Raw genomic sequence first — 274,627 nt, 5'->3', positions numbered from 1 at the left:
AGGCCTGGTCAACCCTAACTGCCCTCCCCTGCTGGCCTGATCCCTCTGCTCTCCCATGCTGGCTATCTTGTGGCAGCCATCTTGTATCCACATTGGGTCAGCCATCTTTGACCACATGGGAGCAGCCATCTTGTGTGTTGGAGTGATGATCCATTTGCATATTACTCTTTTATTATATAAGATAGAGGCCTGCTGCACTGGTGGGGGCCAGCTGGTTTGCCCTGAAGGGTGTCCTGGATAAGGGTGGGGGTTCCCTTGAGATGTGGGGTGGCCTGGGCAAGGGGCCTATGGTGGTTTTCAGGCCAGCTATGCCCCCCCCCCCCAGCCACCCAAGTGTAGGCCCTGGTATCTGGGATTTATTTATCTTCTATAATTGAAACTTTGTAGCCTTAGCAGAGGCCTGGGCTGGCCAGGGTATGCAAGAAGCTTGGCTTCCTCCATTGCTGGGGAAACCCAAGCCTCCTGTTCACTCCATGGCCACAGCCATCTTGGTTGGGTTAATTTGCATACTCGCTCCTGATTGGCTGATGGGCATGGCTTGTGGGCGTGGCAGAGGTACAGTCAATTTGCGTATTATTCTTTTATTAGATAGGATGACCCAAGACTCTGTGAGGGTGTGTCTACAAAGATTAGGTTGGGTCTCAAAGGGGCCTCCATGAGTAGCACCCCTCTTTTTTTCTAAGGCTCCGACAGTTGAGAGTAAACGAAGGATTGATATGGGGAACAAAATATCCTATTTTTAATGAGAGAGGCTAAGTCCCCTAGCCTGTATTCCTACCAGTCAGTGCATGGTGTATTTGTTGTTGTTTTTACACAGACTGTCAACTCTGAAGCCTCTCTCCTCTATTAAGCTCTAGGTTGCTCATAGCCAGGCTGCATCCCTACATCCTTCGTCATTCAATCTCATAGAAAAGAGGTGACTCTTCTGGTAACTGTTAAAACCTCCAGTTTCTCCCTGGTTCATTGTTTCTGAGTGTAACCCCATCCCTGAACTGATCACAGTGACGGGCAGAATGAGACGTGCTGATTGAGACAATCAGACCCATGCTTGGAGTATCCATGCCTGGAGTGTGTGTGTGGGAAGGGGGCTGTGGGGGGAAGAAGGGAGATGGGCTATGGAGGAGTGCAATTCCTAAAGTGGGGAATCCAGGAACCTCCTTCAAGAGAAGAGGGGAAATGGAAGTGCAGAGCGAACCAGCTAAGGCCCTCCCTCCAAGAGAGGCGTGAGGGCCCCAGCCCTGAAGAGTCAGATGACAAGCAAGCTGAGCCCAGGAGCATGAAAAGGAGTGAACCGGGTACAGGAGGGCGGAAGGCATTCTGGGAAAAGCAAACAGCCTGTGGAAGGCTCTGGAGACTGACACCCCAGTGCATGCTGGGACTGCGGCGTTCCCGCACACCTGGAGCGCGTGACACGGACCGGGCGAGAGAGGGCGCTGAGCGGCTGGGCGGAGAGCAGACAGGATTGCCAGCTCTGAGGGTGGGAATGGAGTCGATATTCCCGAGGCAGGTTAGCAGGCTTGAGACAAACAGATCTGGGCCTGGGTTCACATCCCAACTCCCTCAGTGGTTATGGGCAACCTCTCTGAACTTCAGAGTCCTTTTTTTTTTTTTTTTACTGCCTAAAAACTATAAAATAAAACTATTAATAGCGCTCTCAGAGTTGTTGGAGAATTAAGTGACAGTGTGTATGGCCTCTGACACACATGGTCTGGGTAAAAAGTGGTGGTTATTGCTGTCATTGCCTCTCTCGGGACTGGCATCCCTGCCCGCAGAGACCCACAATCCCCCGGCAGCATCAGTAAATCTATGGACTGAAGGACTAGCCACCCTGAGTGTCCGTCTCACCCCCGGACATAGCTTCTTAGCCCCCACCCGTCCCATGGTGCCCTCCCCAGTCTCAAGGGGCTCGGAGCTGCCAAGAAGCACCCAAAGCTCAGGTGTCGAGGGGCTGGGGCCCCAGGCTGCGGGGCCTCCGGAGATGACTGTCCCATCGGTGTGATCTGGCCAGCAGGTCCTGGAATGACACAGCCACCGGGCTGATCCGGCTGGAGGGGCCAGAGGAGGTGCGGGAGGCACGGCTGCCTGAGGGAGGTTTCGGGGAGGCTGGGCTGGGGGAGACTTCCAAAGCCTTGCTGGCCTCTGCCTGGAAGACTCACTCCTTCAGCACAAACTAGAGCCTAACGTAGCCCCCTCTCGGGGCTGTGGACGTGAAAAGCTGAAGGGTCTGGGTGCTGGCTGGAGGAAGGCCCGTGAGGGAGGAGCAGAGGGAAAGGCACGAACACCATCCAGGAGGAACCTAACTCCTGGCGTGGGCAGAGCAGCGGCCGGTCTGGGTGAGAAAGCGGGGCCCGTGGTGGATGCCCGGGTGCTGTTCGCTGGGGAAGCTCAGTGAAGACTCTGTGGAAAACACAAGCTTCACCCGCACGGAGGCTGGGAAGGCGGCGGAGGGGAGACTTCCAGTGTGTACTTTGCACTCCACTGTGTCGTTTGAAATTTGTATGTCGCAATTTTATACTTTAGAAGTACACGCTTTTGAAAATATTCTTTAAAAGATTAGTTCTGGCTGCAATGTGCAGAACAAGTTGGCGGGGGGGTGAGTCTGAAGCAGGGAGACCAGGCCCGGGATCCTGCAGGCGATGAAGTCCTGACCCAGGTGAGAGGCGGTGGGGACGCGGCGAAGGAACAGCCGGTAGCGGCAGACTCCGGAGCTGGGGAGCAGGGAGACCAGTTCTCGCTGCCATACGATCTCGCTCATATGCGGCATCTACATCAACAGACAAAATACAAACAGACTCATAGATACAGAAAACAGGCTGGCAGCTGTCAGAGGGGAGGGCTGGTGGGAAAGGTGAAGGGATTAAGATAATAAAAACCCTCACAGACACAGACAACAGTATGGTGATTACAGAGAGAGTGGGGTGGGGGGGATGGAGGGAGAATGGGAAGACGGGACAAATGGTGATGGAAGAAGGCTTGACTTTGGGTGGTGAACACACGATGATGCACAGATGATGTGCTATAGAACTATACACCTGAAACTTACCCATTTTATTAACCAATATCACCCCAATGAGTTCAACAGAAACATTTTAATGCTGCAGCGCTGTGTGGGCGGTGGCAGCTTTGCTGAGACAGCACGTGTGCGGGCAGAAGAGGCAGAGGGACAGCGTGAGCCCTCCTGTCCGTGTGGCCCAGGCGCCCGGGATGCCGCGTGGGGCTGTCCCGCTGGTAACACGCGGGACGGACACTGGGGAGAGGCCGTTGGAGAAATGAGTGGGAAATACCAGCGTGTAAACCATTACAGCCAGAGGACAAAGGACGCCTGTCCTCGGGGAGAATGCGGCAAGGGAGGGGGAGAGAGGCCCGGGATGGACACGGCATCAGGTGGAGGAAAAGCGCTGCCAAAGGCGTCGGAGAGGAGCAGCCAGAGGAAAAGGAAGAACGCCAAGAGGCTGGGGTGCCTCGGAGAAAGGCCAGTTTGGAGAGGGCGTGAGTAACCGTGTCAGCACTTCTGAGACGGCAAGGAAGACGAAGATTCAAAAGCGGCCCTGGCATGGCCATCAAGATCTCGGGTTCCTGCTGGAACCGGTTTGGCTCAGTGGATAGAGCCTCGGCCTGCAGACTAAAGAGTCCGGGGTTCGATTCCAGTCAAGGGCATGTACCTTGGTTGTACCTTGGTTGTGGATACATCCCTTGTGGGGGGTGTGCAGAAGGCAGCTGATCGATGTTTCTAGCTCTCTATGCCTCTCCCTTCCTCTCTTAAAAAAAAAAAAAAGATCTCGGGTTTCCTGGGCGGCGTCTCTCAGAATGATCCAGGCGGGCGGGCCAGACAGTGGGGCCTCCACCCTGCCGGCGCTGTGTCTGAGCTGACCCCGCCCTTTGCTTTCTGGTCCCGATTGTGCAGGACCGAGACTGTCACTACCGTGCACTCTCTCCGCCTGGCCGGGGTCATTCTGAGTCCTGGAAAGTGTCCTCACATGGAGAGGACTACAAACCAGCGGTACAGCAAGGAGACTGCCCCGGACATACTGGGAAAGACACCGGTCCTGGCGCCACCGTCCCCTCCTTTGCCCCGAAGCGAGACACAGCTTTCCCCGCGGTAACGTGCAGGGTCAGAGGGGCTTGTCTTGAACGAGCCCTTTCCACCTTCATATTCCACCGGCCAATAAACCACATGAAAAGACAGACTCCTGCCTAGCTCTTCCTGAGCAGGGAGGATTGAAAACTTCGGCTTTCTGAGGCAAAAAGCTTCCTGGCCATGGGCAAGAGAGCAGAGGCCTCGGGGAGACCCCCTCACTGGCACCCAGGTGCAGGGCCTGAGTCCTCAGGCTCCAAACACAATGAAGGACGGACCGCTCACCGAATCATGCCCACCTGCCGGGAAAGCCCTCCTTTGGTGCCACTGTACAGTGACAGCCAGCAGAGACCGGTGACTGAGCCCAGCTCTAAATCCCCACATAGGGGCTGTGTGACCTGGGGCAAGTGATTTAGCCTTTCTATGGACAGCCTTTCTCTGCCATAAAATAGGGCTGGTAACAGTATCAGATTTACATGATGATTACACGAGTTAATATTTATAAAGCACATAGAACAGCACCTGGCACATAAGGACCATCACACACATGGTTGTTAATCAAATAACAACACACACACACACACACACACACACACACACACACACACACAGGCTGATTCGCTGCGTGGCTGCTCTGTCCTCCAGGTCACGAACCTCATCTTCCGCACACAGCTCTTGGGGGGCCCAGGCACTCTTCCTGCCAGCAAAACGGAGGAACCGTTCCACCTTAGGTCTTTCTGTCGTGTAGGGCAGTGTTTCCCAACCTTCTCTCATGATGAGAATCACCTGGTGGAGTTGTTAAAACACAGATTCCTGAATCCCAACTAAGAAGTGCTAAACTAGAATTTTTGAGAACATATAGGTAAAATTGCATACCTAACTTAGTGCTCTGTATATAAAATCTGTCTTAGAGCACTAGTTAAGTATGCAATTTTACCTATATGTTCTCAAAAATTCTAGTTTAGCACTTCTTAGTTGGGATTCAGGAATCTGTGTTTTAACAACTCCACCAGGTGATTCTCATCATGAGAGAAGGTTGGGAAACACTGGTGTAGGGAACCAGGAGCACGTAGGAAAGCTGTCACCGAACAGCAAGAAGGTTTTTCTTGTCCTTGGTTGTCACTGGGTGGTATGGCCAGTAAGGACCCGCCCCTGCAGGATGAGGGTGGGTTTACGTCAGACCCACCCAACCTAGATAGTGAGCAGAGGCCAGACCAGAGTATGATTTGGCCAAGGGATGAACGACGGACACTGCAGGTCTCTGCTAGATGACAAGCACCTCCCTGCGCTCTGGGGATATAATCCCCAAGCCCAGGAGCCCACAGCCTAGAGGCGGAGGCAGTCCCACTCTGCACGGAGGGGATCATGCCCTGGGGAGCACAGAGGAGCTGCCCACTCAGCCAGGCCACGGGGCAAGAGGCACACAGGTGGGAGGGAAGGTTGTCATGGAGCTTCCCCAACAAGGAGTCGAACCTTGAAGGGTTAGGAAAGCCTTATCAGGGGAGAAGGGGAGAAGGAATTTCCAAGCACGGAGCGCCGCACCATCAGAGGCACAGAGACACAAGCGGTGCGCAGTGCCTGAGCGTGAAGAAGAGGGAGAGGGATGGGGAAGAGCCAGGGACGGGTGGTGAGATGGAGGCTGCAGAGGCCAGCAGGCCCCGGATCGGGACAGACTGACGCTGAGATCTAGGTGGCACTGGCATGCATTCGATGGTTGAAACGCTGGGGGAAAGTAGGAAATAGGGGAAAGATCAGGCAGAAGACAAACCAGGAAGAGCCGGAAAATGCATTTGTTGCCAGAGAGGCAGAGGGCTCGGGTGAACGGAAGGAAAGAACCATCTTTAAAAGAAGACAAAGTGGCTGTCCCCGTGAACAGACAGGGCAGGACAAGGCCTCAGAAGACCTGTGTTTTGTGATTGATGGTGGCCGTGCGGCTTCAGGGAGGGTGAAGGGCCAGGATTGCCTGGGATTCAGTGAACGAGAGCTGAAGTTGACGAGGTGATAGTAGGCTAGTCTCCCAAAACGTCTGTATTGTGCAATAAAGCCTGTATCCACATACTTAACGTATGCTCTCCAGAACCTCTGCTCAGAAATTTTTACTGAAGGAATAATTAGGAATATGTACAAAGACTCATTAACAAAGGTTGTATGTAATGTTAAGTATAGGAAATGATTGGACATAACCCTATGGTTATGGCTTAACATGGCTGAGTAAGTTACAATGCATCCACACAATGGAAACTTTACTGTAATCATTAAAAATCATGTCGTAAAAGAAAGTGTCAGGTTACAAAACAGAACATCCAGAATGCTCTCAAGGTCGAAATAAGTGCCTATTATCTATGATTAGAAATAAGATTGGGAGGAGATAAACCAAATGTGAGCATCGGTGGTTACCTCTAGAAGTATGATTATGGGTGTTTGAAACATGTTGGATTATTTTTACTTCCCAAATTTTCTACAATATTACTTTGGAATAAGGGGGGGGGGGGGGGGGGAGGAGAAAGAAAGAAAAACCACGTTAAAAGCTTGCCAGTAATGAAAAGAGAAAGGAATGAACTTTAAGGGAAACATGGTAGGCTCCTACAGGTTGAGGAAGGTTTGAGCTTGTTCATGGCTGAAGGGAAACCCAGAGGAGAGAGTGAAGCTGGGAGAAAGGAGTAAATGAGGGAGCCAGGCCTGGAAAGGGGCCCTGAGGATGACGGCCCTCCCACCAGGGAGAGGCGGGAGGGCGCAGAGGACCCAAAGGCAGTGGGAAAGAGGACTGACCAGGATGCATGATCACCTGCCACCCCCTGTGTGTGGAGCAGGGAGAAGATTAAGGGGATGCAGGAGAGTGGAAGAGGTTACAACAGCTGCTGTGGGGAATTAGGAAGTCAATTAGCAATAAATGAAGGGATTGTAGAGGGGCCCTGAGGGAGGGCCCACCTGCCACTGGGGACGAGGACTTGATCCGCTGCCAGTTAATTTATTAGCCACAGCCAAAGAGGAAATGTGTGGCCTGAACCCACCCAATGAACGTCTAAGTAATAACCAGAAAATGAGGCCCAGAGTAACACAATCACTAAGGACTATCCTGATGTACTGATTCAAGTCCTGCTTGTCTCTTGTAGTTTGGCCTCGGACAATTGTACATCGTCACTGTAAACATTACTTTTAAAAAATCAATAAAGGAGATGAGCAATGGTAGTAAAATGAAAAGGGGTTTGGGGAAATGGCATTTTATCAGCCAAAATGAAGGAGTGTTAAAACATCACTAATAATAGCTGGCTATGTATTTTGGGCCAACATACATAGCCAGCTATTTCCTGGGCCACTGGTACTGATGCCTGCAGAAGTCTTCCTAGTGTCTGATAATAAACCTCTCTTCACTTTGGCCTTTCCAAGTAGGTGATCACAAGGTATTCCTGTCTCATAAATAAACAGATCAGACTTTCCTATGCGACCAGTATAATCATTATAATTCACCTTAAAGGGTTAATTAAAAACAATTAACCTTGACTGGTGTGATCACTTCATAAGCTATATAAATGTCTAATCACTATCTTATACACTTGAAACTAATAATATTGTATGTCAACTGTAACTGAAAAATTAATTAATTTTTTAAAGAATTAACATTGTTAAAATATCCATACTACCCAAAGCAATCTACAAATTCAATGCAATCCCTATCAGAATTCCAATGGCATTTTTCACAGAAATAGAACAAACAGTTCTAAAATGTGTATGGAACCACAAAAGTCCCCAAATAGACAAAGAGAACTTGAGAAAGAAAAACAAAGATATTACCATTCCTGATTTTAAACTATATGAAAGCTATTGTAATCAAAATACATGCTATTCACATGAAAGACACATAGAGCAGTGGAAAAGAATAGAGAGCCCAGAAATAAGTCCTCACGTATATGGCCAATTAATCTACAACAAAGGAGCCAAGAATATACAATGCAGGGAGAATGTCTCTTCAATAAATGGTGTTAGAAGAGACTTGGCTTGGGGTGGTGAACACACAATGATGTCTTATAGAATTGTACCCCTGAAACCAATGTCACCACAATAAATTCAATAAATATTAAAATAAATAAGTAGTGTTGGGAAAACTGGGCAGCCACATGCAAAAGAATGAAACTAGACCACTATTTTACATCATACACAAGAATAAACTCAAAATGGATAAAAGACTTACATGTAAGTTGAAAAACAATAAAAATCCTAGAAGAAAACATAGGCAGTAAGCTCCTTGATATCTGTCCTGGTGTTTAATTTTTAAAAACCAATTTCAAAAGCAAATGCAAAAAAACAAAAACAAAAACAAAAAACAAGAATAAGCAAGTGGGACTGTATCAAATTAAAAAAGCCTCTGTACAGCAAAGGAATCTGTCAACAAAATGAAAAGGCAGCATTCTGAATGGGAGAAACTATTGGATTCTGAATTGTACATTAACTTCTTGTCAGACTCACATATCTGATAAGAAGTTAATATCCAAAATATATGAAGAATTCAAACAACTCAACAGCAAAAAAAATCTGATTAAAAAATTGACAGAGTATCTTAATAAGCATTTTCCCAAAGCAGACACACAGATGGCCAACAGGCATATGAGACAATGTGCAACATCACTAATTGTCAGGGAAAAACAAGTCAAAACCACAATGAGATATCACTTCACATCTGTTAGAATGGCTATTATCAGAAAGACAGACAATAATAAGTGTGGGAGAGGATGTGGGAAAAGGGGAACCCTTATATGCATACTATTAGTGGGAATGGTGCAGCCACTATGGAAAGCAGCATAGTTCCCTCAAGAAAATTAAAGATAGAACTACCATCTAATCCAACTATTCCACTTCTGGGTACTTATCCTAATAAAATAAAAACACTAATTTGAAAAGAAATATGCAGCCCTATGTTCATTGCAGCATTATTTACAACTAGAGGCCCAGTGCACAAAAATTGCACATGAGTGGGGTCCCTATGCCTGACCGGCAATCAGGACCGATTGGGGCCAGGCTGATCGAGGCCAGGCTAATCAGGGCCAGGCTGGAGAGGAGGCCATGGTCGCTGGGCAGAGTGCGGAAGGAACAGATGCCAGATGCCAACACCACCATCGTCAATGGGCAGGCAGCAGGTGGTGGGCCAATCGGGGTCTGCCAGCCAGGGGGAGGAACTGTGGGAGGTTGGCCAGTGGGGGGAAGGGGAGGTGATGGGAGGAAGGGACAACAGGAAGTTGGCTGGCCAGAGGAAGTTGGCTTTTGGAGCGCACTGACCACCAGGGGCCAGCTTCTGCATTGAGTGCCTGCCCCCTGGAGGTCAGTGTGAAGCATAGTGACTGGTCCTTCTGGTCATTCTGGTTGTTCCAGTCTCTTAGGCTTTTATATAGATAGATAGCCAAAATTAAATGTCCATCGATGGATGGATGGAGATACATGTATGTTGTATATATATTATATGTATTACTAGAGGCCTGGTGCATGAAATTCGTGCACAGGGTGGTCGCCTTAGCCCAACCTGCACCCTCTCCAATCCGGGACCCCTCAGACATCCCTCTCACAATCTGGGACTTTTGGCTGCTAACTGCTTAACAGCCTGCCTGCCTGATTGCCCCTAACTGCCCCCCTTGCCATCCTGATCACCCCTAACCGCTTCTGCCTGCCAGCCTGATCACCCCTAACTGCCCCTTGCTGGCCTGGTTGTCCCCAACTGCCCCCCCCCCCTGCTGGCCTGGTTGCCCCTCAATGCCCCCCCTGATGGCCTGGTTGCCCTACATAGCTTGCTATTTAATTATCCCTCACTAACCCCCCTGCCAGCCTTGTCACCCCACAAAGCCTGCTGATTGGTCATTACTATGAGGGCATCCTGACCAATTCGCATATTACCTTTTTACTAATATAGACTAGGAGCCCAGCACGCTATTCAAAATTGCATGGTGCTACCCACCCTCGAGTTGCCAGTCCAGCCCTGCCTCACTCCCCAGGCCCCGCAGCAGCCGTGGCCACTGCTGATCAGGCCTGCCCCCAACACAGACGTGGGGAACCCCCTGCCGCCCCACCCCTGATGCTGCATGTGCAACCCCCTCCTTTCCGGCTGACCCATTACAGTGTCCCAGTTAATTACCATATTTCTCTATTATATATATAGATATGTCATATATAATATACTAGAGGCCCAGTGCATGAAAATTCGTGCACTGGAGGGGGTGTCCCTCAGCCCAGCCTGCCCTCAGGGGTGGGAGGCAGCCTGGCAATCAGGGGAAGGCGACGCCCTATCACACCTCTGCTGCTGCCACTGCTGGCAGCACAAGCCTTGGCCGGCCCTGGTTACCTGAACCTCTGGCAGCCCTGGGCAGATGGGCAGCCGCCATCCAAGGCTTGCCTGTGCCTTAGGTGGGCCCTGGGTGGTTGGAAGGGCTGAAGGGACTGGGGGATTCCAGAGGCAGACATGCAGAGTGCCCAGGCTCTCCTGGGGGTGGGCCCGGCCTTGCTGTGCACCTGCTGCCCTGGCAGGGCTGAGGGGACTGGGCACCACCATCTCGTGGCAGTGGGTGCAACCATCTTTGAGGGCAGGTAGTCGATTAGCATATCCCTTCTTTATTAGATAGGATATGGAGATAGATTTACAATAAAAGAGAAACATGCAAATTGACCATACCTCCATGACACCCACCAACCAATCAGGAGTGAGTATGCAAATTAACCCAACAAAGATGGTGAGTTAATTGGCATGTGCAGGCACCTGCTATGAGGGGTGACTTGGAGTCAAGAGTGAAGACAGAAGGCGGGGGCCAGAGTGAAGGCCTGCGTCCTGGGTGCTGCAAGAAAACCTGTGCTGGCAGCCAGGGGGAAGAAGGCCTATTGCATGAATCTTCGTGCAACGGGCCTCTAGTACATACATCATACTCACACATGGAATACTACTCAACCATAAAAATGGAGACCTTGCCATTTGTAAGAACATGGATGAGCCTTGAAAGCATTATGCTAAGTGAAATAAGTCAGACAAAGACAAATCCCATATATATTTACTTACATGTGGAACATAAAAAACAAAAGAATAAAACAAAGTCCATAGGTACAGAAAACAGATTGGTGTTATCAGATGGTAGAGCAGTTGGGGGTTAATGAAATGAGTAAAGGGGGTCATCTCTATGGTAACAGATGGTAACTAGCTAAATATATTGTGGTGATCACTTTGTAATGTATACGAAGATTGAATTGTTATGTTGCACACCTAAAACTAATATCATGTTATATGCAATTTTACCTCAATTTTAAAAAGTAAAAAATGATAACCCCGGTGTGGTTCAGTGGGTTGCAAATTTGATTCCTGGTTGGAGCACATTTGGAAGACAACTGATCAGTCTCTTTCTCTCTCTTTCTCTCTCTTCCCTCCTCTCTTCTTCCTCTTTTTAAAATCAATAAAAATATATCTTTTTGAAGTAAAAAATAGTTAAAATGGCAAATTTTATGTTGTATATAAAGCACATTTAAAGTTTCTTTACAGTATGAGATCACAGGTTCTTTGTTTTCTTCTTTACACTTTGATTTTCTACATTTTCTTCAGTGAACTTTGGGAAAATTTGTAGACTGTTACCTCCACTGAAATGGCAATGAAAGGGATATAATAGGTCATCGAGCACCAATTTTTAAATGTTAATAATGATTTTCTCCAGAGTAAAAATGGACTTCATCTTAATACTATGCATTGAAAATAGTTAAAAGTAGGCTGAATACACCCATCAGAATGGCTATAATAAATGAACAAACGACAAGTGCTAGCGAGGATGTGGAGAAAAAGGAACCCTCCTGCACTGCTGGTGGGAAGGCAGACTGATGCAGCCACTGTGGAGAACAGTATGGAGTTTTCTCAAAAAATTAAAAATGAAACTGCCTTGTTACCCAGCAATTCCATTTCTAGGAATATATCTGAAGTAACCAAAAGCACTAATTCAAAGGAATATGTGCACCCTATGCTCACAGCAGCATCATTTACAATAGCCAAGAACAGGACACAGCCCAACTGCCCTGATGGGTGAGTGGATAAAAAAAGCTGTGGTACATTTACACAAGGAAATAGTATCCAGCCGTAAAAAAAAAAAAAAAAAAAAAAAAAAAAAAAGAAGAAGAAGAAGGAAATCTTACCTTTTGCAACAGCATTGATGTACCTAGAGAGTATTATTCTAAGTGAAATAAGCAAGTCAGAGAAAGATAATTACCATATGATCTCACTGACAGGTAGAATCTAATGAATAAAATAGAAACAGTCTCATAGATACAGAGAACAGACAGCTGTCAGAGGAGAGGGGATTTGGGTGAAAAAAAGTAAAGAGATTAAGCAAAAAGAAATTTATACATAGGGTGTCCCCCAAATGCATAAACACTTTAAATAATTATAAAGGCGCTATTTATTAATATATATATTTCATTATAAAAGTGTAGTAAAAATCAGCTGGTAGAGTGTATATACATTTTTTGGGAAACGCTATATATAAAACATACACACAGACAACAGTTTGGTGATAGCCAGAGGGATTGATGGGGAGGTTGGAGGAGGAGGAGGAGGCAAAAGGGGAGAGAAATGCGGACAGAAAGAGACTTTACTTGGGTGACGGGCACAAAACGCAGTGTTCAGATGATTTTTGTTGAATTATACACTTGAAACCTGGATAGTTTTATAAACCAATGTCACCCCAATAAACTACTTTTTTAAAGAAGTAATCTGAATAGCAGAGAAGCAACATTGATTCTTTTTATCAATGATTTGGAATAGCTTTTTTTAAAAAAAAGATGATAATTTACTGTACCAGCAATAATCTTTAACTTACCAATACATACTGAATATATGATCCAGCTTCCCAATCAATTCAACAAACAGTAGTTGAACATTCAGAAGGTGTTGAATCTGAGCCAAGGTTCTCAGAAAATCCTAAAGGTAATGGAGTGATCGTAACTCACTGAAGGTTTTCTCACCTTTTCCATAATCACTTCCACCCAGGGGGTAGCCATTGTTACTATTTTGAAGTATATGCTTCCAATCACTTTTCTTTTTTTCTATTTTTAATATATTTTATTGATTTTTTACAGAGAGAAAGGGAGAGGGATAGAGAGCTAGAAACATCGATGAGAGAGATACATCGACCAGTTGCCTCCTGCACACCCCCCCACTGGGGATGTGCCCACAACCAATGTACATGCCCTTGACCAGAATCGAACCTGGGAACTTTCAGTCCGCAGGCCAACGCTCTATCCACTGAGCCAAATTGGTTTTGGCTTCCAATCACTTTTCAATGCATACCATATAGAAACATTCTTTGTACAAATAGTCACAAAAATCACTTCTTAAATTCCACACTGTGTTACTGACATCTTTCCATGTTAGTACATAAAAAGCTTTCTTTTGTTTGAATAGTTACAAAGTATTTCAAAGTAAAGTTACTTTATTGTTTATTATCTATTTAGCCATTTCCTTATTGATGCGCATTTAAATTTCCTACAATTCTTTGAACAATTACAAAAATAACACACTAAAGACCCTTGAATGTTTATCCTTGTAAGCTCCTATAACTATTTCTGAAGGACAAATACCTAAAAGTAAAATTACTGGATCATGTTCATACATGTTCAGTTTATGCTACTTAATCATCCTATATAATAAAAGCTTAATATGCAAATCTACCGAAGGGCAGAATGACTGGCAGAATGACCAGTCGCTATGATGCGCATGGACCACCAGGGGGCAGATGCTCAACACAGGAACTGGCCCCTGACTGCAGGCCCCAGGCCAGTCAAGGTGGGTTCCAGCAGAGGGCACCTGTCCACCCCACAGGTTGCCCCTACAGACGGAGGCGACCAGTAGCAGAAGCAGCAGGAGGCGGGGCCAGTGAGCAGGCAGTACCAGGCTGGCTGAGGCTGGTGCCAGAAAGGCCCCCCAATCACCCCACAGATCATCCCTGATCCCCAGCCAGGCCTAGGGACCCTACCCGTGCACAATTTTCATGCACCGGCCTCTAGTATTTTATAGTCCATTTAAGCCACCTTAAATCTTTCCTGGAACAAGGTATGAACACATAGGTGGGGATTTGACTTTCAAAGGACACAACTGAAAGAGGGAACTTTGCCTCTTTCCAGGAATGTTTGATGAAGGCAGAGCAGAGTGAGGGGTTTTATTTTTTGTGTCTTTCCCTCTCCTTTTTTACCTTTCTTATTTAGGTAGTAGAAATCCATTTTTGGACAACTGTCCGTGGCTTATACCAACAAATAAAAGGAAAACATTCTAACTGATAAAGCTGCCCACCAGCAGAACAGGGATGCCTGAGAGTCACTGGAATTGTGCTAGCTGAGATGAAATGGCCTACAGGCAAAAAGGCTTACAGATCCTGGAGTCAGGATGCCTGGATTTCAATCCTGGTTCTGATATAATACTTAGCCGAGCTATCTTGGGCAGGTTACTTAGCCTTTTTTTGTTCTTCAGTTTCTTTATCAGTAAAATAGGAATAATAACAGTACCTACCTCAGAGAGTTGTTATGTATCACTGTTCTCTCCATGTTTAAAAATGTCTTTCAAAGGAAACAAGGAGGAAATGAGCTTTCTAAGATTATATACCTTGTAGCTGTCCACAAGAGTTTGCTGCCACCAATCTAACATCAACGAAAGCCCCAAACCAGGGGTGCGGAAAGAAGAGAAACTTTATTCAAGAGGACAGTTTGCAAACTAGGGAGACTCAGGCTCTGGTGGAAACTAAATGTTCACTTCCCAGAGACAAAAGTAAGGCCAATTTTGTTTTTAATTTATTGATTTTTTGTTTTTTTTTTGTTTTTGTTTTTTAGAGAGAGAGAGAGAGAGAGAGAGAGAGAGAGAGAGAGAGAGAGAGAGAAACATTTGTTGTTCCATTTATTTACATATTCACTAGAGGCCAGGTGCACGAAATTCATGCATCAAGTAGGGTCCCTAGGCCTGGCTGGTGATCAGGGCTGATTGGAGCCTTCTAGCTACCAGCCATGGCCTCCCTTCCCTGGCTGCTCGCTGCCGGCCAGGGCCTTCCTTCGTTCTGCACCACCCCCTGGTGGTCAACACATGTCATATCGAGCAATCGGATTCCTGGTTGAACTCCCGTGGGGACAATTTGCATATCAGGCACATATATATATATATATATATATATATATATATATATGTGTGTGTGTGTGTGTGTGTGTGTGTGTGTGTGTGTGTGTGTGTGTGCCTGATATGCAAATATATATATAGACTAGAGGCCCAGTGCATGAATTCATGCATGGGTGGTGTACCTCTGTGTGGCCTGCACTGAAACCTATAGTCAATGTCGCCTGCAGCTCCTACCTGCCGCTTCCACTCATCCCAGTCCCATTGTGCTCGCCCTGGGCTTGAGTCCAATCGGTCCTGATCAGGAGAGCCTCACGCTGCTATAGTATAGCAGTGCTTGCTAGCCATGAGCCCTGCACATGGCGCCCTCCCAAGGGGAGTGGCCTGCGGGATCGGGCTGAAACCTGCTCTCTGACATCCCCTAAGGGGTCCTGGATTGCAAGAGGGTGCAGGCCAGGCTGAGAGACCCACCAGTGCACAATCAGGCTGGGGAGGGACTACAAGAGGGCTCCAGGTTGTGTCTGGCCCATCTCACTCAGTACCAATCAGCTGGGCCCCAGCAGCAAGCTAACCTATCAGTTGAAGCATCTGCCTCTTGCTGGTCAGTGCACATCATAGTAACTGGTCGACCAGTTGACTGTCTGCCCCCTCATGGTCAGTGCACATCATAGGGAGCAGTTGAGTGTCCTTAGCATATCATTAGCATATTGCACTGTGATTGGTTGTTCAGCTGTTCTACCGCTCGGTCTATTTACATATTACCCTTTTATTATATAGGATGGTTGCTTCTTGTATGTGCCCTGACCAGAGATGGAACCTAAAACTTATTGGGATGATGCTCTAACCCAGTGGTCGGCAAACTGCGGCTCTCAAACCACATGCAGCTCTTTGGCCCCTTGAGTGTTCTAACGCCACTGCTTCAAAGCAAACTCGCCCACGCCGAAAACCGACTTCTGCGCATGGGTCACGAAATTTCAATCGCACTGTACGTGCACACCCACACATGGTATTTTGTGGAAGAGCCACACTCAAGGGGCCAAAGAGCCGCATGTGGCTCATGAGCTGTGGTTTGCTGACCACTGCTGTGACAAACTGAGCAACTCAGCCAACACAGGAAGCCTATTTTTTAAAAGTTCCCACCCAGATTCCAGATTGGTCCACTTTTGTGCAAATGAGGAATCCAAGTTTGCACCGTCTAATAATTAGTCAAAATATCACTGAACTGATTGGCTTCCCGCATCCTGATTGGTTGTTAAGGAGCCACTCTTGCTGCCTGGAAATGGGAGAGGGCGGGTGCTCAGGGCCTAGCACACAGCAAGTGATCACTTACCTTTGTTTTTTTGTTGAACAGCATCCTGGACACAAGCAGGGCTTGGGCTAGGGTTAGGGCAAAGAGGATATTAGTGTCCAGTCCAAAAGCAAAGGGCAGGGAGCACAAAAACTCAGTATTCAAAACAATATCAATGCACTATTTTAAAAAGAAAAAATCCATGATAAAGAAAATACTTAAATTTTAAATAAAGATGGAATTTGCCCCTGCAGTGTGCAGCCCTGCCTCGCCCATGTCATCCTAGTCCTAGCCCTGCTTAGAATAAAGTTTTGTTTACAAAAGGAGGAGACAAACCACAGCCATAGTTTGATTGTTTAAAATGTTGCATTAAAACATGACTTACTTTGATTTCTGAACTTCCTGATGGCCCCTTACAGTTTGTGCCCAAGGTGAGGGCCTCACTCTCCTCACACTAGCCCTGTCCTGAGCGAGACAAGACTGTCCCAGTTCTGCACCAGTGCAACCTGTCCCTGACTGTCCGGGCTTCCTAACCGGGGTCCACGGCTCTCCCATGGAGTCTGTAGGTGAGTTCTGGGGAATCCATGAATCTCCTTAGATTACAGACAAAATTCTGAGCTCACAATTCTTTTCCTGGGGAAATAAATGGTCCTTAGTTTTCACAGAGTCTCAAAAGGAGCCCAACAAGGTAAAGAACCTCTGTCAGAGAATGAGGCAGGAAGTTTGCTTTCAATGCACACCCAGCCTAGGCCCAATTTCCCTGTGTCCTCGTCCCACTTTACTATTGCTCCCACATAAAATGTGCCTCCTTAAGAAAAAGGCTAATAGCCCTGGCCGATGTGGCGCAGTTGGTTGGAGCATGGTCCCCTACTCTGAAAGGTTGAGGGTTCAATTCCTAGCCAGGGCACATACCCCAGTTGGGGTTCGAACAGAGCACCTGATACCCATACGGATGGATGGTCTCTCCCACATCGATGTTTCTTTCTAGCTCTCTCCCTCTCCCTTTCTCTTTCTCTAAAATCAATAAAAACATATCAATGGGTAAGGATTTAAAAAAAAAGGAAAGAAAGAAGCTAATGTAGTCATTCTGATTGAAGTGCAAATGACTTAAGACACAATGCCCAGGGCACTGCTTATTCACGGTAGTGCAATGTCAAGAGTCTCTTAAGGCGGTCATTAATGCCATAGAACAGGCCATAGGAGCCATCTCCTGGCCCTTCACCAAGTCCTTCTGAGAGACTTCCTGAATCTCACCTGGCAACAGCCCCAAGGCAAGTGGTAGAGCATAAGTCGAGGCAGTACCAGCTGAAATGACCGCGGCTCTCTTTCTCACCCCAGGCTTCTCCTGCAGGGCCTCCCAGAGGCTGAGACCCTAAACTGGGGAACCAGAAAGGAAGAGGCGGGGCTCCCAGGAGGGCGGGGCCCGCGCCGGGAGCAGGCTGGCCCGCCCCATTGAAAATTGATAAGTGGCTCCCCGGTTCGCGCTACCAATGTCACTGCCATCGCCTTGGCAAATATTTACCTTGGAATCCGAGTGACTGAAACTATTTGGTTGGAGCCAGCTGCGTCGCGTGTCTGCCCCTGACACATTAGCTAAAGGAGTGATTTAGGAAAATAATACGGTGGGTGGGGTGCCTGCCCGCCGAGCTGTTTGCTTTCCTCTGGCTCCTGCGAAGCAAGGGGGGCCTCCGCCAGCCCGGAGCGGGGACTGGGAACAGCTGGGAGGCGGCCAGGCTGCGAGGGAGAGGGTCTGAGTTTGCTTGGGGCGGACAGTTTTACATAAATCAGAGATGTGGACATGCACCTCTTCCTTAAAGTGATGCTCTCAGTGATGCTCTCAGAGCATTTGGCCCTAGGGAATGCACTGAGAGGGGCTTTGTCACATCTTTGTGACAAAGAGCTTATCCCAAATGAGGCGCTGGCTTCTTTAGGATCAGACATCTCTCAGGAAGGCTGCTGCTCTGCGCGGCCCGCCCGTCCTGGCCTGTGGGTGAGCCATCCTTAAAGCTCATTGCTAAGAAAGTTAAAATACAGATTCCTGAATCCCAACTAAGAAGTGCTAAACTAGAATTTTTGGGAACATATAGGTAAAATTGACTAAACAATCAGGTCAGTTCAAATTTTTAGATTAAGACAGAGCACTAAGGGAGAAACCAAGACGGCGGCATAGGTAACTGCCTAACTGCAGCCTCACACAACAATTTCAAAAAATACAACTAAAATATAAAGTGGACATTATCCAGAACTACCGGAAAGTTGGCTGACTGGAAATTCTACAACGAGAAGGAAAGAGAAAACCAGAAGGAAAATCAGAGGAGCTGTAAAAGCCTAAGGTACTGAGACATGGTGCACACATGGAGAGTACAGAGCCGGAGAGGAGTGGGAGGCTGAGAGCCTGGCTGGTGTTCCCTAGTGGGAAGGAGATAAAAGCTCCGGATTGTGCTGAGCCCCAATTCCAACAGCACTGAACCCCAGTTCTGAGCAAGACCCTTGGGCCCCAGGCTCATACAGAGGAAATCTGGGCTATAAGGCAGAAGCTCAGGGGAGCAGTGAAAGGCAGAGCCCCAGAGTTGCACACATTTCGCACAGAGGACAGACTGTTGATTGAGCTGCTGGATTGCCCTAGCAGGAAGGAGACATAAGCTCTGGACTGCTCTTTTTTTTTTTTTTTTTAATATATTTTATTGATTTTTACAAAGAGGAAGAGAGAGGGAAAGAGAGCTAGAAACATCGATGAGAGAGAATCATCAATCAGCTGCCTATTGCATACCCCCTATTGGGGATGTGCCTGCAACCAAGGTATATGCCCTTGACCAGAATCGAACCCAGGACCTTTCAGTCCACAGGTCGACGCTCTATCCACTGAGCCAAACCAGTTTCAGCTCTGGACTGCTCTTAACCCCACTTCCAACTGCACTGAACCCCAGTTGCGGGCTCGTTGGGGGAGAGACTAGACTGTCTGGTAGCGGGCGAAACTCTAGGGCACCTTTCTCTCAGAGGTGCTTACAGCGAGTACCAAAGGACACTGGGGAACACTGAGACTCAGGAACCTCATAGGGTGGGGCTAACCGGAAGCCAAGGCTGTAGGCTCCACCCTGAAACTCGGCCTATCCAAGCTGAGCACAGAGGCTCTTGCAGTTTTCCAAGTCTAGTGGAATAAGGCTGTCTCCTGGCATAGATACAGCTGATCCTCCCACCCTACCAACTCAGGGAAGCAGTGAAAATGCCGAGACAAGGAAACAGATCATAAATGAAAGAAATGGAGGACAAAAAGTGACTGGATATAGAGTTCAAAACCATGCTTATAAGGTTTTTCAAGAATCTCCTAGAAAAGACCGATAAAGTAAACAAGATCTATGAAGATATGAAAAGGGATCAACTAGAAATAATAAAGGATCAACTAGAAATAAAGAATATATTCTCTGAAATAAAAAATATTATACAAAGTCCTAAAAACAGAATGGAAGATTACAAGAATCAAGTTAAAGATTTGGAACACAAAGAGCCAGAGGACACTCCTCCACAGAACCAAGAAGACAAGAGAATCCAGAAAGTTGAAGATAGTGTAAGAATCCTCTGGGACAACTTCAAGCGAACCAACATCAGAATTATGGGCATCCCAGAAGATGACAGAGAGCAAGATACCGAAAACATACTGAAAGAAATAGTGACAGAAAACTTCCCCCACCTGGGGAAAGAAATAGACTTACAAGTCCAGGAAGCATACAGAACCCCAAACAAAAGGAATCCAAAGAGGACCACACCAAGACACATCATAATTAAAAATCCAAGAGCAAAAGACAAAGAGAGAATATTAAAAGCAGCAAGAGAAAAGCAGGTAGCTACCTATAAAGAAGCACCCATACTATTGTCAGCTGATTTCTCAACAGAAACCATGCAGGCCAGACAGGAATGGCAAGAAATATTCAAGATGATGAATAACAAGAACATACAGCCAAAAATACTCTACCCAGCAAAGCTATCACTCAGAATCGAAGGCCAGTTAAAGAGCTTCACTAATAAAAAAATTTAAAAAAAGCTAAAGGAGTTCATCACCGCCAAACCAGAATTATATGAATTGCTGAAGGGGGTTCTTTAGGAAGAGGAAGAAAATAAAGATAAAAAAATTATGAACAACAAATATGTAACTATCAACAAGTGAATCTAAAAACAAAAGGAATTAAAAAACCTGATGAACAATATTAACTGTTGAATATAATAGAATCTGAGATACGGAAGGGGAGTGGACTGACAATTCTCGGGGAATAGAGGGGGGGTGTGTGGGAAGAGACTGAACATAAACTGTGCACCTATGGATGAGGACAGTCGGGGGTGGGAAAAGGGGAGAGGGTGGGGTGGGAACCTGGTGGAGGGGAAAAATGAGGAACTTTTGTAATAATATGAACAATAAAGATTTATTTTTAAAAAAAAACAGAGCACTAAGTTAAGTATACAATTTTACCTATAAGTATACAATTTTACCTATATGTTCCCAAAAATTCTAGTTTAGCACTTCTTAGCTGAAATTCAGGAATCTGTATTTTAACAACTCCACCAGCTGATTCTCATCATGAGAGAAGTTTGGGAAACACTGCCCTAAGGGAGCCTTTTTGCTTGATCCCTGTTATCACATATGGTGCTGGGAGATACTACTTTTGAGGAAAGCAAAACTAAAAGTAAATATAGCTAAAATAAGCCTCTAGTGAAGAACTCAAAGGGAAAAGGGGGAGTCAATATTTAATCTTTTTGTCAGATGTAAAGAGAATAAAAGGTATATGCAGGTGTGGACTCAAGTGACAGAGTCTTCAACTCCCAACATTCAGAAATGAAGACTCAGAGACCTTAGAGCACGTGATACCCGTACGGAAGGTGCCCACTTTCTTCAATCCTCTATCTAACCAGTGGTCAGCAAACTCATTAGTCAACAGAGCCAAATACCAAATATCAACAGTACAACGACTGAAATTTCTTTTGAGAGTCAAATTTTTTAAACTTAAACTTCTAACACCACTTCTTCAAAATAGACTCACCCAGGCCATGGTATTTTGTGGAAGAGCCACACTCAAGGGGCTGCAGGTGGCTCGGGAGCCACGGTTTGCCAACCACGGCTCTAAGCACTCTTAAACTAGAGTCTGTGACTAAAGACGTGACTTTTAAAAAATGATTTAATTGAGAGAGAGAGAGAGAGAGAGAGAGAGAGAGAGAGAGAGAGAGAGAAATATTGATTTGTTGTTCCAATTATTTATGCTTTCATTGCTTGGTTCTTGTATGTGTCCTGACTGGGGATAGAACCCGAAAACTATTGGGATGAGCTCTAACCAACTGAGCTACCCGGCCGGGGCCTAACGACATGGCTTTTTAAAAGAGGTCCATCCCATTAAACAGTCATTTGAGGACAACGTATTGTTGTTCCTTGAACTAATCATTGTTTCTGTAGGTCAGATTTTGTGTGAACAGGAGCCATGTGATAGGAAATCAGAGTTACCAAAATATAACTTCCAGCTTCCAAGTGCCTTAGCCTAGAAGCCTTCCAATGGTCTCAGCCCCTGCCTCACCTCTCCCACGCACATCCTCTCAAACATTCAGCGGCTGCCCTGGGCCCTGAGAGACCACCTCGCTCTAGGCTAGACTCCAGGCAGCCCTGGATCTGTCCCAGCCTCACGGGAAACTCAAGTGTGGGAGCCAGGAGAGCTTGGGGTCCTGTTACATCCCCACCTCTGAATACCTGCGGGGACTTCCCTTTGTGGGCCCTCATGCCTTCATCTGTAAAAAGAGGGTATTGGGGCAAATGGCTCACTGGCCCTTATAACTGGAATATTCTTGCCAGCTGCACCTGTAGCCTCCTCTCTGTCTTCCCTTCATGTGCCACAGGCTCCAGCCACAGTACATGCCCTGCACATCCCTATCTCTGTCTTTATCAGGAAGTCTTCTCCTTCCCCAGATGACCAAAACCTTTGCTTAAAGATTCAAATATAACGCCACTCCCTCAGGAAGCTCCCTCCGTTTCCTTGGTAGGGAGTCATTTATTTCACCAAGGAGCTACGTAACAGATCATCTCTCCCTCCTTTTGAGCACAGAGCCATATTCGGATTATTTCTACACCTTTGAGGTCCAGGTCATCTCTGTATCCTTCCCAATGCCAGGCCAAAAAAAAAGGGGGTGGGGGGTGGGGGTGGGGGTGGGGAATGGGGCATGGCATTTAATTAAAGAGAGCAGCAGGTCATAAGTAGAAATTAAACGTTAGCTGGTATTAACTGTTGGCGAATAGTGAATACCTATTAAATATATGTTTGTTACATGAGTGAATTAATTAAATAAATTACAAACCAAACAACCTATTACAATATTCCAACTTCTGTTAGGCTGGATTTCTAGCTATAAAATAAAAGAACATACATTCCCAGGAAACTGAGGCAATGTTTGGGGTCAAAATTTCCAGTTGTATGTGTGTAGACATGTTTAAAATTTAAAAAGCCATGGGAGCCCTAGCCAGTTTGGGTCCCAGGTCCCTTCCCGGTCAAGGGCACATGCCCAGTTTGCAGGGGGCATGTAGGAGGCAGCCAATCAATGAATCTCTCATCCTTGATGTTTCAATCTCTCGCTCCCTTTCCCTTCCTCTTTGGAATTAATAAAAATATTTATTTATTTTAAAAAATAAAATAGAGAGCCATGGGAACCTTAAAGTTTTGAATGAGTAGTCCATATCAGATTTTAATCTCAGTAACCTGAAGTTCTCTATTCTTTCTGTTGGAATAAATACACTCACATATTGAGTACTTTTTAATTTTTTCATTTCATTTATTGATCTGAGAGAGAGGAAAGGAGACAGAGGAAAGGAGAGAGAGGAAAGGGGAAAGAGAGAGAGAGAGAGAGAGAGAGAGAGAGAGAGAGAGAGAGAGAGAGAGAGAGATTTGTTGTTCTTCTTATTTATGCATTCCTTGGTTGCTTCTTGTATGTGCCCTGACTGGAGAGCAAACCCACAACCTTAGTGTATCGGGATGACATTCTAACCAACTGAGCTACCTGGCCAGGTCCTTGAGTACTTTTTAAAAAATTAAACTCTAAGATAGAAAAACATGACTTTTATTAATTTACCTAAACATTATATATAAATACATTTCAAATTCAGTGGTCAAATACTACAGTGAGCTCCTCAAGTATTGTACTAAATAAATGTCTACAGGTACAATATAACCTGATAAGAACAGGGCCGTTACAACAAATCAGCGGAGGCGATAGCTGCTGCTGCATGCGGTGGGGTGATCGGCAGCTGTGGAGAGAAAGGGTCTGTCTGGGGAAAAAGCACTTGACCATGAATGCAACTCAGCACCAAATCCTCACCTTGGCTAATGAGAGGTCACAACATCCAGACCAGGGGCCCAGGAATGGAGAAATGTTTCAAACACCGGCTTGCTTGCCTTCTTCCCTTCCTCCCGCCCTTCTTCCCTTCCTCCTCATCCAAAAGCAATGCAAAGTCATGTAAAATGGAAACCTTGCAGATACAACACATACAGTCAAAGCTCCCAATTCCATCCCACTTTACTCCAAGCAATCATTGTTAGCATTTTGGTGCATGTTCCTCCAAATTTCCCCTGCGTATACTAGCATTGTGTCATCACCATGGATTTCTCCCAGAATGGGGTCATTCATTCCACTCGGAGACTTGCCTTGCTACATGTCCAATTCCTAGTATTCCGATATATGGATGTGCCCATGACCCTGCATAAGGGTTTTTACTGATATTTCACAGTTTTAGACAATGCTCTGGAGAATATCCTGTACATGCATCCTTTTGCTCATGACACCGATTCCAGGCAGGGCCAAGCCCATCTCAAAAGCTGCAGAGGAGGAACTGAAGTTCAGCCTTTTTTTTTTTTTTTTTTTTTTAAGTAATAAAAGAGTCAGTCAACAGAGCAGTTTCAAGGCAGATTAGATAAAAGCACACTTGCCCTGGCCAGGAGGCCCAGTTGGTTGGAGTGTCATCCTGTACACAGAAAGATGGAAGGTGGTAGGTTTGATCCCTGGTCAGGGCTCATACCCAGGTGTTGGGTTTGACCCCAATCAGGGCACATTAGGGAGGCAACCAATCAATGTTTCTTTCTCACAATGTCCCCCCCCTCTCTCTCCCTGCCTCTCGTTAAAATCAATAAAATTTAACACACACACACACACACACACACACACACACACACACACACACACTCACACACACTTGGGAGCAGGAGTCATACCACACCCTAATTCCAGGGAAGTTCCCAGGAGGCTCTCTGCCCTCCTCCTCAGCAGCCATCCCCAGACCAGGAATATCTTTGGAAGCTGAGCCATTCCTGAGTTCCCTCTGCAGCACCTTGCAAAATGCAGATCTGGAAAGCATTATCGTGTCTCTATGGGATGACAGGTAAGGGGGTTCAAGGAAGGCACCATTAAACCTTTTAGCGGAAGGGGGTGCATTTACAAAGTCTTGGTGTCATCAAGGGAAAGAGAGTGGGTTTGTCTGATCACTTCTCGCCCTCGGGCAGCCTCCCTCCGTGCTGTGGTGCAGGGCCCTGAGCCTGCCAGCTCTCTGGGAGCCTCGGGCATTCCCTCCGCCCGGGCTGGGGAAGTGCCTCTGACAAGTCTCTTCTACGTGGGGGCTTTGCCTCGTCCCTGCTGTTTCTGCTCCCTGGCCTCCACGCTCATCGGGCTCTGCTGTGAGAGAAGAGCCGCTGCTTCCTCCTGGCTGGGAACCAGCTGTGAGTGCCGGTGGTGAGATGGCCCCTCACCCAGATAAACCAATTCTGAGCTGGGATTTTTGTGGCCTGAGTCAGCAGATTTCCTCTTTCTTTTGGTCAATGAGGATATAAAATTACAGAACCATCCAACTTGAACTTCTCCAAATCCCTCCGCTCCCTCATTGATGAGGACACAGAGGCCAGATTGTTCCCTCCAGATCACTGCCTGTCTTTTCACAGTAAGTCAGCTTGTGAACACCGAGGAGCCATCACTAGTAGAACTCGTCTGGTAAAGGGTCCTCAATGTGAATGCTTCAGAGAGATTTCTCAACATAGGAATAAAAGTTATAATATTTAAAAATTACTATATTATAAATAGTATATAATCTATCTATATAAAAGCCTAAGTGACCATTATGACCGAACAACCAGGACAATTGCAACGACTAGAACGACCAGTTGACCATTCGCTAGGACAACCACCAGGGAGCAGACGCTCAATGTAGGAGCTGTCCCCTGGTGGTCAGTGTGCTCCCACAGCCAACCTCCCATGGCCTGCCCTCCGCTCCCACCCCCACCCCCACCAGATGGCCCCCATCAGCTCCTAGTGCTAAACCATTTATAGACGACCTGCTTCTGGTTGGGGTTTCATACCAGCAGAGCAGCTCCCTCACTGCAATCAATGGAAAGTCAGCCCCCAACACAAGGGTTTGTATTGCTCCTGTCCTCTCCCTTCCCCAGGTGGCAGCACTGCAGAAGGGGAAGGAAGAGGGGAGAGGTGGGGAGCCTTGCAGTGGTAGGCAGCATTGGTGTCTAGTGTCTGTTTCTTCCGCACCCAGCCTGGCGACCATTGTCTCCTCTCCCAATCCCACCGGGGCCTTTGGGTTCTGGGCTGGGATGGGGAACAGGGGGTGGTGGCAGCGGACGCAGTCCCTTTCCCAGAGGGGCTGAGGGCGGGCTCTGGCCTTGGAGCCTGCAGCCACCCTTCTGCGGTCCCATTCCATACCCTCCACCCCACCCCCCAATCACCCACCCATGCACAAAATTGTGCACTGGGCTTCTAGTATAATGATAATATCCCAGATACTGTTTTAAATGCTCTAGATCCTGCTACTATCTGCTACCTTTTATCACTTTCTTTCTTCTTCTTTTTTTTTTTTTAAATCTTTATTGTCCATATTATTACAGTTGTTCCTCCTATTTTCTCCCATAGCTCCCCTCCACCTGGTTTTCACCCCACCCAATGCCCTTACCCGTACCCCCCCCTCTGGGCACTTCCAGTCTCTTCTGGTGTATGATTTTTGTCCAGTCTCTTCCCGCATCCTCCATGTCCCTTTCCCCCTGAGGATTGTCAGTCCACTCCCTTTCTATGCCCCTGATTCTATTATATTCACCAGATTTTTCTATTCATCAGATTTTTTATTTACTTGATTTTTAGATTCACTTGTTGATAGATATGTATTTGTTGTTCATAATTTTTGTCTTTACCTTTTTCTTCTTCCTCTTCTTAATACCTTTCAGCATTTCATATAATACTGGTTTAGCAGTGATGCACTCCCTTAGCTTTTTCTTGTCTATGGAGCTCTTTATCTGACCTTCAATTCTGAATGATAGCTTTGCTGGGTAGAGTAATCTTGGTTGTAGGTTCTTGCTATTCATCACTTTGAATATTTCTTGCCACTTCCATCTGGCCTACATAGTTTCTGTTCAGAAATCAGCTGACAGTTGTATGGGTGCTCCATTGTAGGTAACTATTTTTATCTTGCTGCTTTTAATATTCTCTCTTTGCTGTTGCTCTTGGCATTTTAATTACGATGTGTCTTGGTATGGTTCTCTTTGGATTCCTTTTGTTTGGGGTTCTGTGCACTTCCTGGACTTGTAAGTCTATTTCTTTCACCAGGTGGGGAAGTTTTTTGTCATTATTTCTTCAAATAGGTTTTCAGTATCTTGCTCTCTCTCTTCTTCTGGCAACTCCATAATTCTGATGTTGGTACACTTGAAGTTGTCCCAGAGGCTCCTTACACTATCTTCATATTTTTGGATTCTTTTTTTCTTTTTGCTTTTCCAGTTGGGTGTTTTTTTCTTCTTTGTATTTCAAATCTTTGACTTAATTCTTGCGACCCTCTAGTCTGCTTTTAGGTCTCTGTATAATAGTTTTTATTTCAGTCAGTGTATGCTTAATTTCTAGTTGGTCCTTTTTCATATCCTTGAGCGTCTCACTAAATTTATTGGCCTTTTCTAAAAAATTCTTGAAAAACCTTATAATCATTATTTTGAACTCTATGTTCAGTCTTTTGCTTTCCTCCATTTCTGTCATTTGTGACCTGTTTCTTTGTCTCCGCATTTTGGCTGCTTTTGAGTTGATAGAGTGGCTTTTTGTGCTAGGTGTCCTATAGGGCCCAGTAGCTCAGCCTTCTCAGTTACCTGAAGTGAACACTATTGGTGCACCCCTTTGTGGGCTGCGTACACAGTCTTGTTGTAGTTAAGCCTTGATGGCTGTTGGTATCACTGAGGGGAATTGATCTCCAGGCCAATTGGCTGTGAGGATCAGCTGTGTCTACGATGGGAGAACTTCTGTGCTGGAGACACCCTTATAAGGCAAGGCTTGCTTCAATGGAGCTTTGATGCTCACTCAGTCTGCCTCCTGAGTGTGTCCCTTATGGATCTGAGAAGTTGTAATCTGGATGGTCCCACTCTGACCCCTGGGTACACTGGCTCTTGGATCTCCAAGGAGGTGCTAATTTAGCCTCCGCCTGAGGCCATCCAGCAGGAGGTATGGATAGATCTGCAGATTCCTCTTCTTTGAGTTTTGGAGGTGCCCAGAGGCCCAGCTGTGAAGCAATGCAAGCTGCTGTGGAGCCTTGGGCCTTCTTTTGGATGTTCTGGGTCTCTCTGACTCAACTACAGTTTGATAGGTAAGTTTAGATTTCAAAGGACCAGGCCATTCATATGCAAAAGCCTCTGCACACAGCTTGGATGGGGCAGAGTCTCAGGGCAGAGCAAATAGCAATGGCTTCCCATCAGCCCTGCCCTAAGAGGCCCCTGGGTCTCAGTGTCTTTTGGTAATCGCTGCAAGCATCTCAGAGAAAGCCTCCCTCAAGGTCCACCCGATGCCAGACAGTCCAGTTTCTCCCTGTGAGCCTTGGTCCCCAGGGTCTCGCCCAGAACTGGTATTCAGAGCAATTGGTAGCTTGTATCTCCCTGGGGTTTGAAAAAGCCAGCTGCGTACTCAGTTGCCAGCCCTCTCTGCACATGCGCCTCCTTCCCTCTGCCTTCTGCAGCTCCTGTGAGTCTCAATGTGCTTTTCTCTTTCCTTCTAGTTGTACAATTTCCATTCAGCCAGACTTCCTGTGGCTCTGGATGATGTCCATTTTGTCTTTTAGTTGTAGTTTTGAAGTAATTGTGCGAGGCAGCAAGTTCAGGTATTTACCTATGCTGCCATCTTGGTTTCTCCCCCTTTTTTCTCTTTCTTGCTCTGTCTTCTCTTGAACTGATTTTTTTTTCTTTTCCTAATTTCATGGCCTTCTAATTATATAGAAAATATATTTACTATGTTGATTATTTCAGGGATTAAACTAACTAGTTTAGCATATAAGCTTAACATAAAGTCTGAAGTTAATCTTTGCCTTGCTCCTAAATAATCAAGGACCAGGGACAATTATAATTCCAGTATAAACACAGCATTAACTCTAGTCTATTTCCATTCCAAAATGTAGACATTGTTACTGTATATCATTCTATAATCACTGTAAGCTGAGATATGTCCTCATGTTTACCAATATGTTTATAAACATTCCTTCTTGCATCACAGGCTTTCCATTTTTTATTCTGCTAAAGTACATTTGTTAGGGTTTCCTTCAGAGAATGTCTCCAGGTGATACCTTCTCTCAGGTTATTGAGGGTGAGGGGCTGTTTTTATTTTTTTTCTCTGTCTTGTTTGCCTGGATTAGTCTTTCTAGAATCCCTTTTCTTGAAATGCAGCTTCATTGAATATGGATCTCCATATTGATAGCTGTTTTCTCTCAGCACGTTGAAGAAATAAATACACTATATTCTCTTCCTTTGTTGCTCTTATGAACTATCAGTCTAATTGCCCATTTTTAGTGATTTCCCTTTTCTCTCTGGTTAATCTAAAATTCTCTCTCCTTCATACGTTTGTATTCTGCTGTTTCACTATTATGTGTCGAGGGGAGAATTTCTTTTCATATATGCTGTTTGAGATTCGCTGGGTTTCCTGGATCCAAGAAATACTGGCCCTTTTATATTCTCCTTATTATATCCTTCTGGAACTCTGTCTGTTGAACTTTCACACTCGAGTCTCTTTGTAACATGTCCCTCTTTTTATCTCACTCGAATATATGAGAATAATAGCTTCAAATCCAATTTTCTAATTTTTTCTTCAGCTATGTCTAGTTTATTTTTAATGCAATTAGGTTTTCTATACAACTTTATTGATGAATAATTAACATACAACAAATTGCATGTATTCAGAGTGTATGCTTTGATAAAGTTTGACATGTGCATCCACTCATAAAACCATCGCCGCCACCACCACGATAATAAGCCAATCCTTCCCCGCAAAGGTTCCCTCATGACCCTTTGCAATGCTTTCCTCCAGTCTTTCCCTACCACCGTCTCTCATCAAGCAACCATTACAAATTAATTTGCATTTTCTAGAATTTTATACATAAGGAATTATACAGTACCAGAAGCCCGATGCATGAAGATTCGTGCTAGAATGGGCTTTCCTTTCCCTGGATGCCAGCACCACCTTTCCACTCCAGCCCAGCCCCTTTCCGCTCAGGGAGCCACCTCTTTCCACTCCAGCCCCACCTTCCCACGCTGCTCAGAGGCCCTGAGAGACCAGGGGTGGGGCAGAAAGCCTGTGTCATTGCCATGGTGACGACGCAAGTGTCCCATCACTCAGAGCCTGTGTATGCAAATTAACTTCCATCTTTGTTGGGTTAATTTGCAGACCACTCCTGATTGGTTGGTGGCATAGCGGAGGTACAGTCAATTTACATGTTTGTCTATTATTAGGTAAAATAAGGGTTTGCTTTTTTTTGGCAGGGGTCTGATTTCTTTCAACAAAATTATTCTGAGTTCATCTATTTTGTTAGGTCTATCAATAATTCATTTTTTTTATTGCTGAATAGTACACCTTTGTATGGGTATAGCACAGTTTGCTTATTGTGTCACTTGTTGGACATTTCCATGTCTTGGCTATTACAAATAAAGTTGCTATGAACATTCATGTATATCTTGTTATAGACATGTGTTTTTATTTTTCTTGGGTAAATATTTAAAAGTGGAATAGCTGAATTATAATATTAGGTGTATGTTTAATTTTTTTAAAAGATATTGCCCAAGGGTTTTCCAAAGTGGTTGTATCATTTCACATTTCCACCAGTAGTGACTGAGATTTCCAGTTGCTCTATCTCCTTCTCAGCATGTAGTATTATAAGGCTTCTTATGTATGGCCATTCTAGTAGAAATGTAGCTGCATTACATTGTGGTTTTAATTTGCATTTCTCTAATGACTAATGACTCTGAGCATCTTTTCATGGTCGGCCTGTTTTCCCTGGAATCCAACATGTAGAAATTCTTTGAAATCTGAATTAAAGTTAAATTCCTCCAGACAAATTTGCATTTGTTTCTGTCAGATGCCTGCTGTGCTACCAATCTGAGACCATAGTTAGATTGTAATTTTAGCTAAAAATTCCCTATTTACCTTAAAATTAATTCTGACAGAAAACACATGTGAGGACCAACCTGCTTATAATTCTCAAGGGAGATTTCTCAGCACCAAAGTGAAAGCAGGCATTTCTTATTGTCCCCCGCTTTCTCATTCGCCTGGCCCCTGGGGGGGAGCAGGGTGGGCTTCCTATCAGACTCCTCACCTTGGTCAGCCTCGGCTTTATCCTGACTCCATGCTCTGCTTCATACACCCTCAGGGAGGAAGGACTCTCTGGAGTTTGATAAAAAGCCTCTGGTTGGTAGCTGGCACTTGTTTCCTGACCAGATTTCCTACTTTCACTACTGGTTTTGAAATCAACAATTCCTTACTTTGGACTTATTTACAAGAACCTAAAAATATTTTACCCAGAATTTTAGTTGCATCAACCTAGAGCAGTGATTTCCAACCGTTTTCATCTCATGGCACACAGAACCTAATGACTAAAACTCTGTAGCACACGAAAAAAATACTTTTTTTTTTTTCTTTTTTTTGCCGATCTGACAAAAAAATAGGTATCATTTTTATTCATCCTCACCAAACAGCTATTATCATGTTGGCTGTTTTCATTTTTTTTATTTGACAATCTAAGAGAAAAGAGGTCAGTTACCCTGACTAAATAGTCAGGTGTTGCGTGTTTTAAAAATTATTGCGGCGCACCAGTTGAAAATCGCTGACCTAAAGGGTGTACAGAAATAGAAGTTTCAGCCTTGTTGTTTCAAATTGGGTGCTCGCTGATGAATTTCAGAGTCACTGGTGAACAATCATGGCATAATAACATATATGCTGAACACCTGTCTGGTTCAGGCACTTAGTATGTATAATGTCTGATCCTCACAATAACCCTACAAGTAGGTATTATTCTTTTCATTTAACAGATAAAGCAACTAGAATTCACTTGTCCTAAGTCACAGAAGTAGTCAGCAAAGGAATTTGAACTTTCTCTTTGCAATCAATTCTGACCTCCTTTTCAAGCTAAAGCATCTTTTTTCTTAATATTGAGACTACACAGAGGCTTCTATATTTAACACCAGATTTTAAGGGGTAAGACTTTCCACTTTAATGTCCCAGCATATAGGCTCCCATCATCTCAACCCACATCCCTGACATGATTCTCCATCTGATTTAAATGCTCTGTAGTGAAGCCGTCCCCCAGAAACTGACTTCAGGATGGTGGTGGTCAGCACTCTCAGACATCCCTGTCTCCCTACTATTTCCAAAGCGCCAGCTCGTCTTTTTTTGTGTGTGTGTGTGAGACACAAACCCAATGAATTCCTTCGCCTGAATTCTCTCCTGGACTCTGATGCTCCTAATGAGACTTTCTCACAACGGCAGCCCGGCGCTGCCGTTTCTCTTCATTTTGGGGGTTGGTGGCTTTTGTCCTTAGCAGCTGTGGCCTTTTGCTTTATCTGGGTTTGCAATCAGGAAGCTGTGATACTTCCTGAGACTGTTCGGGGGTACAATTTACACAACACAAACCGAGTTCACTTTCTTCACGTCGGAGTTGCTCCGGCTCCCGGGAGGGCTGGGGTGCTCGGTCCAGCTCCCCGCAGGTTGGATCCAGCAGTTGGTGAGCACAAACCTGTGGTTTGCAGCTCATGGTGCTTCCTGAGCAACATGCGTGGAGCATTTGGAAAGAAGGCGATGATCAGGATTGGCGTCTAGAAAACCGTTAAGAAGGAGGAAGTTTACCAACTCAGTGGGAGTAAATCTCCAAACCACCTTCGGAGGCTAACACGCACACGGTTCCTCCCGGCCTGGGCTGTGGAAGAAAACCAGCCTACCCCCGAGGCAGGGGGAAGGTGGAGGAGAATCTTCATTTTTAGACACTCAGATCCTTTGGCAAAAAAAAAAAAAAAAAGTTAAAAAAAAATCAGGAATGGCACTGAGTTTGTGTGCTGGGGAGTCGTGTGTGTGTGTGTGTGTGTGTGTGTGTGTGTGTGTGTGTTTTAAATATATTTTGTTGATTTTTTACAGAGAGGAAGGGAAAGGGATAGAGAGTTAGAAGCATCGATGGGAGAGAAACATTCGTCAGCTGCCTCCTGCACACCTCCCACTGGGGATGTGAACGCAACCAAGGTACATGCCCTTGACCGGAATCGAACCCGGGACCTTTCAGTTCGCAAGTCATCACTCTATCCACTGAGCCAAACCGGTTTCGGCGAGTCTTGTTTCTTTGTATTGTTTTGGTGCGAGGACTTGGACGGGGAAGGAGAGGGACACGTCCACCAGCCGGCGTCTGTGTGAGCAGATCTGGCAAATGGAAATGGTCAGCACAGCCGTGGCCTGAGCTTTGGGACCGAGTCTGAATTAGAGGCGTTCGGCGTGGCCGGTCTCCACACCCAAGGACGGTCCAGCGTGAATGTTCCCTCGCTGCCTGCCTGGCCACCAGGAAATAACAGAAACAATGCTTGTGGTGGCCACAGCTCCTGTCCTCGGGCAGGGTCCCTTGCTGAGCCACCCAGTCCCTGTTCAGCGAGCGAGGAGGATTGGCATGCATGCCCACCAGCCGGGGGGTGGGCTCAGAGACCTAGGAGTGAGACCGCCTGACTCATTAGCACCATCGTGCCTGCAGAAGACCTGGATTCAAAGCGTGGCTCCCCCTCTTAGTCCCTGTGTGATCCTGGGCAATTACCTCTCTGGGTTTTAGGTTTCTCATCTATAATCCAGACATAATGACAAAGTACCTAGTAGGAATTTTGAGTTGGGAAAATACGGGGGGCGGGACTTGACACATTCTAGGAGTTTAAGAAATGAATGTTCTCTTCCTCTGTCCCCTGGGTCACAGAGCCTAAATTACCATGGAATGGAACAAAAGTATCTGGCTCTCCCCGAGGCCCGCAGAGACGTAGTCAAACCACACTCCAATGGAGATGTGCTAAACAAGGTACTTAAGGAAGTGACCACATGGGGGAATAAAAGAGGCATTTATCATGGCAACCAAAACAGAAAAACCCACAAGGACACAATGAAAACTGAAACCACAATAATATCTAAATGGAGAAGTAATAATCGCAGTCTATATTTAAGTGTACGGGAAGGGACATGCCTGCCGTGGAGATCATGCGTATTATTTCAAAATTTGTGGAGAGAACTGGAACTGATTTTTAAAAAAATATTTTTTATGGGCTTCAGGGAGGAAGGGAGAGGGAGAGAGAGATAGAAACATCCATGATGAGAGAGAATCATTGATCTGTTGCCGCCCACACACCCCCAACTGGGGATCAAGCCTACAACCTAGGCATGTGCCCTGACTCGGAATCGAACCTCGACCTCCTGGTTCATAAGGCCAGTGCTCAACCACTGAGCCACACCAGCTGGGCTGATTTTTTTTTTTTTCTTAATCACAAAATATGTTAGGTCTTTCTAGTATTATGCAAAAAGTATGCAAATAAGAAGTAATAAAGAGTGATGCTGAAGGGAATGAGTTAGGGCAGTATAGGGTAATGTCAGTGGTATTAATGAAATTCTAGTTTTTAAGCTTGGGCTGGGATCATGGTTGTTTCATTTTATTATTATACTCACATCTTACAATTTCATTACATATATTATTCTTTACAGAACAAATGTTACATAGTAAAAAAAATTTTAAGAAAATTGCTTTGTGAGTTCCACAGCAATATGCAAATTGACCCTAATGGCAGAATGACCAGAATGACTGCTCGACCAGTCACTAGGAGGCACCCTGACCACCTCTTGGTCCCCTTTCCCAATGGCAAACATGGTACTGGGGGTGGGTGGTGGGAGTTGTGGGTGGCATCAGGCCAAGGCCCCCACCCCACCAGTCACCCCACACACAGAGAGCAACCTATGTATGGCAGGGGTGGGGCTGGCAGGAATGGCCAGCCTCTCTGTTCCTCCCCCCAGCCAGCAGGTTTCTGTCACCCGATGGTGAACGGGGAACTGGGGGTGGGAGGTGGCGGGGGTGGAGGGGCGGGGCCGGAGGGGGCAGCCGGGGAAGATGGCCCTGATCGCAGGCCAGGCCTAGGGACCACACCCGCCCACGAATTTCATGGGCCAGCCCTCTCGTGAGACAATAATGATGAAAATATTAACAATGGTAGGACTATTTATTGAGTGCCCACTCTGACATAGGTGGAATAACTTTGCTCCCTTTTTGTTGCTGCAGATTTGTCTTACAAACCATGCTTAATGAGTAAGGTGGGGTGAAGGAAATCAGACTTTTCAGAGAGGCAATGATCACAGCGAAACTGAAAGCACAAGCTAAGGAGAGGCCGCTCACACCTTTGCTCGGGGACAGGAAGAGCTTGAGGACTTCCAGATTTTATCTGACACAAGTAAGGAGTAAAAGCTCACTGCTCTGCTCCACGGGACTGCAGAGAGACAGCCACACTGGCCAGTGCAGAAATGCCTGCCCGTTCTCCTTCTCCGAAACTGACCACCGACCACGTAGGCATAGTCCGGCGCAGGGTCCCCGGCGAGAATGTGGAGAGCGTGCCGCGCGACGGAATGCCGACAGCAGGTGCTTCCTGGCCTGGACACACGGCACTGACATCCTCAGGTTTAACCTTCCTGGGTCCCCACGCTTAGGCTAAACCCTGAGGGATAGTCTGTCATGGCCTCTTGCTATTCTGACGTTCCCAATGTTGAAAGTAGACTTAGGTAAGATGAAAACATTACTGAGTAGGTAAGTAGATAGATGTGTTTTCTAACATACTTCCCCCAAGAAATCCTATTGCTCTGAACGTAAATGAAATTATAAACAGTTTGAAGTCAAGGTTATTCAAAAAAGAATTACTTTATGCCAGGTGCTGCTATAGGCCCTGAGGATGCAGTAGTAAATAAAGCAGACAAGATCTCTTCCTGAAGAATCTAATATCCAATGGGGAGCCACATAATAAACAAGAAAATAAACCACAAATCATCTGAAAAAAAAATACAGAAAAGAAAGCAACTTGTGGCCACACTCTGACACAGCCCAGCCGTTGGTGAAGCCCTTTTCTGGACCATCTGGCCTTGGCCTCTCCCTGCGGGACCCTAGAATCTTCGGGAAGGAGCCCCAGGGGGCGTCCCTGTTCACAGCAGGAGAACTGGGAGAGGAAATGAGAAGGAAGTCTCCTGGCCGCGTTAGTAAGTGAGCGCACACCTGGTGAGGGGGCTGGGGTGCTGGCGCCATGACCTAGGCTAAGACTGCTCCCTGGGAACGGGATCATCCTGATTCTAGGGACCTTCAGGAAATAAACAGAATTCCCAGAGGCTGCGGGAATGTCAGGCGGAGGCTAGAAAATCCTGGGGGAAGCCCTGATCGTGGCTCTACTCTCCTGGAGTTTGCGAGATCATGTCCACGCGGGGTGTTCCCAGGGCCCAGCCGGGGTTTGGACAGTTACAGACTTCAGATGGTCAGAGCTGGAAAGTCCCTGGAAGAGCATCAGTCTGCCCTTCTCTCCTCATGAAAAGGGAAACGGGCCCGGAGAGGGAGTAAGCCAAGTTTAAAAGCCAGTTAGGCTGCTGAAAAGACTGGCGAGATGTTCACCAGTCCCATTTTTTTTCTTGCTTGACACAAAGGAAAATTGCATTGCCAAGACTCCTTTGCAGTTAGACAGAGATCACCTGCTGGTGTTCTGGCCAATGAAATGTGAATAGAAGTGATCTATCAATTGCCCAGCCTGCCTTTGTTGTTTTTTTAAACAAGTCTTTAAAATACATATTTGTATTGATTGCAGATAAAAAAGGGAGAAGGAGAGAGATATATAAAAACATCCTGTAAGCCATGCCTTGACCGGGGAATAGAACTGTGACCTCCTAGTTCATAGGTTGATGTTCCACCACTGAGCCACACCATCCAGGCTGCCCAGCCTGTCTTTATAAAAGTCCAATCTGATCCTCTATACACTATCTATCTTCATTCATTCGCCTGCTGAATGCAGATAATCCAGCAGAGGACTCCAAGAAATCTGTGGAAGATGGCAGCCCCATAACATACAAGGAGCTGAGATCTCTCAATCACTTGTGAAGGCAGCAACCTGAGCATACCCAAACCAACTGTGACATCAACAACAAATAAACGGCATTGTCTAAGCACTGAGATTTTGAAGTTATTTCTTACAGCAACTAGTGCTCTTTATTTATTTTTTAAAATATATATTGATATATCTTTTTTATTTCAGAAAGAAAGGTAGAGGGAAAGAGATATATAGAAAAATCAATGATGAGACAGAATCATTGATCAGCTGCCTCCAGCACAACCTGGGCATGCAGGGACCCTTCAGTTCACAGGCCAACACTCTATCCACTGAGCCAAACCATACCTGGAACATCCCAGTTTTGGGCCAACAGTGATCAAGTGAAAAAGAAATCTCCATGTGGACAGTAGGGCATTACTGATGCATAAGTTTGTGGGTGCCCTGGGATCAGCTAAACCTCTGGCACTATTGCTTGGACTGCAATGTGTCTCCCAGTCAGTACTACCCACTATTTCATGGGTCTGATAACAGCATATGTGTTCAGCTGTCTGTCACCCAGAGAACTCTATCTTTTATTTATAATTTTGTATTTATTGATTGATTTTTTTAAAGAGAGAGCTTGTTGTTCCATTTATTTATGCATTTATGGGTTGCTTCTTCTATGTGCCCTGACCAGGGATGGAACCTGCAACCTTGGCATATCAGGACAATACTCTAACCAAATAAGCTACCCAGCCAGGGCCAGAGAACTCTATCTTGATCAGTCCTTCTACATATCTAATAATGACCTGAGGCTTGACTTGTGGATCATCAAATAAAAGTTAAGTTTTCGTGTTATATGACTTGGCTATAATCTGATTTTTTAAATGTAATAATCTTTATGTGATAGAAACATAAAACCACAGTCCATTGACCAAACTTATAAACACCCACTGACTGAACTGCTTATTCCTGTCCTCTCAGAATCACAGATGAGAGATAGATTTCCAGAAGGACCAGCCAGTCACAAGCTTCCAGCCTTGGGCAACAGAGGAAATGGAGTGTTCTAGATCTCTTTTCCACAACTTCCTAATGTTAGCTCTCTTCTGAGTGACAGGACACACTGGCAATGTGCCTCTACAGTTGTCAGTTTAGATGGCAAACTCTTAGAACGAAAGGAAGGACTTAAAATCAGAGAACCTTTGGATTGGAATACATCTGATTGCATCCATATTAAAAAAAAATTATTTTATATATTTTTATCAGCGCCTAAACACATGATGTAACCAATAACCATGCAAAAGTAAGTCAGAAAGCTGGCGTGCCAAAATGTGAATCTGTGGTGGTACTCCCTTGGCTGAGTTAAGAGCATGTTACGTTAGAGTCCCCTGAACTGTAGTTCCAGAACAAGGAAAGAGGAAGTGGAGTTTGTGTGAAAGCTCTGGGAAGGTATTTCCAAGAAATGATGTGTGGACAGGTGTAGCAAAAGGTAACGAAAGGATGGTTCCTGGCTCTCCCCAAAAGTCACAGGAGACATCCAGTCAGCCTTCCTTACCCCATAAACTCCTGAGGAATTGCCAATGCAGCAAAACCTTACACAGGCATGCCCATCAGTTCTACTTCTCAGAAAGGGCAACCTAGGAAATTGTCTAATTCACATTAAAAGACAGAATTGAAACTATGCTTCCTAATTTGCCAAAAATAAAAAATTCTCAATGAAGTTTGTAAAACCAGAATCAAGAAGCAAATCTAACTTCCTGCTTTTGTTTCTCCTCTTCAGTTACAACAGATTCAGGCTTTAAAAAAAAAAAAGAAGAAGAAGAAAAAAAACTTGCAAATTAGGATCCTTCCTCGAATACCAGAAAATGAACTGGCTGAGTAAAGTAGTATCTTACTCTTTTGCCAAAGTAATTGAATACTTTTCTCTCCTGTGTATGTGACCAGGTACTTGACCACACACACACACACACACACACACACACACAATCAAATTAAAGTGTTGATTGGAAATTATATTTAAGTCATGTCTGAAAGACTTTATAAAAGTAAACAATATTCAGTTGATGCTATTTACAAAGATACTCACCTAAAACATAAGGACATAGAAAGATTTAAAATAAAAGGATAGAAAGAATACCATGTAAAAAAACAAAGGAAAGTTGGAATAACCATATTATCATCAGCAATTAGAAAACATACATTATTTTCAAGCACACATTCTCAAATAAAAATTGAGCATAGAGAAAGCTACAAAATAAATCTCAAAAAAAATAGAAAAGGATTAATATCATGCAGGTTATATTCTTCAATAAAAGTATAATTAAATTATAATTCATTAATAAAAATTACCTGCCTGGCCAATGATGCTCAGTAGTTGAGCGTCAACCTATGAACCAAGAGGTCATAGTTCAATTCTTGGTCAGGGCACAGGCCCGGGTTGCAAGTAGAGGAGGCAGCCGTTCAACGATTCTCTCTCATCATTGATGTTTCTCTCTCCCCGTTTCCCTTCCTCTCTGAAATCAATAAAAATCTATCAAAAAATAATAAATTATTAAAAATGATTAAAAATTTTAAATGCATTTCTTAATAATGCATCTTTCAAGTAAGAAATCTTATTAGACAAGATATAGAAATAAATGATGGTGTAAACATACTGCAAAAACTAATAAAATGGAGACCTCTGGCAAAATTAATCAAGAAAAAAGTAATGGCACAAGTAAACAATATCACAATAAACTATTAAACATAACTAGAGGAACAGTAGAGATTGTAAAAAAGTACATATATATATATATTTCAGGAAGGAAGGAATAAGGAAAGAGAGAAGCATCAATGATGAGAGAGAATCATTGATCAGCTGCCTCCTGCATGCCCTCCACTGGGAATCAAGCCTGAACCGGGGCATGAGCCCTGACTGGAAATCAGACCATGATCTCCTGGTTCATAGGTCAGCACTCAACCACTGAGCCAGTTGGCCAGGCAGTAGAGATTTTTAAAATCAGAATACTATAGTTTTTATTCTACTTTATACTGTTTTCATACTAATTTTTAAATACCATGGCAATTAATTTGAAAACTAGTAAGAAAAAGAACATTTTATAAAATATATAATCTATTATAGCTGGTTTATAAAGAAAGTAAAAACTTAAATATCCTTATATCATGAAAGCTTAAAATGTACCATCCCCTTTGACTTCTTTTATTTAAAAAAAAAAAAAAAAAAATGAGGCCCCAAATGAGTTTTATCAAACAACAAAGAACATATAATCCTGAGAGCCCACAAATTGTTCCAGAAACAGAAAAAAAAAGACAAAGTCTTGCCCGATTTATTTTAAAATGAGTTAAACCTTGATATCAAAACCACATGTGGACAGTATAAGCGCCCTGGCCTGATAGCTCAATTGGTTAGGGCAGTATCCCAATACTTCAAGGTCGCGGGTTCAATTCCCCGTCAGGGTACATACAAGAATCAACCGATGAATAAATAAGTGGAAAAACAAATCTCTCTCTCAATCTCCCTTTCTCTCTCTAATAAAATCAATTAAAAAAGAAAGATTATAAACCAATTTCATTAATAAGCATAAACATAAAAACCTTAAGTAAAGCTCAGCAAACCAAATCAGCAATGTAGTTTTTCAAAATGACCACGTTGGACCTGTTAACCTGAATAATGCAAAAATAATTTAACATTAGAAAATATATAAATGTCTCTCAGCCTCATGGCTCAGTGGTTGAACATCGACCTATGAACCAGGAAGTCACTGGTTCAATTCCCAGTCATGGCATATGCCCAGGGTTGCAGGCTGGTTCCCCAGGTTGGGGTGCAGGAGACAGCCGATCAATGATTCCCTCTCATCATTGATGTTTCTCTTTCTCTCTCCCTCTCCCTTCCTCTCTAAAATCAATAAAAATATATTTTAAAGAGAGAAAATCTATAAATGTCATTCACCATGTTTACAAACTAAGGAATCCTATATAATAAAAGGGTAATATGCAAATTGACCCTAATGGCAGAACAACCACTTGACCAGTCACTCAGAGGTGCACTGACTACCTCTTGGTCTCTTTTCCCAGCCGGCAGGCTCCCATAGACCAATGGTGAATGGGAAACTGGAGGTGGGGTCAGAGGATATGGGCGGTGCTGGTTGCCCCACACACAGAGGGCAACTGGCGGCGGGAGCAAGGCTGGCAAGCAGGCGGAAATGGCTGACCTCTTGATCCCTCCCCCTGGTCAGCAGGTTCTGATCACCAGATGGCAAATGGGTAACTGGGGCAGGTGGCAGCGGAGGGGGGAGTTAAGGGGGTGAGGGGACCAGGACTTGCTGCTGGCAGCCAGGGAAGATGGTCCTGATCGCAGGCCAGGCCTAGGGACCACACCCATGCACAGATTTCATGCACCAAGCCTCTAGTAAAAGTCATAAGATTTAGAAACTAAATAACACTTTCTCAACAGATTCCCAAAAGTCATACAATAAAATTAAAACCCATGCACACAAACATAAATTTTTACCAAATAGAAACAGAAATTGTTAACCTTATTTTTTAAGGTATATACCATAATCACACAAAACTGTGAAAAATTAAAAGCATTTCCCTGGAAGTTAGGAATAAGACAAGGATGCCTACTTTCTCCCCTCACTACAGTCACGGCTAATACAGTGAGTGAAGAAGAGTGCATTGAAACAACAAAACAAAGCTTTAATTATTTGCATCTTTTATGATTACCTTACATAAAAAAATCTAAAACAATCTGCAACAAACAAAAATAAGGTGCAACAAAGTTGCAGGATACAAATGAACATATAAAAAATGATAACTTTGTTCCCACACAACAGCAACAAACAGAAATAGGAGAGCAATGAACAAAAAACACACACACAAGAAAAAAGGAAATTATTTCAAAATTATAAAATGTTACTGAAAGACATAAAAGGAGACCTAAATCATTGAACAAATACCATGGTTTTGGATGAGAAGAATCAATGTCAAAATGATTCCAATTCTCCCAGTTAAATAATAAATGTAGTACAAATAAAAATTCCAACAGAGTTTTCCACAAGCCAGAGTAAAGGCCAGATGTAGCCACGATTCTGCTGAAGAGGTTGAAAGAAGTCAGAGGGAAACCTTCCCTACTAGCTACTAAGGTTTTATTATAAGTTTAATGAAGACACTATGGCATTTCCATAGAGATAGACTAAATGACCAGTGGAAAAGATCAAGAAGCCCACAGACAGAATCATACAGAAGCTTGATATATGACAGAGCATTACAGACTCAGAGGAAAAGATGTAATTTGCAATAAATAATGTTGGAGTAATTGTTATCCATGTGGAAAAAAATGTCTTAATTAGATCCTATTTCACAGCATATTCACAAAAGTGGATTAAAAGCTAATATTATAAGCAAGCATTTTAACATTTCTAGAAAAAATGTAGGGGGTTAGCTTATGACCACCAATTAAGAAAGTTTTCTTTTTTAAGATATAAAAAGCATAAAGGAAAAGATTCATATATTTGACTATAATAACACAAAAGCAAAATTTAAAAATTCTCTCTTTAACCAAAGTGAAAAGGCAAACTACATTCTAGGAGATGTATCAACACACCTAACCAACAAAACAGTAAGCACTTCTAATATATTTTTAAAAATAAGTTGATAAAAAGCAAGCAACCAAACTAAAAAATGGATAAAGTACACAAATAGGCAATTCACAGAAAAGGAAACCTGTCAGGCTAATAAACTTATGAAAAGATAGTCAACCTCACTAGCAACCAGAAAATGCAAATTACAAATAATATTTCATATCCATCTGATTGGCAAACATTTTAAAAGTCTGTCAATACCGAGTGTTGCTTAGAGGTGGAGCAACAGGAATTCTCCTGCACTATTGATAGGAATATAAATTGATATAATTCTTTTGGAGAACACTGGTAATACCCAGCATTTCCAGGAATATATCCTAGCAACATTATTTTTCAAGGAGACAAGTACAAGATTGCTCACTTCAGAATTATTTGTGATAGGGAAAATTGGAAATAACCAAAACTCTTCCAACAGAATATATAATCACCAAGTATTCATGCAGCGCAGTTCTACATGCAGCAGTTAAAATAATTAAGCAAAACTTCATGTACCAACATGGAAAAACCTCAGAAACAAAATGATGAGTGAGGGGAAAAGCAAGAAGCAGAAGTATATATACTATGTGATAACACTTGTATTAAGTTAAAAATATGCTAAATAGTATTACATATTATTTATGGTGATATGTGTAAGGAAAGGCATAAAAATATTCATGTCAATAACATGTACTAATTTTGGAATAGAGGATGCCTCTGCAGAAAGAGGAGAGGAAATGGCCTTAGGGAAGAACATTTTCCAGAAGGTAGTCAACCATGCCTGTAATATTTTATTTCAAAAATAAAATCAGAAGAAATCTGGTAGAATGATGGTTATTATAATTATGCTCTGTAATTTCCCATATGCTTGAAATGTTTTATTAAAAAGTGAATAAAGTTTAAGGTAAAACTTCAGAAAAGACTTTATGCTGATGGCTGATAAAATTCCTGAGAAATGTTCAGATTTCAATACATTTTAACCATAAAAATTGTCTAAATTCTCGTTGTGAAATATAAATACATGTTTCAATTTTGAGTGTGTGTCCATATTATAAATAAGAGAGCCATCAAGACGTAAGTTGTAAATACCCTGATCATAGGGTAAAAATATAAAATGTGCATAGACACACAGGTGGGTAAAAATTGGAAAGGACATAAAGAAGAAAATATATGAACTTAAGCTAGAAGGGCTTGGGGTAAAATTTCTTCTTCTTTTTTTTTATTTTTGAAGTTTGCCTCAGTGAATGAACTAAATACATCTTGTACTTCCTAACAAGTATTTGCTGTAGAAATGATATAGCAGCAGAGATTTAAACAAATACCAGTAGAGCTCTAGAAATGCACAGTAAACAGTAAACAAGTCCTTTTGGGCGGCCCACTGAATGTATGTCTTTCTGTTAATCCAGTTAAACAAACAGGCACAATAACAAAAACGACTTGGGCCAAATCACTATTGCCACCCAACTTTCCAGGGCAATTGCAGTCCAGAACCGGCCCCGGGAGATGCCTTGCTGTGCCTTTAACTGAGGCGGGGCTTTTAAAACTCAGTTGTTCCATTCATGTCTCAAATCAATCAGATGAAATTCACCTTTTAACGTGGCCTGAATCCTGATAGCTCCGCACACTTGATAGGTAATTTAATCATCTCTGGTGTAGATGAACGCAAACTCAAATTAACTACTGAAAGGGCTGGTACTCTCTGAGATAGCTGTGCTTTTCCACTTTTATGCAGGAGCTGAGCTTCACCAACTGGCTGGCTGGAGGTGTTATTAAAAATTTAGTGAAAGAAACAAAGGTGTGCTCTGCTGTTCTCCTGTTACCCTTTCTACTGTTACTCCAGCAGACAAAAGACATAGGGCCTGCCTCATGAATAATGTGACATGGAATATTCACAATCTATTTTTAATGGAGTCAAGTAATAACATTAAGGGAGATATTTGCAACCTTCAAATTTCACACAGTACCAGGCACAGTAATTTGTTTTGATTCTGCACTGGGGATATCAAGATATTCCCCCCCCCCCAAAAAAAAGGCACACTGTTAACATAAAAATTAAAACTTCTCATGGATAGCATAAACTGGGATTATGAAAATGGACCAAAAGTTTTCAACGTCATAAGGGAAGAACAGGACAGGACAGACAACTAGATGTCAGTCATTTCTACTTACCCCTCCGTGCAACTTCTTTAGTTTTCAAACCAGGTTGGAAATTCTCAACCAGTGTACCTGGTGAATTCTGTGGGAAGGAAGTTTTTGATATTTATTTACTGAGAACTTTGCTTCTCGGGACACTAGGAGGAGGTTCCTGGATGCTGCAACTGTTAGCCCATAGGTTCTGGAAAATTATCTTAAACGTGCATGATAGAGCAAACAAGTTTAAATTTTGAATGAGAATAAACTGACATGGAGGACTGAGATTTTGGAGAAAAGAGAAAAGCAGCATCAAAAGTCCCCGTACCCACCAACTCAGTCCTGTGTGTTGTTTGTTTCCTGCAATTTCTCTTCCTTTTCTAATGAACAGAGCCCTCCAGGAGCAAGCAGTTTACTTTGTCTGCTTATTATTCACTTAACACCTCGGCAAATACTTATTAAATATGTGTTTTTTAAATTGATTTCAGAGAGAGGAAGGGAGACAGAAACATCAATGATGAGAGAGAATCATTGATCGGGTGTCTCCTGCACACTACCTACTGGGGATGGAGCCCACAATCTGGGCATGTGTCCTGACCAGGAATCAAGGAACTATGACCTCCTAGTTCATGGGTCAACATTCACCCACTCAGCCACACTGGCTGGACAGCAAATATTTATTGATCTCCTACTGTGTGCCAGGAGCTGTTCTGGAAGATTCAGCAGTGACTAAGTACCAAATAAAGCTCCACAAGATACTGTGCTCACCTCTGTATCCCAGCACCGAGAACAGTGCCAGGCACATAGTACGTGTTCAATCAATCTGTGTGAAGTTGATTTTAACAGAAATGGACAATCTGCTGGTAGTCACCATGAGTCATGTATACCTTGGCTGGAGATGTGTTTTTTTTAAAAAGTTGGGATTTAGGCCAGCACCTTATTCTGGTTTAAGGAATTGATTTGTGCAAGAAATTCCTGTAGGTGGATAGAGCCAGAAATAACCCAGATAGCAATTTCCCTGCCCCTTATGCATCTTTAGATTTGTAACTTACCTTAGGCAAAGTAGCTAACCAGTCTCAGACACTATCTGTTTAGTCTCCACAGAATCAAAGTAGTCAGGGTTATATTGGGATGATACAACCATATCTACATTTTATAGTCATGGAAACTGGTATCAGGGAGGTCACAGGATTTGCCCAAGTCACATGGTGTGTTGGTGACAGCTGCGATTAAGAATCAATCTCTAGACCTCAGGCTTGTGATTTCTTTATTCATCTCACAGCCCTCTGTCCTTTCTTCGGAAACTCTCAGAAAAAAGAGCCTGTGTACGTGCTCGACTGTCAGAGACCCTGCAAGGCAGGTCAGAGCCTAGTATTGTGCGACTGGTTTTTCTATTTAGAAGTGAGACCCTAGGAGGCATAGAAGAAAAGGAAAAAAAGCATCGGAAAACCAGAGCAACTGAATTCCACTCGATTCTGGATGGTGGCTGCCTTACTTCAGTGCCAGCTCCCCTACAGACTACACCAAAGGACTTCCACAAACTCCCTGCCTGAATTAAAAAAAGCAATATGTAAGAGTCTTAATACTTTATTAACTTAAAACATCACTCTAATAAATATGTGTTAACAAACATAACGCACTTCAGAAGATCTAAAAACAAACAACAACAACAACAAAAAACATTTATAAGCCTCACCAAAGGAAAATACCATTTTCTCTCTCTATGGTGCACAGGGAAGGGCTGACGGTTGAAGACAGAACCTTCACTCCCCCATGCCTGCTAGCTTAGACATCTTTAAAAAAAAAAAAAAAAAAATCAGCTTAACAGTAAAAAAGTGAGTGTACACACAGGTCTTTGAAGTATCTGTCCATTATATTTGTTTACAGTTGATAAGATCCGAAGGGGTCAGAAGGGAAGGCTCAAGACTCTGCGTTGTCCTCTCGGAATTCCTTGGGAGGAAAAGAACAGACCCAGCCACTCGGAGGTGTGACTGTCAGCCCAGGGCCATGACCTTAGTCTGGTTCCCCAGCATCCAGCATCAGGCCTGGCACCATGGTAACCGGTGGCCAACAAACATTTGCTGGGTAAATGGATGGTATCTTGTCCTAAGGCGCTGCTCTGTGCTTTCCCCTCCTCCTCCTCCGACGAAGCCCGCACAGACCTCTAATCTCTCCTCATCGCCGAGTCCACTTTTCTTGAACTCTTTCTTGGGGCGGGCTGTACGGTGTATCTTGTCACGTCAAAAGTTTGAAGCGACTTCCCCAAATCAGTTTCCGGAACGGTCTTCAAGGGGGAGGCAGGATTCCTCCAAGGCGTACAGGCAGCACCTCACAGAAGGGGGTCACCGGACCCCCCAAAAGGAACTCCCTCTTCATTCCGCATTCACCACCACCGCCACATCAACGTGTGTCTACCTGGTACATAGCGACTCCTCCTCTTCCACAGTGTCCGGGTGGGGCGGGAGGAGGAGAGAGGAGAGCTGAAGGGCCTTCCTGTCAATGGAGCAGGACTGAGGGTCCTGAGACACAAGTCTTCACAGTTAGAGGGGCCGTTCCCTGTGTCCGAGGCACCGTGAGCAATCGGATCCGGCTCCCGGGTGAACCTTGAAAAGGTAGCATCCCCTCTGGAAGGGAGGTGAAGGGGTCACCCGGTGGGATCTGCAGCCTCTGCTGGCGAGCGGGCAGGCCGCCCTCCTAGTGTTGTGGAATTGCCCGTGGCCCGCCAGGGCGCTCATTTGAGCCCGTGCTGCGTCTCCCGGTGCCGCCTGAGGTCCACCTTCCTCTGGAAGCCCTTCCCACACAAGTCACAGCCGAAGGGCTTGAAGCCTGTGTGCTTGCGGCTGTGGGTGATGAGGTTGGAGCTCTGGCTGAAGGCCTTGCCGCACACCTGGCACTTGTGGGGCTTCTCACCTGCAGGAACGGAGGGGGGAGGGGAGGAAGTGTGAGTCTGTGATGCAGCCCGAGGGGACTCTCTGTGACCCACATGGCTCTTGCCGGCAGCTGGCAGCCCCCGGCCTAAGCAGGCCTTCCCGTGAAGTGGAGGGTGATGTGTGGAGTCAGGGGGGCGCCAGGTGAAAGGGAGACTGCCTGATGGGGGTTCCCAGCCAAGGGCCTCAAACCGTTTCCTGCCGAACGGAAACAGCCGAGGCCACGTGCCCTCCCCACGCTCGCAGCTGAAGCCAGCCCGGGAGGACTCCCGTGACTACAGAAGCAGAGCCAGAGCTCTCCCACAGCAGATGGTCAGCAGGAGGGGTGGGAGGAGGGTGGGGGCGGCTCTGCCAACCATGTGACTGTTCTAATTCAGAGGAAGTTTTCAAATCTGAGTTTCCAAGCAGGTGTTGGTTTGCACGGACCAGGGAGCCTGTCTTCTTTCCTGCTCTTGGAGGACAATAGACGGCGTCTGAAGCATGGGGATTTCTTGTTTTTTTAAAAATCCACATTTGGGCCACAAAATATTTCTTTCTTTTTTATTTCAGAGAGGAAGAGAGATATAGAAACTTCAGTGACGAGAGAGAATCATTGATTGGCTGCCTCCTGCACGCCCCACACAGGGGACTGAGCCCACAGCCCAGGCATGCGCTCTTGACTGGAATCGAACCTGGGACCCTTTGGTCCGCAGGCCAGTGCTTTATCCACTTAGCTAAACCACAAAGTATTTCTTAAGGTAGCTGATCCTTTTCTATCTTGATTTTACTTTCTTTTTACGAGGTTAATCAGAGGACTTTTTATATACTAGCAACTCTTCAACATAAGATTAATAAATAACATTGAAAAAGTTTTGTGTTTCCCCCCAATTCATGAGCTGGTTTAACATTCCCAAATGTTAAACCAGCTCATGGATTTCCAAATAGTCTCAGCATGGCACAGGGCTGGACCCTGGAAAAAAATGCAAAATAGATAACGTTTGTTTTTGAAAAACCCTCAGTCCCTCTTGCCGCACCTCTTTCTGTCTTCCTGCTTCAGATTTCCTTGATAAGGAACCACCCATCAAAATGCATCCTATCCCTTTAGGGTCAAACAAATCTGAGAAACGAATTCTAGCTATAATGTAAATGTTTGATAAGGGCTTAATGTTTCATTCAGTCAAGACCTTGGTCGCATTTTGATAAGCGTCTTGAATACCTCTCTCACCAGGAGTGGGTTACATGGAAATTTCAGGTAAGAGGGCATGATTAAAATAGGCTGTCTTTCTGGGTGTTCTGATGGGGTCATCTGCAATGTTCAAACATATTTGTAAACATAAATGAAGTGTTTGGAACACACTGCAGTTTGTTTTGAATCAGTATTCAGATTCTGCGACAAATTAGTCAGGTTTCTGGTTCCAATGTCTCGTTGACTATTAAAGAGAGCGCCCCTGGCATTAAAACTGCCACCTACACACAACCCAAACCGCAGGGGAAGAGCACAGAGCTGGAAGCCAGAGCATCCCCGGGCCCTGACCTTCAGTAAATCACCCAATCTCTCTGGATTTCAGGATGGTCATCTCAGCTCCTACTTGGGACCACGGCAAGGATCAAATAAAGTGATAGACTTAAAAGCACTTTATAAATTATAAAACATTGAAATAGGTAAAGAGTTATCATGACCACGTCGTAAACGTGCTGATGTTCTTAAAAGGGCAATAAGTGAATAGAAGCTTTTTATATCTACCAACCCCCACGACTCTGAAAATAGACTACAATAAGCAGTGGTCAAGAGCACAGACACTTGAGGTCAGACAGAGCAGAATGTAAGTCCGGGCCCTGCCACTTGCTAGCAGTGTAACCCAGGGCAGGTTCGTTAACCCTTCCGGACCTCACTTCCCTCGTCTCTAAAATGGGAACAAAGAACAGCCTCTTTCTCCCGGAGTTGTTGTGAGCAAAGTGCTCAGCAGTCAGGTGTAGTCATATTTGCCATTGCTTTTCCCTCCTGCCTCAGAATAAGCTCTCAGACTCCTAAACATGCAGCCCAGAGGCCACCCCTGAATCCCTTCCCCACAAGGCTGGGTGGGAGCCCTAGAGAAAGTCCTCAGCCTCTAGGTAAACATTGAAGAGCCGTGGCTCTGAGAGGACCCTGGGGCTTTCTATTTCACCCAGAGCAGGCAGCAGCTGGAGCAGCTGCTAAATTAGAGGGGAATATTCTTAGTGAGGACAGGGAACGGCAGCTGACCTGCTGAGTGGGTCTTCAGGTGCCATCCCAAATCAAGGCCCCTCTGGGGAGGACCATGTATGCAAATGGACCTGAGAGAACCCGCTTGGCTTTCTTTCAGGTTCTGCAGGACTTTGGAAAGGTGGGGGTATCCTTTAGGCCTCATCTGCCACTCACTGCGGGGCCAGACTCTCACAGAGACCAGACCCTCCCAGAGACGGTGAATTCTATAGGCCTCAGGGGGCAGTACATGCCCCTGCCGCCCCCCCCCCCATCCCTCCCTGGGTGGTTCCTACAAGCCACGGGCCTTTGCTCACCAGTGTGGATGAAGGTGTGTTTTTTCATGTCTGACTTCTGATGGAACCTCTTGCCACAGTACTGACAGGGGTAGGGCCGGGTGTCTGAGTGGATGAGGAGGTGTGTGGACAACGTCGACGACCTCTTAAAGCTCTTGCCACAGATCTTACAGTCAAAGCTCCTTTCCTGTGGAGAGAGAAGTGTGGCGTCCCGATGGCCGTCCTTGAGGCTGCCCTTCTCCTCACTGCCGGCCTGACGCACAGCCAGGGCTTGCCCTCCTTCCAGACTCAAAGCCCTTCCTCCAGACCCCCTTTCCAAACAGCCTGACCCCCCTCATCCTCGCCCTTCCCATCCATGTCCAACCTCTTCCCGCCCCACCCCTCTCCTCTTCCCCTTTTACATTTTGTTTTTTTTACCCAAACACTTTTCACCCACAACCCTCCACGCCCCAGGGCAAAACGGTATCCCCACCCTGCTTTTTTGACACCCAGTACAATAACTCCTCCACCCTCTTGGGCAGGAGGCTTCGCCCTCAGTCACTTGAGATGCCCCCTCCCTCCAGCCAGCCGCGGGTGTTGAGAGAGATGAGAGATTCCTCTTCTTACTAAATAAGTGTCTGTAAGGACGCACTGTTCCGTCATAGCCGCTTTGCACTAATTTGCTTATCTACCTTCTGCCTCTCAGCTAAACGGTATGTACCCTCCTGTACTCTCCGTGGGGGCATGCCGTCAGGGACCGCGTATGTTATAGGATTCGCATGTGCCTAGCACCTGCAAGTTGGGCGGCAAATATTTTAAACGAATGCATGAAAGCATAGCAGGACAAGGATGCTCCTGGATGCTCTACATGGCCCGGGATCCCTCCTTTTCCGTGGGGAGGGGGTCGATGCAGAGTAGCTGAGAGATTGAAACGGAGCTAATAAATCCGGAGCTAATAAATCCGACACATCAGCAGCAAGATGCATACAAACTCTCCTCCAACTCAGAGTGAAGATCAGGATCGCACTCTGGAGGCACCCAGGGACGTGACACCAAACCCTAGGGTTGACTCCAGATCGACCAAGCCGGCCACCACCCACCTGCCCTTGCACACACCTAGGCAAGGGGACATGGCCTAGGGAACTGGGGCAGCCAGGGAAGCCCAAGGAGAAAACCAGCAGGCCGAGAGGGGCCGGTGCTGCAGAGACCCCTGGGGTCTCCCAATGAGAAACCTACACAGGACTGTGCTAGGCTGCCGTGCACCCCCCCCCGCCCCCATCCCCCATCTCCCATCCCCCATTCCGCTCACCTGCGAGTGCACGGCCTTGTGCTGCTCCAGGCTCACCGCGTGCCCGAACGTCTTGCCGCACATCTCACAGGCGAAGGGCCGTGTGCCGCTGTGGGACCGGCGCACGTGCACCTCCAGCCCGTGCGGCGTGGAGAAGACCTGGGGGCGGGGAGAGGGCGCTGAGCGGGGCCGGGGGGCGCGGAGGGAAGGGACGGGCTGGGGCGGGCGCGGGCCGGGCGTCGGGGCCTCACCTTGCTGCACTTGATGCACTTGTAGGAGCCGCCGCCCAGCAGCAGGCGGGTGCACAGCAGCTCCGACTCCACCTTGACGCCGGCGCCCTTGTCCGCGTGCAGCCCGTGGCCGCGCTCCGGGAACAGCCCGGCCGCCGCCGCCGCCGGCCGCTCGTACAGCCCGGCCACCGCCGGCCCGAAGTCGCCGTAGAGCCCCAGGCCCGCGCCGCTCGCCGCGCCCCCGGGCCCGGGCCCGGGCCCGGCCCCCGCGCCGCCCGCCGCCCGCTCGGGGCCGTACAGCGCGGCGGGGTGGCCGGGCTCCGGGCTGCGCTCGCAGAAGAGGCCGAGGCCCGCGCCGCGCTCCAGGCCCGCGCACGGCCGGTAGCTCTGCACCAGGCTCCGCAGGTCCGAGCCCACCAGGCCGCTCCACGAGTAGGGCTTGAAGGGCAAGGGGAAGGGCTGCGCTTCGTCCAGCGACGGGCACACCGACTTCTCCGAGGCTAAGGAGACACGAGGGGGCGTCCGGTCAGGCTTCACGCGGACCGCCAGGCGCCCCGCATTGGGGCAGCGCCCCGTGTGCCCGGTGCCGCGCTAGATGCCAGGAACGACCCCCAGGATACAACGCAGTCCGGGTCCCTGAGGCATCGGGGACCGCTGGAGGCAGCAAGCAGACAATGGGAACGGCACAGGCTGAGCAGAGAGGGAATCCTGTGCCAGGACGGCGGGAGCGCACGAGGGGAAGAGGGTCTTGCCCCGCAGCACCAGCGCACCTGTGTCCCCACAGAGAAAGGCGCCCCGCGCTCAGCCCGTGCTCTGGCCCGCGCTGGGAGTGGGGAGAATCAGGGCCCAGCTCCCCTGATTGCCCCCACACAGTCTCTTTTCGTTCCTGAGATTGATAGGGAGGGAAGGAGAAGACCAATAAAATGCGGCCCGGCGGCCTACCCAAGACAGACCTTCCTTCCTGGAAGGGAAAACAGCAACGGGAAGGCGTTACATTCCTTCAGGTCATTAAGTGCTCTCCCGGTATAGCAGGAAGGGGAATTTGGGGCTTGAACTTCCTGCCAGATACTACTCCCATGTCCATCATCGTTTGATAGGGGGTGGGGGTGGGGGTCCAAATTTCTTAGAAAACAATTTACAACTAAGGCTGAGCCACCAACTCTAAGGGGAATAGCTTTCCAAATTCGCAGCTTTCTGCATCCCCCCACCAGCAAGAACCTTGCTAAAACCAAACCCCCAACATACACTTTCTGTTCGTGCCTACGGCTTTGCCAATCGGTTCGGGCACCGCAGACCCCTAGCCAAGCTCACCGCCCCAGCGGGGGCTGCAGCACCCCGAGTGTCCGTGGGAGAGAGGCCTCGCTGGGCGGTGTCAAGAGGAAACCAAGTCAACGCACCGAGTGCGGGATGGGATTGGGGGGCGGGGGAGGGGGTTCCTTTTAAATCTAGTAAATGCAACCTTAACTAGCCGACCCTTGTCAGCCCCGGCTGGTCCGCGCTCACCCCCTCCCCAGGCCCCCCACTGAGACCCGCCCCGCCCCGATGTGCTCTCACTGTTTTCTAGAAACTCGACTGCTGGATGGAAATGAAACCAGCCTGCCGGTCCCCAGAAACTGGACCGACCAGGCAGAACAAAAAAATAAAACGGGCACCCAATCCCGCCTGGGAAGACCCAGCAGGGGGGCGCCGAGATTTCCCCCCATGGGTCCCTCCGCTGGGCGCCCAGCTCGCGGGGCCCCACGCCGCGGAAGCGAGGGTAGTTTTTTAAAGACAATGACACTCTCCTCTCAGACTTCCCCGGTCTCCATTTGTCTGAGACTCTAGGGGTTCTGGATTCGGGGATCCCAGCTCTTTCTAAACAATCAACACTGGCCTGAAAAAACGAAATGTCGACATTGCCGTGGCCGGAGGAGAACGACTCGTTTATTTTCTCTCGCCCACCGGCTCTCGCAAACAACTTGGGTGGGGATGGGCAGCCCGGGTCCCGCCGCCTCGGAGCCAAGCAGGTTGCCAAGGTCCCAGAAAGTCGGATGCCTCCCTGGGGGCCCTAACCCCCCACGAAAACCCTCCCTCCTCCAGGAAAGACCCTCAGCCCCCGTCCGCGGAGCATGTCTGCGCCCAGAGCCGCGCGCCTTCATTTCCCCGCCGAGAGGTCCCCGCCGCCCGCGCCCCGGCGTCCCCACGGGTCCTCCTCACCTGGAGACACGGAGGGCGACGGCGGCCTCCAGAAGTCCTCGAACTCCGAGCTCCGGTCGCAGACGCTGCCCGCGCAGCTGCCGGGGGACGCGGAGGCTCCGTCGGGGGTCCCTGTCCGCTGCGACGCGGGAGACAAGCGGCTCCCGGGCTCCGCCTTCACCCCCGCGGCGCCCGGGGTACTGTCTGCGGGGAGGAGGCGGGAGGGGGCTCAGGCTGGGCCCGGGCGTCCCCCTCTTCCCCCGGACCCGGCCCCGAACCCTCCCGGATGGATCCCGGGGCGAGGGCAGAGAGGCCGCGGAGCCCAGGCGACAAGCCCGGGATACACCCCGGACGATAGGAAACAACACAGGCGGCAAAGGGGGCGTCGGGCCTCCCTGCCCCGCTCCCTGGGGGCTGGTGTGGCCGGGCTCGGGTTCGGGGTCTCCGGCCCTCGCGCCCCCCGCACCTGCTCCGCCGCCGGGCGCGGGGACACCCCCCGGCTGGAGGGCGTAGTCGGGTCCCGGGGAGCGCGGCTGGTGGTAGCTGTGCGCCTTCTTGCTCTTCACCAGGAACGAGCGCGGCATGGTGGCGGGGCGTGCTTCGCTCCCCCGTCGCTGGTGGTCTCCGTCGCCGCGCTGTCACCCCGAATTCTCAGCCCCAGCGAGGCGGAGACCTGCGAGGGGAGGGCCGGGGGTGGAAACCGGGTCAGCTCCAAGCCCGGGAACGGGCAGCCAAGCGGAGAGGAGCTCGGGCCGGGAGGAGGGGCCTGGCCGCGGCGCCGCGCTCACCAGGTGGCACCCGGACAGGTGGCCGGGCCGCCGCCGCCGCTCCCGGCCAGACCGGCCTCTCCCCGCCCAGCCCCCGCCCCGCCCTCCCCTCTCCGGCAGCACTGCCCCGCAGCCTCCCAGGGGCCGGAGCACCCAGCGGGCCCCTTATTGCCATCAACCCGCCGGGCTCTGCTTTGGGGCGGGGGCAGAGGGCGGGGGCGCGAGGACAAACGTGGGGACCGGGGATGTGCGGACGGTCCAGGACACGGAAGAGGCAGGTAGCCAAGCCCTTCAAGAACCAGCTACGAACTGGAGGGCAAGGGGGCAGGGGGGCAGGGGCGGGGCACACCGGGCAGAATGGAGGTGGGGTGGCGTGGGGGGCCGCAGCGGGGGGCCTGGGGGCAGCTGAGATCGGAGAGAGAAGGTTGCGGAGCAGCAGGGGGACCAGCAGGGGAGGCGGCGGGGGAAGAGAACCAAGCCCGGCCCCGCTGGGAGGAACCCGCATCCTGGTCCTCTCACTCGTCCCACGCTCAGGCTCCACGCGGGGAAAACAAAAAAAGTTGACCTGGAGACGTGGGTGCGGCGGGAGCAGGCAAGGTCCGGGGCCAGACACCCCAAGACCGTGGAGACCTCACCTGGGAAACCAAGTCCTGGGGAAAAAAAACCCGCTTTCCACCCTGCTCACCAAGAACCTTGTCCCGGGGAGGTCGAGCCCCAGGGGCGCGCGCTGGCGGAGGAGCCCACGGAGAGCCCACCGTCCCGTGGGCGCGGGAGAGCCGAGGACCGCGCGCGGCCCGGGAGGGAGCCACTGCCCGGCCCGCCGCTCTCATTAACCCCCAATCAGTTCACCTAATCCCGGGGTCGAAACCTGAGCCCGGCGGAGGGGGAGGCGGGTCTCTCCGGGGCGGGCCTGGGCGGGGGGAGGGGGGGGGGCAGCGGGGGGGGGGGGTCTGGAGAAACGAATCTGCCTTCCTCCCGGGTGGGGGGAGGCGATGGAGGCGGGGTGTCCCTGTGAGCTGCAGCCAGTCTCCGTGGTCTCAGCCAGTGCAGAAACCGGGCTCTGGCCCTGACCGGTGTGGCTCAGTGGTAGAGCGTCGGCCTGAGAACTGAGGGATCCCAGGTTCGATTCTGGTCAAGGGCATGTGCCTTGGTTGCGGGTGGGAGGTGTGCAGGAGGCAGCTGATTGATGTTTCTCTCTCATCAATGTTTCTAACTCTGTATCCCTCTCCCTTCCTCTGTAAAAAAAAATCAATTAAAAAAAATATATATTTTTTAAAAGGAAACGGGGCTCTGGGGGTTATGGTCTTGGGTGGGGATGGGCAGCCCGGGTCCCTCCGCCTCGGAGCCAAGCAGGTTGCCGCGGTCCCAGAAAGTCGGATGCCTCCCTCGGGGCCCTAACCCCCCACGGCTCCAGGCCAGGATGCAGGACACGGTCTAAGGGTGCCCTTTGGTGCTCTGGGCATACACGTAATTCCAGGGGGCTCGGCCCCTGGAGGACATTCCACGCCCCGCTGTGTCTCTCTCCCCGGACAGGAGTGGGCAGGCTTGGGAGAGAAGGCTGAGAGTTGTGGCATGAACCCCATGGACGGTTCCCGCGCCCTGAGCGCCAGAAGGCCCCCTGGGGTGAGGGCGCTCCCCCCCATCCTCCGCCCCCCGGTGGGCCCCGACGGTAGGAAGTTCAGGAGCCTCCGGGGTGCTGGGCTGAGCGAAGGCGCAGTTAGTTCTGCTGCTTCAGCCCCCCCTCCCCCCCCCCCCCCGCTGCCCTTGGACCATATAATTAGACACTACGAACGCAAAAAAAAAAAAAAAAATCAATTCCTTAAACAACCATGAAACTAAAAGGAAAAGGTAAATGGGGTGAAACGGTCTCAAGGGCCCCACTGCATGTTGAGTACGGGTTGGTGTAGAGCCGAACAGCGGGGATGAGGGGGGTCAGGGGTGAGGTGACCCCCTCTCTCCGGACTGACCCGGGCTGCGCGGGACCCGGCGCGGGGGAGGCTGATCGCAGCCCCGCGCCTCCCCGCACCCGGCCGCCTCCGCGGGCTCCCGGGAGGGCGGGGGGGGGGGGGGCAGGGCCGGGCCCTGGGCGCGTGGGAAGGCGGCCTCGCTCCGCAGCTGGCGGCCGGGGGCGGGGCGCACGCCGGTCAGCGGGGCTCCGCTCCCGGTCGGGGCGGGGGAAGCCGGAGCCGGAGGCACCGAGCGGGCGGCCCGCAGAGCTCCGCCGCCGCCGCCCCGCCAGACGTTCCCTTCCCGGCAGATCCCGCTCCCCTGCAAAACCGCCAAGCGTCCCGGCGCGTGTCCCCGGCCCTGCCGTGCGGGGCGGTGGGGACCCCGAGGACGGAGCTCTCCGCGTCCCCGCAAGGCCCTCGGTCCGCCCCGGCAGTGCCCGCGCCGGCGGGTTTGGGCGGCCGCCCCCGCCGGGAGGGACGTGCCAACCGGGCGCAGCGCACCTACCTGCGGGGTCAGGGCGCGGGCACCGCGCGCGGAGAGGTTTCAAACTGAGTTGCTCTCCTGATAGATCTCTCTCTCTCTCTCTCTCTCTCTCTCTCTCTCTCTCTCTCTCTCTCTCTCTCTCTCTCTCTCTCTCTCTCTCTCTCTCTCTCTCATCTCCTTCGGAGCTCAGCCCCCAAAACCACAAGCCTCACTTCCTGAGCGTTGGGGAGTCACTCGCGTTGCCCTCTCAGACCTCCCCCCGCCACCCCCGGTCCGGCGGGGCGCGCGCTTCCTCTGCGCGGGGCCAGCGGACGGGGCCCGGCCTCCAGCTCCCCTGCAGCGTCCCTCCCCGCTTTCTCTGCGGGACGGCGGCGGGGGTGGGAGACCCGCAGGGCTGAGACCCTGGGAATGACTCGAAAGAAAAATGAACTATTCTTCTTGGCTCCTGGGAGACTTCCGCCAGCAAGAAGCAGTCCCAGATTCGGGGGACACAGATTGGCGGGAGCGTCGGGAGTGGAAGAGCCCAGCTCGGAAACCTCCCTACCCATCTGGCCCGGGACACCCCCCTCCTGCTCCCCACCCCCCACCCCCAACCCCGTCTCCCGCCGGGGCCGCCGCCCCGGGGCTGGGGCCGTGAATCACCCGCCCGCGGGGCCGCCGGCCTGGAGCCCGGCGAGTGGCCGCGGCGTCCGCAGCGCGAAACCTGCCCCGCGGCCCCGAAATAGCTTGTTGTGGAAACACTCGGGGATAAATACGCCCAGCGAGGCTGAAAATACCTTGACACCCAATCCCAGAGGTTTGCTCATTTCCCTTCGGATTTAGGTAATGGTTAAATTTGGAAAAGGTGGGCGAGCGCCGAGCCCCCGGCCGGCCGAGAGGGCGCGGGCGGCGCGTCCCCGGGGCGCCCGGCGGGGCCGGAGGGCGCGCCCGCCCGCGGGAGCCGGTCCGCCGGGCCCGCGGCCGGTTTCCGGGGGTCTGAGCCGCGAAGTTCACGGCCGCGCGGGAGGGAGCGCGCAGGGGCGGCCGCCGGGGCTGCGCCGCTGACCCCGCCCTGCCGGGCCGGCCTGGGAGAGCCAAATCTCCCGGCGCAGCCTGAGGTCTCCTTCAAGCACCTGGTCCCCAGGGGAGCTGCAAAGCGCCATAAAAGCAATACCTGATGAGGATTAAAAGTAAATCTGCGCTGGGATTTGGGTTCCCTGAGAGCGGGCATCTGCATCTACATTATGTCGGTGGTCGTCTTAACCAATGTCTGTGAATGGTGTCAATAAATAAATGGCATTCATTGATTAATTCTGTTAATAGAACGGGGAAAGGCTTTTTTTTAAAGAAAAATCTCAGGCATAAATTAAACAAATGCAGCAACCTCCAACGCTAGACTGTAATGTCATGATCTAGCGTGTGGCCTGTTGTGTATGTCTAAGCCTAAACCCTCTCCTGACAAGGGTGGATATCCGTGTAACCACATTGCTTTCCTGAATGAATGGCTTAGATTTTGGTCCCTACTTCATGCACAATAAGTCTCCGGCGTTTGATACCCAGAGAAGGGACTAGCGCTCCTCAATTTTTGCAAATTAACAACCATGGGTTAAATTAATTAAAAGTTGTCATAGGGGGAAAATGTTCTTTAGTGCCCTTATCCTAGAGAATGTTTTTTAAAGTGATTTTTTAAAATTTGCACTGTAAATCTAAAGATTTGAAGAAAAATATTTGGTTATCAAGGCAGTGCTTCAAGCATGCTTTAATAAATTGTATTTTATACAGCAATGATTGCACGCATACTGTGTGGCAGGTGCTAGCTGAGACACTTCTTAAATTATGTGTCTAGCTGTCCCCTTCACACTACTATTATTTTACTCAACATACCCTTTTATAAATAAATACAGAGGTAATCAGTCTCAATTGGAAAAATTACAAATATTGGATTAGCTGAAGGAAAATTAAGTGCATTTAAAATTTTTATTTCTTGTGTGCTTTGTCTTGGCCCAAGGTCTAAAATCTTAAAGACCATTTTCTTTGTACATTAGCAAGTTCAAAGTTAAGATTTCTTTAATAGGCACTGTTTAAGGTCTTGGAAAACATGGGTGGGGAGGCTCTGAAGGAGGCAATTAATCACCCTGCACAGCATCCATTTCATCCAGATTACATCTAGTTGGCTTGTTTTGCTTGCCCTTTCCAACCTCTGAGTTTGCAAAGTAAAAATGGGGACAAGAACCTCCAGGGAGAGGCAGGTGGGAGGGGGATGACACCAGATCCCCCTTTATATGTTCTGAACCATGTGGCTGTATTACCAACTCAACTGAAGAAACACACATTAACATATTTAACCAGCAAGGCCAGGTCATTCCGCATGTGTGCAGTGTTGAAATGTGATGCCCACCCTCAGGGGGAGCAGAGAGAACAGTAAGAAGAGGGGCACGCAGAGAGGTTAAGAAACTTTCCAGGAGAGCAGCCAGGAGCCCTGACTGGAAATGGTGACAGAATGAACCTGGCTTCCCAGCCTCCAAACCACCTCTCCTTGACTACCAACCTGAGAGGAGAGAGTAAGACCCCACCCCATACACCAAGTGCAAATTTTTAAAAGCTAGAAAGAATCCCTACCCCGTATTCCTTTGGAACTGAAATAAATGTAATCATAGGCAGAAGGTAAGGCTTGGGCATAATTTTCTATAAACACTGACTTTCACCAAAAAAGATGTTACACTTACCAGTATCGTCAGTAACTTGCTAATTGCTATCACATAACAATCATCTTGTATCTATAGGTGCCAAGTAACACATGACCTTCTTTATATGGCAGACATTTCCAAGTGCTGGCCAGTGGCCCACTTATTTCAAGCAGCATCTCATAGATCAGAATTTCCCTACAATAAAAGAACTGAGCTATTAAAAAAGCACACACAAAAAAAGAAAAAAAAGAAAAGAAAACTGTAACAGGATATTACCAGTTTCTGGTTTATTTTCCCCACAAAGCTTTACAGTTACCATCTCTGTTCTCTTTGGGGGAAGCACAGGAAGAGTAGGAGATCCAGGAATCCCAGGGAGGGTAATGCCCCATCCAGCACGCATTTCGATAAAGTTTGCCTCCTTTGGCTGTCTCCGTGAGGCTACCGGAGAGGAAAGAGTCCCCGCTGTTCATGGACAGTCACGTGAGGATATCTACCTCGGCTACCCCCCCCCCCCCTCCGCCCCGTGGCCCTGAGCAAGTTAGCGAAACTCTCCCAGCCTCGGTTTCTCACTTGTAACGTCAGAATACCTACCTACCTTGCAAGACCATGGGACAGTCCTTTGATTTCCACTCTTCCCAGGTTCCTCTGGGCACCAAGAAAGAAAGAATGCTCTCAGTAAGGGTGTGCTAGGTTTAACCTCCATGTTCCGTGCCCTGCTTTGATTTGTTCAACTTTGGATAAGCAAACCTCGTTACAGCAATTTGCAGGGACTTGAAGATACATATTTTAATCAAAGGCCAGAGAAAATGAACCAAGGATCTATTTTCATTCTAGATATCCCATGGATTTATTCGGGGGAAGTTAAATGAGTAACTACTTTGTTTGAGGACTTAGTTTACCAATCTTTAAACAGGAAATGCCTTCCATGTGTCAAATACCAGGAGCTACTGGCTAAAAAGTAGCTATGGGAGACACCCTGAAAATAGAATCAATGTTTAATAAACTCTGTAAAAAAAAGGGGGGGGGGAACCACAGGGAGGGACTGGGCATGAGGGTCCTCTGTAAGGCAGACAAGAGATTTTTTCTATATGAAAGTGGTGCTTTATTTTTAAAATATGTTTTCATTGTAAATTGTATTAGTTATAATTTGATTAAAAAAGAAAAAAGGAAACTCCAGGTTTTTTTTTGTTTGTTTGTTTGTTTGTTTGGTTTTTTTGCTCTGCTTTAAAAAAAAAAACAAAACACCCATAATTTTAATCATATAGGTACAAATGTGTAATCTGCTTTTTTTCACTGAGCATAATATTTCTTTCTATTCTCTTTATTTTTCAAACTTCAACTGAGCAAAAACTATTTTTATAGTAACATTTATTTAAATAAAAATCATGACAGTCATCTTCCCGGCTCTGTTATCTTTCATCATTCTCAATTGCTATAAAAAGGATTCTATCAGCTAGATTACTGTAATTTACTCAATCACCCTGTCTTAGTAGTTCGCTTGTTTTCATTTTTTCACCGTTTTAAATAACGGAACAAAAAGTTTTCTGGATATAGCTTTGCCCACATTTTAAATTGCTTCTTTAGGGCATATTTTTAGGGGTGGCATTTCTGGACCCAGCAATGAATATTTTCAAGGCCTTTGATACATACCAGAAAAAGTGTTTTGGATAGCATGTTTATGTAACGCAGAAGCCGAGAGAATTTATACAATTTTAACTAACAGTTAAAAGGTTATAAAAGTCAACTATGGAAAAGCCTGATTTTTATTAAAGACCAGACCCAGAACAAGTTTTTATTTTATGCACATGAAGTATTTGTTAGACAGCGACCACACCCTGACATGTTGCCATCGTTTTGTTCTCATGGTATCAAAAAACTATGTACTTTTTGCCTTTAGGTGAGCTGTCTTTGTGGGTATAGTCAGACAGAAATGAGTTATATATATTTTTTCTAAATTGTATGAATTCAAGGAGAATAAATGCAGAACAATAATTGTGTGATGACAACTCAAATGTTAGGTAATATAACTGTTTCCTTTCTACTCTTGCAAGGAGCAGACTATCAAAATAAAATTTAAATTGCACTATAAGTCAGAATAAGATTTGATGGTATCATCATTTATGGAAAGTTGGTAATGTTTTTTTACTAACACACAATAATTGGGAAATGGGGTAAAGGAGAAATTTGGAGATAAACAAGTTAATATAAGACTTACACTATGAGTAAAACCCAGTCTCGTAATTATATTCGGAATCTTTCAAACATAAAGAAAGGTTCCGAATATAAACTGGTTACTGCCGAAACCAGTTTGGCTTGGTGGATAGAGCGTTGGCGTCGGCCTACGGACTGAAAGGTCCCGGGTTCGATCACGGTCAAGGGCATGTACATTGGTTGCGGGCACATCCTCGGTGGGGGGTGTGCAGGAGGCAGCTGATTGATGTTCTAACTCTCTATTCCTCTCCCTTCCTCTCTGTGAAAAATTAATAAAATATAATTTTTTTTAAAAAAAGGAAAAACACTATTTTCTTTCAATAAACATTTTGGGACCATTATACTTAAATCTTGACACGCTGTAAAATATACACGATTGCTATAACATTTTTTAATTAAACTTTACAGAAAGGATTTCAAACATCTGAAGAGGGAGGGGGCTGTTAGCTTTAGTGTTCAGAGTTCCAATAAGAAAATTGTTAACCTCACCACATATATATTTTTACATTGTTCCTAAGAACAGACTGACTGAATAAAGTGTCATCTTCTGTGTGGGCTGCATGAGATGACTCTTCATAGAAACAGACTCAGCATGAGCTTTTATGGGGGAGGGGGAAGGAGGAGATTTCACGGGGTGAATGGAAAAATGTAATGTGAACATGTGACATTATTTTTCTTTTTACGTTTTTCATCATTTCCTCCAGGATGTTTGGTGACCATTTTATCCTACTTCAGATGGAACGCTTCACTTTAAACCAGTAAAGCCTGTATATTGTAACTTTTAAAAATTACTCACCAAACACAACTCCTGTAGAGGGAATGCCTGACCCTATGCCTAGAGGTGAGATGGGGTTAAGGTTCCTGGAAACCTCAGGCCAGCTGTGAGTCTGGAGAATCAGCGTAAGCTCTCCCTCAGAGGCAGGTCCCCTCACCCCCGGGGCGAGCTGCTAACCCAGGCCGCGGAGGCAGTCTGGCATTACCAGGAGCCCAGAAACAGCATTTGGTGCGTTTCTGAGTGCGGCACAGCTACACGACAGAACATTGGAACGACGGCGAGCCCAGCCCGAGCTGCTCAGTGATTGAGCTGTGATCTAGGAAGCAGGAGCTCACAGGGCTGTGGGCTCCATCCTCAATCAATGATTCTCATCATTGATGTTTTCTCTCTCTTCTTCTTCCTTTCTCTCTGAAATCAATAAAACTATATTTTTTAAATAGGAAAGTAGATGAAAGAAAAATTTAAAACACATTCCCATATCCTTAGTTTAAGCACCAGTATTATTTTGGGGTTTATCCTCGATCTTAAAAAAAAGAAAGATAAAAAAAAAAAAGAGTCTAGATGCATATTTTGCATACTATGGTCATATTGCATAATGGTCCATTTAGATGATGTGGTAGGATTTTTTTATTCATTTTTTACTGGACAGTCATATTGTATCTCTTTCTGCCTACTCTAAATGATGCTGTGATCTTTTTAAACCTGCATTTGGGTTTTATGTATGTACCAGAGGCCCAGGGCATGATTGAATCATGTGAGGAGGTGCCCGCCTCCTGCCATGTGAAAAGGCACCGGTGGGGGGCCGGGACCCAAGCCTGATGCGCAGTGTCCCCCGGCCCCCCTGCCTGTGTCTGCTCTGGGGCCCCCAGAGCTGCCACGCGGGCTCAGGCAGGCCCCCTGCCTCTGTCTCCGTCTCCACTCCGGGCCTCACCCGCACTCACAACCTCCTTCTGTCTGGCTATGACCTGTTATGGAGTCCTGGCCTAATTTGCATATTATCTCTCTCTCTCTCTCTCTCTCTCTCTCTCTCTCTCTATATATATATATATATATATATATATATATATATATATGTGTGTGTGTGTGTGTGTGTGTGTGTGTGTGTATGAGATGACTCTTCATAGAAACAGACTCAGCATGAACTTTTATGGGGGAGGGGGAAGAAGAGAGAGAGAGAGAGAGAGAGAGAGAGAGAGAGAGAGAGAGAGAGACTAAAGGCCTGGTACACAAAAAATTCATGCATGGTGGGGCGGGGGTCCCTCAGCCTGGCCTGCACCCTCTCCAATCTGGGACCCGTTGGGGGATGTCTGACTGCTGGTTTAGGCCCCTGTGGGATGGGGCCTAAACCAGCAGTCAGACATCCCTCTCGCAATCTGGGACCGCTGGCTCTTAACCACTTGCCTGCCTACCGGCTTGATCACTGCCTAACAGCTCCCTGGCCAGCCTCATGGCCTCCAACTACACTCCCCTGCTGCCTGTTCACCCCTATACGCCTCTGCCTCAATCCCCACCACTGTGCTTTGTCCTGAAGGAAATTGGACGGTAGGAAGATGTCCGGTCGCCCGGTCTAATTAGCATATTACCCCTTTATTAGTATAGATAATTCTCTCTTTATGGTTCATTGCCAGAAGTGAAATTTCTGCATCAGAGAAACTTTTTTTTCTCTCTGAAATCAATAAAACTATATTTTTAAAAAAGAAAAGTAGATGAAAAAAATTTTTAAAAACTTTTTAGTTTTACTTTTTAAAAAATATATATTTTTATTGATTTCAGAGAAGAAGAGATAGGGAGAGAGAGAGATAGAAACATCAATGATGAGAGAGAATCATTGATTGGGTGCCTCCTACATCAAACTTGCAACCCAGGCATATGCCCTGATTGGGAATTGAACTGTGTTCAATTCATGTGAGTTCAATCGACTCCAGGTTCATTGATCGATGCTCATCCACTGAGCTAAGTTGGCGGGGCTATTTTTACCTGTTTTAAAGGGTAGGAACCTTTTACAGTTTATGAACGCAAATTGACAAATTATTTTCCCAAATGAGTGTGATAATTATACCTTTGCCAAGGAAAAACTTAAATACCTTAATAACTGAGTAGCAGTCTAATGTAGTAATTAAAGGTATGGGCTCTGAGTCAATGTTCAGTCAGGAATTCTGCTCTCTTATTATTGTTAGACAAGTTCCTTAGCCTCTCTGTAGCTCAGTTTCTTTATCTGTGAACAAAGTTACAATAGTAGCACCTACCTCAGAGGTGGTTGCACTGCACAGATTCAGCAAGTTGGTAGGTGTAAGCGTAGAGGAGGCATTCACCGTGAGTTACCACTGTACGCCAAGCACTCTCCAAGGCCCTGTCATACATGATCTCCAGCCTCCCAGGAAACAGCCTATGGAAATAGACTGCTTGCCTTCCCTGGATCACACAGCCAGAGGACAGAGTGCAGGCTCGAACCCAGGCCGGCCTGGCTGCAGACCCCAGGCGGCAGCCGCTCGCCCACTCCAGGCAGCGCCCAGGACTTGCCAGGAAGCATTTTAATATAAATGTCCAACATCCCCCATCAGTCCAGCCGCCTCAGAGACTCAGGCTCCTTCCCCTGGCTCACAGGCCTCGTCCACCACAGGAGTCCTTGGAGTCTGGGCTCCCCAAGATCACTTCAACCCTCCCAGCCCAGTCCCCATCAGATGGAGCAGAGCCTGAGGCGGAGGCTGGTGGAGAGGTGCCCGGCCATTGCCTCCTCCTGAGGTTTCCTCACTGGCCCCGATGTGAGGTAAGGCCAGCACAGCCGGAGGGGCCACATGAGCTTTCATTTGAGCTTTAACTAAAACACATTCACACACACACACACACACACACACACACACACACACACCACACACCACACACTCTACACACACACACTCCACACACACCCCACACACACTCCACACACACACACACTCCACACACACTCCATACACACACATTCACACAGACACACTCCTCTACACACCCACACACTCATCTACACACACATACTCTACACACACACACACACACACAGACACCACACACTCTACACACACACACACACCACACTCTACACACACACACACACACTCTATACACACACACACACTCTACACACACTCTCTACACACACACACTCTGCACACACACTCTCTACACACACACACTCATCTACACACACACACACTCTCTACACACACACACTCTATACACACACACACTCACACTCTGCACACACACTCTCTACACACACACTCATCTACACACACACTCTCTACACACACACACTCATCTACACACACACTCTCTACACACACACACTCATCTACACACACACACACACACACACACAAGCGCGCGCGGGCACACACCAGGCTGATGAGAGAATGAGCAGGGCTTCTGTACAAATCGGGGATTAGCTTGTGCGACTCACAGTCCCTTTGTTCACTCTGGGGGAGAGAACGCCCTGGTGGCAACAAGGAAAGGCCAGGGACAGCACAGAAAGAACTCTGCCTCAGACACAGCCTGGCCACCAGTGTGGAGGCTGAGTTCAGAGGCGGCTGCTGGGCCTGACGCACGGACAGATGGACAGAAAGGCGCAGTGCTGGCACGGTGGTCCCGCAGGAGGGTGAGGCTTGTGGACTCAGCTGTACAATTCATTTTAATCCAACACGTACTCACAGGACACTGGCTGGCTGTCCTGGGCCATGCCCGCTGTGGGGAAAGAGATGGATATGTGTACTCTGCTCTCCTCAACCAGTTTAGAAGTGAATGTAGCTGGAAAGGTGAATAGAGAATTTTTTTCCTCTCCCAGACCTCTGAGATGCCATCTGGCCTGGCACATGGGGACTTTTCTTTAGTCCCTATGATGGTTAATTTTATGTATCAGCTTGATGCCCAGAGAGCTGGTAAAACACTTGCTTTCTCATCACAAATTTGAGATTAACTATTACTATTAACTATTCTTGGTACCAAGACTAGATATAGTATTTCTCTCTGGGATCCTTAAAAAAAATGGTTATTGTGTGAAGGAAGTGAACAATGCTCTCATACATTCTTAAAATAAATGCAACATAAGTTGCTGTTTCTCACAACATACAATCTATATTGTTGACATTCATATAAAAATGCAGTTTGGTAAAAATCATACTTCAGGAAACTCTGGTGCTGTCTAGCAAGGTACCGGCTGGTCTGGTTTAATCCATGGAGGTTTTAGACTACACTGACCAAGTTCATAAGCTGATGCAAGCTTCAAATAATCCTCCCTGAAAGTTGCTCCTCCCTACCGAGTATTTAAAATAAATATTGGATGACAGGATGAGATTATACTCTCAGCTAAATTCTGGAATGCAGCTACTCTGAGTTATCTGAGTTCAGACTCATACGCCTTAATAGACAATTCAAGGCTAGAATTTGACCCATTTTGAAAGCCAAGGTACCAAAGAACAGCTGGCTGTATAAAAGGGCTTTCCTCACCTTGTTTTCCTATAAGGGAAAACCCACGTCAGGTGTAAGTTTTCCCTGAAGAAATTGTTCTGAGTTTGAGTAGCACACACATAAGACCCTAAGGGTCATATTCATAGAAAGTGGCCAGAATATGTTTTCCAACTCTATATTTTCAATACAGAAAGGTTTAAAGAATAGGGCAATGAACACCTTAACAATTCCAACTAGATGGAACATGAACGTAACCTTAACATAAACAGTGTTTTGTTTATGTTACAATAAAATCTCAATGAACACGCCCGGAAGTCATAACTTTGAGTAGTGCTACTTCCTGCCTCACTCTACAGGATAAAGCATTTGTGATTTTCTTGGCGGAAATTAAACAAATTTATTTATATAATATTCTTATAGCCATTATGAACAAGTTAAAAGGTGAGAAATACATACCAAATACTTACCAAATGTAAATTTCTTTGCAAATATCTAACCTTCTGGCAGTGATTAGCCAAGAGGCACTCTGAGTTTGAGATAATAAGAATCATGTTATATGCATATAGATAGTTTCTGCTTGTTTTTTGTTTTTCGACATAAAGGAGTAGTCTCCCTCATCTATGAAAACTGTCTTATCTCTCAGGTTTTTTAAGATTTAATATAGGCGTTAATAGGGGCCAGCAGGGTAGAGTGTATCTGTGCTGAATTTGTGTAGTTGGCCCGTACTCAGTTGTTGTCAAGAGAGCTAAAGAAATTTCAAAGTTATAAAAAGTATAATGCTGGCATATAACAGACAACTCATTTCTAAAATCTGCCTATTCCCTATGTACGATATTAGCCTGAAACCAGGCTTGAAATGTGTCAATCAAGCTAATAACTAATTTTCTTGGTGGTTGATTATAAGACTGTGCCAAGTTCTTTTCCCACATCATTTCACTGAAATACAGCAACCCTATGAAGTAGTCAGTATTATTATTATTATTATTATTATTATTACTATTACTATTAGAGACCCAGTGCATGAAAACAATTAAAAAAAATTAAAAATGGACAAAGATTGCTGAAGCTGGTTTGGCTCAGGATAGAGCGTCGGCCTGTGGACTGAAGGGTCCCAGGTTCGATTCCGGTCAAGGGCATGTACCTTGGTTGGGGGCACATCCCCAGTAGGGGGTGTGCAAAAGGCAGCTGATCGATGTTTCTCTCTCATCGATGTTTCTAACTCTCTATCCCTCTCCCTTCCTCTCTGTAAAAAAATCAATAAAATATATTTTTTTTAAATGGGCAAAGATTTTCAAAGAAGATAAACAAAGGATCAATAAGCACATAAAAAGATAGCCAATATTATTAGTCATTATGGAAGTGCAAAATGAAAGCACATTGAAATAACACTTCACTCCCACTAGAATGCCTAAAATAAAAAAGGATAGATAATAATAAATGTTGATGAGGGTGTGGAGAAATTGGAACCCTCATACATTGTTGGTGAGATTGAAAAATATTACAGACACTTGAAACAGTTTGGTAGTTCCTCAGAATGTTAATCTGACCCAGAAATTCTACTTCTAAGTATATACCCAAGAGAATTGAAAACTATTGTCCACATAAAAACGTGTACATGAGCAGATCATTCACAACAGCAATAAAACTAGTATCAGCCTGGCCCTGTGGCTCAGTGGTTGAGTGTTGACCCAGGAACCAAGAGGTCACGGTTGGATTCCCTGTCAGGGCACATGCCTGTGTTGTGGGCTTGAGCCCCAGTAGTGGGTGTGCAGGAGGCAGCCAATCAATGATTCGCTTTCATTATTGATGTTTGTATCTCTCTCCCTTTCCCTTCCTTTCTCCCTAAAAACCAATTAAAAGTTTTTTTAAAAAAAAACTAGTATCACCTCAAATGTTTATTAATTGATGAATGAATAAACAAAATGTGGAATACCCATATACAGGAATATTATTCAGCAAAAAATAAAGGGATGAAGTACTAATACATGCCACAACACGAATGAGTCTCAAAAACATTATGCTAAGTGAAACAGAAAGGTAGTATAGATAATTCATTTATATGAAATGTCCTGAATGGGCAAATCCATGGAGACAAAGTAGATGAGTAGTTGCCTAGTAACAGTGAAAGCTGTGGGAGGAGAGAGTACAGAGTGACTGCTAATGGATATGGAGACCCTCTTTGGGGTGATAAAAATATTATGACATTGATGTAAATGGTGTGAACCATTATCTCTAGTGGTTATGGTTGCACAATTCTTTACATACTAGTGTCCCGGTGCACCCTCTCCAACCTGGGACCCCTTCAAGGATGTACTACTGTCAGTTTACAGGTATTAGGCCTAAACCAGCAGGCAGACATCCCTCTCACAATCTGGGACCTGCCTGCCTGCCTGATTGCCCCTAACTACTCTGCCTGCCAGCCTGCTTGACCCCAACTGCCCCCTGCCACTGGCCTACTCACCCCGAAATGCCCCCCACCAGCCTGCTCACCCCCAACTGTTCCCCCTGCTGGCCTGCTCACCCCCACTTTCCCTCCCCACTGGCCTGCTTGCCCCCAACTGACCTCCTGCTGGCCTGCTCATTCCAAACTTCTACCCCCCCCACCCCCTGCCGCCCCACTGTCCTGATTAACTCCAACTGACCCCCACTGATGGCTCAACCCCAACTGGCCCCTCTGCTGGTCTGCTTACCCCCAACTGCCCTGCCCCCTAGCAACCTGATCAACCACAACTGCCTTCCTATCCTGCCTGGCCTGATCGTCCCTGCCAAGCTCTCAGCCCCTCCTTTTTTTCTTTCTTTTTTGTCAGTGCCTCCTTGCACGGAGGCCAGGGCCTGCTAGAAGCAAGTATCTGGGATTTATTTATCTTCTATAATTGAAATTTTGTAGCCTTGAGCAGAGGCCAGAGCTGGCCAGGGCAACCCAATTTCTTCCTGCTCACTCCAGCTCCATGGCCGCTGTCATCTTGGTTGGGTTAATTTGCATACTCGCTCCTGATTGGATGGTGGGTGTGTCTTGTGGTTGTAGTGGAGGTACAGTCAATTTGCATGTTTCTCTTTTATTAGTGTAGATAATAAGAATGATGTAATTGTGTCTTTTAAAAGGCTGAATTTAATGTTGTATGAATTAAAAATGCACTTAAACTAGTTGTTAGCACAAAGTTAAATACTATGTTTCCACATATTCATTGCCTCTCTCTGAGGGAGTCTTAGTCATGTGACGTGCCTCAGCCAGTGAAATGTGACTGGGAGTGATGTGTGTGTGTTTAAGTCCCTGGCAGGAGCCCTGGAAGCCAGCATGAGGTTCACCATATCCTTCTCCTCTGCTGTCACAGTCAGCCGTGCTCCGCAGCCTGGGTCCCCGAGTCAAAACAAGGTAGAGGAGGGCCCCCAGCTCTGATGGACTTGTAGCAGGAGTGAGAAATGATGTTGTGAGCCGCTGAGATTGAAGGTATGTGATGATAACAACAACAGCTGGTATAATTCCCACCGCTGGCAGAAATGAGGAAATAGATACTGTCGCGCCATTACCTCAAACCGTGCATTTCTGTGGCAATCCCACGGAGACAGTGAACCTACATAGATATATAGACAGTGGAGTGCGGATGACGTCAAGGCAGGAGGAGAAGGACCCTTTAGCGCCCGCGGGCCTGCCCGGCTCTGGGAGTCGGAGTGCAGCACAGGATTGCTCCTGTGCTGACACTGCCCGCGCACTCACTCTGGCCAGACCCTCTGGGGCTCCGGGACACGCTGCTTCCAGTCCGGCCAAAGAGCGGTTTGGTGATGAACAAGAAGCTTCTTCAATTTTTGACCCACAAGTAAACAGTTCTATTTTAGAGAAATTAGTGAAGCAAATGAAAGGCTGTGGAATCTTTTTAAAATAGCTACAGAGTGCCAAGGGCAGCGAGCCAGACCAAACAACACACCTCCCCACACGCCCGACCTGGGCCTGTGATTACTCAAATCCCAGCTCTGGCCAGGGGGCCGCGGCCGGGAGCGTCTCTCAGGGAACACGGCTGGCAGGCAGTGTGCCAGGAAAGGGCCGCTGGGCCTGGCCTGACTGGGGCGGAAGGCATGACGCTTTCCACCCCTTTCTGCTGATGCCACGGCCCCCATTGTTTGGTGTCCACCCCCTCACCTGGAAGTTGGCCTTTGAGTTCGGCCAGCAGCTTGGCCTGGCCCGAGAGGCTGGGGAGAGGGATGTGGCTCAGAGACCCCCGTAGGCCGAGCCATCAGAGCCTGGCCGGAAGCTTACACGGTGGTAAGGAGGCTGCAGACACACACATGCATTCCTAAACCAAAGGTTTTAAAACTCTCTCTGGAAAGGGAGCGAGGTTGGCTCACTCCTGAGCTCCAGGGAAGGAAGGGCCCACGAGCAGGGGCCGGACCTGAGACTCACAAACAGAAGGGACCGGGCAGGGCGTGGGCAGCAGACGTCAGCCTGGTCAGGGTCGGCGGGTGCACACACAGTTGTGCCTGGAAGGGAGAAGGACAGCGCACACCAGGGGGCACCAGTCCAGTCCGGGGTGGGAAGGGCAGAGCGGGCACCACGGGCCGGAAGGCCAGGCCTGGAGAGGGCGGAGACCTGCCAGCTGCGGGCGGGCGGAGCGGCTGTGGGCACTGGCTGCGCGCACCCCCCAGGCGGAGGCAGGAGCAGTTAGGAGCTCCCAGGTGCATCTCAACTGCCGCGGCATCTCTGCGCCTCGGAGTCTCTCATGTGTACAGTAAGCATTTCCTTTAAAAAAAAAAAAAATCAGAGAAACAACCTCTTTAGAGCCAACTCGTTTCTTTCCACCTGCCCTGCTCTCCCCTGTTTCCGAGGACGGCCTCAGAGAAGACCCGATCCAGTCTCTGAAACGGCGGCCAGCCCTGGGTGACGAGAGTGCGGCCAAGGAGCAGCTGGCTTCTGAGAATCAATTCAGGCCTGGCAGTGTGGCTCAGCGGTTGACCACTGACCTATGAACCAGGAGTTCCCGGTTCGATTCCCAGCCGGGGCAACATGCCCAGGGTTGAGGGTTCGATCCCTGGTAGGGGGCGTGCAGGAGGCAGCGGATCAATGACTCCCTCATCATTGATGTTTCTATCGCTCTCTCCCTCTCCCTTCCTCTCTGAAATCAGTAAAAACATATATTTTTTTTAAAAGAATCAATTCAGGAGGATATGAGAAGTTTCTCTGGGTCTAAAGTCCTCCACACCGGTTTAAGATGCTTCATTGCTCGCCACCTTTGGTAAAATCTAGAGTGGCGGAGAGACGCAGTCATACCCCCAAACAGGAGACATCAGCACCTGCCTATGAAAGAGCAGGTCCTTGGATGGGAGACAGTGGGGCACACAGAACAGGGACCATGATCCCCGCCCTGGTGCAGGGCAGAGCTTTTGGATGGGCAGGGGAGGGGGAAGGGTGCAAAGGAGGCCCTTACCCCAAGCTGGACGTAATCTCTGCAATTCCCATAGCCTCGTATGGGTCCCCTGCCCCTCCCGTTTGTGAGTCAGACACGAGTTGGTCTGGTTCATCTTTGCCGCTTCCGCAGCTCCTGGCTGATGCCTGGGCCAAGGGACTGTTCAGTAATGAGAGGACCCCGGAGCTGGGCGGTGCATTGTGACTCTGAGCTTTCGGCCGACATCTGCATTTCACAGATGGTGTCAATCCATTTCAATAGCGAGCTGTCTGAGGTACAGTGATTTATTCAACTACTCATTTCACTCGTCCGACAAATATTTACTGTGAACTATGGCACTGCTCTGAGTTCTGGGGCAGAGACAAAAAACCATAAAGCTTGCATTCCAGTGTGGGGAGAGGAACAAAAACAAAGGAAGACGTAAAGAGCACAGGCTGTCAGACAGTCACCGGTGCTGCGGAGAAAAATAAAGCCGGGAAGGGGCTTTTTAAGAGGGAGGATCAGAAAAGGCTTCCGGTGCAGGTGACACTGGAGCAGGCACCGGGAGGAGGCGGGCACTGACCTGCAGGCATGTGGCGGGACGGGCCAGCCCCTGGGTCGCACTTGCTGACCGAGGAGCAGCAAGGAGGCCGGAGGTTCGTCCTGCCCAGTGTCATCCACACACAGCTCGGGTCCCAGTCCAGTGCCAGAATCCTAAACCTAAAAAAACGGTTTGTGTTTCACGGGCAAATACAATGGATCAATTGGGCAACTTTTAGGCTTTGTTTTTTTCCTTCTATAAGTCTTTGTTTGAACATATTTCATTTATAAGCTGATGCTAAGTTTTTAATATGCCTTTTTTTAAACTTCATTTTGTTATTTTTATAATCCTCACCTGAGGATATTGTTCCATTGATTTTTATTTTTATTTTATTTTTTTATTTATTTATTTATTTATTTTTTTTGTTTAATCCATTTCTTTTTTTTTTTTTTTTAAATCAATCTTTATTGTTCATATTATTACAAAGGTTCCTCATTTCTTCCCCCCTCCACCAGGTTCCCACCCCACCCTCTGCCCCCTTCCCATCCCCCATTGTCCTCATCCATAGGTGCACAGTTTATGTTCAGTCTCTTCCTCCCTCCCTTTCCCCGATAGTAAATCCCTTTTCAGATAGTAAATCTGTTACTTAGCATTTTCTCATATCAATAATACCTCCTCATGCCCAATGATACACTTCACACAAAAGACATTTTCAAATAGGTCAACCAGCCTCATCCAGGCCCCACCCAAGGCATTCACAGATCAACACCCCAGCGCTATACTAACTCAACACATCCAGATCTAAGCCTTCATCACTTGATTCAGCAGACCCTCAAGTTCCCGCAAAAGTTTCCAGCCATGTCTGAGAGGCAGCCGTGGGCAGGTACAGGCGAGGAGCGAGCTGTTTCGGGCCTGGCTGCTCCGGGCCTGGCCTCTGTTGCTCTGGTTCGTTCCACAACCAGCTGCTCCGGGTCTGGTCACTGCCGCTCCCGACCTAGTTGCTCTGGACTTGGCTGTTGCTGCTACAGGCCTGGCCGCACCCGACCCGGCTGCTCTGGGCCCGGTTGCTCCGGTCCCGGCCGCTCCGGGCCTGGCCGCTCCCAGCCTGGCCGCTCCCAGCCTGTCAGCCGCTGCTCCGGGCCTGGCCGCACCAGATCTGGCTGCTCCGGGCCTGGCCGCTCCCAGCCTGGCAGCTGCTGCTCCGGGCCTGGCCGCACCCAACCCGGCTGCTCCGGGCCTGGCCGCTCCCAGCCTGGCAGCCACTGCTCCGGGCCTGGCCGCACCAGACCCGGCTGCTCCGGGCCTGGCCATTCCCAGCCTGGCAGCTGCTGCTCCGGGCCTGGCCGCTCCCAGCCTGGCAGCCGCTGCTCCGGGCCTGGCCGCACCAGACCCGGCTGCTCCGGGCCTGGCCACTCCCAGCCTGGCAGCTGCTGCTCCTGGCCTGGCCGCACCAGACCCGGCTGCTCCGGGCCTGGCCACTCCCAGCCTGGCAGCCTCTGCTCTGGGCCTGGCCACTCCCAGCCTGGCAGCCACTGCTCCGGGCCTGGCCGCACCAGACCCGGCTGCTCCGGGCCTGGCCGCTCCCAGCCTGGCAGCTGCTGCTCCGGGCCTGGCCGCTCCCAGCCTGGCAGCCGCTGCTCCTGGCCTGGCTGCACCAGACCCGGCTGCTCCGGGCCTGGCCGCTCCCAGCCTGGCAGCCGCTGCTCCGGGCCTGGCCGCACCAGACCCGGCAGCCGCTGCTCCGGGCCTGGCCACTCCCAGCCTGGCAGCCGCTGTTCCGGGCCTGGCCGCTCCCAGCCTGACAGCCGCTGTTCCGGGCCTGGCCGCTCCCAGCCTGGCAGCTGCTGCTCCGGGCCTGGCCGCTCCCAGCCTGGCAGCTGCTGCTCCGGGCCTGGCCGCTCCCAGCCTGGCAGCCGCTGCTCCGGGCCTGGCCGCACCAGACCCGGCAGCCGCTGCTCCGGGCCTGGCCACTCCCAGCCTGGCAGCCGCTGTTCCGGGCCTGGCCGCTCCCAGCCTGACAGCCGCTGTTCCGGGCCTGGCCGCTCCCAGCCTGGCAGCTGCTGCTCCGGGCCTGGCCGCTCCCAGCCTGGCAGCTGCTGCTCCGGGCCTGGCCGCACAAGACCCGGCTGCTCCGGGCCTGGCCACTCCCAGCCTGGCAGCTGCTGCTCCTGGCCTGGCCGCACCAGACCCGGCTGCTCCGGGCCTGGCCACTCCCAGCCTGGCAGCCTCTGCTCTGGGCCTGGCCACTCCCAGCCTGGCAGCCACTGCTCCGGGCCTGGCCGCACCAGACCCGGCTGCTCCGGGCCTGGCCGCTCCCAGCCTGGCAGCTGCTGCTCCGGGCCTGGCCGCTCCCAGCCTGGCAGCCGCTGCTCCTGGCCTGGCTGCACCAGACCCGGCTGCTCCGGGCCTGGCCGCTCCCAGCCTGGCAGCCGCTGCTCCGGGCCTGGCCGCACCAGACCCGGCAGCCGCTGCTCCGGGCCTGGCCACTCCCAGCCTGGCAGCCGCTGTTCCGGGCCTGGCCGCTCCCAGCCTGACAGCCGCTGTTCCGGGCCTGGCCGCTCCCAGCCTGGCAGCTGCTGCTCCGGGCCTGGCCGCTCCCAGCCTGGCAGCTGCTGCTCCGGGCCTGGCCGCTCCCAGCCTGGCAGCCGCTGCTCCGGGCCTGGCCGCACCAGACCCGGCAGCCGCTGCTCCGGGCCTGGCCACTCCCAGCCTGGCAGCCGCTGTTCCGGGCCTGGCCGCTCCCAGCCTGACAGCCGCTGTTCCGGGCCTGGCCGCTCCCAGCCTGGCAGCTGCTGCTCCGGGCCTGGCCGCTCCCAGCCTGGCAGCTGCTGCTCCGGGCCTGGCCGCTCCCAGCCTGGCAGCCGCTGCTCCGGGCCTGGCCGCACCAGACCCGGCAGCCGCTGCTCCGGGCCTGGCCGCTCCCAGCCTGGCAGCCGCTGCTCCGGGCCTGGCCGCACCAGACCCAGCAGCCGCTGCTCCGGGCCTGGCCGCTCCCAGCCTGGCAGCCGCTGCTCCGGGCCTGGCCGCTCCCAGCCTGGCAGCCACTGCTCCTGGCCTGGCCGCTCGCAGCCTGGCAGCCGCTGCTCCGGGCCTGGCCGCTCCCAGCCTGGCAGCCGCTGCTCCGGGCCTGGCCACACCAGACCCGGCTGCTCCGAGCCTGGCCACTCCCAGCCTGGATGCTCCGTGCTTGGCTACTGCTGTTCTGGGCCTGGCTGTTCCCAACCCGGCTGCTCTGGGCCCGGCTTCTCCGGGCCCAGCCACTCTGTGTCTGGGTGTTCCTGGACTGGCCACCCTGGGCTTGGACGCCTCTGCCTCAGGCCTGGCTGCCACTGCCCCAGGTCTGGCTGCTCCAGTGCTGGCCGTTGATGCTCTTGTTCTGGCTGCTGCTGCTCTGGGGCCTGGCCACTGCTGCTCCGGGCCCAGCTGCCACTGCCTTGTGCCTGGCCACTCTAGCCCTGGTCGCCGCTGTTCCAACATTCTGTCCCTTTTTTCTCTTTTTTTTTTCTTTTTAAAAAAACCACAAAAAAACGCATTTATGTTGCAATGTTGGCTGGTGCGTTGAGTTCTGACTTAGTCTTTGATTTTTCAAGATCTTCTTTGTATTCTTTCTTAAGTAATTTTACTATCATTTGCTCTCACTTGATTTCTTCACATTGAGAACTTCTTTGGTTTCTTCCTCCTTGTCCTGGGAGCTTAGCAGGTTGGCCTGTGGCACCCCTTTGTTCTCCGCAGGCTCCCGCGCTGCTCCAGCCTGTTGCCGGGGGTCGGCGCCGCCCAGGAAGCAGCCCCCATCCTTGGCTCCGTTGCCCGCGCTCAGCAGTCGAAGGCTCAGGGGCACCCCCCCCCCCCATTGGGGGCCCCGGCGCCCGGCTGGCCGGTGTCCGGCAGGGGCTCCTGCTCCTCGTGGCGTTCCTCCAGTCTGGAGCTTTCTTTCTCCCTCCCACTAGGGGAGTCCAGGATCAGAGTCAACAGACTGTCCTCTGCACACAGTGTGCGCGACTCTGGGGGCTCGGCCTTTCGCCGCGCTCCCAGGACTCCACCTCACAGCTCCGTCTCCCCCTGCCCAAGCCTGGGTCCCCAGGGACTGGCCCAGACCTGGAGTTCGGGGCGGTCTGGACTGAGGCTCAGAGCTGCCGCCGGAGGCTTTGTTTCTTCCGGCTAGGGTAATCCAGCATCAGAGTCAACATTCAGTTCTCTGCGCGCCATGTGCGCGCGACTCCGGGGGCCCCGCCTTTCGCAGTCCCCCGGGATTGTCTCCCCCTGCTGGAGCCTGGGTCCCCAGGGTCTGGCCCATAACTTGGGGCTCAGCGCTGCCGGTTCGGGGGTTCAGCCCAGGCTGGGGGTTCTATTTCCTTCCTGCTAGGGAACGCCAGGCAGCACCCAGCCCTCTCCTCCTCTCCGGCTGTGACTTCTCCGCGCGCGCGCGGGCGTGCGAGCGCGCCGCATGTCTCCGTACCTTAGGCTTTTTTTCAGCTCCTCTGATTTTCCTTCTGGTTGTCTCCCTCCTTCTTATTGTAGAGTTTTCAGTCAGTCGACTACCTGTAGCTCTGGGCAATGTCCACTCTACATTTTAGTTGTATTCCCTTGAAATTGTTGTGAGCTGCTGCGGCTAGGTGTCTATCCGAGCAGCCATCTTGGATCCTCTTGTTCCATTGATTTTTAGAGAGAGTGGAATAGAGAGAGGGAAAGGCAGAAATATGGATGTGAGAGAAGCACATCCATTGGTTGCCTCCAGCACGAGCCCCACTAGGGTCCTGGCTGGAGCAGAACCTGCAACCAAGGTACATGCCCTTGACCAGAATCGAACCTGGAACCCTTTGGTCCACAGGCTGATGCTCTACCCACTGAGCCAAACTGGCTAGGGCAATAGCAGGCTGGGCTGAGGGACACTCTCCCTCCATGCATGAATTTCATGCACCGAGCCTCTATTTATTAAATAATACAAGAATAAACTCTGTGTTTCACATACAACTGTAAACCTTTTTTTATCATACCCAGTATATACCACCTTTTATTTACCCATTCATCTATTGATTGTTTGTTCTTTCCACCTTTTGGATCTTGTAATGCTATTATGAACATTGTTGTACAAATATCTGTTTGAGTCCCTGCTTTCTTTTGAGTATATGCCCAGAAGTGGAATTGCTGGATTATATGGTAATTCAGTTTGAGGAACTGCCAAAACTTTTCCATAGTGGTTGCACCGCTTTACATTCTCAGCAGCAATGTACAAGGTTCCAATTTTTCCTTGTCAGCATTTTTTTTGTTTGCTTTGAATAGCCATCCTAATAAATATGAAGTAACACCTAATTGTGGTTCAGGTTTCTCACTGACTCCAAATTTGTGAACCATCTTTAATAGTATAGGCATTTTCAGTTTTGGTCCTAGTGCCCTTTGCTTTTGTAACCACTTCTATCTAAATTTATATCAGAGATTCTCAACCAGAGGCAATTTTCATTCTCAGCCCCTCCCTACCAAGGACATGTAGCAATGACGGGAAGGAGACATTTGCAGTTGCCATAAACAAGGATGGGATGCTGCTGTCATTTAGTGTGTAGATGCCAAGGATGCTGCTAAACATTCTACAATGTACAGGACAGTCACTTGCAGTAATTTGGTCCCAAATGTCAACAGTGCCAAGGTGGAGAAACCCTGGAGTATAACTATCTTGTCATATTTCATGTATCTTTATAAAGTACGTTAAATCCTTTTGGGAATAAGGCAGAATATATAGTATACTACGGCTTCTGAACTAAGTGATAGTAACATTGTAATAAAAATGCAGAAGCCATAAACTTCTTATAATAGCATCTCTCTGTATATTCTAATCACAGATATTTAATTTTTTGCATTAGTTGCTAATCTACACTAATAAAAGAGAAATATGCAAACTGCCTGTATCTCCACAACCCCCACTAGCCAATCAGGAGTGAGTATGCAAATTAACCCAACAAAGATGGTGGGTTAATTTGCATACACAGGTGCCAAGCAACCTGGGTCCCAGGAACATCCAATCCTAGCCTATAGGCCTGTGTGTAGGCTCCGAGTGGCTGGGGTCCCAGAACGCCACCGGCCACTCTGGGCCTATGGGATCAGGTGCATGCCTCCAGCCCAGCGCACACATGAGCCTTGGGGGCATGCCCCTGGTGGCCACCATGCAGCCCAGGTCCATGCCCCCAGCCTGGCACACACAGCACAGGGCATCTGGCCTTGGGGGTGTGCCCCCCAGGCCGTGGGCCACACCCCTAGCCCAGTGCACATAACACAGGGGGGTCCTCTGCACATTAACTGCAGAGGAAACACCTTTTCTTTTCTTTTTTTTTTTTTAAAAAAAAATATATTTTATTGTTTTTTTACAGAGGAGAGAGAGGGATAGACAGTGAAACATTGATCAGCTGCCTCCTGCACACTCCCCACTGGGGATGTGTCCCCAACCAAGGTACATGCCCTTAACAGGAATCAAACCTGGTACCCTTCAGTCTGCAGGCCAATGCTCTATCCACTGAGCCAAACTAGTTCAAGCATAAACATCTTTTCTGACTACTCATTGGCTAAGTTCCCTGTACAGTGCCACTTGTGGTGTTCTTGGTAAGTTGTGTTATAAGAATCGAAGAAGGTGACCTAAGGTTTTTCCACCTCACTCCTGGAGGAAAAAACGAAGGTCCGCTACTGGAGGGGTGAAGAAATGTCATATCCTGCCCTAGCCGGTTTGGCTCAGTGGATAGAGCCTTGGCATGCCAGCCTCAGGGTCTGGGTTTGATTCTGATGAAGGGCATTTACCTAGGTTATAGGCTCCTCCCTGGCCGGGACCCAGGTCAGGGCTCATGCAGGAGACAACCAATCAAAGTGTTCCTCTCACATTGATGTTTCTCTCTCTTCCACACTCTCTAAAAATCAATGGAAACATATCGTCAGGTGAGGATAAAAAAAAAGTCATATCCTATGAAAGAGACATCTTGAAAATGCCTAACGAAAGTTGTCATTTTTTCATGGTGAAGAAACTGGAGTCCGTGTTGATGTAAACACCTTGGCGGCTGCAGTGGCTGGCAGTGGCTGCAGCAGCGGCGTGATGGGGCTGGTGTCTTCCCCTGATCAGCCCAGTTGTCTCCCTCAGAGGGAGGCCAGACTGCAGTTTAGGCTCGCTCCCCATGGGAAGCAGGACTAAGCTGTCAGTAGGACATACCCTGAGGGCTCCCAGTCTGTGAGAGCGGGCAGGCTGGGCTAAGCCCCACCCCGCCCCGCATGAATTTTGTGCACCAGACCCCTAGTCTATACAATAAAAGCCTAAGTGGCCATTATGGTGGAACGACCAGAATGACTGATACCTCTGATGCACAATGACCACCAGGGAAGCTCAACACAGGAGCTGCCCCTGGTGGTCAGTGTGCTCCCACAGGGGGAGTGCCGCTCAGCCAGAAGCCTGGCTCATGGCTGGTGAGTGCAGCCGCGGTGATGGGAACCTCTCCCGCCTCCGCGGCAGCACTAGAGCAGCAAGCCGAGCAGGAGCATCAAGCAGGCGGGTGGTAAGATGCGGGGGGTCCCGGACTGCGAGAAGGTGCCGGCCAGGCTAAGGGAACCCCCCCCTCCCCAATACTCCAGGGCATGAATTTCGTGCACTGGGCCTCTAGTTATTTTAACTAAAATACAATGAGATGAAACTATTGCCATTAGTGTGTGTGTGTGTGTATATTAAATTAGTATGTCCCTAAAGGAAATATTAAGTCTAGATATCTGGCCTTTTATTACATTGAAAAACATCACATACCAGCCTCTCTGTCTGGTACTGATCACACATGGGTGGACCAGGTAGATATGGCCCTTTACCCATGGAGCACAAACCTCACTAATGAGTATCTGATGTTGGGCCAAGCAGCTTTTTTGTTTTGTTTGTTTGTTTTTAGTGTTTTACATCTTATTCTTTTTAGAACTGCAATTTCTGTAATTTAAATCACATATTTCCATGTCTTTAATTTTCTGAAGATTTTTCATTTTCTTTCTGAGATGCCTCATTACCTTGGTTATTCATGGTGCTTGATGGTCTCCTTCTCTGACTAGGCATCAATGTATGAGTGGTACATCTCTGTAGATTTTTTAATGTTTGATGCATCTTCCCTTTTGAGTTGAATAGTTTAAGGAAACAAGAATTCTTATAAAATGGAAAACTTTAATTGTTTAAAGCAAAGGCACAAGGAAACATTTCAGGTTATCATACAATGTTACAATAAGAAATTTCAATGGTAAAATAAAATACATTGTAATTTTGCATCTCTATAGTATAATGTATTATTCTAGCATAATGTATTATTCTGGAATCTCTTCTTTGGAGTGAAAAGGGAACAGGTAGATCAATGGATATGATGTAAAAACTTAAGATTATAAATAGCACACACTCCACTTTTAACCAGAAATCTTAATTTCAGAATGAATTAAAATTAATTTTAAAATGTACTGTTTTGTTAATAGAGCAACAAGAACTTTCTTGCTAAAGCTCACTGTTTTAATAAAAGTATATCATTGATTTCTGAAGTGTTAGCTATCAACATCTGGCATCACAATCATCAAGCTGGCCATAAAAAGACTTTACCAAAATATAATTAATCTACTTTTCTTATTTAAATATAAAATTATAGTGCATGATGCAGAAGATAAAGAATAATGAGGAGCCAAATAAGTTCTTATGTCATAAATAATATACTTAAAAGGTCTACACCTTGTGTTCAATCAAAGGCACTACCTGGAGAGTAACAAGTTGCATCACGACCCAAGAAAAGGGTGTTTTTTTCCATCCAAAGTAGACAGCCAGTTACCTGGGATTTGATGTCTCAATTCATCATCAAATATCGAGTGCCTAATATTTATCAATAAAAAGGGTAGATAGGGAAGAAAGATACATCTTTGACTTCTTTTTCCAGATGAAAAATTTACAACTAATTCTTAAAAGAGTGCCTGAAGTATTGTCTTGACCTAAAACTGTCTCATCACCTCGATGCAATTTCCACTTTATTTAGGTCATTTGTAAGCCTCTACCCTTAGTCTTTCAACCCAAGGTGGCAATGACTCCAGGAAGGTGACTAGCCCAAGGGAGTGTGTGTTATTCTAATTTAATATGAGTTTTAAAAATTTATTTCATTCACTTTCCCCCCTGCTCCAATATTCCTCAACTCTGTTTAACTGAATAACATTTAAATGACAAAATAATTAAAATCTATCAAGAAAACACTGTCAATGTCTCAGTCTTACTTTGAACGAAATGGAATAAAATCAGAGCATAGTATCCTATTGCATCCTAAAGGTCAGGAACATTTTAAACTCTTCTAAGGAGTATTTGAATCAAAGATCTTGAATGAGAAGATGGTTTCTTGTTTTTCACTGTCTAAATTACAAGAGTATCAATTGATTAAGGTTTACTTGCTGTGATTCTTTTAATACCTAATTCCAAATCAGGAAAAGTACTTAGGAAATTCTCTAAGAATATATTTCAAGATTTAGAATTCAAACATGATTACAGAAAGATGTTCTTTCTGTTAAAGTCGTATTATAACCTTGACTCAATGAAGCATACCTTAAAGGTCAATCATACATACTATGAAGAACAGTGCTGGGATTTTGGAATTCTTTCTTTCTCCATTTCCAAAGACACAGATATCCTTCCAAATCTGTCTATGGTGTCACAGACTTCATGATGTAAAATAACTGGCACACTTTGAATAGTTTTGAATACAAGATCCACCAGGAAATTTTAGGTTTCCAAACTATTAGCTCAACAGCAAAAGCAAATGGTCCGATCCTCTATTAAGACAAATTGAAGAAGCAAGCATACATTTTAGAGTATCTAAATCAAGGGTCAGCAAACTTTTTCTCTGAAGAGTCAGACAGTTGATAGTTTAGGCTACTCAGCTTTGCCACTGTAACATAAAAGTAGCCATAGACAGTATATAATGAATAACCATGGGTACTAATGAAAATTTGTCAATACTTAAATCTGAATTTCATGATTTTCATGTAACAAAATATTCCTTTGATTTTTTTCCTTCAACTATTTGAAAACGTAAAAAACTTTCCACTTGAGGTCATTTAAAGACAGGCAGCCGGCTGGAATTGGCTCGTGGGTGCAGTTGTGACCTCTGGTCTAGATCATTCAGATTTCTTGATGTGGGTGTTAAAGCAACCATGTGGCCGTGAATCATCTCATTTCACTTGAGCATCACTAGCCTCTAGGCTGACAGTAATGAACTCTGAACACCACCAGTCAGGCAATTCTAGGAACAGTATCTATTCTTAAAAGCTGTGAAGTGTGGTTTAAACTTATTTAAAATCACATTAATTATCAGAAAAGCAGGGAACTGAGAAATGCATTTAGCTGAACCTTTTCCAACACTTTGGTGTCAGAGAAATCTGCATTAAAAATGTGGTCTGCTACTTACCACGTGACCACAGGTAAGTTATTTAAGCTTTAGAATTTAGCCTGGTGCTACAGACACAGCAGGCATGTTCTCAATCTCGTTTCTCAGGCCAATAGCTACCCAGGGCTTCCTGGAGAGGCCTTGTCCACAGAGAGGCGTAGGACTTAACTCCTGGTGTTAGACAGAAACTAGACTTGTCTCTTCTATTCCATCTGTAATATGTATTTTTTTCTGCATGTAACATATTGTGCAAAATTGTATTTCTATACTAAATCCTACCTTCCCATCTTATCCTCCAAGGCTATTTTTTCATAGGATGCTGATGAAAATGAGAGTGGAAGCATCCAGTGAACATATTCTTGTCTTTCCATAATGTGAGTGTAACTTAGGTGTTTCCTCCAATTTATTAATGATAGATATTCAGTTTCCTAGGAAAAAATAGTCTACATGATAAAAAAAAAAAAAAGGGAAGAATTGGTAGGAAATCATTCTTATGGCTTTATCTATATATTAGTAATTAAAGAATCTGAAGATAATGCTCATAGATTATTTGCAGATATTATTGTTGGGTATCTTGGACTTCAGTCCATTGCTTAATTTATATTAAGTAGAATATTAGCACTAAGTAATGTGTGCTGTAACTTCTGTAATTATGGATAATTTATTAGTTTCATACACGTGAAGTTAAAAGGTCTCACCAATAGTGTTTTTGAGCAAGCATCAGTTATAAAATCTGCTAGTGTTGAATGCTAAGCAAAGTACTAAAACTATTAAAATATTAGTGTTAGGTTTTATTTTCAATTTCCTTTTAACTTTGTATTTACAGAAGTCCTGTTAGAATGCTGAAGGCAGTCACTTTGCAACATGTGCATTCTCCATATAAAATGATGTTCAGTGTTGGGTGCTGCAGATTTATAAATTATGTACAAAAACAATATATTTATAGATAACTTACTGCTATGGATGATAAGCAATATATGGAAGTATATGATATGCACATAAAAATTAGAAATTCAAACGAAACTTAAAACTCTCAAAACAGTTAACCCTTAATTTGCATTTAAAACATTATATGGGGAAAGGACACCGTGTTTGGGAACTTTCATGGTCCACTAATGAAGCAGAAATTTCATTGGGGAAAAAAATTCCTTCAAACACAAAAGCATAAGGTAAATCAGATGTGTGTCTTGGTCAAAGGTTTGTAGACAGCTGCCCTGAAAACAAAATGATAAACATAAATATACAATTTGTTTACTAAGCATAAAGTATTGCACAAGAGCAGTTTTGTCTGAAGAAATTTAAATTTTCCATAGTTCAGAACTTCAAAATGGTTCCCACATATAGATATAATTACATTTTCTACACAAGAAACATTAAGATTCAGTAATACTGCTAAAACCTTATTTTTCACATTAACCATATTCCAATCTACTTTATGGCAAAAGTTAGTCAGTGGTGACGGTTTGGCAAAGATCAAAAGGCAGATAAGATTGAAAAAATATATATATATATGTACATATGAAACAGATATGTCCCCAAAAACCCTTAATCATATAACTGATCCCTTAAAAAAATCCACAGTCTAGTTCACAGTGACGGTCAGACAGTGGTTGAGTACGATTCTCTCTTTCCTGGGAGCCGTTCCTTTGGATCCACTTGACTGCCCTCTCTGGTCTCCATCACACTGTCTTCCGTTTCGCTTTCACTGCCATCTGCCACAGTGGGGGCTTCAGACCTCGCGCCAGATTTTCTGTGCAAAGGAAAACCAATGCCACTCTCCCGTAAGGAATTGTCAATGAGATCTTCATCAGAGGAATGGGATGATTCGTCATCTCCTATTAAGTGGTTGACGATGTGGATTCCATCAAAAGGGGGTTGGCCCAAGAAGCCCCTCTGGCCTTTTAGGCACCTGAGCTGTCAAAACAAAATCCAAGTTAAAACAGTTACCTGGGGGAAATACATACTCACCTCAGCGAGAAAGCAGACATTTCATGTTTAAGGAAGATGAAACACTGACTTCCTCCTATTTACAGATAGAATAGTAACTACCAATTTTCAAGCGACTCCTGTGTGTTATGTAATGGGCACATAATGTGTTATGTTAATTGAATAATCACAAGTCATTAAGGTAGATTTTATTATTCTCATTTCAGAGACTCAGGTAGAGCAAGTTCCTGAGGACACATAGCTAACAGTCAAGTTTAGAATCAGATTGAACTTTCATTTTATTAGAGGTAATACAATGCACCCCATGTACCCATCACCTAACACAACACTGATGATCTGATTATAGTATACCTCTTCGGTCCCTGGAATTTTCTGAGGTAAATCTTAGATATCCTATCAGTTCACCTATAAATATTTCAGAAGATATGGACTTAAGTCATACTCCAAACTATCACACTGTCTTTTAAGAGCATGTCTCCTTAATTCAGTGAATGATGAAAATAATTTACAAATCATTAAAACTTGCTTTAATGTCCTGTTACGATATCCTAAGAACTCGCACCACTGCCAGCCTGTTAGAGCAGGAATGCCTCCGCGCACTGAGTTATCTCCTTCTGTGTGGGGATGCCCGCAGTGGGCAATGCTTTTGCTTTCTCTCCCCTCCTCCTTCCCGGGAGGAGCCACTTCCCTCCCCATCACGCAGGGGACAGCAATTGCACGTTTTGCTCAGCTCCTTCTCTTTCCATCTTTGGGAACCAGGCTGTTTCTCTGTCCCTGGAGTTTTATAGGGTGTGATCCTCAAGGGGAAAGGGTTATGGAGATCAAATGCTACATTTTACTGGCGGGCAAGTCTAATTCTAGAATTCATATGGAAAAACCCACTGTCACAAATCTAAACCACATCCCCCCCCAAACCCAGCTTTATCAGAATTTAAGGTTATTTCTTTTCATCATCTATCAATTCTCTGCCTTAATTCCTTCACATTCCCAAACCACCCTCATGGATACTACTACTTGCACTACCATATAATTAAGACATTAGCCTTGTCCTCAAGAGTTTATGTTTTAAATGTAAAACTTAATTTTGATATTTCCATGTGTTAAAAATGCAAAAACAATAATAAAAAAAACAATTAACTATCAAAAAGCTGCTTTGATTATCAAGAATTTTGCTGAAATACACCACTGCATTCTCCTATCCTTATCGTTACTGTCCATCTTCAATTTTGTTTCTCAGGGACAAACTCCTGGTCACTTACTACCTTTCAAATCTTGTGATAAAGGCAATGTGAAACATTCAGGAAATATTACATACACTTTCAAAACTAACGGTCCTGAGTAAAGACATTACATGTAAGCTTCGCCATAACACCTCCCAGCTTTCCCTACAGACTTCCAGGAAGACGTGAGGAAACCCAGCACCGCCCTGCTGGTACGTGACCACAGGCACAGGAGGGTGCTGCCCTGGTGGCAGAGAGAACACAATTAGCGGGAGGTACAAAGTAACTGAAATAACGCCTTTCCCCCTGGCAGGGCAGGGGGTACAGACTCGGAGCTGGATCTTCAGGGAAAGGACAAAGAGCACCACACAGCCTCCCCATGGCTGTGATACCCACTGCATTACAACTGCCACATCCATGTTCTGACGCAACATCCTATCATCATATTGCAACACATGATTTATGGCTCCAAGTGTTAAATTCAGTCAGTTAATCTCTTCCTTTCTCTCTTTTCCCCAGGCCCTTTTGAAGAGATAATATGGAACATGTGATTCCTTTTTCCTGGCTGTGACAAAGGAGGAGCACAGAAGGGGAACCACAACTTCCCAACTGTTTGGAAAGTGGTAGTTTTCCGATGCTCTAGCAAAACTTACTACAATTAAAACACTGCAGTGTATCAGATGTTAATAAGCCATCTCAAGTATTACATAAAACTATAAGTTGAGGGTCATTTCCTTAGTGTCAAAGGAAATGCAATTAGTGCTGCTTTCTTTTTGAGAACTGTTAATATAAAATAGCAAAGGCACAGAGGAATTGTTCTGGTGGGCAAGAGAAAAGGTCAAGGGAAGAGACTATTGGGTAAAACTTAGTTGTCTCCTGGGCCTAGGAGGAAAGTGGACACCGGGCAAGGAATTACAGAGTACTAAGTACCCAGAGAGTGATCTGGAAGGGCTGGACTCCAGGGGGATGTCCTCCGGGACCCCTCCTCCTGGAATTGGGACTTGCCTGGAAGAAGACCAGAGCCGGGCCCTCCATAGTACAAAGTCTCGGTTGCCTAGCTCTAAGAACTATTCTGCTTATTCTTACTACTATTCTTTTAAGAATTAATTATATTTAAACAATACAAAAAGCAGGTATTTAATCTTCTCAGCCCAACCCAACCCCCCAAAACTTTCAGGGACATTATTGGTAACAAACTTAGATTAGCATATCTCAAAATATGGCCCACTGGCCCTCTGTGTCAGGATAACAGAGGACGCCTATTAAACATGTAGAATCGTTTCCTAGATCTAAGGGAAGCTTGAGAGTGAAATCCCGGAGTCTACATTTTTAACAAGCATCTCAGGAGATTCTGACATCCTCAGTTTGAGAAGCATTGTGGTAGATACTCTATTCCAACCAAATGGGACTCAGTCACAGAGGACTTACCTGAAATGGAACTCTTAATTACTCAGGACAAAAATGCGGCTGAGCTACGAACGTCTCCTGTGCGTGTGTCTGGTTCATACAAATGGACACCACCTTTAGCAGCACAACTAAGCGAGGCCACCTCCACCATCCAGAAAGAAGCATTCAGTTTAAACATCTTCCCCTGAAACTTTCTCCTGGTAGGGTCCAGGAATGTGTATATTCAACAAAACGGAACTGTTCTGCCCAGTCAGCGTGGCTCAGTGACTGAGCATCAACCTACGAACCAGGACACAGTTCGATTCCTGATCAGGCCACATGCTTGGCTTGATTCCCAAAGGAAATCTACAGATTCCCAGAGGAAAGCTACAAGAGGAGGCAGCGTATCAATGATTCTCTCTCATCATTGATGTTTCTCTCTCTCTCTCCCTCTTCCTTCCTCTCTGAAATAATAATAATAATGAAAAAAGAACAGGAGCCGAAACCGGTTTGGCTCAGTGGTAGAGCATCGGTCTGCGGACTGAAAGGTCCCAGGTTCGATTCCGGGCAAGGGCATGTACATTGGTTGCGGGCACATCCCCGGTAGGGGGTGTGCAAGAGGCAGCTGGTCGATGTTTCTCTGTCATCGACGTTTCTAGCTCTCTATCCCTCTTTCCTCCTCTCTGTAAAAAATCAATAAAATATATATTTAAAAAAAAAAGAAAAGAAAAAAAAAACAGGATACTCTAAAAAGAGATCTTAAAAACAAACAAACAAATGAAAAGAGATCTTAGACATACATTTCTCTGTCATGAAAGACATGAGCTTTGAGACTGAAAAGGCATGTGAAGTACCTGGCACAAAGAAAAGAACTAAGTATCCAAACCCAAACAAAAACATGTTTTGTATAAAATACTAAAGGCCCGGGACATAAGATTCATGCACGAAGAAGGGGGGAGGGTCCCTCAGCCCAGCATGCACCCTCTCCAATCTAGGACCCCTCAGGGGATGTCCGACTGCCAGTTTAGGCCTTTTCCCGGGGATTGGACCTAAACCAGTAGTCGGACATCCCTCTCACAATCCTGGACTGCTGGCTCCTAACTGCTTGCCTGCTTGCCTGCCTGATAGCCCCTAACTTTCCCCCCTGCTGGCCTGGTCACCCCCCACTGCCCCCCTGCTGGCCTTGTTGTCCCTCACTAACCCCCCGCCAGCCCTGTCGCCCCACGCAGCCTGTGTTCGGTCATCTATCCAGTTGTTTTGGTCGTGACAACCCCTAGCTTTTTATATATTAGGATTAAGAATCAAAATATCAGATTTCTCAATTATAGAGCAATGCCTTTAAAATTCTGAGGGGGAAAAAGTCTAATCTACATTTAATTATCTTTAAAATTTTTTATGCTCATTCAAACTATCAATTGTGAGGCTAAAATATGAGTTAAAAGCTGCAATGACTTAATCTGACCCCTCAAAGAAAACCCGTTTTTGGGTGAATAACAAGAACCAAAAATTAAAACATTTTTACAGTTTATCTCCTATAAATCTACCCCCCCCCCGCCCCTCCAGAAGAGGAATTTGCTACATCAAATTGAAGCACATCAAGAAAGAAAAAAAGACATCCTTTCTTCTTCTTTTTTTTTAATCCAGGAAAAAGGAAGTCCAATCCAAAAGTGAAGTAAAAGGAATCCCTACGATGCCATAAAAGCTCCGGAGATGATAATTATGCAGGAGGCTTGAGGCACCTCGTCCTCACTGAGGCAGACCGGAGCAGATCAGAGAAAAGATTTCTTCAACAAGGAGAAATGAATAGTACAACTGAACTGCTTGAACAGAAGAGATGAACACGTAACAGTGGATTTACATGATACTAGAGGACAATTACACATAAGAAAACACACCACAAGGAAAAAAATGAAAAAACTAAGACAATCATTTGAATAAAAATATGTAAAATAATCACATTAAGACACTGTTTTCATACAATTGAATGCTATTTGGCAATAAAAAGGAATGAAGTACGGATACATGGATGAACCTCAAAAGCATTAAGGTAAATCAAAGAAGCCAGATACAAAAGATGATATTGCATGATTCCATTTATATGAAACATCCAGAATAGGCAAGTCGATAGAGAAAGAAAGTAGATCAGTGTAGCTAGGACTAGGGGAGAAGGGAGGAGAAAGGAAGTGACTGAAAATGGACATGAGGTTTCTTTTTGGGGTAACAGAAATATTCCATAATTGTAAATTTTATCTCAAAAAAACTGTTTAAAACAGAGTCAGAGAAACAAATTACCCCCTCCCCAAACCCACGTTATTTTCCAAACTTTCCTCCTAAGACCATCTTGAAAACCTGTAAAAAATAAGACTTCCCAGGTATCTCGGTCTCCATTCCCGAGGAGAGGCCCGAGGAGGTGCATTATTAAGCATCTGTGTGCTTGTGGTTGCACCGTGAATTAATATAGACTTAAGGATGTAAGTGTAAATTAATGATGTGGATCCTGAATACTAACATAACGAGTCATTATACAGGCATATTTCCTTTTATTGTGCTTTGCCTTACTCCACTGACAAATATTGCATTTTTTACAAATTGAAGGATTGTGGCAACTTCACATTGAGGAAGTCTATGGGCACCATTTTCCCAGCAGCATTTGCTCAGTTTGTGTGTCTGCATCACATTTTGGTAACTCTCACAATACCTCAAACTTTTTCATTATAGTCATGTGCTGCAACTATGTACTGCATATAAAAGGTGGTCCCATAAGATGGAGCTGAAAAATTCCTATCACTAGTGATGCTGTAGTCGTTTTAACACTGGAGTGCAGTATAATATTTATGTTTGTGGCAATGCTAATGTACAGTGTTTATAAAATTTACAGCAGTGTTATGTCCTAGCCCAGTTTTTCCCAAACTTTTGACATATGTGTACCCCTTCTATACTTTTCGTAACGCTGAGTACCCCTCGTACTCATGAGAATGTAGAATTAGGCGCAGCTAAGCATGGTGCAGTGCCTATCCCCACCAAACTCCGGTGCAACGCGTACCCCCACCAAACTCTTCCCGTACCCCTGGGGGGACGCGTACCACACTTTGGGAAACACTGTCCTAGCCCTTCACATCCACTTACCATTCACTCACTGACTCACCCAGAGCAACTTCCAGTCCAGCAAACACTACTCATGGTAAGTGCCTTATACAGATATACCATTTTTTAATCTTTTATACTGTATTTTACTATACTTTTTCTGATTTAAGATATGTTTAGATACATAAATGCTTACCTTGTGTTACAATTGCCTACAGCATTCAAGACAGTAACATGATGTACAGGTTTGCAGCATAGGAGCAATAGGCCACATCATATAGCTTAGGCGTGTAGTAGGCTATACCATGTGGGCTTGAGTAAGTGTACTCTATGATGTTTGCACAATGACAAAAACCCTTAATGTCACATTTCCCAGAAAGTATACCCACTGTTAAGCAATACAGGACTGTATTATATATTATGGTGATCTGTGATCAGTAATCTTTGATGTTATGATTGTAATTGTTTTGGTGAGCCATGAAACATGTCCACAATTCCACCAAATGGTCATGTCCTCCCCCCCAGCTCCTTCTCTCTTTCCGTCTCTTCAGGCCTCCTTAATCCAATAGACACAACAATATTGAAATTAGGCCAATTAATAACCCTGCAATGACCTCTAAGTATTCAAGCAAAAGAATAGTTACATAGCTAACTGAAAAGCTAGAAACGACTAAGCTTAGTGAAGAAGGCATGTTGAAAGCCAACACAGGCCAAACAATTAGCAAAGTTGTGAGTGCAGAGGAGAAGTTCTTGAAGGAAATTAAAAGTGCTACTACAGTGAATACATGGATAAGAAAGTGAAACAGCTTTATTGCTGATACAGAGAAAGTTTTAGTGGTCTGACTAGATTTAGAAGATCAAACCAGCCACAACATTCCCTGAAGCCAAAGCCTAATCCAGGGCAAAGCCTAACTCTCTTCAACTCTATGAAGGCTGAGAGGTGAGGAAGCTAGCAGTTACTTCATGAGGTTTAAGGAAAGAAGCCATCTCTATAACATAAAGGTGAGCCTGCGAGTGCTGATGAAGTTGCAGCAAGTTATCCTGAAGATCTAGCTAAGAGAATGAAGGTGGCTACACTAAACAACAGGTTTTCCACGCAGACAATACCACCTTATATTTGTTTTTGTTTTTTTAAATATATTCTATTGTTTTTTTACAGAGAGGAAGAGAGAGGGATAGAGAGTTAGAAACATCGATGAGAGAGAATCATTGGTCAGCCGCCTCTTGCACACCCCCTATCAGGGATGTGCCGGCAACCAAGGTACATGCCCTTGACTGGAATCGAACCCGGGACCTTTCAGTCTGCAGGCTGACACTCTATCCACTGGGCCAAACCGGCTTCGGCAATATATTGTGTGTGGTTTTTGTTTTTTTTTTGTTTTGTTTTTGTTTTTGTTTTTTGGTTTTTTTAAAATATTTTTACTGACTTTTAGAGAAAGAGGGAGAAAGAGAAATATTGATTTGAGAGCAAAACATTGATTGAAACCTGGACATGTACCCTGACGGGGAACCGAACTGCAACCTTTCAATGCACAGGACACCACCAAACCAACTGAGCCACACTGGCCAGGGCAAAACAGTCTTATGTTGTAAAAAGATGCCACGTAGGAAGGACTTTCATAACTAGAGCGTAGTGGATGTCTGGTTTCAAAACCCCAAAGGACAGGCTGACTCTCTTGTTATGGGCTAATGCTGCTGGGGCTTCAAGTGAAAACCAATGCTCATTTACCATTCCAAAAGTTAGGATAAATCTAATCTGCCTGTGCTCAGAGAGAAATAGCCCTTTCAAAATACTGACACGATACCTGGCCACCCAGGAACTCTGATGGAGAGGTACGAGATTAATGTTTTCATTTCTGGTAACACAACATCCATTCTGCAGCCCATGGATCAAGGAAGAATTCTGACTTTTGAATACATTTCATAAGGCTATGGGTGCTGTAGATCAGGGATGGGGACCCTTTTTTCTGCCAAGAACCATTTGGATATTTATAACATCATTCGTGGGCCACACAAAATTACCAACGTAAAAATCAGCTTGTTATTTACGGTCAAACATTTAATTAACTCACCCTAATGCCTTGACAGGGCCAGACCAAATGATTCCTCAGCTTTATATGACCCTTGGGCCAGATATTCCCCACCACTGCTATGGTGATTCCTTTCATAGATCTGGGCAAAGTAAGCTGAAACCTCCTGAAAAGAATTCACTATTCTAGATGCCATTCATTACTCATAGGAAAAGGTCAAAATATCAATATTAACAGGATTTTTTTAAAGAAGTTGACTTCGAGGAATTCAAGATTTCTGAGGAGGAAGTAAATGCAGATGTCACTGAATATAGCAGGAAAACTAGAATGAAAAGTAGAACGTGAAGATGCACTGAACTGTTGCAATCTCATGACAAGACTTTAACAAATGAGGAGGTGATTCTTAAGGATGAGCAAAGAAAGTGATTTCTTGAGCTGGAATCTACTAGTACTCCTAAACATGCTGTGGAGACTGTTGAAATGACAGCAAAGGATTTTTTTCTTCAAAGATTTTATTTATTTACGAGAAGCCCCATGCACATGCATAGATGGGGTCCAACTGGCCCGCCCCAATCTGGGAGTCAAGGGGAGGGTTGCAGGCAGTTGGCTGGCTAGCCCCACCCCTTGGTCAAACTCCAGGTGGATGGGACAATTTGCATATTAGCCTTTTATTATATAGGATTTGTTTGTTTTTTAGAGAGAGAGGAAGAGAAGGGGAGAGAGAAACATCTATTTGAGAGGGAACCATCAATTGCCTGCCTCCTACCAGGGACCAGGGATCGAGCCTGAAACCTGGTTAAGTTTATACCCTGTCTAGGAATTGAACCAGAAATCTTTCAGTATACATGATAATGTCCAAACAATTGAGCCATACCAGCCAGGTGACAACAAAGGAATCAGAATATTACATGAACTTAGTTGATAAAGCAATGGCAGGGTTTGAAAAGCTTGACTTCAATTCTGAAAAAAGTTTTACTGTGGGTATGCTATCAAATAGCATCACATGCTGAATCAATTGATGCAGCAAATTCCATTGTTGTCTCATTTTAAGAAATTGCCTCAGCCACCCAACCTTCAGCAGCCCCCACCCGATCAATCAGCAGCCACCAACATTGGTGGGTTACCCAGCCCATCACAGGCCCCGTGGTCTGCAGCCCAGCAGCCACTGCAACCACATGGCTCCACGGCCCAGGCGCGGCTGCCTCCACACTTCCACCTGATTCTGTATGCATTCTTGCATACATTTTACTAGATGTTGTCTTAGAACTAATTCTTTTAACTATTATATTGAACTGCATGCTGTTGCTATTTTTGCAAGTAAAAGTCAAACATCAGCAATTTCACTTGTAATTAACCTAACATTAAATTATATTTTTATTATAAGTATTCATGCAACTCCCCTCAAAAATCTGTGGGAAATAAGACAGGTTATAAATCTATAAACAAACACTTCCCACCATGCATACAGAGTTTCTTAGATTCAGTTATTTGTTTAGTTGTATTCCGAGAATAAGGTCATCAATAAAACCTGTAAATTGTGCTACCAAATGTACTTGCAGCCAGATCATTTTGATAATCAAGTAGTTACACTCATCTGAACAAAACCCCCAAATAATGCAATAACATAAAAACAATGATTACTGCTTCCTTTACTTTTAAAAGTATTCTTGTTTTCTAGTATTATTTCAATATTAATACTTTAAAATAGTGGCATTTTAATAAAACTTTTAATAATTTTATAACATTTTAAATAAGTCAGTAGCCATAAATAATTTCATAAATACTTTCTCTTATTGATTGAAACACATATATATTTGAGTGCATTACTTATAAATTTTTCCCAAATTACATGATTTAACACTAGAATCCAATATTTAAAATGAGCACTGCCTGGAAAAATATTGCTGCACATATATCCTACCTCTTCTATTAGCCCCTGCTGGTGGTGATTGTTTCACAATCATTTTTATATCCCAGAACTTAGCATTCTGACTTGACAAGTGTTGGAACGTAAGAAATGTTGAAGAACTACACTGAAAACATGGCAAGATTTTTTTAAAGCCTGCAGGTACTAATTATTCACCCCATCCCCTTAAATGCTGAATAAAAATATTAATAAGTAGACAGATGGAAATACTAAAATATATATAGGTATATACCCAAGATCCAAACAATGCACTATTTCTTACCTGATGTGGACTGTTTCATCATGTTGTGCATTAAGAAACAGAGTAAAAATAGTAAAAACACGTAGAATTTACTTAAATAATCCTGAAGACATTCTGACATATTCACTACAACTTAGAAAGTTAACAAAATCATAACCTCTCATTATCAACAAAGAATGAGACTTCAAGATTTCTTGGTGTGTATTAAACAATGCTGACCTAAGAAAACATTTAGCAATTACAAAAGAAAAGCGATAAGCTAAGATATTATATAACTTTAAAGAATAAAGCACAAAATGCAGTATAGTTAATAAGAAAACAGGAAACTGTTATGTTCATAGTCTGATGAACGTAGGTTTTGACAGGAAACACAGTTCCTAACTGCATGATAGTAAAAATTCAAACACAAAAGAAAGCATTAAAAATGATTACAGTTATTCCACAGAAATATTATAATTAAAATTTTAAAGCAGAGAGAACCTGCAGGAATGAATATCCCCAAAGGACTTCATAATCAGTAAGGGTACGTATTTAAATTTTTTTTTGTTAGTTTACTTCATTAACTAAACTAAACCATGAAAGGTTAAGATAGAATTTTCTTTTGTAAAACAGAAAAGTGTCATAGTTTTGGAGAAATATAGGCTTTAAATATTATTTCTTAATAAAAAAAAAATTAGTGCTAAGAAAATTTGGTCATTGGAGCTAGTGAGCATGTGGACAGAGGACAGATGTTCTCTATGTGTTCGCTTTCTTTCATCACATCACAGAATACTGGTAACTGGAAAAAGTTAGGGTTGATTTTTACAGTTGATTTTAAAGAGACACAGGTTAGTCTTCCTCAATTTTAACATATTGGGGTAACAGATTTAGTAATAAATAAACCCTTAGATATTATGATAAGTGAAATAAGTAAGTCAGAGAAAGACAAATATCATATGATTTCACTTGTATGTGGAATCTAAAGAACACTATAAAAGAACAAACAAAACAGAAACAGACTCATAGATTCAGAGAACAGACTGATTGTTGCCAGAGGGGAGGGAGGTGGGGGATAGGGTGAAAAAGGCGAAAGGATTGAGAAGTACAGATTGGTAGTCAGGGGGATGTAAAGTACATCCCTTTAAGATGGAATACAGTCAATAACATCGTAATATCTATGTATGGTGCTAGGTGGGCACTGGAAATATCAGGGGAACACTGTGCTAAGTATATGATTGTCTAACCACTATGTTGTACACCTGAAACTAATACAAAATAAAATTGAATGTAAACTGTAATTCAAAAAGAAAAACATTTAAGCCCTTAGATTTATATGATGCTTTACAGTTAAAAGTACTTCCAGGCATATTAATTCAAATTAACATTCCCCCCCCCCCCCGTATGTGATTGGAGGTTGAATGGTACAACTACCACTTTCTCAGATTAAAAAAAAAATATATGAAGGAGTGCACTGAGTATTTTGAAAGACTATGAATCCACAACAAAGTGGAAAAAAATCATCCACACACCAAAAAAACCCCCTAACCAAATGAACTTTGATCACCACTAGACAGGGTTGAACCACTGAAGTGAGTCATGTGATACCACCAAGTGAAGTGCAAAACAGTTGCAGTAAGTTTCCAAGACTGAGTCATATCAGATTATAAAGCTTCTATTTGTACATTTGGGTTGTATAATCAATCTGTAAAACACAGAGCTATATAGCTTTTAAAGCTAAATGTAACTTTTCTAGAAGAGATGTAGAATATATAAAATTTTAAAAACTCAACATTATACTTCACAAAGGAAGATGGTCATAAAATCCAATAACCTCAAAGATTTGTGTTTCTAAGTTCTAGAGGCTTTCATTTCCCCCTTGAAAGTTTAATCAGTAATTTTGTTGAATTCTTTATAGAATGGTTTTCTCAGTTTTCTAATTTTAAAATAAATGCAAATAAAAAAATATGCTACATTTATTCTCAATTTTCAGCTTCTTTAAAAATGGAATTATACAGATGACAAAGATTAAAACTAGCAACAAGCACACAAACCCAAAGATTTCCAGTGAATCAGAACAGGAAACCAATAAAAGTGATCAATCGGAGGTCATGACTTTTTGATCATAGCATTACAGAGACAAGAGCCAAAATTCAGACCTACAGTACTTAAAAGATTATTTAAATATTCAAGAATTTTATTAAAATAATATAAAATAGACAATACTGAAAATGTTTCTGGCCTTACACTAAGTAAAACTTGCTTAAAAACCAGGTAAAAACCTTAAACATTTTTTAAAAGAATAGATTCTGTTAAATGTATAAAATGCAATAGTTAAGACTTTTTTAGAAGCAAAGAAAACATGTATGCATATTAATAAGTGGAAAAGGTGAAAAGTAAAGTTTGAAATTGAAGAAAGTTATATTATGCATTTGCCACTATAGGAGAGAGGGGGAAGAAATAAAAGTCATTTACAAAGAAATCTTAGTCTTTTTTTAGTGCATACTTAGATTTATCCAGTATATTGGGTCAAACAAAACGAAACTGCCATTTTCCTCTTCCTGGCAGCTGACATGTCTTCATAAAATTGAAACCATTAACATTATTTAGACGGTAGTCTAATGTCAATGGTTGATGAGGTTAGGAATATATGAGGTTCTATGTAAATCTATGACCAATTACAGGAAATAAATCACTTCACACTGTTTCACTCTGAACTTTTAAAACTACATCAAAGTACCACGTACACTTCATTTGATTTAACCTTTAGCTGAAGCACTGAAAAAATTCAAATCTTTAGCAAAACATCCTCATGAAGTGGGCTTTCTTGTTTTGTTGGTGGTTTCTTTAGCTGTGCAGAAGTTTTTTATTGTGATGTAGTCCCTCCCATTTGTTTATTTTGTTATCTCTGATTAGGGTTTAATTTCCAAAATTTATAGGGAACTCATACAATGTAACAAAGGGAAGATAAACATTCCAATCAAAAAATGGGCAAAGGACCTAAATAGAAACTTTTCAAAAGAAGACATACAGAAAAGGTAGAGAGACATGTGAAAACATGCTCAAAGTCACTAATCATCCAAGAAATGCAAATCAAAACAACAATGAGTTACCATCTCACATCTGCCAGAATGGCTGTAATCAACAAACAACAAGTGCTGGTGATGATGTGGAGAAAAAGGAACCCTCATGCATTGCTGGTGGGAATGCAGACTGGTGCAACCACTGTGGAGAACAGTAATGGCGTTTCCTCAAAAAAATAAAAATGGAACTCCCATTTGACCTAGTAATCCCACTTCTAGGAATATATCCCAAGAAACCAGAAACACTAATCAGGTGTTTGGATATATGCACTCATATGTTTATAGCAGCACAATTTACAATAGCTAAGATTTGGAAACAGCCCATCAGATGAGTGGATTAGAAAACTGTGGTACATCTACACAATAGGATACTATGCTGCTGTAAAAAAGAAGGAATTCTTACCATTTGCAACAGCATGGATGGAACTGGGGAGCATTATGCTAAGCAAAATAAGCCAGTCAGAGAAAGATAAATATCACATGATGTCACTCATTTGTGGAATATAATGAACAACATAAATTGAAAAACCAAAATAGAACCAGAGTCATACTGGTAGAAGCATCGAACGGACTGTCCAACCTATGAAGGAAGACGGAGGGTGAGGGGGTAAGGGGTCAACCAAAGCACTTGTATGCATGCATATGAGCAAAACCCATGGACACAGATGGCTGGGGGGCATTTGCTGGATGATGGGGGTGGCCGGAAAGAGGTCAATGGGGGGAGAAAGGAGACTTATGTAATACCTTAAACCACATGTGTCAAACACAAGGCCCGCGGGCCAAATCCAGCCCGCCAGGCCTTGCAATGTGGCCCGCACCGCGCTGTCATCACTGCACTCCGCTGTCAGTTTATGACATTGTCAGTTTATGACTGTTCAGTAAACCATTCGGCCCGCGATTTAGGCTGGATTTTAGATTTTGGCCCCTTCTCTGATTGAGTTTGACACCCCTACCTTAAACAATAAAAAATTTAAATTAAAAAAACAACAACACATCCTCATGAAAAGGAAATACTTATTTTAAAAAAATGGATTGAATTCTTTTAAAAGGAATTATTCCTCTCTAAAGCTAAATCATAGGTTTTATAGTCCATCCAAACACTTAACCAAATTTTGAATCATGTACCAGATAAAGGACTTGAATTTAAAATATACAAAGAACTCTTACAACTTATTTAAAAGAAATATCTCAATATAACATGAACAAAGGATCTGAATAAATATTTCTCTAAAGATATAAATGGCCAATAAGCATATGAAAAGATGCTTATTAGCTATGAGAATAAAAATGCGGTGACGTTCACACTTACTAGAATGGCTATAATACTAATAAAAAAGAGAGAAACTTAAAACCACAATCACACTTGCCATAAATAAATCAACAAACAAGTGCTAGTGAGGATATAGAGAAAGGGAACCCTAGTACACTACTGGTGAGTGCAGCCATTATGGAAAACAGTATGGAATTTCTTCAAAAAATTAAATCTGGGACCGCTGTTTGACCCAGTGATCCCACTTCTAGTAATATAGCCTAAGAAACCTGAAATACAATCAGAAAGAATATAGGCACCCCTATGTTCATAGCATCAAAATTTACAATAGTTAAGATATCAAAACAGTCCAAGTGCCCATCAGTAGATGAGTGGATAAAAAGCTGTGGTACATTTACACAATGGGATATTATGCAGCAGTAAAAAAGAGGATCTCTTGTTCTTTGGGACAGCATGGAAGGACCAGGAGAGTATCATGCTAAGCGAAACAAGCCAGTCAGAGAAAGACCACATGATTTCATTCATGTGAGGAATCTAAAGAGCAAAATAAATTGATGAACAAAATAGGTCCACAGGCATGGAAGCATGGAACAGACTGATGGATCTCAGAGTGAAGGGGGAAGAGGAAGCAGGAAGAGGTTAACTAAGAACATATATGCATACATGCATAATCCATGGACACAGACAATAGTGTGGTGAAGGCCTGGGGTGTGGTAGAAACTGGGTGGAGGGGGATGATTGGGGAGGGGGGAATGGGTGACCTCTGTAATCCTCTCAACAATAAAGATTTTTAAAAAATATATTTGATTTCAGAGAGGAAGGGAGAGGGAGAGACAGAAACATCAACGATAAGAGAGAATCATTGATTGGTTGCCTCCTGCATATTCCCTACTGGGGATAAAGCCCGCAAGGGGGGGCATGTGCCCTTGATCAGAACTGAACCCAGGATTCTTCAGTTTGCAAGCCTACACTATCCACTGAGCCAAACCAGCGAGGGTGACAATAAAGATATTTTTTAAATATATTGGCAAAGATATAGAGAAATTGGAACCTTCATATACAGCTAGCAGGAAGGTACAAGGATACAGTTGCTTGAGAAAAGAAGTGGCAGTTCCTCAAATGGTTAAATAGAGATTTTCCATATGACCCAACAATTTCACTAAAAATATACTCAAAACAAATGAAATGTATTTACAAAAGAACCTGTATACAAATGCTCACAGTAGCATTATTCATAATAGCCAAAGAGTAGAAACAACTCAAAAGTCCATCAACTGAGGCATGGATAAATAAAATGTAATATATCCTTATGAAGGACTATTATTAGGCAGTAAAAAGGAATGAGTATTGATACAATCTATAACATGAATAAACTTTGAAAACATTATGCTAAGTAAAAGAAACCAATCATAGAAGAAGACATAGCGTATAATTATATTTAAACTAGAGGCCCCATGCATAAAATTCATGCACTCAGGGGGTGTCTGTTAGGCTGGCCTGTGCACTCTCGCACTCCAAGAGCCCTAGGGGGATGTCCGACTGATGGCTTAGGCCCGCTCCACACAGTCGGACATCCTTAGTGCTGCAGTGGAGATGGGAGAGGCTCCTGCAACAGTCTCTGCACTCGCCAGCTCACTGCTTTTGGCTGAGCGCTGCTCCCCCTGTGGGAGTGCACTGACCACCAGGGGGCAGCTTCTGTGTTGAGTGCGCATCATAGCAACCAGTCATTATGCCTGTTTGGTCAATTTGCATATTAGCCTTTTATTATATAGGATAAAATGTCCAAAAGAGGGACATCTCTAGAGAAATAAATTAGATTATTGGTTGCCTAGGGCTGGTGAAGGGGCCTCGGGGGGAAATGAAGAATTACTACTAATGGAAGTAGGATTAATTTTTAGAGTGATAAAAATGTGAATATAGTAAAAACCACTGAATTTTACACTTTGAATGGGTGAACTTTATATGTCAATAAAGATATGTATGTTTATATATAATTATTTTGTTGGTATGTTTCCAGTGGAGATATTACCAGATTGAAAATAAATAATATCCTATTTAAGAAATGTATAGCCCTGGCCAGTTTGGATCAGTGGATAGAGTGTTGGCCTGCAGACTAAGGGGTCCCAGGTTCGATTCTGGTCAAGGGCATGTACCTTGGCTGTGGGCACATCCCTAGTGGGGGAGGTTTCTCTCTCATCAATGTTTCTAACTCTCCCTCTCTCTTCCTCTTTGTAAAAAATCAATAAAATATATTTTTTTAAAAAGAAATGTATAAGATTTGATTAAATTTTAAACAATTTATCAACAATGTTAATTTTCAGCATTTAGCTTTCTCTTCAGCAGAAAAAGAAATGGTGGCTACTGTCTACAGCTTCATTTTAAATAGGCAGAAAATATTTGTAATAAAAGTTTTAATTTTTAGATTGAAGTATTAAGTATAAGAAGATAAATGTATTTGTAGTATTCACTTTTTTCTAAAACTAACTCCTGATGAAAAAATAATTTTATAAATACATAATACTCCTATATAAACTGTACAAGTGTCACATTTTGTTACTGAACACAAAATAAGCTTTCAACGAGACAAAGTCAGTAGCCCTCTCTTCCTCCTTCTGAGTGCTCACAGGCTGCTGATGTAAGATTGGGCACTTGCAAACAACATGACATAATGAATGCTATCTTATCATATCACAGGTTCCTCAAACTGACCACAACTACTTAAATCAGACAGGCAGCAAAAGAGCACTAAGTCTCTGACACATATTATTGACATGACATTTCAGCTGTCCAGCTTGTGGGGAGTAAAAATCTGATTATCTCACGTCCAACTGCATCTGTGAGATATAGTCCATGAAAAACACATGATTTACTGCACTGAAGACTTCCAACAACAATGGAAACGTTTCAGTATTTGTAAATCTGAGATAGCTAGTTGTTCATCTTTTATCAAATCTCCTTAATTGACAGTAAATTGGGAGAGCACATTTTCAAATGTTCCTAGTTTGAACAAAATGTTATTGTTTCTTTTTAACAACCTAGCATTTAAAAATGAAATTGCTTGATGAAAAAAATAAATAAATAAATAAGGTTTTTAAATGATTGACTATGTTTCAAAATCCTGGCATAGTTGAAGAAATTGAACTCATATTGAAAAATATATAGCACTTGCCAAAACCGGTTTGGCTCAACGGATAGAGCGTCGGCTTGGGGACTGAAAGGTCCTGGGTTCGATTCCGGTCAAGGGCATGTACCTTGGTTGCAGGCATATCCCCAGTATGGGGTATGCAAGAGGCAGCTGATCGATGACTCTCTCTCATCGATGTTTCTAACTCTCTATGTCTCTCCCTTCCTCTCTGTACAAAATCAATAAAATATATTTATTAAAAAAAAAAAAATATATATATATATATATATATATATATATATATATATATATAGCACTAAAAAACTGTTAAGTATTGGGTAGCTTGGTTAATAACAGCAAAAGAATATCTAAATTAGACTGAAAGGATTTAAACAGGCTCTGAGATGTATAATTTAGAACCAGGCTTTAAAAGGAATATAATTCAAAATATAATCAAGGAAGAATGTACTTGATGAATTTGCTCTTGTTTAAGAAAGCTTTACCCTCAGCCATCAGATCAATCTCTACAAATGCTCTTTTCACACTAAAATCCATCTGATCAGGAAAAGTCTCTTTCTGCTTTCAGAGATGCTCCTCTCTACTGATTTCCCTCCTACTTGTTATAGCTGCTCCTTCTCCGTATCCTTTGTGAGCATTTAACCTGCCTCCAAAACTTTGCATATGATGGCCTCTCTCCAAAGACCTTCTGCTCTCCTCTCCTCGGTGGTCTTCTTCACACACCATGAGACTTTAAAGGCCATGGTGCCATGTGATTCTACCAACAGCGATGCCCATGCTGCCTCTCACTAACAGTCTGAATTCTGAGTACTAATTTTCTACATCTACCATAGGACTGGGATGGATGTATAGTGTTTGGAATGCAGAAAATAAGGCCTAAGGATGCCTGGGAGCTAAAAGATGTTCAAATGTTCACAGACTGAATGAATACATGAAGGAAATTGGCATCCCAAGGTCACAGTTTTTCAGTGGCAGAACTAGGCCTAGAACCCAGGTCTCCTGACTCTAAGTTCCACTGTTGTAAAGATGATAGTTTCTTGACCGCCTGTAGTAAGATGGAGAACAAACACAACATCCAGAAACAAAACTAAACTGATTAAAACACACATACACACAAAAGCAACAAATGAAAATCCAGAACAGCTATTAAGAACCTAGTAAGTTACAAGCATATCTATCCCTCCTCCCACTTTTCCATTTTATGGATGTGTTTAAAAGTTCATACTGGCATGATAATGAAAGGAGAAAGTTAAGAATTAGATGCGGAGGAAGGATAATTAGCTTTTGAATAAATAAGTTTTAAATATGAGTATTCAAGTCTTGAAACCTGAATATGTAAGTTCACTGGATTTAAAAATTATAGCTTATTAGGGTTGCCCATATCAGGTTGAATGAGATCTTCAAGTACATCCTATTAGTAAGATCTCAGAATATGCTATTGGGTAAATCTATTCATAGGAATGCTGGGGGGGAAAAAAGTCTTTGCCACCCTTACTAAATTAATTCTGCTTAAGAAGGTAATTATAAAACCATAAAAACTTTTGCTATAAGCTTTATAGTTAGCTCCATTTCCATTTCAAATGCTTATCATCATCTGCATTTCTCATAATCCAAGTGGTATTTGACACCCAGTTTCCCTTGAAGTAGTTTCTTATGACTATTGTTTCCAAGCTAATTGTCACAGAGAAACTGTTGGGACCATTTATTAAGCAATTTATAGACCAGTGCTAATAAGCAATGTTTCACTACCGTACTATTGAATATTTAGCTATACTCATTTAATGTAATATACTATTAAAAATTTGCCACCAAATGCTAGAAATGTTCAGAGACTAATGAAGGTATAGAAAAAAAGATATTGGTGTTAGCTTGAAAAAGTTTCCACTGGTCAAATTCAGGATAATCTGAACACCAAGAGAACAGAATGAATCTGAGAGTTCACAGTACTGAGGACTTTTGAAAGACTAAGAAATACAAGGCTGAATAAGACACCATCTTTGCCATCAAGAAATTCACAGGGTAGATTGTTCCTAAGCATCAAGGAGAGTATAAGAATCATTAATTAAGATTAATGAAATTAAGTGCTATGTTATCTGAAATACTAAGTGCTCACTATCAGTACCACTATACTATATAATCTTTATCAAATTAACTTTACACTTTTCCCCATTAGATTGTAAGTTCCTTGACAGTAAGACTAGGAAGTACAATGTACTTTCAATAGTGTCTGGCACAACATCAGAAAAAAATTATCTGACACAGCTTAATATCCAAGTCTGACTTTACAATTCTAATTGGTTCTGTTCCTTGGCCAGTGTGATATTATCTCTTAAGGATATATATATATAAGTGTGTGTGTGTGTGTGTGTGTGTGTGTATGTGTGTGTGAGTGTATATATATATATATATATATATGTATATGTATATATATATGTGTGTGTGTGTGTGTGAGAGTGTATATATATATATATGTATACGTATGTATATATATGTGTGTGTGAGTGTATATATATGTATATGTATGTGTATATATATGTGTGTGTATGTGTGTGAGAGTATATATATATATATGTATGTGTATATATATATGTGTGTGTGTGAGAGTGTATATATATATATATGTATATGTATGTGTATATGTGTGTGTATGTGTGTGAGAGTGTATATATATATGTATATGTATGTGTATATATATGTGTGTGTATATGTGTGAGTGTATATATATATGTATATGTATGTATATGTGTGTGTGTGTGTGTGTGTGTGTGTGTGTGTGTGTGTGTATAAAATTGATTTTTTACAGAGAGGAAGGGAGGGAGAGGGAGAGAGGATATATTTTATTGATTAGAGAGTGAAAGGGAGAGGGATTAAAGGAGTGGGAGAGAAGTGGAAGGGGATGGGGGAGGGGAGTGGGATGGGGGAGGGAGAGTAAGAGATCAGTTGCTTCCTGCACTCTCCCTGACCAGGGATCAAACCCACAACTTTCTGATTATTAGATGACACTCCAAACCAACTGAGCCACTGGTCAGGGCCAGGTTGACTATTTTTGTCTAGTTTTTTTTGTTTCTGGAAATGTTTAATTTGGCTAAAAAAATGTCACATGCCTCTATTTTCAGAAAATCATTTAATATCTAAAAGCTAAGATTTTAGTAGCAGCCACTGAAAATGGAAGCAGAATTTGAGGGAACAAGTCAGACCAATTCCCCAGCCTCAAATGGAAAAGAATTCCAGAACCTGACGCTGAAAGAGAAGTAAAGAACACAAAGTGAGAGTAGATTTCTAGTTACTAAACATTGGGTTCTTATCTGACAGAATTAATTAATTTTAATTCAATTAAACACTTATGGGCCTCCCACCATACCTGACATGTGAAGTTAGACTGGCAGATGATTGAAGGGAGGCGTGATATAGTAGATCGGAAGCCAGAATGCCTGGGCAATAGTTCGCCTCTGCCACTAACTAGCTGAGTAATTCTGGGTAAGTCCCTTAACTTTTGGGCCCTCAGTTTCCTCATTTATCAAGTGAAAAACTAGATAAACTTTAAGATCAGGTCTGGCTTGAAAATATATGATGAATCTGAAATCTCAGCTTTAAGTCTTTTATATAGTGATATTATTCCAGACAAAATATTGGACATTGTACAATAATTATCTTGACTTCAAATAAAATAACTGCTTATCTAAGATAAAATGGAATATTCAAGAGGAAGAGAAGTAATAATACTCATTTAAATATGTCATTAAAAATGAATTTTATATCCATAAATGGAGGTTACAAAATTTAAAAACAGTGCTGAACATTTAGTCCAAAGGTCTTTAAGCAATTTTTGTAGTTATACAAATAAATCCTCTCATTATCTACATGGAACCTTTTTGGATAGCAAAGAAAACACATTTTGCTTGTACTGAGGCCTGTGAGCTCTGCATGGCACTTTACATTTCTCTAACTAGAGAAAGAATAAATTTAAGGGAATAATTTCTTTAATTAAGAATCTGTCTGCCACACAGACAAGACTGGTTTGGCTCAGTGGATAGAGAGTCGGCCTTTGGACTGAAGGGTCCCGGGTACGATTCCGGTCAAGGGCATGTGCCTTGGTTGCGGGCACATCCCCAGTAGGGGGTGTGCAGGAGGCAGCTGATCGATGATTCTCTCTCATCGATGTTTCTAACTCTCTATCCCTATCTCTTCCTCTCTATAAAAAATCAATAAAATATTTTTTTTTTAAAGAATCTGCCACACAGAAAAACTGAGCATTTTTTTTCTGTACAAAACATATATGAAAACTTATAACTTCATATATTGAAAATTTTCTCAAATAATTCTAAGACTAAAATTCAATTATCAGCAGCATCAATCAGTACAATTAGAAGACATTTTAAAATATTTTAAAATTCTTTTTTATTGATTTTGTTGCTTTTAGGTAGAGGGAGAGAAACATCACTTTATTGTTCTACTTATTTATGTATTCATTTTTTAAATAAAGTACAAGACATATCCATTAACAAATCCAAATTTATCTTTTAGTTTCTTTATAAGAAGCCAAAAGTAGGTAAATTTACTTTTAATATTTAATAATTTTTATCTCACTTAACTTAGTAAAACTATGAACTTTTGAGTAACCAAACTATTTTGGGAAACTATGACTGGCAGCAAAGCCACGAAGGATACCACCGGACCTGAAACTTAGCTTGCATGGATGAGCAGGCCCCAGAGGCAGGCAAATGCCCCCAGAGGCCTCTCGACCTGGCCTGAGCCCTCTTGCAATCTGGGACCCCTTGGGGAATGGCAGAAAGCCGGTTTCACCAGATCCCTGTAGGCCAGGCCAAGGGACCCCACCTGTGCATGAATGCATTCACTGGACCTCTAGTAATGCATGCCCTGGACTTCTAGTAAAATATATATATATATTTAACTCTTTGCACTCCGCTGTCCCCTCTCAGGGGACATCGGAATTCTAGCATATCACTCCGCGTCCCCTCTCAGGGGACATCGGAATTCTAGCTATCACTCGGATGTCCCCTCTCAGGGGACATTGCAGTTTATTAGTGATTACCTGGAATTGAGTTATTTCAACGCAACTTTTTGAGACATGCATGTTTCCCTGAAGTTTTATCTTGAAATGGCACAAGAAATTAAATCAAAATATCGTAAAATTACTAAGATACATACAAGAAATGTCAGCGGGTTTTGTGTCGGACGAGAACGTGAGATGCGTGCTCACGACGGTCCGAGCACTTCGCGACGCCACTTGAAAAGAGCGATAAGGGGAGTTTGTAGAAGAAAGGTCGGTTTTCGAACATAGCGCGCACTGTATAGTGAGATATATAATTACAAATAAACAAGTCTACATCTGGAGGAAAAGATTTTCAAAGCTGAGCTCATTTTGGTTTGAAGCTTCGAGCAGTGCACATAGATCTAACGAGTGAGAAAATCAGAAAAGTGATTCTTTTCTTAGTGAATAAATTGTTTGGTGAAAGCTATTTTGGTAAATATCATCTTGTCAGTTAGTAATAACAATTAAAAACTTATACTGTACAAAATTATAAACAATAAAATATTGTGGGTTTTTTTTTGCAGATATACATTCCTTGATGTCACCCAATTCATATAAGTCCAATATCATTATAATATGTTACTTGGTTCCAAAATTATACTAAATAATACGAGGGTCTGTAAATGCACGTTTCCGCCACAAAGTAGCGTCGAGAGTAGCTGGTAGCCAATGTCCAGAATGGTTCGGAGTGCAAAGGGATATATATATATATATATATATATATATATATATATATATATATATATATATTATTATTATTATTATTATTATTATTATTATTATCATAGATTGTGTTTCAATCTTCTTTAACTTCAGTTCAAAACCCAGTGCCTAGTATATAGTGGAGGCTATGATGACAGATGGGTAGGAAGGTAGGACATGGAAGATGGGATAATATGGAAAGCACTTGAATTGGGATCCAGCTTCTTTTCTATGTATGCCACGAAGGCAGGATACAGGGATAGCGGAGGATTTAACCACAGCTCTTGCCAGGTCTTGGGTAGCACAGGTTTCCATGGTGAATTCTGTGGATAACTTAGCAGGATAATAGAGGCTCCAAATTAAAAAATTTCTATGAAAAGTAGGTAAAATTAGGAACAAAATTAGTTAGGTGGTAAGAGTAGGAATAGCAGGGGTTGGGAGTCAATGAAAACAATGGGATGAATCATAGGAAACTGCAGTAAGTGAAGATAAAGCTCCATTTGAAGTGCTAAACAGAGAGAGAGAGAGAGAGAGAGAGAGAGAGAGAGAGGGAGAGAGAGAGATTCTTCAGGCTAAGTCAACTGTGGAACTCATTCACTGGCTAGGACAACTGCAGAATTCACTTACTGGGTTTATGCAAATTCACGTGTCAAGAGAGTGAATAACATAGTAAAATATTGTCATTAATTGCTGTTCCTAAATTTTTAAATATTAATGATGTTTTCTAATCTAATGTCTCCATAATCAGCACAGAAAAGAATGGGCCAAACTGAATTCAATCCTGGCCCAACCATTCACTACTTGTACAATCCTGGGCCAGTTACTTAATCATTGTGAGTTTGTTTCTATATCCATTCAACTGAGAATACCACCAACATGTGGGAGTATTAATGCTTGGCCCATAGAGGGTACTCAATAGATAGTAACTATTAATGTTATTTTACAGATCAACAATAAAATCAACCATTCATAAAAAATGACCTGCTTAATCCTCTTTACTATTTCATACAGCTGATTACATTCTAAGTGGTCACAGTTGTTATAACATTACAACAATGCTCTATCTGCAAGTTTTGTCTCAACATTTCCTTTAAAATTTAGAGAAGTACAAAAATCAGTGAACAAAGTGACTATTAAAAGTCAACCTGCTCATACCATTAATATTTGAAAGTTAATTATTTTTTTTGTTGAAAGCCAAAGATTTTGGCAAATTCTAGCAAATAGGCAAAAGTTAAGTTGGAATTAGACTAATTTTGGTGACCTTTTTTCCCCACTGTGAAGTGCTGTATTACAAGAATGGGGTGATAACTTTGTAAGTTATATATTGTACACCTGAAACAAATATATTATATGCCAACTGTAATTGAAAAGTAAATAAGTAAAATGAAAAATCACTAGAATAAAAAAGTTATGTAACTTAAGAAATTGGTCTAAAAATAGTAATTTTCATTAAGTCTACTACAACCATTATCTTGGTGTAACTGTACCATTTTTCATTTATCTTTTCTTTAGTTATAAAACTTTAAAACAGGTAAGTGTATTAAATTCTGCTCAAAAAACATAATGAAAAGGAATCTCCAATTGAAGACCTATAATGGTTCCATATTATTTAGTAAATTTAATCTCTTCTAGCTTTGAAGATTCACCATAAACTGGTTCCTAGTCAATCTACCCTTATTTCCCACAACGTAGTCACACTAATTCTATTTGTTGTTGTTAATCCTCACCTGAGGATATTTTTTTCCATTGTTTTAGAGAGAGTAGAAGGGGGGGGGGGGGAGGGAGGGAGGGAAGGAGGGAGAGGGAGAGAGAGAGAGAGAGAGAGAGAGAGAGAGAGAGAGAGAGACAGAGAGAGAGAGAGAGAGAGAGAGAGAGAAGCATCAATGTGAGAGAGACTAATCGACTAATCGATTGGTTGCCTCTTGCACTGGGCTCTGGGGGCCGGGGATTGAGCCTGCAACTGACTTATGTGGCCTTGACCGGAATCAAACCCAGGGCCCTTTGGTCCTAGAGCCCACGTTCTATCCAACCAGCTAGGGCAGTGACATTAACTCTTAATTGAATCTGGCCTTCTCTAAACTCCCAACCTCTGTGTTCTGAGCTCATCCTCCTCCCAAGTTACTGTGGCGCCCAGCTCTACTGTACTCATTCTCCTCTCTACCATGCTTTCTGACTGGGACCTGTTTAAACCCAGGACTCTGGCCTACTCTGAATCCCTTATTAACATTTCATCATAAACGGTTCTACCTTTTATTTGCACAATCTAGCTCTTTCTATTAACAGTAGAAAAGTCTACTGTGGATTATTTTCTTTGCATGCTTGTATAATATAAAAGACTGCTTTCACAGGCCACACATGAAAAACCGATGGTAAAACTAAACCTCCTCTGAACTATTTTCTATTAATCCTGGTGAGGAGAGTATCATTATTTTCAGTCAAGATACATGACAGGAAAATTTAATATTTGCAGACTGATTTTTAGGATAGTCTTAGAAATAAAATCAATCCACATACAATTTTCTTAATTCAGAAACATGAAAACTTATCACTAGAAATCAAAATTATAAATGGGAGAGTGATCTACTTTAGTCGTTAATTTCCTTAAGGAAACCTTTGAACACAAGGAATAATGCTTCCGTTTACAAAAGAATAAGGATTTCTAGACCATGCTTATTTGTAACTTGTTTTTTAATTCTCGGCTAGTGGATCAGAAGAGATAATAAAAAATGGACACAAATTAAATAAAAATTATGCAAAATCCTAAATCCCTCATATGTTATTATGGCTAAAAATCAACATTCACAGGAATGATGCCCAAAATTTTAGGACAAATTAAATTAAATCATATCAAACTTTAAAAATTTTTGTCAATGTTTTGTTTCTTCATTCAGAATTTACTTAGATTGTCTACCTCCAGGAGTTATTACTCAAAACACTCAGACTTTAACTGAAGAGTGTAACACCAGGAAAGAGTAATGTCTAAATTTTTTCCATTGAGGTTTAAATGAACTTACTGATTTCCCCCCCGTAACAAAGAGGCTTATGTTACCAATTAAATTCTCATCACTATGAATAAACATTATTGTACAAATAATTCAAGATCAGATGAGAAACATGCTTTTCCATTAATGTCTGAAAGATATTTATCATTAGAGAATAGTAAGAGGACAACAAAATTGATCTAGAGCCACAGTAACAAAAAGCATTTCTCTATCAAAACACATTTGTTTAAGTAATTTAAATTACTTAATATAGTACACTAGGCAAAACTATCTGAATTTCATGAGTTAAATCTCACAGATTCAAGATAGTGCCAGTTTAAAAGTATTCAGATACTAAGAAATCTGTTAACTGAAATTAGGCAAGTATCCTTTTTTGCAATCTCAGTAATACCACCATGCAGGAAAAAAGAAGAGAAGAGTAAAATGACTTCCCTCTATCCACAACGGTAAATATCACAAATCTATTGATATATGTAAAAAATTTTAGTTTAATTGCAGTCACTTTGACACTTGAGACAAACTACCAAGGGTTTTTAGATCACAATAAAAAATAAAATATTTTTATGCAAATATTGACTATTTTAGATCATGATTAAACAGGCTTAAGAAAAATAAATCTTCAATATTCGAACAAAAAAAAATCTTGTTAAAAGAAGACAATCTTCTAAAATAGAATTATAACCAAGAATTTACAGAAAACACTTATCATGAAAGAGTCCGACATAACCAGTAATAAAGTGTTGTTTCAATACAGAGGAAGAAAGAAATATGTGAAGACCAAAATTTATCACTTACCTCATGATTCAGCTCTGCTATCTGATCTTTCAGTTCCCTAATATACTGGTTAGAATCAGACTTGTTAAGCTGTCCTTGAAGCTTTCCTTCTTCTTTCTGTTTTGGGAAAACATCAAAGGAAAAACAAAGTAATTTTCACAGCATGTACTCAGATACTTGAAATTATAGGACAGCATAATAACATACTCTTTAATTGGCTAAATTCTGTACAAATTTGTCCTCAAACTATCTATGAAAAACAACTCATAGTATTCTTTACTAAGTATTTCTAAATAATGCTTAGTGGAACTGTTTACAATAAATACAATTTACAAAATGTACCTTTGAGAGACTCTTACAAATCAATAGTTAATTGGGTCTGGTAATATTAAAAATTATCCTAGAATTTCAAAGCCATTTATCTAGTTATTTTGAGTGCTAATGATTTTCCCTCCATGAGATTCAGTGCTTAGCTGAGAAGGGAGTAAGCCTCCTTCAGCTACACTGGGAATTTGCTTTTACTGAGGCAACAGGGAAGGGGAGGAAAAAAGGTTCTTCAAGCCACTCTTAAAAGGGAAGACAGCTCTCTCTTCTGTTCAGTTAGCTCAGGAATGTGTGCTGGGAGTCCTAGAAATTGTTGCTATAGCCCATCCCCTTATCGCTCTTTGGCAACCCGCATTAAAAACCTTTTATTGGATACTAGCGGCTCGGTGCACGAAATTCGTGTACATTAAAAGGGAATTGATTAGAGGAAATAATTTAATATTGCTATTTGTCCTTTCTCTATAATAGAAGTGTCAGAGTTGCCCTTTCTCTACAATAGAAGTGTCAGAGATCAAAGAAAATTAGTAAAATGTATATGAAAATCTCCCTCCCTTCAGAGTCTGAGGCACATTGTGGGACCCAGAGTCAAGTCCCCGCCCACCACCTGTACACGCTTCGAGGACCCACCCCCATCAAACCCCTCTGGGCGGGGGGCAAAGCCTCAGGTCCCCCAGCCAGCACTGGGGCGGCGGGTGGGGGTAGGGGGGGGGCGCCTGAGGTCCTCTGTCAAGCCCCACCGGGCGGGTGCTGTGGCCTGAGGTTCCCCCGGCCTGGCACCAGGTGGGGGGTGCAGCCTGAGGTCCCCCGCCCAGCCAGCACCATGTAGCCTCAGGTCCCTGCTCTTTGGTTATGATGTTACGGCATCCTGGCTAATTTGCATATTCCTCTATTATATAGATAGATGGCCTGCTGAAGCAGTTTGATTTAACTAATATGTGTATAGCTGTAAAACACAACTATAATTTCTACAGGCTCTAAAACTTTTCTTATATATTTAAACACATGAATATCACATATAAATAACCTAAGCACAGATCTAATTTAACAATACTATATCCCAAATATTACATATGCTAGGCTTCTTAAATATGCCTATGAATTTTAGCCATAAGCCTTAAGGAAAAAACACACATACTTTGAAACTTTAGTTCAAGTATTAGTTTGTCGGCCAGAGAAGGGTAGAAACAACCGAAGAGCCGAGAAACCAAGCAGAGTCTATTTAAATTATCTCAGAAGCCTTTCCAACCTGTTTTTTCTTTTCTTTTTTAAAAGATTTTTATTGATTTTCAGAAAGATAAGGGGAGAGAGGAAGAGAGAAAACAAGGAGCAGCACAACTCCTACCAGGGATTCAGCATGCTACCCAGGCATACACCCTGAACAGGAATTGAACCAGCAACCTTTCGGTGCATGGAGGATGTCCATCCAAATGAGCCACAATAGCTTGGGCAACCTGTTTTTTCATTTAATGAACCAATAAAGTCCCTTTATTATTTGAACCAGTATGTGTATGGGTTCCTACCACTTGCAATCATTATAACTAAAATATCTTGAGGATTTATCATGCCTTCTCCATGGAAGTTCCCCAAAGGAATTTAGCCCTAACTCCTAAAAGCATCCTTGTATGTAGTGATTTAACTCCCCTCCCAAATCCAATCCGATTCATGACTATCTTATCCTAACATTTTCCTTGGCTATATATAGACTTACTCCACCTTAGTCCTGTGAACCCCAAAGTGGGAAAGAATGATGTCAAGTAGAAGGGAATACATAGTGAGTGAGTGAAGTGAGAAGAAAGAATGTAGAAAATAGAGAAAAATAACATATGGAGGGAAACTATTCATTGATGTAAAATAAAAAAAAACAACTTTATTTTTATAAAATGTATTTTCCAAGCATTATATGTAGCATGAGAAATGGCGGCAGCAACTGAGTAAGGAGATACACTTCCAAAGGTGACTAAGTTGGTGAGAATTACGCACTTGGATATCTGTGTTCAGCTATCCTTCTTGATGATTTTTAACTTTAGTATCACATATTAATTCCCTTGAAATGTTAGATTAAATAGAAAGTGTAACCCACTTCTAGAAAGAAATCCTTCGGTACGAAATGGAAAGGATAGATACTTGTGGTTTGAGGTCAGACTTGGAGAAAGGTACCTTTTTTTTTTTTTTTTTTACAGAGACGAAAAGAGAGGGATAGAGAGTTAGAAACATCATGAGAGAGAATCATTAATCAGCTGCCTCTTGCACCCCCCCCCCCACTAGAGATGTGCTCGCAACCAAGGTACATGCCCTTGATCGGAATTGAACCTGGGACCTTTCAGTCCGCAGGCTGACGCTCTATCCACTGAGCCCAACCAGTTTCGGCTGAGAAAGGTACCTTTAAATTTGGTCCTCAATGAAGGCAAAGTTCTTGAGGACTTTGGACATCCCTTAGCAGTAATATCATGTGGGATACAATAAAAATTTCAGGGCAAATAAAATGACAAAGCTTAAGGTAAGCTCTAATGTTGTAAGAAAGAAGTTCAAGAATGCAGAAATACCTCTCAAGTTTAAAGAATGGAAAATGACCAGTAACAATAATTAATATCAATTCTTTCCTGGAAAAAAAAAAGTTTGTTAAGATAGAAACCATTAAATTTGTTTTTACAGAAAGTGATCAAGTGATGCCAAAGAGCTATTTCCTCCAAAGGTAGTCTTAGTAGGATTTAGCTAAACTTTTTTATATAGCACCTTGATTTCTTTGGAAAAAAGGTAGTATTTAATAAAAAATGAGGCAATTTAAGAAATTTTACAATAAAAATGGGAATGTTTTTAACTTAAAAAAGACTCCTGAAAGGTACTTGTGGAAATCAAATGAAGCTCTCTTAGATTTAATAACTAAAAAACCCAGATGGTCCTTGAATTTTCATTAATTGTAGGAAAAAGGAAGAATTTCAAAGAGAAAAACTATATGTTTGATTAATTCATATTGTATATAATTGTTCTTTTTAGGTTTAAATGTAACTTTATAAAGCTTACTATTGGGTTTCTTCTGCAAAACTTTTACATACAACACGTCAGACTATGACGTTCCTTAAAACCAGTTTCTCTGGATACACACACACACACACACACACACACACACACACCATAAACAACAATTTGTAAGGCACACTGACTAAACAGGAAAGAGGGAGGGTGACCCGAGGACAAACACACTTGTCACACATCAGTTTGATAGACACACCAGTTGGAAAGCTCTGCCTGGGATATTCTGATTCAACAATCTGCTTAAAGGGAATATAGATGCTACTTCAAAAACAGAAGTAGAAGTGAGAGATATTCTAAATGCTATTCAATAAATTAAAATGTATAAATAACCTTTTATCTAAAAGCCTGGGGATTTGTCTTCTACAAATGGGCTCTCATTTAAATACATTAATTCTAAGTCATTTAAGAATCCTCTTTATAAAAAACTGAAAAACTATACATTTACAATACCCCCCCAAAAAAATCTAAGTAAATATTATATTTTAAGAAGTAGGTATCAATTTAATTTCACTTGTGAGACAGTTCATTCAATAACCTAATATTTAAGCTTTTTTGAAAGTATTTTTAAGCTTTCTATTTTCAAGCAATGTCCGCATGGTTCTTTCTGATAAGCAGGTGGGAAAATGTCAACTACACTAATAAATTTGCCAGGACCCTACATTTTCTTGAGGTTTTTTTTTTTTTTCTAGCTTGTAACAACACAGATTGCCAGTTAACCAGTTTCCTAAGCAAAACTAATTAAGTAAGTAATAAACTTAAAGAGCTCAAACACATCAATAATTTTTGGTATTCTGTAATTTGAATAAACAGACTTTAAATATATAACCTTTTGGCACACAATAAAAGAAACTTTGTATTAAGAGGGCATAAAGTAACATTTGAAAAAGGTTTAAATGTACATTTCATTCTTGGATCTATCTTTGAATATTTTAGCAATTACCAGTATCTATGACAATCTAATTCATATAGAGTCCTTAAACCATAGAACTTTGCACATATGCTTCTTATTGATCAGAAGGTCATCCATAACTCTAGTTAATGATATGCATATTTAAGTGACTAGGGGTAAAGTATAACAAGTTTACTCTGAAATGCATCCAAAAATAAGGTAACTAGAATGGTGGATAGGTGAGTTTCTGATAAAGAATAAATAAAATATATCAAAATATTAATTTTAGAATGAAGGCAGGTAAGTTTATGGTGTTCATAGTACAATTCTTTCAACTTCTGTACATTTGAAAAATTTTCATGTAAAATAGTGGGAGGAAGAAGCCATCAATAAAAATAATTAATTGTCTGCTAAAGAGAGCCCTTGGTCCACACTGTACCTCATTAATATATGTAAAGAGATAGTTATCTCCCAAAGGTTAGTGACTCTTCATTTAAAATTTACCTTTTGCTCTAGGAATAGATACTACTTTCTTCACATTTACTGGAAATTTAAGAAACTAAAAAGCAACATGATTAAATCACATAAATTAGAATCTTATTAAAATAGAACATAATTTTAGAGAGAGCTGAGTTATAATTTCATCTCCAGAATATTTTGTAGTAGATTTTGTGGTTGTTACCTCAAGATCCCTTCTCTCTCCCTCATTATGTAATGGTATTAAGATTAGAAATATCCCCAGCCTTAACCCCATTTGTAAGCCCTCATTAGTAGGGTTTAAACCAAGCAGGGTAATATTGATTCATGGGTTGCACAAATAGTTTGGTTTTCAAAATCTTTAGCTGGAAACTTATTCTGGACATTATGATATGTGGGTATAAAGCTCACTTGTTAGCCACTTTAACCCAATAAGGGGAAAAACCTCCTGAGGAGTAAAATGATAAGGGTAGAGTCATGCGTATCATGGTTCAATGCAACAAGTTGGAGCCCACATCAAACTTCCTGAAGCACATCCAACTTTTGAATTTTTCAGGTACATGAGCCAATAAATCCCTTTTATTATTAATAGTCACAATAAATTCAGAATTGGGTTTTCTGCTAACTGCAAAAGATAGTATTTTAAAATAATACTGTGTTTCCCCGAAAATAAGACATCCTCCGAAAATAAGACCTAGCGCATGGAAAGATAAGACATCCCCTGAAAATAAGACCTAGCGCAACTTGGGAGAAAAAATTAATATAAGACACTGTCTTATTTTCGGGGAAACAGGGTATATGGCTAAGTAAATGAATACAAAAATAGAAGTAACATAATCTAAAATGCCTAAAGCAGTAGTTCCCACGGTTGACTATGGAGAAAAATCACTTGGGGAGTCTTGTAAACATACAGATTAAAAGAACCCATTCTGACCTGAATTCTAAATATCTGGGATTGGGGCTTGAAATCAGTACACTTTGAAAGCCACACTATAGTGATTATGATGTAGCCAGTGTGTAGACCTAAACTTGAAATGCCCTCGTTTGAAGCACATTTGAAAATTAACTATCAACTATGTTTTTTAACACAAACTAAAAATTCTACTTATGTGCCAATTATAAATTACTTTTAATCTTATTTCCTAAGGATCTCAAACATTTATGACTTTACACTCATTATAAAAATTACTTAGTATAACTTTACATATAAAAAAGAGAAATATTTCTTTCAACTACTACCATAATGGTAAATGTGGTAAATGACAAAGACTCATACCTTATTTACAAATAGTCTCTACATTTCCAGAAAGAATATATATTTTTTTTAAAAAAAATAGAGGAAAACTGTCAAGGGTTCTTAAATTAATTTCTTTTCAATTCTGCTATCAGTTTCACTTCACATTATATCTATGCTACTTTCAGATGGTCAGTTCCCTGTCTACAGAGGTTGGTTCAATTTTGAACTCAAATCCCTCTCTTGGTTAACCTACCTCTCAAACAGAAATATTATTTTAAAATCTAGTAATATATGATGAGGAACTAAATAAAATGATTAGGATCTGAGAAAATTCCACACACATGACCCCTTTTATTGAAAACAAAAATAACATTTCTAAAGAATGAAGAGAAACCAAATATTTGGAGACCAGCAAAATGATTCTATAAAAACTTAAGAATATTAATTTCTATGAGGAGCTATGGTAATAAATAAGGGAAATATGAAGCCCAATTCTCTAAACTTTGTATTATGTAACAGGGGGAATAATAACAATAATAAAAAAAAAGCAATGTTCTTTAATATAACATATAAACGTGTGAAGAGGAATATTTTACTTGAGTAGTGGTTCCGTATTCCACTACCTGCCCTGTGAGGCAATGACTTTAGCACATACACTCATCTGCTTTTCCTCTGCAACCATAGGAGCAGTAATCAGAAAAAGAATGAGGTAGAAAGGGAATGAGCCCAGGAGGTGCCACATGTTCTGTTACAGTTGTTTAAAAAAAAAAAAAATACTATAGTCAATTGGGGGAAAAAGTGACTATGTATTTGTGCAGTGTGCAAAAATGGTCATAGTAGAAAGTGGACATTTTATTCAGAGATCTCTTCAACTACATCTCTTATACTCCAACACTTACGGTACTTAGAAAGTTGAAACGTGGTGATTTCTCAAGCTAGCTAGAAGATTGAAGAGCAACATGTTTTTACATGATATATTGCACCAAAACTGAAATGAATACATTGGTAAGTTGCTTTAAACAACTGTTTGGGAGGAAAGTGGGGTTTAGTAGTGTATGTTCTTAAAAAAATATTGTGGAGTGGAGTGAAGAGAAGGGGCAGGGGCCAGGTTTGTTTAAACACAAATTTAGTCAGCTCATTTTAAAAGAGATTGTAATAGGAATGCCTAGAAACCCATTCTTGTTTATTTGTTTCTTTATCTATGTTTTTAATGCTGGCAATAACTTATCCTATCTTGCCACAGGAAGGACACTTCCTTAGACAGGAAGATAGCAGATTTTACAAGCCATTGGTTTTTTAATACTCTCTACTAACAGATAATTTGCTTAGAAGTTTTTGGATTTTTAAGATAATTTAAAGTTGATAACTGTATAAGGTAACTTAAACAGTTAATATTATATATTATTTACACCTTATAAATTTTTTTCTCTAGTCTTTCAGTTTTCAATTTTTCAGAAGATCTAAAATAATAGTACAGTACCTATATGCCCTCCAATTATATTCACCAATTACTATTTTGCCACATGTCTTCATTTTGTCCATTTGTGTATATCTTCTGAACCATTTGAATGTAAATTGCAGATAAGACATTTCACTACTATGTTTCAGTATGCATCTCCTAAGATGAGGAAATGTCTTCCATAACCAAATGCCATTATAAGACCTAAATTAATTCTAATTCCATAGTATATTCATTGAACATGTAGTCCTATTCAGATTTCCCTAAAATTTCCCAAAATGTTTATTACTGTCCAGAATAGAACCAAGGTTCATAGTTACATTTGATTATTATATCTTTAGCCTCTTTTAACCTATAATAGTCCCTCTGTCTTTTTTTATGACATTGTTAATATTTTTGAAGAATCCAAGTCTAAGAACTGTGTATTATATACGTTAAAAAGAAAAATATACCATTCCAACAAAACTCCAAGTAAAACACTACTTTTATTCCCTTTTTCAAATCAAGTAGGCAGTGAGGTAAAACTAATATATATTTAATGGGTGGTTGGATCAAGGGAATAAGTGTAGACCAAGACATTATTGCCTCTTATTAAGAGACTAACCCATAGGTTTAACTATGAAGTCCAAAGAACTCTCTTCATGTTTGACATCAGTTTAAAAACCTGTCATTTGTCTCTTCACAAAATTATTCTAAAAAGTAGGCAGATGACTTTAAGTTCCAGGAAAAGTATAAGGTTAGTCACAAAAAAATCACTAAAAGAGGATTTTTAAAAGAAAGCATCTACTCCGGCCATTTTTCCCCCAGTGGTTAGAGCCTGTGGACTGAAGGGACTTGGGTTCAATTCCCAATCAAGACTCATACTTGGCCCTAACTGGTTTGGCTCAGTGGATAGATCGTCGGCCTGCAGACCCAAGGGACCCAGGTTCGATTCCGGTCAAGGGCATGTACCTTGGTTGCTGGCACATCCCCAGTGGGGGGTGTGCAGGAGGCAGCTGGTCAATGTTTCTCGCTCATCGATGTGTCTAACTCTCTATCCCTCTCCCTTCCTCTCTGTAAAAAAATCAATAAAATATATTTAAAAAAAAAAAAAAAAAGACACATACCTGCATTGCAAGTTCAATCCCTGGGCCCAGGCCCGCCCCCAGGCCCAGGTGCATACAGGAGGCAACCAATTGATGTGTCTCTCTCTCTTACCCCCTCCCTCCCTTCCACTCTCTAAAAATCAATGTAAAAAAGTTTCCTCGGGTGAGGATTAAAAAAAAAAAAATAAAGAAACCATCAAAGAGCTACTCAGTACGCTTCATCTTGTTCACTCACTGTGCTCACAGCAAGAAAACTCTATAGCTAAAGAAAACGTGATTCATCTTCTGGATAGTGTAAATGTCATATTTTATTTTCTTCATATTCTATGGCACAGGGGTTATCATCTCAGTGAAAGACTCATCTCCATTTCTGTCTCTTGGCTGTTTTTAACACTACCAGCTAAGCTATCAAAGAGTGAACTGTTTGTTTTTTGTTGTATGCGTGTATGTGTTTTTGAGACCACAAAGTTAAAATCCAAATACGTGCTCTTGTGTCGTGTGAAGCAGCTTTTGCCTCACTTTTCCCGGTGAAGAAAGGATAGGGGTGATATATGCCATTTACTAATGATAAGCACTGTCCCGCTGTGGTGAGTTAAGACCTGACAAGACCTCTGGGGAGTGCTGCCTTGGGATACCAAGACTTTTGAAGAATTAGTTCCAAAAAGCCTTTCTAGATAAACATCATTTCCTCTTTTTGTTATTTCACTACCCATTGCTGTTATTTCCCGAGATCCTCTTCTCCCAGCTTGATGGTCATTACGGTCTAGAAACCTACTGCTCCCATACTGTGGATTCTTATTACCACTTGTTTTCCTCTCAGCAAGGCTTTCTCTCGATTGATAAATAATAATCCTCTTTTTGGATTCATCTGTGCACTGTCCTCAGAGATGGCTTGACGTAAGCTTAAACAGACTAGAGCCGTGGTCGGCAAACTGCAGCTTGTGAGCCACATGCGGCTTTTCGGCCCCTTGAGTTTGGCTCTTCCACAAAATACCACGTACCCTAAATTAAGTTAATAACAATGTACCTATCTATATAGTTTAAGTTTAAAAACTTTGGCTCTCAAATTTCAACTGCTGTACTGTTGATATTTGGCTCTGTTGATTAATGGACTAGAGGATTTAGCAGCTTCAGGAGATGGCTAACTTACCAAGGACCACATGGCCAGCTAGAAAAAAGCCAGGCGCAGAAGTCAGCTTTCACTCCTAGTCCCACATTTGTGAGACAAATCATAGTAGAGTATGTGCTGGAATTGTTTTTTTAAAAATGGTGTTGCTTATTTTATGCTCTTCGTGTATCTTTTTCTATTTAAATTAATTAATATTCACTATCCATCTTTTCAAATAGCATACACAGTTTTTTAAAGAAAGGATCATGAGCCCTGGCTGGTTTGGCTCAAAGATTACAACATTAGACTGCACACCTAAGGGTCACAGGTTCGATTCCCCATCAAGGGAAGGAACCTGGGTTGTAGGTTTGACTTCTGGCCCTGGTTGGGGCATGTACGGAAGGCAACCGTTCCATGTGTCTCCCTCGAATGGATGTTTCTCTCTCTCCCCACTTCCTCCTATTCTTTCTAAAAAAGCAATGAAAAAAATTTATACTTGGGTGAGGATTAACAACAACAATTACAAAAGATCATGCCCAGCTGGTGTTGCTTAGTGGTTGAGCATAGAGCTATGAACCAGGTCACGGTTTGATTCCCAGTCAGGGTACATGTCCTGGGTGCAGGCTTGATCCCTGGTGCAGGAGGCAGCTGATCAATGATTCTCTCTCATCATTGATGTTTCTAGCTCTCCCTCTCCCTTCCTCTCTGAAATAAAAAAAAAAAAAAAATATATATATATATATATATATATTTTTTTTTAAAATCATAAGAACAGTATCCCAGCAGTCTTTTCAATGCCAACCTATTTATTTATTTATTTACTTATTTATTTATTATTTTTTTAATCCTCACTTGAGGATATTTTCCATTGATTTTTTTAAGAGAGAGCAAGAGGAGGGAGAGGAGGGAGCAGGGTGAGAGAATGAGAGAGCGGTGGGGTGGGGACATTGATGTGAGACCCATCATGTGGTTGCCTCCTGCAAATGCTCAACTGGGCCAGGGATTGAGCATACAACTGAGGTATGTGCCCTCGGCTGGCGCTCTAACCACTGAGTCAAACCGGCCAGGGAGCCAACTTGTTTCTTCAACTTATTTGACTAACTTCTTGTTTGACTATAATATGTTTGGGTCACCCAAAGTCAGATTTATGTAGACCAGCACTAAGAGAACTTTCTGTGATAATGGAAATGTTCTCCATCTGCACTGTCTCATAGGGTAGTTAGAAGCTGTAGCTACCATATAACATGAGTTTACTGAGCTACTGTAACTGAGGAACTGATTCAAGTTTTGTTTAATTTAAATCAGCTAGCGGCTACTGTATTGCAGAGTGCAGCATAGCCACTGTTTCATTGGTCTCAGGCCCTGAATATGCTATGAGAAATCTGGAGGACAGGTCTATATCTTGCCATAAAAACTGTGTAGGTAATTTGCTCTGAGAGTTTATGGAGCATTCTGTGTCAAATTCCTAGATCACAGGGTGGATGTTCTTTTAACTTAATATTTGAATTTTCCTTAATTGCAGGTACCTTCCTTTTGTTGACTTAAAGAATTTTTTTTTAGGGACAGGGAGAGAAAAACATCAATCAGTTGCCTCCTGCATGCATCCCAACTGGGGATCAAATCCACAACCTGGGCATGTTCCCTGAACAGAAATGGGACCAGCACTCTTTCAGTGCACAGGATGGTGCTCAACCAACCAGCCAGGGCTCCTTTTGTTTATATTTTTGAATACTTTCTTTCCATTTGTTGTGGGATACCAATTTTCCTTAGTGTAAAATAATCTGTCATCTGTACCTATTAGCTAATACTTGTTTTACATTTTTTTAAAAATATATATATTTTATTGATTTTTTTACAGAGAGGAAGGGAGAGGGATAAAGAGCTAGAAATGTCGATGAGAGAGAAACATCGACCAGCTGTCTCTTGCACACCCCCCACCCGGGATGTGCCCGCAACCAATGTACATGCCCTTGACCGGAATCGAACCTGGGACCTTTCAGTCCGCAGACCAACGCTCTAACACTGAGCCAAACCGGTTTCGGCATTGTTTTACATTCTTAATCTCTGCAGTCAGTTATCCCAAGTTTTCTTTCCATGCCTTTAATACACTTTTTAGCATTTCCTATTGAATAAACTAGTCTTTTGTGGTTTCAGCAATAATGCACTAAACTTCAATTTGTTTCCTTAATAGTATAATCTTCTCTTACCTCATTACATTTTTTATCATCTTATCTTTTAATATCTTAATTTTAATGAATTCATGTTTAGTTGTTTAATAGCATGAAGCAATTAATTCCTCTCATCTTTGAATTACCTTTCTTTTTGTTTGGGATCTCTTTAAGTGGTATTTCTTCTCTTTCTCTGTTTTATAATAATACTATAAGCCTCATTATTACACCATTTCTTCTTATCATGCTCATGGCTAGGTGATTGTCCAGGTATTCCAAGTGCTTTAACAAATGGGTTATTCATTAACGCTATTTCCACCATATTTTAAATCTATTTCTTTGCCTTCCAAGCTCAAGTTTGTTCTTACTTTTCTATAACCCGAGGGATAGCACATTGAAAGGAAGAACCTGACTGAACAAGGACTCCACATGTTCTTCTGCGATTTTGTTAAATATCTTGTATAACCTAATTGGAGGGAAACACGTCAAAACCTTGATTTTAGAATTCAAATCATTTCCCAAATTCACTGTGCTGTCCCAGGGACTTCACTTTAGTTAAAATTTCTAATCTCTTTCACTGGGTTGCTCCTTCCAGAAGTTTTTACAACTCTCAGTCAGGAAATTACATTCTCGTTTTCCTTCTTTACACATTTGGGATATACATAAATCCTTGAGAGATTGTGCTGACTCCACTATACCATTTGATGAGTGGGAGAGGTGAGGAGAGGAGAGGAGAGACCAGTTGAAGTTATTATAGAAGCCAAGCCCTGGTAGGTCTCTCTGCTGTAGAATGGTCTATTTCTTTCCTTAACCGTTACTGTAAAAGTTTATTGCATTAGGTTATGTGTTTTTCCCCTCTCAGGCTGCTTTTAGTGGGAAAGTATTTGCCTTAAGCAAAAAACTACAACTATTTTTAACTATTTTGATAGATGGCTGGGATAGAAAATCCTGGGATCAGTTTCAATCTATCTCTGGAGCGGCATTTGTTTAAATACATGAATCTTTACATATAAAATACTTAGAATCTGCTGCTCTATGACACAGAACATCAGACTCTCTTACACATGACTGCTTTCTGCCCCTTAAATTTCATTCAGCAATTATTTTTCTTGAGCCCCTATTATATGCCACGGCACAAGGTGTCATACAGCAGTAAATAAGAAAAACAAGGTTCTCATGTCTTATATGTGTGGGTATGAGTTAATTTTTTAAGAGAACATAATTTCAGGCACTGGTAAGAGATATATTAGCATAAAAAACATGATGAAATAGAGTAACAGTGTGAGGGGACTGCTTTACAAAGGTGGTCAAAAAATATCTCTATGTTGGTAACTTTTAAATTGAGATATAAATGATGAGAAAGAACTAGTACTGGGAAGATCAGCAAGAATAGTATTCCAAATGTAAGAAAAAGCAAGAACAGAAGCCTCAATGTAGGAACGAATGATATCCGTTCAAGAAACAAAAAGACAGTTGGTGTTGCTAAAGCATAGCTTAAAGGGGTGTGTTTTACAATGCAGTCAGAGGAGCAGGCAGGAGCCGGACAGCTCAGGGCCTCTAGAGTCAGAGGAGTGTGGCACTTTTGCTAGGTTGACCAAGTTTTCTTTGTTGCTATTTTCTCTAATTATCTGAAACTCCTCATTCTTATTTCCATTTTAGCAATATTTACTTTAATAATTACTCAAATGTATGTACATTTAAAAATATTAAATGGTAATCATGTAAATTCATAAAGTATAGAAAATAAGTTCCTGCCCTGGCTGGGAAGCTAAGCTGGTTGGAGCATCATCCCACACACAAAAAGGTTGTGGGTTCGATCCCCGGTCGGGGCAGGGGGCATGTATGGGAGCCAAGCGATCACTTTCTCTCTCACATCATGTTTCTCTCTTGTTTTATTAAACAAACCACAAAAAAAATCATAAACTTTGGATGAAGACTTAAAAAAAAAAGTAAACTCCTGATCCTTTTGCACCAAACCCTTTCCCACCAAACACTCTCGCCAAAGAGAATACTGTAAACAGTTTGATAGGTACCATAGCTCACATTCCAATGTATGCTAATACTTACATATATGCATACACGTATGCCACATATGTGTCTATACACATAATATATACCAACACTTTTTAAACAGACACAAAGGGAATTATGACATATATCCTGTTTATCATTTGTTTTTCTTAATATGTGTTACAGATCTTTCTTCATTTTTTTCTTAAAGATACAGACTATTCCAAGTATGGATTAACTATAGTTTAAGCATACTCCTATTGATAAGTAGTTGCTAATATTTTTAAATAATAAAAACAGTATAGGATGTATGATTTATCTTAAGAATACATATAAAATACCAAAATAAATCTAAAATAGAATGGAGAAAATAATAAAAACAAAAACAGGAATTTAACAGAAAAAATGGTGGCTTGTTGTTTAAATTTGCAATTGTTAAACAGTATTGTACTGCCCAGTAGTATTAGAAGTATTGGCTACAGGAAGTACCATTGCTTTCTTTTTTGAATGCTCTATAGATGTCTAACATGTCACTCAATTCTCAACAGAAACTTTTAACTAGTTAATAAACTTTTAAGTAAGTTTAGAATAGGAAATTAGTACTTAATATACCTTGACATTTTAAGCCTGACAAACTTAAAACTTAAACAGTTTACAAATAGACATCATACCCTTAAAGGAAATAACAGAAACAATTAGTAATCTCTCTATGCTCTCTTCATAGAGATTTCAAAATAAATCTAAGGTTATACATAGGATGTGGGTTTTTCACTGGGAGTAGTATTACAGAAGGTTTGTGGTATTAGAAGGGTCATGACACAATGCAGGTTGCTTAGTCTCAAATGCAAGCATAAAACTTACATTTAAAAAATATTTTAAATTATACTCAGATATGAAAAAAATGTAACGAAGAGATTATGCTACATAAAGATATAACCAACCACTCTCTCTATAAAAGTTAAATTATTTTAAAGACCATTAACAGGCAGTATCTTGACTGTTTTAAAGGTTAAATAATACTTGTTTTCAAGGCTACATTATGAAACTGTTCAACGGTCACAGAAGCAACCATATTAACTTGCAGCAGGGGCCCAATTTCTACATCCCAATTTGATATTTTCAATTATTTTATCAAAGCAAATGTATTAAGAAAATTATAACTGCATATGAAACTATTATAGTAGAAGAAAATCCAATGATTTGAGTAAATTTGTGACAGGTGATAAGTAATCACTGTGATTAATCAACATAACCTCACTGAAACATCAATAGCAACCTCTAAGCTTTTAAGTTATTACTGATTTGTACTTTGCCCTAAGACAAATTAATCAGAATAGTAAATGTGGTAAATGGTAGCCTCTCTGTGACTTCAAGGTGACTCATTTGAAACATCTAAAAACAAATCACACTCATATCACGTACTATCGGTAAGTTTCTAAAACAGTTTCCTGTAATTTAAAGTCATGGCCAACATATATATGAAAAGATGCTCAACTTCACTAGTTATCAAGGAAATGCAAATAAAAACTACAATGAGATACCACCTCCCACCTGTTATTGTAGAATGGCTATTATCAACAGGACAAATATATATATAAATAAAACAAGTGTTGGAGAGTTTGTGGAGAAAAAGGAACCCTCATTCATATGGAAAGCAGTATTGGAGGTATCTAAAAAAAATTAAGAATAGAGAGCTACCATATGACCCAGCAATTCCTCTTCTATCAACTGAAAATTTTGAAAACATTTATTCACAAAGACATATGCACTTCTATGCAGTATTATTTACAGGTGGCCAAGACAGAAACAACCAAATTGTCCTTTGATAGATGACTGGATACAAAGATGTGGTACATATATACAACTAGAGGCCCTGTGTACGAAATTGATGCATGAGTAGAGTCTCTAGCTTGGCTGGCCATTGGGGCTGATTGGGGCCTTTTGGCTGCCAGCAGTGGCCTTCCTTCATTCCACGCTGCCCCCTGGTGGTCATCAAACATCATAGCAAGCAATCAAACTCCTGGTCTCCTGGTCGAGCACCCAAGAGGACAATTTGCATATTAGGGTTTTATATATATAGGTATATATGGCATACTACTCAGTCAAAAGAAAAGATGAAATACTACCATTTATGACAACATAGATGGACCTTGAGAATATCATGCTAAGCAAAATAAGTCAGTTGGAAAAAGCTAAGAACTATATGATTTCACTCAGATGTAGGATATAAAACTGAAATTCATAGACACAGACAATAGTATGGTAGTACTAGAAGGAAGAAGAGTAGAAAGTAGTAAAAGGTAAAGGGGGCCAAATATATGGGTGGTGGGCACACAATCTAATATACAGATGATGTATCATAGAAATGCACCCTTGAAGCCTATATAATCTTATCAATCAATGTCATCCCAATAAATTTAATAAAAATAACTGATTAATCTAAATATTCATGTGGCCCTAATAAAAATCTTAACAAGCAAGCAAAAAAAATATTTCATGGACAAAAAGGTTTGAATATTTTTTGTTTTAGTAACTAGGAAAAAAAAAGCATATACTATGTATAAATATTTTAAAGAAAATGATAAGGTAAGTTAAAAAAAAGAACATAAATCAATATTTTTCATCAGTGCTAAGTCTGATTTAATTTCTCTCCAAAAAACAGACAGACACACACACACACACACACACACACACACACACACACAGTTTTAAAGTGATGTTTCTTGAAAGACCAGCTAAATCCATACATGAAAGATCAGCATTTGAACAAGGTCCAAAAAGCTAGAAAATATTTCTCATAAATTATAGTTTAATTGGAAATGAATCACTTTAGTGACTAAAACTTAAAATTCTATGTAATTCTAAGGATTCCCCAAAACCATGGAATTACATAAACTACTTTTATAGTACTTTTTTTAAAAAACAGTTTTAGATTTATAGACAAACTGAGAAGATAAGAGTTCCTATTTACCACTGCACTATTTCCCCTATTATTAACATCTTCCATTAACAAAGTATGGTCAATTTGCTACAATTAAGGAATCAATATTGATAGTTTTACTAACTGTAGCTCACACAATACTTAGCTTTCCTTATTGTGTGTGTGTTTTTTAAGTTTAATGTCCTTTGTTCTAAGATCCTATGCAGATACTTGTCATATCTCTTAGGTTGCTCTTGGCTGTGACAGTTCCTCAGAGTGCCTGTTTTTGACCTCCTGGAGAGTTTTGAGGAGTACAGGTGAGGCTTTCTCTAGGATGCCCCACTATCAAAATGTGTCTGATATTTTTCTCATGGTAAGACTGGGGTTTGGGGTTATTGGGAAGACCAGAGAGGCAAAGTGGCATTTTTATCACATTGAATCACAGGTACATACTTACAATGTGATTCATAACTGTTAATGTTGACCATAATCGTCTAAGTAAAGGAGTGTTTGTTAGGTTTTCCCACTGTACAGTTATATATTACTAGAGGCCCAGTGCACAGATTCATGCAACAGTGGGGTCTCCTGGCCTACCTTGCACCCTCTTGTAATCCAGGACCCCTCAGGGTATGTCGAACTGCTAGTTTTGGGCCAATTCCCACAGGCCAGACCAATGGACCCCACTGGTGCATGAGTTTATGCACCGGGCCTCTAGTACGCATATAAGACCTTTGGTTAATCTCTTCCCATCCTCCCTCACCCCCAATCCCTCTGAGATTCATCAGTCTGTTCTACATTTCTATGCCTGTGCGTCGAGCTTCTGCCCCCTGGTGGTCAGTGCGCATCATAGCTACCAGTTGAATGGTCACTTAGGTTACATTGGATTCGACATACGTCGTTTCGTGGTTACATCACCATCTCCCATTTATTTATTAAAAAGAAAAGTTCCATCATTTCGATGTATGTACATATGTACTTTGTGTTTTTTATTTATTTATTTACCACAAGGTCAGGAATTATCTTTCTTTTACATTTTTTTTTACTGTTTCACTTCATTACTGATGTGTATGTGCTCCATGTGAGTGACATAGGTGCTTATGTAGGTTGGTTCCGACTTACAACAAAAATTGAGTTATGTCATGCCATAGGAACGGATCTCCGATGTAACCGAGGACCTACTGTAGATTTTTTTCCTTGCCCTTTCCATACTATAGCTTTTGTAGGAAAGTCATTGTGCACAGCCCACACTTAAGGAGTAGGGATTTATGACTCCTCTCCTTGAGAGAAGAACATTTGGAATTACTCTGCACAGATTTATCTCTTCTCCCCATTTATTATGTTAGTCAATCATTATTTATAACAGCATGGACTCATATTTATTATTTTATACTTTGAGTTGCAATCCACTACTATTTTAGATATTTTTTAAAATATGCTTTTATTGATTTTTTTAGAGAGAGGAACAGAGTAGGGAGATAGAAACACTGAAAGAGAAACATCCATCAGTTATCTTCTACACACTGTTACTAGGGACCAAACCAAAACCCAAGCATGTGTCCTGACCAGGAATTGAACCAGCGACCTCTTGGTGCATGGGTCGACGCTCAACCAGTGAGCCACAATCTACTATTATTTTAAATATTCTTCTTCCTTTGACAACCTGGAGCTCTTGCAGTTGGCTCCCCTTTGCCCCTTTAACATACATCTATTAATGTAGAGTTTTGTTATGTTTTTGAGCACTCCTTTACTTTCTGGCATGATGAAATGATCCAGGCTCATCATGTATATTTCCTATCTCAGTCTTGGCATCAGCTATTTCTCTGAGAAACCTTGATTTATTTTATTGGAAATGGTATAGAAAACAAGATCTGTGTGCTAGGTGTACATAAACTAACTTTTAATAACACCTAGACAATCACTGATATTATGATACTTAAGAGTCTAACCTACCTTTACTAATTCTTCAGATGCTACTATGAGTTGGTTTTGGATATCTGAATAATAGCCTTCATTTACAGATAAAGCAATACCTTAAAAACCTCTAGATACTAATCCATTTATATTTAACTGCATACTAGAGTTGGATATCAAAAATCATCTCTGAGCACATTAGTTAAAAATATTTTAACTCAATTTTATAATACCCAATGACTAGATAACAAGCTAAATAAAATATTCTATATACCTTACTTTCTTTGTTGAGAATTCATGTTAAGACTAGATAAGGTTACAGAATAGATATTTTTCTAATTTAAAAATGCCTAAAATTTTGAGAAAACTATTAAAAGAAAAAGAAACCAAGATGGTTTCTTTTAAATAAACACCTGAACTTGCTGCCGTGCACAACCACTTCATAATTACAACTAAAAGACAGAGCGAACATCATCCAGAACCACAGGATACTGAAGGGTATTCTTTAAGACGAGGAGGAAAAAGAAAAGATAAAGGTAAAAATTATGAACATCAAATACATATCTATCAACAAGTGAACCTAAAAATCAAGTGAATAAAAAATCTGATGGACAGAATAACCTGGTAAATATAATAGAATCAGGGCATGGAAAGAGAGTAGATTGATAATTCTCGGGGGCAAAGGGGTGTGGGGGGTGTGGAAAAAGACTGGACAAAAAGTGTACATCTATGGATGGAAGGATAGGGGAAGGGCAGGGGGTGTGGTGGGAACTGGGTGGAAGGGAGCTATGGAGGGAAAAAAGAGGAACAACTGTAATAATCTGAACAATAAAGATTTAATTTTAAAAAAAGAAAAATAAAGAAAAATTAAAAGTATTTTAATAATCAAGTTAATTGCTCAAAACAGAAAACACTGTGCTTTAAGGGGAAAAAGAATTTTCCCCAAGAAAATTTGTTAGCCAAATTGGCATATAAACTACCACCTGAAACTAAGAAATAGCTCAGGAAGTTGGAAAGCATGAATTGATCACAAAGTTTTCTGATAAACTCCATCACTTAGTAATGTTATGGTAATGTAATGTTATTAAAATATAAACTGTTTTAAAGTTCAATAGTGAAGATTTTATCATTTCCTCTCCAGTTCTGTCAAAACTGCATACTGATCTGGGCACACTGATTTAAACCTAACCCCCTCACTTTGTGTCAGAACAGAATTTTGAGTGGGTGTTTTTAAGCCAAGAGTGGTTGGGGTATTGCCCATCTGAGGCATCCTAAGAGGTTATCTGCTGGGCAAACTAACCAAAGTGGGTAAATGTGACTGGGTACCAGGAAAAGAACAAAAAGTTGAATTTGGGTAGAACTAAACTGTTTTAAACAAAAATCTTTCCATTACTTAAAACAAAGCAGAATTAATTTCACAGATGTGCTTAACCCACAGAAGCTTTTAATAATGACAAATTATTATATTTATCTTTATAATAACCAAAACATAAACTCAATTACAGGTTAAATATCAGAAGGCTTGGGTTCGATTCCCATCTATTTTCTTCAATTAACTGAGCAAAACTAACTTTTCTGTATTTTGTTCCACCATCTGGAAAGTGGAGAGTTCTACTGAAGGTTGTTTTCTGAATCAATTCAATCTTTTTAATAAGTTAAATGCCATCTGACCAATCATTCATAGCTTAAAACCCTCCAATGACTTTGCATCTTAGTCAGAAAAAGGCCTAAATTTTTGGGCCCTACATAATCTGCCCTATTTACCTCTCAGACTTCCTCTATTACCTCTCTAACTCCACCCAGGGACTCTACTCAGACAAACTCTTTGGCTGTAAGCCATTTGCCTTAACTATTCCCTCCCTTATCAGGGATTTCTTCCCCCAACTCTGAATGTCTTATCTGCTTCAAATCTTTGTCTACATCAGGTTCTAATGAGCCTTTTCTGTCATTTAAAATAGCACCAACACTTCAATCCTCTCCCTTTCCTACATTTTTTTTCTCTATTGCATTCATCATCTTCTAAATTACATAGTACAAATGGTTCATTTATCTTGTTCATCTGACTTTTCCCTCTACCATAAGCTTGATGAGGATAGGGATTTTTGTTTTGTTCACTAGTTCCTCTAAGTATTTAGAATAGGGACAGGCACATAGTAGATACTCCACAAATACTTGTTGATTTTAAACCAATACTTCATTTAAATTCCTAACTTAATCTTCTTCACATGTGGGTTTTAAATGAGAATGATTAAAAAAGTATGAGATGGCCTGGCTGTTGTGACTCAGTGGTTGAGCATTGGCCCTCGCGATCAGGGCACATGCCAAGGTTGCAGGCTAGATCCCCGGATGATGATTCTCTCTCAGCAATGTTTTTGTCTCTCTCTCCTTCTCTCCCTCAAATCAATAAAAATATATTTTAAAAAATAGTATGAGATGGTATAAGAAAGGTCTATAACAGTGTTAGAGGAGCAGAGACAACAAAATTGGCTGAGTTGGCATCAACAGGGAAGTCACCTTTCTGAAATAAGTTCAAAGGAGAAGAGAAGAAAAAGAAAAACAGAGTGAATCAGATGGCAGACTGGAAGGATCCTTAACTAATTCATTGTGACTCAAGTACAGGCATATGCTGAGAAAAGTACAAAATGAGGCAAGAATCAGCAGAAAGGGTCTTGTAAGGAAAGCCAGAATTTGGACTTTGTTGTGGAAGCCATAGGAAGCTACTAAAAGATTTTAAATGATGCATAGTGAACTGGTAGGAACTATTTATAAGCAGAGTTATAGGAGGCACTTGATCTGCTATTAAGAAAATTCATAAAACTACCATGACAGTAATTTTAGTATTAAAGAAAAACATTTCATTTTAATCCCGAAAAAAATTTAAGTTACAGAGCAGGTTTCTCATAAAAAAAACAAAATCTCATTTTAAAATAGTCTGTATGTCTCAGTTTCCTCAACTATAAAATGGAGACATTAACAATACCTATTTTGTCATATAGTTGTTTTTTGTTAGCTTTTTTTTTTTTACTCCTGACCCAAGGATATTTTTCCCATTGATTTTGAGAGAGAGTGGAAGGGAGGGAGAAGGGGAGACAGAGAGAAAACCATCTACATGAGAGAGACACACTGATTGATTGCCTGCTGCATGTGCCCATACTAGGGCCAGGGAACCTGCAACCAAGGTAAATGCCCTTGGCCAGGAATCAAATCTGTGACCCTTTGGTCCTTGGGGCGGTGCTCTAACCACTGAACAACTAGCCAGGGCCATGTGGTTGTTGTGAAGACTAAATAAGAGAATATATACTAAAGTGACTAATAGTGCCAGGGGTGGGGTATTTTTTGTCTGCCAAGAGCCGTTTGGAGATTATATATATATATATATATATATATGACATTATTGCAGGCCACACTAAATTATCAACTTAAAAATTAGCCCATTTTATTTGGTCAAACGTTTAATTAACTCACCCCTAATGCTTTGGCAGGGACAGTCCAGGTGAATTCCAGGGCCATACAACCTGTGGGCTGGACGGTCCCCAAAAGCAATCAATGATACTATTACTACTTTTATTATTAGTATCCTGGAAGAATTAAAGTTACAAGTAATAAAGTCTATGTTCCCCAAAATAGAAGATACATAATAAAGGGTAAGTTAAATAATAGGGTTTACAGTGGACAGAAATAAGCTCACTTAAGTATACATTTTAGGAAAAAACAAAAAGTCAAAGCAATTCTTAATTTGAAGCCATACACAATTCTTACAAAGGAATAAATTCATTATCTGCGGTGGATAAAGACTATCTTAAGGAAAACTCAAATACTTTTTGTACTTTCCAGTTTGGTTGTAATTTTTGGAATCCCCTACAAAGCTGAATGTGCTTTTTTAAATACTGGGTACTCTCTGAGCTGTTTTTCTGGAGACTAGTTAGGGAAGAAAGGATACTTTACACATGCTTTCTCATTTAATCCCAACAACTCTAAGGCAGGTAACTTTAGGATCCTCAGTTTTGAATGAGTAAATAAAAAATAAGTTAACTTGTGAAAGAGATAGTTAATAAGAGAACTGACTTCAAATCTCTAAGAATTTTAAGAAGACAAAAAGTTGTGACTACAGTGTCATTTAGAATTCTAAAAGCCTCTAGTTCCTAATGATAATGAAGTTTTTTATTCCAATCAGGGTATATTATATTTATCTCTGCAGGCTACTTAAAGAAATTCCATTAGCCTGAGGCATTTAGCCAGCAAATTATCTGGTAAAGTACATGTGCAGAGAGCAAGAAAAATAAATAAATTTCTCCTTTAAAAGATAATTGCCATTATCTACATGTAATTAAAGCCATTAACACCAACAATAAATATACCTGAATTTTCAGAGATTTTAATTCTCTCCGATGACATTTCAAAGAAGGTCCCAGGCTCAGTAATTTCTTAGGTATAATAATAAATGCATTTAGGCTGAGTCTGAATTCACTTAATCCTTCCTAACAAGTAGTGACCTACTGATAAAAGGATGTATACAAATTGATGTGTATGTGAATATAGGATAATCTCTGAATTTTAAACATTTGATATTCAAATTACATACATGAAAAATCACTTATTGTAGAAACAACAGCAGGTGAGTGAATTATTGTATTTATTTAATTTCTTCAAATACAAATATCTGAGTGATAGCTATGTAACAGGCATTCTAAACCAAGCACAGAAAAACACATAAATTAAATAAGGTAGGTAAAAATTCCTTGCTCATGGAGTTCCATACTGGTGGAGAATGTGCATAAAAACAAACATGTATCATTTATAGCAAAAAAAATTGTTCTGAAGAAATATATAGCAGCATAAGAATATATGCTCTTAGGAATAGGAATATTATTTTAGGATAGGAATATTATTTTACATAGAAATTTGGCCAAAAGAGCTTTATTTAAGAAAATAATGGGAGACCTGAATGAAGTGAGAGGATTATACAGTATTTAAAATTCAGAATTGTAACTCTGAATTGTCACAAAGTATTGAAATGATACACAGTGGAACCTTACAGTTTAACCCAAATAACTACTATAGAATGGTGACTAAAATCCATCGATAAGTGCCATTCATGCTGAGAAGGAAGAAACGTAGGTGATAACTTTTACAAACAGTTCTATGGAAATGCCAAAATTTTAAAGCCGCTACACTTAGAAAAGGTCAAATTCATTGTGAAATCCTAATATAAAGTTGCTCCTCAAAAGAGGAGGGGGAGAATTATGGTAGAGGATATTAAGTATATTACAGATGTAGTTATCTCAGAACAATTACATGTGGGAGATTGTGAACTTTAAATAGCAAAAGTGTCAAGTTGAATAAAAAATCTTTTAAAATAAATTTAATAAACTTCAGCCTCATAAGTATATCTACTATATAATGCTAATATTTATAAAAATAAGTATTTCTTTATCTAATATATTTTCTCACCTAAATATGACATTTACAAAAGTATAATTTTCATAACTACATTAAAAAGTAGTCTTTGATTATACTAAATAACAGCTTATGTAATAATGTAGTTTATTAAGTGAAGAGTTTGAAACATTTTATTCATAAGAGAGTAACAGTAATTGAAAGAGTTGGTCTGAAGAGATTTGAAGTATAAAAATGTTTGACTAAGTGCAGTTCTCCCCCTAGTGGAACTTGAAAGTGTAATTTCCTTGACTAAGAATAACCAAGAATGTATTATTCTTGGAACTGAAAAAGGAGTTTCAGGTTTTAACAAAAGCTCTATCTATGGGTCTAATCTGCATGCAGTAAGTAAATAAATGTGTTAAGGTTGAATCATTAAGATGTTTACTAAAAACACATTTACTAAGTGTGTTAATAGCAAGCTAACCAAGGAAAATTCAGTAAGCAAAAGTACCTCAAAAGCAGACGACTAGGAGGTACAGAAAAACACAGCAATTTACAAAGAGATACCAATGTGTAGAATGGTACAGAATTCTGAAGGGATGTGAAATTTTGAAAAGAGTATATGTGTATAGGGAATGGGGAGGAAGGATGGAGAGGTAATGGTGAGAGATGAAGCTAGAAATGCAGGTTGGTTAATAATGAAAAGGTAAGCTTTTTATGCTGAGGAGCTTTGATATATTTTGGTAGGTAAAAGGCAGTCAATAAAAGTTTTATGTTTTAGAAAGATAACTGGTAGTTTTATGGAAGAGCTGAAGGTGGAGAAAAGGAAACTGGACAGGAAGTTACTAGTCAGTTGTGAAGGGCAGATGAATTAAGGGAATGGCAGAGGATATAGAAAGGCTAAGAAAGATTTTTATAAATGTTTCTAAAATCATTAAAATCACCTTTGATTTAGTTTTTTACATTTACTCAGGTCTTTTTTCTTTTGAAGAGTTGGGCAAGACACTTTAATCTGTATGAATTATTAAGATTTTTTGAAGCTTTGGCTGGGTGGCTCAGATGGTTGGAACATCATCCTGTACATCAAAAGGTTGTGGGTTCTATTTCTGGTCAGGGCATGTACCTAGGTTTCGGGTTCAATCCGCAGTTGGTGTGCATATGAGAAGCAACTAATCAATGTTTTTCTCACACTGATGCTTTTCTCTCTCTCTCTCTCTCTCTCTCTCTCTCTCTCTCTCTCTCTCTCTCTCTCTCTCTCTCTCTCTTTTTCTGTCTCTCTCATCAATAAACATATTCTAGAGTAAGATTTTTTTTAAGTGGTGTGTCCTTCCCTATGCACAACAGGAGGGCTCTGGATTCTTTTTAAATTTTGATTTGAAGGCAAATCTATTAGAGTAGGAGAGGGGTTAAAGTGTTGATAAAAATGTTAACTACCATGCACTTGGTAAAGTAACTGGCTATTATCAGGTAAAGTTGGAAATTTGCACACACTATATAACAGCCCTGGTATATATGGTAGAGGAAAAGAAAAGCATAAGTGGAATTCCTATTAAGTTGAATATTTCAGTAATACATGATCCCACTGATCAAGCCTTGAGAAACAAAAGAAAAAAACAATTTTAGTTGGAAATAGGAACACATTTGATTTTAAACATGGTGAATTTGAAGTGTCTACAATTTCCAGATGGAGCTGTCCATTATCCATTTAAACTATTGGTCTATGGCCTGGCTGGTGTGGCTCAGTGGTTGAGCATCTACCCATTAACCAGGAGGTCACAGTTCGATTCCTGGTCAGGGCAGCCATCAATGATTCTCTCTCATCATTGATGTTTCTCTTTCTCTTTTCCTTCCTCTCCCCTTTCTTCCCTATCCTTCCCCACCGCCCCCTTTCCCTTCTCTTTTCTCCTCTCCTCTCCTCTCCCTAAAAACATATTAAAAAAACAGTAACAGCAACAATAACTACTGGTCTATTCATTAAAAGACACAATAAATTTTAAAATAACAACAAAAGATAAGTCATAGAGTAAGAGTACAAATTTGCAAATTATAACCTCAATAAAGAACTAGAAATCCATGAGAAAAAGACAACCCAATAGAAAAATATACACAAAAGATTAACCGGTACTTGACAAAACAGGAAACTCAAGTGGCCAAAATTGTTTGTACCAGGTCAATGGAAATTAAAACCATTATGAAACATCACTGCATACCCGCCAAACTGGCAGAAATCGAAACATCTGACACTACCAAGTATTGGGGGGCGGATGTGGAACAACAAGAACTTTCATGTGATTCTGTTGGGAGTCTAAGCTGGTGCATTTTACAAAATAAAGTTCAATATTGGCATGACCTCTGACTCAGTCATTCCGCACCTTGGTATACATGCTGGAGGAACTCATGTACAGGTGCGCAAGATTGCTCATAATCACAGCATTGTTCAGAATTGTGCCAATCCGGAAAGTCCTAAATGACCACTAATATTAGAATGGACAAATACATTGTGATATATTCATAAAATAGAATATGTATGACAATAAAAATGACTCATAATGTTGAACAAAGAAAGAAGAGACAAAGATGAAAATATTTAATGGCTATATAAAATCCAGAAACAGGGAAAACTAAACTGTGTGGATCAGAAATGCATACAAAGATGACACAACTATAAGGAGTTCTATAGTAATCTCCATAAATTTTAGGATTACCATAAAATTCATAATAAGGGAACAGGTTATGATTGGGTAGACTATGGGATAAAGGCAATATTTTCTATAGTGGTCATATGGATAAAGTTTTTATATACATATTAGAGGCCCCGGTGCACAAATTCATGTACCAGTGTAGTCCCTCGGCCTGGCCTGCAAGATCAGGCCAAAACCAGCTCTCTGATATCCCACAAGGAGTCCTGGATTGTGAGAGGGTGCAGGTGAGGCCCAAGGACAACCCCCGGCCCCCACCAGTGCATGATTGGGGCCAGAGAGGGAAATGGGAGGTTAGCCAGCTGGGGAGGGAGAGCAGGAAGGTTCCAGGAGTTGTCTGGCCTGTCTCACTCAGTCCTGACCGGACAGACTCCAGGAGCAAGTTAACCTACTGGTCAGAGCGTCTGCCCCCTGGTGGTCAGTGTACGTCATAGCGATTGGTCAACTGCTGACTGTGCCCCCTGGTGGTGAGTGCACATCATAGCGAGCAGTTGAGCGGCCTTAGCATATCATTGGCATATTACAGTAAGATTGGTTGAACGGCCGACTGGACACTATTTTATTATATCTACACTAATAAAAGAAAAAATGCTAATTGACCATACCTTCGCTAAGCCCACAGCCAATCAGAGGGAATATGCAAATTAACCAAATAAATATGTCGGTTAATTTGCATATGCTGAGGGAAGGAGGAGTGAAGACTGAAGACAGCATAGAAGAAAGAGGGAGAGAAAGCAGAAAGCAAGGTGGCTGCTGGAGGGTGGAGCAGCGGCAGCGGCGGGAGGAAAAGTATGGGGTAGGGCGAGGGGGTAGAGGCGACAGGGAAAGCACAGGGGGAGGGGTGCAGAAGAGGTGGCAGTGGCAGGAGGGAAGCCTGCTGGAAGCCGTGCTCTTGCAGGAATCTTCCTGCAACGGGCCCCTAGTCTGTATATATATATGAAAGAGTAATATACAAATCGACTGAACAGCAAAATCACCAAAATGACTGCTCAACCAATTGCTATGAGGTGCACTGACCACCTTTTGGTTTCTCCTCCTGGTCTGCAGGCTCTGATTGTCAGATGGCAGGGAACCAAGGGAGGGTGGTGGGGGACTCAGGTGGCACCAGGCCAAGGGCTCTGCCCCGCCAGTCGCCCCATACAGAAGATGACATACGACAGGGGTGGAGCCAGTGAGCAGGCAGGAAAGGCCGATCTCTTGGACCCTCCTCCTGGCTGGCAGGCTCCGAATGCCGGATGGATGGCAAACGGGGAACTGAGGATGGGTGGGGGAGAATGCGGGTAGCGCAAAGCCAGGCCCTCACCCCACCAGTTGTCCCACACACAGAGGATGGTGTACGACAGTGATGGGGCCGGTGAGTGGGCGGGAATGGCCAACCTCTCAGTCCCTTCCCCTGGCTGGCAGGCTCCAATTTCTGTTGGCAAACAGGGAACTGGGGGTGGGTGGTGGTGGATGGATGGGCCGGCTGCACGGGAAGATGGTCCTGATTGCAGGCCAGACCCAGGGACTGTACCTGCACACGAATTTTGTGCACCAGGCCTCTAGTAGGATTATAATTTTACTTTATGAACTCTGTATTATTGTGCTAATAATAAGGTTTAACAATTATTGATCAAAAGTAATCACAATATATTTTGATTTATATACTATCTAATAAAAGAGAAACATGCAAATTGACCACACCTCCACGCCCACAAGACACAGCCACCACCAGCCAATCAGGAGCAAGTATGCAAATTAAACCAATCAAGATGGTTAATTTGCATATCTAGGCACAGAGTGAAGACTGAAGACCATATAAAAGGAAGCCAAGTGCTGCAGAAGGGAGCAAAGCTGCAGAGAAGCAATCAGGGTGGTGGAGAATGGAGGGAAGCAGGCAGGTGGCAGAGACGGCTGCAGGAAGCCCTATTTTTGCAGGAATAGGCCTGAGGAAGCCCTATTCTTGCAGGAATCTTCCTGCAATGGGCCACTAGTAAGTTCATAAAAAGGTATTCTGTATGTTCTGTTGATAATATCCCTTATAAAGTAGCACATGCTAGGGATGGACATATATTAGGAATCACTTGTAAAGACTGCTCCAGAAGCCATGTAGGTGAGACTTTTCATTTGAATATAGTTTTTAAAACACTCAAAACTCGGATTTTGGAAGAATACAAAGATTCAAAACTGATAAAGACTGAAAACAACAGTTTAGAAAGAATGAAGAAAGTCCACAGTGAGTGTTGTTAGGAAAGCCAAGGGAAGAGACAATGTAAAGAGTATGAGAGGTCAACAATGACAAATGAGATAGGATCAAGCAAGACAAATACTGAAAAAATACCAGTGAATTTGGGAGAAACCAAGATGGTGGTATAAGGTAAACTCCTACACTACTGCCTCACACAACAATTTTAAAATTGCAACTGGAAGACAGAGCGAACATCATCCAGAACCACCGGAAAGCTGGCTAATTGGAAATTCTACAACTAGAAGGAAAGAGGAAAGGACACTGAGACGCAGAGAAGCTGTGGAGGTACAAAGACCCGTGTGCACAGAAAGGGCAAGCAGCTGAATACGGGGCTGGCTTACTTGCGGCACACTGAGAGGGTGGGCAGCAAATACACGGCTAGCTTTCTTGTTCGGGAAGAAAACAAAACCTCCTGACTACACTGAACTCCAGCTCCAGGTGAGACTTTGGGTACCAGACTCATTCGGGAGAAACTGGACTGTCTGATAGAGGGCGAAACTTGAGAGCAGCCTTCTCTCAGAGGTACATGCAGCCACTGCAAAGGGACAATGAGACACAGGACCCTCTTAGGGAGGGGCTGATGGGATACCAAGGCTGTCTGCTCCACCCTGAGACTCTATCCATCCAAGCTAAGCACAGAAGCCCTCCCAGCCGAGACACTGCCGATCCTCACAGCCAATTAGCCTGGAGGTTAACTCCCCACAGTGATAACAACAACAGGCAAGGTTTAACTACAACAAGACTGCACACACAGCCCACAAAGGGGTGGACCAAGAGTGTCCACCTGAAGTAACTGGGAAGGCTGAGCTACTGGGCCCTGCTAGGACACCTAGTATACAGAGCAACTCTATCAACTCAGGGAAGCAGCCAAAATTCAGAGACAAAAAGGCAGGCCACAAATGAAGGAAATGGAGGAAAGCAAGCTGGATATAGAGTTCAAAACTACGGTTATAAGGTTTTTCAATAATTTCCTAGAAAAGGCTGATAAATTTAACAAGACCCTAGAGGATATGAAGAAGGATCAACTAGAAATTAAGCATACACTGACTGAAATAAAAAATATTATACAGAGACCTAAAAGCTAGAGGATGGCAAGAATCAAGTCAAAGATTTGGAATACCAAGAAGCAAAAAACACTCCTCCAGAAGAAGAAAAAAGAACCCAAAATGTTGAAGATAGTTTAGGAAGCCTCTGGGACAACTTCAAGCATACCAACATCAGAATTATGGGGTCCCAGAAGAAGAGAGAGATTAAGATACTGAAAACCTATTTGAAGAAATAATGACAGAAAACTTCCCCCATCTGGTGAAAGAAATATTTACAAGTCTAGGAAGCGCACAGAACCCCAAACAAAAGGAATCCAAAGAGGACCACACTAAGACACATCATAATTAAAATGTCAAGAGCAAAAGACAAAGAGAGAATATTAAAAGCAGCAAGAGAAAAACAGTTAATTGCCTACCCATACGACTGTCAGCTGATTTCTGAACAGAAACTATGCAGGCCAGACGGGAGTGGCAAGAAATATTCAAAGTGATGAATAGCAACAACCTACAACAAAGATTACTCTACCCAGCAAAGCTATCATTCAGAATTGAAGGTCAGATAAAGAGCTTCACAGATAAGAAAAAGCTAAAGGAGTTCACCACCGCCAAACCAGAATTATATGAAATGCTGAAAGTTATTCTTTAAGAAGAGGAAAAAGAAGAAAAAGATAAAGATAAAAATTATGAATGACAAATATTTATCTATCAACAAGTGAATCTAAAAACCAAGGGAATAAAAAATCTGATGAACAGTATTAATTGGTGAATATAATAGAATCAGGGGCATAGAAAGGGAGTGGACTGACAATTCTCAGGGGAAAAGGGGAGTGGGAAATGTGGGAAGGGACTGAAAAATGTACACCTATGGGTGAGAATAGGGGGGAGGTAAGGACAGAGGGTGTAGTAGGAACCTGGTGGAGGGGAGCTATAAGGGGAAAAAAGAGGGACAATTGTAATAATCTGAACAATAAACATTAAATTTTTAAAAAATATCAATGAATTTGGCAATCAGAATTCCAGTGATCACTTAATCAAGTGCTATTTGATGCTAACAAGCTACTATTAATAGTAAAAATTTTGTGCATTTTTATTTATATTTTTCAAAAATGAAATGTTATATTTCATTTTAAATAAAACATGCATTATACCAAGTTCTTCATTTTAATAAGTACTTCAGAATCAATAAAAAGAGTGATTTAAATCTTGCTATTTTGTGACTAATGTATAACATTTTTTATAATTTTCTTGATGTTAGAAAAGTACATATTAAACTAGAATTGCATATGATAGCAATGTAAATAACTGAATGTAAATATATTATGCATGCCTTAAGTTTTTCTGAATATGTACTACTTTATGGGTAATGTTATCAACAGGGCATAAAAAATACCTTTTAATAAACTTATACAAATCAAAATGTGTTGTGACTACTTTTGACACAGATCAAAAGATGAGGTTATAATATATAAGTCTTAGAATATATCAATTGATTGCATCCTACATGTCCCAATCAGGGCGTGGGCGAGGGAGGACCCTGCAACTAAGATACATGCCCTTGACCGGAATTGAACCTGGGACCCTTTGGTCTACAGACTAATGGTCTATCCACTGAGCCAAATTGGCTAGGGCAGAAATTAACTGAATTTTAAGTGAAATTTAAGGACAAAGTTATTTTTCAGGTGGGAAGAAAATTCTAGATTTGCAGAGAAACTGTATTTATAGCCTGGAACAGGTCAAAATAAAAAACTGTGAGAGAAATAAGATTTTAAACATTATACTTTGCCTATATTGGATATATATATATATATATATATATATATATATATATATATATATATTACCTTATCCTATATAATAAAAGCATAATATGCAAATAGACTGAATGGTAGAATGACTGGTCGCTATGATGCGCACTGACCACCCAGGGGTAGACACTCAACACAGGAGCTGTCCCCTGGTGGTAAGTGCACTTGCACAGGAGGAGCACCACTCAGGTAGAAAGAAGCCAGGCTCATGGCTGGCAAGCGCAGCAGCAGTGGCTGGAGCCTCTCCTGTCTCCGCTACAGGCAGGTGGTAAGGAGCAAGGGGTCCGGACTGCAAGAGTCCCGGACTGCAGAGGGATGTCAGACATTCCCCAAGGATTCCGGGACTGCAAGAAGATGCAGGCCGGGCTGAGGGATCTCCCCCCTCTCCAGTGCACGAATCTCATACCCTGGGCCTCTAGTCCTATGTAATAAAAGACTAATATGCAAATTGTCCCCTCCACTGGGAGTTCAACTGGGAGTTCGACCAGGGGGTGGGGCTGGCCCACCAACCACCAGTGGCCCTTCCCCATGGATGATCCCACCTGTGGTCCCTCCCTCCAGTTGGCCCGACCTGATCAGCCCCAATCAGGGTGGGCCGGCCAGACGCCACCCGTGCACAAATTCATGCACCAGGCCTCTGGTATTGTATAAGAAGAAATAACAAAACAGTTATTTTTAAAGCTTTGAATTTTCTTTTAAAAACAGCTTTGACAATATAGAAATGTGATCATTATCATTCAAAATGGACTTGGAGCACAGGCAACAAAAGAAAACCCCGTAAGCTGGACTTCAAAAAAAAAAAAAACCACAAAAAACTTTTGTACATCAAAGAAAAATAAGTGTGAAAAGGCAACCCATGAAATGGGAGAAAATGTTTGTAAACCACATATCTGATAAGGGATTGACACTACAAAAAACTTCTAAAACACAAGAACAACCTCATTAAAAGATGGGCAAAGACATGAATAGACATTTCTCTAAAAAAGATACACAAAAGATACATAAGCACATGTAAGATGCTTAATATTAATAATCATTAAGGAAATGCGAATTAAAACCACAGTGAGATACCAGACACATCTCATTAGGATGGCTGGTTTTGAAAAAAGAATACAAAATTAATACATGTTGGTGAGGATGTGAGGAAATCGATACCCTTGTGCATTGCTGGTGGGAATGTAAAATGCTGCAGCTGCTGTGAAAAATAGTGTAACAACTTCTCAAAAATTAAACACAGAATTGCCACAGGATCCAGCAATTCCACTCACAGGTGGAATTGAAAGCAAGTACTCTAACAGATATTTGTACACCAGGTTCATAGCAACATTATTCACAATAGCCAAAACCTGAAGCAACTCAAGTATTCATCAATGGATAAACAAAATGTGGCGCGCGCACACACACACAATGGAATATTATTCAGCCTTAAAAATGAAATTCTGACACTTGCCACAACATGGATGAACCTTAATGACATTATGCTAAGTGCAATAAGCCAGTCACAAAAAGAAACACTGCATGACTATATTTATATGAAGTACCTACAATTGTCAAATTCGGAGATAGAAAGTAGAATGTTAGTTCCCAAGGGTTGGGAGAGAGGAGAATGGGGAGTTGTTTAATTCGTATAAAGTTTTAGGTTTGCAAGATGAAGAGTTCTGGAGATTAGTTGCACAATAACGTGAATGTACCTAATGTCACAGAACTATACACATACAACAGCAATAAAAAGAACAGGCTTAGGAATGAGTAAGTGTTGAAAACAGAATCACAGCCGTTTTCAGATGAAGATATAATTGCTGAGGCACAGAGGGAGAGGAAATGACTGCATTACTTGCATGTGCACCTTATTATGTCCACATGGTACCTGGATTTCAAGCTCAGCGATGTGCTGCTGCAGTTCAGCCGCAGCAGCTATGCTGTCTGCTTCCCGCAGTCTCACGGCCATCACTTCTTCCTTGTTCTAGGGTGACAAATACAACAAGCCAATAATTAGCCATATAATTAAACTGACGATAAATTAATACGGAAACAGAAACACTGCAACCTATCCTAAAATTTAGAAAATAACAAATAAGCCCATCAAATGAGAAAAAGCCATTATCTCCTAAACCTGATATGAAATAAATATATAGGATAGCATCCCATCTTTATCTATTAAGAAATATCATTCACATAAATTAATATTGCTCAAAATATTTAAATTAAAATTTCACATAATTAAATTTATTAAAATTATTGGTGACTGAAAGTTTTTTATGGAAGAACAATTATTAAGAACTTTCAAAACTCTTAACCAGGACAACAGAATAACAAAGATATGAATACTAACAATGTTAGTAGATAAAGTTTTAAAAATTATATTCTTTCTGAAGAATAAATGCTAATAAATATTTACATTGTACTACAAATAATGAAAATTAGATTTTATCACAATTCTGTAATATTTACCCCACCACTTCAAAATGTCACAAAGAAAAAACTCTAAAACCATATTCTACAATATCCGTACTGTTACAGATTAGAGGAAATGATGGGATATGATGGGAAAATCTAATAAAATCTTTAATTTAGTACTAACATTGTATCAATTTTCATTTCTTAGTATCAATAAATGTACCATGGTTATGTAAGATGTTAACATCAGGCTGAGCTGATTAAAGGGTCTATGGAAATTCTCCGCACTATCTTTGCCACGTTTAGACATAAAATTATTTTAAAATCAAGAGTAAAAATATCTCAGCCGGAGTGGCTCAGTGGTTGAGCACTGACGCATGAACTAGAACAGGGGTCTTCAAACTACGGCCCGCGGGCCACATGCAGCCCCCAGGGGAGTCTGATCCTGCCCGCCAGGTTTTTTGGGCAGTGAGCGCAGCCAAGGTGTTACAGTAGGAATTAGTAGTTCATATAGTCCGGCCCTCCAGCTCTCTGAGGGACTGTGATCTGGCCCCCACTTTAAAAAGTTTGAGGACCCCTGAACTAGAAGGTCACAGTTTAATTCCAGGTCAGGGCACAAGTCCGGATTTTGAGCATGATCCCCAGTATGGGGTGTACAGGAGACAGCCAATCAATGATTCTCTCATGTTATTTCTATCTCTCTCTTAAGTCAATAAACACTTTTTAAGAAGACTTTTTAAAAAAGTAAAAAAATCTGAAGCAAATACAGTAAAACAGAAAACATATCATATATTGCTTTCCTACTTAAAATGTTTCAATAGCCTCCCACAGAGCAAAACCCAAACTCGTTGCCATGAGAATAAAAATGTATAAGAAGTAGAGTCACAGCCTATATCCCTGGCTTCATCTCATTAAGCTTTTCATTATGTACAAGACTCAGCAACCAATTCTTTCCTGCTTTTGAACTCTGTGACCCTATGCATGCAGGGATCTTGTGCTGGCTCTTCACAAGACTGACTCTTTCCTCCTCTTTTGGTCCCACTCCTCATACCACCTTCTAGCACTGCATCTTAATTACCACTTTCTCTTAACTCCCAGTCCAGTGTATATCATTAGTAATGATCTTATCAATTTTACTTATTATCTCACTAAACATTATGTCCACCTTCTTCACTGTATCCTCAGTGCCTATAAGAGTAACTGACAGAAGACAGCCAAATATTTGACTTAATTCTCAAATATATAAGTAGATGCCATCATTCTTTGAAGCCTCATAATCTCACTTCCTCCCAAACCAATTTGAGAATCACTGTCCTAGAAAATGTAAATTACATCTATTTAAAACAAAAATATTTGCCTAGACTAGTGGTCGGCAAATTCATTAGTCAACAGAGCCAAATATCAACAGTACAACGACTGAAATTTCTTTTTGAGAGCGAATTTTTTAAACTTAAACTTCTTCTAACACCACTTCTTCAAAATAGACTTGCCCAGGCCGTGGTATTTTGTGGAAGAGCCACACTCAAGGGGCCAAAAAGCCACATGAGGCTCGCAAGCCACAGTTTGTCGACCACGGCCCTAGACAGTTTGTAAGTAACATGATGAAGAAATAGGTACCATAATGCCCTGCTGGTCAAAGTATAAAATGGTATAACTTTAAGGAGGGTAATTGGTCAAAATCTATGAAAAGAACAAATGCATTTACCCATTCACTAAACAATAACATTTACAGGAATTTATCCTATATGAATGTGAAGATACATTTCTATACATCTGAAATTATGTATGTTACAAGGTTATTCACTATACCAGGTGTACTGATTAATAATGTGAATTTTGTAATCAGAGAAAACATGATAATTTCAAGAGAAACATAAAAAGTGCTTTATTCAAAGTAATGTCCATCACTAGCTACACATTTCCCCATATTTAGGTAATTTGTGGATACTGTCCCAATAGAACTTTTCTTGTTTTAAGGCAAACCATTCAAAGACCCAATTTTCCACTTCTTCATACATTTTGAAGTGCTGCTCAGAAAGTGCATGTGCCATCGATCGGAACAAGTGGTAATCTGAAGGAGCAAGGTCTAGTGAATACAGCGGGTGGGTTAATACTTCCCAGGCAAGATCTTTTAACGTGTCTTTAACTGATTTTGAAGTGTGTGATGGTGCATCATCATGAAGCAAAATTACTTTGCCATGTCTTCTGGCATATTCTGGTCGTTTCATGATCAAAGTGTGGTTCAAATTGGTTATTTGTTGTCGGCAGCAATCAGTATTAATGGTTTCACCTGGTTTTAGAAGCTCATAATACACCACACCTTCCTGATCCCACCAAATGCAGAGCACTGTCATCTTTCCGAAGCGATTTGGCCTTGCAATCAATGTTGATGGTTGACCTGGATCAACCCATGATTTTGTGCATTTGGGATTCTCAAAATCCACTTTTCATCACCAGTCACAATTCAATTCAAAAGATTTCTTTTGTGTTGCTGAAGCAACATTTTTTAAAAATATATTTTATTGATTTTTTTACAGATAGGAAGAGAGAGGGATAGACTCGCAGGGGTCTTCAAACTACGGCCCGCGGGCCACATGCGGCCCGCAGAGGAGTCTGATCCGGCCCGCCAGGTTTTTTGGGCAGTGAGCGCAGCCGAGGTGTTACAGTAGGAATTAGTAGTTCATATAGTCCGGCCCTCCAGCTTTCTGAGGGACCGTGATCTGGCCCCCACTTTAAAAAGTTTGAGGACCCCTGGCTCAGAGAGTTAGAAACATCGCTGAGAGAGAATCACTGATCAGCTGCCTCTTGCACACCCCCTACCGGCGGTGTGCAAGAGGCAGCTGATGTGCCCGCAACCAACTTACATGCCCTTGATCGGAATCGAACTCGGGACCTTTCAGTCCGCAGGCAGACGCTCTACCACTGAGCCAAACCGGTTTCAGCTGAAACAACATTTTACTGATGACTTTTCAGTTTTCCATTTGTCTTTTCGTTCAGTGGGTGTGGCACCCATTTTCCTTCTTTAAAATCTTTCCCATTGCTTGTAAATGATTGGAAATTATTTGCTGAGCAATGTTTAATCTTTCTGCAAGTTGTTTTTGAGCTTGACATGCATCTTCATCCAATAATGCTTATAATTGTTGGTCTTCAAACTTTTTCAAGTGACTGGGATGTTATTTGTCTTTCACATCAAAACAATCATTTTTAAAGCATTTAAACCAGCGTTCACAAGTATCTTGAGATGGAGTATGTTCACTTTCAGCAGTACTTGTCTTCAAAATAAAGTAATGAATTAAAACTTCCCACAAATGCTCTTATTTTTGGCACAAAATTCGACATTTTTAAGTGTAAAAATACCTATGATGTTAACACCTTCAGAAAATTTGACATATGAAGTTTTGAAACTTGCTGTCAATACAACAAAATAGCATACATATCAAATTGCATACATATCAACATATGTGTAACTCCATCTATTGAAAAAATCCACATGATTAACTGGTACACCTGGTACTCTGTTTATAGTAGTAAAACACTGGGAACAACCCATGTGCCCATCAATAACAAGAACACTCTTTAAGAACTGATATTTAAAACTATAGAAAACGCATGACCAGAAAAAAAAAAGCAAAAGCAGAATATACAGTATGCTAATTTTCATGTAAAAGAATGAGGACAAAAAAAAGTATGAACATTTATTTCACAGTATTTGCCTAAAAGAAACTCTAAAAGGACTTATAATAATAAACCTGGGGGGAGGCGGGGGAATGAAAGAAGAGGTATGTGGTAGGGTCAGGAGGAGAATGAGATACAAGGAGTGTTATAATATTAGTAGTATAAACATAGTAAAATACCTTGACTGACTTTCCTTACTTAACATTATTTATTACACAATTTTATAAGTTTTCTCAATATATGTAGAACTAGAGAATTTAAAATCTCCCTATAATCTTCAAATTCTTATTTATGTAGAAAATCCCTCAATCCAATTACTGAAATCTTAGGGACCATTGTGCTATGAAATTTCAGATTTTTTTAGATTTTACAAAAGTAATACGGTGTATAAACCATATGTTAGTCTTATCCAGTAGGAGCTGAGGCGGTATCCATATGAAATAGTATACTCAATGCTCAACACAATGAGGCAGTGAAGTACAAATACCCATACCAACTAGGATAAACAAAAATTATAAATGACCATATTTCAATTCAAATCAGGTTTTGCTTACAAATGAATTTTGCTTACAAATGTTTTTTGTTTGTTTGTTTTTTTATTAAATATTTTTATTGATTTTGTACAGAGAGGAAGGGAGAGAGATAGAGAGTTAGAAACATCGATGAGAGTCATCAATCAGCTGCCTCTTGCACACCCCCTACTGGGGATATGCCCGCAACCAAGGTACATGCCCTTGACTGGAATCGAACCCGGGACCCTTCAGTCCCCAAGCCAATGCTCTATCCATTGAGCCAAACCGGTCTTGGCTACAAATGAATTTGTGTAAAATTTATGAAAAAAAAAAACACCTTTGGGTTTTATAGTGATTGGGATTTTCATATTGGGGATCACAAACTTGAACTATCTCATCTTAAATTGGGAACATTCAAATTCAGTTACAAAGGAAAAATAACATTAATATTAATATTAAAATAGCATCCTGACATTTTAAATAAATAAAAAATTAAATTTACTATTGTTTATCAACAAATAATAAGTCTAATTATATAAAACTAAATGAAAATGAATCAGATTTTTATAATTGAAGGACAGGCTTCCTTGAAAGATAGTTTGTTCCTGAATTGTTCCAACATAACAAGGTAAAATACACTTAATCAGAATGTACCAGGTGCTAGAGAGACAAATAACACACTAGTCATTCTTGAATAGGCAAAGGTATTATAAAAGATTAAATAAATCAACAAACAGCTTAAACGCAGAGGAAATATCAGAGTCAGCATCTGTAACATACATACTTCACAGAGGTATTAAAGAACAATTAAAATTTTTTTAAATCTCAAAAGAGTTCTTAAATTCTCTAAAATTCCAAATCTGAACCTATTGCTTAGACAAATTCAAAGAAAATTATATTAATCAGCAAACTCCCCAAATATTTATTTCCAAAGAACACTTTACTTTGATTAAAAGGTGGTAAGGCATTTGAGGAGCAATATTAAATCCAATAACAGTGTTATCAACATGCTTTAACAAAAACTTACAGCAATAATGAAAAACATTACATTTAGTTCTTTAATAAAAATGAGTTAGCACAGACAATATAGCATAATAAACACTCAATAAAATATTAGTATAGCAAATCAAGTTGATATAAACTCATGCCACATCATTTTATTTCTAAATTAGTCTAGTCATATCCTTCAAGAGGGACTCCTCTGAAATTAGTACAAATTTCAGTACTGCCTACAGATTTCTGTCAGGGTAAATTGTAACAGCCATGCATATTAATTAGGATGTAATTTCATCTCTGGATTTCAGTGACACTGATAAACCACTCAAGCTTCACTCTTGGTTTTTAATGACACCAGAACAAGTTGATGGAATTACAGCTTTATATGTGCCATTGAAAGTCTTATTTCTTATCATAGAATAATAGGACTGGAATCTTTAAAGGGCATCATTCCTACGATCTCACCATGGAAAGACGGATATCTAGTTTGTTTTTTAAATCCCATAACTCGTCCTCAGCAATCCATTCTAATGCTCAGACCACAGTCATCTCTTTATTTCACACACATACACACGCACACACGCACACACGCACACGTACACACACACACACACACACACACCCTCTCCTCCCACCCCACTTCCCACCCATGTCCTCTCTTTCACCACTGCTATACTATAAACTTATTTCAGAAAAAAAACGTACTTGCATTCTAATCCTTTTACATGCTTTATGAATTCAAACACTTCACACAAAAATAGAAAAATGTATTAAAGAAATAATGAGAAATGGACACAGTTTTCCCAACCCATTGGCACACACCCATTTCTTTTGCTCTCTATCCAGAAAACATGTGAATACATTCACTGCCCACTAATAAAGCACCTATCAAGGCAGAGCAGCCCTAACCTCTATAAATTACCCATCTTCTTGGTTGAGACCTTAAAAGCTTTAGTTTTAAAGGGCTACAGGTCAAAAGAAATGTTGCAGACAGATACCAGTTTTAACCCCTTAATAAAATTAATTTCATTCACTGGCACTTAACCAAGTGGCTGAAAACAAGGTTTCCTGCCTGAAATCTACCTCAGAGCAAGATGCCCTGTCCTGGTCTGAAAGCAACCACCAAACCAAGTTCAGAAAAACTGGAAAATTAAACTAGTTTCTTATGGCTTTATTTGGTTTAAAGATGATGTAATCAATAATGAGATAAAGCAAAAAAGGAATTTTTATATTGACAAAAACAACCAGATACTTAATATGCTTACCTTGCATTCAATCTCTGCTTGTTTGCGTTTGGCTTCACTTAACTGAGTAAGCAGTCCTTTGTTCTGCGCAGAAAGATACTGCACCTTCTCCTGCAGACCGCTCACCTCTTGTTCTGCTCTTCGAAGATGGTTACTATTGATCTGGTTCTAATAATAAAAAAATACAAATACTCAGATTATACAGACAAAAGGCCTGAAAAAACTCACAAATTTCTACCTACCCATTTCATACTTATACAACATTATAAAAAATGTTGGTAGATTATTTATAGGTTGATTTTATTCAACAAATACTTAAAAACTTTAAAAAAAGTTAAAAATTTATAAAACTGCTTTAAAATCAAATTATCTAAATGAATACATAAGGTCCATAATTAGAAACTCCCATTATAGCTCAATTTACCATTATATAATAAATGCCTATAAATTATAAAGATGGTCACACAAAACTTGAAGGTATTAATTTCTGAAATAGGCAATGTAGTACAAAGTGGGTAGATACAGGATGAGGATGAATTTAGCTCCTTTCCAATTCTCAAAATAAAGCACAGACCAATTGAAGGTGCCAACACCATTTACTGGACGTAAACCTGATGTCACAAAATGTTCCATGTGCATGCCTACATTCCTCCAATGCACAGAACAATCTACTTTCACGGAGCATGGACTATTTTGAATTCTGGCTTAGTACTTGGTGATTAAGCTAACTAGTTAATATTTTTGAGTCTCAGTTTCCACACTTGAAAGTGTATATAAAAATACTACTATCCTAGCCTCTGTGGCTTAGTTGGTTGGAGCATCATCCCATACACCGAGAGGTCGCAGGTTAGATTCCCTGTCAGGGCAGATACCCAGGTTGTGGGTTCAATCCCTAGTTGGAGCACACTGAGGAGGCAATGGGTTGATGTTTCTCTCTCACATCAATATTTTCCTGTCTCTCTTTTTCTCTCTTTCTATCCCTTCCTCTCTAAGATAAATTTAAAAATTTTTTTTAAAATACTACCTATTTCTCATTTGGTTTTCTTCAGAATTAATTGAGATAATACTTGTAACTAGCTTAATAATATATAGTAAGAACTCAACAAACACTAGCTGCTTCTTGTATTATAATTATAGGACATGTTAAAAAAAAAAAAAAACAACAACAACTCACAGAACTTGAAGCAACTGACTGGAGATAGCACAGAACTAAAATCAGCCTGAATTTTCTCAACCTCAAATTATTCTATTCAACCTCAAAATATTCGAATATTTCAGGGGCCTGAAAGCAACAACAGGAATTTTCATAACCAAAGACAAGTAAAATCTGGCTCCTCATTTAACAGTTCTTCAATCATGGTCAAGTTATCTAATCCCATCAAATTTCAGTACACTGGCACAAGCATAGATATTACTACTTGCCTTTCAAGGCTGTGTTGTGAGAACTATATGAGAAAAGTTTATGAAAGGAATCTCACACAATGCCTGAAATTAAAGATACTTAATAAATGCTCAATTGTTTCTATCATTATATCTATTCTGAAATCAACCCTGCCTCTAGTTTTAACAAAAAAATCTAGATTATCTAATAGATTTAAACTCCAACATTTTTTACCACTTCCAGGTTTCTTTACCTTCATTTTTACTTATCCTTCTGTCTCACAGAAGAAATGCCACCTTTCTAAGGAATGCCTCTATATTACTCTCTTCTTTTTCATTTTCAACAAATACTGTCTGTGTACAAAATTGTAGTAAACTCTCAGTATTGTATTCAAAATGTTCCACCACCTCTTTCTACTGCCTTGCCTTCTACCATTAAAACAAACAACTATACTTCAGAGGAACATACCTTCAAGATAAGCTGCAAAGAATTTCCACAGATAAAACTCCTCCTGCACCCTGATTACAATTCCATTACCCAGAATGACAAAACACACATAAAACCCAAAAACTGCCTATGAATGAGAATCAGTAGATTAAAAAAATAGCAAGATTACTGAGAACTCTCTATCATAAAATCACAGGGACTTTATATAAAATAATTTATGTTCAAAATTATTGGACATAAATAGGAAGCAAAAGCAAAACCAAAGCATAAGTAACTGTCAATAAAATTTGACAAATTAAAAAAAATAACCAAGTACAATTTCTAAAATTAATATAGCCACTGATATTAAAAATCCAATTAAAGGTTAGGTTAAATATATTGAAGAAACAATTAGTGAAATAAGACATAGAAAAGAGAATAAGAAAGTACAAAAACAAACAAACAAACAAACAAACAAACAAAAAACTGCCCAGTATGGATTGCAGGATAAAATAGGAAATAAAGGAGGTGAGAGATGATGGCTTAAGACAGCAATTTTCAACCTTTTTTGTCTCCTGGCAGGCACACTAAAAAGATATATTTTTGCTACTCTAACAAAAAAAAAATAGATATAATTTCAATTTATTCATATAGGATGGCTATTGTTGTGTTGGCTGTTGTCATTTTTTTATTTGACAACCTAAGGCAGAGTTGGGGAACATCCGGCCTGCGGAACATATAAGGCCAGCAAAATCCTTTGCTCTGGCCCTGCTAAGTCCTTAGGGGTGAGTTAATTATATGGCCAAAAGCAGGCTTTTTAAAAATGTATGTTTTATTGTTAATAGTATTACAGATATTTCCCATTTAGCAGGCTAATTTTCAAGTTGATAATTTTGTATGGCCTGCAAAATGATATTACAAATATTCAAATGGCTGCTGTCAGAAAAAAAGGTTTCTCACCCCTGATCGAAGGGAAAAGAGGTCAGTGCCCCTGACTAAATAGTCAGGTATTGCATGTTTTAAAAATTCTTGCAGCACACCAGCTGCAAATTGCTGCTCTAAGAGATGATAATAGTTGAGAATTTTTTACAACTGAAAAAAAAAAAAAAAAGAAAGAAACTACATATAAATCCAAATGAAGTTTAGGAAACACAACTAGTCCCAAATAGGACAAATAAAATCCTCACCAAAAGAGTATGTAACAAAGCTTAGAATGCTAAAGAAAAAAAGAGGCAAATCAAGGTAAAATCTGAGTCTGTGAAGAGGAAAAATGAAATATTTGGCAGACATATCAACAGAAAAAATACATAGTGCTTAAAAAAAATAAATTTCATCCTCCAATAGTATACTCAGCTAAACTTTTACACAAGAGTGAGAGAAAACATATTTATTTTCAGAAAGTGAAAGTATAATTACGTGATTGAAACTGGAAAGAAACGTAAAAGAATAGAAAGCAAAAAATTGGTAAAATATGTAGACAAATCCAAATAAGCATAGATCCCATAAAACAACAATAACGTCTAGTAATTTGGATGTATAAAAAAAGATATACAATAACAGTAAAATGTATGATCTGAAGATGGAAGAGCACATGAAATTCGTCTAAGGCCCTTACTACAGTTTAGAAGGAAGACAGAGATAATTGCTAACTTTAGTCTTTGTTTAGTCAAGTAAGCATTTTCAATATTTTTCAAGTAATATACACTAATATAAATGAATTATGAAAGTCACACTAGAGGAGAGAAAAACAAAAGTAAGCCAATAAAAAGCAATAAATAAGGAAAAAGCAGAGAAAAGAAAGACAAAAAAATTACAAAATAATTTTAAATGTATCATAATAAAGACTTGTGAATTCTTGTCAGGAATCTAGAGTCAGAAAGAGCATTGTGTCCACCCTTTCAATTAAAAAAAGAAAAAAATGCCAGTCAAACTCTACGTTCACGGCTTTTATTGAACCCATAGAAATGAGGTCAGAGGGCAACCAACTAGCCCCAAATCTAAGGAGAGACAAGGCAGAAGCAGTCAGAAGCTATTAATCATATTTCAACTAGAATAAGTATCAGATTGATGGAGTCCAAGTATGGAGCCCAAGTGGGGCAGCAAAGTTCACAAACCTCTTCATAGGCCACAACAGGTATACACAAAAAGATTGATGAGAATCTTAAGAAAGAGAGGTCAAAGGTACAGGTCTGAGGAAGGGTAATAGCAGCCAATATGGGAGGGCCACTAACTCTTGCTTGCCTCCTGTAGGGAGTAAAAGGTTTAATTTGCTTGGAATACTAATTTCCTTTGGGCACTAGGGAAATTTGTATATCTGAGGAAAGGGCAGGACTATATTTGAGCCTAGGACTATAGCTGGAGGTCCGGCAGGAGTACTTAAGAAGGCCAAATACCCCAGGTTCAGGGACAGTGCAGCAGAAGGCTGAGACTTGGTCAGAGCAATAGAACAGAGGTGTTTTCTGCCCAGCCAACTTCCTGTACAGGTAACAGGATTACTGCTGCAGATTGACACTCTCTGAGGTGCTATGTAAAGGGAAGACCTAGAGACGCTGAGAGAATGCTTTGGCAAATCAGCCCCCAATCTAAAAATAAGATATTGTTAGAGGAATTTGAAGTCTGCGGTGTAATGAGGGTTAACCACAGAAACAACAAACCTCAAACCCAGCCCAACACCTAACTATATTAACTCAAATCCCCTACATTAAAGTCCCAGCAGAAGGAAAGGTGTGTGCATAACCAGGCATAAAAATTATTTACCTCAGTCTACTGTCCTAAACAAGGTATCCAATTTTCGACAGAAAATTTTACAAAGCTTAGGAAAAGGTAAGAAAAACAAAACATTACCAAGAGGCAAAGTTATCAAGAGAACCAGCTTCTTATATGACACAGATTTTAAAATTATCTGATGGGATTTAAAATAACTGTGATTAATGTGCTAAGTGCTCTAAGGAAAAGGTGAAAAACATGCAAGATTAGATAGGTGATATCAAAATAATGGAGAGAAAAAGAAGAGAGCATCCAAGAGTTGCTGGTCTTTAAACAATCTAACACATGTGAAACTGGAATCCCAAAAGAAGACAGTATGAAACAGAAGAATATTTAGAGAAATAATGATCCAGAATTTTCCAAATTTTATGGTGGACATAGTGCCACAGGTCCAAGAAACTCAGAGACAAAGTAAAGTAAAAACCACTTCAACTCATATTTCCCAAAAGAGATGTCTAATTTCATCAAAATTTGAAAATTTCAAGTTTATCACTTAAAGTTGTTCAGAGAATCTTTTTAAAAAGTATTTTCACTGAATCTATACCAGGTAGGGCAAAGGGAGGTTTACAGTTGTGAGTATGCAACACAAGAGTTTATTCTTTTTTTTTTTTAAATATTTTATTGATTTTTTGCAGAGAGAAAGAGAGAGGGATAGAGAGTTAGAAACATCCATGAGAGAGAATCATCTATCAGCTGCCTCCTGCACACCCCCTACTGGGGATGTGCCTGCAACCAAGGTACATGCCCTTGACCAGAATAGAACCTGTGACCTTTCAGTCCACAGGCCGACACTCTATCCACTGAGCCAAACTTGTTTTGGCAAGAGTTTATTCTTATTATTTACAAATTACTGTATTATTTTCCATACAAATTTGTAAACCTACTTTTGCCCCACCCTGTATTTATGTCCCTTTTTTATTCTTAATAGTGTTTGTGTCTTCTTCATTTTCTTGAAGTCTTACAGAATTTTGCTTTATCTTACCAAACCAGACTCAAGAAGACATAGAAAGCATGAGATCTGTAACCCTTCAACAACTAGGATCAATAGCTTCTATACTCACAAAGTAAGACTGTTTAAAGATAGAAATTCCAGCAAATATTAAAATAATGAGTAACCAATCTTATATAAAATTTCTGAGAACAGAAAAAGACAAAATACAACCCAACTCATTCACCTTGGAACAAAAATCAGGAAAGAGTCTCTCCAAAAAAGGAAAACCTAACTTAGGTACAACAAAACCTAAGTATGAAAAACCTGAATCCAGCAATGGTCATGTGTTGTATACGTTTCTATGTAAATGTTCTTGTCACAACCTTGTTTGCCTTTTAGCACTTTAATAACTATCTCAATGTAACTGGTTTGCTTTACAATCCTATATATTTTATTTTATGCATTAAAAAACATTATTTTGAGAGAGTCATGGGTTTCAGACTGAAAGGGGGGTTCATGGCACAGAAAAATAATAAAACCCCCTTATAAAAGAAACTCTCAGAGATATACACAAGGAAACATGTGCAGGAATGTTCAGAGCAGCACTCTTTGTAACAGCAAAATTGGTACAAAGAGGTGTGTGGTTCAATAACTAAGATATGCACAGTAGGTGGATATTGGAACTGGAACTATAATATATGTCTTAACCTGGAGGCTGGGTCCATAGGTGTTTAATGTAAAACTCTTTGAATGGTTAATATAACATTACTATTAAACCACTGTCTTTATTTTTCACATTTTGCAATGGGAAAACTTCATGGATAATCTCCAGTTCAAGCACTGGCACTTAGAAACCATTTCTCTTCTACCAAAATTTATCCAAAATCACACTCATTAGTCAGGCACAATTCAAAATACAAAATCCTTAGGGAACCTTCCACCAAACCACCTAGTTGGAACTAATTCTTCCCTCCATTCTCCATAGCAATTTCTATCTAACTCTCTAATTACCATATTTCTGATTATATATTTTTACAGTTATATTAAGATATAACTGACATATAACACTGTATAAATCTAAAGTGTACAGCATAATGACCTGACTTAATTATGAAGTGATTACCATAATACTTAATTAATATCCATCATCTCAGAAAATAAATTATATTAAATATAGTTTGTGAATGCCTGATTCCCCAAGTATACGTTCTTGGAAGGTTGAACAGTACTTTATTATCATAAGTTCTCGAAACCACGTTTGTTGAATTTGACTCATTCACTTATACACACTCTGAAATAAATCCTGAACATGGCTTAAAAACTATGTTTGCATCTTTAATATCTATACTGAGATAACATTTGATTATAAAAACTAGATTTCTACTTTTCATCTTACAGTTATTTTTAACTACAACAATGAAAAATACAAGAAAATAACTTTGAACAATGTAAAATAAAATATATTTATTATTTTAAAGGATTTACATATTCATGTTATGTTTAAGCTGGAATGACTGTTTTATGCACATAAGTATACAGACTGATACCTGAGTTAGCTATGCCCCCTACTGACTGAGTAAGTATTTTAAAAACCAAATAACATTATAGAGAACAGAGAATATGGCCCACACAAATGCATCACATAAAAACTACATGTACCTTTATAATACAAATGGATATCATAAAAAGGACCTTTCATATCTTAAATATATTTAAAATAGTTTATTAGAGAAAGGGGGATTTGAAAAGAAAGAAGTATAATTTTGAACTGACTCATTCAGAATCACATTACACAACTTTAGAAATCATTTTTCACTTTATATTCTATACCAGTGGTTCTCAACCAGGGAATTTTGCCAAGGACATTTGGCAATGTGTAGAGATATTTTTTATCATTACTATGTGGGGGCTGGGGAGGTGCTACTGACATCTAGTGGGTAGAGACCAGGGATGCTACTAAATATCCTAAAATACACAGGCCAGTCCCCACAATAAGGACTTCATCTAAATAGATCAACCGAAGGACTTGTATACATGCATATAAGTACAACCAACGGACATAAAACTCTGGGGAGAGAGGGTATGTAAGGGAGGGAGGGAGGGAGGCAAAAAAAAAAAAAAATCAATAAAATATATTAAAAAAAAAAAAAAAGACTTTATCTGGTCCAAAAATGTGAATAGTGTTGAGATTGAGAAATTTTGCTCTACATGAATATTCCCTCAAGTTATGTAACAAGCTAACAAAGTCAAATGGAGTATTATAACTTGCTTAAGTTTGGTTGAATGGGTCAAAGACATTAAGTCTCTGATAGCAAAGACCATAATTTTAGCCCTTTTTATTTGGGCTACAAATTGTAGTCCACATAGTTTCACATGTCTACCTTTTAGCTCTGTTCTAGGCATAAATCTGTGCATAAATTTTTGATCTGCTAATGATATTTTTTTAAAATATATTTTATTGATTTTTTTTTTTTTTAGAGAGGAAGGGAAAGGGAGAGTTAGAAACATCGATGAGACAGAAACATCCATCAGCTGCCTCCTGCACACCTCCTACTGGGGATATGCCCGCAACCAAGGTATATGCCCTTGACCAGAATCGAACCCGGGACCTTTCAGCCCGCAGGCTGACGCTCTATCCACTGAGCCAAACCAGTTAGGGCTGCTAATAATATTTTTTAAAGATATTGGGCTTTTCATCTTACCTGTGTTTCCATTTCCATCATCCTTTGTTTTATTTCTCTTATTTCTGCCTGTGTTTCTGCTTCTCTAAGTCGAATGGTCATCAATTCATCTTGTAATTCATTCACAGCATTTTTCTTAGGTGGGTCTTTCCATCTCCCAGAAGTACGAGCTAAGTGGCGCTAAAACCCAAAAAAATTATACTGCAACAAATATTCCCAGTATCAAAATAAGAGCTAACTTTACTGAGCAATTATTTTAGATCCAGTAGTATGTTAAGCACTTTATACACATTATTTTGTTTAATCCCCAAAACATCTAAAAAGTTAGGCACTATTATCTTTATTATACAGGTATGAAAAAAATGGAATTTGTGATTAAATAACTTCAGAAAGGTCACACTGTAGATCTCACTGCGAGTAAGTAGAAGATTTGGGATAACTCAGATATAGTTCAATTTTTAATACTGTGAATTATTATAAACAATACAATTTTTACCCTAATTCTTAATGAGATTGTCACATTATTTTTAATGAAATCCCAAGAAAAGGAAAAAGTGGGGCTATTCATGAATTAAGGAAGCAATATTAGCAAGAAGTGTCCTAAAAATACCCATGGCAAAGGTACAGGGTATTTATTTTTAATTTCCAGTTTATTGCTGTTTGATATTTGGGGGGGAGACTCCCTCCAAATATCAAACAGCAATGTCAAGGATTAATTTCAGTCTTTGCTAGATGCATCACTTATCCCAAATTCAAACCAAGATCACTAATCTGAAATGCTGTGTAATTTTTGTTTTCTTCCTGCTCTCCCTTTCTTATAGCATCTGTATTTTTGTTCGTTGTCAACAGTTTCCCTCATATGTGAATACATTTGTTGGCATGTAACTAGCTAAATGTCTGATCTATTTTGTGAGATATCAATTTTCAAATTACAGCGCTGACTGGCATCGCTCTGTAGTTAAAGTGTTGGCCTGTGCATCAAAGGGTTGCAGATTCAATTCCTGGTCAAGGGCACGTACCTGGGTTGCAGGTTCAGTCCCAGGCCCCTGTTGGAGTGCATGCAAGAAGCAACCAAGCAACCAATTGATATGTCTTTCTCACATTGATTTTTCTCTCTGTGTGTGTCCCCCAGACTACTTATACTTCTAAATATCAATGGAAAAAATATGCTCATGTGAGGATTAAAAAAAAAAAAGTTACAAATTTATATTGGTGTCAGCCTTATATTATCTCATACTGAAAAATGGATTTAATATCAACAGAAGAAATATGTACTATATAAAGGATTATTTCTTTATAGGTTTTTAGAAAAAAAATACATAAATTACAACAATGTAACAGCAAAAATAAGATGATCTCTATTTTATCTCCTTTAATTATAAGAGTTCAAAAGGAAGAAACAGTAAAAGTACTTGCAATTTATAAATTCTCTCAATTGTGTACATTATACAGGGTCTTTCATACTTTAAAGTCATATCCCAGTGTTGGTCATCAACTATTTCAAATTCATACAAATAGTATACTCAGGTTTTACCCTCTTTTAAGAAAGCACACAAAACATACTGATATACCTGCCAGTGCTCCTCTAAATCTCTGACTTGTTGTCTAAGTTCTTTCAAACCCATAATAGCTTCTGCTTCTCTCAGTTTCACAGCAATGAGTTCTTCCTGAAGCCGTGCAATGTTATTCTCATCAGGAAAGGAGTTGTTTCTCTAAAGCAAGAAAAAAATTAACTTGATATTTTTAAATGTAAAGAATAAAACAAAATAAAGCATATAAGAGCTATTTTGTCCCATATATAATTATACTTAATTTTATTGATATACTATTAGGCCTGGTGCCCGAGCACTCGGGGAAAGGGGTGGGGTGGAGGGGTCCCCTCAGCCCGGCCTATGCCTCTCACATTCCAGGAGCTCTCAGGGGATGTCTGACTGCAGTGGAGGTGGCAGAGGCCCCTGCCACTGCGCCTGCACTCACCAGCTGTGAGCAGGGCTCAGGGATTCTGGCTAAGTGGCGCTCCCCCTGTGGAAGTGCACTGACCACCAGGGAGCAGCTCCTGCATTGAGCATCTACCCCTGGTGGTCAGTGTGTGTCACAGAAACTGGTTGTTCAGTCAACTTGCAGATTAGCCTTTTGTTATATAGTATAATTCACAAACCATAAAACTTACTCTTACTATACACTAGTCAGTGGTTTTTAAGATATTCACAGGGCTGTACAACCAGCATCTTGACCTAATTTCAAACATTTTAATTACCCCCAAAAGAAACCTATAACCATTACCAATCACTCCACACTCCGCCCCCCCCCCCCAACCCTACCCCCAGGGCACCCCTTACTCCTTCAGTCTCTATGGATTAGCTATTCAGGACATTTTCATATAAATGGAATCATACAATAGGTGGCTTTTATAATTAGCTTCCTTCACTTGTCATGTTTTAAGATTCATTCTTCTTTTTTTTTTGCCAAATAACATCTGTTATATGGATATACCATGTTTTATTTATACATTCATCAGTTGACAGACTCTGTGTTGCTACCACTTCTGGCCATTATGTACAAGGCTGCTGTAACTGTGTAAAAGTTTTTGTGTGGACCTATGATTTTAAGTCTCTTGAGTATATATCAAAGAGCAGAACTGCCGAATCAAATGGCAATTCCACATTTAATCTTTAAAAAAAATGTCAATCTTTTACAAAGCAGCTGCACTATTTTACATCCCACAGGAATTGCATAAGGCTAACTATTAATTTTGAGAACACAGAAAGTCTAACTCTACTTTGTTTAACTCTACTAATCAGTGTTACAAACCAATAGAATTAAAAAGGTTGTTCAACATGGCAATAAATTTACTCACCTGTGATTAGAACTCCAAATGAAGCATAACATCATTTACATTTTAAAGATTCATGGAAAAACATCGTTTACATTTTAAAGATTCATGGAAAAACATCGTTTACATTTTAAAGATTCATGGAAAAGAATAGCCTACCACCTGTTTTGTTGTGTTTTCTCAGCATGTCACTTGGGAAAGGAGTATAAAATCTCTGTGGTTAGTCACTATGTTAATATCGATAGTTACAAATTCAATACTACTATTAGATTAGGTGACTATTACTCTCCTACCATACTGAAAGACCCACCTTATGATATAGGGAAGCCCTGAATTAAACTGCTCTGGGAAGTGACCAAGAGATCCTAAATGAGATGCCCAGTAAAAGCTCCTTAGGTAAACTGAAGTACTAATGAGATTAACTTGAATCTATGAAATTTTCTATCTCTGATGAAATAAAGTGGTTCTTGCCAACTACACATTTTTATGATGAACTTTAAATATTTTCTCTATGGAAAACCAAAAATTTACTGCATAGACATAAAAAGAGAGCCCTGCATGAAATTAACCAAGGAAGCACAAAACCTTCCAATTTCCTTTCTACCCTATGCCATGAATACCAACAAAGCTCCTTAAGAAATCCATTTTTTAAATGGACTCAAGGACATTTCTTACTATCAAAAATTCAAAACAGAGAGGCCCAGTCTCTTATCTAAATCATGGAGCCCAGAAAACTCCATGTTAGAGACCTAATATTCTGTCAGGCATTTTCACAAAGGCCTTGTTGGCCTTTTCCTCTGTAAATAGAATAAATTTTCCAAAATAAAATAGCAAGCAGTTTTCTAGCAAAAATTATTCCACTTCAGACTATAGTTATATCCTGTTCTATTTTATTAAATTATTTCCTGCCCTATTTCCACTATTTGGATAACCCTTCAACTTTTTTAATGACTTTGAAAAGAGATAAGTTAGCTTCCATAGCATACCTTAGGCAAAGATCTTCCTGAGGTGGCTTAGTATAGCTTGGCAAACTATAACAGTTATACTCAGATGAAATTCTCCCTGAAATGTTTATGTATTAGTCATATCCAATCTTTTGCAGATGAAGATATTACAATATTTGAGAACAGTTCATTTTTACCCCCTAAGTTTCTCTTCTCAAAATTTAAATATTATTCATATCAAAATTATCCTGTTTTCCTGTAAAAGAAGTCTAATCTCTACTATTACCCTTAAATATGGGCTTTGAGTAGTATGGCAACAACAAAAAATAATTGGGAATCTTACATTTTTTTCCTTTCATCTCTCAGTATCCAATATGTAAGTTTTCTAATGTGTAAAATCACCAAATCCAACTGAACTGCTCAATAAGTACTTAAATATCTATCACATATCCTTTATTTTGGGAGTAACAGCATTTATGTTGGTCTCACCTTCTCCATATCCAGGACTTTATCCTGCATCTCCTTTAGTGCACACTGAGCCTCGGCTTCCCTCAGACGGGCCTGAACCAATTCCTTCTCTAGCTGTAGCACAAAGTCTTCATTGTAGCTGGAACTGCATTTATGCTACAAATTACAGACATATAATGAAATTTCATGAAGCATAAACATGTATGTATAATAGAAATAAATGCAATGGCACAGAACAGTTATTAAGGGCAAACAAACATAAAAGTTCCATCTACACAATATTTTTAGCATATTTCCTCCAAATAACTTTTCAATGAATAAAAAACTTTGACATCCATAAAGATGATCACATTATTGAGTGTTGGTAACCAGTTATCACACTAATGAAATCCAATTTATAGAAAATCTCTCTTTATTTTTCTATCCATCCAGATACTATGAATGTGTCCTGATTCCATAGAACTGCACTGTACAATACTGTAACCATCTGCGCCTGTGGCTACTGAGCATTGCATGTGGCTCGGTCAAGTTGAGAAAGGCTGTAAGTGGAAAATACAAATTGGATTTTGAAAATGTGAAATAAAAAGGGTAAAATATCTCATTAATAACTTTTATATTGATTACCTGTTCAAATAATATTTTTAATATACTGTTAAACAAAAATATTCATTTATTTGTAATTATTAATTACTACTTCTAATGTGGCATTTTAAATGCCAATGTGGCTCATTATATTTTTATTGGACAGTACCGTTATGAACTACAGAAAATAAGTACAAATTTACTGAAAATTCTATTTTAATCTAATAGAAATAAAAGCAAGGGATCCACAATAATGTGAACCATCCTAAATACCAGCAAAACAAAAATGTATTTTCTTTTAGAAATATAGATCTCTTTAAAAATATGCATAAAAATTAGTGCTGGAAGCAGAGAAAAATGCAGATGCTGCATGAACAAATTAACCATACAAGCATGAAACGTTTCCATTTCCTCTCCTATGCTATAATGTGAATAGCAATGCAGCCACTTAAAAAAAAATCCTCTTTAAACCAATTTCTACACAAAAGTTGTTCTGAAAAAGCAAAAATATGTCTAATTCGCCACCCTGAAACTTACTAAAATAAAGTATCATTTTACATTTAACTAATGTAGTAAAGAAAAAGTGACAACTCGTAATTTCCAAATAGAATCATAGAGAACAATCTCCTATTGAACTAGCATGAGAATGGCTCCTTTTATTCTTCAGAATATTAGGAACAAAACAGATGTCAGACTAAAACTCTATTTATAAAAACTGTTAGGTACCTAATTAAAACATATGGTACTCCCTTACCCTAGTTACCCAAACAGATGACACAATTTTTTAAAAATGAACAGTTCACTTATTAGTGAACAAATAGACTTTTTAATTCAATACATTACACATTATTTCACCTAGTAATTTTCTATATAATTAAAACATTTCATTACAAGAAATACATCTGAAACAAGTATATCACTTTAGCAAATACTTACCTTACCAAATAGGGGAAAGGCACTCTTTTGGAATGACCAAATAACAGGTGTCATCATTTTTGTTTAATGAGATCATAGTTATTTTATGAATACTATCAGGATTTTTTGCCCTTAATCTAAAGCCCTAGAAACTGCAGTTCAGGTTTGCCAAGACTCTATTTTAGGAAATCCCCAGGAATACATCAAATCCAAGTGGCCCATATGAGAATGGACTCATTGACCTGGCATAAACCAAATGATCCAACCAAGCCCAAGAAACAGTGTTACTAAGATTGGGAGAAATCTTTTCAATAAAATTTACAAAACTTCTAATTGTTCTCTTGTTCAAGTGGTAAACTCTAAATTCCACACTTTATATGTTACTTCTCCTTCCATACTTCCCATTTGTTCCTCAATCCACTGCAAACTAGCCTTAGTTCTTGATAAAACTGCTCTAATTGTAAACAGCTCTTATCTTCACCAGTCAACTGATTAATCTTAAATAAAACTTTCTCCTGCCTTAGATTTTGGGATATTTCTCTTCCCTGGTTCTCCTGCCTATCTTCTCTATCTCCTCTACCAATTCTACTTCAGATAATTATCCATGAGTTTCAATATTGTGTTTTCTCTCAATTTTTCCTTTAATTTTCTTATTTTGTAAACCCATCCTATGTTATTTCTTCCATTGTCTACAGTAGTCTGCATGTAAAGGCAGAGTCAGATATTGATTTATAATCTATTTAGAAGATGTATGATATCACCAAGGAAGCATCTATTAAAATAGCAAAATGGAGAAGCGAGAGGAAAGAAGGACAAGAAGAGAAAAGGGAGACAAACAATGTTGGAATGGAATGGAATGGAATGGAATGGAATGGAATGGAATGGAATGGAATGGAATGGGACTCTCAAGTCCATATTTCCAGCCCACATCTTTTTATTAAGCTAGATCCATAATCACAATGTCCTACTGGTCTTTTGAATCTGGCTGATCTCATATTCACCTCACATTCAACATGTCAAAACTCAACTCCCCATCTTTCCTTCCTAATGTATTACTATTTTGCTAAAAATCCCACCGTCTTTAACCAAGTCAAAACTTCCCCTTATAATTCCCCTTATAATCATAGAACGTGAATAATTTTTCTTCTAGATATCTCTTGAATTTGTCTGTTCCTATCCATCTTTATTGTCTTTGTTTTTATTCATGCCTTCAACTCTTTCTTTGGACTATTGCAGTAGTCCTACATATATCCCTTCCTGTTTAGAGGGTATCAATATTTTATGTTACATTTCACACTAAATTGAAATGAATAGAAAGCATTTTTATAATTCTTCCACCTGGACCCTACTGTTTTGAGCCAGAGGAAGTTTTTTGATACAAACGTGTTACTGAAAATTAAACAAACATTGAAATGCCTTTAAAAAATATTCAGGATGAATCTAACTCCGCTTAGCCACTTTCACCCTGGACAATTATATTCACACACTTTTGTTGGACAAAAAGTATTTTTGTTTTAAAATCAATTAGATAGGATGATCCATTCTGTGGATAGCAGTCAGCCTCCTTCCTAGCCACTTCCATCACTGTCCCCAAACAGGCTTATGAACAAAGTGGTCATGGTGACAGGGAGAAAGGTTATGCATGGGCTCAACAACATGGATTTCCATTCACTGAGGCTATGGCCACTGCCGACTGTCCAATCTGCCAGGAGCAGAGACCAACACCAAATCCCTGATATGGCACCAATCAGTCAGCTACCTGGTGGCAGGTTGATTACACTAGACCGTGGTCAGCAAACTGCAGCTCTTTGGCCCCTTGAGTGTGGCTCTTCCACAAAATACCACAGCCTGGGCAAGTCTATTTTGAATAAGTGGCATTAGAAGAAGTTTAAAAAATCTGGCTCTCAAAAGAAATTTCAATAGTTGTACTGTTGATATTTGGCTCTAATGAGTTTGTCGACCACTGCTCTAGACCATTTCCAACATGGAAGAGGCAACATTTTGTTCTTACTAGACTAGACACCCACTCAGGCTGTGCATTCCCTGCAAGCAATGTGTTTGTCAAATTAGCATCAATGGACTTAAAGAATGCCTTATCTACCAGCATTGCTTATGAACACAGAACTCACTTCACAGCAAAAGAAGTGCAATGATGGGCTCAAGTTCACAGAATTTGTTAGTCTTACCATGTTCCTTAATATCCTGAAGAAAATGGCTAAACAGAACAGTGGAATGGCTTTTCTGAAGACTTTGTTACAGTGACAGCTAAATGGCAATACCGTGAAGGACTGGAGCAAGGTTCTCCAGAAGTATGAATATGCTTTGAATCAGTGTCCAATATATGGGTGTGTTTTTCCCCCTCTCCATAATAGGGATTCACAGATACAGGAATCAAGAGGTAGAAATAGGAATGATACCACTCACTGTTACCCCTAGTGACTCACCAGCAAAATATCTGCTTTGAGACTCTACACTCTGCTGATCTTCAAGTCTTAGTTCCAGAGGGAGGAATGCTTCCACCAAGAATCACAACAATAATTTCACTAAACTGGAAGCAGACTCACCTGGCCACTTTGAGATCCTTATACCTCTGAATCAATAGGCAAAGAAGGGAGTTAGGTGCTGGCTGGGTGACTGATACAGACTACCAAGGAGAAACTGGACTACTAGTCCACAACAGAGATTAGGAAGAGTATGCCTGGAATACAGGAAATCCTTTAAGGTGTCTCTTAGTATTATCATACCCCATGATTATGGTCAATGAAAAATGACAACAAACCAATCTAGAACCTTCAGAAATGAAGGTTTGGGTCACCCCACCAGGTAAAGAACCAAGACCAGCAAAGGAAATAGAGTGGGTAGTGGAAGAAGGTAGTTAATCATAAATACTAACTACCACCACATGACCTATTACAGAAATGATGGTAATTATCATAAGTAGTTCTGTTTTATAAATTTTATTGTTGAGAATATTACAGACCCCCCCACCCACCAGGCCCCTGCACACAGTTCCAACCCTGGCCTAGGCCTTTGACACCCTATTATCTATGTCCATGCATATATGTATATGAGTAGTTCCTTTTAATTTTGCTATGAATATGTTTGTGTGTGCATCTATCCACTTATCTACCTACCTATCTTCTTTTCTCTTATTCCCTTATCTATATATATAAAAAGCCAGCGACTCTAACAGTCTTAATAACTATAATGACCGGTCGCTATGACGCCCACTGTGACCAGCAAGCCTGCCGATCAGGGGATGGGGCTGGCCGGCTAACCTCTTGGCCCCTCCCCCTGCCAGCCTGCCCCTGATCAGGCTCTCCCAACTTATCAAGAGCTAGCCACAGGCCAAACGCCAGCCCCCACCTTCCCCGTGCCCCACTATAATAGGCCCAAAGTCCCTCCCCCTGGTTGGCCTGCCCCAGATTGGCCCCCCCCACCCCATCAGAGGCAGGGCCAGTTGGTCAACTGCCCATGGCCCCTCCCCCAGGCCACTGGCCCCCAATCAGCACCCCCTACCCCATTTGGGGGTGGGGCTGGCCGGCCCACTGCCCACAGCCCCTCCCCAAGGTCAGCCTTGCCCCCATTCGGCCCCACAACCCCAATCAGGGACAGGGCCCACTGGCCAATTGCCCACGGCCCCTTCCCCTAGCAGGCCCTGATTGTGGTGGGCCAGCTGGCCAACCTCCTGCCATCTCCTCCTCCCAACAGGCCCAGCCCCGATCCACCCCGATTGGGGCCAGGCCGGACAGACCCCACCCATGCAGGAATTTGTCCACTGAGCCTCTAGTTTAATATAAGATGCATTAACTTTATATTATAGTACTAGATAAGTACTGTTAATTTAACATCCTAATATTTAAGTTACAGGATATCAAGAAAACATCACTCAAGGACTTTACCTCCTCTCTGGGGAAGGCTTTAGTGCATTTTTGATTGTGTGTAAGATAACTGCATCGTGTTAGGCAGAATTATGACTTTTTATTATGATCTTATGTGGAGATTAAGTATGGTTTATGGAGATGCACATGGGTGCCAAGTTGATAAGGGGTGGACTTGTGATGGTTTATTTTATGTGAAATTGGCTAGGCCATGGGATCCCCAGATTAAACATTACTTCTGGGTGTGTCTATGAGGGTGCTTCCAGATGACTTAATAGACTGCCCTCCTCAGTGTGAGTGAGCATCATCCAATCTGTTGATGGCTAAATAGAACAAAAAAAGGAGAAAGGTAAAATTCATTTCCTGACCTAGCCAATTTTGCTCAGTGGGTAGAACACTGGCCCATGAACTGAAGGGTTCCAGTTTCGATTCTGTTCAAGGTCACATATCTCATTTGCAGGCTTGATTTCTGACCCCAGTCAGGGGGCAGGTGGGAGACAACCAATCAATGTACCTCTCTCACATTCATGTTTCTATCTCTCCCCCTCCCTTCCACTCTCTCTCTGAAAAATTGATGGGAAAATGTCCTTGAGTAAAGATTGACTAAATAAAATAAAATAAAAATAGCATTCTTTTTAAAAACTTTCATTTCCTTTCTGCCTGCTTGTGCTCCTCCTGACAGTTGGACTGAAATTCTGGGATTTATACCACTGGCTTCCCAGGCTCTCTGGTCTTAGACAGGAACTATACCATTGGCTTTTTCCTAAGTCTCAGATAGCAGATTGTGCGGCTTCTCATCCTTCATAATGGTGAGCCAATTCCTCACAATAAATCTGTGTGTGTGTGTGTGTGTGTGTGTGTGTGTGTGTATGGGGGGGGGGGAGAAAGATAGATATTAGTCTGTTTACCAGACTAATACAAGGTAAATTATATAAATAAGATTAATTTGTTGATTAGGGGTTTTATTGTTGTTTGTTTTTGGTCCGTTTAAAATTTGACCCATTGGAGCTTCTGCAATTGCGTTCTCTCTTTTGGTCATTGTTTTCTACTATTTTGAATTTTCCCTGTTGAAACTTTCGGGGATCTAAGTTTTGTCAGGAAAGTGATACTTGTGATACTTCTATCAATGTTTAGTCTATTAAAAATTTTACCTTATCAGTTTTAACTCTTTGCAAGTTTTGTTTTTGTTCTCTCTCTCTGTGTGTGTGTGTGTGTGTTTTGTTACTAACAATCTATGCCATTAGCCAATCTGATAGAATCATAATAACTGAATAATGTTAACATTAATTCTAATAACAGCTACCATTGATTGAGCATTCACTACATACAAGGCATTATTCTAAAGTACAGCACACTTAAGTCTCAACAACCCTCTCTTATACCCAGGACAAACTGTAGCACAGAGAAGTTAAGTAACTTGTCCAGGGACACACAACCAGTGAGTGGCAGGATTGGCATCGAAGTGGCCATGTTAAAATATGCTGCTGTGGACTGTAAAATACCTGTTTGTTTTTTCCATAAGAGAAAAAAAGTACTATTTATAAAACAGGGTTTAAAGTTTATAATGATGATGATGATAGGAGCTAATACCTAGTGAGTACTTATAACTGCTACACAAACGCTAAGCGCTTTATATTCTCATTTAACCCTCACCTCTTTTTTAAAAATTTATTATTTATTAAAGTATAGTTGACAGATAATACTGTATTAGTTTCAGGTGTACAACATAGTGATATGACATTTATTAATCTTACAATGTGATCATCACATTAAGGCCAGTAACCATACAAAATTACCACAATGCTGAAGAAAATGTTAAAACAATTATTACCATTATAGAGGACTCTCGTTCACTATTTAAGCTGAAAAGAAAAAGTGATTACAAATGGATGTAAAACATTTAATCTTAGACTAAGGTCAAAATTAATTTGGGGATAAACCTCTGTCCAGATTTATAGGCATATTAATCAATAACGTAAGAGTTTATCAAACTCTTAGATTGTAGTCCAGCTGGTGTGGCTCAGTGGTTGAGTGTCAACCCATGAACCATGACCATTCAGGGCACATGCCCGGATTGTGGGTTTAATCCTCAATAGGAGCCATGCAGGAGGTCCCTGATCAATAATTTTCTCTCACCATTAATGTTTCTATCTATCTCTCCTTCTACCTTCCTCTTTGAGATCAATTTTTAAAAATTTAAATAAATAAAAATGAAAAAAAAAAAACTCTTAGACTATAGCCGAAACCAGTATGGCTCAGTGGTGGAGGGTCGGTCTGCGGACTGAAGGGTCCCAGGTTCGATTCCGGTCAAGGGCATGTACATTGGCTGCGGGCACATCCCCAGTGGGGGGTGTGCAGGAGGCAGCTGGTCGATGTTTCTCTCTCATCGATGTTTCTAGCTCTCTAGCTCTCTCCCTTCCTCTCTGTAAAAAATCAATAAAATATATTTTAAAAAAAGCTCTTAGACTGTAAATTCATCACTCTAGAAAGACTTACATCAACTGACCATTATTATAAATTAAATGCCTTTTTCTTGAAATGTCACTCAAATAAAGCTAAGCAGTATTATATTATAACATAGGAAGAGATGTTGAGGGGGTAGGAGGGGAGAAAAGTCTCTTTATAGAGGAGCATTAGCTAGTTAAGTGTAGAAGAAAATGAAATATGAAAATCATCATTTTGGAAACCCAATCAGTGGATGCTAAAACCAGTAAGTAAAAGGTCAGTGAATAGAACACAAGATATTTACTTGGTACAAAAATATTTCCCAACAGATTATTTAATAGTTGCAAAGAAGAAACCAAATGTTTACAAGGGCAAGAGTCAACGGAACCAAACTTAGGATGGTAATCAAACTCAGCATCACTAAATGGTAAGAACAACTTATATTATGTACTTTCTGATTTAAATCAAAATAAAGTTCACATCATTATCTATCATCCAAATGTTAAAAATGTTTAACTGAATCTAGTTTATAGGAAATATGATACCACAAGGAAGGAATCAGACACATGCAGAATATCAGACAACAAAACTTGGCTACATTTGTAAAAAGTCAATGTCATACATGATACTGGATATTTCTCCTTTAATCAGTCTAGACAGAGGTTTATCAACTTTATTAATCATTTCAAAGAACTAGTTTTTTATGTATTTCTCCATTTTTGTTTTGTGCTATTTTAATTTCATTGATTTCTACTTCTACTTGCTTTATGTTGAATTTATTCTTATATGTCTAGATTTTTAAGATAGAAGGAAACTTATTTCCTTTCCTAATATAAGCATTCAATACTATAAATTTTCTACTAAGTACTGCTTTAGATGGATCCCATACATTTTAATGTTTTTTATTGAATGATTTCAGAGAGAAGAAGGGAAAGGGAGAGGAAAAGACAGGAACATCGATGATGAGAGAGAATTCCTCAATCGGCTGCCTCCTGTGCACTCCCTACTGGGGATCAAGGCTGAAACCCAAGCATGAGTCCCGACCGGGAATAGAACCGTGACTTCCTGGCTCATGAGTTGATGCTCAACCACTAAACCATATGGATAAAGTTATGTCTTCATTTTCACTTAATTCAAAATATATTTTAATCTTCTTTGAAATTTTCTCTTTAACAATAGGTAAAAATATGTAGTTTAATTTCCAGATATATGGGTATTTTCCAGATATATATTATTAGTTTCTAACTGAATGCTGTTAGTCAAAGAAGATACTCTGTGTCTCCTTCAATTACTTTAAAATTTTTTAATTTTATTTTATGGCCCAGAATATCGTCTAGCTTTGTAAATGTTCCATGTGCGCTTAAAAAGAATATGTATTGTGCTAAACATGTATTCTGATAAAAAGTGTTCCATAAATACCAATCAGCTCAAGTTGGTTGACAATGCTGTCTAGGTCTTCTTTAACCCATACTGATTTTCTACCTAGTTGTTTCATTGATTACGGAGAAAGGGGTATTGAAGACTCCAACTGTAACTGTGGATTTGTCCATTTCACCTTTCAGTTATATCAGTTCAGCTTCATGCTCTCTATTAGGAGCAGACATACGTTTGGAAACATATTCCTAAACACATACAATTACATATAGATTGTTATGCCTTCTTGGTGAACTGGCCCTATTACTATCACAAAATGTCCCTCTTTATTCCTGGAACTATCCTTTGTTTTGAAGTCTACTTTGTCTGACATTAATACAGACATTCCAGCTTTCTTTAGTTTAGTGTTTCCACAGTATATCTTTTTCATCTTTTTACAATTTCCCTCCCAGTACAATTAATACCCTGTGTCCAACAGTTACAGGCAGATTACCTTGATCCTTCACTCCTGGAAATGTTTGGGGATTTTCCAGATATATATTATTAATTTCTAACTGAATGCCCTTAAGAGTCAAAGAAGATATTCTGTGTCTCCTCCAATTACTAGGGGGTGGAGAACCACCCTCATTAGTTGTTATGCTATTATATTTACATTTCTTTTTTTAAATATGTTTTAATTATTATTATTATTTTAGAAAGAGAGGAAGGGAGAGGGATAGAGATAGAAACATCAATCTGCTGCTTTCTGCACACACCACACTGAGGGATTAAAGCCTGCAACCTGGGAATCGAAACTTGACCTCCTGGTTCATGGATCGACATTCAACCACTGAGCCATGCAGGCTGGGATCTTACATTGACAGAAGTTCATCCATATTATAGCAGTACTTATTCCTTTTTATGGCTGAATGATATTTCATCATATGTATATATCACAATTTTTTAATCCATTCTTCTATTAATAGTCTCTTGGTCTGTGACCATTCTTTTGTGAATAATGTCTCCACAAATGTGTGGATACCAATTTTCTATTCTTTGAGGTATATATCTAGTAGATGTGTGTATACCAATTTTCTATTCTTTGAGGTATATATCTAGTAGATGAATTAATGGTAATTCTATAAAATAACTCTATTTTATATGGTACCTCTTTTTGAGGAACCACAAAATGGTTATCCACAGTAGCTGACCTTTTTATATTTCCACTAACTTTGTACAAGGGTTCCAATTACTCCATCAATGTGCCAACACTTATTTTCTGTTTAGCTTTTTTTATTAGAGCCATCTTAGTGAATGTGAACGGGCACCTCATGTGGTTTTATATGCATTTCCCTAAAGACTAAACATGTTGAGTGTCTTTATATGTTCTTGTCCACTTGTAAATCTTTGAGAAGAGATATATTCAAGTCCTTTGCTCATTTTAAAATTGGGTTGTTTGTCTTTTTGTTGAGTTTTAAGTTCTTTATATATTCTGCATGTAAATCCGCATCAAATACATGTTTTGCAAATATTTTCTACCATTCTGCAGCCTGCCTTTTTATTTTCTGGATAATGTCCTTAACATCACCTAAAATTTTATTTAATATATTTCTCCTCAACTAAAACATACACTTCATGTAATACCAGACCTTCTTTTTCTTGTTTACTATTACACTATCAGGAAGTAGGACAATACTTTGTACATTATTTTTCCAGTGAATAACTGAATACATGGCTCTATTATCAAATTGTCACATCAGAGTCATATAGAATTGAGCAAAATACAAAGTGTTTACACAAACTAAACCTGATAGCTTGACAATAAATACAGAATAGTCAGATTGTTTTCTTTCTCATGACTATGTATTTTGGCTGCTACTTATATTTGTAGAAAAGGGGAAAAAGAAGCGTTATATAAAGATCTGGGTCCAAAAAGTAACACTTCAGTGTCCATTTACTATGGTCTTGGCATGGAAAGAATTTTAACTAAAAAAAAAAAAAAAAAAAAGATTTGGGAAACAGCTTCCAGTCAGGCACGTGATCATGACAGTAAACAACCAACTTAGATATTGTGTTCTGAGCACATTTAAGATAGGCTAGGCTATGACGTTCATTAGGTTAGATGTATTAAATGCATTTTTGACTTAACAATATTTTCAACTTATGGCTTTATGGGACATAATTACATTGTAAGTAGAAGAGCATCTATATTGCCAGTAGAAGGTGGTGGTGGTGATTATATTGGTAATTCAATACTTACTGCTGGAATACAGATTTAAATCCTTATTCTGAGTTCTGAAGAATTCATAAAGTTATACTGAAGGTCAAAAACCTTTAGCAATAGATGTTCACTTTATATTAGTATTATGCTCACTATCTGCTAAGCAACTACTCTATTTGTCAAAATTCAAATGAATAAGATTTTGTGTTCTTGCATCTTAAGTACATTCTGCTTTCTGGAGCAACATCAAACAAAGGCTAAATAATCCTATATAATAAAGAGCTAATATGCTAATTAGACCGAACAGTCAAACGATTGTTGGATGACTTTTGGATGAAGCCGGGGCTGCAAGGGGTTACGAGACCAGCTGAGGCTGCCAGGGGCTCCAAGGGGCTGTGAGGGCTGGCTGAGACAGCCAGGCTGCGAGGGCCGAGCCACATGCACAAATTTCATGCATCGAGCCTCTAGTTCTATATAATAAAACCCTAATATGCTAAGTGTACGATTGTCCAGTTGGCCATTCAACCAATCAAAGTGTAATATGCTAATGATATGCTAAGGCTGCTCAATGACTTGCCATGACATGCACTGACCACCTAGGGGCAGAAATTCCAACCCATAGGTTAGCTTGCTGCTAGGGTCTGGCCAATCTGGACTGAATGAGATAAACCAAACACACGCTAGGTTCCCCGGCTGGCCAACCTCCCATGTCTCTCTCTGGCTCCAATCGTGCACCAGTGGGGTCCCTTAGCCAGGCCTGGGTGCTCTCGCAATCTGGGACCCCTTAAGGGTTGTCAGAGAGCTGGTTTCAGCTCCATAGCAGAACGACCAATCACTATGACGCACACTGACCACCATGGGGCAGATGCTCCATGCAGGAGCTGACCCCTGAAGGTCAGTGCACTCCCACGGGGGAAGCACCGCTTAGCCAGAAGTTGAGCTCACAGCTGGCAAGTGCAGCGGCAGTGGCAGGAGTCTCTCCTGCCTCCGTGGCAGTGCTAAGGATGTCTGACTATTGGATATCCCCCAAGGGCTCCTGGACAAGGGACACCCCCCACCCCCGAGTGCACAAATTTCATGCACTGGGCTTCTAGTTTTACATAAGATTACCTCTCAAATACTTGAAAATGACTATACCTATGGTGTTCTTATAAAAACTTCTTTAGTATAATCTAGCTATATCCTGGGCTTCCACAGTCTTTCCTATACTTCCAGAATATAATCTGCAAACATTTCACATGAGTTCTGGTATTCAAACTAAATACAACACTACAAATGTTCTACTACTTAGAACTGAACTGGATCATTATTCTTCTAGGAAGACCATACTTGCAATTTAGGGGGTGGGTGGGGTTGGGGAGGGAAGGGCAGCCATATTACATTATTGGCTAAGTATTGATTCTGGTCAAAATTTCTAGGTAGATGATATAGCTTTGAATTTTAAACTTAAAGGCAAAGTTACAGATTGGTTTCTATGAAATAATCTTTTATTTCAGTTTCTTATTCTGAATAGTTTAAATATGTTAGAATCCTGATTCACTATCAACATATTAGCGGCATTTCTGAAATATTCCATCCTATACAATTCCGAAACATACTTTACATCATTGTAAATAAAGTAAAATCAGAAATTTAACCAAAGCTCTGTAACTTTCACGTATTTTGTGCATCTCTGCTTTATTTTATCTGTTTTAAAATTTATTCCAAAGAAGAATATCTGCTTAGTGAGCAAACAAATTGAAATAAAATTGAAGTGGGGATCTGCTTTCTCCTGGTTATATCTTAGGCCTATATTTTGTGTCTATCTTGTCCTTGAAAAAAAGCACAAATATTATTTTTGTTACACGTAATTTTCAAAAGCTTCAGTTTATTCTGGCCAACTTTATTTGCCCACTTAACTTTTTCATTATGAACCAACATTCTATATTTTTTTATACATATCTACCCAGAGGTTTCAGTATTTGAAAAACAATGCAAAAAAACTAGTAATTCATAATTCTAATGTACATGACTATAACTTATGTTAAATGTAAATATATACTCATCTATCCTTATAACAAAATCACATTGTACTGATAACTCAGTTCAGCTTAACTCCTAAAATTACTCTCAATTCTGCTTTTTCTATTTTTATGCTTTTATATTATTGACATTTCATACAAAGACAGATCAAAATATTTTAGTTCTATCTTTTGAGTATTCTTTACCACTCCCTTATTCATTTTTTAACCATCTTCAGTAATATTAATAGACAATAATTAATTGATGTTGGTTTTTTCAATTGTCAATTTTTTTTAGTTTTCTGATTTTTATACCCATATGTTTCTTAATTTTACTGAATAAAAGTAATGTCCACTTTGAAGTAATTATGTTTTTTGCTTCCCAATCTGTAAAGAATTTCAGGTTTAATAAAAACCTTTCTCTGCCTACTCTGTCACTATCTAACTCCTACTTGAAAATAGAAAAGTGAAACAAGAAATATCTTTTTCTAAGGTTAACAGCTGACTTTTCTTTTAAACTCTTGTATTCCTGATTAAGATCACTCTAGTCTAAATTTGCCAATGGAAAATTATGTCTAAGTGTCAAAAGACATGATAGTTGTACAATCAGTGGCTGTTCAGTACCCTAAGTTAGTTAACATTATTTTTGTAAGTTTGTTCTTTTTCAATTTAACAACTTCTCAACTTTGGAAAAAATGTAAGCATATACCTTAACTCATAACTTAATGTCTTGGTATAAGAAGGTAAGACTATAGTATTTCATAAGACATTATGATCACCACATTATCAAAGCTTTAAATGAGATAATTACATGTAGTCTACATTGGATAGTATTTCATCCGCACTTTTAACAAAAACTAGCTGAAGTTATGATTTTAAAATTACCCATGGCAAAATACCTATGAAACAGATTTATAAAACTTGAAAAAAGGTCTGACATACATCACTTATTTTCTATTATTGAAAACATAAAGGAAATAGTACCTATTACTAACAAAACTGTAGACAGGAAAAAAAATGTTAGAACGAGGAAACTAGGCCACAATAAGACACTATTACATACATAAAACTGACTCAAAATTTAATTGAAATAGAAAATTATTATAACAAGAACATAGAAGCTGTGCATTTAAAAAGAATTTAAAGGAAAGGAAATGAGAAAGGTGAGAAAAAGTACCACTGGACTCCTTACCCATTGCGGCTGGTGCTGGAGCTTCCTGATGGTATTTTCAGCCTGCTCCAGCTTAGCACTGGCCTCATCACTCTGCTGTTTGATGGTGGCCAGTTCCCGTTTTATGAGGTAGTTTTCCTCAGCCTCCTGGGCTCTTGTCACTTGTCCCTTAGGACATAATTTTTGTGTGTATAAAGCAATTTAGGATAGAGTCAAGAAAGACTGTCTTCGTGAGGTTTAGTTATTTACTTTGACATATTTTTTTAAAATCACCTCAGAGAACAGAATAGCCTAAGCAATTGTTAGCCAGCAGCTCATTATTGCTCCAGCAAATTTGGGGGAACTAAATGAAAAATTCATCTGGCAATCTTAAGAACAATTCTTGTTTCAGTCAATAAAAATTCAATTCATGCAATATTATTGAATTGTACATGCAGGACTAAATGTCAATGAACAAGTAGTTAATTTCACAGAATCCACTGATTGCCATTTTGTAATACTTTAAAATAAGGTTAGCTTTAAAACGTGCAAAAGGTGCTTATTTTAATAAACCAAGATAACACCCTGTTATCAAGAATAAGATTATACCCATATAAACCACCTAAAATATTATTTGGGGGTAGGGGGAATGCATGTAAAATTGCATGCATTAAAATACAAATCTCTACATTTAAGACTTTCCTTAGAAGTTAGAGAAAATGCTAAAAAAGACAAAATAAAAAACTATACCTGTATCAATCTATCTGCCAAGGAAGCACTTTCCTACAAAAGGAAAAATTCAGATAGAAATATAAGAGAAAGAAATAAAATAAAGGTGATAAAATTAGGAATAAGAAGAAACAAAGCATACCCAAATTCCACCTACTTTTCATGTAATTAAAATAAACATGAAGATTTTAAAGCTATTTTTACTGAATGTGCTTTTATTCTTAAATTTTAAAAAATATATTAAAGAATAGGCTGCAGAAAGTCATGTACTAGAAGAGACTAAACACAAATTCCAAGAGGTTTTTCATTATTTGAAACAAGTAAATATCTTCCCTTTAAAGCATCCTTTTAAATCTTTATTTTTTGAGTCAGTCACATTGTCAAGCCACTTATATGAAAGGGAGAAGGAATTTGAGTAAGTAATTCCACTTACAAAGTGTGACAGCAGTTTGTGCAACCCAACTTCCAAAGATGCAAAGCAAGAAAAATATCACAAATGAAATAAATGAGCTCAAGGTAATACACCCTAGCAATAACTGATTAAACTTTTTGGTTGCAGAGTTTGATACATATGTATTTATAGAATTCTAAGTGGACACACATAGGCCATCTAAGTCAATAAAAAAGGCACTTAGTTTTTAGAATCAAAATCCAAGCTTAACTCTTTCTAACAGCACCTTTATCATTGTGAAAGTTCAATAAAATAGAACTGCTTTCTCTGTGAAAATATCTCACTCCAAAGATAAAAGACCACTAGATATATATTTTACTATAAGCTGAGTATTTATTGAAAAACGTATACAATTATTAAAAACAAAAACAAAAACTAAGCTCAATCTTTTTACAGAATCACCAAAAAAGTAGAATTGTCATCAAAGCAACTCTAATAAGATGAAGAAAAAATAGGAAACCTACTTTTGACTTAATATAGTGAACCTGCAATTATCATACATCAAAAATAGGCAGGTAATTAGCATCCTGGTCCTTGTGCAGCACTATTTAATATAAAACCATTAATACTTTCAAACAAAAGACACTTTTTTATTTATTGCTTTTTGAACATTGATCCATAGATTATCAGGGAAGATTTAAAGATAATTGGCAATATCATAAAGAGTACTTTTAAGTTTACTTTCTCTCTCCTTTAATCAAACACAAAACCCCCAAAATACCAAAGACTTTATAAATTCAGATGTTTTTCTTAAAAGATGGTTTTCTTAAAAACCCAAACTCTTACGCTATAGTTTTATTATTCAATACATTCTTATAGTATCAGAAGCAAGACTACAAAAGACATTATATCAAAAGCATAATATAAGAAAGAATGCAATATGTCCACATTTGCCCAGTTATTTTACATGAAACAAAGAGGAATAGATAACAAGTAGTATCAAAATAATTTTAAGGACCAGAAGTTTAAGCACAATTCCCCAATGTTAAAAATCATGGTGAATTTTTAAATAAGAAATCAGTCAGTCAGTTTGACTAAACTTAGAGCAATCCTAGCTAGGCCTTACATGAGTCATCACCACATTTAATATATGGCTAGAAAGTCAGGGTAATATTTGAAAATACTATAAATAACAGATTTTAAATTAAGTTACCTCAAAATAACATACATTTTAGAGATTATATGTAAAGAAAACAAATTTACTATATCTTACTTAAAACTTTAAAGTTTAAGAGCTAGTAGTGATCAATTTTTACTAATGACAAGTTAGTTAATTAAGTAGTAAGCTAGGCAAGCTAAGCAGTTAATAACACAACTTTGGAGACATATAAGCTAGATTTCTTTATATAAAATAGAGGAGAAAATTGTATATTTAACAGAAGGTTACATAAGTAGTCATTTACTTACTTTTTCTAATGTTTCAATGCGTTGCTTTAAAAGCCTATTTTCTGTACGTAACCTCTGGAAAAAAAGAAAAATACAAACAAACAAACAAAAAATTGTTTGGTTGCAAGCATTCCTGAGAGGGGAAAACGTATCTAAATCATAATCCTTTAAAATATATCACATTTTATAAATAAGAAAAGAATCTAAGGAATGATTATATTATTATCTGTCAAATTCTTTAAGATTCAAAGTAAGAAATACATGGCAAATGACTACCTTTATCATTTCAAATGTGGCTAAATTTTAAATATATTCTACAGTACATACAGAAATAAGCCATTTCTTTTCTGTACCTGTCATAATGACTCTTAACCAATACTGTATTTTCTTATATCTTAACATGTGCATTAAATACAAATGATTCTAACTCATTTATCTCCTACAATGCCTATCTACATGAACAATATTCAAATGCCTATCAAACTTTTAAAAAATAAGAAATATGCAAAATGCATGCTCATAGAATAAGTATTAAACTATTTGTTTTTAACTAGACCAGTTTCAATTTATAATGCATATATAAGCCAAGTTGTAGAATTCCTTACATTCTGAAAAGATGAGATATTTTCCATCATGAGGTGTTTTAAATGTAAGAACATTAAAAGCTTGAATTATTAGCACCTTTCTCATAGTTCAAAAAATAAAACCAGATTTTTAAAATTTTCACCTAATTGTTCAATACCTGACTCCCCACCCTGTCAAGTTACTGCCATAAAGTATTAAATCTAAAACACTCTGTGTTTTTTTTTAAAAAAAAATCTTTTTGCACATATCAACCAATATAATTTCATACTAATCCCCTATATAAATTATCCCTTCATTTTAGAATCCACTGTTCTCTCTCCATTTTGTCATCACTCTAGTCTCAAAACTCCTCTTACCTTTTTGTATCAATTTACTCCACAACTCAATCCAGCCATCTTCCAACCCTGCTCTTCCTCTAAATTCCTGCTAAAAAATGTCTTCCTCAGAAATTTCTTCTGTCAATTCAATCTAATATTTTGTCAGTAAATACAAAAATTTAACATAAAGTCTCAGATCAAGAAAAAATATTTTCTATGAATTATTGTATCTTATAGACTACAAATTAGAACAAATAAATCTTAACCTAAAAAATATAACCTTCTAAAATGGAATAAGAATAATCAGAAAACCTGAATAGGCCAATAACAATTGATTAAATTGAAACAGTAATAAAAAATAAAAATAAAATAAATAAATAAAAACTCAAAGCAAACAAAAGCCCTGGTCCAGAGAGCTTCACAGGGGAGTTTTACCAAACATTCAACGAAGAACTAACACCTATCCTCCTCAAACTATTCTAAAAAATCCAAGAGGAAGGAACATTTCCAAGCTCTTTTTATGAGGCCAAAAATATCCTAATTCCAAAACCAGATAAAGACACTAAGAAGAAAGAGAATTACAGGACAATATCCCTGATGAACATAGATGTTAAAATGCTCAACGAAGTATTAGCAAACCAGATCCTACAATATACTGAAAAGATCATACACCATAAGACCAACTGGGATTTATTCCAGGGATGCAAGTTTGTACAATATTTGCAAATCAAAAAACACTGATACATCACATAAACAAATTGAAAGATAAAAATTACATTATCATATCAATTTACATAAAAAAAAGCATTGAACAACATCCATTTTTTATAAAAACTCTCAGCAAAGTGGGAATAGAGGGAGCATACCTCAACATAATAAAGGCCATATTTGACAAACCTACAGCCAACATAATATTCAATGGGCAAAAACTAAAACCATTTCCGCTAAAAATAGGAACAAGACAGGGATGTCCACTTTCACAACACTTAATTCAAAATAGTACTGAAAGTCCTAACCATAGCAACCAGACAAGAAGAAATAAAAAGCATACAAATCAGAACAGAGGAAGTAAAACTCATTATTCAGATATGGCATGATATTGTACAAAAAAAATACTAAAAATGTCACCAAAAACTACTAAATTTAATAAAAGAATTTGGCAATGCAGAAGGATACAAAATTAACATCTACAAATCAATGGCATTTTTATATACTAACAATGAATTATCAGAAAGAGAAACTAAACAAACAATCCCATTTAACATAGCAATAGAAAAAAATTAAGATACCTAGGAATAATCTTAACCAAGGAGGCAAAACACTTGTACTTGGAAAACTGCATGACATTGAAAAAAAGAGACAGAGGAAGATATAAACAAGTGGAAGAATATACTCTGTTCATGAATTAGTAGAATTAACACCATTAAAATGTCCATACTACCCAAAGCAATCTATAGATTCAATGCAATCCCTATTAAATTACCAACAGCATTTCACAGATCTAGAACACATACTCCAAAAACTTATATGGAACCAAAAAAGACCCCAAATAGCCACAGCAATCTTGAAAAGGAACAAAGTTGGAGGGATCACAATACCAGATATCGAGTTATACTACAAACCCACTGCAATCAAAACAGCCTGGTACCGGCACAAGAACAGCATATAGATCAATGGAACAGAAATCCCAGAAATCGATCTAAGTCATTATGCTTAATTAATATTTGACAAAGGAGGTAAGAATATACAATGTGGTAAAGACAGTCTCTTCAATAAACCGTTCAGGGACACGCAAAAAATGAAACTAGGCCACCAACTCACACCATACACAAGAATAAACTCAAAATGGGCAAAAGACTCAAAAGTAAATCATGAAACCATAAAAATTCTAGAAGAAACTACAGGCAGCAAAATCTCTAGACATCCCTCATAGCAACATGTTTTGGGTACATCTCCTAGGGAAAGGAAACTTAGGAGAAAATAAACAAATGGGACTACATCAAAATGAAAAACTTCTGCACAGCAGAAGAAACCATCAACAAAATAAAAAGGGAACCCACCCCACTGTATAGGAGAACATATTTGGCAATGATACATCTGATAAAGGGTTAATATACAAAATATATAAGGAACTCATACAACTTAACAAAGGAAGACAATCCAATTTAAAAAATGGGCAAAGGACCTATATAGACACTTCACAGAAGAGGACATATATAAAAATATATGAAAAAAGTGCTCAAAGTCACTGATCATCAGGTGTGACTTCAGACTACAAAATAGCATGGCAGGTCTACACAAGTAAGCAATAATTAAATGCTGTTAAAGTCTGGGAAGTCAAAACAACAAATGTGATTCTCAAAATGTTCATCAACATAAAATTATAACATTTTGTTTATCCTTAAAGGTTTAGAAGTTCAACCAGACAGTTGAGTGAATAAAGTTAATGTTACAATAATGTTAAAATAATAAAATTTTTAAAAACATTCATCTGGCCAAAACTGGTTTGGACTCAGTGGATAGAGCGTCGGCCTGCAGACTGAAAGGTCCAGGGTTCAGTACCGGTCAAAGGCATGTACCTGGTTGTGGGCACATCCCCAATAGGAGGTGTGCAGGAGGCAGCTGATCGGTGATTCTCTCTCATCGATGTTTCTAACCCTCTATCTCTCTCCTTTCCTCTCTGTAAAAAATCAATAAAATACATTATAAAAAAAAAAAAAAAAAAAAACATCTGGATTTCTTTTCCCAACCCCTTTAAATCTCCTGAAATTCTGCTATAAATAAAAATATAATATTTTCCACCAAAGATCTACTGAAATGTCTTAATACCACTTTTTAAGAAAATCACCAATTCCTCATTTGTGTGATATCCACTTCAACATGAACTGATAACTATATAGATTTTATCAATTAGTAAAGACTACTTCAGGATTACCTATTACATTTCGGGAGTTTATCTTTTTTGGATTAGTTACCACAGTATTTTGGTCCCCCAAAGCTCAAGTATTAGTGTACTAAATTAGTAAAGAGACTAGGTTCTAAAGTTAGGCAGAGTTAGATTCAACTTCTTACTCTACAATTAACACCTGTGCATGCCATTTATTGTTTTAGACTCTCCATTTCCTCATGTAGAAAATTAAAGAGTAATAAACCCTACAATACTAGAAGAATTAAATAAGATAGCATAGTGCTTAACATATATATCAAACACTTGGTTAGTGCTGAGCACTGCTCATATTTTTTAAGTTAGGCATGAATATTTTTTACTTCATCTTTTACAATTATTCTTCAGATTTTTTACTTCTCTGGAATACTGTAAGGAATTATATTCGACTGGGTTTGTTAATGTGTATTTTGTGGGGAAATTAATGTGTTTATACAACTTGTAGTTATTTTTGTCTATCTTTAATTCATCTTTTTAAAAACAACTGTATGCAAAGTTTTTCAGAGTTTATTTCTTAGGTTCTATTCTATTTTTCAGTTAAGTTAGTCCTATATATGCTTTTATTTTTACTTTACATGAAACTGCTTTGAAGATATTTTTGAAATGTTTGTTGCTAATACATAGGAAAGTTAACAACTAAAATGTCTGATTTCTCACAAATCTTTGAGCATCTTTCTTTTTAATCATATTTTCTGAAACTAATTAAGAGTGTTTTTGGGGGGAAGGGGGGCAATGGTAAGATATGTACACATATAACACCTTAATAAAAAAAATGAAAAGAAAAAAAAAGTGTTTTCTAACTTTTAAGAAAAAAACAGAGAAATCTCAATAGAAATGTACACTTTAAAAAAAAATTTACAAAAAGGCTTCTGACCTACCAAATTAGAAAAAAAAAATCAGATTTGAGAGTGAGAGCAAGAATGAAATACCTAATGTTGGCAATGTATTAGTGAAATGGAAAACTCACTGCTAAGAAGGATATATTCTGGAAATACTTTTGAGGAAATTCACGTAGTGCAAATCAAACACCTTAAAAATATTAACATCAGCCGAAACCGGTTTGGCTCAATGGATAGAGCGTCGGCTTGGGGACTGAAAGGTCCCGGGTTCGATTCCGGTCAAGGGCATGTACCTTGGTTGCGGGCATATCCCCAGTAGGGGGTGTGCAAGAGGCAGCTGATCGATGACTCTCTCTCATCGATGTTTCTAACTCTCTATCTCTCTCCCTTCCTCTCTGTACAAAATCAATAAAATATATATTAAAAAAAAATATTAACATCATATAATTCTACTATTTACAACTGGCTAGGGAAATTCAAGGTACCAAGAAAACTTTATAGACAAGATTCTAACTATAAGCATACTAGAGGCCCAGTGCATAAAATTTGTGCTGGGGGGCAGGAGGGGGTGTCCCTCAGCCCAGCCTGCACCCTCTCTAATCTGGGACACTTCAAGGGATGTTGACTGCTCATTTAGGGGGCCTGATCCCACTGGCGGATGGACATCCCTCTCACAATCCAGGACTGCTGGCTCCCAACTACTCACCTGCCAGTCAGCCTGATCACCCCAACCACTCCCTGCCAGCCTAATCAACACCTAACTGCTCCCTTGCCAGCCTGATTGCCCCTAATTGTCCTCCCCTCAGACCTGGTTGCCCCCAACTGCCCTCCCCTGAAGGCCCGGACATCCCTAATTTCCCTCCCTCACCAGCCTGGAAGCCGCTAACTACTCTCCCCTGTGGGCCATCTTGTGTCCACATGGGAGTGGCCATCTTGTATGTTCCAGTGATGGTCAATTTGCATATTACCTCTTTATTATATATTATATAGGATATAAGTAATAAAAAAAAAAAGCGAGAAACATCCCAAAATAGGAAAACCTTGGTTTCAAAGAACCTACTCTTCAATCATCATCTATTCTTTCCAACATACTTATTTCATGACATAACCCAAGTGCAACTATCATCCTTCTCATAAGAATAATCCCGTGATCCCATCAACTTTTCATCGTTTCTCACTCACAGATGTCCTCTCTCCCTCTTTCCAAAGTTTAATTTCCAATCATTGTAGACTTTCCCTTGCTTTTATCTTCCCTTCCCTATCTCTTTCTCCGTAGTTAATATATTTGTCTGATGAAACCACTATTCTGGGTCAACATACTGACAACTCTGTGTCTGCATCTATGCTGGAAAATATGACCAAAGAGAACATATTGCTTATTTAAAATTAGCAATCACTAAATTCATTTGTACTCTTAATGTATCTCAGCAATAAATATTTACTTAGTCCATGCCTTCTGCCTCTCGCTTACATCACTATTTCATACTTACTCCACTTTCTTCAAAAACAGCTACCCTCTAACTCACTATCATTTGATAATCTTGCTTAGTATTTCACTGAAGATATTATAGCAGTCAGAAGAGAACTCACAAACTCCTACAACCACATCCTACATTTTACCTGTGTTTTTATGCATACGTTTTGCTTTCTCTCCTGTTATTGTGGAGCCACATTAATAGACCAAATTAGGTCTCCTACCCATACCTCCCAACTTCAGCAATTATCTTGTCATTCATGTATCATCAATTTTTCCTACTTATCACCATAATAATGTGCTTAATAAAAAATGTGTTTATTTCTGCATTAAAAAAATACAAACAAAAAACTCACATAACTACCTTCTACTCTTTTCTTTTGGCTTCTAGATACTATATCTCCATGGAGTTCTGTTTTGCTGCTTTAGCCTCATCTTCCTAATTTTAAATGTTGGCTAACTCTAAGGCTCAATACTTGAAGTCTCTATTTTATCTACTTAAGAATTTCTGGCCTTACCCATGGCATAAATTCAATTTTTTTTTTTTTTTCAGAGAATAAGAGAAAGAGATAGAAACATCAATGATGAGAGAGAACCATTGATTGGCTGCCTCCTGCATGCCCCCCACTGGGGATTGAGTCCACAACCTGGGCAAATGCCCTGACTGGGAATTAAACCATGACCCCCCTGGTTCATAGGTAGACACTCATCACTGAGCAACATCAGCTGTACAAAATACAAATTTTAAGTGTGTGTGCATGTGTGTGTGTGTGTGTGTGTGTGTGTATGAATGTATATGCCCTTTAAATTGAAAATCTACCTGTTTCTCTAGAAAGTAGTATAACCTTTGCGTAGATTCCTCAAGTAATCTCATTCACTCTCATGGCATTATCATGTCAATAACTGTCAAATTTATACTTATACTAGAGGCCCAGTGCACGAAATTCATGCATAGTTGGGGTCCCTCCGCCTAGCCACAGATCGGGGCTGATCAGGGCCATCTTGCCTAGTTCCAATCGGGGCAATCGGGCCTAAAAGGGGCAGGGACCATGAGAGGGTTTGGGGCATGTCTGGCATAGTCCCAACTGGCCAGACTGCAGCAGCAAGCTAACCTACTACTTGGAGCATCTGTCCCCTGGTGTACAGTGCACATCATAGTGACTAGTCCGTTAACTGCTTAGTCAGACACTTAGCATATTAGGCTTTTATATATATAGATTGAGCTTGTCCTCTCCATTCTAACTCTGAATATTCAAGGAGCTATTCAAACATCTCCTAGGCATCTCATACTTTTAAAATATGCAAAATTAGGCTCCTGGCATTTCTCCCCAAACCAGATTCTCCTCAGTCTTCACCATCTCAGGTAACAGGAACTCCATTTTTCTAATTGCTCAGGCCAAAATGCTTGATTCTGTCCCTCTCTTATCTCCACACTCAATCTGTCAGAAATTTACCTTTAAATTTCTCCCAGTTTTCAATTTAAACACTACTATTTTATTTACCATACCTTAAGGTATTTTGTTCTCCTACTTAGCACTTATCATCATCTAAAATACTATACATTTTGCTTTTCTGTTTATTGTCTGATTTTTGTACTAAAATGTAAACTTCATAAGGACAGGAATTGGTTTGATTCATAAACCCATCTCAAGTGTCTAGAATAGAGCTTGGACAATGTAAGATGGCACTATAAATATCTGTTGAATGAATGGCATTAAATAAATTATGCTATTGCATCCCCACTAGATATTATTAATCAGACATTAGTTTTTTAATAAAAAGTTCATAAAATGAGCATCCAAATCCTTCTTACATTACCTACACATTAAAATCTTTCTTGGAAAGCATCACAGTGTATATACTGAACAACTTAAATGAGCCTTAAAAAAAAATCAGAGTTCAAATCCTTTTCACCATTTTCCAGCACTAGCATATTATTTGAGCTCTCTGGTGCTTAGCTTCTCCGTGAAAAGATGGGAATAAAGAAACCATTCAAAATACTATTCTAAGAATGAATGGAGATAATGCATGTAGATGACCTATCATATATTAAATGTTGAATGAATGTGATTGGCAATACTAATACCTCACATTGCTGAAAATAAATTGCTGATTACTTAGATATTTGTCATGACTTCTTTTTTTTCCTGTTAGGCAGTAGATACAAAAGTGATTTTATTTTATTCTCTATTTTTTCAACATATATGGGATATTTCTTAATTTTTTAAATTTAAAAAATGTTAATTTCTGACTAAAAATAAGTCAGGATTTCTAATACCTCTCATTTGCAAAGAAGAAATTTAAATACAGATACTAGGGTTCATATGTTTATCTTAGGTAAAGTAGAAGACAAAAATTTTTTTTTTTCTTTATTCATTTCAGAGAGAGGAAAGAGAGAGGGATAGAAATATCGATGAGAGAATCATTGATGGCTGCCTCCTGCATGCCCCCTATTGGGAATTAAGCGCACTACCCAGGCATGTGCCCTGACACATGACCTCCTGGTATATGGGTTGACACTCAACCACTGAGCCACAACAGCCTGGCAAGGTGCTTCTTTTTTAAAGATTTGTAGGTTACCCTCATATAAGCTAGAATTTTTACATTTTGTACCTCCTTCCTTTCAGGTGGAACATCAATAGATTGGAAAAAGACAATGATAACCATGTTTCCATTAACAAAAGATCTCACACAGTAAAATGTGAGATTCTCCATGTGAAAGCATTGTTATAAATACTAGAGCCCCGGTGCACAAATTCGTGCATGGGGAGGGGAGGTGTCCCTCAGCCCAGCCTGCACCCTCTCCAATATGGGACCCCTCAAGGGATGTCCAACAGTCCATTTAGGCCCGATCCCTCTCACATCCAGGACTGCTGGCTTCCAACTGCTCGCCTGCCTGCCTTCCTAATTGCTCCTAACCTCTTCTGCCTGCCAGCCTGATTATCCCCTAATCACTCCCATGCCAGCCTGATTGATGTCTAACTATTCCCCTGCCAGCCTGTTTGCCCCAAATTTCCTCCTCTGCTGGCCTGGTCACCCCTAACTGCCCTCCCCAGCAGGGTTGATTGCCTCCAACTGCCCTCCCTTGTAGGCCTGGTGCCTCCCACCTGCCCCCCCCTGCTGGCCACCTTGTGGTGGCCATCTTATGTCCACATTGGGGATGGATCTTTGACCACATGGGGGCAGCAATCTTGTGTGTTTGAGTGATGGTCAATCTACATATTACCCTTTTATTAGATAGGATTTTCATATATATATATATATGTTTTATATATATATAAAATTCTTTCTCAGAGAATGGATAAAAATACTTAAAAAGTACATCTTGACCGGATAGGTGACCAACAGATATAATTCTTAGAATAAAAGGTCACCAACCCAAAGGTCTTAGAATTTTAATTAAAGTAAAGAGAGTGGAAACCTTAAAAATACTGCATAATATCAAAGGCTGAAGTTTTGTTTCCATATTTAAGCATAAAATAATTTAATGATCATACTATGTGCTTATATAGAGAACAGTCTAAGACTATGTCCCTGAGGCTTTTGAGGAGCACCAAGAAAAGAAAATACTAGTTTAACAGAACTCATTCCTTCATAAAAGGAACCTCAAGAAGAGAAGAGAGTAAGAAAGTGGCATATCTCATTTTACAGAAAGGCTCATATAATACATGGCTAATCAACTATAAATAAGTTGATCATCTGATCATGACTGATCCAATAAACAAGGTGGTCATCTGATTATGACTGAGATAAGTTGCCAGGTCCAAGTCAAAATCAGACATACCAAATTTTAAGTGAAAAAAGTTCAGTCACACAAAAATTGTTTGGCTTTGCCTTTGGGTGGAGGGTGGGGGGTATGAGGACATGAGGAGTGAAAAAGAGACGGATATGGTATAAGAGTAAGAAAGAACTCTGTGTCAATAAGATTTTATAAAAGGAACAGACTACCTTTGAGATCAGCATACTTTATTTACCTGATATGTCCCACTAATATTTTTAACTTTCTTTTTTTTTTTTCCAGATTCTCTTCTAATAAATAACTTTATGCCATCTGTTTTTGCCTAAGACAAATGGAGCTGGCAAGCAAAAGTATTTTGTGAGGTAACTGAACTATAACTTCCCCCAAAAAACAAAATTTGAAAAAAAAACTGCAAATATAGGCTAACATCTGCAGTTATCTTTTTGAAAAAGTCTTTTGTTGTTCCTACATTCGTGGGACTTAATTTTAGAGAAATTTTCTTCAAGAGCAAGAATTGTTCATAGACCTGAGATCACTGTTTCCCACAATAACAGAGCATGACGAAATGAACTGGATGGCTTCCCCATCCTCAGATTCTTGATTTGCAGTTCCGAATATTCCTGGTATGCGATAACCCATACTCTCTCCCCACTCATCAGGATGACGTACTTTTTACTTTCAGTAGATTGAAGTAGAGGGTATAATTAATTTTACCCTTACTCATGGTACCTAAAAGAAAAGCAAATGGTAGAGTAGCAGTTGGATGACAGAATTTTTAAAGGGAGGGGGAAAACATCCACAGGGATCTTTTCTGTCTCCCTCTCTGTCTTAAACATGTAGAAGTATCCATTTCCAATTAATAAGAATAGGGGGCAAAATAGAAATAAACCATCTAGAGAAGGGAGTCAAAGTTGGTAAGAGTGGTCACATAGAAAAATAAGGAAGATTGTCTCCCAGGGGGCTTTTTGAGGAGGATCACACAAGAAGGAATACTAAAAGAACCCATTCCCTTGTAAAAAGGACATGTAGGGTGTGAGTAATACAGTGGCACTACAGCAAGGCTGATACATGGCTGATTAACTGTGAATAAGATGGTCATCTAATGCCCGGCCAGGTCCAAATAAAAAAATCAGACAGACACATCCACACACAGAGGGGTTTTTTCAAAGTGGAATCACTCAAGAAATACTGTTTTATCTTGTTTTTTTGAGGAGGTGGGGGCAGGTTGCACTAACTCATCCTACTACTAATCATCTCCATCCTAATGTATCAGCATAAAAGCCAATAAAACTTGCCTTAATTCAAACACAATGACAGATCCTCAACCTAAAAATTTCTGGCCTTATAAAGGGTACCAATAAGAATTTTAAGGTATATATAGAAATTTGTATGTTCTTTAAATTGAAAATCTACTCGTTTCTCTGGAGAGTAGTTAAAAAATATAACATTTGCTTAGTGATGAAAAAACTGAATTAGCCAAAGCTTCCTGCATTTCTAAAGCAGCCATAATTAGTTCTATTGCAATTATTTGTGCTATTTGGTCTACCTTAGGCTATAGTGCTGTTAGTGTCAGCATGCTGTGGATTATCTTCTCTGCAACATTTAAAATATCCTTAAATGGAATAATTATCTTACCCATAGAAGTATTTTCTCCTGATGACCCACCAACATATCTAGTAAAAGGGAAGAGCTGCTCTCTTTTACACTAGAATGAAAACCACCCTGGTCACATTATTCTGGTTTTTGAAACATCATTTTTAGCTACAATTAGTGGGACAGCAAATAAATTTATCAATCAATAAATACAAATATCATTGCTAAATGTGCTGCTATAAGTAGGTAATAAATATATTAATATAACCTAACATCTACTGCCAAATAACTGACTTCCATCAATGTACATTCTGCATGTTTAGAAGTGCTGAGATGCTTACTTTAATTTCAACTTGCTCTTCCATTTCTTTAGTTTTTATTGTAGTGTATTCCTTTTCAAGCCTAAGAAGAAAGAAAAGGCGTATTTTGATTCAAAAGTAGTTATTAAATTATAAAATTTAACACTATATATTAAGACAAAATATAATTTCACTAGGTTCCCCCAACATATATTATATATTGAGATATTTAATGAGAAAAATCATTCAAAGGGTTGCATAAATTCTTACAAAAATTACTTCAAAAATAAGAAAAATAAGAACCATACAAAAGTAAATTTTAAAACAGCGATTTTTAACCCTTTTCATCTTACACATAAACTACTAAAATTCTGCACCAAAAAAAATACATGTCTTGCAGATCATTTTATTTACAAAAAATAATAGTAATAGTAATTATCTACCCTTTTTCCTCCAAAATAACTTTTTTAAAAAAATCAGGTGCCTACACTTATATATAAGGATTTCTGTTACCAAGAATTAACCAATCAGACACAACCTTATTATGCAACATGACCAATAAGAAGCAACTCTATTATATGACCTATATATTTATAGCTCAAGGTAGAACATTCATACCAGATAGCTACTATTATGTTGACTATTGCCATTTCTTTTATTTGACAATTTAGAGGAAAAGAGGTCAGTACCCCTAACTAAATAGTCTGGTATTATATGTTTTAAAATTTTTTGTGGCGCGCAGGTGGAAAAATCGCTGCTTCAGAAAGTAAAATATATAAGGCACAAAACAGAGAACTAAGTGTACAGTTTCAATTCAGCACTAAACTTATACAAAAGAACTACCCATCCTCCCCCCTCAAATTAAAATTTATCTGTAGAGTTCAATCAAAGAGATCTTAACCAAAAAGAAAAGCTTAATAACAGGTATACATTCTCAGCAATGCATTGGTAAGCAAATTCATCACTGTGCAAAAAGCACAGGCCCTACCTGATTTGGCTCAGTGACTAGAGCATTGGCCTGAAGGGTCCCAGGTTCGATTCCAGCCAAGGGCACATGCCCGGGTTGCGGGATCGATCCCTTGTGTGGGGTGTGCAGGAGGCAGCCGATCAATGATTCTCTCTCATCATTGATGTTTCTCTCTCTCTCTCCCTCTCCCTTTCTCTCTAACATCAATAAAAATATGCATTTTTTTTTAAAAGCTCAGAATGAACAACATAAACTGATGAACAAAAACAGATCCAGAGACAGAGAAGCATCAATCAGACCATCAAACCTCAGAGGGAAGATAGGGGAAGGTGGGTGAAGGGGGAGAGATCAACCAAAGGACTTTCATGATTTAAAAAAAAAAAAAACACTCAGGAGCCATAAAGAACCAAAATAGCACAAGATTAAATCAAATAGAAGAAAAAATGATACAATGAAGAGAAGCAATAAACAAAAGATGTATGAGGCTGCTGCACAGGTGTATGTATGAGGTATAACATGGCATGTTTCTTTTTTGTAAGTAGAAAGCATGCATTCTAAAATAATAGTAAAACAAATTTATAAACCGGTAACATAGTTGTTTACTATCAAGTATTATGCAATGTACATGATTGTATGTACTATACTTTTATAAGACCTGCAGTACAGTAGATTTGTTTACATTAGCATCAACACAAACACATGGGTGATGCATTATATTATGATGTTACCATGACTACATCACTAGAATATAGAAAAATTTTAGTCCCATTATAATCTTACTAGTGGCCCAGTGCACAAAATTCGTGCACAGGGGAAGGGGTAATCACTCAGCCCATCCTGCCTCTCTCCAATTGGGGCATGTCCAACCCCCAGTTTAGGGAATCAGGACTAAACTGACAGTCAGACATCCCTCTCACAATCTGGGAGCACTGGCTCCTAACCGCTCACCTGTTTGCCAGCCTGATTGCCCCTAACTGCCTCTGCCTGCCTGCCTGATTGCCCCTAACCCCTCTGCCTGCCTGCCCAATTGCCACTAATCTCTCTGCCTGTCTGCCTGATCACCCCTAACTGCCCTCCCCTGCCAACCTGATCTCGCTCTCCAACTACCCTCCCCTGCCAGCCTGATCTGGCCCCCAACTGTCCTCCTCTGTCAGCTTGATCTTGTCCCCAACTGCCTTAAAACCCCTCCTCAGATCACCTTAGGTTCTGCCTTCACAGTTAATCCAGATTAGGTTCTGACTGGTCAGTTTCTATGCCAGTCAGCATCAAAAGCTCCGCCTCCTAGACAGCCACTGGCTCCTTGCAATTCACCCAGATTTGGTTCTGATTGGTTGGTTTCTATACCAGTCAGTATCTCCAGGCCTATTTCCAGCCCTGATCAAAGAGGCAGGGCTGATCAGCAGCCCCTGAGGAAGACCAGAGAGAAAGAGACACACGCTGCTGGCCAGGCCCAAAAAGAGAGAGGCAAGGGCTGATCTACAGCTGGCACAGAGGCTACAGATCAGATCCTGTTTCTCTCTCCAGGTCTCTCTCCGGGACTGATCCACAGCCCCCTCAGCAGTCAGCACTGACTGCAAGACTGATTTCTGGTGTTTGGTCGAGCCTTTGGTCATTACGGTCACTGCCTTCTTATATATATATTATAGATGGGATCACCTTCGTTTATTTGGTCCGTTGTTGACCAAAAACATGGTTATCTGGCACATGACTGTATAAAACTGACTAACATATTTATAATGGGGGAAAGGGGACAACTATATCTAACAAAAGAATTCCAATTAATAAGCATAGAAGGAGTGAGGCAAATACAAAAGTCACCATTAGAACTCCACACTGGTAACTGCCACAGGTAAAAAAAAAAAAAAAAAAAAAAAAAAAAAAAATCAATGAATTCTAAAATTAGTGAATAAAAGCTTAAGCATAGTTTCAAAGCAATTCTCCAAAAATATTTAACAATATGGGGGAAATGGTAAGTCTATAGTACAGAATCCTAGCGGACAACATTGGAGCCACTGATCAAAGTTAACATCACCAATAATCACGGACATCAAGCACCCTTGTGAGGATATACTGAGAAGGGCATCTCTCTTCTGTGGTGTCTTTTCCAGTAATCAAGATAAATCATTAAACAAACCCAAACTGAAGGACATTCTACAAAATAACTAATCAGCTCACTTCAGAAATATCAAGGTCATGAAAGACAAGAAAAGACTAAGAAAATAAGAAATGACAAATGAGATATACTTTCTTGCAATTCTACTGTAAGTGTAAACTCATTTTTTAGAAACATATAGAACATAAAAAAGTAGTCCCAACAAATTATTTTTATGTATTTCTCTTGACCAAAAATATTAAGTTTAACAACTCCAAATATTAATAAGGCCAGGCCCCAAATGACCTATAGCTGCTTTTAAAAATTAAATTATCCAGGAATAATGAAATTCTCCCTCAGAAAATAAGAACTTATATACTACACACACACACACACACACACACACACACACACACACACACAAAAATAAAAGGGTAATATGCAAATCAGTCAGGATGCCCACAGGCAATAATCAACAGCAGGCTGTGTGAGGCGACCAGGCTGGGGGAGGGGCAGTGAGAGGCGACCAAACAACCAAATAGCAGATTGTGTGGGGCGACCAGGCCAGCAGGAGGGGCAGTGAGGGGCAGCCAGGCCAGAACAAGGGAGGGAGGCAGTGAGGGGCAACCAGGCTGTCATGGGGGCAGTTAGGGGCGACCAGGCCAGCAGGCAGAAGAGGGTAGGGGTGATGAGGCCAGCAAGGGTGGGGGGGCAGTAATAGACAATCAGGCCAGCAAGCAAAGGCGGTTAGGGGTGATCAGGCTTGGAGGGGGGCGGGGGGCAGTTAGTGGTGGTCAGGCAGGCAGGTGAGTGGTTAGAAGCCAACAGTCCCAGAATATGAGAGGGAGCAGGCTGGGCTAAAGGGACCCCTCCCCCCCACCCCCGTACACAAATTTCGTGCACCAGGCCTCTATTGTGTGTGTGTGTGTTGTGTGTGTGTGTGTGTATATATACGTGTGTGTGTGTGTGTGTATGTGTGTGTATATATATATATATATATATATATATATATATATATATAAAATCTTATTTAGCTAAGAGTAATTTTTAATTGAGGTAAAAATATATAAACAAAGCTTATCATTTCAAATATTTTTAAATGTACAGTTTAGGATTAAATATTCATAAAGTTTTACAGCTATTATCACCAGCATGTCCATAGCACTTTTAATCTTATAAAACCGATACTTTCCCCATGAACCAATAAAACCGCATTCTCCTTGTCTTAGACCCAGACAACAACCATATTATTGTGCTTATGATTATAACAACATTAAGTTTTTCATATAAGTGGAATCATATTGTGACTGGCTTATCACTTTTAGCATAAGGTCCCCAAAGTTAATCCATTTTATACCTATGTCAAAATTTCCTTTCTTTTTAAGACTGTCTTGTATTTGTTGTAAATATAATGTATTTCATTATGTCCATACACTACATTTTGCCTATCCATTTATCCTTAAGAGGACACTTTAGCTGCTCCCAAGTTTTACCTTGGGAGCAGCTAATGAATAATGAATAATGCTGCTATGAATATGGGTATACAAATTAGGTTTTTGAATCTTTACTTTGTTTTTAGGAGTATATACCCAGAAGTGGGATAGCCGGATAATATGGTAATTCTATTTTTAATTTTTTTAAGAACTGCCATATGCGTTCCCATAGCAACCTTGCCATTTTTCATTCCCAGCAACAGTGCACAATGGATCCTATTACTCCACATCCTCAGTAACACCTTTTATAATATTTTCTGTTTATGTGACAGAAGTCATCCTAATGGGTGTGGGGTGGTATCTCACTATAGTTTGGTTTGTTTTTTTTTTCTCAAATGACGTGTCTCACAAGTCTAGAATAAATATTCCAAAAATTTATATGGAACCACAGAAGACTCTGAATAGCCTCAGCAATCTTGAGGTATCACACTACCTGATAACAAACTATACTACAAAGCTATAGTTTTAATTTACATTTCCATAATGATCAAGGACTTTGAGCATCTTTTTTTTTAATGTGATTTTTTTTTTAATTTCCTTATAACTTTTTTATTGATCTTTAGAGAGAAAGGAAGGGAGCTGGAGAGAAAGAAACATCAATGTCCAATCGAAGTTATCATTGGCTGCCTCCTGCATGCTGAGGATCGAGCCCACAACCTGGGCATGTGCCCTGACAAGGAATCTAACAACCTTTTGGTGCAATGCCCAACTGACTGAGCCACTCCAGCCAGAAAGAGCATCTTTTCATGTACTTATTTAATTGGCCATCCGTATACCTACTTTGGAATAATGACTATTCAAGTTCTTTGCCCATTTTTTACTTATTTTTATTTTTTAATTTAATTTATAGGGGTGACATTGGTTCACAAAACCATGCCAGCTTCAAGTGTACAACTCAACAAAACATCATCTGCACACTGCATCATGAGCTCATTGCCCAAAGCAAAGGCTCTATCCATCCCCATTTATCCCCACTTTGCCCATCTCACCCCCGTTTCCCTCTATCATCACACTGTTGCCTATGTCTATTTATTTATTTATTTATTTATTTATTTATTTATTTATTTGTGTGTGTGTGTGTGTGTGTGTGTGTGTGTGTGTGTTTTGCTTATCCCTTCACCTCCTTTACCTTCTTTCATCCAGCCAACCAAGCAGCCTCCCCAGGTTCTCTTTTGCTGACAGTTATCATTTTGTTCCATGTATCCATGCCTCTGTGGGGTTTTTTGTTACTGTTGTTCATCGGTTAATTTTAGATTCCACATATAAATAAGATCATATAGTATTTATCTTTCTCTGACTGACTCATTTCATTTAGCATAATAATCTCCAGGTCCATCTATGCTGTCCGCAAAAGATTTCCTTCTCTTTTATGGCCAAGTAGTATTCCATTGTGTAAATGTCCCACAGCTTTTTTTCCACTCATCTACAATGGCACTTGGGCTGCTTCCAGATTTTGGCTATTGTAAATAACACTGCAAAATAAATACAGGGATGCATATGTTCTTTTGAATTAGTATTTCCGGTTCCTTCAGATATATTCTAAGTAGTGAAAACTCTGGGTCAAAGGCAGTTCCATTTTTAATTTTGAGGAAATTCCATACTGTTTTCCACTATGGCTACACCTGTCTGCATTTCTGTCTATAGTGTACAAGGGTGCCCTTTTCTTCACATCCTCACCTGTGCTTGTTGTCTGATTTATTGAGGACAGCCATTCTAGCATTTGTGAGGTGATATCTCATGGTAATTTTAATTTGCATTTCTCTGATTAGTGACATAGAGCATCTTTTCATATGTCTATTGGCCATCTGTACATCCTCTTTGGAGAAGTGTCTATTCAGGCTCTTTGCCCATTTTTCAAATTGGATTGTTCAGGGGTTTTGGTTTTTAAATATATTTTTATTGATTTAAAAGAGGAAGGGAGAGGGAGAGAGATATATAAACATCGATGAGAAAGAATCATTGATTGGCTGCTTCCTGCATGCCCCACACTAGGGATCGAGTCTGCAATCCTGGCATATGCCCTGACCTGGAATCAAACCATGACTTATTAAATCAGTCAATCGATAACTTATTCCTTGTTCATAAGTCAACACTCAACCACTGAGCAAAGCCAGCTGGGCAAATTGTTTGTTTTTTAAGAGTTGAGTTGTATACTAGTAAGTTCATTATATGTTTTGGAAATTAACCCTTATCAGATGCATCATTGGCAAATATATTCTCCCTTTCAGAGGGATGTCTTTTCATTTTGTTGGTTTCTTTTGCTGTGCAAACGCTTGTCAGTTTGATGTAGTCCCATTTGTTTATTTTTTATTTTGTTTCCCTTGCCTGAGGATATATATCAGAAAAAAATATTGCTACAGGAAATATCTGAAATTTTACTGCCTATTTTTTCTTCTAAGATATTTATGGTTTCACAACTTACATTTTTTTTTTACACATTATGAGTTTATTTTTATGTATGCTGTAAGTTGGTGGCCTCATTTCATATTTTTACATGTTTCTGTCCAACTTTCTCATCATAATTTTTTGAAGAAACTGTCTTATCTCACTGTATTTGTTGTAATGTTCTTGCATTCTTTGTCAAATATTAATTTATCATACAAGTGTGGGTTTATTTCTATGCTCTCTATTCTGTTCCATTGGCTATATGCCTGGTCTTGTACCAATACTATGCTGTTTTGCTTAGTAAAGGCCTTGTAGTACAGTTTGATATCAGGTAGTGTGATATCTCAAGATGGCTGAGGCTATTCAGAGTCTTCTGTGGTTCCATATAAATTTTTGGAATATTTATTCTAGACCTGTGAGACATGCCTTTAGTATTTTAAGTAGGAAATACCCCAAATTTGTAGATTCCTTTGGGAAGTATGGACATTTTAATGATGTAAATTTTTCCATACAGTATATCCTTCCACTTATTTATATTTTCCTTAATTTCTTTCTTTTTAAAAAAATATATTTTATTGATTTTTTTACAGAAAGGAAGAGAGAGGGAGAGTTAGAAACATCGATCAGCTGCCTCTTGCACACACCCTACTGGGGTTGTGCCCGCAACCAAGGTACATGCCCTTGACCGGAATTGAACCTGGGACCTTTCAATCCATAGGCCGATGCTCTATCCACTGAGCAAAACTGGTTTTGGCCTTAATTTCTTTCTTTAGGGTCATATAATTTTCTGAGTTCAGGTCTTTTACCTTCTGGGTTAAATTTATTCCTAGGTATCTTTTTTTGTTGTTGTAATAGTAAATGGGATTGTTATTTCAATTTATCTTCCTGGTAGTTCATTATCCTATATAATAAAAGCCTAATATGCTAAGTGTCTTACCATTCGACCAGTCACTATGACACATACTGACCACCAGGGGACAGATGCTCTGACCAGTAGGTTACCTTGCTGCTGAAGTTTGGCTGATCGGGATTGTGTGAGATATGCCAGATATGCCCTGAAGCTTTCCCATGGTCCCTCTCGGATTGGGACCGATCAGAACTGGGCAAGATGGTCCTGACTGGTCCTAATCAGGACTGGGCAAGACAGGCCAGACACACCCTGGAGCCCTCTCACAGTCCCTCCCCAGCCCAGATCGCACACCAGGGGGTCCCTCAGCCTGGCCTGCATCTTCTCACAATCCAGGACCCCTGGGGGAATGTCAGAAAGCTGATTTCAGCCTGATCCCTGCAGGCCAGGCCAAGGGACCCCATTGGTGCACAAATCTGTGCATCAGGCCTCTAGCTGGTATATAAAAATGGTTCTAAATTCTGAATATTTTTTATCCTGAAACTTTGTCAAATAGATCTTATAGTTTTTTTGATGAAGTCTTTAGGGTTTTCTATATACACTATCACGTCATCTGCGAACAATGAGAGTTTTACTTCTTGCCTTCCAATTTGGATGCCTTATAATTATTTTTCTTGTCTGACTGTGGTGGCTAGGACTTCCAGTATTATGTTGAAGAAGAATGGTGAAAGCAGACATCCCTGTCTTGTTCCTGATCTTAAGGAAAATGCTTATAGTTTTTGCCTATTGAGTACGATGTTAGCTGTGGGTTTATCACATAGAGCCTTAATTATGTTGAGGTATGATCCTTCTATTCCCACTTTACTGACAGTTTTTATCATAAGTGGGTCCTGGATTTTTCAAATGCTTTTCTGCTTCTATTGATATAATCATGCGACTTTTATCCTTCAGTTTGTTTATATGGTGCATCACATTTATTGAATCATGAATATTGTACCACCCTTGCATCTCTGAAATAAACCTTACTTTTCTAAAAATATTTTTTAGAATATTTTTTATTTATTTTTTATAGAGAAGAAGGGAGAGGGATAGAGAGCTAGAAACATCGATGAGAGAGGAACATCAATCAGTTGCCTCCTGCATACCCCCTACCGGGAATGTGCCCACAACCAAGGTAACATGTCCTTGACCGGAATCGAACCTGGGACCTTGCAGTCCGCAGGACGACGCTCTATCCACTGAGCCAAACCAGTTTCGAGTAAATCTCAATTTTATCTAGTTTGCTGATATTTTGTTGAGGATTTCAGTATCTATGTTTATCAGGGATATTGGCATACAATTTTCTTTCTTTTAAGTGTCTTTATCGGGTTTTAGAATTATTTTTTAAAATATATTTTTCTTGATTTCAGAGGAAGTGAGAGGAAGAGAGCGAAACATTAATGATGAGAATCATTGATCAGCTGCCTCCTGCACATCCCCTGCTGGGAATCAAGCTCACAACCCAGGCATGTGCCCTGACCTGGAATGGAACAGTGAGCGCCTGATTCATAAGTAGATGCTCAACCAGAAGCACACCAATCAGGCCAAAATGCACCTTGTTAGTCTGTGTATCCTATCCCTGCATGCTCTATCTAAAATATTATCCCATCGCTCTATGTCCATCATCCTGTTTTATTTTTCCTATATGGCACTTTCACTGATGGATACACACACACACACACACACACACACACGCACACACACATTAGGTCAGTTTTTTGTACTTCTGTAAGTTTCCCACAGGAGGGACTTCCCGCTGTAGTCATCAGTTAAACCCCAGCAATTAGAAACATAAGTTCTTTGAAAATGACACTCTGGAGTCAACTGAGGAAAAGGTCAGTGAATTGGACCACACCATAAAAGTGGTTTTTAAAATAATAGCACACTTACACATATACACTTACCATGGAATGGGAAAGGGGAGTTTTAAAGGTAACCCACAGTGGTCCCATGTACTGCTATGAAGAGCAGTATGAAATTCCAATATTAAATTTGTTACATTACAACCATTTCCACCAAACAAGTGTGGTGATTTAGTGGGGGAACTGGGAAGGGTGGAAATGGAAGAAGGCACAGAATGGACAAATTGTGATAAAAACATAAAGTTAAATTAAAATAAATAAATAAAACCATTACTACCAAATAAAGTACTACAGTTGTATAAACTGAGGAGGGAAACTGAACTTATTATTAGAATGTTTTACCACTTTTATTTCATTTCCTATATGTTTCAACAAATCCCTATTACTAAAAAAGAAAATGTAAAATACTTACTTTTTCATTTTTTTTGAGTTATATTTGACTTGGTAAGCTGCCTGGATTAATTTGTCTGGACCTCCATCAAACTGATGTGGAATGACCTTCTGAAAGTGCTAAGAAGCAATAAAACAAAAACATAAGAGCTACTTGTGCTGTTTATTATTAACTAATTAATAGTAAAATCTAAAGGCATTCAATAAATCATGAACTGACTTACTTGTAACATCCCTTCCATGTCGAGTTGCATCAATTCTGCCTGATTCATTTGAAGAAGTGCTAATCCTACTCGAAACACTATCTCTAAACCCTGAGGAAACAAATCACATAAAGCCAAATTTGTCTCACTTTCCATCAACAAAATTAATCATTCAAAAGAATAATAAGGTAAACATTTAGGAATCTAAACTAGAGGTTGGCAAACATTTTCTGTGGAGTCGGATAGTAAATATTTTCGGTTTTGTAGGCGATACAGTCACTGTCATAAATACTCAACTCTGCCATTGTAGCCCAAAAGCAGACACATCAACAAATGGGCATGGCTGTGTTCCAAGAAAATTTTACTTACAGAAACAAGTGGAAGGACAGATTTGGCATGCAAACCAGTACACAAATCAATTTGCTGGCTCCAGACTTAAACTAATTTAGCTAAGTAATACAAATTAATCTTCCCAAGATGTAATTAATAACAATTAACATTGGGTTTGATTAAGAGGTAATTAAAATACTAATTATACCTTTAGGAGCTATCTTCCACTTTTCACCTATCCTACCTTCCTACCATATTCTCATCCAAAATACAAAAGACAAAAGATCACCTACCACATGTCAATGACAATTAAAGGGCTACTTGTAAGGTGTTCGTGGAAAAGAACTTAATTAGATTCATCACTTCTGGCTCTTTGGATAGCAGATGCATTGCAACATATTAAGTGTAAGGCAAATTTTATCACTCACTAATTCTTACTAAATCAATCAGGAGGTCATATAGAGGTTTAAGAGTGTAGGCTACAGATTTTGATTGCCTAGATTTGAATCTTGGTTACTATACCCACTTATAGGCTATGTGTCCATAAACAAACTAGCCACTTAACATTTCCCTATATCTTGGCTCCCTCATCTATCAAATGGGGAAATGAATAGTACCTGACAGGGGTGTTACAGGTTTAAGTGAGATCCTCCATGTAAGCAGTTTATCATGGGACACCTGGCTCCTTTATTGTTCTCCTCACGGCCCTGCTCTAATTAACCCAGAGATTCCTTGCTCAGAATGCCCATTAGCTTACCTCAGACATAAAGATATCAAATATCCTTGTTGCAATTGGTAGCGGAAAAGTCGTAAGAAAGATAGTCAGAAACCAGGATGATGCATACATTGAGGTATGAAAACTCTGAGACTGAAAATGTACAAAGAGCTCTGGAAGATGTTCCTAAAGAGAACACAATAATTAGTTAAAACACAGTAAGTAAAGTTGGTGATTTTAAACCAGATCACTGGATATACACCAGATTAGCCTATAACCAGACACAAAGATCAGACACCATATGGAAAAGTTAAAATGTAGAACATGATATGTTCAAGATAATGTCCCAGTAACGAAGGGAAAGGAATATGGAGTTAGTTAGGACTTTGGCTGTATCTATAACATTTTATTTATTAATAAAAAGAAAAATTAAAGCAAGCAATAAAATTTTCATATTTGATTAACCTTGTTGGTGGGTAGATGGGTCTGATATTTTCTATGAATTATAGTATTTCAAAAAGACATTTTTAAGGAAAGAAATGCTATCTTGAAATACTTTCAGGTACTATCTATCATTATTCACCTTACCTTCCTACCTTCTCACACAAAATATAGATGCTTTAGCAACTCTAATAATTCAAAACATAAAGGACACATTAACTGAAAATAAACCAAGAGCTTTAAGGGTTGGCACAAAACAAGCTTACTATTTCAGAAAAATAATTTAAGAATCATCTCTAAATCTGCTTTGTCTTTAAAATATAAGAAACACCTCACATATCCCCTTCCTCTCACCACACATAGGAAAAGACAGAGAACTTAAAAACTCCTGTGAGTGCCCGGCCTGCTGTTGAGCAACCTCCCATGCACAGAGAGGTCACAGGGTTCAATTCCCGGTCAGGGCACATGCCCGGTTGCGAACTTGTTCCCCAGCAGGGAATCAATAAAGATATATATATATTTTTAATTCTTGTAGGTAAGGCTGCCAGAGAAAAGGGGACTCACAAAAATGGCTCTCATGCCAGCTCGATCATTAACCTATATTCTTAAGTTCTCCTTTGTCTAGCTGACATTTAACTAAATGAGAATACTTAACACCATTATTTTACAGGACAATATAGCAAACTTATTTTTATATATAGAATATAAAAACTGGCCCTGGCTGGGTGGTTCAGTTGAATGGAACATCCTCCCATATACAAAAAGGCTACAAGTTTAATTTCCGGACAGGGCGCATACTTAGGTTGCAAGTGCAATGCCAGTCAGGGCACAAATGGGAGGCAACTGAGCAGTATTTCTCTCTCATCAATGTTTCTGTCTCTCTCCCTTCCTCTTTACCTAAAATCAACAAACATATCCTCAGGTAAGAATAAAATAAAATAAATAAAATAAAAATTAAATCCAGAAAGGTAAAATATTTCAAAGATATTTTTCATTTAATTTTTATTTCTCTCCTCTTCACCCTCATGAAGTCACTAGACTCTAAATCTTAAACCAGCAAGAGGAAAGAATGGAAACATTATTTTTTAAGATTAAACATTAACAAAATGTGAGATAAAAAGGGAAAGGCACGCCCTGGCCAGTGTTTCTCAATGGTTAGAGAGTTGGCACACCAAAGGGTCACCAATTCCCAGTCAGGGGCACATACCTGAGTTGCAGGTTCAATACCCAGCCCATTGGTTAGGATGAGAGCCAGAGGCAACCAATTGATGTGTCTCTCTCACATCAATGTTACTCTCTCTCTCTTTTTCTCTCCCCCCATCCACCCTCTCTCCCTCCCATTCTCTCTAAAAATCAAGGAAAAAATATCCTCAGGTGAGGATTAACAAAAATTAAAAAAAAAAAGGGGGGGGGGGAGGGAGGAGAAGGCAGGGGAGAGAACTGAAAGAGACAGAAGAGGCAATCTCAAAGAAAATGAACTAACATCAGTGTCATGATATCATGGGCTCCTGTCAGGGGGAAGAGAGCCTTGTCTACATAACAATAATAGGATATAATCTATACATATAAAGAGGTAATATGCTAATTGTCCATTATGGTGTCCCAGTAATGACCAATTTGCATTTTGACAGACCAGCAGGAGGCTGCGTGTGCAGCAGGGGGCGGGCAGCCACAGCCAAGTTCCCAGGGATCTGAGGAGACCGCCTGACAGGAGCCTGGACTGCAAAGAAGGAAAAGAAAGCAGCCAGGGGATCTCTTTCAATCCTCCTGCACAGACACCCTACCCCAGCCCCCGCACTCCTGGGGGGACAGACAGACACCCTACCCCAGCCTCCGCACGCCCGGGGGGGGGGGGGGGGGGGCCGACATCCTACCCTAGCCCTGGCACACAGGGGGGGCAGGAGGACGGACGGACAGACATCCTATCCCAGCACCCGCACCCCCGGGGGAACGGGGAGGCTGACCAGACTGGGAGAAGACCCAGCCTTGGGGGTAGCTGCAGCCTGCACTCTGACTCCCAATCTCTTCCCCCACCACCCCCGCCAGGGGTACCCACAACAGCACACCAGCGAACACCTGTCAGTGCCCAAGGCACCTGGGGCCGCCACTGCCGGGCCCCCTCCTACAACTCCAGAAACGCCTCTCCTCCCTACAACTCCAGACCTAGGAGGAGGCAGGCCTGAGCGGCCCCCAGGGTCAGACCCTTCCCCCTGTCAGCAGCAGTGCCGTCTCCGCAGAGGAAGCACGCTGAACCTCGCTGAAGGTGCAGCCAAACCTCCCCTCCTAGCCGCCTGGCTCCGCCCTGGCCTGGCCCCCACCCCACTCCAGGAGGCTGGAGCCCCGCCCTGAGCAGGTACAGGTGTGAAACAGCCACAGCCAATTTAAAGAATGGCACCAAGTGGGAAGATTTGTCAGTTACTCCCCCTTCAGCCTCGCTGCCCCCCTAGCACCCACTCCTAATGCCCTGCCCCAGGCCCAGGAAACAATCATGCCCTCCTCCCCCAATCAGCACCTGCTACCTGTGAGGATACCCATGGGCTTAAACATAGCAATCCCTTCCCCTTTAGACATCACTTACTTGATGAAACATCTCTAGGTTTATTAGCTCAGAACCTCCTCATGACAACCCAGTGAGGTAGGCGGAGAAGAGATTACAATTCCCATGGTATATGCATATGTATTCATTCAGAAATGAAGCTCAGAGAGGAAAAGTGTCAAGCCCACTGGTTCCCAAGACGCAGCACATGCCTCACAGGGGGGGGCAATTTGATTTTAAGTGGGGGCAATTCGAGAATGAGTTAACAGTAAATTTTTTTGCATTTCTTATGGTTCTAGGGGGACTCATCTACAGTGTATCCTATACAATAAAAGGCTAATATGCAAATCTACCGACCGCAGATGACTAGTTACTATTACGTGCACTGACCACCAGGGGGCAGATGCTCAATGCAAGAGTTTCCCCCTGGAGGTCTGTGCTCCTACAGGGGAAGTACCACTCAGCCAGAAGCTGGAGAGCTCAGCGGCAGTGGTGGGAGCCTCTCCCGCCTTTGTGGCAATGCTTAGTCGACTTAGGCCCATTAAACCATCAGTCAGACATCCCCCCAGGGCTCCCAGACTGCAAAAGTTCTCAGGCCAGGCTGAGGGAACCCTTCCCCAAGTGCAAGAATTTCATGCACCAGGACTCTAGTAGGTCATAAGAAAACATGCATTTTGGCCATCCTATCTAATAAAAGAGTAATATGCAAATTGACCATCACTCCAACACACAATATGGCTGCCCCTATGTGGTCAAAGATCTTACGCCCATGTGGACACAAAATGGCCACCACAAGTTGACCAGCAGGGGAGGGCAGTTGGGAGGGACCAGGCCTGCAAAGGAGGGCAATTGGGGGAAAATCAAGCCTGTAGGGGAGGGCAGTTGGGGGGGACCAGGCCCGCAGAGAAGAGAACTTGAGGGCGACTGGGCCTGCAGGGAAGAGCAGTTGCGGGGGGGGGGGGGGGGGGCCCTGCAGGGGAGGACAGTTGGGGGGGGGGCAGGACTTCAGGGGGGGGCAGTTAGGGGCAATCAGGCTGGCAGGGGAGCAGTTAGGCATCAATCAGGTTAGCAGGGGAGTGGTTAGGGGTGATCAAGCTGGCAGGCAGAAGTGGTTAGGGGCAATCAGGAAGGCAGACAAGCAAGCAGTTGGGAGCCAGAAGTCCTGGATTGTGAGAGAGATGTCAGACTGCCCATTTGGACCCAATCCTGGCAGGGCAGTTGGACATCCCTCAAGGGGTCCCCTAAAGAAGACGGTGCAGGCTGGGCTGAGGGACACTCACCACCATGCATGAATTTCATGCACTGGGCCTCTACTGGGGTTATAATACATTTAGCACATATGCTTAAGGTTGAATGTGAAAATTGCGGTCAGTTCCAAACTGTGATAGTGCAGATATCTGCAGATAATGCCTAAATGAAAAGTAGGTCTAAATTGAATTAATCAACCAACAAATGATCATGTGATTAAAACACTGATTTTTTTCAATTGTTATAATACTTTGAACATTAAATATGCTCAGGTGTCACTCAAACCAAGATGACAAAATATAAAGGCAATATTCCTTTTTTTTAACACTACACTTTTACCTGTATCATGCATTCAAACTGGTACATACAAAGGCCCAATTCTGCCATACTTGGTTTAAAAAGTTCACGAAGTCTATAATCTTGCATTAATTTAACAAATACACAGAAGGCTTCTTCTTCTGGCATCTACATTAGGAGAAAAAAGCAACATTAGGTTAATGTTCTGTGATACACTAATTAAAGTCTATTTAAACTAAGTACCCACCCAACTATAAACATTGTTTTTGAGTGGCCATGTGATACAATGTCAAGATCAACAGACTAAAAATCAGAAGGTTGTAATCTCCCATGTATCACAGCGAATGAAAAGTTAGACAAATCTAACAACCTCTGAGACTAACAATCTCACTTGTTAGCTACTTCCCCCTCCCCTCTCTTACCAGTCAACAAAATAAACACAATTGCTATAATCAGCAACTCTGTAATTTCTTGTGGGGGGAGAGGACAATGTATGGGAGAAATCAATTAATACATGTCAGATGGCTATGAGCGCTATAAAAATAAAGCAAAGGAGAGTAACAGGAAAAGCTGTGGAGATGCTATTTACTTTCCCTACCTAGGTTAGGCAAAGTGCCATGACAGCATTTGAGCAGAAGAGTAGAATACTGAAGGGAACAACTAAGGAAAACAGTCCTGGGAGAATAATATAATGGCCTTGAAATGGAATCAAGATTGGCATGCTCAAGGAACGGCAAACCGGGGACTAATATAGTAGGCATAATGTTACAAATGGTAGTTGGGTTATGGAGGATAAGTAACAGGGAACCAAATTACACAGGCTTTGAGGCCACTGTTAGGATTTGGACTTTTACCTTAAGTGAGACGGGAAACCCTTTTAAACATTCTGAGCAGAAGTGATATGGTATAAGTGTTACAAGAACTTTTAAAAAATACATTTTCAAAGATTCTGTAATTGGGATTTAAAGATATCAACTTCACAATTTATATAACTCACTAGAAAATTATATCAAATAAGATAATGAATGTAAAAGCTCTGTAAGAGCTACACAGATATTCATAATACTTAAGCAAGTAACACTTACCTAAATTATTAAGTCATCTTTCTCAAAAAGATAAAATTGTCTAGTGCTCATTCACTCACATTATACCAGTGTGTTTCAAAAGAGGAAACCTCAAAGGATCTCTAAGCATTCTTCTCACTGACGACTGCTTCCAATAATAATATATTTTTCCTGGCCATGTTGACACAACCAAGACAGGACCCAAGAGTTACTCTTGGCAAAACCTTTCCTCCCCCCTTCCTCTTTTCCTCCCTCCCTTCCTTCCTCCCTTCCAACACACATAACCACAATTCTGCCTTGGAAACCATAATCATTAATCCTCTTACACCCTTCAACCCCATTAAGTAAGTCACTGAAAAACAAAGCAAAACATCCCAGAATTCTCATCCTATGTGATTCTACTGCTCCCCTAATTTAACCCCACTTCCAACCTTCCCAAAACCTCTTCCACAGAACTTTATAGAACTCATAATCTGCCATCAACAAAATATCCTAACAATATCCTCAATCTCTTTATCAAATGTTCTTTCACCTTGTTTTCTCATTGAAATCTGGCTTTCCCTTAAGAACATTTGGCACCCAAAGCTGGCTCTCCCCCGAGGTGGCTGTTTTACCCCCCACAGCACTGAAAGAAGCCCTGGGTAGAGAGGTACATAGCCGTTCTTGAACCTCATTGCCACTTCCACAGCATTAAGTCCCCATTCTCTTGAAACACATACCAGCAGACATTACCCATGACTCCTCTTTTTTACAGCATCTACAAACCTGTGGATCATCCCCTCAAACCACACTCACTTTCATGTGTTTTAAAGACACCTCTGGCCTCGGACACCTCTGGCTTCCTGTGCTCCAATGATCTTGGCAGGCAGTTACTAGCTCAGGTTCTACAGCCACTCTTCCTAAGGTAGAACTCCCACTAACAGCTGTATGACCTTCAGCAAATTATTTAACTTCTCAGTTGCTCAGCTTTACCACCTATCAAATGGTTATAATAATAGCACTTATTTCACAGGGATGCAGTGAAGACTAATGTACATAAAGTATTTACAATGATCTGACCTTGCAGTCCTCTCATTCGTTTATACACTACCTTAAATCTGTTCCCATTTCCCTACTCTGCTCACTTTACTGTTACATGTATTCACACTTAAATCCACAATTACTTTGTCTTTCTCTCTCAGTTATAATCCCAACTGCAAAACTCCACCTTTAGATAAATCCAACCCTGTAACTACATTTAGGCAGCTGAAAGTGTCTGGATGGGTAAAATGAAAGCACTTAGCCCTGCTGGCTGGTCTCACTATGAATTTAGGACCACTAATCTCAGTGGATCTTTAATGCTATCTGGTATACTTTATTTCCTAATTCAATCACTCATTCTAGAGCTTTTCAAACTTTCTTCCCACTCGTCTCTAATGACCTTGTTTGCTAAGTCAATATTTTTTAATAGAAGCAATTATAAGAAAATTAGCCCATTCTCACGACACCACGTCTACCTGCATCTGAACTCATTTTTACAGCCTTTAGTCTCTCTTCCATCTATCAGCCTGGACATTTCCCCCAATTCCATCTCATATTTCCACCTCATATTTCATCTCATATTTCACATTTATATATCCACTTGGATGTCCAACAGACATCTTAAATCACACTTCTAATTTCCTGCTACTTCTTGTCCAATACTTCTGCTCAAAAACCTTATGAGTCATCATTCCTCCTTTCTCTTCTACTCCACATCCAATCTGCTGGTTCTACATCCAAAATATCTCAAGAATCAACCACTTCTCATCATAACACCTAGTCCAAACCATTATCGAGTGAGTAGCATTTCACAGTCTGGGCAACCGCAAGGCTTCCTCACTGGCCACTCTGCTGCCTCCCTTGTGCTCCCTTCCCAACAACCTATTCTCCATACATCCTGGGGCTGCCAGAGTGACCCTTTCAATTCATCATTTCAATCATTTCACTCCACTGCTCAAAGCAAAAAGCCTCTCCAGTGTCTTTTCATATCCTGAATAAAAGCCACAATCTTTATAGGTCCTAATGACATGACCCATACCACTTCTCCAACCCCATCTCCTACCACTACCTTCCCTTCTCCACTTCTCCTCCAACCCCAGTACGAATTCATCTCCCCATTTTTGGCTTACAAAAATTTCTTCTCTTGTGAGCATACCAAAAAAAGTTTCATCCCACCCAGGAAGCATGATTCAGTGGCTGAGCATCAATCTATGAACCAGGAGGTCACAGTTGGAGCACATGCCTGAGTTAAAGACTCAATCTCCTGTATGGGGACAGCCAATCAATGATTCACTCTCATCATTTTTTTAGTATATTTTATTGATTTTTTTACAGAGAGGAAGAGAGAGGGAGAGAAAGTTAGAAACATCGATGAGAGAGAATCATTGATCAGCTGCCTCCTACACACACACACACCGCCCGCCCCCCCCCCCCCGGGGTTGTGCCCGCAACCAAGGTACATGCCCTTGACCGGAATCGAACCCGGGACCTTTCAGTCCACAGGCCGACACTCTATCCACTGAGCCAAGCCAATAATGGGAGTGTTTCAGCCACTCCCATTATTAATGTTTCTATCTCTCTCTCCCTTCTGCAAAAAAAAAAAAAAAAGTTTCATCCCACCTAGCTGGTTTGGCTCAGTGGACAGAGCATCAACCTGTGGACTGAAGGGTCCCAGGTTCGATTCCAGTCAAGGGCACATGCCCAGGTTGAAGGCTCGATCCCCAGTGGGGGCCATGCGGGAGGCAGCCGATCAATAATTCTATCTAATCATTGATGTTACTCTCTCTCTCTCTCTCTCTCCCCCCTCTCCTTTCCTCTCTGAAATCAATTTTTTTAAAAAAAGTTTAATCCCTCTCCCCTCTGTAATAGCAATAATATAGGAATTGGGAGAGGTTTAAAAATTGCGATATTAAAAAAAAATAAGTTGAAGTGATTGTATAAAAGACCAAAAGGCAATAGACAAAAAGTCACTGGATCCTTCTCCAATATTAAAACAATGTTCACAAAGTGAAAAGGAGTGACACCAAATAAAATATAAATATGAAGAACAATCACCCAGTTGTTTTTTAGTTATTCCTTTCTATTAGAAAAAAATACGACCATTTGAGTCTTAGAGTACTGTACTGCTACATATTTTTTCTGTGAGAGTTAATAAGAATCCATATCATTTGCAAAGGTCTAATGGGGACATATCTACCTAATTTTATAGACTACTAAGATATACACAAAACATACATACCCAACACCTTTAACTATTTTAATACAACATGAACTAAATAATCTAATGCTGCAAAAACATTTTTTACAGATTTTTTTAAAATATATTTTTATTGATTTCAGAGAGGCAGGGAGAGAGGAAATAGAAACATCAATGATACAAGAGAATCATTGATCAGCTGCCTCCAACAGCTGACCTAGCAAGCTCTATAGGATGCCTAAGAGCATCTGTGGACTGAAGGATCCCAGGCTCAAGCCTACTGGGGATTGAGCTCGTAAGCCGGCCATATGCCCTTGACCAGAATCGAATCCAGGACTCTTCAGTCCGCAGGCTGACACTCTATCCACTGAGCCAAAAAGGCCAGGGCAGCAAAAACATTCTTTTTTATTTTTTTAAATTCTTTTTTGTATAAAGTATTACATATGACATTATAAATGTTCCTTTTCCCCCAATGACCTCTCCCCGGCCACCCCTACCCCCAGCACATGGCTGTGTACACTGGTTATGCTTATATATGCATGCATACAAGTCCTTTGGTTGATCTCTTAATTCCCCCTCTCCCGTGAAAATATTCTTAAGCTAGTTGTGGGAGGCAATACAGCATAGGGTATAAGAAAATAAGCTTTAAAAACAAAGAGAAGGGCTTTTGAATTTGGTTGTACCACACTTCCTAGCTTAGGACCCTGAGCTATTAAATTATTGTGTTGGTAGTATAATAGCTGCAAGTGACAACAGTAAATCAATCCATAATAATAAAAGCCTAATATGCTAATTAGACTGGACGTCCTTTCAGATGTCCTTCTGGGACGAAGCCAAAGCTGCAGTGGCAGGATCCAGCAGGCAGCTTCGAGGGAGGGATCCAGGCAGCCACCTCCGGGCTGCCAGAGAGAGATCCAGGCAGCTGCTTCGGCTAGGAGGGAGAAATCAAGGCAGCCACCGCAGCTGCAACGGCCTACTCTTGCACGAATTTCATGCATCGGGCCTCTAGTAATTGAATAAAAGTGAGCATTGCCACCAGCCCTGCCTGCAGCGTCATGAAGAAAAAATGTGACGGCTCCTTAGGCATCCTATAGAGCTAGCTAGGTCAGCTGCTAGAGTACTGACTCAGCTCAAGTAGAGAAAAACTGCTTTTTAGATCATCAATACAAATGTTATTTCGGAGCTAATATGAAAGTAAAAGAAACAGAATTGTGACAAAAATCTCTGGACTTATAACAGGGATGTTTGAGTTCAACAGTGAAAGGCCTACCAATACTAATCAATTACAAATTGGGAAAATCACAATGTTGTAAAACAGCTATACTTCCAACATTAACATTTCTAGTTTTGTTTTTTTTCTTATTATTTATAACCTAATGTTAGAGATATCCTGCAATAACAACTTCTGGGTGCAATTCTTCTATTATAAAGCAAAGTAAAAACCACTCATTTTTATTATAAACCAGTGTCTCTGACATCAAGTTTTTGAGACTCAAAAATGTGTACAGCCATAATACTTATAGAGCTTTAAAACTCAGGTAGAACTGTTAGCTAATTGAAGCAAAGTATTAGGAAACATAGTTTTTGAATATTATTCTACTTTTCTCTATCATGATATGTAATGTTGGGAAGTCATTTAATTTTTATTGTCTATCTACTATGTGCCAAACATATGCTAGGCTTTTACATACATTACATCATATAGCCCTCACAATGAATCTGAAAGTAGACAAAATGACCTAATTAACACTCAGAGAGAGGTTAAATAATCTAATCCAGATTCATAGAACTCAGTGCAGAATTAAGATGCAAAAACTGGCCTATGTAATTCAAATCAAATTATTTCCAAGGTTTCCTTTCAGACTATATTTTAATCTGAGATAAATATAGAGTATGATGGACTTTTTAAATTTTTTTTAACAAGGCTGAAGAGATAACTACTCTATGACATTTCCCTTCAAAGCTAAGATTATCCTGTCCCTGACTTCTGAAAACATCCCATCCAAACCCACTCCAAAAGAAGTCACTGCCAACAGAAATATATACCATATCCCTGGAGTGAATGAGTACCACACTTAGAGCCTATAACAAGTCCTCAGCTCCATGACAAATAGAAGTCATAAATAATTTCCTAAGATATTGTACAACATAACACTGCATACCAACACTTGAATCATGTTTTCCCCTGGTTGAGAAAAGATTATTTCTCCTTAAATATTGACATGTAAGTCAAGATATAAAAGTAGATACAGGCATTTATAAATACTATGGTCCAAATGTAAATACCGAAGAGATGAAATTTCATTTAGTGGAGGACATTATAGCATATTATTTTCAACAATTTTAGTAGTCTTTTAAATACTCTTAATTAAATTGTGCCTAGGAAAAAATGTCCAATAGCAACTTACATTTAATTTTTTTTTAAAAAAAAAAAGGATACTTTTTAAATTCTTCAATGCAAGTTTAAGAAATAACTTAATTGGACATTTAACATTTGTACTACCTTACCTGCATAAGCAGCAATCCAACTATAAAAGCACTTCCTTGACAGTAACCAACCTCACGATCCACTAGAGAATATGCCTAAAAAGCAAAAAATATTCAAAATACTTTAATATATTATACTTTCCTTCTCTAAAAACTTAAAAATAGTAAAACAAGACTATTTTTTAGGAAAACTCTTAGTTGCTTGTTGTAAATGTTATACTATAAATATTTAATAAGCAAATAATTATATCAATTTTTCTTTTGACAATTTCCCAATTAGAAACTAACAATTCATGAGGGCAAAAAAAGAAAGAAGTTTGTACTTGGGAAAGTAACAATACTTAAAAATAATTTAATATGTATATTAAATAAAAATAAGACCACAAGGTAAAAAAAAACTTTGGCAAAATATAAATGGTTTAATAAGAAACCAGTATTTCACAGGGGTAGTTGTAAGGGAAAGATACTGTGAAAAAGGAAAGGGAATACTGAAGAAAAATTACAATGGCACAGACTTTCAGTGGCTAAGAGCTCTTAATAACACTGACCGCAGCAAATAGAAAAATTTGTTCCCAAATAGTGAAACTCATAGAAGGTGAATATTCATTTTCATAGGGGATCTCTCAATGTATAGTGATTTCTAGGCTATTTGATTTTGGCCAACTAATTCTGAGCAATGTAATAAATCTTCTAATAAGTTCTAAACTAGACTGTAATGTAGCATCAGTATTAAAACAAAAATTATGCTAAAGCCAAATTTATTGCCAAAGCAACTGATTATCTGGGTGAGAGTTCATGCTTCATTGTGGAAAATGTATACTTTCAACCTTCTGAGAAGTCACTTCATTTCGAAAAATAAATAGAACTTACCTTCATTACATTAAATAAAACCTCCTGTCCAAAGCTATCTTTTTCCTTAAAAAAATTGTGTTCGGGATAAGTTCTAGCAATGTCCCTCCGGATCAATTTTTCACAAGGCGAAGTCATTTTCAGGAGTTCCGCATACTGATCCTTGATTGGCATACTTTGTGCACTGCATAAAAGTTGCCAAACTATTGCTCTAAAATGGTGGGGTATCCCTTTACGAACAAGTTCCTAAAAATAAAAGTAAAATTTTTAAATGAATTACTTAAGTCTCCTACCTTGAAAACCAAAGAAGACTTATTAGGGTTTGAAAGAGTGGAAAACTTTAATAAAGTTTATAATTCACAAAGCTAGTTTTACAAGACTTGGGAACCTTTTAACCAATACTAAGATTTGGCCCCTGGGGGTGTCCTGTTCTGGCTGGGGAAGGAAGGGCTATAATGTTATAAATTCTTAGAATCTCACTCAAAGTATGATCTCTAAAGGTACTAAGGACTCAAAGCTGTGAATGGCAGTACAATAACATCATCTTATAAAGGGCTGTTATCAGACCAAAAAATAAAAAGGTTATGTATTAAAAATGCAAATAGGATGTCACAACTTCATCTCTGAATCTATAAAATGATAGAATTTTATCTCGAAAATAACTTTCCTACCTATATATTTCTACAATTAGGAGACTTCTATAACAACTGATATTTACAAATCAAAACTTCTATGAGGACAAATAAATGAAAACATATAAAGGACACTTGTTTATTATTATAGTACTTGGAAAGTAGTTAAATCTGAATTTTAATCCTCTATCAATCCATGAATGATTCCCTTTAGGATAAGAGAAAGAACTTCAACAAAGAATATGAATACCTTAATGTGTTTTTCCTTCTTTTTGTGCACATCTTCCCATTCATTAACAAGTCTTCCCCAAAGTATCCAAGAATCTTCTTCAAGGTGGCTGAGGTTGCTAGAGGCTGATGAACTTGACACAAGGGAGGAGCCACTGTTTCTTCTTGATCCATTTACAGATTTCAAAGACTTACTATCCGTCTCTAACAATCTAAAACATAATTAAAAATTGCTCAAAATCTAATTTCACAGTGATACTAGATAAACTAATGAAGTACTTTTAGAGTTTCACTCTAGCAATTTAGCCATAGTTCTAACATTTGTGTAATTTCAGTAACATTTGGCTGACAACTATAAAATTACTGCTGTATTTTTCGTCTAAGCATAGTAATTTCAAATTTTGAAACAGTAAATTATGTTAAATATTTTAGTCCTATTAATCCCATCATAATGTCCCTTCATCTCCAATTAAAATTAAAATTTGGAGAAATTTATGAGAAAAGTGGTTGGGAGGATTTCAGGAAAAAAGAATCTATACTTGGAAAAGCTATAATAAATGCTATGGAAGAACTCATCCTATCATGTTTACAATATGTCCAATACTTAAAAAAAAAAAAAGGAAAAATTAAACAAATCCCTTCTCTTTTTTCATTTTACTTCACAACCAGGTATAACTAATCTATAACGAAAAGTGTTTTGTTCAGACCATGCAGCTTGTTATAAAAAAAAAAAAATGAATAATACTAATAATAAAATTGGAAAGACTTCATTTACTTTTTTTTTTTAATATATTTTATTGATTTTATACAGAGAGGAAGGGAGAGAGAGAGAGCTAGAAACATCGATGAGAGAGAGTCATCGATCAGCTGCCTCTTGCACACCCCCCACTGGGGATATGCCCGCAACCAAGGTACATGCCCTTGACCGGAATCGAACCCGGGACCCGTCAGTCCCCAAGCTGACGCTCTATCCATTGAGCCAAACCGGTCTCGGCTCATTTACTTTTTATACACACATACATTTGTATTTATGTATAATTCTGGATTCTCTTGAAAAGTAAGATAGAGCAAAACCAGGCCCATAATCCTACACAGCAGGGGTCCTCAAACTTTTTAAAGTGGGGGCCAGATCACAGTCCCTCAGAGAGCTGGAGGGCCGGACTATATGAACTACTAATTCCTACTGTAACACCTCAGCTGCGCTCACTGCCCAAAAAACCTGGCGGGCCGGATCAGACTCCTCTGCGGGCCGCATGTGGCCCACGGGCCGTAGTCTGAAGACCCCTGCTACACAGGAACAACAAGTTATAGTGAACAGGAGCTTTTATCCACTCAATTGCCCAAAAATTCCGTCCAACTAAAAGCTGTTATTTATCAGTGGGCTTGCACTGTTAAACTGAGACCTTTCCATTCAGAAAGTCCTGTTAGCCTTTCAGTTTAGAACCCTGTGTTTCTTCCTTTTTTGTAGAAAGATGGGTTGAGATAAGGTTTGAGATCTATTCCAGGCCTCATCACAACATCAAATCCATACTATTTCTTTCATATATACATCAACATAACTGGATCAAATCCATACTATTTCTTTCACATATACATTGAAAGACTGGAAAATATGGCTCTATCATTATAAAGATGTAAATTGTATGTCATTCAAATAAGGGTCCTAAAACATCTACTTGTATGAACATGGCTACCACTCACTTCCAGGAACTCCTTCAGAAAGTAATATGCTTTCTGAAATGCTCCTAATACTAACTTATGATATATTAAAAACCAACACAGGAAAAAAAAAAAAAAAAAAAAAAAAAAAAGCATGTTTCAAACACTGTTTAGCAGATTACAGAAAGAAATATCCTTTGTGAAAAGATGAGATGGGAGGATCCAAGATGGCTACACAGGTAAACACCTAACCGCAGCCGCACCCAACAATTTCAAAAAAATACAACTAAAATATAAAATGGACATTGCCCAGAGCTACAGGAAGTCGGCTGACTGAAAATTCTACAACAAGAAGGAAAGAAAAACCAGAAGGAAAATCAGAGGAGCTGCAAAAGCCTAAGGTACGGAGACATGCTGCGCCCGTGCGCGGAGAGGACGGAGCCGGAGAGGAGGGGGAGGCTGAGTACCTGGCTGGCGTTCCCTAGGAGGAAGGAAATAAAAGCTCCGGACTGGACTGAACCCCAGTCCGACAGCGCTGAACCCCAGTTCTAGGCCAGACCCTGGGGATCCAGGCTCAAACAGAGGGAGACGGGGCTGTGAGGTGGAATCCCAGGGGAGCGGCGAAAAGCAGAGCCCCCGGAGACACGCACAATGCGCGCAGAGGACGGACTGTTGACTCTGATGCTAGATTGCCCTAGCGGGAAGGAGACAAAAGCTCCGGCCATGCTGAGCCCCAGTTCCGACTGCTCTGAACCCCAGTTCTAGGCCAGACCCTGGGGACCCAGGCTTAAACAGAGGGATCCTGGGCTATAAGGCGGAATTCCAAGGGAGTGGCAAAGGGCAGAGCCCCCGGAGTCGCGCACATTGAGCGCAGAGGACGGACTGACTCTGATGCTAGACTGCCCTAGCAGGAAGGAGACAAAGGCTCCAGGCTGGGAGGAGCGCAATGAGGAGCCAGAGCCACCGCCAGTGCCGGCAAGCCGGGCCCGGGCAAGGAGCCGGGCGACGGGGCCCCCAGGGGGGAAATGCCGCTGGGCCCTCGACCGCTGATCGCGGGCCACAGAGCCGAGGCCGGGGGCTGCTTCCTGGGCGGCGCCGACCCCGGCAACAGGCTGAAGCTGCGCAGGAGGCCGAGGAGAACAAAGGGGCCCCGCGGGCCAGCCTGCTGAGCTTCCAGGATGAGGAGGAAGAAAACAAAGAAGTTTTCAATGTGAAGAAATCAAGTTATAGCAAAAAGATAGTAAAATTACTTAAGAAAGAATACAAAGGAGATCTTGAAAAATCGAAGATTAAAACAGAACTCAATTCAGCAGCCAACATTACAACATAAATGCGTTTTTAAAAAAAAGACAGAATGTTGGAGCGGCGGCAGCCAGGCCCAGAGTGGCCAGGCCCAGGGCAGTGGCAGCCGGGCCTGGAGCAGCAGCAGCTAGGCCCAGAGCAGCCAGGCTGGGAGAGGCCAGGCCCAGAGCAACCGGGTCGGGAGCAGCCAGGCCCGGAACAGCAGCAGCCATGCCCGAAGCCGCAGCAACCGGGCTCCAAGCAGCAGTGGCCAGGCCCAAAGCAGCCGGGCACAGAGCAGCCAGGCCCGGAGCAGCAGCATCCAGGACCGGAACGGCAGCAACCGGGCCCCAAGCAGCAGCGGCCAGACCCGGAGCAGCTGGTTGTGGAGCGGCCCGGAGCAACAGAGGCCAGGCCCGGAGCAGCTGGGCCCAGAACAGCTCGCTCCTCGCCTGCCCATGCCCCAGGGATGTTTCTCAGACATGGCTGGAAACTTTTGGGGGAACTTGAGGGTTTGCTGAATCAAGTGATGGAGGCTTAGAGCTGGATGTGTTGAGTCGTTGTAGCGCTGGGGTGTTGATCTGTGAGCACCTTGTGTGGGGTCTGGATGAGGTTAATTGATCTATTTGGAAGTGTCTTTTGTGTGAAGTGTATCCTTGGGCATGTGGAGGTATTATTGATTTGAGAAAATGCTAAGTAATTGATTTACTACCTGAAAAATTTAACCCTTTGCACCCCGCTGTCCCCTCTCAAGGGACATCAGAATTCTAGCATATCACTCGGATGTCCCCTCTCAAGGGACATTGCAGTTTATTAGTGATTACGGGGAATTGAGTTATTTCAACGCACGTTTCCGCCGCAAAGTAGCGTCGAATAGCTGGTAGCCAATGTCCAGAATGGTTCGGAGTGCAAAGGGTTAAAGTTCTGAAAGTTTAAGGTCTCTTGCCAAAAAGAGGTTTTAAAGTTAACACCTTAATTTTAATGGAGAAAGGGGAGGACAAGCCCTTCCCTCCCAGAACAGGTAATCTAATTCCAGCCAGCAGCTATCTTTAAACAATGTGTTCATTTATATTTGAATGTCTTTTGATAGCCTAAGGGCAAGTTTACATGTAAACAAGTTTGCTTCTCAGTTCCCAGGGCAGAAAAAACAAGGTTTAAAATTATTAGATTTTAAAATTTATTCTTAAAAATATAAAAGTTTATTAATTAAAAAAAACAAGGAAATTAAAAAACCTGATGAACAATATTAACTGTTGATTATAACAGAATCAGAGATACGGGAGGGGAGTGGACTGACAATTCTCGGGGGAAAGGGGAGTGGTGGATGGGGAAGAGACTGAACATAAACTGTGCACCTATGGATGAAGACAATGGGGCGTGGGGAAAGGGCAGAGGGTGGGATGGGAACCTGGTGGAGGGGGGAAGAAATGAGAAACCTTTGTAATAATATGAACAATAAAGATTGATTTAAAAAAAAAAAAAAAAAAAAAAGAAAGAAATATCCTTTGTGAGACAGATTTATATCTTACTCATCTTTACATCCCTAAAAGCGTTTAGTTCAGTGTAAAATAGATGAAATACTGACTGATTTGAAATAAAATGAAAACCCCTATATTAGAAAACCTTCAAATTTAAGATGTCCTATTCAATAACAATAATATAAATTGGGTAACAACTATCCTTATTCATAGAGTAATATAATACACTAGAGGCCTGGTGCACAAAATTCGTGCACAGGATGGGACGGGGGCGGGGGAGAGGTGTCTCTCAGCCCTGCCTGCACACTCTCCAATCTGGGACCTCTCAAGGGATGTCTGACTGCCCATTTAGACCCAATCCCGGTGGGATCAGGCCTAAACCAGCAGTCGGACGTCCCTCTCACAATCTAGGACTTCTTGCCCCTAACTGCTTCTGCCTGCCAGCCTGATCACCCCCTAACCACTCCCATGCCAGCCTGATTGATGGCTAACTGCTCCCCTGCCGGCCTGTTTGCCCCCAACTTCCCTCCTCTGCTGGCCTGTCACCCCTAACTGCCCTCCCCTGCAGGGCTGATCGCCTCCAACTACCCTTCCTTGCAGGCCTAGTCCCTCCCAACTACCCTCCCCTGCTGGCCATCTTGTGTCCACGTCGGGCAAGGATTTTTGACCACATGGGGGCAGCTATTGTGTGTTGGAGTGATGATCAAACTGCATATTACTCTTCTATTAGATAGGATAGAGGCCTGGTGCATGGGTGGGGGCCAGCTGGTTTGCCCTGAAGGGTATCCTGGATCAGAGTGGGGGTTCCCTTGGGGCATGGGGCAGCCTGGGCGAGGGGCCTGTGGTGCTTTGTAGGCCAGCCATGTGCCCTGGTGACCCAAGAGGAGGCCCTGGTATCTGGAATTTATTTACCTTCTAAAATTGAAACTTTATAGCCTGGAGCAGAGCCAAGCCTCCTGCTCACTCTGTGGCTGGCAGCCATTTCTATTTGGATTTGTTTACCTTCTATAATTCAAACTTTGCATCCTTGAGTGGAGGCCTAGATCGGCAAGGACAGGCAGAAAGTTTGGCTTCTTCCGTTGCCTGGGAAACCCAAGCCTCCCTCCTGTTCTCTGTGGCTGGTAGCCATCTTGGTTGGGTTTATTTGCATACTCGCTCTGATTGGCTGGTGGGCATGGCTGGTGGGTGTAGTGGAGTGATGGTTAATTTGCATATTATTCTTTTATTAGGTAGGATTTTCATTGCAAAAATAATTTAAATAAAATGTCCCAAATATTGTTAAAAATAGAAAGATGAATACAGCAGTCAAATTAAGGGTCAACTATTGCCATAAATATTCTTATTAAAAAAACCATAATGATGACATTTTGACTTTAATTATTTTTCCCCTATGGATCATAATATATCTTACAGAAAAATTATTGTACATACGTAATTTTATATATGATTCTAAACCCTAAGAATTCCAAATGAAGTAGAAAAACAAACTTTACTAAAATAACCCTTACCTAAGTTCTTTGTTTCACTTATTTATTAAATGCTTGCTATGTCAAATAATTAACTATATCACTATCATCAACAGAGACATTCAGTTAAAAAGAATCTAGTGTTATTTCCTAATATAAGCATAAGTATGAGATACAATGGAAGTATAAATGAAAAGGTACTTAAACAGAAGGCTTTTAGAGAGTCAGAAAGGTCTCACATTGCCAAATTGCAACTTTCAGAATAGATAGGAAATGCCAAGTGAAATTCATGGAATGATAGCAAAGCTATCACTCAGAAATGAAATTGAAACAACATATACAAATAGACAAAATTGTGAGAAATATTTATAAATGAAATACTTCAAATAAAGATATCACATTATTTAAAGATATTGTACCTGCCTTAACTCACACAATGACTTAAATACAAAAATGACTTAAAATGGAAAATACGGCTGACTATAAACGCTAAATTATCAAAATCCTTGAAGAAACCAGAAAAAAGTCTTCACAACCTTGGAGTAGGCAAAATTGGTTAATGGGGGAAAAGGAAATAGAAACCATAAAAGAAAAAATGAATAAAAATTCAAAACTTAAAATGCTCTTTGCTTGAAAATATAGCCTTTATATATATAAAAGCCTAAGCAACTGACCAACCGGCCAACCAGTAGCTATGATGCGCACTGACCACAAAGGATCAGATGCTCAACTAAGAAGTGGAAACAACAGGCAAAGAAACATGGACAGACTGATGGATCTCAGAGGGAAGGCGGAAGAAGGGCAGGAAGAGATTAACCAAAGATTTTATATCCATACTGGAGACCCAGTGCAGATTCGTGCCCCGGGGGGGTCCCTAGGCCTCCCCTGCAGGGATCGGTCCAAAACCGGTTATCCGACATACCCAAGGAGTCCTGTATTGTGAGAGGGTGCAGGCCGGACTGAGGAACCCCAACTGGCCTGGAGGTCAATTTCTCCCAGTGATACCAGCAACAATCAAGGCTTAAGTACAACAAGACTGTGCACACAGCCCACAAATGGGTGCACCAAGAGTGTCCCCCTCAGGTAACTGGGGAGGCTGAGCCACTGGGCCCTATAGGACACATAGCACACAAAACCACTCTATCAACTCAGGGAAGCAGCCAAAATGCAGAGACAAAGAAACAGGTCACAAATGACAGAAATGGAAGAAAGCAAAAGACTGAATATAGAGTTCAAAACCACAGTTATAAGGTTTTTCAAAAATCTCCTAGAAAAGGCCAATAAATTTAGCGAGACCCACAAGGATAAGAAAAAGGACCAACTAGAAATTAAACATACACTGACTGAAATTAAAATAAATATTCAGAGAGCCAACAGCAGACTAGAGGAACGCAAGAATCAAGTCAAAGATTTTGAATACAAAGAAGCAAAGGACACCCAACTGAAAAAACAAAAAGAAAAAAGAATCCAAAAATATGAAAATAGTGTAAGGAGCCTCTGGGACAACTTCAAGCATACCAATATCCAAATTATGGGGGTCCCAGAAGAAGAGAGAGAGCAAGATACTGAAACTATTTGAAGAAATAATCACTGAAAATTTCCCCCACCTGGTGACAGAAATAGACTTACAAGTCCAGGAAGCATACAGAACCCCAAACAAAAGGAAGGAATCCAAAGAGGACCACACCAAAACACATCATAATTAAAATGCCAAGAGCAAAAGACAAAGAGGGAATATTAAAAACAGCAAGAGAAAAATAGCTAGTTACCTACAAGGGAGTACCCATATGATTGTCAGCTGATTTCTCAACAGAAACTATGCAGGTCAGATGGGAGTGGCAAGAAATAATCAAAATAGCAAGAACCTACAACCAAGAAGATTACTCTACCCAGCAAAGCTATCACTCAGAATTGAAGGTCAGATAAAGAGCTCCACAGATAAGAAAAAGCTAAAGGAGTTCATCACTGCCAAACCAGTATTATATGAAATGCTGAAAGGTATTCTTTAAGAAGAGGAAGAAGAAGAAAACGGTAAAGATAAAAATTATGAACAACAAATACATATTTATCAATAAGTGGATCTAAAAGTCAAGTGAATAAAAAATCTGATGAACAGAATAATCTGGTGAATATAATAGAATCAGGGGCATAGAAAGGGAGTGGACTGACAATCCTGGGGGAGGTGGGGAGGATGTGGGAAGAGACTGAACAAAAATCATACACCTATGGATGAGGACAGTGGGAGTGGTAAGAGCAATGGGTGGGGTGGGAACTGAATGGAGGGGAGTTATTGGGGGGGGGGATAAAAATAATTGTAATAATCTAAACAATAAAGATTTACTTTAAAAAAAAAGAATTCAATCACTTTGGCAATTCTTTTTCTTTTTTTTAATATATTTTATTGATTTTTTTTTACAGTGAGGAAGGGAGAAGGATAGAGTCAGAAACATCACTGAGAGAGAAACATTGATCAGCTGCCTCCTACCACTCCCCCCCACACGGGGGGGTGTATCCAAAACCAAGGTACATGCCCTAGGACCTTTCAGTCTGCAGGCCGATGCTTTATCCACTGAGCCAAAACAGTTTTAGCAACTTTGGCAATTCTTTATAAACTTTAATAATTTTCATATGACCCAGCAAGAAAAATGAAAACATGTCCACAAAAAGATTTGCAGTTGAAAGTCCATATAAGTTTTATTCATAACTAGTGGTCCAGGGGTAGGGGTGAGGAGCGTCCCTCAGCCCGGCCTGCACCCTCTCCAATTTGGAACCCCTTTGGGGATGTCTGGGACCACTGGCTTCTAAACATTCACCTGCCTGATAGCCCTTAACCACTCTGCCTGCCAGCCTGCTCATCCCCAACTGCCCTCCCTCACCAACCTTCTCGCCCCCAAATGCTCCCCCCGTCGCTGTCCTTCTTGCCCCCAACTGCCCCCCCTGCCAGCCCGCTTATCCCCAAATGCCCCCCATGCTGGCCTGATTGCCCCCAACTGCCCCCCCTGCCAGCCTGATCACTCCCAACTGCCCCCCCCCCCCCGCCAGCCTGCTCACCCCCAACTACCCTCCCTGCTGGCCTGATCGTCTCCAACTGCCAACCCCTGCCAGCCTGCTCACCCTCAACTGACCCCCCTGCTGGCCTGCTTATCCCCAACTGCCCACCCCTGCCGGCCTGATTATCCCCAACAGCTCTCCCCTCCTGGCCTAATCACCCCTAACAGCCTCTGCCTCGCCACCATGGCTTTGTTCAGAAGCATGACCGGAAGGTCTCCTAGTCTAATTAGCATATTACCCTTTTATTAGTATAGAAGATAGCCAAAACTCAGAAACAACCTAAATGTCCAGAAAATAAATGATGAAATTGTGATATATTCATGCATTAAAATACTAAACAAGAAAAAGAAACAAACTGCTGATATATATATTAATATGGATGAATCTCATAAACATTAGATTGAGTGAAAGACAGATGAAAGAGAGTACATATTATATGATTCTACTTATATGAAGTTCAAGAACAAGCATATTATAATTCCAAAAGAAATATAATGCGGGCCTCTTATATAATTTTAAATGTTCTAGTAGCTGCATTTAAAATAAAACAAAACAGGTTAAATTCATTTTAACATTTTATCAAGTACAGGCAAAATAGTTTAACGTGTAATGAAAAATTTTAATGAGATAAGTCTTTAAAAAACAATCAACTCTTCAAAATCTGGTGTATATTTTACTCAGACAATATTGCAATTTAGATCACTAAAATTTGAGGTGCTCATTTGTCACATGTGGCAGTGACTACCATAATAGATAGTATAAAGATATATAAATTGAGGTTTAAAACATTCCTGCTTAGCATATCAAAAATAAAAGGTACAGCCGAGGCTGGTTTGGCTCAGTGGATAGAGCGTCGGCCTGCAGACTGAGGGGTCCCGGGTTCAATTCCGGTCAAGGGCATGTGCCTTGGTTGCAGGCACATCCCCAGTGGGGGTTGTGCAGGAGGCAGTTGGTCGATGTTTCTCTCTCATCGACGTTTCTAGCTCTCTAGCTCGCTCCCTTCCTCTCTGTAAGAAAAATCAACAAAATATATTTTTTAAAAAAGAAAAAAAAAAAAAAAAGCAAGTTAGAAACTTGACCTCTTTCTTCCTCTCTGTAAGAAATCAATAAAATATTTTTTTTAATTAAAAAATAAAAATAAAAGGTACAAAGATATAAAGTTTCAAACATTCCTCTTTACATATTAAAAAATAAAATGTATTTACTTTAAAACAACCCTTTCCATTTCCTCATCCTCCTATCTCAACCCCCAAAACCTACTAAAAAGCAAAGTCTGAATCAAGAGAATGTAAAAGGAAACAATATGGTTACAAAGCCAAACTTTTAAACCACTCAAAAATTAAATCAGCAACATTCATTTCCTTAATCACATTTGAACCATACCTCCATAAATCCATCTCTACCAAAGCCAAGAATACAAATTCTTTGTATTTTGAAAAATAACTGTCCAATTTCAATTTTAAGGCTATAAATTATTAACCTTCATCAAACAGATCTTTGACATTGTATCGAACCATTTCTTCACATCTTTCTGGGATTGCCACAAGTACTTATTTTTCAAAAGGGATAACTGCCAGAAAATTATAGGAAGGAAAAAGTATAATTATACAATTAGATATTTTCATGTTTCTCATTTTCATTTTCTAAAATAGTGCCATTTTTATACTTTCTGAATCAAAGAGAGTTAAGTAATACAACCAGAGATTCACCTACATTTGGAGAAGAGAAGGAAAAAATACTAAAAGAAAGCATCTCCCCTGTTAAAAGTAGTTGTGTCTCATAATATTTACATATATATTTACATATATAACTTGCATATCTACACTACAAACCACAGAAGTGCTCGGAGAAAATTTAACTAATTATTCTTACAATTTTTCCTTGGACTTAACAGGTTGCTGAGGTATTAGGAGAGAACAAGAAGAGGAAAGCAAGATCTTAATGTTCATCTTTTTTTTTTATTCTTAAAGAGTTTGAGTAAAACTGATGACAGAAGCTGGGGAGCAAGATCTCAAATGCACCCTGTCATTTAATTTTTTTACTATAGTCAGAGAGATGTGTTTTCCACTAGGATTGTTCTCTTAAGGCAAAAAAGATGTCATTACATCCACCCATTCTCTACACAAAAATCCTTCTCATGGATTCTGGGTTTCAATCATTGAAGAGGGGGTAAGAGGAGAAGGGGAAAGAGAAGAGGGAGGGAAGAGGAATACATGGTTGCAATGCTAAACTCAAAATAAAGACTTAAATGTAAGACCTGAAACCATAAAACACCTATGAGGAAAAACATACATAGTAAACTCTTTGACGTTGCTCTTAGCAATATCTTTTTAAGGATGACTTCCCAAGTAATGGAAATAGAAGAAAAAAACAAGCAAATGAGACAACATCAAACTCGAAAAACTTAAAAATAAAAAAACAAAGACAACTTACTAAATGGGAGGAGATATTCACAAATGATATATTGGAAAGGAGTTAATATCCAAAATACATATAGAACTCATACAAGTTAACACCAAAAAAGCAAACAATCTGACTAATAGGCAGAATATCTGAATAGGCATTTCCCCAAAAAGGGCATACAATTAAAAATAACTGTCCCATTTCAATTTTAAGGCTATAAATTATTAACCTTCATCAAACAGATCTTTGACATTGTATCGAACCATTTCTTCACATCTTTCTGGGACTGCCACAAGTGATATTTTTTTTCAAAAGTGATAAAGTAAGTACTTGTGAAAAGATGCTCATCACTAATCACCAGGGAAATGCAAATTAAAGTCACGATGAGATAATAACTCACACCTCTCAGAATAGCTATCATCAATAAATCAATAAACTGTAAGTATTGGTGAAGATGTAGAGAAAAGGTGTTCCTTGTGCACTATTGGTCAGACTGTAAATTGGTATAGCTATTATGGAAAACAGAATGGAAGTTCCTCAAAAAATTAAAAGTAGAACTACTATATGGCCCAGCAATTTCACTTCTGGATATTTACTCAAAGAAATTCAAAACACTATTTCAAAAAGATATATGCACCCCTGTGTTAACTGCAGCTTATTTATAATAGCCAAGATATGAAAGTAACTTAAATGTCTATCAACAGACTACTGGATAAGGAAGACTGGTAGTTATATACTATAAAATATTACTCAGCCATAAAAAAATATGAAATCTTACCATTTGTGACAACAGGCTAGGCTTTCAGGCTGCCCTAGCCAGTTTGGTTCAGTGGATAGAGCCTTGGCCTGATGACCACAGAGTCTGGGTTTGATTCTGGTAAAGGGCATGTACCTAGTTTGCAGGCTCCTCTGTGGCCAGCGCCCAGATCAGGGCTTATGCAGGAGGCAACTAATCAAAGTGTCTCTCTCACATTGATGTTTTTCTCTGTCTTTCCCTCTCTCTTCCACGCTCTCCAAAAATCAATGGAAAAATATCCTCAGGTGAGGAAGAGGTGAGAGGAGACAGGGGATAGAGGTAAAGGGAGAGGGAAAATGGGAAAGGGGCAAGGAAAGGAAAAAGGAAAGAAAAAGAAAAAGAAAAAAGAAAAGAAAGAACTGTCATAGTCTATGAAAGAGACATCTTAAAAATGTCTAAAGAAAGTTGTCATTTTCTCATGGTGAAGGGATTGGAGTCCGTGTTGATGAAAACACCTTGGTGGCTGTGGCGGCTGGCAGTGGCAGCAGCAGTGGGGTAATGAGGGCAGCACCTTCCCCTGATCAGCCCAATTGTCTCCTACAGAGGTATGCCAGACTATGGCTGAGGCTCCATGGGAGCACACCTAAGTCATCAGTAGGACATCCCCTATAGGCTCCCGGATTGCAGAGGGTGCAGGTCAGGCTGAGGGTCACCCCTCCCTCTAGTGAATTTTGTGCATCGGGACTCGTGTGTGTGTGTGTGTGTGTGTGTGTGTGTGTAAAAGGCTAAGTTGTCTCGCGCATGCACGATATATATAAAGCTCTCACTGGTGCCAATCGCATGTGTTTTGATCTGTCAGTGTTGATTGTGAATTTGGTTGACACTTCTATCATAAAGAAAGGACAAATAGTGATATTAAAATATTTATTTAATCAATTTCCTTTCAATGTGCACAAATTCATGCAACAGGCCACAAGTAATATAGTAAAATGACACTCAGAGTCCAGAGCCCACATTCCTAGCAAAGTAAAGAACTATTTCATATTCATCAATAGACAAAATATTTATTCTAATTAATTTCCTTTCAATGTGCACAAATTCGTGCAACAGGCCACTAGTAATATAGTAAAATAATACACAGAGTCCAGAGCAAAACATTCCTAGCAGAGTAAACAACTATTTCATATTCATAAACAGACATCTTTTTAAGTTTATTTCTGATGGTCTTGGGCTCTACATCAGCGGTTGAGAACCACTAGCAGGGCCATCAGAAAACACAGATATTTACATTATGATTCATAACAGTAGCAAAATTACAGTTATGAAGTAGCAACAAAAATAATTTTATGGTTGGGGGTCACCACAACATAAGGAACTATATTAAAGGGTCAAGACATTAGAAAGGTTGAGAACCACTGTTCTATAATAAGAAAATAAATATATAGGGAGATGGTGGGTAGAGGTGGAAAAGTGTATAGGGGGGATAAATTATGATTTTTTTTTTTTTTAAGAAAAAAGAAAAGAGCCCTAAACAGTTTGGTTCAGTGGATAGAGCATCGACTGTAGACTGAAGGATCCCAGGTTCGATTCCGGTCAAGGGCATGCACCTTGGTTGCCGGCACATCCCCAGTAGGGGTGTGCAGGATGCAGCTGATCGATGTTTCTCTCTCATCTATGTTGCTAACTTTCTATCCCTCTCCCTTCCTCTCTGTAAAAAAATCAATAAAATATATATTTTTTTAAAAAAGAAATATATAAAGCTATGTGAGCCAGAAGAAAATTTTAGTCCAACTTTAAGACCAACTACCACAATAGACTTGAATACTTTTAAGTAATCTCAATGAACAAATGCCAAAAAATAAAAAATAAACATTCCTAATATGAATAAATGGTTGAGTTTGTATGAAAACTGGAGAGAAAATAAACAAACAACCTCACTCACCTATTTTGTTCCTCCAGTTTAGCCAGGAGTTCTAAGTCATCTGGACTCAGCTGTGACGGGGAGGATGGTGAAAGGGCTGGCGTTGATAATGTGGTAGATGAGGATGTAGTGTGTAATGAAGTAGATGGACTTGCCACCTGACTGGCCATCTGATTGACTGTGTATGATACTGTGTTCTTCACCCATGAGAGAGTAGAACTCAGCTTTTCTGCAACCTTGTCTGTCGCCACCTGAGGATAAAAATAAGTTACATGTATTTTAGTTTTACAGTACTCATTACCAATAACTTGCCAATCCTGTGAACTTTTTCTTAGTAATCACCATCAGGATATTCTCTTTGAGGTATAAAGGTAAAAGCTGTTTAAGCAATGATTATCCTAACATCCAGCTTTGGGAACTGTTTTAGTTCTGCAACATGAATAAACTAGAATAGTGTGTTCCAAACCACAGGTTGGATAAAATAATGTAACGGGTAATGCTAGCATTTTTTTTTAATTAAAAGAACAGAAGATATTATTGTAAAGATATATTGTCTTATGAAATTCTTTGTTACATGCATGTATTAAAACTATGTACTTACATATTTTGATATGAATGGTTATATTCATTTGAGATAGAAAAATGTATTCTTTATTGGGGTTGTAGTAAAAATTATTTAAAGTCAAATATGTCCATTAAGTGATGAGAACAGAGAAATCCTGTAACATGACTAACAATTAAAAAAAAAATCAAACTAGGTGTGCCATAAATAAGATGTAATGAGACCCATGACATCTGTCTTCAAACAACTGAAGAGTATTTTTACAGAAGAGGGTCTAGTTCTAAAGGAATAAAACTGATGAACAGTTAACAGTGAGATAGATTCAAGGTACAATTTTCAATTGGAAAGAACTATTCATAAATAGAATGTAATGTAATGCCTAAAGGAGTGTATTCCCTACCAATGGCAATAATAAAGCAGCAATTATAAGATCCAAATGTCAAGAATTGGTTGAAGATGGGTTTCTGTCTTAAGTAGGCAATCAAGACTAGAAAAGACTTTAAGATCCCTCTTCTCTGTAGGGTTCAATGAATTATGCATATCTTCAAATATTCTATATAACAAAACCCAAATATGCAAATTGACTGAATGGCGGAATGACCAGCAGAACCACCGGTCGCTATGACATGCACTGCCCCCCGAGAGGGAGGTGACCGTAAACGACTGGTCACTCACTATGTTGTGCACTGCCCCTCAAGGGGGAGGTGACCAGTGGCAGCGATTGGGGTGAGTGTGGAGGGGGAGTGAAGCAGGCCCAGCCAGCAGGCAGTGCCAGGCCACCAGCCAGCAGGCAGTGCCAGGCCACCAGCCAAGGTAGGTACCAGCAGGGGCCCCCCAATCGCCCCAACCACCCCACAGATTACCCTGATCGCCAGCCAGGCCTACGGACCCTACCCTATATATTGGGAACAGACTCTTATATTTAAAAACTAAAACCTGGCAAGGCTACTCTAACACTGAAAAAACAGGATGATGCAGCAATGACATGCATGGACTCTGGCTTGCACATTTTGTGGTCAGCCCTGATTCTGACACTTATAACAGTGTGACAAAGCCAATTACTTAACTTCTCTTTGCTTCAGTTTTCCCACCCATAAGATGGGGGAAATGGTACTACTGCCTCAGAGGATCATGCTATATACTACTTTTTATAATCAGGGCAAAAAAATGTAGCTGCCCATACAACAGCAAGATGCCTTTCACCTGTATGAAAAGTATAGTCAGTGGTGCATGCAGCTTTCGGATTGGGAGAGGGATGTCCGACTGCCAGTTTAGGCCCTACATCCCCCGAGGGGTCTTGGTTTGCAAGAGTGTGCAGGCCAGGCTGAGGGATCCCTACCCTGTGCGTGAATTTCATGCACCAGGCCTCTAGTCTATCATAAATCATATCAACCTAGGCATATATATATATATATATATATATATATATATATATACATACACAATATATACACACATACATACAAATCCAGCTGAAAGATATAATATCTCTATATATAAAAGCCTAAGTGACCAAATGGCCAGTCAACTGGTTGTTATGATGCACACTGACCACCAAGGGGCAAACGCTCAAGCCTCTCCCGATTGGGACTGACTGGGTGTGGCAAGTGCAGCAGGCCAGGATGAGCAGGAGTGGCAGGCAGAAGCAGAGATGGCCTTGGACTGCCAGTTTTGGCCCAATTGCTGCAAACCACACCAAGGGATTCCACGGTGCACAAATCCATGCACTGGGCCTCTAGTACATAAATAATATTCAAACAAGGCACTATCATTTCAGTAATGAAAAAGAATGTGAACAATAACTACATTTGTTTATATAAAACTAATATTCATAATATATTAATAAATAAGATATATTTTAAGGAATTGTATTTTATAAAAACTATCATAAAAAGAGCTTCTTGATTCTAAGTCCTTAGACAGATATAAAGCTGAAAACTACAAAGTGCTTTCATGTGCTTTGAGAACTTAAATTTTATACAATAGGTAAATTGCTAGCACACTATAAATTATTTTCTGAATCAGCGTATTTTCAGCCAATCTTGGATCTAAAAATCAATTCATATTGATTATACACACAAATTAAAACACCAACACATACACACAAATAAAAATCCTACCTAGACTATCTTGGCAGATACTATTTTCCTCATCGGTTGCCCAAAGTTTTTCTCCTTACCTCCATACACACAGGACTCTCTCTATCCCTCTGCCCCCACTTCCACCAACTCAACCCAGCAGGAAAATTCAATGTGAGGAAAGGATAACATTGAAAAGAGATTTTAAGGTCAGAGTTAAGCAACTCAACATAAAGCTGGAACTGCTAAGACAAAGATTTGATTACAAGTGTTGAATGGAACAAGAGTTTTATTATCCTAAGGCTATCTCTTATTTTCTTTTCACTTTCATTAACTTTCCCCTTTTCAAACTTATTTCCCTTGGGAATGATATTATAAAGTGGATGGGGAGCTCTTACTATTGAGGGAAGAACTCCCAAGAAAGACAAGCAAGATAAAGTACAGAGCCATGGAGCAGCTCATTCATTAGCCCTCCAGGTAAAAAATCCTCACCAATGCATACAATCCATCAGCACAGTTCATCAGGGCAAAAGACTAGATAGAAAAGAAGGAATAATTTAGCCAGATCTACCTTTATGCCAGAAAATGGTAGGAGCTATGGTAAACAACAAGATAGCCTCCACTGGTTTGTTATCGTATTGCTTTTCTCTACATAGTTAAAATTACAAATTCAATTGTGAAATTGGCACTAATTTTCATCTCAAAAATGCACTATATTTTAAAACCAAAAACCTTACTATGTAAAATTTACAGAAATGTTACTTTTTACTAATACCATTAATGTCAAATACACATACAACTTTCAAGATTAGTGCTTTAAACTTCCATTATATAAATGTCCTCTGCTCAAGATAATTGCGGCAAAGACAAAATTTTTATTATTAAAACAAATTTTAGATTTGTTAATCATTACAACAAATAAATTTATCATACCCCTTCTGCATATTGTAGCAACAGGCTTCCATTTTAAAGGGTTAGAATAACCAAGAGCATCACCCTGACATCCCTTTAAACTTGCTGAAATAAGATTTAATCTGTAACTACTGAAGGCTCAACAACCCATCTTTAAATTTTAAATTATTAAACATAACTGGAGTATTTAATTGCAGTAACACTTCAATAAAGCTTAATATTCATGGTCCTAGAAATCCCACAGGATTAAGTTATTTTTTACATAAATCATCATGTCCTATTTTTCCTTTAACTTTGCTTTTCCAAATCTCCACTCAGCTGCCTCTAACCTCTTTCCTTCATCCTCTGGTAAACTAAGATCATGAAGACATAATAAACCTGACAAGGCTATTACATCACAAACTATTACATCACAAAGTTCCTAGCTACCTCACAGAGGTGTTATTAATTTATTTTTAAACATTAGCATATTTTTAAACCTTTATTAAAAAGGCTTAGTAATCAGATACAAAAGGCCACACATTGTATAATTCCATTTATATAAAATGTCCAAAAGAGGCAAATCCAGAGAAAGAAATTAGGTTAGTGGCTTCAAAGGCCTGGGGGAGTAGGAATTGGGGAATGACTGCTAAGGGCATAGGTTTCTTTTTGGAATGATGAAAACGTTCTAGGACTGGATTGTGGTGACGGTTATACAACCTTGTGGATATATTAAATGCCACTGAACTATACAGAAGTAAATTTAATGGTATATGAATTCCATCTCATTTTTAAAAGGGCTTTCTTTTATTAAGTTGTATAAATTGCCTGTAGATGTTGGAGATTAAACCTTTATCAGTGATAACATTTGCAAATATGTTCTCCCATACAAGGGGCTTTCTTGTTGTTTCATTGATGGTTTCTTTTGCTGTGAAAAAACTTTTTATTTTGATGTAGTCTCATTTGTTTATTTTACTTTTTTAGTTTCCATTGCCAGAGAAGTGGTATGAGTAAAGAAATTGCTTCAGTATATGTCTGAGATTTCTCTGCCTATGGATTCCTCTAGTATTTTTATGGTTTCCAGTCTTATGTTTAAGTCCTTTAACCATTTTGAGTTTATTTCTGTGTATGGTATAAGTTGGTGGCACAAAGTATATGCCCTTGACTGGAATCAAACCTGGAACCCTTACGTCCACAGGCCAACGCTCTATTCACTGAGCCAAACCTGTCAAGGCTCATAGAGCAATCTTTTCACAGCATGCTCCCAGGAGATGCAGATTTAAAACATCATTAATTGCAAACTGGAGATTTGATCTACTGGAAACATCACCTTCACAAGCATGCCCTCCAAACTGTTTGAAAGGCTCGCATCAGGTACTATTGCTACCCCTGTGCTACTAAACTCAAAGGTATCAATTCATGTTCCTTATTTTTTAAAAAGACACGTCACCTACACCTGATTCACCCAACTGAACACTCCAGCCTCTTGGAGATCTCAAATTAAAAATATTCACATCAAGCCCTAGCTGGTTTGCTCAGTGGATAGTGTCAGCATACAGATTGAAGGGTTCCGGTTTCGACTCCAATAAAGGGCACATGTCCAGGTTGTGGGCTCAATCTGCAGTAGAGGGTGTGCAGGAGGCATCTGATCACTGATGTTTCTCTCTCTCCCTCTCCCTCTCTGAAATCAATAAAAATGTATTTTTTTAATTTTTATTTTAAAAAATATTCAGATTAACCCCAAACCAACAACCACCTGAATGAGAAGCAGATAACATCTGGAGTAGATAGTTTTCCCAAGATTCAGGACCAGACCAATAAAACCAATCCCTGTTATGCCTAACCCTTATGTTTATTTCATAATTACTATAGTAGTTATTTTCTAGTGCACATTAATGCTTTTTATATTACTATGACAAGCCAGTCATCTTCCCTGTGTTTTGGATTGCCTACTGTAACCATTAGACATTACTAGCCTATGCTCATGAAATGTTTAAACAGACATTTACCATATTAGTTATTTCAGCTTTGTTCCTGATTTTATTTGTACCTTCAAACTTTAAGTACTTAAAGTTTGTTCAACGGGCTTTAATCAAGTGATTTCTTCTTCCTTTATTTTTAATATTTTGGTACATGGAAATAGAAAGTACTTATGTTCAATGTCCTCAGTCCTTAGCAAGCTCTGGAAACCTATCTGACTGTTACATTTACCAGCTCACCTACTACGTACTACTTTTTCCAACAACATTGACCCCATCGTACTCTCTATAACAAACTTTTAACCTGTACTTACATTTATTGTGGAAAACATCCCACAAATGTACCTACTAAGTACAGCTATTCCCTAGAACCAATTAAACTTCCTTTTTTTCCTTATACCCCCAATCTATGATGCTGTCAGGCTATATGGAAACAAATGTTACACCTCTAAAGGCTACCACCAAAAAAATCAAACCTTAAGCAATAAACACTCACAAGGATGTAACCTCCCAGCAGGTTATTCTGACAATCAATTAAATTGCCTTCTTAGGACTTAGAGTGCTTAGTTTAGAATATTAAATTATGCTGAGCAACCTGACTGAACAGTTAACAGAATTGTTCAACCCACCACATGGGCTATTCGAGATCAACAAAAATCTTTGCATTCCTTAGCATGTGTACTTGATAACTGCATTGCTTTTGTCTATTTACCTGCAGCACAAGGTGGTATCTGTGCTATAGTCAAAATTGCTGTACGTGGATAAATACCTTTTCCCAGGTATAATTAGAAACAATCAAGCATCTTAAATTCACAAAGTTCATTAAAGGGCACTTAAAAGCCACCACTAGCATTCCTAACTGGTGGAAAATTAAATTTCCAACATTTTTCAACTGGCTCCCAGCTGGACTTTGGGCCATTTTAAGATCTACAAGTTTACAAATTGTGGTTTTTGCTTGTATAATCTCTGGCTTTCTATGTCTTACCTTGAGCACATTTCACGTTTCCCTGAATCTGGATCTCGTGGATTCAAACCCTGTAAGACCCCAAATTAACTTTTGTTTTACTTTGCAGCTTCAGTTCTTCAGTCTTTCAACACTATAAACTGTGTGTTTTTACTTTATGTCCTGTAATTTATCTTAATAGTTGGATTATGATGTAGTGGGTAAATGGAACTTCTATAAATAGGCCTTTAATAATGTGGTTTGAAGGTTTGGGGTAAGGGAAGTATTTTGTAATCCTACCAGAGGCCCAGTGCATGAAATTCATGCATGGGTAGGGTCCCTAGGCCTGACCAGCGATCAGGGCCAATCAGGGCTTTCTGGCTGCCTGGCCGCAGGCTGAAGCCTTCCTTCATTCCACACCACCCCCTGGTGGTCAGCACACATTGTAGCGAGTGACTGAACTCTGGGTGGGATACTTTGCATACTGGCCTTTTACATGTAGAAGATAGATGAGTCCACGTTAGTCTTTTAGTGACTCTATACCTCTAGACTGTGGATGTCACATGTACTTTTTGAGTATTATCAATAAATTTGGAGTATAGATTTTAACACACAGCCTGTAAATATCCACAAAAAAAAATTACAAACTGTTTTTTACTGAAGTTAACAGCTGTCAGAGATGGCAGAAGGGAAGCTAAAAAGCACTGGCTTCAACAGAAATTAAAAAAATGAAACAGGAATTAAAGTGAAAGGGGGAAAAACAGGAAATAAGGGCAATCCTGCTGACAAGTTCCTTCCTCTAGGTATCTATATGACAAATTTCTCTGAGTTAATTTATTTCCTGTAGGCACTCAGCATATTTCCCTATCTGGAGCTAAATTTCACACCTCTAAAGCTAAACTTCAAAAGAGTAAAATTGTATTATACAATGATATGCTGTTGCTGATGCTACAACCATTATCTACTGTATGTTTTACTATTCAGGTACATTCATATCTTATTTAACCCCCACAATAACCCTGAGATTTTACAGAAGTTTATGGAGGTTAGACAACTTGCCCAAGACCCATTAGCTAATAAATGATGTTGCCAGGATATTAAATGTTCAGTCCTAAAACAGTAACATCCTAACAAATCTAAACCACTGATAGGAAGAGGAGCTAAAACTAACTGTAGAACATAAAAGTAAAAACAGACCAAGCACATCAGAATATGTCATGACCCTGAGAATTTTATTTGACAGACCGACAGGGCCCAAAACCAATCTGATTACCTTTTTAAGAAATTCAATTAACTAAAATATTGAGATGGAAATTATATTTCAAAATACAACTATCAACATATCACATAAATATTCCTAACTCTTTTGAAAATAGACTATTATATTAAACTGTACTTAATCTTTCTGTTGTTGTTGGTTAATCCTCACTTGAAGTTATTTTTCCATTGCTTTTCAAAGAGAGTGGAAAAGAAAGGGAGAAATAGAGAAACATCAAATGATTACCTCACACACACAGGGCCAAACAGGGCCAAAATCAAACCTGCAACCCAGGTACAAGCCCTTGACCAGAATCGAAGCTGGGACTCTTCAATCCACAAGCTGATGCTATATCTAATGAGCCAAACCGTCTAAAATCTTTTTTAACCCATATATAATACTAGTGTAAAAAAGAAGTCTCAAGAATACCAACCAAAATATCTTACAATTTTTTATATTAAACTAGAGGCCCGGTGCACGAAATTCGTGCATGGGTAGCATCTCTAGGCCTGCCAGCAGGGGCCTTCCTTCCATGGCTGCCGGCTGCCGGCCAGGCCTACCTTCATTCCATGCTGCCCCCTGGTGGTCAGTGCACGTCATAGTGAGCAATCAAATTCCCAGTCTCCCAATCAACTCCCGAGAGGTCACTTTGCATATTAGCCTTTTTATATATAAGATGTAAACAGGCCGAGGCCGTTTTGGCTCAGTGGATGGAGTGTCGGACTGCAGACTTAGGGGTCCCGGGTTCGATTCTGGTCAAGGGCATGTGCCTTGGTTGAGGGCATGTCCCCAGTGGCGGGTGTGCAGGAGGCAGCTGGTCGAGGATGCTCTCTCATCGATGTTCCTAACTCTGTCCCTCTCTCTTCCTCTCTGTAAAAAAATCAATAAAATTAAAAAAAAAAAAAGATGTAAACAGATCTGTATAACAGATCTAGAGAAACAGATCTAGAGAAACATTTCACATTTTTCCTGACTTTAACATCTTGCACAAAACAAAACCTTCCCACTTTGCAAACAACAGCAATAGTTTCTTTAAAAAAAAAAAAAAAAAAAAAAAAAAAAAAAAAGAGGGAAGAGAAAATAGAAAATGAACAGAGAAAAGCAACCAATGGCCACCACCTCACAATTACATGCCTATATTGGAAGTAAATGGAATTTTACCAAGTCTAACTCCATCTAATCTAACTTGTTTACAAGACTTAAGTTTTTTTTTTCCATCTTCTAAATATAAAATCAGTTTTATTGCTAATTTTTATATTTAATGCTCTAATATTATGAGTTTATGGTATAATAGTTGCAAATCTGTATTTATATTCACTGTTAAAAAAAAAAAACTTTGCTAACAGGTAGCACATGTATTGCTCTCTGGCTAAATTCTCTTAATTCTACTGACTGCCACAGCTCAAAAATACCTTACGCAACTTACGAAATTCAAACACATACATACTTTTCCAACCCACTGAAAGCATATGGGTATTGCTGATACTTATGAGCTACCTGATTAAAACATTTCATGTAAATGAGGTACTAACCAGTTTTAGCATTTAAAATGTTTTAGATATTCAAAACTGTACTAGATACAGCATGCAGTTACCTTCAGGAACTGGCATTCATTTAGCATTTGAACCTCTTTAAGCGTTATACAAGTTCAATTTTATTCAAAAATTTAATAAGGTATTTTATTTGGCCACTTCTTCTATTACCAGTATTGAAAGATTTTTTGTATTAATGCATTCAGTATACATTGCTAGATTACACTTAAATTTTAAGAAGAAATAGTGACCCATTAAACCACCTGGGACAAATAACAAAAATAACAAAATAAGAAAAATAACCATGAGTTATGGATCTGATAATAAAAATAAACATGAGATATGGATCTGAATTGTTTGGTTCATGCTTAAAAAAAAATACAATTTAATGCTATGTATGCTTCAGGAAACACAATCTATTTTTAAAATTATACAAATGTACAATCTCATCCAAAGAATAAAATAACAGTATTTTTTAGCACATACTGTGCATCAAACAACTTTATGAGGTAGACAATATAATACCTCATATGAGAAAACTGTCTTATAGTTTTGGTATTCCTCTTAGCCATTCTGGTCATTCAAAACTGAATAAAAAACTGAAACCAATACCGATATCAAATAGTATTGCTTCTATATTACCTTCAATTCTGTTTGCACGTTTCTGCATTTTTTAATCTTCCTTTATAATGTAGTCACAAAATCATAGCTGATATTTATATTGAGCACCAAACCTATATGCCAGGCACTGTTTTAGGTACTTTACAGTATTTCCATTCCCAATGATCAACTTTGCATAGTAAATATGAAAATATACATCTATACTAATAAAAGGATAATATGCTAATTAGACCAGAAATCTTCCAGATGTCCTTCTGGACAAAGCCACAGTGGCAGGGCTGAGGCAGAGGTGGTTAGGGGCGATCAGGCCAGCAGGGGAGGGCAGTTAGGGGTGATCAGGTCGGCAGGCAGAGGTAGTTAGGGGTGTCAAGTAGGCAGGCAGGTAAGCAGTTAGGAGTCAAGGGTCCCAGAATGCAAAAGTGATGTTCAACTGCCAGTTTAGGCCTGATCCCTGTGGGTCCCAGATTGGAAAGGGTGCAGGCTGGGCTGAGGGACATCCTCTTTCCCCCATCCCCTGCACAAATTTCATGCACCAGGCCACTAGTGTGAAATAAAAAATGAATTACAACTGTTTTGTAAAATCCTAAAATGGCAATAGGAATCTTCAATATTATTCTCCAAATGGGTACACAGTGTACAAATCATGGCAACAGCCTAAATATTCCATTTTACCACTAGTCATTTTAATTACTTTAAGGTCATCAATACTGGTAAATGATGCATTATTAGGGGGAAATATATGTTAATCAAAACAGGTAGAAGGATACATATGAAAAATGAGAAAGTCCTGGCAAATACACTATCAATGAGTTAATTTTTTAGAAGATTCCTCAGCATCTCAGCAAAGTAAAAGTACATCATCCTATTAAGAAGATCCATAGGGCCTTTATTTACGTTCTTTAAACCTTGACTTTTTGTCAGAAACTTGAAAAAAGGCTGGAGTAAATGATATCACATATGCTTTCCTGTTATAACATTCTAGAATCAAAAGAAAATTGATACAAGCTTACATAAGCAAACTTTTTAAATGAAGTTTCAATGATAACAGAAAAAAATCTCCAAAATGTTTCAATACAAAATTAAGGTTTTATGCCCTGAATCTCATATACTAGGCTATAGAAACAATCAGAAGTTTCTGGGACAAACCAAGTCCCAGTCTTAATTATTAAGACTAAAATTACACAATAACTTTACACTTTCAGAAAATGACAGAAACATTTAGGATTGCAAAAAAATTTTTTAATTTAATAATAATAAAGAAAACTTAAATCTTATGCACTTAAGTATCCATATGCATGTGTTTAGTTCTACCACAAGCACACAGGTCTTCTGTCCAAAGTCAGAAATTCCCAGGCCTCAAGAGCTCTTTGAATTACACCTGTAACTCAGAGGATCTCTCCCTTCTTCCCAGTTTCTGCTCTTGATTCGTAAACATGTTGCTCTGCCCTATTTAAAAATCTCACTGGATCTTACATCCCCCTAAGTACTCCTGGTCTCACAGCATCCTGCCACCCTCTCAGCTAAGCACCTGGAAAGATGTTTAGCTTTCACTCTTCCTTTCCTAACCTCCCACTTTTTTTTTTTTAAATATATTTTATTGGTTTTGTACAGAGAGGAAGGGAGAGATAGAGAGTTAGAAACATCGATGAGAGAGAGCCATCGATCAGCTGCCTCTTGCACACCCCCTACTGGGGATATGCCCGCAACCAAGGTACATGCCCTTGACCGGAATCGAACCCGGGACCCTTCAGTCCCCAAGCCGACGCTCTATCCATTGAGCCAAACTGGTCCCGGCACCTCCCACTTTTTCACTGCAATCTGAATTATACCATTCCATTTTACTGAAAACACACTTACCAAAGTGGCTCACCAAGACTCTTTTGCTGTTAAATCCTGTAAACACCAAAAAGTCCTTATCTTACTTGATCTCTCTGCAATATGTAATCCCCAGTACAATACTCTCCTTTTATATTTTTTTATTTTTATAATTAGAAATTACATTTTAATTAAGAATTGAAATACCCCACAGAAAAGATAGAAAGTTTAAGTACTATGTAAGCCCACTCTCAAAGATAGCCAGTGTTAACAGTGCAGAATATATTTTTATCAAGATTTATTTTCTATACATATAACACATATGGGTATATGTACTTGTAATTGAATAAAGATTAGATATTTCTTAGGGAATCTTTTTTCATAATGTACCTTGAACTGTATCTTTTATTAGTATTATGTGACAGCCTGAATAACAAGAGCTCCTCATCATAATTCCTGAACCTGTGAGCGTGACCTTCAATGACAAAAGGAATTGGGCAGGTGATCCTCATCATAAGGATCTTGTGATGAGGAGGTTATGCTGAATTGTCTGGGTTGGGTCCATCTGAAAATGCTATGCAGTTGGCCTTGAAGATGCAGGAAGGGGCCAAGGAATGCAATGCAAGTAATACAAGGAATGCAACTCTAACAGCTGGAAAAGGCAAGAAACAGATTCCCTCCCAGGAACTAGCCCTGCCAATACGTTAGCCCAGTGAAAACACCTGTTTGAAGCCATTAAGTGTGTGATAATTTGTTACAGCTGCAACAGGGATACTGTATATGTATAAGATATTCTAATAGCTGCATACCATTCTTCTATCACATGAATGCATCATATTTCATTTAGACAACTCTTTACTGATGGATCCATGGTTTGTTTCAATTTTTTCTATTATAAACTAGGCTGACGCTCTATCTACTGAGCCAAACTGGTTAGGGCCATGAACACCTCTAAATACATCTTCCCACATCTTTGTGTTTTTCTAGAAGTTCTTTCATAAAGTGCAACTATTGAGTCAAATAACATGTTTTTAATTTTAACAGATATTTTTAAAAATTAACCTCCAAGAAGGCTGTCCATATTTTTTTTGTCATATTAACAACATTTAAGCCCCTCTCTCCTTCTTCAAAGTTCTATTCTTAATCTTCTATTAAATCACATTCCTGGTTTTCCTCCTGTAGTATCTACTACCAGTGCCTGTTCTGTTCCTCTGCAGACTAGGCTTTTTTTTTTTTTTAATATATATTTTATTGATTTTTTTTTTACAGTGAGGAAGGGAGAGGGATAGTTAGAAACATCGATGAGAGAGAAACATCAATCAGCTGCCTCTTGCACACTCCCTACTGGGGATGTGCCCGCAACCAAGGTACATGCCCTTGACCGGAATCGAATGTGGGACCCTTGAGTCCACAGGCGACGCTCTATCTGAGCCAAACTGGTTAAGGCCAGACTACTCTTCATCAGCTCATTACTTAAATGTCAATTTCCCCAAAGTTCCAATTTCATCCGAGGCTCTGTCTGCACTACATATACTTACAGAGTTATCTCATCTACTTCCTTCCACCTCATTAGTATTAAAAACAAAACAGAATTATTCCCACCTTTCCCTCCAAAATCTACTCCTCCACTGTGTTCCCTCTATTAACGATTGACACACCAATATCCAGCAGCCTATAGCAAATACATGGGGGTCAACTGACCCCTCCCTTATCCTCACCCCACATATCATAGCTCTAGAATCCATAAGATTATCTTCCTCCCTATCAATTCCTTAGAACAGGAATACATCAATTTTCAACTGTATTACTTTATTGTGTGTTTTTCCCATTTCAAGTCTTGTATCCACTGTACCACAATCATCTTTGTGAATTCAATTCTGATTCAAGTAGATCTATCATAGATTGCTGGTTGGAATGTAAAATGGCATAACTACTTGGGAAAACTGTTTTGCAATGTCTTCTAAAGTCAAACATACAACTGCCCTATGACCCAGTAATTCTGCCCCACGTTATTTATCCAAGAGAAATGAAAATGTGTGTCTATGAAAAGACTAGTAGCCAAGTGTTCATAATAGCTTTATTCGTAATAGACAAATGGGAGAAAGGATAAACAAATTGTGTTATAGTTATATAATGCATTGCCACACACCAATTTAAAAAAAAACTACTGACATGAGCAATAACAGATAAATTTCAAAAACATGTTTAACAAAAGAAGCCAAAAATAAAAGAATACAAACTATATTTTCCTATTTATTAATTCAAGGACAAGAAAAACTAATCTATGGTAAAAGATATCAGGATAATAGAGACTTACTAAAGGAATCATGAGTGAGAAAGAGATATTCACATATGCATATGTAGATGCATCAAAATTCAATCAATTGTATATTTTAAATTCTGTGCATTTTTCTTTTTCTTTTTTTTAATATATTTTATTGATTTTTTACAGAGAGGAGGAGAGAGGGATAGAGAGCTAGAAACATCGATGAGAGAGAAACATCGACCAGCTGCCTCTTGCACACCCCCTACCGGGGATGTGTCCGCAACCAATGTACATGCCGCCCTTGGCCGGAATGAACCTGGGACCTTTCAGTCTTCAGACCGAGGCTCTACCACTGGCCAAACCGGTTACCGCACTGTGCATTTTTCTACATGTCAATTTTCCTCAAAAAAAAAAAAAAAGTTTTTAATTTAAAGCTTTTACTTCATTGAGCATTTTTCCTTAGTAGTTAAAAAAAAAAAGCCTCGCCGAAGCCGGTTTGGCTCAGTGGTAGAGCGTCGGTCTGCGGACTGAAAGGTCCCGGGTTCGATTCCGGTCAAGGGCATGTCCCTTGGTTGCAGGCACATCCCCGGTGGGGGGTGTGCAGGAGGCAGCTGGTCGATGTTTCTCTCTCATCGATGTTTCTAGCTCTCTATCTCTCTCCCTTTCTCTCTGTTGAAAATCAATAAAATATATTTTTAAAAAAAAAAAGCCTCAAATTTTAAGACAAATTAATCACTAAATTACTTTAATTATCTAGCTCAGAAACAAGAATCTAACAGTTGTGTCTCCCTGGTTTGTAAATTTTATGAGCAAGGATTTTGTCTGTGTAGAATAGATCATTATCCTCCCAATACACATCATTATGTATAACATATAAGATATGCTAAATATATTCTTTGGTGGTCCATAATGACTTATGGACAATGTTTATAACTTCATTATATTTCTAGATCATTTATTGACTCATTTTTCTTATCTTGTAAGTAAAATGTAAATGTACCATCATGCTTGACAACCTTTATATAACCTTGCTCATCTGGCAGTAGAAAACAAGCTTCTCCACATTTTAAAAAAGGTAGCCAACTTGAATCTAACTTTGGGCTCATCTCTTACATGTATTTCAAATAAATATTCAAAGGCATTACATTTTTCATGGGGTTAGTCCTTAAAATTTATTTCATAGTCTATCTTTTCACCATCAAATTCTGGCTCAGCCCTTTAAACCAGTGTTTCCCAAACTTTTGACATATGTGTTCCCCTTCTATAATTTTCGTAACGCTGAGTACCCCTCGTACTCATGAGAATGTAGAATTAGGCGCAGCTAAGCACGGTGCAACGCGTACCCCCACCAAACTCTTCCCGTACCGCTGGAGATACGTGTACCACACTTTGGGAAACACTGCAACTATACTGATTCCTGATATACCTCAAGACACTAAATTTTTTTTCTTTCTCTGATGTATTACATTAAAATATCATATAAACCCCAGCCGGTTTGGTTCGGGGGATAGAGCATTGGTCTGTGGACCAAAGGGTCCCAGGTTCGATTCTAGTCAAGGCCATGTTCCTTGGTGGCAAACTCCTCCCCAGCCCTGGTCCTGGTTAGGGCTCGTGCAGGAGGCAACCAATCAATGTGTTTCTCTCGCATTGATGTTTCTCTCTGTCTTTCCTTCTCCCTTCCACTCTCCCTAAAATATCCTAGGGTGAGGATTAACGACAACAAAAACAAAATGTGCATATATATATATATATATATATATATATATATATATACACACACACACACACACACACACACACACACCTCTCATATAATACAATTTTATGTTATATATTATACAATTGTTCATTAAAGCTACACTTTCATCCAGTATCTGTTAACACTGCTATAAAAACCTTACTAACATAATTTATGAAAATTTTTGGCAAAGCAAAAGAGCTATACCAGGCCAAAGAAGACAGCACCTAATCATCTGAGCACCAACTCAAATGTAGGACAATATCCCCATCTTCACTTCTATCTCAGTGCTTACACTTTCCTATTTAAAGAAAGAAAACACACACACAAAAATAATCCACAAAAAAAAAAAAAAAAAAGCCAGTTCTTTCCCTATTGCTCATTGAGGTCCCTTCCTAGAACACTGGAGTTAGCAGTTTCTTTTGGAGAGAGCACAAAGAAGGGAGGAAGGTAGGAGAGGGCAAGGGTGGGGAGGGGGGGGCGGGGTGAGGAAGGGGACATATGTAATGCTTTCAACAATAAAGATAGAAAGGGGGGGGGAGAGAGAGAGAAAAAGAGAGAGAGAGAGAGAGAGAGAGAGAGAGAGAGAGAGAGAGAGAGAGAGAGAGAGACCGAGACCTAATTATGAACTCAAAAGACACTGAATAGCAAAACCAACAATGAAGACTCAGATAATAGCCAGTTAACCAGCTTTAAGAAACACTTAACAGAATACAACTGTGAGGGTTGGGGATCAGTACAAAGAACAATTAGCAAACACTAAATCCACATTGTCTTTGGCCACTTGAAGGATAAACTGCAGACAGCAAAGGCAGGGAGCACTCTTTTGAAGTAAATAAACAGCTGGAAATGGCAACAAATAAACCCACCAGGAAAAATGCAATAATGATAAGTGAGATGACCCTTTCCGAGCAAACACAAGGGGCCACAGTCAACAGGTTCTACCCACAAAACACAAATTAATTACTAACCCTCATGTTTCCAATGAGAAGGACTATCATAACACCAAGATAAATAGTAATAACTGCCAATGTTATCTTTGACTGATATCTTGAAGAGACATTTTAATACAGAAAAGATGGACATCATTTAAAGGTAATTACATTAAATTTTATAACGTTAGCCTACAAGAAAACAAATTATATTGAGAATAATATTTTCATCAAGAACTTTACGGTAAAAACTCTGTCTCAAGGAGTATTTGGAAACTTACTGCCTTAAGTGTTTTAAAGAAAGAGTAAAAAGAATAACAAAGCCATTAGAGGAGCTTACCACAGAGGCTTTAATGGGTGGTTCTAATTAATTTATTTATGTTAACTATAAACTAAGATCTCTACAACTTTATCTTTAGCAATAGTTTTCCATTTTTTCTGGTGTAGAATCTTTTTTCAAAGTAAAAATAAAAAAATTCTAAGTACCATGTCCTATGACCATAGTTGGATTTAAATATTATTGACTGAAATGACAAAAAGCACATGCTTTTTTAAAAATAATTTTACATGTTACAAATATGCAAGACTATGATTTATTCATTCAATACTAAACGTTTAATGCACCTATGGATTTCCAGACCCTTAGGAAACGCAATATTATACGGAGTTCTACAGCCCAATCAGTTTCTGTAGTTACTCATCTCTTTACCACGAATTCCACACCACAGGAAGTACCAAATAGCTCAAATAGATTGACATCTTTAAAAATCATTCCTAATTGAGAGTTTAAAATTGTGGGACAATGAGTACTTCTCAGAGGAGTTTTAGGGCTTCTAGAGAAATGAGTTTGATCCAATATTTTGGTGCTCTCCCTCCTGACTCGCTATTCAGATAATACTAAAGAAATGTAAAAGCTATAACCCCTCAAGGAGGAGACAACAGCAGAGGATAAATGACAACACAGTTTTGAATAATGGAAAGCAGGTTAAGATGGACTTCCAGGTTAAGATATCAGATAGATACACACATCTAATTTTGCTACCTCCCCAAACCCTACTAAACCAAGGATAAAGAAAATTTTTTTCTTGTTCTTTTGTTCTGTTTTTAGAACACAAACCATAAGGTCAGAGAACCACAATTTTGGAAGGTGGAAGTAAAATGGATGAATGGTAACTGAGTAGTCAAATACAGCCAAATAAGTCAGCAGTGTTAACAACTAAGAACAAACCCAGTTTACACTACAAAATCCTCAAAAGGCCTAGGAACCACCAGAACAAAGAGAGGGATAGAGAGCTAGAAACATCGATCAGAGAGAAACATTGACCAGCTGCCTCCTGCACACTCGCTACTGGGGATGTGCCCGCAACCAATGTACATGCCCTTGACTGGAATCGAACCTGGAACCCTTCAGCCCACAGACCGACGCTCTATCCACTGAGCCAAACCGGTATTGGCCATATTATTAATTTTTTTTAACAATTTTTTAGTGATTTCTTCCTCAGTAGTTCAACTGTCCTGTCATTCTTTTACTTTTCTCTCTCATGGATGTTTTTTGGAAACTTGTTTAGACCAAGTTAATGGCTTTTTAGGCTTCCTCCACATGAATAGGAGCTCACTTTTTAAAAGAATTATATGTCACAGGGGTGGGGGAGCAAAAGGATTTTCGAGATGCTTAGGTGGGACATAGCCAAAAAAAGGCTGGAAACCACTGGTCTAAATTATTAGGGTAAATCTCTAAATCAGAAAGCCCCATTATAAACTCAAGGGCTTCCAAACAGCCTTTAGTCACCATGCTTAATTATGAAGAAACAATAAAATTAATAGACCTCTATGGAGGGCCTCTACTGCTGAAACTACACTGAGTGACCAGATTATGATGATCTCTGAACGCATAATAATCTGGCCACTCAGAGTGTGTGTGTGTGTGTACATATATACACACAATATATATGTATATTTTATGTCTATACATATATATGTATACACATATACATATATACATGTATACACGTATATACATATATATGTGTGTGTGTGTGTGTGTGTGTGTGTGTATTAGAGGCCCAGTGCATGAATTCGTGCATGGGTAGGGTCCAGCCAGCCTGGCCAGGGGGGAGGGGACATGGGTGGTTGGCCAGCCTGCCTGCTGGTCGAACTCCTAGTCAAAGGGAGAATTTGCATATTAGCCTTTTATTATGCAGGATATACACTGAGTGGCCAGATTATTATGCGTTCAGAGATCATAACAATCTGGCCACTCAGTGTATATCTAATAGGGGGGAAGGTAACTTGGGAGAAACTATGCAAAAGAAAGAAAGCTTAAACTACATTTAACATTATCAGGTAAGAGAAGACATGGACATGGCATCCATGAGACAAGAAAAGAGATGGAGGAATAGGTAACTAAGAAAAGGAGGGGAAGCTAAACTTACAGGTCTGCAGAAGGAAATATTGTCAATAAGTGATTCGCCTCACTGACAGACCCTCAGTAAAGCTCAGCACTTGGAAGTCTCCAATTATACAGTCAGTGGGGGAGAGATATGGAGCTGAAGAGCAGGTTAGTGATTTGAAGTCTGCACACAAACCCTCCAGTTTCCCTACCCCACCATTCACCTCTTCTCATTACAGTTAATTTGTGGAAACACAGAAACTCCAGACTCAAGGAGAGAAGAGTGAAGTGATGCTCAAGGGTGAGAGCCAAGGGATGAAGCAGAAGTAGTGCTCCCCCTTTATCCACCTGCCAGTTTATCCTCCTACCTGCAATAAGCCAGTCTGAAAATATTAAACGGAAAATTCCAGAAATAAACAATTCGTAAGTTTTAAATTGCACGCCGTCCTGAACAGTGTGATGAAATCATGCACCATCCACTCTGTCCACTCCATTTCTCCCCGGACATGAATCGCCCCTTTGTCCAGTATATTCACGCTGTATACACAGCCAGACCATTAGTCACTGAGTATCCATCTCAGTTATCAGATCGACTGTGGAAGTATCACAGTGTTCAAGTTACCCTTATTTTATTTAATAATGATCCCAAAGTGCAAGAGTAGTGATGCTGGCAATTCAGATAAACAATGAAAAGCCGAAAAGTGCTTCCTTTAAGTGAAAAGGTATGCCTGTGCACGGAAAACATAGCATATAGTTTCTAGGATCCGGGACTATCCATGGTTTCAGGCTCCCACTGGGAGGCTGTGGAAGGTATCCCCTATGGATAGGGGGAATACTGTATGTGTAGTGAACGGTAGCTCCCCGCACAGACCACGTCCTTTGCCTAGCTCTCAGAACACTAAAAGCTGGATGGATATTGTACCCCTCCCCCAGTTTAATTTAAATGCCCCCTTTGCATGCAGTCAAATCAGTTTTTATCATAGCGTTTTTCCTAGTGGAAGACAAAAGGTCTTTCTCAAATATCTACAACTCCACCTAGACTCTTAAGTTTCTTAAGGGGAGCAGCAGCATTTTTTAAATATATATTTTATTGATTTCAGAGCGGAAGGGAGAGGAAGAGAGATAGAAACATCAATGGTGAAAGAGAATCATGATCAGCTACCTTCTGCACACCCACTCCTGGGGATGGAGCCTGCAACCCCCGCATGTGCCCTGACTGGGAATCGAACTGTAATCTCCTGGTACATAGTTCAACGCTCAACCACTGAGCCGCACTAGCCAGGCCAGAGCAGCACTGTATTCCCCAGGGCTTAACACAGTGACTGTCAATATACTAAATACTCTATAAATCTTTAATTGGTCCCAAACACTGGAGATACAATAAATAAATGAATAAAATATAAATAAAAACATTTTTTAAATATATTTTATTGATTTTGTACAGAGAGGAAGGGAGAGAGATAGAGAGTTAGAAACATCGATGAGAGAGAGTCATCGATCAGCTGCCTCTTGCACACCCCATACTGGGGATGTGCCCGCAACCAAGGTACATGCCCTCGACCGGAATCGAACCCGGGGCTCTTCAGTCCCCAAGCCGACGCTCTATCCATTGAGCCAAACCAGTTTCGGCAATAAAAACATTTTTAAACCTTGGGAAACTACCCTGTTTCCCTGAAAATAAGACAGTGTCTTATATTAATATTTGCTCCCAAAGATGCACTAGGTCTTATTTTCAGGGGATGTCTTATTTTTCCATGAAGAAGAATACGGTACACATTTATTGTTAAATGAAAATAAAGAAAATTTATTACCTGTATATGGTACGGTAGTCAACACAAACCAGAAAAACTGTGAATTCTAAAGTATCAAGAATTTACTCATTTATTCAATGACAATCATGTCATCATCTTCTGGAACATCATCATAACAATCCAATTCCTGAATTTCCTGGTGAATTTCTTGTGACTCCATTTCTTTCAGAATCAGTGAACCAAATCTCTCATGTTTAGCCTGGGGGGCCTTATTTTCGGGGGATGCCTTATATTTCACTCAGAAGGAAACCTGTAAGTAGGTCTTATTTTCGGAGGATGTCTTATTTTCGGGGAAACACGGTAGAACATAACAAGGTGTATTTGAAGATTAGACTTTTTCCAGAGGTCCTCCCACCAAAAAAATCTGTTTTATTTCTATACATCATCCACAAATGTTTTTAAATATGACTTATAATAACATCAAAAAATACCAAGTACCTAAGAATAAATATCAAAAGACGTGCAAGACTTTTCCTATGTAATAAAACATTACTGATGAAAATTTTAAAAGACCTAACCAAATGGAGGAATATACCATTTTCATAAATTGCAAAGCTCAATATTGTTAAGATGACACTTCTTCCCAAATTGATATAGAGATTCAATTCTGATTTCCAAAATTTGTAGAAATTAACAAGTGGATGATTAAGAAAGTGCCACACAGTGCAGAGGGGCAAGGGTGGTATAAACGGTGACCCACAAAGTAAAAAGTACGCAAGTGCACACACAACAGCAACAACAATCATCATGAAAATGCAAAATCAAACCACATGGTATATCCCAGAACAGCAAAAGTTTTAAGAAAGTGAGGAGCATCAGGAAGGATGTGGGGTAACTGGAATATTACTCCCTGCTAATCGGTGCAATCACTTTGGGGAAATGTTCAACCGTGCCTAATATTAAAGTTTTATCATTCACATACCTCACAAACCAACTATTCCACCCCTGGCTATAACCCCAACCAAGTAATGCTCTGTTTCTTGATCTGTAATGCCACACTTAGGAAAAAATGCTTTCCCCGTGCACGTAAGATTGTGCACTTTTTTCTGTACATCATACTTCGATGATTTTCTAAGATTTCTTTGGCACGAAGTTCTCAGACATCTAAGACTAGTAGTATTTTAGAACAGAAAAGGCCAAAGCTAATACAATTAAAAACAGCTATTAACCTATCAGCCCAGAACTTTACTTTGGTAAAACCTACGGACAGATAATTTCTCTTGATCTTGGTGCAGCACTGGGATTTCTTTCTTTTCAGCAAAGAAAGGAGCTTATTCTTCTACCCCTGTATTCCCCCAGAGAAAAGCCATCTGTGCAAGAAAAAAAAAAAAAAAAAAAAAAAATGCTGCTTTTCGAAATCACCTCTGAAAGCAACGGACGGGAGAAAAGCAGCGAAGGAACCCTTCCAAAAGTTCTGATTAACCCTTTGGTGAAAGCATGTCTGTCCAACTGAGTTAGATCTAAGACAACCGAAAGACACAAAAGAAATCACGGCAGCTCTCAAGCGAGCACCAACCAACCCACACCACAACCCAACCTCCCGGAAACGCTGCGGTCCCGCCGAGGCTGGCCCCGCTGTCAGAAGGTGATCCGGGGGCGGCCACGGCCGCGCCCCGAGCGCATCCTCGGGAGACACCGGGCTGGCGCATCACCTGCCGGACACCGGCCCCGCGCGGATCCCCGCGGCCGAGCACGGACGCCACCTGCGCTGGGGGCCCCGCCGGGTCACCCGGAGGGAATGGGCTTCTTCTGCCTGGAGGGCGGGCGTGCGGGAACAGCACCCCTCTTCTCCCCACTCCACATACATACATACACACACACACACACACACACACACACACACGCACACACACGGGATTGCCGAGGAGGCGCCCCAAAGCTGCCCCGTCCCGCCACCTCCACCGGCGCGTTTCTCCGCCGGCTCCCCGGGGAGAAAGGTCCCTCCCGGGCCGCGGCGGCCACAGGGAACTTAGGCCCCGGCGGCGCCGGACGCGCCCGCCCCGCTCGCGCCGCAAGTTTGGAGACGGGGGCCCCCCACCTCCCCGCCACGCTCCCCGCGGCACCGGGCACGCGGCCCGCGCGGCTGGCGGGGCGCCGCTCACCTTGGAAACGTTGGGTGGACTCGGCGGTAAACATTAACTTCCCATCCAGCCGGCAGCCACCGCCGCCGCGTCCCCGCGCCTCGGCCCCGCTCCGCGCTCCGCCGGCCGCCCTCCCGCCCGGCCTGGGGCGCCGGCGCGCTCCGGAGCTCAGGGCCGCCTCCGGCCGCCACGCGCCCCTCCCGCCGCCGCCGCCGTCTCCGCGACGCGACCCCGAGCCGCCTGGCCGCCTGGCTGCCCGGCTGCCCCGCTGCCTGCCTAGTGCGGGCGTGCGGGCTGCTCCGGGTCCGGCCCGGCCGCGTCAGGAACGCCCAGGGCGCAGGCGCGGCGGGGCCTTAAAGGGCCCGGCCGCCTCCCCCGCAGAAAGGGTCCGAGCCGGGCTGGGGCCGGGCCGGCCGAGAAAAGGAGAAGCCGGAGCGATTGGGCCGTGAGGAACGGGGGGCGGGGAAATCCGGCTCCCTCCTCCGCCTCCTTCAAAGCGCCGGCCCTCGGTCCTACAAATTGCTGACTTCCTCCGGCCTCTCAGAACCGCCCCCGGCCTGGGAGAGCCGCGCCGGGCGCACCCACCCCGCCGGGCCCGGGGCCACCCCGCCCGCGCGCCCGCCTGCCTCCCTCCCGGGCCGGGGCTGCGAGGCCGATGCGCAGGTTTCCCGAGGCTGCCCGAGCTCCCCGGGGTGGCCTGGGTCTCTGTCAGGAACAATGACTAGTGTGTAAAGGGCACTTGTGGTTGCAGATCCTTCCACCACCGGGCCACTCGGCTCGCTGGGTTTCTGCAGGCCCGCAGGGGGGCAGACCCTGGGCACAAACATGTGAGGTCCAGCCGGGCAGCAGTCCAGTATCAACCAGGAAATTCTTAGAAGGAAAGAACGTCCTTAGTAGAAACAACCTATTAATTTCGGTCTAATCGCAGGAAAAACAAGCAAGGAAAAACAATAAAGGCGATCTAAATTATTTTAATGATACATTTATTTTTTTTAATTTTGGAAAATGCCCCGTAACAATAATTACACATTTAGAAGTGACAAAATGATAGTAATTATCAGCACACACACAAAAAAAAAAAAAAAAAAAAAAAAAAAAAAAAAAACCTCAAAATTATTTTCTAACTTAAATTTATAATCTCCAGATGGGGTTCCACTGTAATAAATAAACATTTCAAAAAAAAAAAAAAAAGAACTCCATATTTTTAACAAGATTGGTAAACACCAAAAAGAAAAATAGGAAGTTCCACACAGTTAAAATTTTTAAAGCCTGAAATTCTATGAGGCAAATTTTCCCATAAATTTAAACTATATTATTTGAAGTTAATTTCAATTCATTTCACTGTAACTGAGTCCATCTTGTATAAGAAATCTAAGACACAGCTTGATAATCTACCTTTCCCTCCTATTTTTCATCTATCAGAAAATCCTGTTGATTTTGCCTCCCAAATTTTCCTTGAATCTGTTTCATCACCATCCTAATCTAAACTACCTTTGGATGGAGAGAGAATACTAATCTAGTCATCTACTTGGTTTACTCACATGCTTCCTGCCCCTCTTTAATGCCTTCTTCACACGGGCCATGTAAGGCTGCATGACCCTGTAAATTCCCAGCACAGACCACTTCAACAGCTTCCCGTTCTGAGACAAAGCCCCTTCACTAACCAGCTCTGCATACTCAGCTGCCTTGCCCGCTCTCCACTTCTCATTGCTCAAGATACACCGCACTGACACTACTTGTATGACTCCTTTGGTGAATTTTCGTTTCCCCTGCTAGACTACCACCTCCATAAAGCCTGGAACTTGGTTTTCTTTGGTTCATGGTTGTATTTCCAAGGTTGTTCAATACATATTTGTTTAATCAATGAGTGAGACTAATAGAATGCTACAACTTGAACAAGATGTGACTTAAAGATTACGTATGTCATAGAAGGGCAAACGGTCACAATTTGACATTTGAAACCAGAGTCTAAAAAGAACTCCAGCTACTTTAAAACTGGCTTTATATCTTTTTAGCTGGGTTGTCACAGATTCTTTGGGTAACCTTCAAACCTGAGTTCTCAAAGCACTTTGCATAAACCCCTGGATGTGACAGCTGTGGGATGGACTCACATAAAACTAATAACATTGGTTGCTCCCATGGAGGAAGACTGGGTGGCTAAGGGACAGCCTGGAAAGGAGACTTGACTGCCTGCCCTTTTGTACCTTTTCAATTTCAAACCATTGAATATACTGCCTATTCAAAAGTAAATAAATCACGCGAAGAATGCACACTGCATGATTCTACTTGTTTGAAATTCTAGAAAAGGCGAAACTAATATTTGTTGGGGGGAAAAAAATAACTGGTTGCCTCTGGCCCAGAAATGATGGGGAAGGAACCTGAGGGAACTTTCTGGGTGATAAAAATGGTCTATATCTTGATGGGGTGTGAATTACACAGGTATACTCACTTTGTCAAACATGTACAGTTCACATTTAATGTAAATTTTACCTAAAAACTGTATAAAGTAAATAACACCTATTATTTTTCAAATAAGCTAATACACAGTTGAGGACTCTGTGTGTGAGCACTGGCTAAGGGCTGTACCTACGTTTTTTTCTTTTAGTCATCATACTGTCCTCATAAGGCAGTTATTATTATTACCCCCTTGCATATGAGAAAATTGAGACTTAATAAATACCAAGTAACTTGCCCCTATTTTTACGCGTGGAAAATGGTGGGGCAGGGCTTTAATCTAGTTCGTCTCATGCCAGTAGTGGTTTAGAATATTACTTACCCTCAAGAACTTTGCAATTATTGAAATCATATTTTGTCTTAGGCTTCACAGTAGCCCCAGCACTTTGCATAGTACCTTTTCAGTATATATTGAATAAAAGATAAAGATCAAGCTTGGTGTTGATTTTATTGGTACAAATATGTTTTTCATTAATACTGTGCGTGTAGTCTAGTCTAAATAATCAGCACCGATGTGCTAAGTTCCTGAGATGTATTATCTCAAATGAGGTCATTGGCCTGAGGAGACAAGCTTGTACCATTAGCTCTGAGCTCCCCTCATTCATTCCTTTCCTTCACTCACCCCGAGCTCATCAATGTATTTGATGAAACAGCTTACACTGTGATTTTTCTTTCACTGAAATAGCTAAATCTAACCAGAGAAATAGCTCGTTCTAACCTCTCACAAGCACTTGAGCTCTTGCGTAAGTGAAATTCCATTGTGTGAATTCCACACCATCACCACCTCTGCTCTTCACAGTCTGGAACTTCGAACTACAATAGACGATAGATGAAGAATGGGTGCAGTGAGCAGTGCCTCTTCAGGAAAGTTTAACTTAAGGTACATTCAGTTGGCAGTTCAAAGTTGTCTGTGCTCAAATGCTGCCCGCACTCAGCACTGCTTTGTGCCACTGTCACAGAAAGGGAGGCCTGAGCTCTCTCTCAATCTGGCAAGAACAGCATACTCTCAAGTGCCTAAGGTGTTTTATAAGTCAGCCTTGTGAACCTCACTGCTCAAGAAAAGGAAAGCAAGAGAGCCGTTCCTCTGAGACGCAAAAACTGTCCAGGGGACAGAAGAGGAACTCATTGGTGGAGTCAAGCCACTGATGAACAGCACCCCAGCCTCACCCTGGCAGCTGGCATTGGGCTTCCTTGGAGAATAAGGAAGAACCTCTCCATGACATTCCAGGGTTGCTGTGTCCAAAACAGCATGTGACTATTTAAGTTTAAACTTCAATTAAAAGTTCAGTTTCGGTCACACATTTCAAGTCAAAGTGGTCAATAGTAGCCACATGTGGCCACTAACTGCTATCTTGCACAGCACCAATACAGGACATTTCCATCCATCAGGAAGTTCTCTTGGCAGCACTGTTCTAGAAAAAGGAAACAACACTCCATTGAGACTAGCAGCTAATGTTCAAAAAAAAAAAAATTTTTTTTTTTTTTTGCTTTGGAAAAATGAACGCCAACAATAAAATAGCCAACAAAGCACTTGGCTCTTTGCTTTCCACAACAGGATAGCAAAAGGCAATCAAGCACAAAAGCTGTGGCCTCCCCATGCACTGAGATTCTAAGAATGGCTTTAGCCTCACCAGTTTACCTCGGTCACATTCCATTGTGTGCGAGGCTCATGTTCTTAGGAAAGAAGACAGTTCTGTTGACATCCCCGGGCACTTGTCTACAGGTGGAAACTGGATCTGCCACAGTTGTGGCAAAGAACAGGCTCTCTGGCTCTGGAGTTTAGACACGGCTTCTTTGTGATATTAAGACATTCATACTATCAACCCGATACAGCTTTTGAAATTGTGCCACCAAAATGGGAAATCAATAGGTTGCCAGTTTCTACCCCTCCCACCAAAAGGAGAAGTTCATTACTTTCTTGACTTTCAGAAATATCTATGTTAAAGCAAGGTAAAATTTAGTGCAACTAGAGTAGTTATTCCACTTAAACTTTCCCATTATCTGGGAGTTAGTAGCCTCTGTAGTAATGCAAGTGACTAGATTATGACCTAAAATTTCAAGTATGCCTACCAAAAGTGTGCTTAACCTCTTCGAGCTCCAAACTTCTCATCCATAAACTGGAGATAATTATAACAATATCTACTTAAGTACTAAAGTGACAATTAAAAAATTCATATATGCGCCGAAACCGGTTTGGCTCAGTAGACAGAGCGTCGGCCTGCAGACTGAAGGGTCCCGGGTTCGATTCCGGTCAAGGGCATGTACCTTGGTTGCAGGCACATCCCCAGTAGGGTGTGTGCAAGAGGCAGCTGATCGATGATTCTCTCTCATCGATGTTTCTAGCTCTCTATCCCTCTCTCTTCCTCTCTGTAAAAAATCAATAAAATATATTAAAAAAATAAAATAAAATAAAAAATAAAAAATTCATACATGCAAGGCACAAAGCATTCAACAAATGCCAGCTATTTTAATTGCTATTAGTCAAAGCCACAAAGCACCAAAGTGCAAAATTTAAAAGACAAATTTTAAAAAATGACTCTGAATACAAAAATCCTGACTTTACCACCTGCTAATTGTCTAGCTTTTCTCCTCTGTAAGCTTTAGCTTCTTAATCAGGCAACTAAAGATACGAGTTGCTAACAGCAGATGTGTTGGTGAAATGTGTTATTTTATGTGAAAATGGTTTAATAACAGTAAGTCTGGCCCAATTCCACAGAAACGATAAGGAAACTATGTTAGGAAGGTGTTGCTTTACAGTAAATTTAATTTAGCTTTTATTAGGGACTGCACTCCTCAACATGACTGCGAAGCAACCACTGCGGATGTCATCGCTGAAAAGCCACACAATCATCAACATTGCCACCACATAGACTTTGTGAGCTAATGCTGTGGTAACCAGCCGGCTTAGTCAGCGACTCTTCTCCACATGAGAAATTTGAAGCCTGTACAGACACGTCAGGTCTCCTCTGAGAATGTGCATTAGAAAAAGATAGCCAGCAGGCACTTCCAGCAAAGAGAGGAATGCTATCGGATTACAAAAAGTCGGTTACTAATAGACCTTTCTTACAGGCGTGGGATTAAAGCTAACACTTCATAAATTCTTGTTCTTCACTCAAGTGGCCACAATACAATGAGATAATATTCCTAAAATAAAACTGAAGAAATGTTAACAAGCTGTTCTTGTGTTTTGAAGATTAAGGAAAAAACAAACAAATACCTAACTCAATAACAAAATATTTCCTGTTGCAGTAAATGCATTTTTATATGTTAATATAAAATTAAATGTTTCAGATGTTTACCTTTTTCCCCCTAGAGTTCCTAAAGGCAGCAGTCATTTTGGTGGTAACCATGATAAGCAGAGAAAACAGAGAGATCAGGGATTTGAGTGGAATTTATAGCTGACTCACAGGGAGTGTTTACAGCGACATTGCCACTGAGATCCGCCCACTTTACACCCTTTCATTTCCACCCTTCAATTTTGTTAGGTAGAAACTTTAGGAGAAGCTGGGAATGTGGAGGACTAGGAAAGCAGTAACCAAAGTTGTTTGGTCTTATGAGTGCTAATTGACTTTGTTTTTCTTCCTCCTTTCTCTCTCCCTCCCTCCTTTTCTTCCTCTCTAAATGACAACTCTATGTTAACTGTGAATGTGTTTGGGGTGCTGACACTGAGACATTGGCTACAAGTTTCTATATATTAGGTAGTTTCAACTCTTAGAACTTGATGCTAGACAGAAATATTAATTAGGGTAAATTTTATTTATTTTTTTGGTTATGTTTTTACTCTTTAACTGAGGTTATAGAACACTGCAGGCTTTTGTGTTCTAGAAATGGGTGTTGCACTTGTGTTACTCAAGGCTATTAACTGAGAATTTACTATAAAATACAGAAGCAAGTGATATGCTAGTACCTTGTGAGAGACATCAAAATAACACTATTCCATTATCCATTATTATTTCATTCTCTTCAAAGAGATCTGATAAAGTATATTAGTTTTATTTTTTATAAACCTTTATTGTTCATATTATTACAAAAGTTCCTCATTTTCTCCCCCTCCACCAGGTTCCTACCCCACCCTCTGCCTTTTCCCCACCCCCCATTGTCCTCATCCATAGGTGCTCAGTTTATGTTCAGTCTCTTCCGGCACCCCCGACTCCTCTTTTCCCTGAGAATCATCAGTCCACTCCCCTTCCATACCTCTGATTCTATTATATTCAACAGTTAATATTGTTCATCAGGTTTTTTAATTCCCTTGGTTTTTAGATTCACTTGTTGATAGTTATGTTCATAATTTTTATCTTTATTTTCTTCCTCTTCCTAAAGAACCCCCTTCAGCAATTCATATAATTCTGGTTTGGCGGTGATGAACTCCTTTAGCTTTTTTTTTTTATTATTATTATTAGTGAAGCTCTTTATCTGGCCTTCGATTCTGAGTGATAGCTTTGCTGGATAGATTATTTTTGGCTGTAGGTTCTTGCTATTCATCACCTTCAATATTTCTTGCCATTCCCATCTGGCCTGCATGGTTTCTGTTGAGAAATCAGCTGACAATCATATAGGTGCTCCTTTATAGGTAACTACCTGTTTCTCTCTTGCTGCTTTTAATATTCTCTTTGTCTTTTGCTCTTGGAATTTTAATTATGATGTGTCTTAGTGTGGTCCTCTTTGGATTCCTTTTGTTTGGGGTTCTGTGAGTTTCCTGGACTTGTAGGTCTAATTCTTTCACCAGGTGGAGGAAGTTTTCTGTCACTATTTCTTTCAGTATGTTTTAGGTATCTTGCTCTCTCTTCTTCTGGGACCCCCATAATTCTGATGTTGGTTCGCTTGAAGTTGTCCCAGAGGTTTCTTAGATTATCTTCAACTTTCTGGATTCTCTTGTCTTCTTGCTTCTGCGGAGGAGTATCTTCTGGCTCTTTATGTTCCAAATCTTTGACTTAATTCTTGCGATCTTCCATTCTGTTTTTAGGACTCTGTATAATATTTTTTATTTCAGACAATGTATTCTTTATTTCTTGTTGATCCCTTATTATTTCTTGTCGATCCCTTATTATTTCTTGTTGATACCTTATTATTTCTAGTTGATCCCTTTTCATATCTTCATAGGTCTTGTTTATTTTATCGGCCTTTTCTAGGAGATTCTTGAAAAACCTTATAAGAGTGGTTTTGAACTCTATATCCAGTTGCTTTTTGTCCTCCATTTCTTTTGTTTGTGATCTGTTTCCTTGTCTCAGCATTTTCGCAGCTTCCCTGAGTTGGTAGCCTTAAAAGTCTCTGTGTTCAGCTTGGATGGGGCAGAGTTTCAGGGTAGAGCCTACAGCCTTGGCTTCCGTCAGCCATGCCCCATGAGGCTCCTGAGTCTCAGTATTCCTCAGGGTCCTTCAGTACTCGTTGCAAGCACCTCTGAGAGAAAGGTGCCCTCAAGTTTTGCCTGCTACCAAACAGTCTAGGCTCTCCCCCAATGAGCCTGGAACTGGGGTTCAGTTCAGTTGGAAGTGGGGTTCAGAGCAGTCTGGAGCTTTTGTCTCCTTCCTGCTAGGGCAATCCAGCGGCACAGTCAACAGCCCATTCTCTGCACTCAATGTGCGCACCTCCGGGGGTTCTGCCTTTCGCTGCTCCCCTGAGATTCCGCCTAACAGCCCAGGCTCCCTCTGTATGAGCCTGGGTCCCCAGGGTCTGCCCTAGAACTGGGGTTCAGCGCTGTCGGATGTGGGGTTCAGCACAGTCCAGAGCTTTTATTTCCTTCCCGCTAGGGAACGCCAGCCAGGCACTCAGCCTCCCCCTCTTCTCCAGCTCTGTCCTCTCCTCGCGCGCAATGTGTCTCTGTACCTTAGGCTTTTATAGCTCCTCTGATTTTCCTTCTGGTTTTCTCTTTCCTTCTCGTTGTAGAATTTCCAGTTAGTCCACTTTCCTGTAGTTCTGTGTAATGTCCATTTTGTATTTTAGTTGTATTTTATTGAAATTGTTGTGTGAGGCTGCAGCTAGGTGTTACCTATGCCTCCATCTTGGATTCTCTCCAGTATATTAGTTTTAAAAGAAAGTCTCTCTAATAATGATAGCTTTAAAAAAAAAAATTTCCCCTGTCTCTTTTTTATTTTGGAAATTATTTTTTCTTGTATTTATTGGAGTGATGTTGATTAATAAAATAATATAGGTTTTAAGTGTACAATTCTATAATATATCATCTATATATTGTATTGTGTGTTCACCACCTAAGGTCAGGTCTCCTTCCATCACCATTTATCTCCCTTGTATACTCTCCTACCTGCCCTCAACCCCCCTTGACCCTCTGGTAATCACCATATATTGTCTGTGTCTGTGAGTTGTTTTTTTGTTTGTTGAATCTTTTCACTGTTTTGACTACACCTCCCATACCCATTCCTTCTGATAGCTGTCAGTCTGTTCTCTGTATCTAGGAGTATCTTTCTATTTTGCTTCATTGTTTGCTTTGTTCATTAGACTCCACATATAAGTAAACTCATATGGCTTTTGTCTCTCTGGCTAATTTCACTTAGAATAATATTCTCCAGGTCCATCATGCTGTTGCAAAAGAAAGATTTCCTTCTCTTCTAGAGCTGAGTAGTATTCCATTCTGTAAATGTACCATAGCTTTCTTATCCACTCATCTACTGATGGGCACTTAGGCTGCTTCCAAATCTTAGCTACCGTGTTTCCCCAAAAATAAAACCTCCTCCGAAAATAAGACCTGCTTACAGGTTTCCTTCTGAGTAAAATATAAGGCATCCCCCAAAAAATAAGACACACCCCCCCAGGCTCTGTCTCAGAATGAAAATTAATTTACCGTAAACTGGTTGCTAGGGCCGCCCCGACTGGCGGCTAGCAACCACGACGTTAGGCAGAGTCCTGACGTCACTGCTGTGTGGAGACAGAGCAGAGGTCGGAGTGAGCGGTGAGTGCGGGGTGGGAGAGAGGAGGAGACTTTCGCAGATGCACAGATGTGTGTAGAAGAACAGGAGGATTAGAGCTGACGTGGCGAAGGAGTGAGTGTTGGTCTGTCTCTGATGACACCACCTGATGCTTGTGGCTGCCCTCATGATGACTGAAGGTTCTCAGTCAGTGGCAGACCCTGCTCCAGCCCAGATCCAGGCCCCATTAAGCCCAGTGACAGTCCCCAGGCAGGCCCCAGGGGGTAAATATCTGATAAAGGGGTAGGGGGAATGTCTGGTGAAGGCGTTCAGTGGCACAGGGGTGGGGGGAGGGGGATCACTTAAAATGACACAGGAGGATCAGAGGGGGCAATCAAAATGACACAGGAGGATCAAAAGGGGTTACTAAAATGGTAATCCCCCCTCTGATTCTCCTGTGCCATTTTGATTCCCCCTTCTGATCCCTCCCGGTGCCATTTTAAGTGATCCCCCTCCCCCCACCTTGATACCCCAATTCTTTTTTTTTACCCCTAGAAATGAGCGCAAAAAGAAAAAGCTACTCCGTGGAGTACAAGAAAGGAATCATGGAAGACTCTTGGGGCCAAAATCTTACTGCTTTTCTGCAAAGAGAAGATGTTGAGTATCCGATTGGTCCGAAAATGGCGAGCAGAGTGTGATAACCTCATTGAACAAGTGGACAAGTGGACAAGGGAAATGCTAAAAAGCACAAGTGTGGATCAGGTTGGCAGCCATTATTTTCTGAGCTGGAAGATCTGATCTGTGAATGGGTTGTTGACAGGAGAGCAAAGGCTTTGGTTGTGAATAGGGCTCAGATTCAAGAATTTGCCCTTGCACTGGCACCACAGTTTGACATAGCCCCAGAAGACTTCAAAGCATCACAACACTGGTTGGATAATTTCCTTCAGCGAAGTGAATTGTCTTTAAGAAGATCTACTGGTACAACATTGTTTAGGTTGGAAGATACTCAAGTTATTAAGCGAGCACTTGCATTCAAGTCCTTTATTGATGATGCTGACTTCTCTAAATACAATCTTTCCAGCATGATTGCTATGGATGAAACTGCAGTGTTTATGAGCCAATCATTTCAAACAACAATTGAACAGCGGGGTGCCTCCTTAGTGTACATTCCCTCCACTGCTTACGAAAGTGCACGTATTTCCTGTATTTTGGCAATTCATCTGGATGGCACTAAAATCCCACCTTCAATCATTTCTAAGGGCAAGAAGGAAAAGATTGAATGTGTTTTGGGCATTTTTATTCTTGAAACTGAAAAAACCTGGGCCACACAAGCAGTTATAAGGAAGTGGGTCGATTTAATGCTGCCGCTTGTTATGCGAGGGAGCCAAAGAGGTCTGCTAGTCTGGGATGCAGCCAGCACTCACCATACTAAAGACATGAAGACATTTCTTCACGAAAGAAAAATAGATCAGATAATGATTCCTGCAGGAATGACAGCCTATCTCTAGACTCTTGATATTGCAATAAACAAGCCATTCAAAGACAATTTGTGCATGGAAATTAATGACTACATTGAAAATAGAATGGAGAGAAATCAGCATGGAAACTTTGTGAAACCTAAACTGCAAGAAGTTGTGACTTGGGTGAAGAATTCATGAGAGAAAAATCACTGACAGTTGCATTGCAAATGCACTGCGAGCAGGCTACCTTGACAAGAAGTATCATTTAAAGACAGTGCTATTGCTAAACATGAGAGATTTGGTCCACTGATTCTGAAAGAAATGGAGTCACAAGAAATTCACCAGGAAATTCAGGAATTGGATTGTTATGATGATGTTCCAGAAGATGATGACATGATTGTCATTGAATAAATGAGTAAATTCTTGATACTGTAGGATTCACAGTTTGTCTGGTTTGTGTTGACAACTACCGTACTACCGTACCATATACAGGTAATAAATTTCCTTTATTTTCATTTAACAATAAATGTGTACAGTATTCTTCTTCATGGAAAAATAAGATATCCCCTGAAAATAAGAGTTAGCGCATCTTTGGGAGCAAAAATTAATATAAGACACTGTCTTATTTTCGGGGAAACAGGGTATTATAAATAACGCTGCAGTGAACATAGGGATGCATATATTCCTTTGAATTAGTGTTTGACATTACTTCACATTAATCAGAAAGGAAGTCCATCCTTAAAGTCTTTGACATTAATCAGAAAGAAAGTCCATCCTTAAAGTCCTTAGGGGTTGAGGGAGATTTTTGTTCTTCATGTACTTGACATTAATCAGAAAGAAAGTCCATCCTTAAAGTCCTTAGGGGTTGAGGGAGATTTTTGTTCTTCATGCATTTTGTAGACATTTACCTAGTGTCCAGAGCCACTAAGGAATAGGAGGCTGGGAGGGCCTGCCTTCCTGCAGTGATTCTGGTATCTCACCCTTCAGTCTTTAGTCTAATTATAAAGTCCCCAAGCCATGAGGAAAGTGGCACCTCTGACTGCTCTTCTCAGTGAATCCCAGCTGGTCACAGAGGAAGGGTGGGGGAGAGCAAGCATTTCACAGTGGAAGAAGATCCTCAGCAATAGTGAAGTGAAAGTTCTCTGGAGGCACCAGGCCCAGCTTTGTAGATTCTTTGGATTGCACATTAGTTGAGGGACTCCCACTTCCTGTGGAAACTCGAACTGGGTCTAGCGAACTATTTAGAGCATCTAGTTTTCTTAGAATCTCTCTTGCCCTATCTTCTTCTTTTCATTCTCTCTATTGAATTTTCTAAAACTCTTACGTTGATCTATGACCCATGTGTCAGTCAGAGTCCTCCAGAGAAACAGAACCAATAGGGTACACACACACACACACACACACACACACACACACACACACACACTCCTTTAGTTTATGGAATTGGCTAGTCTGAAATCTATAGGGCGGGTTGGTAAACTGGAAACGCAGCCAGGAGTTAATGTTGCAGTTTTAAGTTCAAAATGTGTAGGGCAGACTGGCAGACTAAGAACTCAAGCAGGATTTTATGCTGCATTCTTGAGGTATAATTTCTTCTCTAGGAAGCTGTTTTTGTTCCTAAGGCCTTTAACTGATAAGAAAAGGCCTATTCACATTATCAAGGGTTATCTCTTTTCCTTAAGGCCGACTGATTGTACAGGCTAGCTATATCTATGAAATGCCTTCACAGCAACACCTACGTGAGTGGGTTTGATTGCATAATTGAATACCTTCGTCTAGCCAACTTGACACCTAAGACAAACCATCATACCCCACATGAAAATAATTACAAAAATAGCTATAATTTATTGGGCATTTATAATATGCCAAGAATAATACTAGGCATTTCAGATGAACTATATTATTTAATACCCACAACAACCCATGAGAAAAATATTATTAATCCTATTTTACAGACAGGCTAAACAATTTGCTTAAATTCACACAATGAGTAAGCCATTGAGTCAGGACTCAAACCTAAGCCTGCTAACTCCTGACAAGTCCATGTTCTAGGAAATCCCTTTGGTCTCTGACAGACCTTCTAGGCTTGCTTAGTCCCCACATGTCTAGTAATCATGGAAACTACCTCAAAGCTGAGAGTCCGAGGTCTGAGAGTGACCAGCACATTCACGGCCATCCTCAGGGCTAGCTCTGTTTCTAAGACCACACGAATTTCCAAAGAATTCCAGCAGTGTGGTTAACCAACTGTGGTTAAGAGTGAAGCAGGTAGGCCAGCCCAACCACTCACTCTGGTTTTGAAAACAACACTGTCAGCCCTGCTGGTGTTGCTCAGTGGTTGAGCGTTGACCCATGAACCAGGAGGTCATGGTTCCATTCCTAGTTAGGGTACATTTCTAGGTTGCAGGCTCCATCCCCATTAATGGGTATGCAGGAGGCAGCTGATCAATGATTCTCTCTCATCACTGATATTTCTCTCTCTCTACCCCTCTGAAATCAATAAAAGTTTTTTGTTTTTGTTTTTTTAAAGAAAGAAAGCAGCACCCTCAGACTGAAGTTTCCATTTCCCACTTTAGAGAAATGTCTAATATTGTGCAGATTCATAATCTGCTGTGCTATCAGGATTTTACATATGGACTCTCTCAACTCAGTGATCGGCAAACTGCGGCTCACAAGCCACATGCGGCTCTTTGGCCCTTTGAGTGTGGCTCTTCCACAAAATACCACGACCTGGGCGAGTCTATTTTGAAGAATTGGCATTCGAAGAGGTTTAAGTTTTAAAAATTTGGCTCTCAAAAGAAATTTCAATCATACTGTTGATATTTGGCTTTGTTGACTAATGAGTTTGCCAACCACTGTCTTAGCTACTAACATTTCAATCACTAAATCCTTTAAGTTTCTCATTATTTCTCTCTTTTTATGATTATCAGAAGTCCATTGCACCCATATTTTCTCCTTCATAATCTCATTCAAAACCCCTCTTCCAAGGAAAAGAATATTTAAAATTATTCACTTCAAAAAAAATTATTCACTCCAATATTTACATTTGAGTGATATTTACACTTGAGTGAAACCTTTCATAAATGATTAGATTTCTAACAGTTGAGGAGGCATTGAAGTTGTGGTGTCATCCCAATCATAGTTAAATGCTGGTGAAAACCTGTTATTTCAGTGGAGGCTTCTAGCTGTGGTTTTCTAACCAATCCCTTGCCTGCCCTGTTAATGTCTAGACCTATTCAAGAGAAACGCCCTTTGTGCTTAGGCCCCACACTGGACCTGTATCAATTTCAAGAGATAAACCTGAAAACCAAGAAGATTATAAAACAGTGTAAGAACTGGGCTTATATGTATTTCCACCAATACTGTTAATAAGAATGAATATTAAGTATTTCTTTAATCCTCACAGTAACTCTGGAAACTACCTCAGGTAGATAATTATTGCTATTTTACAGATAAAGAATAAAGAAGTAGTGAGTGGCAGAGCCATATTGAAATCTAGAACATATTCACTATTAAAACCCAGGACTTAACAAGTACAGTAAGACATCCATCCAAGAGAAATAGGGTACAGAGAAATAATGTGTGAAAGCAACAAAATTTGCTCTGGGAGATTTATTAAAGTTGACTCTTGGGTACATCAAAATTCCAGTCTTAGGTTCTGATTTCTAACAGTTACTTACTTTTATTTTTTATTGATTTCAGAAAGGAAGGGAGAGGGAGAGAGAGATAGAAACATAAATGATGATACAGAACCATTGATCAGCTACCTCCTGCAGGCCCCACACTGGGGATCGAACCTGCAAAGTGACTGAGAATTGAACCAGTGACCTCCTGGTTCATAGGTCAATGCTCAACCATTGAGCCACACCAGCTGAGCTAACAGTTACCTACTTTTAAAAATGAGGTGTGTTTCTGCAAAATTTGGGTTTGGGAGAGGGAATTTTTAAAAAACCAACCAGTAGATTTTAAGGTAATACAAAACAGTCAACTCATATGATTATGGGTTTTAAATTTCCAAATTATAAGGTTAGTCAATAGTTACCTTCCTTTTAAGGCTTGAAAATTTGTGTTAGGCAGTGCTTTCCTTTCCCAAAAGAACTCTCTCTCTGAGGATTACTTCAGTTGTCAGCTGGGGAACCTGCTTTCTCCACAGAGAACTCACTCCCCAGTTTCTGAGATTTGTAAAATCCAATGTTCTAACTTGGATTTTTGTTCAGATCCATTGGCTTACAGTATCATGATCATCTCTGTCTTATATATTTTTGTTCCTCTTTCATTAATGCCTTCCCAGAACTCAGCTTCCCACCCCCTCCCCCGAGCTTTCATTAGAAACTCACTTCCCCAAACAGTTTGTAAATTTTAGTAGATGTCACAGAAGATATGTGTGGTCATAAGAGGGCCATTTCAATGTCACTTTCCTCCCTTTCTCCTGTCCCCTTTCTCTCATCCACTCTACTCCTTTTCAGAAGCGGAGCAGATTCTTCACCTGCTTTCTGCAGAGCAACTTGGCATGCTTGGTGCTTGAACCCTTCACACCAGCACTTTATCCAAGTATTTCTTCCAGCAAATACTGTGTTCTCCCTGAGAATAATTCTTCTGGGAGGAAAAAAAAAAATGTATCTACTCTATTGTTGAGAAAAGTCTCTCTTGGTTCTGGGAAAAATGAGTTATTGTATGATTTTTTTTAAAACAAATGTGTCTGTCAAGTAATGGTGACAGGAAAATTTGAAAAGTCTCTTATCTAGAAAGTCATGTTAATTTTATACTTTGAAAAATTACTCTGAGTGATTTTAAAACAAAGCCATTTTAGACCTTTTTTTTTTTTTTTTTTGACTGGACCTTTAACTGTGATTGGGATGACACCATGTTTAATGATTACTTAATGATAAAACAAACCAAAGAAAGTACACACAGTGAACGAAAGGCAAACATTCCATTTTAGTAGAGAAGTTAAAGCTATAGCTACTTGTGCTCATACTAATGCTGATGAGAACCTGCTATTTCAATGTAAACATTCTAATTACACAGGTGAGACTTGAAGTAGGGCAAAGTTCAAAGGCTCTCAATTGCACCCACTCAGAAACTGAAGATAGGACTGTAGACATCAAACCACACCAGCAAGCCAACTGTTGTGGGTCACTGCAGATAACTTAAGTGATGGCTTTAGGATTCCTGCATAGCAGAGATGTAGGGCAGCTTTCTGGGTGGGAAGGTAGGATGAGGGAACAGGTCTTGAAGCTGCATTTACATAGCTCTTTACACATATTGAGTAATACTAATTGTCTATATCAGTGACTGCAGTGCCAATGAGGACTGTGAGGATGCCAGTGCCCATTCTCCTTCTTTGATGCTACCAGGGCCTGAGGCCTGAAATAATCGGGAGGCTTTCCAATTCATTGGTTTCAAACTTGAAGCCAGACTGATCTAATCTCTTAAAGTCCTCAGAATATACAAATTACTACTACTGAGCCTCAGATAATCTTGAAAGGGTGCCCAACCCTGAACTGGTCTTTGCTTCAGCCAAAGACTGGCAGAGGGGCAAAAATTAGCAGAAGTTGGGAATAGGAGATACAATGCATTCCATGCTGAAGAGAGTGTCTGTCTGTGCATTAGAGAAGATTGAAATACAAAGGACACTTGTGACATACCCTAGGTTGTCCCATATTTTAGGGTCAAACTCAGAAGCACACATAAATGCACTTGTATAACACCCATGATTTCCTATGCTTACTTCCTAGTTTTAGGATAATAACACTGAATTGTGAAGTCTCTTACTGACACCTACTGATTCCGTCATTAACTACCTTCTCTTCCTGGGACATTTTCCCCATCCCCTGATACACGCATGATCACACAGACACACGGACACCCTGTCAAACTGACCTGCTCCTGCCCCTCCGTCATTAGAAAGAAAGGACTCTTTACAAACTTCTCCCAGCCTTTCACTTGTATCGTACTCCCTTACTTGCCAGTTTTGGGGACAGTAACCAGTAGCTTCACCCTCATCTAGATGGAGAGAAGCAGGCAATTTGTTTACTTCCCTTTTGCCTTACACCTCTTTTTTTTTATTATTGATTTTACACAGAGAGGAATTGAGAGGGACAGAGAGTTAGAAATGTCGATGAGAGAGAAACACCGACCAGCTGCCTCTTGCACACCCCCCACTGGGGATGTGCCCGCAACCAAGGTACATGCCCTTGACCGGAATCGAACCCGGGACCTTTCAGTCCGCAGGCGGACGCTCTACCGCTGAGCCAAACCAGTCCCGGCATTGCCTTACACCTCTTGATTACAACATTGTCTTCCAGCAGTTTTCTGGCCACACTCCTCCTCCTGGTGCACAGAGGCACTGCAACCAATACCAACCTACCTATAATCAACCATAAACTTACGTATGTGAAAAAATACTGCACATAAATTAAAAGATGAGAAATAGCTCAGGGGAAAGAGTTAGTGTTCTTACTACATAAAGAACACCTACAAGTCAACAGGGAAAGAGACTAACAAGTCAATAGAAAAACTGATATAATAGATTACAAACACGTAGTTCCCAAAGTGTGCTCAGATGGTATCAGCAAAGGCCAGAATTTTAAGCCATATCCATCTAACTCCACGAAAGGACAATTTGGGAGGGAAAAGGTAGGTTATGAATCGGAACATTTTGGGTGTGTGGTCATATACATTTATTGACTTTTTATTGCTATTTTAAAATTTAATTGTTTTATAGTGGTGGAAAGAAAAGAGCAAGTAGTCAGTCCTGGTTGAAATTCCTTTTGTGAAAAGTGGTTCTAGAAGCTGGAGAAGAGGCGCAGGAGGCAGAACCAGAGGTAAAGTCCAGAGAGAAACTTAGTTTTTTTTCTGAGGTTTTTCTAAGCACACCTTTTTAACATGAGCCCAAGAGAAAGTGGTTTATTGTGTAGCACAGTTTCATGCACTCCAGTGTGTTTGTTGTTATTACTATTTTTCGGTTTCTCAGAGATTGGTCTCATTAGCATAGCAGATTGTTTTTAGAAGATGTGGCTACAATAATCTCTCCCATTCTGCCTGTGCTTCTGGAACCTTGCCCCTCTCCCATTCAGAGGCAAACTCTATGTCTCCTCCCCTTGGGCGAGCCTCTGTGACTGCCCTGCCCAGTAGGGGTCTGTGGAGATCACGCTGTGCCATGCACTTCTGCCTTGTTCTCCTGCAGCCCTCGGTGTTGAAACCCAGCCTCCATCCCGGGAGTAAGCGCTGACGTCACTCAGAGGCCCGCATGGAAGGGCGCCAAGCTCCTCGGCTACAGCAGGCTCCAACTTACCAGCCTCGTGAGGGACCCGTCTTCAATGCGGATCCCTCTGGCCCCCGTTCAGGGGCTTCAGCTGATGCCAAATGCCGCAGAGATTGAGCCCTACCCAAATCGCAGATTCATGTGTAAAACAAATGAGCGCTATTCTTTGAAGCCTCTGTGTTTTGAGGTAGATCGTATATCAACTGATAAATGTCATGATTAGAACAAATGATCAGAGATTATAGTGTGCCTACCGTAATATCACACTAGTTTCATTTACTCATTCAATTTATTTCGTGCCAAGATCTTTTTGCAGGGGATTCAGCAGTGATTGCGAGAGATGATGTTCCCTCCCTGTCTCCGTGGAGTGCTTTACGTAGGGAGTGCCAACGGACTATAAACAAATTAACAAATAGACTTTCATTGCTAGGTGGTAGTAAATGCTGTGGGTAAAAAGCAGGATATTTTCAATGAAGTGGTCAGGAAAAGGTCTTTCTGTAAAGAAGACAATTGAATGGAGACCTGAGGGAAGTAAGGCAGCACATCAATGACTCGGGCATGAGCGGTCAAGACAAAGGGAATAGTGAGCGCAAAGGCTCTGACCGGAGTGGCTTAGAGGCCAGTACTTTGGAGTAGAAAGAGGAAGGGACAGAACGAGAAGTGAAGTCAGAGAAACATGGGTGGAGGGTGGTCAGAGCACGTAGAGCTTCAGAGAATGTGGTGAGAACTTTGGCCGTTGGGGGTTTTGAGGACAGGAGGACAGGATGTTTAAAAGATCAGCCTTGTTGTATAGGAAATAGATTGTAGGCGTGCGAGGTTCGAAGCAGATAGATGCGTTCATTGGTTAATGCAATGATCCAAGTAACAGGTGATAGGAGCTTGGACCAGGACGTGAAAAGTGATCAGATGTTTTATATATGTGTATATATTTATATATATGTACATATTTAAAGTATAGCCACTAGGATATGATGTGAAACTGGATTAAAAGAGGGGCAACAAGTATGGCTAAGAGTTTTTTTGTTTGTTTTATAGCAAGTACATGTAATGTATTTGTCCTGTTTCCTCTGTTGGAGATCTGGAATCGCTCTGTGTATTCAAACACTCATACAAAGTGTATGATGTCAGTAGCAAATGCCATTCAAGACACTAGGCCTTTAAGCATGAACTCTCCAAGATGCTGACCCCACACAGAAATGCAGGAATGAATCAGCATTGTGACTGTCACTTTGTAGTTGTCTTTAACAATATATATATATATATATATATATATATATATATATATATATTTTTTTTTTTTTTTTTTGCAATATTTCATTGAAGAAGTTGACCCAGG

At 40.8% G+C, this 274,627-nt stretch overlaps 2 protein-coding genes across 9 annotated transcripts; both read right to left on the bottom strand.

The window, feature by feature from the left end:
- Nucleotides 1-46,167: 46,167 nt before the first annotated feature.
- On the bottom strand, nucleotides 46,168-57,660 carry GFI1 (growth factor independent 1 transcriptional repressor). Its single transcript, XM_084875873.1, has 7 exons — nucleotides 57,632-57,660; nucleotides 54,122-54,328; nucleotides 53,677-53,859; nucleotides 51,502-51,980; nucleotides 51,272-51,409; nucleotides 50,005-50,170; nucleotides 46,168-47,470 (listed from the first exon to the last, which is right to left on the bottom strand). The coding sequence occupies exons 2-7, from the start codon at nucleotides 54,237-54,239 to the stop codon at nucleotides 47,292-47,294; spliced, it is 1,263 nt and encodes a 420-aa protein (XP_084731999.1). The 5' UTR covers nucleotides 54,240-54,328; nucleotides 57,632-57,660; the 3' UTR covers nucleotides 46,168-47,291.
- A 23,350-nt stretch (nucleotides 57,661-81,010) lies between these two features.
- EVI5 (ecotropic viral integration site 5) lies at nucleotides 81,011-261,057 on the bottom strand (the record flags this gene model as incomplete). Of its 8 annotated transcripts, XM_084873407.1 has the most annotated exons (21): nucleotides 81,011-85,183; nucleotides 112,128-112,223; nucleotides 145,751-145,846; nucleotides 152,729-152,875; nucleotides 160,914-161,072; nucleotides 162,464-162,604; nucleotides 165,159-165,293; nucleotides 179,727-179,873; nucleotides 180,435-180,467; nucleotides 182,272-182,325; nucleotides 194,083-194,143; nucleotides 204,138-204,235; nucleotides 204,340-204,429; nucleotides 205,406-205,549; nucleotides 209,928-210,053; nucleotides 216,675-216,749; nucleotides 217,524-217,748; nucleotides 218,385-218,574; nucleotides 232,379-232,608; nucleotides 254,377-254,482; nucleotides 255,275-255,645. In XM_084873407.1, the coding sequence occupies 19 exons, from the start codon at nucleotides 232,525-232,527 to the stop codon at nucleotides 84,869-84,871; spliced, it is 2,481 nt and encodes an 826-aa protein (XP_084729533.1). In that variant the 3' UTR covers nucleotides 81,011-84,868. The 8 variants fall into 8 exon arrangements, with proteins under 8 accessions (XP_084729533.1, XP_084729537.1, XP_084729532.1 ...); XM_084873411.1 differs by lacking the exons at nucleotides 254,377-254,482; nucleotides 255,275-255,645 and adding an exon at nucleotides 261,007-261,057; XM_084873406.1 differs by lacking the exon at nucleotides 254,377-254,482 and having other exon boundaries at nucleotides 255,275-255,644.
- Between the last annotated feature and the right edge of the window lie 13,570 nt (nucleotides 261,058-274,627).

The sequence above is a fragment of the Pipistrellus hanaki genome (assembly GCF_964339955.1).
Source record: "Pipistrellus hanaki genome assembly, chromosome: 2".
In the NCBI taxonomy this organism is placed as follows: domain Eukaryota; kingdom Metazoa; phylum Chordata; class Mammalia; order Chiroptera; family Vespertilionidae; genus Pipistrellus; species Pipistrellus hanaki.
The sequence above is the reverse complement of the archived record's forward strand: the minus strand, read 5'-3'. Positions and strand labels throughout refer to the sequence as shown.

Bases quoted from the DNA above. Each gene is read 5' to 3' on its own strand.
- GFI1 (XM_084875873.1), bottom strand. From the start codon at position 54,239: ATGCCGCGCTCGTTCCTGGTGAAGAGCAAGAAGGCGCACAGCTACCAC. The intron at 51,981-53,676 runs GTGAGGAGGACC...GTGTCTCCTTAG, and splicing joins GTCGCCCTCCGTGTCTCCAG to CCTCGGAGAAGTCGGTGTGC. The intron at 47,471-50,004 runs GTGAGCAAAGGC...CCGTTCCTGCAG, and splicing joins ACACACCTTCATCCACACTG to GTGAGAAGCCCCACAAGTGC.